The sequence below is a fragment of the Falco cherrug genome, chromosome 11 (genome assembly GCF_023634085.1).
Source record: "Falco cherrug isolate bFalChe1 chromosome 11, bFalChe1.pri, whole genome shotgun sequence".
Classification (NCBI taxonomy): Eukaryota; Metazoa; Chordata; class Aves; order Falconiformes; family Falconidae; genus Falco; species Falco cherrug.
The window spans coordinates 19,740,172-20,028,529 of NC_073707.1; the positions used below are offsets into that span (position 1 = coordinate 19,740,172).

General features: G+C 44.1%; 4 protein-coding genes and 1 long non-coding RNA gene across 17 annotated transcripts; 2 read left to right on the plus strand and 3 right to left on the minus strand.

Moving 5' to 3' along the window:
• Positions 1-23,954: 23,954 nt before the first annotated feature.
• On the minus strand, positions 23,955-72,932 carry LOC114017113 (uncharacterized). Of its 4 annotated transcripts, XR_008734529.1 has the most exons (6): positions 69,827-72,932; positions 67,695-69,604; positions 55,073-55,127; positions 46,376-46,481; positions 44,214-44,285; positions 36,110-37,788 (listed from the first exon to the last, which is right to left on the minus strand). It is a non-coding gene; the product is annotated as an uncharacterized LOC114017113 (long non-coding RNA). The 4 variants fall into 4 exon arrangements; XR_008734530.1 differs by lacking the exon at positions 36,110-37,788 and adding an exon at positions 23,955-24,356 and having other exon boundaries at positions 67,695-72,932; XR_008734527.1 differs by having other exon boundaries at positions 67,695-72,932.
• Positions 72,933-74,802: 1,870 nt separating this feature from the next.
• On the minus strand, positions 74,803-128,422 carry OPA1 (OPA1 mitochondrial dynamin like GTPase). Of its 4 annotated transcripts, XM_055724059.1 has the most exons (31): positions 128,231-128,422; positions 123,997-124,315; positions 123,607-123,703; positions 122,305-122,412; positions 121,024-121,077; positions 120,152-120,219; positions 114,834-114,944; positions 110,581-110,634; positions 109,452-109,556; positions 108,346-108,432; positions 107,323-107,436; positions 106,917-106,997; positions 106,444-106,518; positions 106,064-106,135; positions 105,819-105,918; positions 105,183-105,313; positions 104,580-104,652; positions 104,420-104,492; positions 103,552-103,667; positions 102,890-102,954; positions 102,189-102,265; positions 99,541-99,706; positions 98,865-99,017; positions 98,141-98,249; positions 97,419-97,498; positions 96,152-96,292; positions 94,783-94,899; positions 93,370-93,463; positions 91,942-92,052; positions 77,303-77,380; positions 74,803-76,784 (listed from the first exon to the last, which is right to left on the minus strand). In XM_055724059.1, exons 1-30 carry the CDS (start codon positions 128,257-128,259, stop codon positions 77,316-77,318), a joined length of 3,045 nt encoding a protein of 1,014 aa, XP_055580034.1. In that variant the 5' UTR covers positions 128,260-128,422; the 3' UTR covers positions 74,803-76,784; positions 77,303-77,315. The 4 variants fall into 4 exon arrangements, with proteins under 4 accessions (XP_055580034.1, XP_055580035.1, XP_055580036.1 ...); XM_055724060.1 differs by lacking the exon at positions 121,024-121,077; XM_055724061.1 differs by lacking the exon at positions 114,834-114,944.
• A 131-nt stretch (positions 128,423-128,553) lies between these two features.
• Positions 128,554-179,861, plus strand: LOC102050989 (probable cation-transporting ATPase 13A4). 5 transcript variants are annotated; one of them, XM_027811807.2, is made up of 32 exons: positions 128,554-128,847; positions 129,937-130,031; positions 131,787-131,894; positions 139,951-140,124; positions 142,628-142,765; positions 144,983-145,053; positions 145,145-145,225; positions 146,093-146,162; positions 146,983-147,117; positions 147,539-147,611; positions 148,258-148,389; positions 149,791-149,961; positions 150,381-150,538; positions 153,840-154,028; positions 154,345-154,406; positions 155,077-155,227; positions 156,623-156,709; positions 157,406-157,559; positions 158,156-158,267; positions 160,108-160,232; positions 160,961-161,124; positions 162,182-162,304; positions 162,948-163,027; positions 164,334-164,376; positions 165,296-165,405; positions 165,680-165,776; positions 166,511-166,583; positions 167,860-168,034; positions 168,559-168,722; positions 170,197-170,285; positions 172,433-172,513; positions 173,023-179,861. In XM_027811807.2, the coding sequence occupies exons 3-32, from the start codon at positions 131,808-131,810 to the stop codon at positions 173,242-173,244; spliced, it is 3,591 nt and encodes a 1,196-aa protein (XP_027667608.1). In that variant the 5' UTR covers positions 128,554-128,847; positions 129,937-130,031; positions 131,787-131,807; the 3' UTR covers positions 173,245-179,861. The 5 variants fall into 5 exon arrangements, with proteins under 5 accessions (XP_027667608.1, XP_027667607.1, XP_027667606.1 ...); XM_027811806.2 differs by having other exon boundaries at positions 131,787-132,055; positions 168,508-168,722; positions 173,023-179,860; XM_027811805.2 differs by having other exon boundaries at positions 168,508-168,722; positions 173,023-179,860.
• An 873-nt stretch (positions 179,862-180,734) lies between these two features.
• On the plus strand, positions 180,735-216,679 carry LOC102046330 (probable cation-transporting ATPase 13A5). Of its 2 annotated transcripts, XM_005443702.3 has the most exons (30): positions 180,735-180,964; positions 186,290-186,463; positions 187,592-187,738; positions 187,962-188,032; positions 188,109-188,189; positions 188,672-188,741; positions 190,927-191,061; positions 193,362-193,434; positions 194,240-194,371; positions 194,976-195,146; positions 195,381-195,538; positions 195,837-196,025; positions 196,227-196,288; positions 199,183-199,333; positions 200,620-200,697; positions 201,766-201,922; positions 203,331-203,448; positions 204,037-204,161; positions 204,324-204,487; positions 205,034-205,156; positions 205,964-206,043; positions 207,029-207,071; positions 207,913-208,022; positions 208,720-208,816; positions 209,850-209,922; positions 210,540-210,714; positions 211,711-211,901; positions 213,427-213,515; positions 214,313-214,393; positions 215,110-216,679. In XM_005443702.3, exons 1-30 carry the CDS (start codon positions 180,902-180,904, stop codon positions 215,308-215,310), a joined length of 3,582 nt encoding a protein of 1,193 aa, XP_005443759.2. In that variant the 5' UTR covers positions 180,735-180,901; the 3' UTR covers positions 215,311-216,679. The 2 variants fall into 2 exon arrangements, with proteins under 2 accessions (XP_005443759.2, XP_027667610.2); XM_027811809.2 differs by lacking the exon at positions 200,620-200,697 and having other exon boundaries at positions 180,736-180,964.
• On the minus strand, positions 216,326-219,425 carry PLAAT1 (phospholipase A and acyltransferase 1). Of its 2 annotated transcripts, XM_055724064.1 has the most exons (4): positions 219,320-219,425; positions 218,687-218,874; positions 218,219-218,487; positions 216,326-217,843 (listed from the first exon to the last, which is right to left on the minus strand). In XM_055724064.1, exons 2-4 carry the CDS (start codon positions 218,805-218,807, stop codon positions 217,742-217,744), a joined length of 492 nt encoding a protein of 163 aa, XP_055580039.1. In that variant the 5' UTR covers positions 218,808-218,874; positions 219,320-219,425; the 3' UTR covers positions 216,326-217,741. The 2 variants fall into 2 exon arrangements, with proteins under 2 accessions (XP_055580039.1, XP_055580038.1); XM_055724063.1 differs by lacking the exon at positions 219,320-219,425 and having other exon boundaries at positions 218,687-219,196.
• Positions 219,426-288,358: the final 68,933 nt, after the last annotated feature.

Below are 288,358 nucleotides of genomic sequence, written 5' to 3' on the forward strand. Positions count from 1 at the left end.
CTGTGGTTTAGGATGCCACAGCCCAGCCTGGGCACCCCTTAGCCATCGACAGTCGAAGACTGTGGCACTACAGAGCCCCTCAGGCTCGTGGCAGGGACCAGGCAGAGTTTAAATGGAGCATGGGAATAGCTGTGCAGGCATGTGTAACCTTCAAAGAGTGAATAAGAGAGTGAGGAGTCATCACGCAGCTGGGGTGTAAGAACGTCCCAAGTCTCCTCGTTTCTAATCATCTAAACCAATTTCCTGTGGTTCAGAGATCTATAAAAGAAGCTGTGTTTGAGCAAACCCATTTCACCACTGAAAACTTCCCCATAAGAAAAACTTCCACTGGAAATAAAGGCAGTTTCGGTCTTTTTTTGCATTTTGAAGACAAAAATTAGGACTCTGGCTCAGAAAGATTTTGCTGAAACTGTAACTTTGCCTGCAGGTAGAGACTGCACGTGGGAAAGAGGAATTTCAAAGAGAAACAACTGGAAGGCTGAAAAGAGCCACCCATGATTGATTTTGGAATCAGTCGTGTACTGTTCCCACTCCCAGCAGCCATCCCTCCCCATGCCTGTGGAGCCGGGCTCAAGAGTTTAACTTCAACAAGCCCCGTTTGGAGGAAATCTAGACATTGTCCATTAGGTAAATATTCACAGATGTGCAATAATAAACACCATTAAATAGCTTTAATGGGTGCATTTAATCAAAATATACATCACGTACACTCTAGGCATACCTCTAGTGAGCAGGGAAAACAGGTGAATTCTCATGTTTGTGTTATTTCATGATACAGGGTCCAAAATAATGTTCTGCCCAGCTACTTCTCTCTTCTAACACAAATTGTCAGGGCATACATATACAGATGTATAAAATCTGGCCAGATGCGACATTTTTCTCTTACAGTTAAGCACATTTATTTTGATAATGTCTGGCAATATAACACCTGTAACATTAATAAACACAGTCATCCCTTTCAGATACATTTTATACCTACTGTACCTTTTTATTTTGAGATAATAAATCACACACGTAAACCTTATTAATCATTTAAACAGCCCCTTAAAACACCGCTGAAAAGATTTTCCAACTCAAACACCTTTTAAGACGCAATGACATCATGTCTGTCGGGACATTGTTATGCAGTGAAGATTGTGAGACATTTTCCCCCCATAAAGTTGCTGTAATAAAGTTTGTCACTGCAGTCATTAAATTTGTGTTTTCTCCTCTTACCTTCTTCCTTACTCTGGAGCTACCCATTGTCAGGGAGAAAGAGAAAACGTGCCATGGTGAAAAATTTGGGGGTTTAATCATGAAGTCTGCCTCAAAGAAAAGTACCCATTGATTTCAACAAGTGTCATCTACCTGTCTGTCTTATCTCGTGGGGTACCTGGCTTCCCCTGGGCAGGCAGAACAAGCATGGAGAGAAAGAGGAAGAAGAGATTCCAGATTCTACCTGGAAATGGAGAAAAGCTAAGCAAATGCTGTTGTTTCATGGAACTGAACAACCCAGGAGGAACCTGTTCTCACTGGAAGTCTTCACTTGTGCATCTCCTGACCTACAGGAAGATACTGGCCCAGCTGACAGGTTCAGTGAAGGCTTTGCCTGCTGAACAAGTGCAAAGCCATATTTGACTAAGTTAAGAGAAAAGGCAGAAGCTGCAGCTGATGAGTTTTTATCAGTCAGAGGCTGCAGATGCTTCGGTGGTAGCAGCTTCTGAGTGACCTGAAAGCCATGCTAAATACAGTGTTTGGAACTTCTTTCTCCTATTCCAGGAGCTGAGCTCTGTGCTGCTTTGAGCAGCCCCAGATGGCTGCCACACGCCCTATCCCAGCAGCACATCCCAGCTCTCATGGCAGCCGTGGTGACCGCCCTTTGGTGGTCTGTGAAACCAAAACCTAATGAAACCAAAACCTCAGACGTGTCATCGGTTGACTCAGACCTGCTGCGTGCTTCCTCCCTCACCCTCTCCCAGAGGAAGCACACGTACAAATGAGTCTGTTGGGTTTGGCTGCTTCCAGAAATGCCTCTCCTGGCAGATGGTCCCTGCTGAGAAGAGCAACGCTGCAGAGCGCATTGTTTCCTGCAAGTGGGGACACAAGTCTGGTGGCACAATGAGGAGAGTTCCTTGCAGAGTACTTTCAGCCTGAATGTCTCAAAGCTCAAGGCTAAAAGAGGCTTCTGTGTGCACACATTAAAATTCAGCTGAATTCAAACCTGTCAGTCCATAGAAGGCTCTGCGTGGTGCAGGGATGCAGGTGCCGCTGGCTGGTCCCAGCAGGGACCGGAGTAGAGCTGAACCTGCCTGGCCCCCCAGCTTCCCAACTACTCTTCTAAACCGGCACATGCAAAAAAAGCCTAAAAGCTCTGGTGTAGCCCAGCTGCAGGCCTTGTAACTGGTTTCCCTCTCAAAAGATACCCCGGCCAACTTTAAGCCAATTACCAGGGAGACAAACACACCTGCCTGCTGCTAATTAAAAACCATCTCAGAAGCCCTGCGCCCCCATCACAGAGCCCAGGACCTGGCGGGGGGCTACATCCCTGCTCCCGTGCCAGCCTCTGCCTCTGGGGACGGTGGCACCTCCTGCCTAGTCACCTGCATTCCTGGCTGTCTTCTTTCTCACCCAAAACTAGGCAGAGTGCATACCCACCACTAACTGAGCAATTAAGCTGTTAAGTAACTCAGTTAATAAATTCAGATTTTGCCCTAATACATTTCTAATGACCTTGTCTAATAAATTCAAAGCAATCTGGGAAGAATGCTTCTTGCCATATTTTAAAGGCAAAAGTGATTTATGTTTGCTGAGAGGGCAAAGACAACCGCATGTGATTTATTACTATCAGTCACTGTATCTTTCATCTCTTTAATTATTTTCTCTACAGGCAGCTTCAAAAGTGCTCTTGAAGGCTGAATGGTGGGCGTTTTTCAAGTTCAGATACTCACTGCTTAGGTCTGAACTGTTGTTTTTGCCTTCCTATCTGTGGCTTCGAATATTAATCATGGAAGCTGCAATTTAGTTTGCTTAAGTTGGACTTAATACAACAAATGGTTTTGCATGCTCGGTACCCTACCAGAGCCAAATGCCTGAAACCTCTAAGATTTTTGTCCGTTGGTGGTATTTTCCAGTGGGAAAGCCAACAACAGCTACCAGCCTCAATAGGGTTGACTGGGTTTATAACAAGATTTAACTTCTGTTGTCAGACTAGAGCAGGAGGTTTGCAAGCAAGTTTTGTTGGTCAAAAAGACCAACTTTTCCATCCTTCCCAGAGAGGGGAGCTTGCTTGGCATTCACCACACAGCCAAAGGGGAAGATGAACTAGGTGTTGTAAAGTCTGAAGCCAGGACAGGAGAAGCACAATTACTTGAGGAAATTAATCTGGTTTCCAGAGGGAGAAAGGCGGGAATCACTGCTTGAAAGCCCCCCTTCTGCCCAGGTATGTGGGGGGATTTCCAGTGTGGAGTTTGGCTCTCACGACCCAGAAACACAGGGGAGCCGACTTAGTCTGTCACTCACGTCCTCCAGAAAGCCCAGCCTAAAGCAGCAGGGGGATGCTAGTATTTATATTCTCACTCTCTTACGTACCCCAGGACTTCCTATGATCTGAAAAAACAAGATTTAATCTTTGTCCAGCTTCCAGTCCCTAGCCAGGGCTCAAACTGTGGGAATTTTTTCCACCGAGACTGTCTTCCAGCTATTTCCAGGTAGTCCTCAAAACAGGCCTGGCTGGGATTCAGACAGGAAAAACCATTTCTGCAAGATTTCCTGTCTGGCTTTACAAGCCCAAGAGGTCTGGAGAATACTGAGGAATCATCCAAAACCTCGATAAGTGCCTGCCTGACTCATGGACAGGCTGGATGTCAGGGATGTGGGACAACACACAGCTTGGTCCTTGCAGAGGAATCAAAGCTGCCTGTCCTGAGGTGGCCTTGGCTCCCATCGGAGGCACTGAGGAAGGAGCAGCTCCAGCCCTCCAGGGCTGTGTGGCCTGGAAAAGGGTTTGCTTTCCAGAGCTGCCCGTGGACAGTGTCGCAAGGGCAGGCTCACACAGGCATGCCATACGTGACATGGTCCCAGTCTCTGGCATCTTGCTTGGTTCAAATGTTCTGCCCTAAACAGAACTCTGTAAAAACTGAGGAGCTTCCAAGGGGTTTCTTCTTCCTCAAATCCCTCCAGTCCCCACTCCACTCAAGCATACATCTTCTCAAATAGCATGTCCCGTTTTGAGCCTCTACAGTCAGAGGAAACTCTTAGCAGCATTTTTTGGGGTCAGTTTTTCATGACTGAGACCTAGTCATGCAAACAAAGATTTATTTTTTTCTGACCAAAACAACATTAAGGAGAAAATTCTTTCCCATGACTAAAGCCAGGCGGGAATTTTTCAAAAGAACGTCAAAGCAGCAAGTTTCAGGGAAAGGGGCAGTTTGGTGCAATTTTACATGTAATGTTTCTTTTCGTTTTTGAAGTGGGAAAATGCAAACTTTTGGTATTTAATGATTGTCATGCAAATAAATACGACAGTCTTTAGCAAGAGTCCTTGCCAATTCTCACTGCTAGCTAGAATCAATGCTAGCACCAGTTGGGATTGTATTTGACAGCATTGTCTGGCTTATGTGCTAGTTTTCATCATGAATGAGGCCAGGTGCCTAATAATCATGATTATTCAAAGCCAGTCGAAGTTCAGCTGTCCTGTACCAAATACCTCAAAGCTCTGGGGGTATTTAAACACCATCGCCCAGCCAAGGGCCAACATGCACTAACACCAGGACCTCGGTTTTATTTTTGATTTGAAAGGCAGTAAGGAATAACCAGGGCCACAGCAGAAGAGGTCTTCAGAGAACTGTGTTAAGGACTATGTTCAACAGCCTGGCTTCTGTCCTTGCAGGTCCCATTCCCCCTACATGAATGCAGACCAAGGGGCCCTTTCTTCTGAGCTGCAACAAAGGGCGAGGACCCCACACCAGGCAATGAGGGGAGACACCTCGCCTCAGCATCAGAGACCACTGCTCTGTCCATTCCCATTATTTCAGGGGATACTAAAAGCAATAATGTGACGCTTAAAGAAGTTACCACCGACAAAGCTTTGAACAATTTGGCAGTCAGGCTTAGGAAGAGCACAGAATATTGCTCTTACCATTTTCTGCAGTGATGTTATGGCCAGAAAGGCTGGCGGAGGGAGCACAAGCTCCCGCACTGCGGGAAACTGTAACCCTTCCGAAAGCCATCCCAAAGCTCAGCTATCCATCTGACTGCCCAAATAAAACGCAGCAACAATGGAAACAGAATTCATTAAACTAAAATGGACATGATTTTATCCTTGTTGGCCTAGCCTTGGTTCCTTGTACATTGAAACCTTCCATTTGTGGGCCTGGACATTAACAGATGAGCTATTAACTAGCCATGGCTAATTATAGATAGCTGCATCACCTTCTTAAAAGGGAGGCATTGTCAAGGCCAGCTAGGGCCAAAGTTGAGGTCTTGTGAAGTTAATCGTATTGTAAAAATCACTCAATAGAAAATATATTTACACCCCCCCTTCAACTTCCACCAAAAATCAATTTTATGGGAATTTGAACACTTTTCTAAAATGTTTGCAAAACAACCATCAAAGCAGGGCAGAGCTAAAACAGGTTAGTCTTTCTTCGTTGTCTGAGCTGGCACTGAACAGCGTGTATCAGTGAGAAGGAAATCATTAAGCCTTTAAACTTTCTTTCATTTAGATGATATACAATATTGTTAATGAACACAGTTATGGGCATTTGCCTTCCCCAGCTGTATGATTTTTTACTTAGTACTGCACTTTTAATCTTCCCACAGACTTAAAGAATTGTTATCCTTGAAAGGAAGCGAGACCTCCCTCGCTGACAAAGATTTAGTTTGCTAATGCGTTTTGGTGAGGCAGGAACACAGCATGGAGGAATTAAAGGAATAATAAAATAAACATTTCTACCCACAGAAAGAGGAACCCACCCTCACAAAGCACCCCTGGCTGGTTCACGGGTGGGTGTCCTGCCTCAGGGCCACACCAGAGCCTGAGGTCCTCCTAAAAATGCTCTGCAGTGAGGGCAGAGCAGGGTTCAAGCGGCTTCAGTGAAGGGAGGGGGGTAAGCTGGGGAGGTGGGACCCCGAGCCAGCACTGATTTAGCTGTGAGAGCCTGGACCTCTCCAGAAAAACTGCAAATGAAGATGTGTGTGACATTAGGTAAGGTTTTCTAATTAGACATAGAAAACAAATCTGCTCCACCCCAGGCAGCTGCAGCTCCAGCCAGCATGTTACTTATTAGCTCAAATTATTATTATTATAAAAAACACTTGACTTTCTTGTTCAAAAAGTAAAAAGGGATTAGCAGGGTCTCTCAGACAGCTCTCCTCAGACTAACCTCCAACATCTCAGACAAAGGCTCAACCAGAACAGAGGCTTTCTCAGCGCAAGGACAAAACAGACCCCAAATGGCTGCAATAGAAAGTCAAAGGCAATACTTGACACAGCACTCAACTCTGTTTGCTGACTTTTCCTAACGCATACAACAAAATTCAGCCCAAATATGTCACTGCTGCCAATTACCCAGGGCAACAGCCGGACCCTGGAGCTGGTGACTCAATGGAGACACAAGGGAAAGCTGCTTTCCCAAACCTGAAGGAGGTGGAAAACCACAAAGGCAAGAAGCACACCAGGAAGGATTAGGAGCTGCAGAACAAAACATGCTGGGAGGGCTCCAAGCCAGTGGGTCCCCTCTGCCCACCGCGCCTCCCGGCTTGGGCTTTACCCAGGCCAGCACAAACCTGTCCCTGAGGAGGCTGCACCCCAGCTTGCTCCCATCAGGAGACTGGGGAATAGAGGGAACGACTCATCCACCAAACAAGGATGCCAGGAAAACCCTGCAGGAAACCAGAGCTTTGGTGGCAAGGGGCTGGGGCTGGCTGGAACATGAAAACCTGCTTTCCCCAGGGCAGCAGAGCTCTGGGCTATATGGGAGAGGGCAACCTGGGCTGGTGTTGGCAATTTGATTAAAAATTATTTGATTGGCAAATCCAAGTTGCCTAGGACTTGATAGATAATGAGCCACAGCTTTGGTGTGAAGAGCTCTCTTTAACCTTAAAATATTTTCCTGTTAAGCAAATTGCACCACACGCATCCCCATCTCTGCCAGCTCTGCTCACAGACAGCAGCTCTTCCTAGTTTTTCAGGCTGAAATGCTGGAACAAGTGGAACTCAGCAATATGTATGGAAATGCTCCATTTGTCTGAACAGCAGTTGGTGTTTTTAATCACCCAGGCCCACCACATGTGGCTGGGTGCTTTGCAAATGCAGTCCTGGGGGTAGCAACACCTCTCTGGATACAGCCCTCGTCTGGAAAGTGGCTGAGCCTTTGCCACGGTGGTTTCACCACCCGTTCTTCAGTCCTTATGGGGAAAAGCTGTGCCTCCCAAAGGGCGCGCAGAGGACCGCGGTGGTTTGCGTCAAAAGGATTTTGAGAAGCGTGATGTCCTGCCACTCCCCTTCTGGGCTTTGCAGCAGTGTGCGGTGTGTAATGGTCCAGAGAAAATCAATTGGACACTGCACTTGAGAGATAAGGGTTGTGATTTTATTCCAAATAACCTGGTGACCCCAATCAATCTCTGTCCCCAAACTTCTGAAAGTTTGATACTCTAGTCTGCAATTAAGCCTCCACAACCAAGAATTCCAGCAGATGTTCCAGTCAAAACACCTTTATTAACTATTTATTTTTGACGCGTATCAGGAGATACCAGCCAATGCATTTAAAGGCAGACAAGGGGTTTTGCCTGACTGGTGTATGGTCCAATTAAGATTTAGAGTTATTTTTCACCTACTTTTTAAGTTTTCAATTTTTTTAAGCTGATAAAACTAAAATAAATTGTGAAATCCCCCAAACTTTCCTCGTGATAGCAACTCTGTGAGAACTTAAGCCAGTCACAGCATAAAGAAGAGAGCTGGAAATGTGAAGGGGTACGAGACCACCCCGTCCCCCTTTCCCTGCAGGGAGTGGGGTCAGGACAATGCTGGGTGCAGCTGGGTGCTGACTGGGTGCAGGGGCACAGGGCACACAGCTCCTGTTCCTCATCTCAAGATCTCTCCGGTCCCATTTCAATCAATCAAGGAGTCATACCTGGTGGGAACGGCTGCTGCTTAGGGCAAAGCAAGCGCTGGAGACAAAGACAAGTCTGGAGAACAAGTATTGAACACAAAGGTTAATTCCTCAGATAAATACATTTCTGCTGAGCAAAACTTAAGCCTGTTTCCTATTCTGGGATGCCTCTGGGCCAGGTGTTCCCACCGGTACGTGCTGTTGCTGCTGAAGGTAGTACATGCCCTCCTGTGTGCTTTAGGACACAGTTAGCAAGGGACAAGAGAGAAATAAATCCTGTGTTCTTCGGGCAGTGTGAGGGCACCCAAGGAAGATGCTCTCCAGGGGATGCACAGAAAACCTGTCTCCCACAGCTGCTGCCTTCAGATACAGCTGGGGCACTCCCTGGCGCAGCAAACTCCCATGCACATAGGGTGATCCCGCCCCACGGGCTGGGGCTTTGGCTCTGCACCATGCACGAGAGACCTCGAAAGCCTTTCCTTGCTTGCTGGGCAGTATAGCCCAGAGTCCCCCCACGCCTCCTGCACAGGCAGGGTCTGACCCTGAAGCCCCCCCGGGAAGTTTTGCCTGGTGGGTGTTAACGTTAGTGAGTGATGCCCATTTATGCGCTGAGCACAGCCGGCTCTGCCCAAGCCCAACACCCCTGGGCTGGCCCTGTCCAGGGCAGGGGGAGAAAGGGGCCTTTGGTGGGAAGGTGTTTTTCAGCACCCCGAGAACTGTGTCCAATTGCATTGTCGGAAGCAGCAGGTAGCAGTGAAAGGCAGGGTCATTCCCCTGACCAGCCCCAGCCCCTATTGTGCCGCCTTTCAGTGCGAGCAAAAGGTCAGCCCGCAGCCCCGGCTCCCAGCCTTCACTTTTTTGTTACGATTGTCACAAGGTAAATTAATCAGATTTACGGCATTAAGCCTTGCTGTATCTTGAGCCTTTCAGTCCTTTCTGCCCCCAAAACTTCCCTCATATGAACAGGCTCTTTGTTAATCCTTGCCCATACAATCTTCATTTGGTGACGGGGGAGCGGTAGAGGGACAAAGGCTGGAGGAGAGAGCTGCTGCCCGGCAGGTACCCTGCAACAACGACCAGAACGCTGGTGGTTGCATCGCTCAAATATTTCTCCTGACTAATCCGCTGGGAAGGATCCTGGTTCCAGAGCTGTGGTGCCACTCGCACATCACTTGGGAAGAGTAGCTGCCCCTCCAACAAATGAAAGGCGAGAGGCATTCCACAGCGGGGGCAAAGCGGCACCACCGGGAGCACAAAGCACAATTTATGTCCCTCTAATGTACCTACAGCATATGGGACCACTTACACAGTTGTTTGCCTTGGTCAATGGGTCTGCTGAGCCATTGGGGAGCTGGGTCTTATTTCACTTTCTGATGGGGATTTGGAAATGACCGGCCCCACCGCCAGCACGGGTCTCCCCAGCCGTGCTCCCAGCATGAGCTGGAGGCAGGGCTGGGAGGAGGTGACAGGTATCTTTATTCTGCCACCCAGGAGAGCTCCAACATCCCACTGGCAGGAATTTGTCTGCCAATTTCCCCCATTGAAAGGAGCGAGGGGGCTGATATGATCGCTTGATTAAGGGGCAGGCAAGGTGGAGGCAGGGGCACTTCAACAGGCCATGCTGTTGAAGGAATTCCCCTTCTTTTGGGAGACTGCGATCCACTTCTCCCCACTATTTCTCATTCCTAGGATCTCCTCTCACTCCTACAACTGCCAGCTTTCTCAGCAAGTTTCATTTCTGCAGAGCATACAGCTTAAAGAAATTTATACTTGATCTATCCATATGCAAAAGCAATCTTTAAAGAAATACCAGTGAAACTAAGAGAGAGTAATAAATGCAATTGCAGTGAAACTAGCAGCCAGAGTGGGACAGGGTGGGAAACAGTATCAGCGACCTTATCTTCTGCAGGTGCATTTGATTTTGATTTGATTATCCTCAGGGCAACTCATAACCGTGAAACATTAATGCCTTTGTTTTGAGCAATGGCATGCAGATAAGAGGAGGATTATACACCACATTTGGACGCTGTGTTTGTATTGACTTTTCTGCTTTAAGTTTTTGAACTTTTACACACAAAAAAAAAGAAAAGCAAGATGACGGTATGTAATGTGTACATTCAAATGACCTCTCCACCATCAGAAACATTTAGTGTGTATTTAAATTTAAATAAAGGAACCAGAATGACATCTTAAATTCTCATCATCCATCACTCTCTGCAAAAAGACCTCTTCCCAGAGGCAGCTGGCAGGCTGAGTGCCTTCTCTCCAAAAATAAGCAGCGTGGGTGAGTTTGCAAATAATCTTTTTTGGGCTGGTGCTGATACATAACCCAATGATGCCTGTAACACTTGGAGCATAAATGGTGTCCCATTGAGTGAAAAATGAGACCTCACGGCCAGCTGAGGATCCCCCGTGACTCAGAGGCGATCTGTGAATAAAGCCAGCAGCATCATTTTCCTTCCCGGCATGGGGGCTGCCCCATGCACACCTCCCGGCCACGCTCCTCCTCCCGCAGCCCCAGCACAGTGACTCATTAGAACTGGGAAGACTTCAAATATCTGGGTCAGATCTTCCCAAAAGTCAGAGAGGGAGGATGAGCTTGGCATGAGACCATACATCTGCTGAGTGTCTTGGGTGGTGGCAGCAATTCATCCCCAGATAAGGGGCAGTTAAGAGAAATTAATGGATTTTTAATGGAAAATATGGTCCAGCTTTGAAGAGAAGACTGATTTTTTTTTTGTTGCTCCCCGTGGTCCACTGGGAAAGCTGCCCAAACTTCCACCTCCCTTTGCCCATCCAGCACACAAGCTCTACCTGCCTCACAGGGATGAGGTGTTTGCCACAGGTTTTTTGCATTTTCAGATGAAAAAGCCTTAATCAGTATAACATATTTCCTAAAAGAAGAAGAAAATAGATGTGATTCATGCTTTCAGGCACACATCTACTTAAATGCTTTGCCAGCGTACATCAGCTACAATCATCATGATGATTTCCTCAAGATTAAAAAAGAGGGAAGAACAGGCACTCCCAACTGTGTCTGAATTAAAGAAATGGTGTCATTTTTTTGGCTTTGTCATTATTTTCATTTCCCTCTTCTCCCTCTCCCCTAGAAATTATTAAATCATTAAAATGATTAAAAAAATACCATAGCAGATGTCTGGCCTGTTTGATCTTGAGCCTGAATATGGAAGAAAAAGAAGTCAAGACTCTGATTATGGAAAAAAAAAGTAGAAGAGAGAAAAAATTGTAACAGGAAAGTCATGAAGAAGAAGATTTGGCTTTGATCTCCACACCACACCGGCTTTGCTGCACTGGGGGGCTCTGCTGAGCAAAGCTGGGTTGTTTTGCAACTGCTTCATGAGATCACAGGGGCAATGCTTTACGCCATCTGCTCAAAGGCAAACAAGTCACTCCAAGTGAGATTTCCATCCTCTGGGTATGAGAAAGCAAGCAAAATATGGATTTGATGTGTATAGAATTAAGGTAGACCTCAAATCACAGATGCTATTTGGACTTCTAATGCAACTGGCCTCCCGCAGCTCCTTCACTCGTTCTGAAGCTGATTAATAAGCTGCCAGTCTTGGCTGGCTCATTTGTTTTAATTCTGATTTGTATACCCTCCTCTTTGCTCTGCCACAGGGAATCCAGAGGTTAGGAAATAGCCATTACAAGTCAGAGTGATGGCAGCAAAAAGCATTAGCAGGCATGCAAAGCTAACCTGCTCACACCGCTCTTGGTAATTTTCAACAGTAAGAAGTATGCTGGGAATGACAAGGGGTCATTTACTCTTGTACTTGCTACTAACACGATTTCTAGGTATGCTGGAAAGAGATTGAGATTTTGGCTGTTTACATTTTCACCAGATCTCCATTGCCTTTGTGGACTTGCCATTTGCATCAGTCTCCAAAGGCTGTTGGAATTGCTTTCTAGCTCGAAGGAAAATGATACAATCCTGAAGATGCCCGGGGAGCAGGACATATTACTCAAATCACTCCAGAATTTGGTAGTTCTGATAAAAATATGAAGTGGTACCATGGTGTGTTTGGGATTGCAAATTCCTCCCATATCTGCAACCTCAAAGCACCACCAACACGCTCCAGCCCTTTCCTTAGTGAGACAGGGTGACCCTGGCCAGAGAGAAACAGGACAGGAACTATTCCCTAGACCTGTTTTTGTTTGTCTGAGAAGCAGTTACAATCAGAGGAGACTGCAGTGAAAATCACCCAATCTTACTTATCACACCTACTCCTTCCTAGGCTATGGGTTTTATTTGCTGCTTGCAGATGTCTCCCAAGGGGGTCAGGCCCACAGCTCCCTCTCTGAGAGTCCAGCCCAGCTGTTTCAGAAAGAGAAAGAAGCCCCACAAAACACAGAGGTGGGGAAATCTGCCCCACACAGATCCCACCTGGATTACCAGCAGTGAACGACTCAAGCTGTGAGGCATGTAGCTTCATGTGTTTCAAGGCATCTTTTAGGATTAAGCAGTTTAAAGTCTACATGGCTGAAAACAACCATGGAATCATAGAATGGGTTGGAACTGACCTTAAAGATCATCTAGTTCCAAACACCCTGCCATGGGCAGGGACACCTTCCATTAGACCAGGTTGCTCAAAGGCCTCATCCAACCTGGCCTTGAACACTGTCAGGGATGGGGCACTTCTTTCTGTCAATGCAGCTTTGGTGGACAGAGGAGGATGCTGTGATGTCTTGGGTACCAACACTCAACATAACTTGTTTCTCACAGCAAACCCTCTGTGGGTGGTGACTGTAGAAAGAGCTACAGGTGTCTGCATCCATGCAGGACTCCTAAAGAGAAATTCTTCTTTTCAAACATTTGTGTTGAGCTGGTTTCCAGGAGATGACGCTACAGGAGAGTAATTCTCCGGCAGGATCCATGTTACCCAAACTGTTCCACCCTTCAGGTGTTGGATGCAAACAGCTCTGCACTAGCTGCCCCACCAGCCATGGCTGCCTCTCTGCATGCTGGAAAACTTGCCCTTAGGAGTTTGAATGGGAGCAGCCTGAAAATCTGCTGCTTGGAGTATACCTGGCATCTCATTTTCTAACTGCAAAAGTGTTTTACTTTAGCCCTGCTGATGAAAATTAATTGAAGACACATGTTCACAAGACCCAGAGGACATCTGTGTAAGCATTCAGTAAGAAGATCAAGACTAACTCACACCAAGAAGTCACGTGCTTAACCAGCATCACCTGTACTGCTGACTACAGACATGTAAGAGGTGGCCTCAGGGTGCCAGGATACCCAGCTTTCATCTTACCCATGTGGGCAACAGCCCTGACTGTCCCTAGGTATATTTTCAGCTGTCACCTTGTTGACATGCAGCCAGCAGGTGGAGAGGGAGCCTGCATCTACTGGGACAGGCACAATTCAAAAGCAAGCAGCTAATACAAAAGATGAGCAAAGCACACACTGATTACAGATACCCAGAGCTGTCTGGGCTGGGACATGGTTCCAGGCTCGATGTGGGCTGTGGTGAGACTCTCAGAGGGATGACACAGGGCAGCCAGCTTCTTTTCCTCTGACTGTGTCCCAGCCACGTGCCCCGGAGAAGGTGGCAGCAGCCGGGAGGGTCCTACAGCCTTGTGTCAGCCAGGGGAGTCCAGATACCCTCTGCGAGGTGGCAGCTATGTGAGGGACACCCCCAGAAGGTCAAAGCTGGGACAGATGGGAAACAGTGATTTTTTTAGCTTCAAAAGCTTTCCTTTGGGTGCATCTAGCATGAAGGTTGAGGGGTGGTGTGTGTGTGTTCCCCTGCCCAAAACAAGGCAGCAGAACAAAATTAAAGTAAGGAAATCTCAATCACACCTGGTCAAACAGAACATTTAACTCAATCCAAAATAAAAGATTTTGTTTCTTTTTCATGTGTTTCTCTTATGGTGTTTTTTTTTTTTTAAATACTAAGTTCATTCATTCATTCAAAAATAGTAAATTCAACATTTCACAGCGGAACAGCAGCTCAATACATGGAACTGTCTCAATTTAAAGTACATTTCTTATATTATTTTTTTACTTTGATTTTCCATCTTTTTTCCTACCAAATTAACCAATGAATGTGATCCCAGTTCACAAACAACTTCAGCTGCTGCGAGCTTTGGCCAGGCTGCCTTTTCACTGAATCAACAACAAGCTCACAATGTCAGCCAGCACTACTGCTGCCACAGAGAAAAGGGATTTTCTTATATTTCATGAGCATTTCTGACACCATCTGGGAAGTTTGCCCACTGCTATGTCCAAGGTGAGACCAAGTTTTTCACACCTGAAGGTCCCACATTGGGCTTTTGGGTAGAGTTTTGGGCAGCTGAAGAGAACAGCCTACAGCCAGGGCTGTGAGGGTGGATGTGCCAGCACCAATGTGCTGTTGCAGTCTCAGTCCTGCCCGTGGGTGCTTCTCATGAGGGGACAGAGTGGGTAGAAAACATGGAGTTTGCTTCATCAAGGCTCACCAGAGCTCATCTGAAGGCATCCTTGAGTGGTCCAAGGGACCTGTCTACTTCAAGCTGGTTTACACGTGGAAGTTAAAGCAAGTTAACTCCAAGTGTCAATTTAAAGCATGGTTGCTCAAAGAACAAAAACACAAGGTGTCATTACCCCTAGCTAAGAATTTACCCCACCGTTGAGTGTCCTCCTCAGGACCTCTCCCAGGCACTGTGATCTTTCTGTGGTTGTCACCAGCCGAGAGCCATTGCACAGAGAGCATCTTCTACTGATGGTGAATTGAAAGCACACTGGTGCCATCAGCACAAGTGAGGCTAAAAATGAGGAAGGCTGAGTAGGAGTGCCGGGCAGATCCCCCAGCCCTCCTTGCCTCTTGGGCGGTGGGAGCAGCAATCCCTCCACTTGCTGCTGTGGGGAACATGTGTTGCACAGACCTGGCTGAAAAATGTGCTGAGAACTCATCCAAAAACTCAGTGCAGAATGGACTGCTTTAAAACTGAGATTTTAAGGGAATAGTTTCATTGCTTGAAAAGCTTCTAGCCCCAAAACAAGAACTATTGTTCTGTAAAAGAAAGCAGTAAAAGCATTTCTAGGCAAAAATCCCAAATGTAGGCTTTATCTATGTTTCCATAGAAAATGCTTCTCACTCTCTTGTCTGTTTTGATGTTGAAAATACCTGGTCCTGCTCATTGACAAAACTGCACCTCACGGACCTCATCTCACTTTCAAGGAAAACAGCATCTGATACTCAGCCAGGGAGTATTTTAGCAGCTCTGCCTCCTGTGGATTTTGCCGCTGGCTTTAAGGGGAGCAAGACCCAGCTCAGAGCCCCCAGCACAAGCATTTGGAACCGGTTTGCTCTACATCCCGCTCCTCACTTGTTAGGAATTAAGGAAGAAGGGCGTTTAAGGCTGTGGGCTGGTGGGATGAGCTGGGGCTGTCTCTGGGGCACAGGCAGGGGCGGCTGGAGGCAGCCTGGCTCTGCAGCACAGCAAGGGGACAGCAGCACTGTCCCTGCCAGCTCTGTGTCCCGCAGCACCACACTATCCTCTTCCCCCAGGGGTTTATTCTCCAGCTTGGTCTCCAGAAGCCTCCTCAGTGTGCAGGAGGCACCTCTGCCCTGAGGCCGTGGGCAGCACAGCCCTTACTTTGGAAAGGTGAGCCCTTACTCTGCCGGCTGGTTTCGTGCAGGAGTTTCTGCTTGAAGGTTTAATGCACTTACATCAACCATCAACAGCTTTCTCCTGGTTCTCATAGATGCAAGTGATGTCAATGCAGTCCAGCCCAAGGCACAGGAGTGTGCTCTAGGGCCAGAGCAGCTGCAAGTGGTCTCCCAGCACACAGATAAAGCCTGAACCACTTTGGACCTCATACTGGGACCAAAGCCATGAACAGCTTTGGGAAGACCTGAATATTGATGCTTGCAGCTGGGCCAAAAGTATCCTGGCAACAGTGTTCTCCTGGCCATGTCCCAAGCAGCACCTTCCCTGGGCAGGGTCAAGGGGCACAGGGCACCAGGCACCATTTCTGCTGAGCTTTGATGGGCTGCACCGGGGGTGCATTGCAAGCTGCCTGGGAAGCGGTGCTTGGGGATGTCAGGGTGACTTCTCCCCTCTACAGCGCTTGCCTCCCTTTGGGAATGGACAGCAAAAACCAGGTCCATCTGTCCACGTACTCCTGCTCCTTCCTCACCTGCTAGCAACCACCCTGCTGTTCAAGGTGGCATCTGAGCCTGCTTCAGAGCAGAAGCAGAGGCACATGAAAGCTGAGTTATGGAGAGACTCCTGACAGGCTGGCAGCAGTCTCAGTGACTCACTAACTTGTGATTTCCTCCGTGGTGGTTTTCCAGCACAGCTGCTCGCGGCCGCAGCACATGGCGAGCGCTGGCGGAGCGAGCGCCGTGTCATTTCTCAGAAGGCCAGGCTATGTGGGCAACCTGCGCATCGCTCGTGCAGATCCCCGCAACAAACTCCAGTAATTGCCTCAGAGGATAACAGGCCATAAATCTGGGCAGCTGCACATGTGAGGCATGCATGGTCTGGCTCCTGGAATCAAAGCTCATGTGTTTTTGCTGTTTGCTGTGGTTGAATGTGTTTCTCATTCTGGATTCCCCTTTTCAGAGGAAACTCCCTCCATCCCCCTCACTTCTCTCATCCTCTTTACGAGGGGACCTCAGGCACTCTGAAACATGGGGAGAGGTTTACACCATTCCTGCGAGACATCTAGCAACTGCTTCGGGCCACTTGACACACGAGGAAGCTGCATATAGAGCAATGGTGTAATTTTCTACACAGAGGCTGCAGGAGATGCTGGAGTAAATTGTAATTCTCTCGCTTCCCAGCCCCATCTTTTTTCCTCTAGGTCTGAAATCATAGCATTTTTGTTGTCCTCAAATTTGATTACAAAATGCCCAGACTGCCTGAAAACCTGAAACTTAGCTCTAGGGTCACAGAGCTATTTTGCGCAAATGCAAGGCTAAGATTCGAGTGAAAGAAGAAAGAAATCTTTTTCTTTGCAACTCCATGAAATAAAAAAAATAAAAAAAAAAAAAGAAAAGAAATTTAAAGAGGCTTTGTCAAACAAAACCTGTGTGGCCAGTCCAGGAACCCCGCACAAAGGTGCATTGTGCTCTGCTTAAGAAACAGCAAGTCCGGTCTGTCAAGATTTTGTCCTGTGCAGCCAGCAAGCTCAAGAAAGCTGGACTTAGGTAGCCAAATAACCTGATGACTTCATGTCTGAGAGCTGAGTAAAAAGCATCTTCCTGCCTCCTTTCCCTTCCCACTTCTTTATGGAAGGGACTCGGCGGGACAGATCAGACTGCAAACACAGCTGGTAGGAGCGAGAGGGAAAACAGAGTCAGGGGAGCATGGCCAAGAGCAAACCCGGCTAGTGGGACCGATCTGCAGTGAAACCACCGGCGGGGGGGACCTGCTCCCTGCAGGGATGCCCAACTATGAACGCGGGGAGCAGAAACAATCAGGAAAAAAAATGCACATGGTTGTTGAGATCAGCAGCTGGGAGTGCACTGGGATGGCTCTCTGCCCCATGGTGCAGCAGCCCAATGCTGCAGCACACTGCAGTGCCCCAGGAGCCGTCCCTGGGGCTGGCACTCGGAGGTGCCCAGCACACTGCTCCTGGGAGGGTGGGCAGGCCAGGGTAGGCAGGGTGCAGGCAGGTGGGAGCTCAGCACGACTGCCTGGGCTGCTGCTCACAGCTGCCAGCAGCAGCACCTTCAGGGAATACTGCCTGTGCATTCTGGAGTATGCCATGCTTTTTTCTGGAGGACTGCTGGGGTTTCCTGACTTGACATGCTATTGCATCTCCCCCTCTCCTCAGCAGCAATGCATGCTATTCCAGCTCATGTATTTCATTTGCTGCCTGAGAGTAGAGGGCACTGTTCACTGAGGACCAAGAAAACATTGAGCAGATCTCCAGGTACCTTAGTGGGGTCTTGCACTTAACTGCATTAATAAGGAGCCCTAGGAATGGACTCTGCCCCTTGGAAGCAAATCAGGGGCTGATCCCATCTGACAGTGAAACCAAACCAAAGCACACAAAAGCAGTAGCTCAGATCCTGACACAGCATGTGTGCACATGACCTGTGTGGCGTCCACACAGTGTCTTATTAGCATCCTGGGAACCTGCAGCATACAAAGGGCTGCCAGCATCAAGATTTCTCAGTCCAGCCCACTGCAAAGACCCTCAAGCAAAACAAGCGATCTCCCAGAGCCGCATGTTGCATGTGGTCTGGTCTCTCTCCCTGCTGCTCTGGTTTCCCGTAACGTACCTGAGACTTCAAGCTATGCTTTAAATAAAACAGCTGTTTTGGTTACTTACAAGGAGGCAGGGAACCCAGCCATGCTTTTCCAGCCATTTAACCACATGAAAAGCTCTATAAGCAACTTTGCCCAGCATTCCCACTCTCCGTACAGGCCAATCCCAAGGATGGCTTGGCCAGAAAAAGGAGATTTGCAGAGCTGAATGTCGTAAATCCAGGGTTTCACTAACATTTGCCAAAAGATTTTCTCTTTTCCAGGAGGATGCTTGAATCATCCTTGATGCAGGGTTAGGCAAGAAAAAAGACCAGGTCTTTATAGTCAACAGTATTTCTTTTCTGTTGCTCTCTGATGAAACTGTTAGCTGGATTTCCAAATCCCTCAGAGGAAGCTTCCTTCTTCAGTATATTTGTCTAAATCCTTTCTATCCCTTTTCATTCTTTCTGATACTCTTTCCCTTTTGTTTTCAGTTTTTCTTTTGCATTTTACTGCTGTCACGCACAGCAGCACTACTGTTTCATTTATAGCTATAATTACCTCTCTGGTGTCCATATGAGACTGTTGATCTAGTTTAATTTGTAGCCTGTGAAAAGTCCCCCTACAACACAGCAGGATGAAACCTACAGGTTGTACAGGAATGGTTTTATCTATCTAAATAGCCGAACTGAAAACAAAGCCTTTTCTACCAGGTTTTAGAAAAAAAGCTACAGTTGTAACAGGGAATTCCATCTCCATGGAAGAATTTATAGGTTGTTTTAGAAATATTATAGAAAAGTAAGCACTCCCACCACAAACATTTCTCTTACAAATGAGCAGATGCTGCACTATGGAAGTGAAAACCGAGAGCGATTTGTTTGGTCTGGGACATTCAACAGGACTAAGGTTTGGGGCTGCAGCAAAAACGGCTGAGAAGACCCCGTGTTGTAGCTCAAGTAGGTTGGCTACACAAGACAGACCTGTGGTACCAAAGTAAATTCCAGAAGTTTTGGGAGAAAGAACTGGAGGCATGTGCAGGCCAGAGATTTGCTTTCTGGGCTTGATGGAGCAAGGGCACAAGCCACCCCCCCCACCCCCCCATTCAGCTGAGAAGCGGCAGGGCTCAAGGAGACAGGATTGATCACTGGAGTTTTATCCAGTGGCCCTGGAGGAGCCTGGGATGCTATTGCAGATGAAATGCTGTGCTGGTTTCAGCTCCTTGGGAGACCTGCCGAAATGAGAGGCCTCTGCAAGCTTCAGCCTGCAGAGCTTGATGATGCCTTCTGGAAGATGCGGGCCTGCTTCCATCAGAAAAACAGACAGGCAAACTAAAGAAATTTCATCCAGGATGAAGCTTTCTCAGAAAGACCTGAAATGATGCTGTGCAGCAAATTATTATCTGCCTAACGAAGACTTTTGCTCACCTGGTGAAAATACTGCAGGTGGGCTTTCAAACATCCAGTTTAAGAGCTAGCAGGCACTGAGAGGCAGGTGAACACATGGAAGAAGTTTCCCTTCAGCTGGAAAAAACATGACCTTTCGCAGCTCTGACTCAGCCTTGATTACAAGAATGTGCAGATGGTGCTGGGGATTGTCACTCCTCCTCCAGCTCGCTCATCCTTGTGTGTGGAGAATGGCTGGCAAACTTTTGCTGTGGCATGGGCCCATACCCTGGTTGTTTCCACAGCCATTTGTGTTGCAAGGACCTGGATGGGCCCAAGTAGTCTCAGGGACTTCTTTTTGCACTGCACAGGAGGTGGGAAGGGTAGCTTTTGTTCGGGCAGCTGTGCTGGCCAGGGATATGGGTCACACTGTGAGAACAGCGGGCTGCTGTGCCCTCCCAAGTACCAGTCACCTCTCCCACATCAGCCTCCTTGTCACCTGTGCAAGAAAAGCCAATCCACGTGTAAAGAACATCCTTTTCTGCTTTAACAAGACTATTACAGAATAGTTTATTTACTTCATTATGCACCACTTGCCTTCTCCCTTGCTTTTGGGCTGCATTAGTAATTTTTGTCCCTCTAGACTAAAAAGATTTGTTTTTCTGGTAGATGCAGAAAACCTGCATTTTGTTCCCACTCTATTTTCTGGGCTTCCCATTTGCCATTAAGACTGTTTATCACTTCTAATGGCTGTTCCTTTCTCTCTGCACAACACGACAGATGAGGAGTACTGCCATATCCTGAGCAATTCCGCAGACCAGCAGAGACCCTCCTCTCAGAGCTGTTCCCAGGCCAGGGCTCATCAATAGCTGCCACACTGTGACTGCCACTCGGCGTGAGCTCGTTTACCCGCTCTTGTGTGTTCAGTCCCTTTCCTATAGCACAGCAGTGCCCTTGGTATCTCTACTAATACAACCAGGGCTAAAAACCTTCCTTTTTTGCCCCAGACCGGTATTACACAAATTTAATTTCACGTTTGGAGGCAAAACTCATCTACCTCTCCTTGTATTTAAGCTGAGCTGTGAGAAAAGCCTGTAGAAGGTGAATGGGAAAGTGTGACAGCAGTCAGGGTTGCATCCCTTTCACAAAACCTGGCTCCAGTGTGGTCTCAAGCAGGGCTCAGCCCCCTGCAGTGAGTTGCTCTGCCAGGGCTGGCTTAAAGGATAGACCAAGCAGGCGTCTATCCACCCCCAGGAAAAGCTTGGGCTGCTAAAAAGCAAGCTTGCTGAAGTAAAATATTTATTCTCAATTTCCTGTTAAATTTGGCAGGAACAATGAATTTTTTCTTGTAGTATTTTATTAGGAGATAGGGATTTAATGGGAAAACCCAGCAAAACATAATCTGCCTCCCCTAGCAAACAGGCTAAGTTGAGGGCCAAATTCCCCTCTCCCGGCTTTAACAAGGACATAGCCTTCAGCTTTACCCTTGGGCATCGCAGAGAAACCTCTGATCTGGTGGCTGGAGGCAGGACTTCACAGCCAGCAGGACGTTAGCAACAAGCCCCTCAAAAATACCTTGAGGAATGGCATTTAGGGAAATTAACTGCCTCTGGCAAGAGCAGCCGCGGTGCTAAGGTCATCACGTAAGCCGGCTTGCCTGGCACTGCTCTCGCCTTCGCCAAGCAAGCCAGACTCGCAGCCAAGCTTTCAGACAGCAGTGTAAATGCAGTCCCGAAACGGCCTCTGGCTTGCAGCAGGCAAAGAGGGTAAAATAGAGTGACTTATTCTCTAGTTAGAAAACAGCTAGAGCAAAATACCTTTGTGCTGCTTTGACAGAACTGGTAAGTTCTTTCTTTTCCCTATTTTCCTTTAAAGCACCAGAAACAAGTTAAAATAGGAATATGCATCAGTGACCTGAATGCAACAATAGACACTGCAGACCTCTCCATTTAGGCTTGGTTGTAAACCTACTGCTTTGTATGAAATATTATGGAGTGATTCATCACAGGGCAATTCGGCTTTAATCCAACTGCAGTTTTATCCACTCAATGATTAAACCTGTCCTGGTTGCTAAAGACCTCCTAATAACAGGACCACCAGTGTTTTGTTTTAAGTTTAGAATATTTAAGCCCCATATCAAGCTATTAACATGAATTGAAGGCTGGTTTATAACATAAGGAAGCAATATAAAGCTATCAGCATTCATTTTGCGTTGGGCAGCATAAAAACTGTCATATTTGCCATGCCACCACCTTGCAGGATAGGTCAGATGAGCACAGAAACTGCATGTACCCACTAGAACACAATTCATCTCAGGAAAGCTTCTGATCATTCCCTGCCTCATCTTTTCATCCAAGCACATCCCCTTCCCAAACCCTTCTCTAGGAGTACAACATTATTTGCAGTACAAGGGGGCAGTAAGCTAGAGGCTTTGTATCTCCAGTGACACCCATGAGTCAGCCCTAGGCCAGATGCCACCTACACAGGTTTATCTCCATTTTCTATTTGGAGCCTCTCATTAGAGTCAACCACTTCTCTGTTGCCCTAAATCCAATCTCAGAGACTCTTTTTCTCACCTACCTTTCTTTCTATCCCTAAAACAGAAACTGCTGAACTGCCAAAGGCAGTACCCATCACTAGAAGCACCTCAGAGCACCCCACCTCCCTTCTACAGCAGCAAACCAGGCACCTTCTCCCCGCACCCCTGTTAGCTTTTATAGCCAGGACAGCTGTGTGACTCACCCATCTCAGGTGAGATCAACCACCCTTAAGGTGACACACCAATGGACCTTATTTTCCAATTTTGCAGTCCCTCCTCTTGGTTTAAATGCACCTTTCGCATTAGGTACAGCCAGATCTGTATGCCCTGTCCTTTCCCAACACCAAGTGAAATCTAAGAGCACTGCAAGTCTGTAAAGAGTCACCATGTAGGAGCCTGCACCATGCAAATGCTTCTTCTGCCCTAATGGCAAGCCTGTTATTGCCTTCCTTGAAAGATCCCACCTTTCAGTTCAGCGTGCGGAGGGTGAATGCAGTGAACACAGAGACCTTTTCGCAAGTGGCCCTGTGAATACTGTGGATCTTGGAGAAAATTTGGGAATTGCTGGCAGTTGTACAAGCATGGAGGAGGGAGCAAAGGGACTTGCAAGGGAATAAGCATCCATCCTTCTGGCAGCTCAGTGTCTGCCAAATATAAGCTTCCCTCCATTACCAGGAAAGCAGCTGGCTTGTGTGCCAGGGAGGAAGCCCTGCTACCTGTGAGCTTTCCCGTTGCTGCTGGGGAAAGCAGCCAGGGCTTTGCACACAGCAGGGCAGACCATCACTGTGCTTTCTCTTGAATTTCCAGCTGGCATGACCTGAGCCAACATAACCCCTTTCCCCAGAGCAGCATGTCTCTGCAGGCTGACTTGCAATGCCACTCCTTGCTGGCAGCACTCCTGCCCCTGGGGTCCGGCTCCAGCCAGGAGGGGGGCTGTCCGTGCCCTGGGGTGCCAATGCCCGTGGAGTCAGCTCTCACAGGATTTTTTTCACCTTGAATTAGTTTGCCCAAAACCAATCGTGAATAAAATGGAAAGTCTCATGCTGTGCAAAAAGTTCCTTCCCATAAAGCAAACATCTACAGATGGAAAGTTTTCATCCAGTCTGATGCCAGAGCTGGGAAAGCAGGGCTGCACAGCCACACCAGGAGCAAAAACCCTGCAAACTGCTGTGCCCCGATGCGGGGGAGAGAAGGAGACAGTTATATGGGAAACAAACAAGTGTGGCGCACAATCACCCTGCAAAAGTCCCATTTACAGTTGTCACCCAGCACACCCCAGGATGCAGTCCAAAGTGCAGGTCTTGGGCTATGTAACCTGCACAGGCTGATAACGTGCCACCATTTGAAAGGACCCCCACCTTTTCAACTCCATCGATTTTGTATATTTAATGGCTTCAAAGACACTTGTGCTAATGGGCTAAATCTTACCTATCGAACAAGATAACCATCACTGCGCACCAAAGCCTGCAGCAAAGTCAATATTGACAGAGCTGCCCTGGCTGCATCCTGCCGGCTGGGACTCCCAGGTGTGCAGCGAGGTTCTCCCCCAGGAACCACTCAGGTGGGGACCAGCAGAGATTAAAAAACAGGAGCCGCAGAGTGTGTTAGACAGGAACTGTGACAGCAGCATGGGGTTTCGCAGTTCCTGAGACACAAGCAGCTCTGTTGGCTACCAACATATAGGAAAAGTTGTGCATGTAAATCACTTTCAGGCCAATGTATGCATTATTGGTTTTAATAATCAGATGCAAATGGAAAGAGCCACCCAGTAATTATCCCCACGTTACATAAAACCACACACACACCATAGGACATGACAACTCTGCTGATGGAAACAGTCTGTAGCTTCACTTTCTCTTTTTGCCTCATGCTATTTTTCACTTGTTCCTCTATCCCAAACACGTGTTCAGATATCTTCCAAGGGCTCAGAGGCTGTCTTTGCAAAACTGCCAGGCAGAAAGGCCAGTCCCTGGGCGTGCAGACAGTCCCGCTGGAGCTGGGAACATCACACCTGGTTGTGGTTCACCTCTCACTAGTCACTCACAGCATGCTGCTCACAGTCCGGGATTAAGGCTTCGTGGTCCTGCAGCGTGCTGGATGTCAGGGTCAGACACGAGACAACCAGAGGCAGGAGGCCTGGGAAAGGAAGGGCAATGTCGGGTGGTTTAAGTGAGCGATCACACACTGCAAATAGCAAACTTCGAAAAAAGCAGCTGCTACAAATAGTTTGCAAGCAGCTTCTGCACTAAAACAGCACTTGAGCAGTCCCAAATGATAAATGTTGAAAGGAAAAGTCGGTTCAAAGAGAAACACTGATCCTCCTGCAGGAAAAGAAAACCAAACAACTTGGGGGGAAAAAAGAGATAAAAATCAGAAACAATTAAAGAGCAATGGTTATTGAATATACTACCCCTGTGATTAGGGCTCCTGAATCTGTTTATCAGGAGTGGGATGGGTGCAATGAATATTGCATAGCCCAGAAGCACCCGAATTGTTGATGAATCCTGAAGGGCTCTGTCAAAACAGAGCCTGTCTACAAATGGAAATCCTAGTGTCCCTAGCATTATCAGCTGCTCCACACAGGAAACCTTGAGTGTGAATTTCATGGTAAACATCTGCCTTCAGCATTTAATTCTCCCCTTCAGAGTAAAGACAGGAGAAGTGAGTTTGTTCAGCCAGAGCCTTTTCCGAGTCCACCATGGAGAACAGGATTTGTGATGAGATCTGTTTTCAGGCTGGACTCAATGGTTAACCAGTCAGATTAATAAATGCCAGAAGGAGGAAATAACAGGCAAGCTAAATAGAGGAGAAAAATGTCTCCCCACCTGGCCAGATAGCAAAGTTTACAAGAATTCTGTGCCTTGTGGATAATTCTCCCCAGCTCTTATTTAAAGTTGTTTTAGAAGAGGTGATTGCAGCATCTTTCCAGTACAAAGGTGGTGGGGTTTTCCATGTCAGCATGTTCCTGGAGGATCCCAACCATTTCCTTCTCTCTCCCCACTTCCTGGTGGAAATGAAAGATGGGATACATGCCAGCTGGCAGGAGTTCTTACATCAGCAGTATTATCTGATGAAGGATGGTTGGTTATAACACAACATTTCTTTTGTTTCATGGGAAAGTATTATATTTTTATCCATTTATTGTTTAATTTCTCTGTATTTTTTTAATTACTTCACAACTTCTCATGGGAAATGCCTGTTATTTTTCCAGCTGCTGCAGAACAGAAGTACCCAAGCACTTGTCTGAGTTTGTAAGGAGCTGGAGAGCTGCGCACTGCAGAAAGGAGGGGTGATTCTAGGTACGTGCAAGAAAACTAGTGGAGCATCTGGTGGATGGAAGTTTGGGAGAAGCTTTTCATTCCTGTGATCCACACTAACCTGTCTCCTGTCCTTATGTGAGGATGGATTTGAGTATTTAGATAAGAAAACCTCTCTCTTTCATGCTTGGGAACAGAGTTCAAAGTAGTTACACAGAGGTGCAGGGACACTCATGCTGCTGTCTAACTCTCTAGCTCAGGTATCACCAGGGTCAGATGATGGTCCTCCTGGGCCATCTGTCCTGGTGATTACCTTGCATTTTGGGAGCACTGTGCTGTGCTCTGTGCCACAGTGACAAGCTCACTAGCAACAGTTCCCAGTTTCAAGCTATCCAGTGTATTCACACACACTGCCATCACAGCACTGCCCGCAACACAGAGCACAAAGATTTAGTGACACTGTTAATCGGGTTAAAGTCATGCAGGTAAATAGTGACTTAGTCCTTACACATATAATACTGTCTTCCAATTCTGTTGCAGTAGTCTCCGTATAAAAAGCTGGAAAAGCAAGAGACTTAACATGAAACTGAGCCTGTTCCTGCAAAAATTCCTGGAGAGTTTAGACTAGTGGAAATGTGAAAATATGCTCCATAAAATGGAAAAAAAATCTGCTGCTTTGTAGAGATTTTTCTCCCTACACTGTCTACTTTTGAGTATTTCAGCCTTCTCTCCCAGGCCAGAGTAACAGATGGCTTCTAAGACACGTTGCTGACTCTACCCACCAAGATACTGAAACTGATGAACCAAAGGGAAGCCAGTGGGAAGTAATTCTGGGACTCTGTGGGCTATTTCTGCTATACAAAAGCCTATTGCTCCAGCTCTGTCTGTAACACAAATGCAGCATGCCCCATCCCTGCATCCAGCAGCCGCCACGTGCTCTGCCCACACAGGGGATGATGGTGTGTGCCCGACGGGCTTGGCGGGGACAGACTCCTGGCTGGGACAGGCTCAATAAGGCTCTTGTCTTATTCCGGCTTGTGCTCAATTGCATCCTGGAGCTCTGGAGCACTCTGTTCATCCTGACACAAACCTGGGAATGAAAAAAATGGTAAGGCACAGGGAATTTTTCTGTATGATCAGAAAGGATGTGGGGAATGTACCGCACTCTTCCAGCTCAGAGACAGCTGCTAGAAAGGAAAGGATAGAAACTGTTTAATAACTATTGTTTACTAAGGCCCCCAAATATCTAACAATAAACTCAACAGTAAAGTCAAAAAGGCAAAACTCAAGGTGTTTTACCTGCACTGCCAGCTGCTGCAGCACACAGAGAGACAAAGCTGGGTGTTTAATGGGGAGACGATGCTGACCTTTAATGCTGCTGAAAAGAATGGTTGTTCTGTAAATAAGAAAGGTGCTGCTGAATAATATATTCTGTGATCTTTTTTCTTCAGGTATGTGAACAGCTTTTGATTTATTTTCGTATACCTATTTGAAATATTTCTGTAGACTGACTGAGCCTTGGTTTGGAAACAGTTTTGCAAGTTCAGTGCAAACACTTGATATTCAAAAATTAGAGCAGCCTTGTTATGCTGGATTGGACACCTAAGTCAGGTGTCATGATTTCTTTGGCTAAATGAATGCAAATTTTGGAAACACTTCAAATGGTCCTTTTTATAGGTTTCAAACTGGCTTTAGGTAAAAATTTGCTAATGACTTAAAACTGACCATGCCAGTAAGCTCATTTGCTAAAAATGCAACAGAAAATGAGTACAAAAGGATAGCAAGCACTGCAGTCAGCTGAAATGCAGGCCTGAGCAGACTTTGATGCTATGGAGATCTCTGGCTGCACAAAAATTCAGATTGTCCTTTCAGCAGCATCCTTTCCTTAGCCTGTCATTGCTACAATGTGCTGAAATCTGCAGCATGTCTTTAAGTCACACAGCTCTGAGCGTCGTGCAGCTCTATCATCACATACTGTTACCACATTGGATGTATAAAGCAACAGTGAAAATGCATGGAGCCTGCAACAGAAAGGTATTCCTGCCTCAGAATGTGCTCCTGAACTTATTTTTTCTTTCAAACAAATTAATCCAAAGTATTAGTCACTCTTGCCAAAGTCTTGATCTGCCCTGCTACTGGTGACACACACATGCCTGTGAAGCATGAACTCCAGTCTTGCAGTAGTGCCTGGATGTCACCTTGCAGGCTGCAGCTCTTCCATGTCACCCAGAAATTTTGCTGACTGTAGCTTTAGGCACCTTGCCTGCCTTTCGTTTCAGTGCACAGCACCCACCTCACTAGCACTCCACACCGCTATACCCCCCACCCCTCAGTCCTATGGCTGCACAGGACCTGCACCAGAACTGAACCGTGAGTCAGGAGTTGCACAGATGCTCATACAGTGAATGCACATTTTACACGTTCAGCCTAAAAATATAGCTGTGCTGAAGTCCTTTTGAGGCTCTTTTCCGTGAGCACTGTTTGCTCTCCATTGCCTGGCTGCAAGGGAAGGTGGGGAAGCCCATGAAAACATGAGATGACAGGATCTACTACAGCACTGCAGCTCTTTCCATAAGCACCAAAAAACCCACGGACAATCTATAGAAGGTTTCCAAGGACAGAAAATAAAGGAGCAAAACCTCAATAGCAATGAAGAGTTGTAAGATCTCTGAAGGAAAAAAGCCTGTCCTCCTCAGAGCCTCCGTCCAAAACCACCCCTGCCCTCCGCACCCCCTCAGTCCCTCGCAGCTGAGCACAACGCTGCAAGCCAGAACAGTCCTGCATAAGAAAGGGGCTGTAGCCTGGCCTCGGGCTGTCACCCCTCATCTAGAAAGGTGATGTTCAGGGCCCAGATGGCCCCATTCATACAGCCCCTGGCTGGCCCTCAGTGACACAGGGAGCCAGACGCATCAGGGAGAGGAGCTGTAGGTGCAGCAAAGGCCACATTTGCAGTAAAATCTTCTAAGCACACATTTTATCTCTTAGTCGCGACAACAAGCTCTTTTCCTTAGACGTGTACTTTTTTTTTTCCCCCCTCCAGTCTATCTGTAAAAACATGAAGTCTTTTTTGTGACACAGTGGAAACGAAAGCACACAGAGCCTGATATTTAAAGCTTAAGATATATTGGCTTAATCCTGTCAGAACTTTAATGTAGATTATATAGGGACAGGCAATGACCAGAGGGAGGGAGAGAGGTGTAAATAATCCAGAGGAGTGTGGACTTGTTGGCAGGGTGGATTTATGCCCTGTCTTAATAAAGTGCCCTTTCATCTCTGGAACCTGGGCTCAGAAGCCAGTCTAGACAGGAATTAATGGGGCTCCTTCTCCACTTACAGTTCTCAAGGTTTCCCCAACACCCAGTGTTCTCAAATACAGCGGGGAAGTGCAGATTTACAGGATACACCATGGGCTCAATCAGCCATGGATACTACTTTTCGCAGTGAGCTTTTAAACACAAGCTCAGACCATTCACCCGAGAGGGTCTGCTGCTCAATTCACTTGAGACAAATTCAATTCACTTAGTACAGCCTCTTCATGTGATTGCCACCCTAAGGTGAAGCCAAGCAGTTGGAAGCCTGTTGCAAAGAGATAGATGTGGACTAGGGCATGGCAAGACAAGAAATACCAGTGTGAATTGCTGTGGACCAGGACTTGGTTCTGCCTGGACACCATGCCCAGGAACATGAGTTACTCAAGGCAAAACAGCACTAGGGCCTGCAGATGCCGAATTGCATGAAATCTCCTGTGGTGAAGGAAAATCACTGACTTCTTTTCTGCTTGCAGTGAACCTTCCCTTCTGTTTGCTTATCCCTCTTAGGGGTCCAAAAGCGTAGGTGGGGATGGAGTATTCAAAAGCATTTCTTAGTGAAGGGTCAGGGATTTTACTGGAGCATGCAGTCAAGAGAAGCAAGGAAAGCTATGAGCAAAAATGTACACATCCAGCCTGATTTACAGTATTTAAGCAAAATTCTCTGGACAAAAGTTTGTTAGGGTTTATAATTTTTTGGACCCTTTGCTGTTCCTGGGAAAAGGACACATCTTAAACTCTCATTTCCAGCTATGCAGAAGGACCCCCAGATGCAGAGACATTCAGCTCCTAATTTTACGTCTGTTTCATTTTCAGCAACAGGAGACAGGGAGCAGCAGGATACACTGCCGGCTATTAGGCAACCCTTTTATTATGTAAAATTTGCATCTTGTCTAAGTACAAGGACTCCAACAAGTAAAGACAGAGCCAGTTAAATAAAAGGAATTGGAGAACAAAGTGGTCTCTAAAGGCACAGCAAGAGGTAAGAGCCCACTGTATTCAGTGATGGACAGTGTGACAGGTTCTCTTCCCAGGGTATTTCTTCTACAGCCATTTGGGCAGTACAGATGGAGGTGGCCAAAGAACTTCTTTCTGGGAACTCAATAGCCGTCTGCTAGGCAGAAAGGCTAGCCCACAACTATGCAATTTGTAAACTCTTAAATTTAAGACATGCAAAAGTCACAGGCAATATATAAACAGTCCTCTGCATGATATTTTATTCTGTCTATAAAGGCTAGCACTCAGACTGAAAAAACACTGACTTCTCTCATAGGTGCCCTGGGCTGCCCAGCATCATGCCCAGGGCAGTAGGAGCCCTCTCCTTCCTTCTCCTCTTCCTTGCAGGGTCAGTGCGTATAAAAGTTCAGGGCACTGTTCCGTCAGGCTCCCGTGCCTAGGGAAGGAAGGATGGCAGAAGCTTTTGTGCTTGAGGAATGATGGCTGTGGGAGCATGAGTAATAGGCACAGCTCTATCAGTTATATAGCAATTGCTCTCTTTGCCCCAACCCAGGAATCTCTTGGGACTGCCACACAAAGCAGAGGCTGCTACCAGAGAACACGATTAAATGAGCTCCGGCCAAAATGCAAGCTAGCTCCTGGCTTGGTGAAAAGCAATGCTTCCTCCCCGTGCAAGACCCAGCAGTGGGATCTTAGGCGAGGAAGCGCCCAAGCTCAGCCAGCTTGCTGCGGGAGCACGCACCTTTTGGCATCTGCTGAGCTGTGCTGTCTATCTCAGGTGGGACTCAGCTACAGCAGGAAACGTTCCAGAGGTTAGAAGCAAAGAAGGGTGTGGAAGAAGATCAAGGGCTTCTTTGTCATGCAGGGTTTTGCACATTTGTAGAATTCATTAGTAGAGTCTGATAATAAAGAGCTGTAATAAAGTGCATTAGACCACCGCTGTGCCTCCCGAGCTGTGCAAAGCTAGCCTGCGGCAGGGCGCAGTTAGGTTCACTTGGCTCGTATCTCAGTCTGCAGCCAGAGCGCAGCGTCTGCCTGGTAGCAGGGGAGGTCCAGAACAGACGAAGCCTTTCTGCCCTGAGCAGAGCTGATTTCAACCCGTACAAGCCCGCTCTCCCAGCTGTGTTCTCCGAAGCCACTCGCCTGGGTCAGCCGTGACTAAGCTGTGGCACGGAGGAGCGCAGGCAGTAACGCGTGTGCGGGGCGAACCTTCCCTCTCACTGCTCCAGTCCCAAGCTTTTGCCACCTCCATGGAGGCTGGCTGTGCTTCTTTCTGCCAGGTCCCACTCCACAGACAATGTATAAGCTGGCACAGGTTCTTTTGAGATTGTATCGTGGATGCCCTGGTGTGTTCTGGGCTCTGTGCTGGCCAGCTTTTGGTTCCCAGCTTCAGTCTCGCCCAGGGGTGGGTGCTGTGGTGTGGGAAGAGCGGAGCCAGGGGAGCAGTGCGGGTCTGCAGAACAGAGGGAAAATCCCCCATTGCACACCCGCTCCTGAGAGCTTCTCCCCTCTGCGCTCACATCGCAATTTAAAACTTCCCAGTCCCTGTACGGTAAGGAAGACACAGAGAAGTGGATGGGAGGTGGATGGCATTTCACATAGTGGGACAACTGGGAAAGTCCCAGGGCCTGACGTGGCCCAGCACCCTGTGGGTGGCACAGCTGGCCACGCTGCGTGCACCTGATGAGGGTCTTGCTGTTACCCCCACAACACTCCACTGCTCTGCAGCTCTTTCCATCCACCCAGGGAGACTCCATGCTGTCCTGGGGATGTGTTAGTGAAGGACCAGCCTGCAAGGTCTCTATTTACAACCCTTTTGGCACCTGCAGCTTTTCTCACCTGCAAGACCTAGGGCACTTTTTCACACCATTGTCCCTGCAGTTTTTGAGCCCAGGTAGCTGCCATTAGCACATGCACACAAGGCAGCCTGTCCCCTGTCACTGCAGATGGGAAGCTGTCACCTGGTGCTCCAGCACCACCGACATGCTGTCCATGTCCATCCAGCTCTGCCACCTGCTCGGCGCAGGGCTGGGGGGCCGTGCTGGGGGGTGAGCCCTGTGCTGAGTGGGGACAGGAGGGCTTTCTAAGGGGCTTTCTAAGGAGCAATTTGGGCCTATGACCCCCCAGAGAGCATGGGCAATTTACACAACTGAGCAAGACGCCGCCCATTGTGGGGCAAAAGGGACTGGCTTGAGCTCTCCCCGCCACCTGCACTGACCCCTCCAGTGCCTTGCAGATGCTAATCGGCTGTGGGGGAGGCTGCCTCCAGACCCAGGAATGCCCTGCAGTGAATCTTCCTGGCTCCCTTAGCTCTGACAAGCATCCATCAAGCAAGACTCAGGGCTGTGTGTCCCCAGTGCCTGCAGGCATTTTGACCCCAGCTCCTGTGTCAGACACAGTGCTGCTGGGCTCTTGCAGTACTTGTAGGGAGAAGAACAAGGGGAAGACACGGAGTGAGGAAATGTGAAGACATCTAGAGTGTGATAAACCTGGGGCTGGGTGGGATGGACCCTGCACCATAAGGAGACAAACACGGCCTGTGTCCTGGGAGCAAACCCGGTCCAGCAGAGATAGATAGCTGTTTTCCTCTGGGTTGGCCAGGAGAAGCGAGAGGTGCTGCAGAAGACGTGATGCTTTATAAACCCTGCACACTCAGAGCCCTCCAGCCCATCAGGCCAAGGTAAAGGGACCCATGAACAGGGAGTCCCATGCCCACTTTCTTTACAATCCCTTAACAGCCCTGACACTTCAGTCCTACCGCTAACTGCCCACTTACCTTTGAGGACAGTCACCACTGACTCCCACTTTCGATCAAATGAAGGTGTCAGAGCCTGCCAGTGAGGGGGGTGTGGGTGCTCCCTGGGGGTGTCCTTCAGGCTTCACAAGGTGCTGTTCCAGTGCTGGCAGGCTGCCTTGGGTACAGAATAATGACAGGGCAGGATCCCAGCTCAGGGGAAGGGGATCTAGGTTATCTGGGGAGGGAGAGACATGGTAAATATCAGTGTTTGAAAAAGGAGCGTGGAACCATGGATCCACAGCACACGGGAAGCAGTGGAGTCTCCCCAGAGAGACCTGCCTTCAGCCAGCTGCAATTGAACCTTTGGTCCCAAAGGAGCAACCATTTCAGGAGCTCGAACGAATGTAAGTTAAAAATTACTGTTAATCACTGACCCCTGTAATGCTGAAAGTGCTGCCCAATCAAGGAGGTGCACGCATGAAACAAAAGCCTACAATTCAATTCCAGCAGTGATTAAATTGGCGGAGGTTGTGTCCTGTAACGCAGCATTACGGAAGACAAAGCAAACAAGATTAACCCACATCGACAAGGCATTTATCCAGGCTAAGAAGAGACCCACACCACAGCACCTCTGTCCCACAAGTTTACACCAGTCCACAAGAGTCTAATCTCTCATGGCCTGTCAAGCTATTAGGCAAATCTCTGGCTCTCATTTGCCTAATCCAATAGCCCCTAGCTTCATAAGAAAGACCTCCTAGGGGGCCTTAACAACCACGTTTGTTAGGCCTTATATAAGTAAACAAAGCTCTGAAAGCCAAACAGCTTCCTCTTGCATCTGGGATCTCAACACCCTCTTAACCTGGAGATAAAGCCAACCACACTCAGGAAAGGAGGATATGTTTCTAACAGGTTGAGTTCTGCCTCCACAATAAGCAGCATCTGGAGGATTTTGCCATCAGTACAGCTCTACACTTCACAGTCTTTGCAGAGGTGCCAGGTGCCTGATTTTATCCCAGAACCGTCGTATCATCAGGGATTTATTGCACAGCCAACAGGGTCACAGCGCTCATTCACCTTTCTGCCAGCTTCAGCGGAGGAATAAGCAGTGTTAAAGCATCCTTTCAAGACCAAGATGCTTTGTATGCAGCACAAGCATTGTGAAGAGACCAAACGTTTTTACTGGACTGTACATCCAAATCTACAAATGCTTTCTTGGAAACCCTCTAAATATTTTTCTGAATTCAACCACTGGCAGTGATAGCTCTGACATTAAACAGAGTGCAGGTGTTCTCCAGTCCTTGGATTTTAGGACACCACCACCTCTGCTCTAGGGATATATGTCTCCCTGGTGCTTTGGCCAAGGATCCAAACTGTCTCAAGGCTCTCTGAATCTCCCAGGGTTGAGAGCTACTCTTATCTCTGACACATCATTAACAATGCCCTTGACAATGTGGTTTGCTCCAGACAAGCAAATCTTTAGGGAGGGTTCAGGCAGATGAATAGTCACTCAAGGCTTGGCTGCCTACCAGTCTTAGCCAGGCCTCCAGGGCTTTGGAAACTAAGCTGAAAATATCACAAAAAAAAGTTTCCTAAGGGGCCTTCCCATACAGCTCAAGCGAGGCTGGGGTCAGGAAGCCATCATCACATTTTCTCCCACTTCCTCTACAAAGAGCATTTGCAGAGGCAGAGCAGATAGAGCACACTCTAAGGAGAAACACATGGCCAACAACACAGAGAGGTCCACTGAACAGGGACATAAGGACAAACACCTCGATGGACCGTGGACTGATACAGACAGGCACTGGAGTGACAGAGACCCCCCCCCCCGACTCTCCCGACTTCCCTACTGCCTTACCCTGACCCTAGGCAATTTGGACATGAGCAGATTGTGGAGGTAGCAGAAGAGTTCTCTGGAGAAGCCACAGGCAACACCTCAAGATGCAGGATGAGCCTTTGCTATGCTGTCAGTGCTACCCCTCTCCATGCAACTGTCTTGACACTGTACAGTCATAGAGGGGGCGCATGTATTTCCAGAGCTGAGTGTGGGCTGGCAAATCCGTAGGGATGGGGAGTACCGGCAGTCAAAGTCTGATTGCCCCAGGCATGATGGAGGTTGGCTGGCTGGGTCCTTACCTCTGTAGCATCATCTTTCTAGGCACTCACACAAGTCTGCAACACATGGAGAGTAAAAAAGCACTTCACTCTTCCACCCCACACACGACAATTTCAAGGGAGCGGGCAGGACTGAAAAATCAGCATTTTAACTTTAAAATGTAAAAAGTCTTCAAGAGTTCTTTTGGCCACCTGAATCCCCAACGTCTGCCCTTGCCCAAGCTCCAGGCATGTAGATACGAAACATTACGTGTTTTCCAGCAGTCCGGAGCAGGGTTCCCTCAGAGACTGGTGGTGGGCAGGGACCTGATCCAGAACTGTAAATCCTTCACATCCACCAGTTGAACAGCTGTTCAGGTTAGGTTTCATTTATATGCAAAGCAGTTCAGCCATCAGCAAGGATCCCTAATGATGCAAATCAGTCGAGTGTCATCTTAGCGATGAAAGTCAAGGGAGCCGTTACTTGCTTGAATCCAGCACATTTCAGCAAAAGTGCCATTTAGTAAAAGAAAGGGGTTCTTTGCTGTGGTGTATGGCCCACCACCCTCAGTCACTTTCCAGCTGAGATCACAGCTAAATCGCTTATCTTTACATTTTCATACAAATCTGATTATCCTTGAACAGCTAATTGTTTCGTAAGTGTCACTTGGAAGCTATCCATTTCCAGCACAAGTAAAGAAATTGCACTATAAAACTGTCTACCTTCACCATGACTCACTTTAGCACGTAGGATGAATATTTGGCACTCTTCACTTCTTCAGATTAACTCGCATATTTATTTTGGAAGAAAGAAATGGACGGCTGTAATTCCTTCCCATCAGAATTCCTCATATTTACTTAGCTTATTGAAACTTTTTTAATAGACCTTACAGCATGTAAGTATGTTATATACTGACTGCTGATGAAGGAGACATTCACCTCTCCTTTCATGTAAAGAAAAAGCAGAAAAATATCTAGGAGAGTGTTTGATACTTTGTTAAGAGAGTCAATAAACCCTACAGATTATGTCACCTGCCATGAAGAAAGGTTTCATCCCTTTGGCTGAGGCCATGGAAACATCAAGAGAGGACTTGCATTCAGTGTTTCCTGGATGGAGCGTGTGTTTCTCTTCCAAAGTGAAATTCTAACATGCTGCAATTAAATTTCTTAAAGATCTGTTCTGAGCTAGGCTAGGAAAACCCCTGAGAAAGAAAAGAAGGTTTTGGTCTTCAGAACGTCAATTTTCCAAGGACCGGAGTCATTAATAAAACTCTTGTAAACTATAATCAAACGATCATTTCCATATAACCGCAAAATGTTTTTCCCTATATAAAACAGATATTTCCTCAGCTGTTCACTCAGTCTGATGAGAAAGGAGTTATACACCTTTGCAAAAGGATATAATTTGGCCTGTGGAAAGAATTTCTATGTATCCTCCCATGTGACCACATACATTAGCTAAATGTTTTTTAAAAAAACCAGCAGAGTTTAGTTTAGCATCAGTTAATTATTTTTTAACGTTTATTAACACCTCTGGAATACAATCTAAACCAAAAAAGCAATGCTTTTCTAGGCGGGCCTGATCTAACTGTCATATTCAGGAGCTGAAACCAAGAGGTCTGATTTCAGTTTTGCTTTCTGCCACCTAAAATCCTGTAGGGAGGAGGGAATGCAGGAAGAAGAAACAAGGAAAGTTGTGGGTATGCCTGAAGCGCCATTGGAGATCCAGGAAAAGGAGCATCCCTTTTTCCTTCATGCTATGTTTACTTGGTCAAATCACTTATCCCAGTCTGCAAAATAGGTTATTAATTATTGAATGGCCAGTGCTTATATTGCTCTGCAATTTCTTCAAGTGGTATATCATTACCAGAAAGGTTTGTATCAAAATCTAATGTTTTTGTAAATGTAGGTGAAACAAATCTATCCAGTGACCTAAGCGAGGACTTGAAAGCCATAGGAAATCAGAGGTACTTCATGCAGGCTGGAACCTTCTGCGCTAGAAGACTCTGCCTGTGCAAGGAGCTACATGCCCTCCATCCCTGTCAGCTGAAATGAGGGCTGTGGGTGCTCCTCCCTCCCTAGATCAAAGCCTAAATTTGTCAATTAGGGAAACAAATTTAGGTACTAGACATCTCTTTGTGAGTTTCAGTTCAGCAATCACTTTATTACAAGTAATTTAAGTATTGAATGTAGTGCAATTTCAGTAATTTAGCAAAGTACGATGACGGATTAAAGTGCCTGGTGATAGACGTTTATTTCACCTTCTGAAGCACAATTATTATGCACTTTACTCAATAATGGTGTCTTGTTCCAACTAAAATACATGTTGTGCAACTCTTTAAGCCGTAGAATCATAGCAATTAGAGAGGGAAATAGCTGATTAGGTCACTGATTCCAGCCAGTTGCCAGCTCATGATTGCTCCCTGCCCTGTATTGGCTAGTTGCACCCAAACTCCTCGTGTTTAAGTGTTTCAGTGATGATGATAATGATTTTAAAAAAAAAAAAAAAAAAGTGGCTTCAATCACAAGTGAAAGATTCAGGCTTTTACTGCAGAAAATCCTGTATATTCACAGTGGGAAGGGTCTGAGGGGTTTTCACCTCTTAGAATCACAGAGGCTGGAAAAGACTTTTGAGATCAAGTCCAACTGTTAATCCAGAACTGCCAAGTCCATTCTTATGGCAGATGGCTGAATTACTTTCAACCAGAATGTTCTCCAACAACCTTTTTCCATGGAAGCAATTTTGCTGAAAAAAAATCCCAGTTTCCCTTCTAAATGGAAAGTGCAAGTCCTGCTTTTCAGTCTGAAATTCCTCTTGCTACATTTTGACTCATGACAGCTCAATATTTGGCATTTTCTAAAACAGAAATGAAAAGAAAATCAAGTCTGACTGAAGTTTCAACTCAAGAAAAGCTACAATTTCTGACCTGTACTGGCAGAGGGTTGATTGGGATGTGGTTTAAACTGCTTTTTTCAGGGAGCTCAGCCACCCAAGTCATCTCACCACTCTGGAGACCAGGGCCCTCTCTGCTATCAGAGGCTAGGTGCTTCTCACCACATCCCAGAGCAGGGGAACAGAGCAGTCATACAGAGCCTAGCATTTTATTATGTGTATAGATATACCTGCCTGCATTTCCCATGGAAACTGCACTTGTGGTGCTGGCTTTGTGCCTTCTCCATGTTTACCCATGGGTAGTATCCTTGAGAGCAGGTGCAACCTATGGAAACAGCACATTTTAAACAAATAAAAGACAATGTCCTGCGAAAGCAAGCTTTCAGCATGAACTCATGCTAACAGCAGGCCAGAAAAATTTGTGCTGTGGAGTCACACTCATGCAAACATTGAAAAGACAGACCAGCAGGGAGCTGGATGTGCAGTCAACACCACAATGGTGTGGCCATCCCTTCCAAGTGTTGCCCAGCTGTGGACAGGCCAGTGAGGCATTGCCAAGGCCTGGCAGTTCTAGCAGCGTGCTCAGGGTTTGCCTTACCACCAGCACTGGCAGAGGACATGACATTCAGACACAGAATATGACAAGCTCTCACTCATGGATAAGCTCAATTAATGAGTTAAAAAAGAAAGAAAAGCATGATTCTTCTGGACAACTCAGCCAAGCAAGCAAAGCCACAGCATCTATCACGCACCCATAAGCCCAGTCCTCACTTCATTCTCCAGCTCAGGAAGCAGCTTATTACATGCTATTGCAGTCAACAGACTGCTCCTGGTGTAAAACACTCCTCCGTGCAAGCTGGTATTAAGCTTAGCCCTACGATGTGCTTTTCACCTGTATCTCACCAGCTCCCTGACCCTTTCTGCCTGGTTATCCTCCATTAAGGATATCTTATAACTGAGCTGCACACAGAAACAAGAGTACAAAGATGCACTGGTATAACTGACCCAAAATTATGCACCAAACTACTCCCGTTGAATTTCAGAGGTTCCGAGGCTTTAGCCACAGTGTGAATGCCTGTGAATCTGGAGACAGGGAGGGGAAAAATAAAATCCCCTGGTGCAACTGTCGGGTGTCATTCAGCTCCAGCCATGAAATCACAACATTTACTTTGTAGGGCCATGCCTGTGTCTTGTCAGACGCACAGCCTCTCACAGCACAGGAACAGGCTCTGTTCCCAGCTCTACCACAGACTTCCCGCATCTGTCTGGAAAAAAATCACTGAGAAGCACATCTGAAAAAATGTTACACGCTCAGCTCCAGACATTTGATCTAACACCTGGCCTAGCTCTCAGCGGCACTGGACACTGCAAACACTGTTGGCTTCAACTGGGGCACTTCTAAAATCCAGACCTGATGGGCAATGAGGATGGAGGGAACATCTGCTTCTTCACTGCGCTACACAGACTTCACACCAAGGTACCTTTTCAACAGAGCTGTGTACAAGTCAAACCAGTTAAACTAGTGAACACTTGCTCTTTGTTCTGCACACATGCCAGAACATTAAAAACTCTCGCAGTTTGGCACCAAAAAGACAGAGACCCAAAGCTAGCGACTGCTTTTGGAAACAGGAGCCATAAACTCTTTTACTTCTGTTTTCCCACGTGTAAACAGGGGATGCCAATTCCTGCCCGCTACTTAGGACTCCCAGGCATTTGCAAAGCACTGAGGGCATCCTGTAGACAACATAAAAGCAGCTTGCAGTACTTCTTTCTCCATCTGTTTTTAAAAATCAGTAAGGTGCTGGCTGGACACTAGTAACATTTGCTATATCAAGCACAAAATAAGACATAGTTGCACAGGCTATAAAAGAAATTACTGTTGAGCATGCTGAATGCAGTGGCTGCTTTTTGACATTTCATCCTGTGCATTATATTCTATCCTAGACAAGGAGTATGTGTATGGAAATAGCTGAACACCAGAGATAGCTTTAAAGGAAGAGAAACATAAAGTTTCAAGAGTGTTTCTCTGCCTTGCTAGACTTTTTTTGCACATAGCTCTCCCTGTAGAAGTTTGAGGAGGAATTTGCCTGTGATAGTATTTGCATTTGACAAGTGCCTTCCTGGAGCAGCATGTCTCTGTTGCACGCACTGCTATACACGGCAGACCTGAGCACGCTGCTCTGCAGCAGTGGTCTGCAAGAAACGAGCATGGGACCTCACGCTCCAGCTATCAGTCGTCTGGATGTGTTGTCTCAGCTAAGTAGGCAGAAACATGCTAGTTATTCACTGCTGATCAGCTCTGATGCTGTGATTTTGCTGGTGCCCAAGGAGCCATATCGTCCATTACAAGAGACCTGGGAACGGGCTTGATGAGCGGTGTCTGCTGCTGTTGGGAGAAGGGCAATCTTGGAGCTCCTGCCCTGGAGCTTGCGGGCAGGAAGGATGCAGATGAGTCAGGCAGCACATGTCACTGTCACACTCCACCAAGTCTGCTGGGACATGCCACAGCCAGGGATCTCTCCTCACTGGGGCTTTTTCAAATAGTCAAATAGAAGTGAAATGTCAAATAAAATAGAGTAGGAAAAGAAAAGTGGTATCTTGTTTTCCTCTGGTTTCTTTCATTCCCAGGAGTGTCTGATGCGTCAAAAGAGTGGCGATGTTTCTGAAGGCAAACCTTTTTAATAAACGATGCAGCTACTTACTTTGCAGAAAGCCAAGATTTGTCACGAAGCTGTTTTCAAAGTAACACAGCATATAGCAAAGACAATCATAGGCAGTTTACTGCATGACACTCCACTCCATTCGTCTCAGAGGAAGAAAGACCTTGTTTGACCCTCTCAGGATTTGAACCTGTAATGCCACTGAACCAAGAGCTTTGAAACCTGAAGCTCAGCAGTTTTCTCCCTGAAGATAAGACTAGGTTTTCCTGTTCTCCATGAATCACCAGAACCCTGCAGACTGCTGTGGAACATGAATTCCCCACTGCACAGGGAACACCAGCATCTGTACATCCTGTCAGCAAAGGTGACCAATGCGACTGTGCCATCCATGACACCATCCACTCCTGCCGGTGCTCCCAGGTTGGATGCTGAAGATGGGTGAATGAGATCTTGTGCATAGGATGTGTACTGACTTCTTAGTGTTGCATACCTGCATGCTGCTCCGTTGCTCACATCCACTTCAGCTTCCCCTGAGGCATCTGACCAGCAAACAGAAGTTTTTTCCTTGCCTACAAAAACCAGTTTGGCCCATGCTACCTCTGCTACCTGTGATAGGGTATGCTGTTGATTCACCAGGAGCAATGTGTGTGCATCCAGAAGCAAGTGGAGGGGTCACCAGTGCCATCCCAGATTTACACGATTTCAAGCAGAAGATGACAAACCTGGAGCTGACCTGGGAGCCCTGCTTTTTCTAAATCCTCTTTACATATCCCAGGACCCTGGCACTTCTCCTCCAGCTGAAAATGCAAATACAGAGACAAATGCAAACTTTACAGTCTGGATCAGCACGTTGTCTCCTCTGGGGACCATGACCCCCATCAGTCTGACTGACTGATGTAATAGCCCAGCATTGCACCAGCAAAGACCTAAGAGACAAGCCCCAGGGCTGCACTATCGTTATGAGAAAAACACACTGAATTGCTCAATAGATCCTACGATGATCTGAAGGTGGAAGGACCTCCTCGCTTTTGTTTGCTGCTCTGCTGAATATCACACCCATGAACAGCAAACCCATGCTGATGTGAAAGGGCTGCAGCCGCTTGGGGCATGGGGCCATCCTTGGAGGCAGCAACCCTGAGCCGGCTGCGTGCCGCCATCCCCGTGCCGTCAGGCAGGGCTGGCTCTGGAAACCCAGCTACTCCCTCAGAATCGTGGCAGCGAGCTGAACCCAGAAAAGCACTCCGGGGTTTCCAAGGGGAGAAGCGTGCAGTTGTTGACAGCATTTTCCCCAAGTGTTACCCAAATCCGCAACAAGTTGTAACAGGCTTGTCATAAATCTGCCCTGTCAAACCCTCCCTGGAAGAGTCTCTCGTGACACCCAGGAGGGCAGACCTCCTGCCCTGGAGAGGAGGGAAGGAGGCGGCCGAGGTGGATAACCAGACACTTGTGTCTCTCCCCGCTGCTGTGTGCTCCAAGCAGCCTGCCACCGGCACGTCTTCGCAGGCCGGACACCCTGGGAGGATGGCTGCCCGCCAGGCAGGCTGTGGGAGCTGGGCGCTCTGCCTGAGACAAGGCCACTGGGAAGGAGAGGCTGCCTCCTGCCCTGGGTGATGACCCCCTCCCTGCTTTTTCCCAGCTCCTCTGGCCACCCGTGCTGTGGTTCGCAGGCCCCCTCTGTAGGTCCAGAGACAGAAAACCCTTCTTCCATCCCCAGGGAGAAGCACTGCCCTTATGCACAATTAGGTGAGCAACTGTCTTCATCCTGCCTGCAGGTTGTTTTAAAGATCACATGTTCACACCAAACAACCTTGGAAGGGGGACGGCGCGGGTTGTATCAGGCTTTACTCTGCAAGAGGAGGAGGTTGCGATTAGAGCACAGGATGGGGAATTAGGACAGCCAGGGTGGCATCTCTGCAGACAGACTGGGCAGCCCAGCAGGCAGGGTAGCAACCCACATCTGCGTGAGCCTGATCCTGCTTAGCTCAAAGCCTCTCTGGTGAGGTCTCCCATGCTGCACTGATGCTGTCACACTGGCACAGCGTGTCTGTGGGGGATCTGCAAAGCAGCTCTGAGACAGACTTATTTTCCCTCACCAACTGCCCCACTTTTACAGCTGAGCTGAAGTAATAAAACATTTCCTGATATGCTGGTGTCAGGAAGTAACATTCCTCTTCCCATTTTGGTGGTCAAAAGCACTGGAAATACCAAAGAAACACAGGTAGCTCCCAGGAGATTTTCAGCTGCAGAAGTGACAAAGTCCTGGGGTGAGGAGGGGGATTCAGGCCAAGCGGGGCTCCCAGATCAGCTTCGTGCACTCCAGAGAAGAGCATCTAAACCAGACCTGAACCACAACGTGGAAGCAATTTGCAAAATGCAGAGGCCAACCAGCTCTGCTTCGGCACAGAGACAGCAGAGTACCTGAGCACACAACCTGCCAGGGAGGTGCCAGCAGCATCACCCTCCTCTCCCCCTCTGCCAGCATCATCTCCCACACAAGCAGGTGAGCGCAAGCAGGGTGAACGCCTGTACCTCCAACCCCACGAACCTGGGGTCAGAGCAGGCTGCTGAGAGATACCTGTGCCTGCCCTGCTCCAGGTCCCCCACACTGCTGCCCGCAGGGGAGCCAAACCAGGGAACGCTGGTTACTGACGGGGCTTTAGCAGCAGGAAGAATTAGAAGAGAAGCTTTCGTGGCCTTGGATCTTAATGAGATTCATTGCCAAAAAAGCCCAGGGTCTCACTGCAGTTTCCAAGCAGAAAGAGATCACCTGAGGACTTTGAAAGAGAAAGAAGAGGTACTTCATTAGCACTTCAAGAGCAGAGCTCAGCAGGAAGGGAGAGAGGAGAGTTGAGCCCAGGTCACACATATATCAGGGCAGCGTTTTGCTCCATCTGTGGTACGGACGTTCGAGTATGCTGGAGTCCAGGTTAAAGGAATATGCACTTGTGCATGTTCTTCTATAAGCGAGATGCCACTTAAAGGTCACACTGAAACTGGCCTCTCTGTGATTCCCTAGGAGTAAAACAGGATTTGCGGCTATAGTAATTAAAGAAAAAAACACCAGAATTACTGTTTAGGCTGCACATAGCCTGGGATCTGGTTTCAGGGGCTTTGCAGGGACATTCCATGCCACTTCCAAGGACTTGTTAAAAAATACTTCATACCAGCAGAGTTCTGTGGTATTTTTTTTCCTGCTAGTCCTGCAGGCTACCACGGGGAAATTCACTAGCAGGATTTCTGTAGGACTCTGACTCACACAGGAACTTTTATTACTGCTTTTAAATATTTGACTGCTGGCAGAAAAGTTATTAAATGTTTTACCAGACGTGGCCAGAAACTCTTTATAAAAACATCTTGGCCTGGCATAAAGCATATGTCTCTACTTATCTCTGCAGCATGTGCTCAAAGCTTTCACATGTCCCCTGGCAGTGGAAGAAACTTGGGACCTTCATGCTTGTAGGCTGTGGATAAACAGAGCATCCAGTGTCCTGTGCTCGTGTGAGTAAATCTTTGGGTATGCAAACAGTCCTGCTGCAATAAGCAAGGTATATCAAATTTGCAGGAGTGAAGAGGCCGAGGCCCCAGTACAGACTTTGGGTTATGGTACACATGCACAGCTCTATGGCCTGATCCTGCCAGGATCTGTCTACTCAGCCACTCAATCCTTACTCAAGGGATTAAGCTGTGCGAGGAGCTCTTACTCTTGCAAGTAGTCCTATTAATGTCACTAGGTTGGGTGACGTTTTCAGTACTGCGTGACAATGTGTCACTTTGCTCAAAGCCCTTTCCCCTCCATCATTGTTTTTTCTCCCTTCATCTTTCTCACATAAATTAAGATGAAACAAAGAAAAAGCATCCCACAAACCAGAACAGAGATGAACTCCATCCCAGCGCTGCATGGAAGAAAGCATGAATAAAATCACTGCCTATTTCTGCTTTCACAACAGCAGTAAATCAGGATGTTCTGCTAAAGGGGCTGTTCATCAGAAGTACTTGTGCCTGTATTTTGTTGCTCTACTCCCTGATTATTTTGCTGTGTGATATAATGATCAAAAGCAGTGGATTATCACTAAAAGCGCCTGCTGCTTACCTGCTTAGATAGCTGTGTCAGGAAAGGAACAAATACAGCTTCAACTTGTCTTCATCCTGGAGCTGAACGCACCTGCAGTGGTGATAAACACAAGTGGGTAAGTGGAAAGAGACAGGATCTGCATGGCAGAGGCCGAGCAGACTGGAAGCAGCCCCATTCCTACTGCATGGCGCAGGGATATGCCCAGAGTGCCGCCTCCTGCTTTATGGGGGTTACCTCTGCAAGGACCAGTGCTGGTACTGCTAACCACCTAACGTCACCAGCTCAGATCTGCTGGAGATTTCATGCTCAAGCAGCCCGGCTTGCGCTGGGCTCCTTCCTACCCTGACACCAGTGCTGGAGCAGAGCAGCTTGGAGCTAGCTCAGGGCGGTCCCTGCGGGCTTCGCTGTAGCCAAATCTCGTGCATTACAGAGCTGTCAGCGAAGCTGAGCTTGGGTGTAATGCAGGGGAGATTCAGGCCCAGCCTCTGATCTGCACCATTTCATTGCAGATTAACCTCAAATTCCCACATTTCAGTGCCTTCTGCTTGGGTGCAGACGGCAGGATTGGGGCCTGCTGGGCTGGAGGTGCAGAATGACCCTTTGAGAATTCCAAAAGGCTCACAGGTGGCCCTCCTGGTGCAAGCCCTCCCTGCCCCCAGCCACGCGTGTGCACCGCACCGGCGCACACCTTCACCAGCTGCATCCGAACCGTCGCTCTTGCACTTGCGTGTCATCACGGACACCCACGCGGGCCCAGTGGGAGCGAGCCACGAGCCCCACCGCATCCATCTACCGAAACCCGAGGAGGAGGATGGCTTTGGGTTGCAGGCTGCTTCCTCCCACAGGTCTGCAAGCGCTCTGAGCAGCCCTGCACGTCCCAGGGAGCCAGGCAGGGCAGAGCCCGCTGTTAGCAAGGGCCGCTGGTGCCCTCTGTTGTCACAAAAAAATACAGGAGCCGCTGAGAGCACGAGTGGGACGTGCCACCCGGGATGGGGTGCAGGGCACCCACCTCTGGGCTGCAGGTGCTGGGGCAGGGCTGAGCCTGGCAGCTCCCGGGGAACGAGGCAGGCTGACAGTAAGAGCTGGATGGGTTTAGCTTTGGGTTTGAGTGCCACTGGCACCCACAGAGGGCAACTTCTCCTGCAGCTCCTTCGTGTCCTCAGGGATCTGCTGCATCGGCCAGGGGATCTCAGAGCACCCCAGGACGTTGTTTCTGCCTTCCTAAACAGTTACAGGGCTGCGTCAGAAACAGTCCATGGACGTCACAGCCAGGTTTCTCAACTAAATAGTACACAACAGAATCCGTATTTCCTTTAAGAAAGGAGTGTGGGTTATCAGTGGGTGAGGGCTGATGCCTCAGCACATGCGGTGGCACTGAGTAATCTCTGCTGAGAACAGGGCTCAGCCCCTGCTGCTCAGCTCAGTGAAAAACTGCCAATTCACACACCGCTTTTCACAACGCAAAATACCAGCACGTTCCAGCACCAGCTGCTCTGAGCATTCCCATGGGCTGGGCCCAGGATCATACATACCAAGTGCTTGCAGGGCTGGTATGCAGGGAACCTCACCCGCAGCCCTGGTGCTGCTCTGTCCCCTCCCGCCTTCACCCTGCAAGCCAGGCCACCAGCCACAGGGACACGCAGCGCTCTCCTGGGCTGGCTGTGGGATTTCAGAGTGCCTTCCTGGAAACCCACATCTCTGAGATGCACTTCATCAGCAGTGAAGCTGGTCCCACCGTCTGCTGTGTGAGGCTGGGGAGAGGGCTGGCAGGCAAATCGGGTCTGAGTTAGGGTTACAGGGCCAAGTCTAGTCCAGCTACTCAGAGAGTGCCTCTTTTTGTCAAAGATACTGAAATCTCCAACACAGGGGGCTACATGAGGAACAATGTCCCTAAATAAATCTCATCCTAAATATATGGCTTGTGATTTTCTTATGGTCCTGGCCCAGAGACCCCCAGTTTGGGCTCTGGAGCCTGTGGCCTCAAAAGACTCATCTGACAATCCAGCATACAGCACCAATTCCCCTCATCCTCTTGAGGGGCAGCATGCCTCACGCCAGCCTCCAGGCAACAGCAAAGCCCTGGGCATCACTCAAGCACAAGGTTCTGGGGTCCGTGAAGGTGGCTTGCAGCCTCCCACCCCATTCCCCAGCACAGCAGGGAGTCTGCATTCCCTACTCACCTACTAACAGGGGCCCAGCCCAGCTGAAGACATCTGTGTGTCTTGGAGAGTCCTAGGCTCAGAGGCTTTTCAAGGCTTGCCGATGATATGATGATACAGCCAACACCTTAAAAATTAATATATGAAAACAGGGTCTTAATGGGAGTAGACAGATTTGACTCTATACAGAGCAGAACAGACATCAGTAAGAAGTGACTGGTTTTCACCTCCGCAGCAGCTGTAATTTGTGCGCACACACAAGGCAGCACTAGTTAATTAATATTTTAATACTAATATATTTAGTACCTATGACAGAAAACATCCTTATGGTCTCTAAATGTTTGTGTAATTAAGTCTTAACGTTAACTGTTATTGGAGATGAAAGAAAAAAATGCTACCCGGTCAACTTGGCATAAGTTTTACTTTTTGCGAATTATCTCTGGTAAGATGCAATTTATCTGTATTTGTTATTAAAAATAGCTGCAACAATTGCAGCCTCTGATTGCTTGTTAACTTCCTGCTAATAACGGCAGCTCAGGAGTTTCAGGTGTTGTGATTATGTGCTGTATTTGTGCAGTTTGGGAATGGTATTAACAACATACAGGAAATCTCTCCTAAAAATCGCATTGCTTCCTTCAAATCCCACAAACACTCCTGCCTCCAAAGACCTCATCCCAAATATCTGTGGGAATTACAGGCTAAGGAGCCACAGACACAGCTGGGGCAGCTCACCAAGCCCTAAGAATGAATATCAATCAAATACTGGGTGGTGCTGAGCGTTAAGCACAGATGACCCTCCCCAGAAGTCACAGTCTTATCTGAGAGGGCAACAGGACTCAGTTTTTCACCAAAGGCAAGTTTTTCACACAGGCTGTCTTAAATTCTGCATCATTGCTCGAACATTCAGTCATACAGCAGAAATGCAAGATAATATAGTGATCTGGACTGTTCTCTGGGTTCTCCTGAGAATAACCGAGAGCAGACCTTATCCTTGTCATGCCAGCTGCTAGGCTGGACCCCAGCCCTCCAAGCAGACAGAGCCCCTCTGCATGGGCGGCACTGCTTACGGCAGAGGCAAGCGCTATCAGCCTGTACAGCCTGCCTTAGGAACTCCTAGATCAGCACAGTCTATTTTATTTAACAATCCCATTTCCTTTTCCTGAATTTCTGGAAAGAGCCTGGCATGGCTCCAGGTTTTTCTCTCTAAAGCGCAGCCTGCTTATGGAAATAAAAACATTTAGAAAGGGATTGGCCGCGCTAATTGGCTGAACACCTCCAGCAGTGCCTAGACACTCAAGGAGTAGAAAGAGGTGTGGAGCTTCACACCTTCTCCTGTAACCACAAAGACAGTCTGTTTCCAGCGCAAAGTATCTTTGCTTGTGTGTCGTCTCCCCTAGCTGCCTCTATCGGTCCGTACCAATTCCCTGCACAGCGGCGGGCAGGGGCTGCCCAAGCTCCCAGGCCCCAGCAAGCTGCACGCACGCAGGGGGATAACAAGGTTTAGGAAGGATTGATTTCATGACAAACCCCGTGCAGGAGCACAGCACACGCAGTGCTCTGCCTGCTGTAGACCACACAGATACGCGGAGCTCCTTGCAGTGGCCCCAGTATCATTTAGACCAAGTAAAAGCTAACATAATAAATAACAAATCGCTTAATTGCATTGTGGAATTTGGGGGCCTGATCTCATAACAAAATCTTTGTGGACTCCCTCATGCATCTGTGCAAACCAGGTAGGAGCAGGCAAACTGCTACAAGGATGCTGTTATGGTGTTACAATAACATCTTCAGGATGTTTGTGGCTCCATCTGGATCCACATCCATTCAAAGTGCACTCCAAAGAGCTCATCCATTACAATAATTTACAGAGGGGAGATGAGAGAAGATAGAAAAACCCTAGCTAAAACTATGCAAAGAAGGATCCACAGTTGCTCCTGCACGGTCAAGGTTGCTCTCTGTGGTTCGTTTGAACTTTCAGGGTCTGAGGGAGATGCGACTGCTCAGCCTGGAAAAGAGAAGGCTTGGGGGGATCTTATCAATGTGTATAAATATCTGCTGTAAGGGTATAAAGAAGCTGGAGCCAGGCTCTTCTGAGTGATGCCCAGTGAAAGGACAACAGGCAATTGCATAAATTGAAACACAGGTTCCACTTAAATCCACAAAAAAAAAAAGAAAATACATTTTTACTGTGAAGGTGGCCAGACACTGTAATAGGTTGCCCAGAGAGGTTGTGGAGTCTCCATCCCTGGAAATATTCAAAACCCAACTGGACACAGCACTGGGCAACCTGCCCTAGCTGACTGCTTTGAGCAGAGGGTTGGAATAGACAATCTCCAGAAGTACCTCTGACCTCGACTGTCCCTTATTTCTATAAGGAGAGATTAAAATTGGAATTAATGGAACATAAAAATATCTCAAAAAATTGGAAGAAGCTGTTGAATGAGGCATGCCACAGGTACTTCAATGGATGCTTAAGTGAAATGTTCTTGGCTTACAGATGTTACAAGATAACTGTGCTGTGCTTTTTCTGTGCCCCGGGAGCCAAAAAGGGACCAAAGGGAAGCCGGCAGTCATCAAGCAGAGTGCTTTCACCTCTCAGGCTGCTTTCTTTCTGAATGGGAGAGTCAAGCCAAGTCATTGCTAAACATACATTTTTAGGATGATCATCCTGAAAACTGCATTTTTCAAAATAAAATTTCATTTAACCAGGAATATTTATCCTGTGCTTCTTTCAAATTAACATGCTACACACAGCCTTTGGCCAGTGCTGTTCATTCTGTTTGACCCTGTACTTCTCCTGGAAAGCAGGTTTGTGGGCTTTAAGATTCACAGGTTAAACACACAGTACAACTAGATATCTCCCCATTGCAGGCAGAGAAAAGCACAGAATTCTTGGCATTTTAATCACCTCATGAGGATCAATCGATGATTTTATGCTTTTTTGCAGAGAAGGACAGGACAGGGAAAAAAATCACATATATCGATTCCCAGCCATCAATGAAATGAATAATAGGGTGAAATGTCCTATGTAAGTTCTTTGCAGGTCTTGTGAAAGCTGCCTGCCAAGGAAATGTAGCTGTGCATGTAGGTTGTGATTATGCTAAAGAGGCACTAAATTAGTACATTACATGCCCCATTTAGCACTACTGTGCAAAATCTGAGAGTGCTAATACATTTTGTTTCTAGGGTCAAGAATCATTAAAGAATGGATTCATGGTCATTCATTAGCCAGGAAATTAAAGTTTGACAGCTGCTTTTCAGTTCTGATTTCTCTTAAATGGCAGTATTATATTAGAAGGCTTTTTTTTTTTTCCTTCAAACATTCCAGGCTGTAGAATGGTGAGTGTCATCCCTAAAGCACGGTATCCCCAAGTCATCCAGCCAGCTTTACTTTGTTAGAGTGCTGTGTGGCTTTGGGGATTATTTACAGGGGCTGAAAATGTTGCTGTGTGCTATTGAGAGTGGTTTCTTGCTTAGCTATATGGTTGTAAATGATCCAGGTTTGGAGCTGTAACTCTGCTTTCTGCTAGATTTACATTACAAAGGAATCATACATTGTGCAAGCAGAAACAAGGCCCCGCGGTCCTCTGTGGGCCACCAGCCCCCAGAGAGAAAATGGAAATTATGCATGTGTATTTACAGAGAATGAGCCCTTTCATTAAAACAAAAGGAGCAAGTAAACCAACAGTCCTCTCAACTCTCAGCAGGGCTCAGGGCAGGAGAAACCCTGCTTGCCCACGAAGGTAGGCTCATAACACGGGGCTCAGGGGAAGAAGTCCTTAGTAACCCTGACAAAATTCCTTGGATTAGGGTCTCCCTTCTGCAAAAGCCTCTGCACGTGAGAAGCCTCCCTGAACTCAATGGTACAACTCACAGGAATACATGCCACATTGCAGACACAAGTGTTTGCCAAACCACCGTCCAGCTGACAAAACGTATAGTCCAAGGCAGAGATTAGCTGACACTTGAGATGGCTTTGTGCCCCACTCTGTATCAGCAGCCACTGCAAATATATAAGCAGAGATACTCCCCTTTTCTGCTTTCCAGTTTGCTCCAACTAAATTTATAATAACAACAGTAAAGGTCTTGCTTGCCCCACACAACAGCCATCCTAACGAGAGCCATGTTTTACACCTCCATAGCATTGTTCTTCCTGACATGCCTGAACACATTTTCTACACAGCAGCCAACATCTGGGCATCCTAACTGTCCTACAGAGCTAACCCTGATGTCCTGTGTGAATACAAGTAGCTACATGCTCATCTCTCTGAAAAACTGGTATCTCTCTGCAAAAAAGCAGCACTGAAATGGCAGTTTTGCATGGGAGAAAAGCTGAAGGAAGGAGAAAGAAGAAAAAAAAGATACTCTTGGGGAAAGAAAAAAAAAAAAAAAGAAAAGAGAAAACGCAGCAGCCTGGAGCCTTCTATTGATCAGAGTCCATAGGCTGCCTTTGATTAATAATCTCTGCATCAATACCACAACTAATGTCATACCCAAATATGTTGCATTAAAAATGCTAACATCCAGTTGGATTGATCTAGTTATTTGTACTTACAAGAGACACTCAGTCCCAGTCAGAAGAACAGTGATATGACTGACTGTATTGCTAAACAGGAAAATGTAGGAGAAAAAAAAGTTATTTCAAATTCCACTCACCACAAAACACTGTCCTTCCCAGGCAGACTAGCAAATAACCCCCCAAACTTACGAAGTGCATCTGAAAAACTAGGACACTTACAGAGCAGAAACACACCAAATCCAATAATTTATTCATTAGAAATTATTTCCTCTCTTATAAATTGGTAGAATCGAAAGGCCATATTTTATAGTGATAAAGCATTGCTCAGTTCTAAAGAGTCTGTGCTCTTTGATAAATTTCTGCTGAATGCATTTCTCTTTTGCTGAAATGTTGCTGTCCCCAGAGAGCAGAGCAGCAGACATGGAGCATCACCAGCCAGACTTTGGGTTTAAGTGCTTTACCCAGTCCTGTCTTAGAGGTGTTCTGTATCAGAACAATCTGCCTCTACCCTCGAGGATTATTCAGCTGCCCTATTACAACTTGCTGTTAATGTGCCTCCAGCCCCAAGGGTGACAAGATGCAGGAACTGGGCCTCAAGCATGGTCTGGTTGGAAGGACCTCAGTGGGGATCCAGCCTCTGCATGATGTGATCCCAGAGTCTTCATGGTGTGCAGCGTTTCTTGGACCCCATGAACATATTTCCACAAAATGCAGCTGATGGTCTGTCATAACCAAGTGACTCCAGGAGCTGCAGCCCTCCTGAGAACACACGAGTACACAGGAAACACAGAAATACCCAGATCCTCAAACAAATCCACAGAGAGCTGCTGACACGCAGCTTTGATGCTGGCAGCCTAGGCGCTCCATTTTCTCTGCTCAACTCCCAGTTGTACTTGCTGGTACAATCACAAATGAGCAGAGTCAGGGACCCAGACAGCCCTGCTACACTGGGACCAGTCCGCACGGCCCCAGTCAGGTAAGGACATTTTGTGCCCTTTCCTGTTGCTGCTTTCTGCCACTAGCCCCATCACAGCCATCTCACTCCAACAGCATCTCCGGGCCATGTTTCACAACGCTGACAATTATTCTTCTGCCAGGCTGTGAAAAACCAACTCTAGCTAATGTGTTCTGGAGATACCCCCTCCCTGCCACCCTAGAAAAGATGCTGCAGGAGGCAGATGTGCAAGCCCAAGGCAGCGGAGAGGAAGGTGCTTGAAAACGCTTGATGAGTCTCCTGGGCCGAGTGTTATCTCCCGTTTCCTTTGAGAGCCCACAAGAGACGGCCTTCCCAAAGCAACCTCTGAGGTGGCCCGCTCAGCTTTTGTCTCCCTCAGCAAAAAAATTTCTGCCCCAGCGGCTCTGAACAAGGCTTCCATTAACTCCGTCCCCGTGAGGGCAGCACGTGGGACAAAAAGCCCAACACTGCATCCCGGCCCTCAGACAAGCCTGGAAACAAATGTTGCAGGAATTTGTCAGAATAAAATCACCCGCTCGGTGTCACCGCATAAATTTACCTACCTCAGCGCCTATTCAGGGCCCTTCCAAAAGGGCAATATTAACAGAGAGAGATCGGACACTGTCTCTATAGCAACACCACCCCGGAAAAATTACGGTTGCCCCAGCAAAGGGAATCCCTGTTTTAGGAGCCCCACCAAGGTAGGGGTTAGTCTTGATTTTAAAAACAATTCCCCTTTGACTTACTTTTCTTCATTGCAATAAAAACATTTAAGCAACAAGAAAGCAGCAACCTGAGCAGAAGGAGGGCAATTGGACGATGCCCAGTGTGGAAGGGATACAGCAGAGCTATGGTGTGCAGCACTGCAACACGCACGGCTGTCAACAAAGTAAATCACCAGTCCACTGCTGCAGGGACCTTGCAGGCAGGGAGAGCTTTACTGATGCTATTAGTCCCAAAGCAAATTCCAATGCACAAGTTATCTGGATGCTGCACCTGAAAACTAGAACGAAAAGCATAGGTAAGAGTTCCAGTTTCCATTGAATCAATAATCATCTCTTCCCCCTCCAAAAAAGTTCCTGAAATTAAATTAAGTGCCTTTAAATTGTGAGGAAAACAAAGGCAAGAAGAGCCAAGAAAGCTGTTTGAGAGCATGAACTACAGGAGGAAATCGGGACTTGCTGAAATGAAATACTGCAGGAGATATTAAAGCCAATCTAGCCAAAGATCCTTTAGCTCTTAAATCAAGGGGGCAGATCTGCTGTATGTGCGGTAGAAATGAATGAGACTTTAAGTATGCCCCAAACTAGATAAGCACAATGCCCCAGTCTGTGCATACAGAGATGGGAGCCTGAGAGCAGCGACTGGGTGACTAATGGGAACAAGCATGAGAAATAGTGTCATTTGGGGAAATCAGCCCACACAGCCTCCATTCAGGGCTTACGCGTTGCATAGCCAGCAGCAACTCCATTTGCCTGCTTTTCATGCTAGTGGCATGATCCAACCTTGAGCCTCCGGTAATGCTTTCAGTGTTGGCAAGCATTTGAAACACTTGGAAGTTTGGGTCTCAGGTGATGAATTTCTAAATTTAGTATGCAAGAAGCAGTTCTGGAAGGCAGGTGATCCAGCAGCCTCACAGACACTTTCACTTCATGATTCTTGACAATTTATGACATTGATCTGCATTAAAACCAAAGGAGAAAGCTTGAAATAGCCCCATAATTATGCTGCAGAAAAGCCTTAGATGACCTTCCATTAACACCTACTCTGCACTAAATGCTGAGTATCAATTCACACCAAGATGAAAACTGGTCTTGTAGCTGTGTTTAATATGACAGAGGGCTCAGCACCCCACTGCTACCCTGGCTGCAGATTTGTCCACCTGCTCACGGGTATCCTAGTGAAGGTATCCTGAATGATGGGAAAGGCTCAACAAGCTCTGCTAGAAGGGTGTTTGAGTAGACGTCTGGAGGAAAGACCCTGAAGTGTGTGTCTGAGCTGTGGCTTCACACAAGCACTTTCTCCCACTGAAGTAAAGACTTCCAGATCTGAAACTATCATAAACTACTTGGGGCTAATCTGTCTGTCCAAGCTCCAGCTGGAAAGTAAACTCATCCAGCTGAAATACTGCTGGAAAGGTTAATGCTTAGGAGAGGTGTTTAAGTCCTGGGAAGGCAGGAGCTAAGTCAGTTCAGATGAGACGTCTACTTCTAAGATACATTTGTACAGTTAAATTATGCTTGCAAATAATACGTACTGTGGGATGGCTTCAACAAGTAGGAAAGATAAATTGTAATACATTTGCACCTGATGGTTTCACAAAGGACAGCATGCAGGGGTGCCTTCTCTGTGGCTCTTTACTCTTACAGATACACCAGATTCCTCCCTCTGCTTGCTTCCCCACCCTTCCTAGGGCTCTGGGCTCCTCCAGCTCCATAGCACTGGGCCCAGCACCAGCTCCTTGCCTGGCCTTCTGGAATCTCACCCCAGAAGAGAGTGGAACAGGGAGAAAAACACTCCAGTAGAAAACCCCACTGCATGGCTTGTAAGACCTCCTATCCACAGCCAATGTATAATCACAGTTCATAACAGCAAACAGCCCCCTCCAGATACCTGCCAAAAGCTTTCAGAGACCAGTATGGTCCTAAGACATGCTCCCTTCTTGGTCTCCGTTTCTAACCTGCCAGATTTACTGGATAACCTTCTCTGCAAAGTGATTGTCTCAGTCCCAGTGGTGAGAAATATTTAGAGGCTGATGCTACATTTGATAAACAGCACAACCCTTGGCAAGCAGCTAGCCAGACCCTTCCCCTCAGCGGTGACCACAGCTTCTCCTTATTAAGCTCTTTATGTCATTAAGTGGTCCCCCTGGGAACAGCAGAAAGCACAACTGGGAACATTAATGATGATCTACAGCATTACAAAAAAAAGCTCAATGAATCAATGCCTCGTGCCTTATTCCCATAGCTGTGACCTGTCCCCATTAGTAACAGGAGAGAGTGTGAACTGGGAGAGACCTCCCCTTCTCCTCTTTCTCCCTTGGGGGGTCTGTACTGCTCAGCACTGATAGCTGCTTGCAGGCAACCAAGGTGACTCTGGCTGACTTGTTGCCCTCACACATCCCTTGTGTCAGTCCTCAATGATATGGTGCAGACACCAGAAGCTGGGACCAACACTGGCTCTGTCACACATCTCTTCTGTCAGCTGGTGGCAGCTACATTTCACTACAAAAGCAAACACCCACCTTCTCTCATGACAAAAATGAGCCATCAGTGGGCACCAGGGCTCAGGAGTGCAACCTGTGGGAAATATGAGGCAGAAAGGGAGGATTAGGAGTTTTTAGGCTGCTTTAATAAAACCCAAAAAGCATGCATAAGACACCAGCTTACGCAAATGGAAAGCAGCTCTTACCTCCCGAAATGAAGATCTGAGGCACATGTTCAAAGTGTACCACAGGAACCCAGGTGCATGGCCAGGGGATTAGGAAAGGGCTTTACACCTGCCCACATTCACTCACAGCTGGGTTCATACCCCGATCAAACAGCTTATAGCAGCAGGAGGGACTGGGTGAAGGAAGGGGTCAGGGGGATGAAGCTTTGTGATTGTTGCAAGGTGATTAAGACAGACCCACATCACACACAGCCACGAGCTGTCATGCTCTGCAACTGCCACCAGCATCTCTTGTCCATGTCCCCTGTCCTGCTGCAGAGCCCTGGGGAATGACTGCTTGAGAGGTTCCCGCAGTAATACTCTGCGGGCAAGGACTGTCTGCAGGAACAGACCTGTGCTTGTCTGCCCTGGGCTACACAATAGGGACATAGGGGTTTCTACCTGCAGGAATAAAGATTGGTGAAAAACTTGGAAACTTGATCGCATGTTGCCCATACTTCACGTACATGCTCGGCAAATAAACCAGCAACCCTCAATTATGTTAAATTCTATACTTAAGGTCACTCAGCCACAGGGTAGGGAGGTATGTGCACGTACCTATCCATGGCACAAAAGCAGCTCCAAGGCTGTCTGCAGGGAGTGGTGCTACACAGGCCTTGGGTTTCCCTCATTCTTCTGAGTACCTAGTACTGTATTTTTTTTCCCCTTAGAGTAACGGCAAGGACTATATGAAATGAAATACTTTCGCATTTCTTCGCAAGGGATTTTTTTTGCAGGGCTAGGAGTCCCCTCTCCAGCAATGGTAATATGAGAGCTCAGTGTTCACGTAGGATGGCACTGAGGGGGCACAGCAGTAATAGGGCTTATACAGACGGTAGATAAGGGGACTGCGGACCTTTACAGCTTTCTAGCAGGCTTGGCAGGAATCTCTATGGCACACAGGGTACAGGTCCCAGGACACTGATAATGATGCTCACGCTGGTACCAGTCAATCTCTTCCACCTTTCCCCGAGATCCTGCTTTCTTGCAAAAAGGATTAACTAATAACAGTTGCCTGTAGGAAGGGAGAAACAAAAATTAATGGATTTGTCTGAGCTCCCTATGAATGTATGTCAGGCAGTCACAGCCATCCTTTCCTAGGCCTGCTATGCTTTTGATAGAGAGGAAAAAAAAAAAAAAAAGGGTGAGGGGTGGGGGGGTGTTGGGCTATGTGGCTGCCTTGTGCACCTGCCTACCTCCCCACAGCAAGGTAACCATATACCTGTGAAAAAAATTACCACTTTCCCACCTTGCTTTTCCTCAGGCACAAACCACAGCTCCTGCTCTCCCCAAACACCGTTCCACTTCACCAGCCCATCAGTGCCCACTGGTCCTCCAGGCTTCTCCACCTGGCCACCATGAGTGACCACCACCACGGAGTCAGCCTAGACATGGCCAGGATGTGCTCCAGCCACTTGACCCGGTGTTACCAACATGGTGGCTAGGTCTGTTCCTCAGAAGAGAGCTTTCGCCAGGTGTATGGCGAGCTGCTCAGCCAGTATCAGCGAGCTGCAGCTAGGGACTGTCTGGTGTCACACAGACATTTATCCAAGTGTCTCTGATGGGCTTGTCCTGGCCTTGCCACCAGGCAGTTTAACCTCAGGGATTTAAAACCTCAGACAGTGTCAGCCTGACAGTACTGCCCCCTCAGATGGAAAATCCCAGAACAAGACAGTGCAAAGCAACCCTGTCCAGCAGCTCCCAGTCCAGGAGAGCTACAAATCTTCCTAGAAGGGTAGGACATAGCAGGGACTTAATCTATTTTGGCCTTTCTGCTGAAAAGCACAACAAAAGAGGCTGTGTTAGCAACAGCTCACGCCAAAAATCTGCCTTTAACACCACTACGGTGCCCAGTGCTGTTAGCAGCGGTCCCCTTGCCCCTTCATAAACCCCTCAAGAACAAAATGCATTGCGGGGTCCAGGAGCCCTGCTCCAGCTCATGCTGCCTCATTACCTCCTCAGCCTTGTTAGCCTTTGTCTCCAATGTAGATGGTAAACTCTCAGGGGCAGTGACCATGACTTAGTTCACCGAGTGCCAGACAACTGCTGGAGCTCAGTTAATGATGAGACAACTCCCATAGGCCTATTGTCTTAAGTGGAGTTTTGGCTAAGTGAAGACTTCAGGGATTTGCCCAATAATCAGTCAGTAATTCAGGATGCACTTAAAGACACATTCAATGTGCCTTTGCAGCAACATCCTTGGGAAGTAAGCATTTGTAGTACAGAGCACAACTGCGAGGAAGTCTAATATTAATTAGGAAGCAAACTCAAGGGCCCTGAATAGGCCCTTATAACAAAAGATCTTTTATTGAATAACTGTAGAGGAGTGCAATGCCAAAGTTTTCAAGCCAAAGTAACAATAAACGAACTGCAATGAATGCCTTTAAGACCAGTCTGTAAATTCAGCCTTGGCTTAAACAAAACAAGGAGCTTCTAAAAACAACTTTTAATAACTGTAAGAGGAAAAAAGAATGAATATAAACTTAAATAAAATACACAGGTTGATTCAACCTGTTTCAGCTGATAAACGGCGTGGTACTTGTTCTGTGCCAAAGTGACACTTGACCTCTATATATCTTCTTAATGAAGTCAGCAGAGAAAGACACCCAGTGAGCTTTTGTAACACTGCAAGCGAGTTGCAAGCTGGGCTTCACTAATGGGAGCTGTCACTTGGTTTTTTCCAGGTCACAAACTAAGAAGAGCAATTAAATCAAATTGGAGGCTGTACAGATTGGAGCAAGCCTCAATAGACCAGGTACCTAAATCATTAAAGACATAGTTCTTTTCCATGATAAATTGTTGAGGAGAGTGAAACATGCTGCTGGTCATTAATCTAGGCTAATCAGCTTGAAAGCTGGGTTGTTTTATTTAGTAATTAACTGGTTATTTGAAAAAAATGATACATGGCCTATAGAGCTGCCATCCAGCAGATAATAATGCAGAGCAGTGGGGAATCTCTTGAGGGCAATTCATGTCTTTTCAATTATAGCCATTGGCAAACTGAAAAATGGCTCTAGGTTTGTATTGACACATAGTAAAGTAACACACTCCAATGAACATAGCAGGAATCTTGTTGCATGCTGGTAATTGCTCTAGCCTGCCCCTCACACAAACTGCACTACAGCAAACCAAACATTTTGGAGGTGTCCCTCTTCCCCTCCCTTGGATTTAGAGTTGGTGTTTGTCAGACCCTTCTGCTAGAATTGGGGGAAAAGACCTGCTGTGTGTCGGTGGGCAGGTCTGCAACAATGGGGGACCAGCATACTCTTTCACAGGTAGAGGCTGCATTTCCCTACATCAATGCGCACTAACCAGTCTGGACTTCTCCAGAAGTGCTCCACAGGATCCCCACCTGGCTGAGACCAAATGCAGTCTAAGCAAAGAACCTTAAGCCTATTTCCTGGGGAACCTGCTGAGCAGGGACACCAGTTCATGTCCCCTGTGTTTATTGATGGACAAAATACTCAGGACTGGCTGTCTATCTTTGTGCTGCAGCAAAATCAGAGTGAGAAAGTCTCTTTGCAAGAATATACCGTAGGAATGGTGTAGTAATCCTCTAACTGAGAGCAACCAGCCAGTCCCACCTACCACATCAGTGAAAGGTCACTGTCTTCCAGACCCAGCCACAGCTATGACAGGGTTTTTCACACTCAGCCCTTCCAGTCATTTTCAACAGGGGCATCTAACTCCTTTGCTCTAGACATGGATGTATAAACAAACAGCTCTCCTTTGGTGACTGAGATATATCTTTTAGCCTCACCAAGAATTGCTTCCAGGTGTCCAGAAAAAGCCACTCAAATGCAGGGATCGTGTAAGTGAACCACATGTTTCCAGAATGGATTTTTGTCCTTTGGTTAAAATTCTACTGGAAAAAAGCCTCTGGACATAGAAAAAAATAAAACCACTCCATTAAATTATATTGAATACACAGACAACAGCTCTGGCTCAAAAAGCTCCTGAACCACGAGTTGCTGGCAGACCACACCGGAGTACCATGCACACTTGCTCTGTTTTTCACTCTACCCTAGGCATGTACTGCTGGCAAATGTAGGAGACAGGATACTGGGCTACCCGGACCAGTGGTCTGATGCAGCATGACTGCTCTTTTGTTAGGTATGTTCTCTCTGTTAAGATTCAGAGGAAAAGAAATGTGTGGCTGACACAACAGCACTAGGAATCCAGGCTGGAGGGACAGGCAGCACCATTAGCAGGTAGGTAAGCATTGTGCAGATGGACAGGCTTGTAGCTCAGTCACTATATAACCAACTGTACTTCAAACAATATTTCCTCCTTTGAGAGCCTTTGATGGAGATTTTGGAGGCAGGAGGAGAAAAGAAAGAGGCTGTTCAATGGGGCAAGAAGTAGCATCCACCATGCAGAAGCAGCATCCACCATGCACACAAAGCTTGCAAATACAGGCCGTGCAGGGTTATTAAACCTGGTTGTGGGGGTCAGGATCGCCCCAGAGCCAGCAGCATCCCACAGAGCAAGCAAAGCAAGCTCCAGTCAGCTTAAAAAAGCACCCGTTAATGAAAAACTTTGCCAGGAAAGCAGATCACATCAAGGCCACACAGAAGCCTCAGATCCTTTAAGCTGCACTTTGAAGACCAGTGGTGACAGACTGACAGATAAAGGCAAGGTCACAGGCCATCAAGACCCCCTCCAACACACCGTGCAGCTGAGTTGGAAAAAAGAAGAAAAATCATTGTTGCTATTTGACTAAACATTATAAACTAAAAATAGCTGAATATCTCTGATTAGGAGAATTCCAAGGGCTTACAATCCTTGCCACTTGGGGTCCAATTTTTCTCTCTTTTATTATGGGCATTAGGTTCTGGACAATACCAGGGCTACAGAGGGCATATGTTAAGTTAGTCTAAGCCTGCACCACGCGAACCTTTGCACCCTGTAGGCTACTTTGTCGAATATTTCTGTCTCCAAATGAGCTGTAAAGGTTGCAGTTTTTCTGGCAGCAGCCAGCACAGATCCCATTAACACATTTCACAAGTATAATTTTCAACAGTATTAATAATTGTCCTCATAAAAGTCCATAAGAGGAACTTAATGGACTAGACTGTTTTTATTTCCATGAAATTCCTGCTCTTTTAAAAGCTCTCCATGCCTGGATTTAATATTTTCTACTTTCAGACCTCGACCAACTGTTTCCAGGCATAAACTTTCTTACTTCAAGTGTGCTAATGCCAAATGAAAAGCAAAGTGATCTGAAGTTCAGCCAGACCCTGCAAGTTAGGTTGAAAAAGTCAAAGATGAAAGGGGTGCACCTGCCAGTCACCCTGAGATGACCAGGGTGGGACTCTGGGGAATCGTTAGCTCTAATCAAGGAATTTTTGATTGCACCAAAGACCTCATCAGCCTTTGAGAATGCTCACTGCAAGGTCTATCCCACAAAGGATGGCGACCAGTGGACACAGCCACAACAGATGTAAAATCACGACCCAGTTCCAGACCAGGATCTTGGGCCTGGGGTCAGGTACTGGAGGGGCAGCAGCCAGGACTGTTGAGCTGTGTTTGCACGTTTGGCTCATTCAGCCACTCTTAGTTTCCATCAGCAAAGTACGGTACCATATCTGTGGGCACAGAATACTCTGATCAGTGAAAAGCAACATCACAACGTATTCTGGCTGAGGCTGGGAGAGCGAGCCTAGAAAGGAGGGAACAGAATTACTAACCTCTAAGTTCAACACTCAGTCATAATTAACACTCTGGGGAAACACATCCTGCTCAAGACAGCTCCTAATTCAGCAGATAAAAGGCAGAACGAGATTTCAGTGTGGGAAGCTACAGCACAAACTTAGTCAAAGTAGGGTGGTAACGTTTATCAATGACCATAATAAGCTTAGCAAACCTATCTGGTGCCAAGACCCATTGCAGAGGGCTGTTAAATCAGCCCTCAATATTTCTTTATTGTGCGTCTCTTTTAGCCCAGCCAGAAGCTACAGGTTTGGTGCAGATGATCACAGTGACACGTTCTGGTCTTAGCACCTAGAAATACCAAGTGGCAGGAATTGAAACACTTGTGCAAAACTGCTCACAAGCAGGTAATGGATTTTTATTTGTTCCCTGACATCTCTAAATTCCCCAAGACATTCTGTTTATAAGAAAATAAGGAAGAAATTGAAGATGTAAAAATACTTTTGTTTACAAAGTATTTATCTTGCACCGGAAAATGGCCTCGTAAAAACAAACAAACAAGAAAAAAGTACAAAAACTGGGACTGGCTCAAATACTTCATACCAAGGATCACTGAATTCCTTTGATTTCCAGTCAGTGGAAACAAACAGCAGAAAAAAACTTCAGTTCAGTCAGAGGGCACACACCCAAGCAATATCAAGCAACCTTGAAAATCCAAGATTAATATTGACAGGAAAACCCAAGATGATCATCGGTGTGCATTATACCTCAGAATCTCTCTCCTGTTAACCAAGCAAACTCCTCACACCTCAGGCGTACCTTAGACCTAACCAGGTCTATTTTCAGCTTCTAATAAATGAAACCAATGTGTGTTACCTTGAAAATGTTTGCTTGAAGAGCTATACAGCCAGCTGGCCAACCCCTTCCTCTTTATCACCACCTAAACCCCTGTTTTGCATGTGGGTATTTGACTGGGACAATCTTTTCTGAGTCAATTCTGCCCTTGCTGTTCATCAGTAACTGCAAGCAAACTTCACAGCACTGTTACAGTGCTGACCAAGCAAAATATAACTAACAGAAATGACATTCTGGAGGACTCGAAAACCTGAATACTGGCAAAATTACTGGGGGGGGGAAAAGAAAAAAGTTCCACAAACACTTGGGAATTTATGCCATGGTTTTCCCAAAAGGATTTTGACTTAAGACTTTGCATACCCCTTCAGTCCTGCCATCTAACACAATATGATTCCACGGAGATCCTTTTGTCTCTTGACTCTAAACTAAGCCTTACATACGGGAAAGCTATTTCTAGGAGGACTCAGAGAAAAGAGATTTCAGACACAGCATACTTCAACAGTGAGACACTTCCAGAGAAAAAGGCCATACCAAAGCACTGGGTTTAGAATTCTAATAAGCAAAAAAGCCACCCTTGTATTTCTCATCAGCCACGTGGGTTTGCACAATTAAAACACAATAGTTTCTCCCAGGGCTTTGTTGAGGTCCAGAATAGCTCTATGTAAGTGTGCAGCATGGCATACCATGGCTATTCTCTTCTCCCTGCAGGTCTGTCTCCTTAAAGCAGCTCCTCTGCTCCATGCAAACCTGCTTCTCCCTGGCTGTTGGAAAGGAGTCGTGGTTTTACTTGTGCTGTGCTTGAGCAGTGTTTCTGGTAATCTCTAGGACCAGGTGTTGGTAAACTCCAGAAAATACTTGGTTCAGGTCACAGTGAAGCCTTTGTTCAGTGAGTATTTCCTTAAAGCAGAAGGCAATTTTCACATTAACATTTATTGTAAAATTAATCAGGCCCAAGGAACCTGACAATTTCTGGAAAAACCTCCTGCCATACATTTTGGAGGTCCATGAATGAACTTTTTTGATAGAGGAAAGGTCTTGTTCAGGGATTTCTAGCTGCTACTTATCCTAAAATCAACCGTGCAGGTAACCACCAGTGCAGCCAACGGTTCCAAGCTGAATGCTTACAATACAGTCTGAATATGGCTCAACACACATTTCCACTTTCTGAGGTGGCGTTGAGAGAGGCTACTTAAGGACTGCTTGGTTCTTCTCCATTACAAATTCTTAATTATCAGTGGCTGAGAAAACATTACCAACATGTATCTCAGATGATTTCATTGCTGCTGTTGAATGTAGAGTGAAAATGCTGAGAATCTCTACAGCTTCCTAGAACTCAACTTTAGGTTTATTAGGAGAAAAGGCTAGTTCTCAAATATTTTCTTAACAAAGAACCTGGCCTTTTTGGGGTTAATATACAGTTTTGGATCATTTGGAAGAATATATTTGAAGCAAACAGCTTCTGAAGGACCAGAGATAATGAACTGACACCAGTCAATACAGGTAGTCCCAGACTGTCATATACATATACATGGTGCCCGAGGAGGCCACACACCAAACCTTTTACGTAAAAAGACCAGTATTTTAAATGGCAGTATAACATGTTCTTGACTTTGTTTTATAACAGCATCCAGCCATCTGTCTGCACAGGAACGGTAGTTTGTTACCATGCAAGAAGTCCTACTCTAAAGCCTCAACAGGGTGGAGAGCTGCTCCCAGCTGTGTTTGGCTTGATGAGCTCCTGCTAGCAGGGAAGCTGGAAGATGCTGCCTCACAGACAGTCCAACTAGCTCACTAGGAGGCCGCCATTCCCTTGCCCACAGGAACTCACTACTGTCTCCTACTGAAGCACCAGGCTGTCTTTTTCCCTGCTGCTTCCTTCACCTGAGCAGCCCGCAAGCTCTGGCTGAGCCTTTCTGGGAACTGCTTCTTTCAGAAGGGGAGCAGCATCTGCAAGTTAATTGCAAGCCTCCTTCCTTGTGTAGGGTGCACATAGGGACACAGGTCATCTAAAAGCAAAAGTCACATAAGCTGAGCTTGTTGTACAAAAAGGGGATAGTAGCATCTTCGAACATGTGAAAAAGCCAGGCACCTGAACAGGGTAGTGGCTGGGAAATAAACGTCTGCTGTACACAGCTTTGGCTGGCTCAGCCAGCACGGCCACCCCCGCTACACACATTTGCAGATGGATGCAAAAATACTGCAGCTTTACAGGATGGACAGGCTCTTCTCTCTCATAGGGCTGATGGCTGCTAACTTTCTTTGTCCATTTCACAGCTTCTGCTGAAAAGAAAAAAAAAACAAAACTCCAAAAGAAAAAAACCCAACCCCTGCTTTTGCAAAAGCAAGAAACAGGTCTCACTTCTCCCTCCTGGCTGGGATTTCAGTCAGGGCCAGCACAGTGAGGGCCTTGTTCTCTCCTAGAAGTTCAAGACAGTTTTGTTTAGTGGAAATAGAGGCTTCAGCAGCTGCTTTTTTTGTAAAAGGAAACTTATAGACAATAGGTGAATCATCCCCAAAAGCAGTCACTTAACATCACCCACAAAAGCTTCCAGGCTCATGATCAACAAGCCCCTCTGAACTAATATAGGAAGAATTACAGTGGAATTTTCCTGAAGCATGAAGCTTTACCTCTCTCCTTTTTGCTGGGAACGTAATTACAATCGCGTCTCCCCTCCCTACAGCTCTGAATTATCCAAGACAAGTCTGCAACACGGTAAAATGTGAACAGTAGATCGTAGGACTTATCCCATCTCAGCACCTGGTGGTGAAATCCATGCTGGCCTCTTCCTTTTTCTTTGACCTTAGATGACTTTTTAGCATGTGACCGCATTAACCTCAAAAGCAAAGCTGTGTTTTTCTGAGACACAAAGGGAAAGGAAGCACCATTAGTTCAACCCACAAAGGCAATAAACAGCACATGCTATACCAATTTGTGTGTCCACTGAGGATATAAAAAGCTGTGGATTAATTTTTGAATACAGCTGTGGAGGGGACCCACCCTGCAAGCTGGTGGACACTAGTCTAGAGAAGCAGGGTCCAACTGTCTGCAAAGGCTGTCTCTTGTAGATTCACCTAACAGTGTTTGGGTTAATGTTTCATATGTAATTTGCAACTGCAGATGTGCAGGTAGGCACTTTTCAAACAGATTCATTGTGATTGAGGTTCTCTACCATTTTAGCTTGCAAACTGGCCTAAATAAAGGTTTCGTGCAGTTCGTGTGCAAAAAAACCTGTAGGTGAATGTGGAGATGTGAAGCAAAGGAAAGGCAGATCTGCTTTAATTTTCACCCTTGACCAAAATATGAAATAAACAACAAAGCCTGTAGTGAACAAAGACCAAAGGTAGCATGGAAAAAATTTAAAAATCTTTGTTAATGACACCATTCTTCTGGGGCACGTCCTCACTGAATTACACACAGCTGAATTACTCCAGACATCCAGGGTGATGACTCACATTAGTAAATGAGTGAGCCAGAGATACTAGTTAAGCAGAAGGGAGAGGCCAGGAATTGAAACTGTGGAGGCTGGGACTCAAATGATCCTGGACCTTCACAGAAGTCATGGGGAGGTTTAATTTTGGAGAGGACAAGGAAGAGGCAAAGAGCAGTGCGCTGCCTAGGTAACAGGATGCATGTGATGGAATTTTTTGTCAGCTGCATTTTGGCTCGTAACTATTTTGTCTGTTCTAACATGCTGTCATGGAAAAGAAAGAACTAACAGCAGGCTTGCAACATAGCATTTCCTTTCCAGAGGGACTAGTATTAACTGTATTAATCCACAGTGATTATTTTTTTTTTTTTTCCTACCAAGTATTAGTCTTCACTTTCAAACTCTTGAAGCCTAGTCTGGACTTCTCAACACGGACCTGCAGAATAATAAAGGAAGGTGGTACAGATAGCTTTCAAAAAGGGAAAAGAGCTCCTTCAACAGCAGCCATGCCATCGCCCTCCAGTGTTTTCAGGAAGAGAGTGGCTTGTTTCAATATCAGTTTGAAGTAACCATGGCAGAGACAGGATGTTTGGTTTCAGAGAGCAGGCAGTAAGTTTATATTGTCAGAGCAAACACTTGGGACTCCAGATCACAACATCCCTTGTTGTTTACAGAGTGTGTTACGCCAGACTCGGACGCAAAGATGCACTTCATGGTAACAAAAGAGGACAATACCATTATCCTGCAATTGTCAACAGTGTTACAGTGTTGAAGACTTTAGTTCAATATTTGCCAAGCAGTAAAATGAGCAATGCCTGTCAGTTTGTTGACCTAGATGCACCAGTTACTAGAAAAACTATATTGAGCAGACAGCAGTTCAGTTTCAATTGTTGGGGACCAAATTCCAGCCAGGGAATGAAGTGCTATCAAGTTACATTCAGATTAACATGAAAATTGTTGAAATGTTGTTCAGATGCTGTCACCAGGATACAACAAGCAAGCATCCTTATGTTGAGACGCTTTCAAAGTAAGTGTAACAACACTTTTGTCAGAGCCAGGCACTACAGCTCTTGCAGACAAATTCCAAGGGGGATTTAAAATGCTGTAAACATCCATCCTGGAAAGGCTGAAAACCTTAAAAAAGCTACCTTCACCTTAATGCAGAATGATTGCTGTGGCTTCACTGATAGATGTTCTGCAAGCTTTTGGTCACAGTGGTACACTTGTGCCAAACCACTTTTCTCCAGTCATCTGTGTCTCAGCCAGCTGAAGCCTTTCTGGCTGTACTGTCCCTACTGGGAAGGCTGTGGGACCTGGGAAAGTGCCTGCCCTTGCTTTACACCAGGACAAGTATAGGGAGAATTAGTACTCCAGTTGCACCCAGCCCTGGTTAAGTGGCACAGACCCTAGACTGACATCAGCCTAAATGTCCTTCCCTTGCATTCAGTGTGACACCCCCCACTGCCAAATCACTTTATTACTCTCTTCGGTTGCAATCCACATACGGGAGAATGACAAGCTGGTAGAACGGGCTTGTGCTAGATCATGGGACAGAGCAAACAGTACTGACACGTTTCTGTAGAGAAAAAGCATGCAACAACACTGAGTTAAAGCAAAAATCAGGCACTTTCTCTCTTCATTGCAGGCACTGTTTCAGGCCTCAAAGGGTTGACAATGCTCGGGCTTCAGCTAAAGAGCTGACAATCATCCCTACGCCACCAGCTGAACATGCAACTTCATGCCTGCAGGTAAAGTCTGTCAGAATCCGGACAGGATCAGCATTCATGAGAATCCCTCTTTCACCCACACCACAGTGAAAGAGTGTAACAGTTTTGCAAAAGCTTGATTAGTGAAACCCGCTATAGAACACGCTTTTGTGCTTCACTTGGGAAAAGCCAGCAAAATACTTTTCCGCATCTTGCTCAAGGAATCTCTGCCTTTCACAGAGCATCCCCTGCCACTCTCCTCTACCGGCATCCTGCATCAATCACATACTGTGACTGCTTCTAACTGCACGGACTCTACATACTGGGTGTTTACTAACTAGCAAGCACACCAAAACAGGCACGACAAATACCTAGTATAGTAAAGGCAGAGGCCCACCAGTTGGCTTCAACCCATGCTCTCCTAAGACAATGCACATATGTCACAGAGATTCCTCTCCAGCTTATCCAAGCTCTCAGAAAGGCTTTTCTTTATGTTTTAAAAGAGGCCTCGGATGCTAAGATACCATTCTGCTTTCTTAAGTAATGTCACAAGACTTCTGGTTTGGCCACACAGTTGCTCTTTAGAAATGAAAAGGAGAGTCCGTGCTTCTGTTTGGGACAAGTGGCAAAACCACTGCAATCTTTTTTATAAAGAATGGAGAGGAAAAAAAGAGCAGAAATAAAAAAGATCAGGAACTGAGTTAAGTCACTCTGGGAACCCAGCCTTTATGTACTGTTTACCAAAAGGATGAGCTGGGGAAGGGGGTGAGGGGCAAATGTGTGTATTAGGTCTCACCTGCTGATTCTCAGGAGTCATGAATATTCTTATAATCCCCGTCTCTTGGCCCAACAAGCTACAAGCCTTTTCATCACAAAGCTTGATTTCAGTGAGGATCCAGGAGTTGCTCTAAGCTTCAGCAAGTGCTATAATATTCCCTTGTTTCCACAAGAAAACAGCCTCCTGCAACAAATCACTCCGATGTTTCTTCTCTGTTGTTCATTTACTAATAGAATTTGTCTTTCAGACTACATTAGAAACTTAAATACATTCTGTTCTGGGCTATGCTGAGACCAGTCAGCAATTTCTGAGGTAGTCAGCATGGGTGTTTTTGTTGCATACATAATATATATGTTGAGATACTGGTATGTTTATTAAATGTGCTACACACTTCTAGCTAAAACCAAGACACCAGAAACAAAACTGAAAAGGGATGTGAACAGCAGCATGAGTTATACCATCTATTTTTCAAGCCAGACGGCACTATTGTCAGCATTTAATCTGACCTTCAGTACATCACAGGCCAGAGAAAGTCACCTGGCGTGGGCGTCAATTTACATGCCAACAGGGCAGAGGAGGACAGGGAAGGAGGCTGTGCTGGCAGGAAACCCAAACAGGGCGTGTAAAAACATTTAACAAAGCAGTGTACAGAGATAAACCTCCATCAGATAACCTACAGCTAGCTGTACTTCCATAAGCCTTGTTGAATTCTAATTTTCAGGCACCAGGCAATGGAAAATTATTTTTTTTTAGTGGAAAGGGAAGTGTTCTCTCCTCCGGTTGAAGGGATGACAGGAGGGAAAAAGGCCTTTTCAAATGGGAAGCTCTTATTTTCCTTATGGCAATACTATCCAGTGGCAACCGATCTTGGGCTGTGAAACAACCATTTAATAGCTTAAAAAAGCTTCCTTGCAAAACTATCTAATTGATGAGAGCTGCCAGAGAAACGTCAAGATAAAAATTAATATTTTGTCCACTGGTTAGAGTAGAAGTACTATGTGATAAAAACAAAGGGGATGGCATTGCATTCCTGGTTATTGGTGGAGGATTTTTTAAATTTTTAGTTTTTTGTATATATTTTTATAAAGGGCCTTATGCAGTTCACATTCATGCTTGTCTTCCTTGTGAGAAAGCAGACAATGCCTCACACAAAGATATACATCATCAGTACTGGAATCCTGCAGAAGTATAAAGTGTTTTAGCAAAAAATCTGGGGGGTGGGGCAGGGAAGCTATTCTATTTGGATGAAATACTTAGTCTATAATTAGTCCTAAACTACAAAATAATTTGCACATGCAAACAGCTTTCAGGTTAGGTGGGTTTGAGATTACAACTGTCAGACGAACTCACCTTCCACCTGAGATATACATACCACAGAGGGATCACAAAGCATGAGCAGAGTTTGTTTTGGGGATGCCCCGAATCTCTGCAGGATATGGAAGTTTGCTTTTCAAGCTTAATACTACTTATTTCATAACTTGACATTATCATATAATTCTAGAAGCACATACAGAAAATGTAATATGCATAGGCATCAATACGATAGACAGTATCTCCTATGTCTGTATATTCAAGCTACAGTCCACAAACATAAAATAATTACCATATCTACATTTTTAAGGCAACACCCTTACCTGGGGTATGACTATCCTTTTTCATCCCCTTTATGCCTGTCTTTCATACCAACTCTGAAGCCTGATGTTGTTGCAGGTTTGTCCCAATGCCTGCTTTGGCTTGTGGAAGCCTTCTGTAAAGCACAGATACAACGCGAAGCGATGAGTCCAAATGATAAACAGGCCTCTCGCTAGGTTTCTGCTGGGCTAAGTAGATGGAGATTGTTGTGCATCTCCTGCTCCTCCAGATGTATGCTGCTGTGGCAGTTCACGGTACCCAGAACATTTCTCTTCAGCAGAAGGCCTCCATGAATACTGAGAGTGAAATAACGTAGATGGGTTCCTGTTGTGGTTTACTTGTGATTTTACACTTCAGATACTACAAACATAGTGCTACGTACAATTAAGACTTGGAGGGAGTATTGTCTTTGTGTTATGCTTGACACATTAGGAATCCATGACTCAGAAGGTAAGAATAACCCTCCAAAAATCATGGCCTCAGCAGTGCAGAGGGCAAACTTAGAGTGGTATTCTCACCTCATATTTTGCTATTGGCCACATTACTCCAGTCTTCTTTCTACAAAAGTGTCTTCAAGGATGTACAGCTCTGGCAGCTTTGGTATGAAAGGTCTCACTGCTGCCAAGATTCAATCCAGGTATGTGGGAAACCATTGCTTTCCTTACCATGAAACACACGATCCAAGATCCAATCCCTAAACAAACCAACATAACTCTCTTCAGACCTAAGAAGTGCTCTGCCAATTTCAGAAGTACTGAAATACTCCTTTGCAATCCAGTAGTGTATGCTGTACTCAGCTTTTGCCACAGCCTCAACTCCTTCCCAACTAAAACACGTAACACTGGGCTGTTCAAAGGTCATTCTTTGTTTGCTTCTTGTCTGCTCCTAAGACAGATGTTTCAAGGCATGAGAGAGGATATAAACACATGCACACTTCGGGGGGGGGGGGGGGGGGGGGGGAGGAGGGGCGGAAGGTGTCCAGGTGTTTAAGCAACACCAAATGTGGAAGAATTCCAATTCACTGCTTTCTCCTTTAGTCTAGCAATTCCAAGGGACCAAGCGTGTCATGACTTGTACCCAGAACACTTTCCGCTCGGGTGAGTTCAGACAAGGTCTGCATTAACTCCCCAACCTGCAAGAAAATTATTTGAAACAAAAGGTTCAGATATGTCCCTTTCCCTCCAACAAGCCTGGAAACAAATGGTACAGGAACGAGGTCAGAAAGGAATCATCCGCCTACCATACCACTGAATTCATTTACCTACCTCACAGCCCATTCAAGCAAAGGGGTGGGATGGGGAACAAGGGATGATATAAAGCAGAATGAAGCTCTGGGGTCGCTCGCTACATTACAAGATTTGACAGGCCTTTGCCAGCCTTCAGCTTCATTGTGTCTTTCACATAATAGAGAAACACAAACTGAGCAGCCTGTGATCTGGGGGTTGCACTATTAGATGGAGCAAACCCTTTGCAAATGCTAATAGTATTGTAGCATCCTGTCAGGCAGCAACACAAAAAAGGATGTTGATTTTCACATGAACCAGAACAGACTCATTGTAAGAAAGGTTGCAATGAATGTTCCATCTCTAAACATCAAAAGCCATAAGCAATTGGCTTGTGCAGATGAGGCAAAACACTGCTTCAAATGTTCTGAAATATAGGGGGCATACTGTAACCTTAACGCTTATTTGATGAGGCTAGCAGAGACCAGTTGCTTGAAATGGAAGTAAAACTGATCTTTGGTTATGATTTCTGTAGTGACATAACATCTAGATCTAAAGGGGCTTTTGTTGTGCAATCTACAGTATTCCCGCAGTCTGAAAGAGATGCTCCTTTATGAAACATGGATGTGCAGATGCAGTCAAGGGTAAAGTTTATAATTTCCAAATTGTAAGTGTGATAGTAATAGACTACAAACAGAATGTGCTTGTCCTTTGCAGTTCTAAGGATGTGGCAGCTATCAGTCTTGTCTAGTGATGCCCAGCTCTTTCCTGAAAAATTGTCTCTACAGTGTTAAAAGGGGTACAACGCTTAAGCTATTTCTGTTTAAGAACTTATCCTAAAATACCCTTTTAATTCAAACTTCACATCTTCCCCTGTATTAGGAATGGTATAATCCAATGTGCTAATAATAGCACCACTGATTAACCTTCAAAAAGTTTGTTGTTGTCCTTTGGGTAAAAAACTTGAACAAAGCTTATCTTGTTGGTTGTCACTACCAAGGATAGCTCAGAAATGCACTGTTCTGGAAGCCCTCTTAGAACCTACAGATTTCCAAGAGCAGCAAATAAACAGCTTTCTATCAGTGTTCAACAACACACAACCATTTATAGCTATGCACAGTAAACAGCTTTTCAGCAGAAATGGCTAGAAATGCTTCTGAAATTGGCTCTAGAACATCACCTAGAGTCAATTACAGAATCGGTCCCACAGCCAACGGCAGGTTCATTTCCAGATCAATCTCCAGAGCCATGCCTAGAACCCCAGTGAGAGTCAATTCAAGAAACACTACAATATAGAATCAATTTAAGAGAAGTTTCTAGAACATGAGGTTAGCTCTGGAGTTGTTTCACAAGCCATTCCAGAAGCAATTCCAGAACTATTTCCTGAATCACTTCTACAGTCCAAACTAAAGTCACGCCTGTGATTCCTTAACATTCCTTACAGAACAACAGCTTGGATAATTTACCTTCTCATGCGCTACAGTACAGAGGTGGGTGCCAGATGCAAGCGGTACTTGTGCACATAGAAATCTGCATGGGTTTTCCATTACAGCACCACAGCATAAACAATCATTACAATCTCTGTATCCTTTCAGCTTCTTCTTTTTGTTTCTGTACAGTACTTTACACTGAAAAATTCTTAATGACAGCCCTGTTCTGTAAGAGGTCTGTGATCACAGCCATATAGAACGTATACTGACAAACTACAGCTTTAAGAGTTATCTGACTACATAGGACCTACCTTGCAAGAGCTTTACAATGCATTTATCTTACTGAATAAAAACTAGCAAGTGATTGGTCATGTTCTGTAAAGATTTCTGCAAGGGAAGATGGATTACTGAACTAATTACAAAATAGAACAGGATCCAAGAGACCTAAACTGACACACAGAATAAAATAAAATAAAATAAACAAGTACCTTGGAGATGTTAAGTCACTGCAAGGGCACCCTATCAAGTAAAGTGATAGAATCCTTCAAGATTTAAGATTACTTGAAATCTTCACGTCAAGATGAAAGTAGGGTCGTTCCCCCCGAGCTTTAAGCCAATTATTAAGCTCTCTATAAAAATAAATGTATTTCCATTATGCAGGTGATCAGAGTGTTCATAGTATGTCTCCTAGCCTAGAAATCAAGCATCAAGAACCACGTCTGTACACAAGACAGCAGTAACTGGAAGTGCAGTAGTTCAGGCTAGCATGATAGTTTGTAATCACAACTGTAGTCAAACCTCTACTTTCTCTCCAAGCTTTGGAAACGGGCAGGTTTCTACCTCTCCGTCAGTGGAGAACTCTAGTCAGATGCTTCCTGTGGAAGTGAAAGGAAAATATGGACAGCTAGTTTATTAGCTGTTGCTTTTTCAGACAGCCATATATGTTAAGTTCTTGCAAGATGCCCCAATACCTGAGCGTACATTTCATCCATGTGAGGAAGCACGACTGGAACATTTCCTAAAGCACCTTAAGACCTAGAAGCACAAATAGTCAAAGAAAACTCATGCTGCAATTCTAGAAAAACAGCGGTATCATCACAGATGGAATTCACATGGCAACACCTTCACTGACATAAAAACATCCCACAGACATTGCCAGGGACAAGTCCCATCAGGAACAAAGAGTTCTGACTGACTCAAGGGGCCCTTGGTCAGACTTGGAGATCCCATATTTCAACATTTTTCAGCTGAAGTGATGAAATCTCTTGCATCTTTCTTAATACAATCGTTCAGAGTTATTAAGTTACATTCAAGACAAAATTAAATTCTCAAAACTCTAGCTTTGGATATACATCATAATTCAGTTTAGGTTCAAATATACCCAGTCAAAAATGAAATTAAAAAAAATCATTGACTGTGAAATAGAGAATATACCAGTACATTTGTAATAACTAAGAACTTGACTTGATATCCTCTAACTTAACTATACTTCCTTTTGAAAATTTTTTTTTTAAACATATTTCCAAGTTTTTCATCTTTCTCACGGTCTGATAACCACTCAGAAGGAATAATTCTTGACATTTGAAAAAGCACTATTTGTACCTTTTTCATGAAGCAACAGAAAACCCCCTGGCCATTAATATTTAAACCTTGGCTCATAAACTTCTCATTTAATGAAAACCAGAAATATCTTACTGTACCTACATGACAGTAAAAAACATGCTTGGAAAATAAAATATCTGTTTAAGGAGTAATTATATTCACATTTGCTAATCTCCTCCCTAATCTCAAAAAGCCACAGAAATTACAGATTAGTCTTTGCTCCTTACAATAAATTGCTTTATGCAGAATTTGAAGGTAGTATATGTAATACAGAAAAATATCCTGAACTTGTGCAAAGGAGTTTGGAATAACATACTTTGCGGTATCACATGATTTTTAGAGACAGTTTGAATAATTCTGTTTACTTCCTAAACATTGTTGTAACAGTCAGCATATCTTTCTTATGCTGCTCATCATAACTACAGCCAACTATCTAGTAAAATACTCCTTACAAGGAGCAATTTTGAAGTGGCCATCTAACAGCACTTAAGTCCATTTTTACTTTTAAATGATGCTGACTTACTAGTGAGATAGGCACAACTTGCCATAACTCTCTCTTTCCTCTAACCTTAACACAAAATCCTCTAAAACCCATCAAATTCCTTGTTGCTTGTTGTCAACACCATTTTTACTTAGTTTAATCATGAAATCAAGTTAATGTAGAGTTATAATCCTTCACTGATCCCAACATACCCATGTCTGCAATTTAAGCTTTGTGAAGCAAATATGCAGCACCTTCAACTCCACGGTTTTACCAAATGTATTTTTTCAATAGATTTTGTAAAATTTTTCTTCATCTAAAAGAAAAAGAAAAAAGAAAGAAAAAAGAGATACATTGCTGAATTCATGTGTTAGTAAACTGACTGCTCTATAATTCTTAAGCCCATTGTCCCAGTAAGCATGTTTACTTTAAAAGCACCTGAAACTAACACTTCATAACCAGTCTTCATTCGTATTTTGAATATCAGTTCATTATCTAAACTTCCAGAGAGGTGAGTTTTCAACATAATGATTTTTCATACGACATCTTTGTCTAAACATATTACATAAATGGTAAGGTAATAATTAATTTATATAGAGACAACACATAGAGATACAAGATAGTACAGTTACCACTAACTTGGTGCTGACACAGCACTTCTGAATCAGGCATTACATTAATGACCATTAACAGTATACTTCTGCACAGTTCAACAAATGAGAAAGCCAAATTGACTTCTGAATTAGGCACAATAGCACTGTGTTCAAACCCCACATTTTATTATTCCTTCAGTTACATTTTTATTCAATAAATACCTAGTTTTCATGGAATACATCATGCTAGAGTCTTAGATGAGCAGCACAGAGAAGTTGGAACTAAAACTACAGGAACATCACGCTAAGAGATGAACGCTGGGCCACTGGATGCAACATTTTGCAACATTTACATTACACAAGTTTCAAACAGTGATCTCTAGGTAAAATGCAAAAGTTCTTTTTTTGTTGTGTTTTGGGGTTCTTTTGTTTGGATTTTTTTTTTTTTTTTTTACAAAAAGTGATTTAACACAAGTACAGACTTATTTCACTTGCTATACAATCTAAGGACTCAGCCTTCAGAATTGCACAAACTTACATTTCTGAAGTTATCTTCAGAGAACGATGGTAACACAAGCAATTTTTTTCATTTTTCCATTCACAACCACTCATTTTCAGGAAGTAACTTTAAACAGAAAATCCCAAAACATTCAGCTATATCACCTTGAAATATTTAACCTCTCAACACCATTTTATGAATTGCTCTATGTTAACTTTTTGTCCACTTGACTAAACATTTTATGTCTGAACATTTGGGGAACTCTTACCAAATTTTATACTGTTTCCTCTGAGAGCAAACAAAAACAGTATCTGCTGGAAAATGTTCAGATTCCTCTGTCTTAATTGCCACACATCAAAATCAATAGCCTTTTCAAAAGGGAAAAATAAACCTAGGTCAATTTTTCAGTGTACATAATCAGACAACTGCAAAACAAACTGCTTCAGGCCTAAAGTCTTCTTCCACAGAAGTATTCAGCCGTGTATCCAGATCATTTGTGGCAAAGTGTGGATAGAAAAATACAGTGGTGATTAATCACCAGGCACCTATGATACAGAGCCTATATCATGCTTACATTTGTCAGAAGTGACATTTCTATGGCAGAAGTGAAAGGCAGTAAAAGAAATACTACGTACTATTTTTACTATACTGAATGACAGAAATCAAGTGGGTGTGGAAGGACCTTGTGCATATCATTCTTATAAAAATGATTTTGGTCTTACAGTAGGTATTAGAAAAATGTAATTAATTACAATTTTCCTTTTTTAGTTAAGGAGGTTGGACAAGTTGGAATTTTACAGAGTATCTTTCTACATTTCACACGTACTTGATCAGGTTACTTTGTACCTATGGTAAAGGGAGAAGTTAATAAGAAAATCAGAGTCTGTGCAATCCCAGAAATGAAATGTAATCGGCTATGATTCAAAAGTAAAAACACATTAGGAAAGAATGGGGAAAAGGAGCAGCTGCTGACATTATTTCCTGAGCCAAACCTTTTAAGGTGCCAGTGAACAGCAGTCTGTACTTCCAAGTGAAAGCACTACAAGAATTGCTCGGATGATGTCTCTCAGGAGTTTAGGAGTTGAACAAAACCCACAGCTTACTCTCAAGATCTCAATACCATGCTTTTAAATCTGCACCAGAGTGGTCAGAGAATGCTTCAACACAGAGCATAACAAATAGAAATGGCATTTCTTAGAAGGGTGTTTTAATGTACATACAAATACTAAAACTTTATGTCAAATGCCCAGGATCATTTGCAGGCAAGAAAATGACAACAGATAAAATCATTTTATGAATCTGATCCAGCTCTACCATACAAGACAGATGCCAAAAATAAAAGCCTTTTTTCCTTTCAGGAAAAAAAAAAAAAAAACGACCTTAAATGTACAACTTCAGCAAGCTCCCAAGCTATCTCATGGACACACAAGTCAGACTCTTCTGTCATGTGCATGAAGCTTCAAAAATTAAATGAGCAGGTGGATTTTAACTGAACTTCTCAATCCCATGAGACATTATTTTCTTTCTCCTCCAACATTTCAGGATGCTCCCCAAAAGGCAGGAAAGAGAATGGGACACAAAAGCCATTTTTATTCAGTCTTTTTTGTGCAAGGTATCCTGGAAAAGGCTGTATTCCTGTGTAAAGTTGCTGTTGAAACAGAAAGGGGATTATTTTAAAATGTGTGCAAATATATGACACACGCTTTTGAGAATTAATACAGAAGAAAAATTTGGAAATTAGCCGCATGCAAATATTTTTGTTAACAATACACAGTGCCTGTAAGGGAAAAAAAAAGAATCAGAACGCTTTTATAGACAAGCATTCCCTTCATTTTGATTCCAGCTAGTTATGCCTTCTTTCTCGTAACACAGATAAAAATAATTAACTGAGAGTAATCAAATAGCTTACGGTGTTTCACAATATCTGAATAGCCAGCCAGTAATTGTATTTCTACTGAGTTTTGTATTTGCTTGTAGTGTAAAAGCTGAAAGTACAGTTCTGCAGACCAGAAGCAAGAAGCAGCAGCAGCAGCCAGGCAACAACAAAATAAGAAGGAATTTTCACAAAGTCTATATGATAATATGTGCATTTACAAGAGATGGATAATAATTTTACACTGAACAATGACAAAATTGTAGCACTTTTTATGATCTAAATGTGATTACCTGCTTGAACAATCTACTTTTCTTGATGGAGGGCTTCTATGAAGGCTTCAAGTTTTTCCTGGATTTCTCGAACTTTTTCTGGAGGAATTAAGAAGATCATTGTTCAAATACCTATTACTTAATTGAGGATATGCTCAGAAAGGAAAAAAAACAACCAACCACCAAACCCAAAACCAATCACCTCAAAACCTGCAAACATAAAACCTGATGATGTTGTATTACCCTATGCATTTATTTTCTTTATTTCTAAGATTCAGAACATTTTTCTACGTCAGAAGAAATGAAGCCCTGTCCTATTTGAAGAATTTCTACAAACATATTTTAGGATCATCATGCTAATTAATAATTCAAATATTTACCAAAGCAATCAAATTATAGAAACACTGTGTTTTAAAACCCTGAAATTTACATTCGATCATGCACAGTAGAACTACTGTACAGCCATTACATGTAAAGGAGTTGTTGTCTTTTAAATAATGCCCACTAATCCTTCTCTCTTTTAACCAATTATCCTTATTCTCCACAGTAAGTGTCACAAACACTACTAATCATTCTAAAAAGAGCTGAAAGCTAGTGCCCTTTCAGCAAGGAATGGAACATCAGTATTCAAGACACCTATTCAAAAGGGCATGCACAATGTTAAGAATGTTTAAAATTTGCAAATTATTTCCTTGCATTTCAGTAGTAACCAGATGGATATGGGCAGAATTTTATTTTATATAAATACTACAGCTGGGAGTTTATTTCTCTTACAAAAACACGTCTTGAACACAACTACAAATAGTTACCAAGAACGAAAAGGCAACATTGATTGGGAAAAATTCAGGGGTTTAGGCATTTTTCCACTCTTTCCTCAATTCCATACAACACTTGTCATCATATAACCTATTTGATTTATGAAATTGCTTATGAAGCAAGATTTAGAACATAGCTGGAATCCAAAGCCTGTGAGATTTCCTGCTTCTCTCTCACCACATCCTCATTTGAAGCTCCTTCTGCGTGTGATTATAGCCATGAAAAAACACACACTTCAGAAATATGAAGGAACAGGGGGGGAGCAGTGGGACAGACAAAAATAAGTTAGATATGTATAAACACAGATAATTTTTTTTAAGCTAAAAATACTACTGGATTAAAGCCATGTGTTCCCTTGTATGAGATAGAAGGTTTGAGCTTTTTTGTTGTTGTTTTAAATCTTTTATTAATGTTTTCTTTGCTTTAGTAATACCATGTTATACACTTCTTTGCTGAACTGAAACAACAGCAAAACAGAAAGAAAAATAAAACCATCAGCCTTAAACGGGATACATAAGCAGAAGAGGAAAAAAGAAAACAACCCTCTGAAGAGTGCTCTAAGAATGTAGCTAAGAACAAAAAGTTTCATCCAGTAACCAAATGACAATCCCAGAGAGTTATGAATTCCATTTTAAGTAATTATAATGGCAGTAATAATAATAATAATAAAAAAAATCAACAAAATGTTGTACTCCTGTTCTAAGGGAAGCAGAGATATAGTTAGCATTTTAAATAAAATATGGAAAATAGCTTGTATGAGGATGAAGAAATCTCAAACTTCTATCTTTATCAGGCAGCTCTCGGGTGATGAAGGACAAGCCACTTATACTTTCAACACTTCAGTGTCCCCTTCCCCAGTAGTGCTCATCTGCTCACACAGATGTACAGGGAGGCTGAATCACACTCCTGGTCCTAAAGAAAACACCAACGAACTTTCTTGAATTATTTTGATTTTTTTTTTTTTAAAGTACTTCTATATTACATGAAGATTACAGTCAGTGTGAGGGGAAGAAGCTGTATCCTGGAAGTTAAGAAACAGCAGTAACTGATTTTTACCAGGGAAAGAAAGTATTAAAACCAAAATATGCTTGATGCAGCTCAGCAGAATCTTTGAAAGCTGCCAATGAAAAAAAGTGGTCCCATGATCACTTCTCCTTACTAAGCACATTCAAAGTGTTTTCATTACTATCTTTTTAACTAAAAAAAAAAATAAATATATATGTATTGTTTGCATGTCAGTGTATAAACCTTGTGCAATGAAAACATTAATTCTATGGCATTTATTTAGGCAACTACTTAGCTCAGCTTCCAATACTGATGTCTCCATGTACATTTACAAAATTAGCCTTTGAAATAATGTCCTATTATCTTGGACAGAGTTGATATATTTTTGGAAATTATTAATCCTGGACCTCCCTCTCCAAAGTGAACAACAGTTGCCAGTGAAAACTGGAGATTAAATCTCACAACCCAGAAGGTCTCTTCATGTCATGCTTTCAATAGCTTTATTTTTTGTGATTTTTTTTAAAATTGCTATATGCTTTCCCCAAGTATGTTCTTTATATTGATCAAGCCATTAGACTTAGTGAAAGCAGGCAGATTTAGCAGTATTAAATGCAAATATTTTCCCTTCTCAACCTCTTGCTAATGAAATATTCCAGTCCTGAAAATTAATAGCATCAGCAAAAATCTGTAATTATTTCACCCTTAAAAAAAAAAAGGCTTGTGCCAACAAAATCTATTTTAATTTTCTGATTAGGTCATATTAAAATAACAGGATAGCAAATATGTATTCCACCAGAATATACTGAATCAGCTGTGTTTGCTCAGAGAACAGACATACTAAAATTGACTCCATATTATGAGCACTTTATTAGTTTTTATACTTGGACTGAATTGAAATGACTGCTTAACTGTAATAATTATGAGGTCTTGAGGTAATTTAATACTTTGAAAAAATACGCTGGCTATTCTTAAAAAAGAACAGTTACAATGACTGCCAAATAGCTGCAATTATTCATGCTATAGCCTGTATTCTTAGCAGTTGTAAAGCCTTTTGCTGCAGCAGACCCCAGTCATCCTATAACATTTTCCCACAAGTCCATTCTGTAGCACAGAGAAGCAGTCTGCAAAATTGGTTTACTTTTCAAATAGGCTAATGGCAGAGTTAGGCATTTACACAACACTAACCTTAACAAACTAGTAAATATAAATGCTCAGGCAGAACTCCTTTAATGAGTGCAAGTGCAGGGTCTGCAACTCTGGGATAACTGCCTGTAGTTTCATCAGCACCATCTGACACTGCATTTGGAACAACAATTAATGGTTACAATTCAAGAGTCAGATGTTACCCATCTTGATTTAGGGAAGTTTTCTCCCCAGTGCAATGCATAAGCTGTGTACCCACATTTGCAGGGTTTTCATGGACACCTAGATCAAAATATTAGTGACGTACACTTGTAAATTATAGTATGTTTTGTTTTAAGGAATGTTTACCAATGTGCCAAGCCCAGAACATCATTTGTATTTCAGGGAAGAATACTTACTATGTAAGTGAATTAAGGAATAGACGAAGGTGATCAGTTGCTCCTTCTAGGTTTTGTGATACTGCGTTTCTCCATGTACAAGTAAACCACAGATTAAAAGCGTTCAGCAGCCTAGCAAATTATTTTTTTAACAGGTCGAACTACCCAGCACTGTTATACAATGCTCAGATATCACAGAAGGCTGTTAAAGTACTACACTCTTATTATATGGTACTACAGAAGTTTAAATATATACTATCACTTACACTGCATTCTAGAAAGGTAATGTGCTCTTTGGTACTTTTAATGCAGACCTGAAGTTACAAGCACATAATTCTTCCAGCACCTGTTAAACAGTGATCAAAACCCAAATGAAATCAATGAAGAATAACTGTAACTAAACCCTTGCTTCCATCTTTAGAACAGTAACATTCACAGGCCTAGGGGCAATGAATGGCTATTCTACTTCCCATTTACCCTGTGTTTACCTAAAAGATAAGCTGCTTCATACATCAACTCATTATGCCTCTTGATCTGAGTCATGAATATTCCCATAATCCTCCCTCCATATCCCATGAAATTTCACGAGGAAATTCTTTATTCAGACATCTTGAGTTCCTCATTCACGCTCAGTCTCTCCTTATTTCCATATGAAATGATATAGCTACCCGCTCATTTTCTTGTCATTAATCCTGTGATCCTAAATCTAAAAGGCTCAAAACCAGACTAATTGATCTGTAATGAGGATTTGGGTACGCTGTGAACACAGAAAGATGCAGCCATATATAAAGTTCAATTTTCCTAATATTATAAGCTGGCCAGAAGGGAAACCCCTGAAATATTCAGTCTTACATGGATGGCTTGCTTACTGATTGCTGCCTCAGCTGAGCTTATCTCAAATAAACTAAAAATAATATTAAACACAAATTAGAAAAGCAAACTATGTTACTAATGTATTTCAACCACCTTCTAAGTGGCAAGAAAAAGTTTTCTAGGTATTTTCCAACTGCATTAATTGGTCTAATGAAAGATGTGTCCTCTGCCCACAAAACCTGTCTTGCTTATGCTTCTGAAGAGAAATGAATTTTGTGGCATTCAAATCATACATGCTTACCTGTAAAAAACTAATGGTTTTAGCACAGAATTTTAAAGATGTTCATGTCTGCCTGTGTCAGAACAGGGAGAAAACTCCATTTCAGGCAAAACAAAAGGTTTTCCCTTCCCCTGTTTACAAGTTTGCTCATAAGATATCAAACTCCAGTTGCAGTATCAAGAAAACTTGTAAAATCTTTCTGGACACAGATCCATCTTTATTTTGTACTTTGATGGAAAATACAGCATGAAAAAAACCACGATAAAAACATATTAATACCTCATTATAAATTCTCCTGTTCTACATTAAAGTAATTTCTGTCTCCAATTAATGTTTACATGGCTTTGATATTTGAAAGTTCATGGTTGTCCCTCCTTCTGCTCTGGATTGCGTTTAGACTTTAGTCCTTTTAAAAAAAAATAAAAAAATCTTCCCTCCTTTCTTAATCCCTTCCTTGCCTATAAACATTCTCACTGCTTGCTGTGCTACTTCTATGTTATGGTTAATTAACCACAGAGGCAGAAATGTTGAATTTACTGCTATGAATGCATCATCTTTCCTCCAGTAAAAAGGAAAGCCCAGTCTGTAGTCAGATTTCATCGGAATGCACAGAAGCACACCATTAAAAACTGGAAATGTTGATCCACAGTTTCCTATTGAACATCAAATTTTAGCTTAGGGTTACCTAAGACACAAACCTCATATTTGTACACAACCCCCTATGAACAGACTGGTGGAGAAAGGGTGGGGGAGTGGGGTGGGGTGGGAAATCATCTCTTTGGAGTTCAGCCTTTTGTACCACATTCCTGGATTTTCCAAGGGCCATGCAAAGGCTTTACTTCTTGTTGAAATAGTATGAGGTGTACTGCTCATAGCCACTCCAAATACTGCCCCAGAAAGCAGACTTTCCACCCACAGTTGGGGTGGACTTGCATCAGCATGCTTTTTCATCTCACAACCACAGCTTAACAGCTACTATAACTTACTGATTGTTGCAAGGTCATGTCCTGCTGAATTGTAGAAAATCCTTTGATACTACCCATCACATTTTTTGCCAGTTTCCTCTTGTTCACATACCATATTTTCCTCTAGGATGAGGCCAAAAGGCAAGCTAAAGTTGGTTTTTTGGTGGGTTTTTTTTTGGTTGGCTTTTTTTTGGTGGGGGGGTGGGGGCTGGGGAAGGCAAAACCACCCAGGCTGCCCTTAAAGAGACAGAACATCATTTATCAGCTGCAAAGACAGATTTATAAGTAGAGGGCCCCCTCTGTTCCTTTAAGGCTGCAAAACAGATGGGAAGTGAATGGACAGTCAAAGGGTCAAGAAAACACATGGGAGGTGCTGCTTGTCTGCTCTGTGTATGTTCCCAGCATAAGAAAGAGGTCAAGATTGTAACTGCATGGCTGGGTGCTGGAAAGGCCTTTTCTTTAAGCTGTTACAAAGACAAACGCTGTTCCTCATCCTGCTGTCAAACTGCTATAAATATTGGTTTGTCAAGAGATTTTCAGCAGTTAAAAGTTTTTTTAAAAGGCTGAGCCAGAGGATGAATCATGTGAATGATTCTTAAACAATTAGCTCATTAGTGTAATAAAAGCACTGCAGAACCCTGAACAGTTTAAATGGAATTTATAATAGTTCATGTAGTAAATCCATGAATCATTAAAAATATTCAGCCTTTAAAATGCAATCTCGCAGACAATAGCTAGCATACTCTTCAGTTACTAGCAGTTAGACTGAATGAAGATGCTAACTGATGCATGTTGTAGCAGCTTTCCTTTATTGTCACAAAATGTTTCTTAGATGTATTGCAATCTGTAATGAGATTTGAATTTGCAGCCAGTTTGAGTTCTTTCTATAAATTCTGACTTCAAAGTATGCTCACTGGAACAGGATAATTTTGGTACAAAAATGTAAACACATTTACAAATCAGGCTTCCCCTCTCAGACGTATGAACATAGACATTCACCATTATATTCACCAGAGCCACTGACCACTTTTCTACTTGCCTTAAATCCCTTTGGCATCTTGAGAGAAAAGGTATTTTAATCTGAGCAACAGTTAGAATGGCTGTACTCCAGGTATCAGTTCCAGAACAGTGAGGAGGACAGGGACATGCGCTAACTACCCAAGTGCACCAGGTGAGATGCCTTCATTACTAAATAGACAAAGATAGTATTTCAGTGTCCTCTCAGAAATATTTATTTTAAACTCTAGAATGAGACAAGGTGCTAAACATATTATTTTAGTATCTCTATTAAAATCTCCAAGGGTCAGTCAACATATCAATTTCATGGATACGAGTTCATTAACAACTGCCTGCTGGTGACCTGGCTGAAAATCACCTTTTGCATGGCAGTAATAGGAGAAAACACAAAGAAGCCCGTTTCCTACAAAGACAAATATATAGTATACACTTTTTTTCTCTGTTGCGGGTGAATCCACCTCTAAAACATGAAACTATTTTTCACCAGACTGCATATTTAGCCTGCTGCAGAAACATAAAATCTTAGTCTTAAGTAATTTTAGAGAGGGCCAGGGGGATGGGGAAGTCACAGTTGCCATCACTGAAGTAATTTTTGTTGCAAGTATTAATATCATATTAATTATTAATCCCTACATATCATACTAGGCAAAGGTATCAGCTGCCTGTATGAAACAGTATCACCTTTGTTTCAGACTAAAGATAACCAGGTAGCAGTACAAGAGAGCTTGTCTGAAAACACTTCAGCTATTTTTACAAGGTATTGAGCATTGGAATGTTATTTTTGCATTACTAGTAACGATTTTTAGCATCGGAAACAGGAATTGTGCGTTGTGCTGCTGAAACTGTAGTTTACTAATCACTCAATGTCTTTATCTACAGCTGTCTCAGATTCTGCAGCTTAATGAAATGGCTTCGGCACCACATTTCCCTCCTCAGAACAGAAGCTGGCAACTCATTTCCCCCCTCCCGGAACAGAAGCTGCCTGTGTTTCTTGGAGCAGTCCCCAGGGCTCCTCAGGCTGGCAAGCACAAAGTCTTTCTGTTTCTGACAGAGCATATCAGAACAGAGGTATGGGGCTGAAGCACAACTGACAACTATACAGACCACTGACTTTATACAGGATGTTTCTATGGGCTATTACACATCAGTCCCGCTTGTCTACAGAAAAGAAATTAAGCATTACCAAATCCTGATGCGAGGTCACACACACGTATATACTACTTTACTGTCATTAAGGTTAGCTTAACGTACAAATTCTTATTAATCTATATGAAGCTGCAAGTTTATGAGAGACACTATATGCAACAGCAAGGTATGACTTGGGCACCTTTCAGTCCCCTGTCTATACCTTAGATTTTTAATTAAAACTGTTCTAATAACTCAATCATTCAACAGAATTTAGGTGTGCTGCTTACTAGACTTCTAGAAGGAGCTCGGTAGCAGAATGACAAGGCAAGCTCCTAAACCAGACTCACATCTTGTATCAGACACAGAAAGATTTAATTTCAAAATCAAAACTGTTAAGCTAAAATGAAAAGCTCATTATTTTGGGTGGAAATAGTGAAAAATATAGAGGCAAACCAGAAATATTACCCAATGTTTCATCCAGTGATGTCAAAAAAATGAACATTAACTTTTTCTTATGCAGAAAGTACCTGTACACCTATAAAGGTAAATTACTTATGTAAAGGCTACTGTAACCATTAGTCTATAAAACTGTAAAGAGATTTTAACATAAGAAATAACTGATATATGTTGGTTCTCCACCCAATATAAAGCACACTCAGTAGTTAGCATATTATTTTATTATCTAGCTATCACAACTATGTATGTGAAAGTCTCTCTTAAAAGAGATTGGAAAAAGAGATGGTGATGAGATAAATTTAAAAATTATAATAAGCTTCATTTTTTATAAACAGAAACTTAAGTCATCATGCCCTGAAGAAAAACAGGTTGTTCTATTTTTTTCTTAGTTTGTTATCATTCCTAGCTGAAAATATTTCCTTCCCTCATTTTTTTTTAATGTAGACTTCCAAATTGGAAGCAAAGTGGAATCCACTACAACATTAACAATGTGCAACATACACGACACTGACTTCTCCAGCTACTGGAAATGTGAATACTACTTTTACTCCACAGTTCCATACTAGTTCAAAACAAATACATTGGTCAGTTTAAAAGTTTGCATTTATATAAACAGTAATCTCTCTGTGATAGGTACTTATTTAAGTTCTGATTAACAGGTACTCTCATAAGCAACCAGTACTAAAATGAAAATAATATCCAATTTGATGTTTTGATCCTTGCATCATTTAAGGAAATTTTAGGAAATAAATAAATTTGGCAGACAACACCAGAATGACCCTCAAGTACAAGAGACATAGGTCTAAGGTAAGATTAACAGGCATTAAATATGTCATTACTTATATAGCAGTTTATCATTACTTTTTAATGTCAACCTTAATCGACAGGCTTCTCTTAGCCAGTGACAAATGTGCCGAACTTTGCAAGGATCCGTTTTAGAACCTGGACATCAGTGCCTAACTCTTCATCAATAACCTTAAGAAATCACAGCAGACAGACTTTGGTCATCTGGGATTCTTAAGTTAAGTAAACCATCACTCCATCACAGGAGGTTTACAAGTGATGTATGTTTTCCCTTGAGGATTACTTCCCTCTCTGAGAAGATGCAGCTTTTTAAAGCACTTTCTGCCATGACACAAAGCAGGAACTACCTTATCTGCACTTTGACACAGACAGTCCTAATGAATTAAAACCAGAAGAATGTGTAGTTTTGTGCAGCTGCCCCAAAACTCAGAGCGGACAGGGGTGGGGGAAGAACTTAAGCATTCAACCGGTATCTTTCATGTCAAAGCACACTTGCTTGGGTTAATTTCATAAATCATCTACATGGAGTGAAAAACATTGTAATAATGCAAAACCAATTAATTCGCATGCTAACAGAGTACCAGAAAGTTAGCATATCTACTACAAACAACGGGATGTATTGTTGCTGACTTGCCCATGTTCACAGGTAGGGGAAATCGAAGACATGACCACAAAGACTGATTCCAAGCATGTTGCCTCCTGACTTCCTGCACCATAGAGCACCAGAACCCTCTACAGAGCTCAAAGGGAGCACAGGAGTCATGCTGCCACCAGCACACTGGTGACATCAGCACAGGCCTGAACTTGTTAAGACACAGATGGCACACACTTTGTCATTTATGCCCAAATCTCAAGCAGTCAGTCAGCCTCTGATAAGATGCAGGCCATATTAACACCCTGGGGGAAGCTGTTGGTAGGGGATTGTGAAGGTAACAGCTACCCTGCACACGCTGGCCAGAAGGGCTGGAGATCTGTTTGTTGATTGCCAGAGGGAAACGGCAACTCTGCTTTTGTCTGGTTAGAAGGCCACAGCATCTCCTGGTGTAACTTTCTGCCAGCTCAGGAGCAGACTATAAACAAGGCTCCTCACTGCTACAACCAGCTGAAAGGAGCAAAGCAAGGCTGCTGCCACTTCTTTATGTTGTCTCACTTACATAGCTTCTAAAAAGTCAGTATTTAGGCATCATGGAAGAAATAAGAGCATAAAATAACTGTAATTTTTCAGATTCTTATAAAATCACTCCTCCATTTGGATTTCCTAGCATGCTTTCCTCTTTCCCATGTCTGTCTGTGAGCAGCAGGGGTCACATGTGGGCTCTACTTCTGCATACCTTCAAATTTCTACATAATTTTCTTATCTTGTAAACACCGAAAACCATGTTGGTTCTGAACAAGCACTTTAAGGATCAGTTTAAGGACTACTAACAACTGCCTTTTGAGTTCTTTCATGTCTGCATCTAGTTTCTACATGAAAATTACCCAAGATCTGCTTATTTGAGAGAAGATCTTTCCTCCTACAGCTGAGCTTTGCCCCTATGAAATGCTGTGACCTTCTAAAGAACTTGAACCTCATGACAGAAGAGAAAATGGAAACAAAGGCTTTAGAAAGCCAAGTCAAAGTATGATTTTAAGGAGCACATATAATCAACAATGTCATGCAGTACAGTGATCAAATCGAAATATTGTTGACAATTACCTCAAGGGACTGCAATTAGGTTACAGTAATGACCAAATATAGGATTAGTTTCACACAACATTTTAATTCTGCAGTCAACAGCAATGAAAAAAAAGTAACCAGAGGAATTCATTATCTGCAAAGTAGTGCTCACAGACTTTATCCCTAACTTTACATAAATGCCTAGCAAAAAAGGAGACTTGCTTGGATTTAAATCAGTTTGTTATACATAACAGACAGGACAGAGCCCACTCAGCTTAGCCAAATACACCACAGGAATTCCATTCTGAGTCAGCAACTTGCATATGGAAGTACCAATCTTAGCTAACATTAGCTGTAATTGCATTAATATGGCAAGTTTATTACATGCATATATGATATTAAAACATTCATGCTTGAAGTTTGCAAAAGGTTTACATTCAACACTAATGGACTCAACACAAAAGTTAAGAATTTAATACAGTGACTTCAAATCAATGACTTCAGATATAAAACTTGAAAGAATTTTACCGTAACACTGGTTTATTTAGTTTTTAAGTGTTTTAGTCTTTACAAGAAAATAATTAAGTTTTGCAAACTGTTATGTTTCATACCTTGCAAATGTATGATAAATTTTAAACAAATGGCCCTAAGCTATCTTTTCTTCCTGTGGGGACTCACTCCCTGAAAGTTTCAAAAAGCTTTTGTGCACAATGAAGCCTCAGCTAGCCCATGACACCTGTACAGGTGTCAGCATTACTGATAAACGAACTTGGAGGCTGACCCCTTCACATTCATACCTAGTAATTTCAGGATCAAGTTTCCATAGGCATTCTGCAAATCCCTTCCCACCTCCTTCCAACAACTCTCCCTGTGTAAATGCACATGGTTTTACTTATAATTTGGTGAAGTTCTGTGTTTTTTCCTTTTTTAACTTGTGAGGAAACAGGATACTGGATGAATAGTAACTGACCTAGGAAAGATGCTTTGTATGTACTATCCTTGTATGTGTTTATCCTGTGCACATAAAAGATGCCTTTGCAACATTCATAGTTCAGCTGTTTAAAAGGAATCGAGAAGAAATAAGTGAAGATAAAGCATGTTTATTTCTTTAGGGTCTGTGAAATTGCATCTCTAGTGAAGTCAATGGCAAAGCTCCTGCTGACTGCCTGAAGCTGGGATTCACCTGAAGAATTCAGTGTACATGTGCACCACCTAGCCTGTTTTAAATGCTACTGCAACACGAATATATGCAGTTTAGGTTTAGGATAAGACACTGGAAGATCCTATTTCCTTTCCAAAAAGATTAAAGCAGTCTGTTTATAACAGGTTTTTAGTAAAAAAAGCTTACTAAATTAATACCTTCCATGCAGCTGCTAATGTGAAATGTGTAACTGAGAAAAAAATGACCATCCCTTGCAATCTTAATAAATTATATGTCATAAAAACAAAAAACAGAGTAGAAAAGAAAAGGGACAAGGCTAGGCAAGTACATCTTCCTCCAAGAGGAAAAACCCTAACCTCCAAGAAATCAATGCCCACTGCCTAAGTCATGCACAAAAAAGCAACAAAAAAGCAACAAAAAAGCAACAAAAAAGCAACAAAAAAGCAACAAAAAAGCAACAAAAAAGCAACAAAAAAGCAACAAAAAAGCAACAAAAAAGCAACAAAAAAGCAACAAAAAAGCAACAAAAAAGCAACAAAAAAGCAACAAAAAAGCAACAAAAAAGCAACAAAAAAGCAACAAAAAAGCAACAAAAAAGCAACAAAAAAGCAACAAAAAAGCAACAAAAAAGCAACAAAAAAGCAACAAAAAAGCAACAAAAAAGCAACAAAAAAGCAACAAAAAAGCAACAAAAAAGCAACAAAAAAGCAACAAAAAAGCAACAAAAAAGCAACAAAAAAGCAACAAAAAAGCAACAAAAAAGCAACAAAAAAGCAACAAAAAAGCAACAAAAAAGCAACAAAAAAGCAACAAAAAAGCAACAAAAAAGCAACAAAAAAAGGATGCTCGGCACCAGCTCTGCTGCATGCACAACCTCCCCACTCCTTCTACAAAGGCCATTCATTGCCATCTTGTGTTGTAAAGTTGTACAGCAAATCAATTACTGTACAAAGTTCACACTATCGAGGAAGTTTGTTTTGGACCTTTATATAAAAAAAGGGCAAGTCCAGCAGAGTCGAATTCTGGAAACGATTAGGTAGTTCTAGAAAGCGCTTTCTTCTACTGGCAGCTCAACATTAAAAAAACCCCTGCCACGCTAAAAATTAGTCTACAGAAAGTTAAGAGTTATCCACATGCTGTCAATGTTGCACAGAACTATAGAGTATCTCTGCTGAAATTACTATTCTATCATTTGCGTTAAAAATACAACGGCACAAAAGATCTTATTCATCTTGAAATCACATTCTTTCACCTATGTTTAAATTTTTTCCCCAACACCAAAACATGGTGATTTTTATTTATCTTTAAATATTCCAAGTTTCACTCTATAGCAGTATTTGCTCAGGAAAAACATTAATATCCAGCATCAAAGCAAGAAAGCAAGAAACACTGCTCACCTACTAGTGAGAGAACTTCCCGTGTCCCACTATTCAGGCTACCACTAGTTTTACCTCAACACACGTACACAGAGAAAGAAAGGAAAAAGCCATGTTTTGTAAAACACATTCCACCCACTCTACAAGAATGATTACATGAAGGTTCATACAGGGTTTCAAAAGCAACACAGGTTCATAATTTTCTCCAAAAAATCCTATGATAAAATTCATAGTCACACAAGCTCTTTCAGAGACCAGTCAAAAAACCCAGATAATTTGCCCTAGATCCACTAAAACTCCTACTCACAATTCAAAAATATCATAGCAACACTTTCTAAAGGACAACAAGTACCATAACTGATTGGGATTTTAACAATACTTCCAATAATTAGATAACACTTCCAATGTAACCAATCTGGCACTATAAAAAATAAATCCCTAGATTTCGAGTTTATTGTAAATAAAAAAAAATGTTTTATATGACATTTTGGATATAAAAAATGAAATACATAATTCATACTCGGGAAATTAACAGCAATTGAAGGCTTCTCTGTCCTACTGAACCCTGGATATCAAAACATTGCTAAGAAAAGCAGAAACACTGACCACAATATTAATTTATTCTGAATATATAAAGTCATATTTTAAGAAAAAAACAGTTTCTACATCAAGCACAAGAAAAAAGGTCACCTGTGATGTACATATATAAATATCTGCATGTTGACATGAACTTTAATCACAAACTTTCATCTTTCCCCTTTTGTACAACATTTCCCCATCCCCTCCTACCATTCCAGGTGTACAGCTGAGGTTTAAGTGGAAGTCTCACAGAACAATAGCAGAATGTTGCCAACCGCCCCCCCCCCCGATATATGTGCAAGAGCAAGCCCCACCAGCTAAAAGTCAGTCTAAACCTTACTGGGTGTGCAGGTAGGCAACTAGAGTATTACCTCAGCCTGGATTGCACCCTTAAAAATTTTCACTGTTTAAAATCTTACTATATTAACCACAAAACCCCTTAACAGGTTCTGAGCGACTCAGAGCATTAAACTACTGTAATCCTTCTGGAAGGTTAGATCTGCTAAATTTTCTTCCTTGTTAAATCTCTTAATATAATGGTCATTTCAGCTTAATAAGCAGAACATATCAGATCTTCATGTCTGACAGGTTCTGTTTCTGTATGCATGGTCAGCAAGTCACAGGCATTTCCAGCTAATCTGTACCAAAAGGCAGTATTAACAGTGGAAAGGCTGTGTAATTCACCCAATTATTAAAAAAAAAGATGGATCAAAACCTCTTTACACACTCAAGACTGAGTCACCCAGAGACAGGTCTCTGAGGTGTGGATTAACCGTGTTGTACCAGAAAAACAAGAACTTCCCTTTACACTGTTTTAACTTCATTTGTCAATATACTGATGCAATGTATTTGTATCAGTGAATTTGGATCTACTGTAAATTATGTTGTTTTGTCACAGTATACTACCCTTGTCCACCTTTGAACCAGTAAGATGTGAGCATATTTATGAAAAATTCCATTTGTGATATTAATTAAATGCTAGCACTTTAAAAACCCATATCACATTAAATGTTCTCAAGGACAGTGGTCAGAATTTGCTTCATTCCAAGCTAGTTCCATAACAATACAGAGCAGGTACTTACTGAGGTCCTCTGCAAGCTGGACCCTCTTGCCAGTTAGGAGCTTCACCTTTTTTTCATTGTCCTCAGCAAAATCTTCAAGTACTTCCTTTACATTCTTCTCCAAGCGCCTTACTGTAAAAAAAGAGACCCAAAACAACAAGTCAACAACAACAACAACAACAAAAAAAAAAAAAAAAGCAAGCAAGTGGTAACACTTTTGCACCTGTAATGACCTTAAGGACAAAATTTTAGTAAAGTTTGTGGCAGACAGTTTATGTTACCAGACTAACTAATCTGTTTGGAGAAAGGCAAATAAACATGCAAGCCCCTTGTTTGGGCCATTAAGACAAGAAATTCTTTGATAAAGATGGTTAAATTTCAAAGCTATTTTCCCTCTCAAATTATTGAACAACTTTTTTTAGGAGGAGATAAAATATTTGTAGACTTCTTTGCTGTCTATTAAATTCAGCAGTTTCTTCTTTGCGACTAAGGGTCCAATAAATCTTTTATTGTAAGCATCCTTGCTGCCTCCTTCTTAACAGTTAAAACTATTAACATCACCCTCAGCAAAGCCAAGTCAATCAAAGGTGGAAAATGGAAAAAAGTTAATGATGACAGTAGAGTGTGGTATTGAAGGACTGATGACACACAGAAGGGTGTTGCTGTATATACAAGGCTAAGAGGAATCAAAAGCTCTTTAAAGCAGTATTATGTCCATCCCAACCCTCACATCTTTGCCCTTCATACTTAGAGGGATTACCTCCTAATGAAATTTCCCAATTTTCAGCCCAGCAGTTGTCAATGAGGTAGGTGGTTTGAAGAGGCAGGACCTAGCTTTCTACATTTAGGGGCAATTTCTTCTCCAAGGAGGGTAACTTGCATCACATGACAAGGTTCAAAACTATTACTTGCACCTTCTACAAGAAGCAGGTTGAAAACTATTTTAGAGATCAAAGTTTGTCATTAGTAGCTGTACCATGGTACTAGCCGATTACTAAATAATCCTTTATAAGGAAGCTGCTTTTGTATAGGCTTTTCTAGGCATTACATTGCACATTTTGCATGGTTTAAAAAAAAATCCATTAGAATTGATTTTTAATATCAAACTTTTTAAAATTAAAACCTACAGCCAGACTGAACTGAGAAAAAAAGAATACAGTCACTATTTATTGAAATTCTTTCTGCTTGGAAAAAGGTACTGACAATTGGCATCATGCAAGATGAAAATATTTTAAACTGCAGACTGTTAATTAACTGACATTTTATTTACACTTTATTTAATGTAAATAGAATGTAAAATTCTATTTGCTCTGCATCTTTTAATTACCTAACCAGGACACAAAATTCAAGCAGCCATGCTAAGCATGAAAGGAATACACAGCAGAGGAATATTAGAAAACTCCAAAATAAATTTTTGTTTCTAACACCTCAACTCACTCTGAGCCTTACCTTCAGTGTTAGTAAGCTGCTGCCTCAGTGTATTTGCTGTAATTGCCAGCATTCGCTGTATTCGCCAGAAGAGGACAATATCATTACATTCAAGCTGAAACAAGGCAAGTTGTAGTGTCAGACCTCTGATATCCGATGAGCATCCTACATCCACAAGAATCTCGACACTTTTAGTGGCAACTGTAAACTCATGTATACATATCCTGACCTTGCACAAAAGTCCCACAGAATAGGTGCAGTAAGTAACAAGGAAGCACACCAAAACTACTTCTCAAGAATCATGTCAGCCTTATTTAATACACTGCATCACCCTTACATCTCCTCTTTTCAACAGAAAGAGCAGTATGAAGAGGTCTCGCGGAAAAACAATTTGCACACAGCATACACAGGCTGGTAGGTATAACTTAATGCTCACTGACACCATACTTGTTCATAGCAAACACATAGAAAGACCACAACTGAACTCTGTGTTGTGACAAATGCTTCTGAAGACATTATTGGGCCAAGGGTTCTATTTGTTACCAACAGAAGAGACAGTTTCTACACCTGCAAGGAAAGCAGGAGGGAGCACTGACTTCACATTAGGACACCTTAAAAAGACAGTAACAGAAATCACAGCTTAAGTGTCACAGAGAGAGAGCTCTCACCTTTATGATCTCATTCTCTCTTACCTCTTATAGGCAAAGGTATTTCCACAGTAGTAAAGATTTCTAGCTTCACTGGGTTCATTGTTTCTCATTAAAAAGAAAACTCCACAGAAAGTGAGGAGCTGTACCTTTCCAGTAATTTCTTTTTGATTTAAAATATAACAGTAAGAAAACTGTATATTCTTTTCTTTGTGCAATTCCATGCATACTGTCATTTGTTGCACAAGCTTGGGTTTACAAAACTGGAAAGTCATCAAATGGTTTGGATTGGAAGGGACGTTAAAGACTATTTAAAAGATCTGTTTGTAAGCTCCGTATTTTTTTGTTTTCTTCTGTTGGTCACATGTGATTCCAAGCATTAACTCTAATCACATATTACACTTATCCTATAAAAACTCCTTACTTAATGTTTTCTGGGGTTTTCATATCAGTGAGGTAAATAAATATCAATGAGAAACCGGGAGAAACTAATACCAACAAGGTATCAACAGTTGTACAATACTGCTTTTCACAGTGTATTTTCAATACACATTGGTAAGTAACATTTAGATCATGGCTGATACCTTGTGGTCACTTTATCTAATTACCACCAGATGACATTTTATCAATTACAACCCTTATGTAAAACATATCGAAGATCACCAGGTATCTCAAGGTAAAGGACATAAAAGATTAGGCTAGTTTAAAGCATTTGTAGAATTTTCTTCTTCAACTGAGATGGAAATATTAGGGCAAAACACCAGGACACATCTGTTCTTCAATTTACCTCCGAGTCTACAAAATGCCTCTGATAATAATAGAAGCCTCTTCGACACAGATTGCAGTGGTTCAAAGCAGTCTTCAGGAAATATCTTCTATAAATTTGGTGCCATGTGTCTTTAATCTAGGAAAACAGTACTTAAATTTGACTAAATACATACAATCACTATTGGGCATAATTTAATGATCACATTTAATTTTAAAGTAACTCCAAATTCCACTATCACTGTCACGTAACATACATTTAAATATTTTTCAGCAATTTGTCTATAACTGGGATATGATTAATGTGTTAGTTACATTTGGCAAACATTACAAATGACTGTCAATTTAAAAATATTCCATGCTTGTAATGTAACGGGACGCTTTAAAATATTGCCTGCAACCAGAAATATTTAAATTATATACTACAGAACAGGACAAACTGTTCTGCCCTTGGCATGATGCAATCTTCATGTTAACACTACGAAAATATTTTTGAGTGGTACCCATTATTTTATCAATTAAAACAGATTAAAGCCTAGAGAAACATTAAATGAGTCATGTAAAAAACATTTGTAACTTTTCTTGATTAGGCTTATTAATATTCCAATTTTTCAAAATTAAGTCAGTCTCCTCATGTAGAGGGTGTGGACCACTACTCTGATCTTTACAAAAAAGGTAAGGTAAGTGCTGTATAGGAAATGGCAGCAGGTATTTAAATAACACTGCTACCTTGAGTAAGTACATGCATTCATGTTGAAAAGGTAGCCAAAGGTACTACAGAAAATAAATCACTATTAAAGGAAATCCACATCTATTAATTTTTGATTTCTCATTTATTTAAAATCTTACATTTAGCTAGATAAAAGGTCTAATTATGATTAAAAGCCTTACACTGAAGTGAGATAAATAATTTTCCAGAACATTTTAAACATACAACACAGTCCCTTAGGACCTTTTTTCAATTATTTTTACAAAATTTCTCTCTCGTCAACATACCTATGAACTTCAAACTGCGCATACAATCACACCAAAATACACTTAGGAATTCACAATATGATTTTATTGTATCTTGCTCACAGAGACCTCAAGTCCACTATATAACCATCTGAACCAGAGTTTTAAACTAGCCTTGTCATAACCCAGGCGAGAAAATCTGCTCAGCAGATTCTGATTTCAGGCTAAACTGACAAGATTCCAAAGTGTTGTACTGCATTTGTCTGACAGCCAACAGAAGTGTGTGAATTGCGTGCAAGAGTCATTTAGTAATTCATTTGGAAACATCTGGACTACAAATTTAGTATTTTGATGGAGTCTTTTGTATACCATCTAGAAAGCACATTCAAACGTTCACAGGGGGCTTCCATATGTTTTGTTACAATTCAGCATCTTACCAGACATGGGTCCACTGTTATTCCTCTTGCTTCAAGATTCTTTCTAACAGTCGTCACTTCATCATTTGCTAGATAAGCTGCATGTTCTTCGTTGCATTTGATTAATTTCTCAAGTTCATTTTTTGTTTCATTACGAATATTCTAGGATAAGAGTGATGACTTAGAATTAATTATCACAGACTCAGAGATCATCAGCACCTCCTCAATAGTCTACCTGTTTAAATAGAAAATACCTTTGACACAACTATTAAAGTGATTCAAAAGGGTATTTGTGCAAATATCTAAAATACAGTATTTTTAAATGGATAATTCACTGCCAGTTTTTCACATTAAGCACAGAAATGCAGAAGAGGAAGAGAAGGGTGGAAGAAAAAAAATAATGAAATCGTAGCTGTTAAGACTCCCTTTCCCCCCATGAACATCTGCTAGGAGAGTTCGCATTCACATATCACCTGTAACACTGATAAGAATTGTAATTTTTGCGTAATAGCTAGCAAGAACACTCCATGGATTCATAACTTTTAAGTTGCTGTTCATTGAATTCAAGTAAGATAGGTTTAAGTCACTGCCTTTCTCCCATACTGGCTGTATACAGTTGACTGTAAAACTCCTTCCTCTGAAACAATTACTTTCTACTGTATTCTTTTAAACTCTACTTACTTCTTTAAAGTATGATTCAGTTTGAGAAATATCTAGAAAAAGTAACATAAAAAGCCCATCTTCTCTGGGCACTGAACGGAAGGTGCTATTTAAATTCAAAAGAAAGTTCCAAAAGCTTTGAGCAAACAAAAAGAGAGGTTATGATGAAAACAGTAAATCAGGAGATACAACTGTGGCTAGAATGCTACTGATAATGGTATCATGTACTAACGAAATCCAAATGGACCATGACAGGAGACTGCACGTGACTTCTGCTTAAGAGGCAGGCTTATGAAGTATAGAAGAGAATAGCCCAGTTTCCACCCTGTTTTTATCAATTTCTTTCTGCTGGAAGAACTTTAATACTCAGGCCAATGGCATAATAGTAAAGACATAATTCAGCTGAAGAATGGAGAACAGTTTACAAACCACTGTATCTGCAATATGAAAAACATATATGGAATTCTCTGTGGCGTAATAACTGAAACAATGAAGATTAAAAGTAAAGAGTTTAGTATTGCTAAATAGTGTGAAGAGGGTTGGTATTTTTGAAAATTTACTCAGTAATAACCGAAGTTTTCTAAAGGTAGTGAACTACAAATTATTTATATTTTTCCTCCCCTTTTACCTGTTCTTTGGTGCGGCCTATCCAGTATAACCATCTTTTTTTCCAGTCTGGACCCACCATATCTTCAATAACAGATTCAGCTAAAAAAAGAAACATGATATTAAGTATCACTCAAAACATAACCAGCCAAACTTATAGTTCTAAAATTAGGTAAAGGATCAGGAATGGAAGAAAGGACATTTTACATCTAAGGACTCAGTATAGCCTATCTTATGTTAAGTCAGATGTCTTTTACTTACAGCAACAGTTCATGTCTTTCACTAAAATTTAAAAATGACAGCCAATCAGTAGATACTTCAAGGAAGTATATAAAAAAAGAGAATGTAACACCCCCCCACTGAAATAGCCCTCCAGGTTCCAAGTCATGTGTTTAAAAAAAAAATAAAAATCTTACTTTGTTGCAACTTGCATCAAAATTAATTATGCTTAATAACAATAAATGGACTAACTACATTCCCTGAATTTATCCTATTCTTCTACGTGTGTTTGTACCAATTTTTGACTACAGATCTCTATTACTTTTCAGCTGCCTCACTGCAAGAGCACTAGCTTTTGAAGCTGTATTTTGTTAAACATTTCTATCAGTATCGATACCATTTGAAATTGTCACCACTATCTCAGTTGTGCTGATACAAAAACCTGCACTGCAGTGAAGTGAACTAAATCTGGAAAGTGGCCCAGATTAAATAGCACACAAGAGTGGAATACATCACACAACTCACTGTCTTTGAGACGACTTTGGAGCGTCTCTTCCATAAAATGAATAGCTGCATCCCACTGCTGTTTATCAGATATTGACCGATCTTCTAAGGCATTGTGCTGGATCACTCGCTGAAATACAGAACATCATTTTAGCACACAATAAATCATTTATTCAGTATTTAGTGAAAAAAGATTTCTGGCATTCTCTTCATTTTTTGATGTATATAAAACCAGCAAGTATTGAGCGCATGGGATTTATTCAAGAAGCACCTTTTCAAATCACTATGAAAAATACTTTCTTGCGCCTTTGACTCTCTTCTATAGCCTAGCATAAATAATGTAAAAAATACAGCAAACAATATGAAATTCCTCCAGATTACAGAATCAAAGGTGGTAATGAAATGCCATTATTTTATATGGTTATACTTAACAGAACAGATAAGCTGATATTAAACAATTCTCGCAAGGCTGTCCTTGGGCAGCCAGTGGACTGTGGAGGACTTTTTCTTGAATCTACCTTACCAATTTTATGAGATGTTATTTAGGGCAATAATTAACAAAACATAATAATAAAATGAATTGAGAAACACTGAATTAAAACATTATATAGAAAAGGAGAGATGGACACATCTCCTTATTTTATGTTTACATTAACAGAATGCAAAAATACTGAATATGCAACTTTAGTAAAAAGATTTCAACAGCACTTAGTCAACAATCCAAAAAAAACCCACTACATTATACCAGGCTATCCTCCGCTCTCTCATTCCATTTATGTCGTTTAATACTTTCTTCTTTGACAGCTTGTTTCAGTTTATCAAAGATATCGTCATGCTCCTTTCCCTTTTGTTCTGTCATGAAACGGGAAAATTCTTCTTGCAAAGTCTCCCATGCCACCTAGAAAGTTAGCAAATAATGCTTACTGAAATGAACCAATATACCATGCACCAGCTGGTAGAGGCACAGTTATGACAATTCTTGCAAGTATGAAAATTTGCATACTTTCTGAAAACAACGTACAAGCCTAAGAGTAAGACATTGACTTTTCCTTTCCTGCCTCATCCATTACTAATAAAGCCAACACTAAACTTTGCTATGTTGTAGCAAGTGGAATTCTGTTAAACTTGCATAGAGCTATTAAATATAAACATACCTAGCTGAGGGGTTTGTTTAACCTTTTAAAAGAAGGGTGGTTTTGGTCTTTAATAGGAAAAATTCACCAGAAGAGCAAAATCAATGTTCCTGCTATATATGCTTATCAACATCAAGATCTTGCCAGCCTTTTCTGACACGTAATTGGGTTAGAAGAACGGCAGTCAGCCCTTCAGATCATCACCTTGCTTCTCTGGAGCTATGCTTTCATTTCCACAGGCTTTGCACAGATGTTTTATTTTATTTTATTAAATAATTGAATTCTCACCTCTACTGCTTTATTAGGCAGTTGCTTGTCAGTCCACTGCTTCAGTTTGATGTCCACAGTGGTGTTAAATGTCCCTGAGTTCATAGTCTGTGCTGCTGGAAGGTATATATTTTCAATCACATGAGTAGATACCCTCTCCCATAAAGTTTTCTGAAGAATCTCCTCCCTAAAATGGAAGTTGTAACACTTATGATAGCTTCCAACACAGAATCATCTAACAGGTATGCATTCAATTTGTTAGAAACAGAGAAAGTAAGACTACAGAACACAGGAAATACTCCTTAACGTCAGGACACAACTTCAACCAAAATCTGCTTGGAACTAAGGACACAAGTACACCTTTTCAAGTTGGCCCCTACATCTCTTCGGGTTGCCACTGCACTGCTCAACAGTTCCTTGCAGCCTTTAATTAAACCAATATAACCATGCACAGCTGTATGTGCATATGCACAGCAGGTGGGGAAATGGCAGGAGGGCAGACTGTAAAGCATTGAAATGATTTCACTGAAGTCCACACTCCCAAAAAAGCAAGTGGGTTTTGTTTCTGTAGTATTCTGATTTGTTTGTTGGAACATGCTGTAGTTTTTCCATCTGGGTTGTTCAGTGAATTTTTCCCAGATTTGATAAATAATGAAGCAAGTTGAGAAGTCCAACCTTTTACCAAAATGTATATTAACATTAATTTACAAACATGCCCCGCATCACTATAAAACTTAGCACCACTTCCCTATTTGTGATGCATTTCAAGAAGTAACAATGGACACAACCTAAATTTAACCTTTTAAAATGACAATAAACTTACTCAGGAAACTTTGCAGCTGCAGTGAGACAACTCAGCTGAGCCAGTGTAACATGCAGCCAGTACCCACAGAGGCAGTCATGCTGCTTCTGCTCCTGCCAGAGTCTCCAGTACAGGTTTGTGGGTTTCTTGCACGTTAATTTTTTGCCAGCTCAGCATGCTAAATGAGCTTACCAACAGGTCATATGAATGCCAGATTTGGTAGAATGGTGAGAGCTAAAGAGCCGAAGAATAAAACCTGCCTTTTTCCGGTGGTACAAGACTATCAGATTCACATAAGCCCTTTTCTTCCAAATGGGCTGAAGTTCAGGACACAAGCCTCACCCTGATAATGCCTCCCCAGTCTAACTGGGCCATCTGTGGACAAAGACTGAATAACTTCTCATAAATGTCACTCCTCCCTCCAACAATGGCATAATTGAAATTTCTCTTTTGTGTTTAAAGCATCCTCTTTGATATTTAAAGATTCTGAAGCTGTCCTTTTGACATACTAGTATAAATGGGGATCAAAGCCGCTAGTTTTTCCACTAGTTCAAACAGATCTTTGGTATATCTAGGGTAATAAAAGTATTTATATAAAATATAAAAGGAACTTAAGCATTTAAATGTTAAAAGAATTCACTATAAATTAAAATTAATATTGACAGCAGTAAAAAATATTTTTAACAAAGCTTTTTAAGGAAAATAGGATGCTTTCAATAGTGCTCAAACAAAGATCAATTATTGATCATTCTTGGTGACCCTTAAAAGAACTGGGGATGTGGCAAATTTATTTCACTTACAGGGTGTGCTGGAAACAGTCTGTTATTGATTTTACCACCTACAAATGCATTGTAGAAGGGCAGTCCTCCAGTTAAGAACAAATGCAATCTCATTCCTTCTTTACTGATATGTCAATAAAAATACACTTTTGCTTTGCTTCATCCAATCAAACTTAATTATAAGGAACGGAAATTTTAACAGGATAAAACATGTGGAATCATCAAATGCACTGCTGTTTTTAGGCTGCATATAATGGTTAACAGAAGAAGGTTTTTTCATGACTTAGTTTCCAGTTTTACTTTATAGCTCATTTAGTGTTATAAAATAGAATCACCACTACATTTTAACTTTCAAAAGAAACACAAAGAAACATTCATGTTATGCTCCCAGCCAATCCACAACAGAAAAGCAAGCAGACTAGACAAGGACCAGGGTACTTCAGGATCTATTACACAACAAACAGAAGCAAATACCAAAATGGTAAATCTGCAAGACATTTTGACTAGAACTTAACTTCGGGCTAATACACTGCCTACAACTCTTTACACTGAACACACCCACGTGCCCAGAATTATTCTAATGTCTTAAGAGCCAGACATTTTATCTTGATTTTCAATCGATGACCAAACAACAGTTCAATTCAGGTCACTGAAGACCAAGGCATTAAAGATTTTTTTTGTGGTTCTCTAGTTATGGTACAGGCTGTCAAAGTAATCCTTTACACTAGCTGTTCTCCTCTCAGCCTGCAACTTCGTGACTTTACTATGCAGTGATACTACACCATTAAAATACTTAGGCTAAGCTCTTTCTCTCTCATCTATGTCTGCCTTACAAACAGAACAAAACACAAACTGATACCATAAAATTTTTATTGAGGGATTATACAAGTATTTGCTAATTCAGAATTATAAACAAACAGATTACTTCTACAGGGACAAAGGACATAATATATTGTCCTAAGAAAAACAGTTCCTTATTTATATTTGAGAATTTTGTTTACTAAAATTCTTCATATTTTAAAGGGAAGCTTCTGTGAGAGTTAAGAAAAAAAAAAAAAAACAACAAAAGAGAAATATAATTACCATACCAGTGCTTTGGTGTGACCTGAGTCAAACTTATGACTTCATCAAGAATCTCATTCTTTGCTTTTTCGAACAGTTCATTCTATGTAAAAGGAAAAATTTGAAATAATAAAATTTTAAATATAGTTTGATCATGTTTCCATACAAAAAAGAAAATAAACAAAACCCAAAACCTTTTTCTTATGGCCTTTAAGCCTCAAATGATAACATTGTCTGGAACACGACCACAAGGCATGTGCTTGTCAGAAACTACCCTGGTTTACCATACATCTTCCCACCCACCCCTTGCATGCCTCTGGCCAGGAATGGCATTTGAAAATTCAGGATCTCTACAAAAGAATGAGGGAATGGGATCAAAATTGTTTTGTTACTCTGTCTGAAAGATCAGGGAATGTAACTTCTCTTTGCCAGTTCAGTCATGATCACACAGAAACACTGACCTATTCATGTGGGCAAGTTACATCAGTTAGCTGTATATTAGAAGAGTGAAGGGCTTGTTAAGCATTGAAGTATCATAATTTTTAAGCACACTATTTCATAAAACAGAGTTCAGTATTTCCTTCCCCTAGAATAATTTACATGGTCCTCGCACTTTAAAATGTCAGTACTTTAAGAACTCTTTAAGAATGAGATTAAATGGCACAAATTTTAATCCATAATCTTCAATGCTTTGTAGCACACAAATTAAAGCAGTAGTGCAATTTACCCTGTCAAGCTCCCGCAACCGGGGGTAATTGTTCTTCCATTCAGTCTCAAGATTGAAACGTGTGGCTGCAAGCAACAGAAACAAGGCCTTAGTATTTCTGAATTTCCTATATGTACTTCATGATCATCTTGGAAGTTTAGAAGCTCCTAAAATTGCCCCAAATCTTGCTTATGACAAACTCTTCAAAAAATTCAGGTGCCTCTGCAAATGAGCAGAGTTTTTTTGCTGTCTAGCTCAGATACTCTGTCTGCTAAATGCAGGATTCATGCATCGAAAAAACATACTGGAAAGAGAACCTTTCAGCTTCCAGCTCTGTACAAGTCAGTCCTGGCCTGGCTGATCAGATGGTATCTTCATATAGGAAGCCATTTTAAACATCTGAATCAAGTGGAAGAACTGTGTTTTGCCCACAAAACACAGAATTTTTCTTCTTACTTGTTTACTCCTTTGGCTTTTAGAGCAAGCGAGCACTTCCTATCGCGAATTACTTTTTATGTGTTTTTTGTCAAGAATTAAGTGGGCAATTACCAATTCATGAGAAATGATGCTCATATAAACCATAACTGCCCAAGCATGCTGGCAAAACAGTATTATACATATGTGGAAGAACTAACTGTTTAACAGTAAGTTAACTTTCACTTGGTTTTTGAGAAGATGTTTACCTTTAAAAGCATCTGCTTGCTGCTCCACAGATTCTCTCACCATTTTCCAAAAGCAATCTGACACAGCAAGACTTAAGTTCTTTGTTGTTACCTGGTGTGCCTTCAGCATACATGTCCTGTAAAGAAAGACAGCTAGAGGAAATTCCTCTATTCATTCCCATGCTTTCTGGCCCCCATTATCTCCTCACAAGAATAAAGCTTTGCTTTTTATAGCAGAGAATAAAACGTCAATGTGCACCTAACCCAAATTCCAGTCAATTCCCCCCAGAATATTCAATGCAGATAATCACGAAAGGGGAAAAAAACCTCAAACCCAATCACCCCCCCAAAATATTTTTTTATTCTAGAGGTTGCAGTGCAGGTACTGCAGTCCCAAAGACCATGCATCTTACTTTCCTGAGAAATACAAGCCTATGAAATCAAAACTTTGCTCAATGCACTTGTAGAATGCACAAGCTAACCCTCTGAATACATTATCGTCACACCAAGATGACCAATGTTTACAGGCGTTACAACTCACATTTGGGCTGGATTCACTCCTCCAGTTGTACCAAGTGCCTAGACATAGCCTGGGAACTCGGTTCTTCTCAAGCCAATGAAGAGACACAGAAACCTCTGAAGAGAGGCTCAGAGCTGTAGTGGAACCAACTGCTGCCTGAAGATGCCTGTGTCTCTCCAATGACTTCCAGCACACATTAGGAAACCAGGCTAACTTAACTTGGTCACCTCAAGAATATAATATAAGGAGATTAAATCTCAAATACTGTTTCCACACTGCAAACCTTTTTTTAAAGTTCAACAAGAAAAACTGATGCCAACATTTACCAACACAGGCTCATTTTAGTAAAAGGAATAAATAGCAACATACTTTAGCAGCTTTGAATTTTGAAAAAATTCCTCTTCATATTCTTTAATAGATTCAATGCTTTCACTGCTGTTTCCTGGAGAAAGAAAGGAATGCTGCAACAGTTCCATTCAGTTCCCTCTGCTATCAAGGAGAAAATAAGCAGAGCCATAGCTCTCTTTACCTTTTCCAGTAACAACTGCAAAATAACCCAAAGCCTTCATTGGGAAGAGTTTGCCTTCAATTATTTGCTGGATCTATGAAAACGAAGGATTAAAAATAATGCAGTTAACTTTGCACAGAGACATTCTTTCCTTCAGTGCAGTTTTAAAGCCACATCTGGTTATACCTATGCACAGACTACTGTAAAAAGCAGTTTGTCATAGGATTATGCATTCTACTGATATTTAAAAGAAAAAAGATATAAAGTCATAAGCCAAATAAGGCATAACATAGCAAAACACAAAACAGTATGAAAAAGCCTCTTGCAGAATATCCTAAAGCCTTCTCAGGAAATGGAACTTGGTCAGGTCACCTGCATGAAAGAAACCAGTATCACAGCAAGTTGTAGCCGGGCTGTGACTGAAGTCATGTAGCTCATCACTGAAAGCAAAGCCTGAGATTAAAATAACAATTACATGAAAAAAAATCATACTGAATACAGAAATAAGCACTAAGAAACCCCATCTAGAACAGGCAGGAGGTCCAATATTTCTGACAGCTTCTCAAGTATTTTTCTATGTGTGACTTCAGACATCATTATATGAGAAAAATAGTTTCAACCTACCCTGCTTGGGCTAGCCACGTTTTTCTCAGCAAGATCCACTTTAGTCAACACAAAAATTGTCCTTTTTCCTTGGGGATCCATTTGGCTGACTAAGTCTGTGACAATACTGCGCTCTGCATCCACTGATCCATCTAAACCAAACAAAACCAAAGTTATATTTTAGGGACTATGTAATCTACATGCAGTACTGAAGATACAATATGCATCAAATAAGTTTCATGTTACAACTTAAACAGTACAGCTAAACTTATATTCAGTTTTTGTGTACACACAGTCCCAGTATCACAAAAAAAAAATTGATTTGCTGTAGTTGTCTAAGTTCTGAACAAGTATGAGCTTACTCAGAATATTAAGCTCTATTATTGCCTGTGCCTCCAAAAACACTTTTGAAGAAATCCTTGAATTTTATTATCACCATTTTTTTAGTGATAAAAAAATTCTATCAAAAAGTTGCTTTTTTCCACAGATACCAAAGGTATCTTAACTTATAAATAGGCATTCCACAGCATGTGCTTTTGTACACTATACAAATTACCACAAATGGAAGAAAAAGTACAATCAGGAGAGTCCCTAGAGTAATGCAAGGATCACAAGTAAAAAAAAAAATCCAATTGTAACCATCTAGACTTTTCTTACCTTGAATACAAAGGATGATGGCATTAGGATTCTGCATGTAGGCCTTGCTGATGCTAAAGATAGTTTCCTTTGTATCTGGAGCCATACCTGATGTCACAGTCTTTTAATATGTATACGGAGATATATATTTAAAGGAAAAAAAGAAAACATGTAAAAAACAAAAAACCAACAGCTAATGTTCTCACCCATAATACTACTTTACTACATGTCTTGAAAGATCTTTTATTTTTTTATTGCATACTTACACTAATTACTCCAGGTAAATCAACCAACACCATTCTCTGCAAACCAGGACCTTTCACACTTAAGGAGATTGTCTGTGAAGTAAAATTGAAATTAAAGTATTATACATACAAAGTAGGTGTGTGTAACTACAAGCACCCATATATAAAATTATATAAACACATATTGACACACACATATGCTTTAAACAAGCAACGGCCTGTACTTTTAAATAGGAAGTTCAATTTTACATGCACATAATTGTGACATAACACTGATTTTAACAGTCCAAATACACTTTGTAGAGTGCAAAATGTTAGATTCACCAGTCTCCTATTTAAAAACTACTTACAACAGATAAACATGTACAGATATTTGCCACTAAATATTTGACAGGTCTTACCTCAGTGCTAACAGTGCACCCTTCCTTCACACTGTTTCTCATTCTGATTTCTATCTCATTTCTCAAAGCTGCAAGCTGTTTTCAGAAAAGCAAAATATCAGTCTCCTTATAATCATGACAGAAGAAAAATCACCAACGTAAGCAAAACAGTTTACTTACGGATTAAGATCTCTGCTTATAAATACTATCTCAAATGGATGTTGAACAACCAGTCTGGTAAATGGGGTGCTAAATGACAGATTACCTGCAGACCCCTTCAAATTCCAATAAATGTCTTGGTACAAGAGCTCCTCCTACATTTTATCCACTTCAGCGCCAGCCACAAACCACATTAAAAGATATTTTAATAACTAGTATAATGCCTTGCTGCACTAAACATATTTCACTCTAATTAAACACAGGCTAACAGCTCACAAAGACACAACATTTTTCAGAGAATTAATAAAGGTCACATTATCTGCCAGTCTACTTACATCCTCTTCCTTGGTCAGATCAAACTCCCGAGAGCTGTCTTTGAATAAAGCTACATGGTGGGGACCTTCACTGAGGGTTACCTAAATGGTAAAAGCCTTATATAGGTAAGTATGGTAAATCTAAAACAAGAGAAACACGAGAAGTACATAGCATATGTACACTTTCCACTACAGACATACAACTATATGTAATGCTTACTTTAGCACAGGACTACTTACAGTAAGAACTGCTACTACTCTGATATTATATATGAGTCATATATAGGCCTGCAGAAGTTTTGTCATTGACTGCAACAACTTGCTTAGAGGCCATTTTATAAACAAATGTTCACGTATACCTCAATAAATGGCATAAACCGAGGGAGGACAATACGGCAAATGCAGATTCAGAGATTATGTTTCTTACCTTAACAGGGGAACGTGTCATCATCTCCCCAGACCCTCGAGGGAATATGCGAGCTTGGGCGATCATTTCTAGCACACTGGTTTTTCCCGCACTTTGATCTCCAACCACCACGACCTTAAGTGAAAGTTTAAACAGCCACTGGCTTTCAGCAGGACATTTTGGAAGCTTAAACAAAAACTGACTAAGAAGATGTTAATCTGTAGCAGCACTGGTTATTATTACGTTTGACAATAAGTGCATTGGCTTAAATATGGAATCCTTGAATAAATAATAACTTCTAGTTATGCAAAAAAATTGACTTGTGCTTAAGACAGCACAGTCCACAAAGCACCCTATGTGCCTCACCTGCCAGGCCACCTAATGAAGGGGGAGGAAGGGCTTGCTGTTCTCGTGGCAGGCAGTTCTCTCCTTATACAAAATCCTTTCAGCAGGCGAAACACTGACGACTGCTCATGTGGTAGATGCTGCTTCTGCCTGGAGAAGGCTGACTTCTGATGTAGTTGCCATCATTTACCCCATCTTACTGGCTTCCTACAGAAGCCAGTAGCACTACAGGTGGTTGTGCAAGCAGGACGCATTGCTGGCTCTCCCCTACGCCAGCAGTCAGGCCAGCGAAACCCCTTCTCTCCCTCCAACAGCAGCACTACTGCGGGGAGTTAGCCAGGGCACTGCACCTTCTCAGCTCCACTGCCACACATGAGGAAACAACAGTCATGCTACAATGCTGAGAAGGCTGGGGTGCCCTGACTGAAAACATTTAAAATGAAAAGCTAAGCACAGCGGCAGTATCTGTATCTAGTCAGGGTTTTATATATGAGCCAAGACAGGCTTAAGATGGTTACATTGGTTATTCTCAAAATACTCTTGCATTTAAAATGTAGAACGTATCTTAAGCAAAATCCCTGGAGTTGCAAGCAAATAGCCTAGCGCTACCTCTGGATTATTCTGGAATACAACTAAATGTTCTCTTCAATTGCAAGACTGATGTTTCAGTAAAAAACCTTGAATATTTTATTTACTTACTCGAGGCAGGTGATCTTGAGTGTTATAACTGGCATCGTAATCAGACAGGATGTCGAGTACTTCAGAATACATATCAATCAAGGATTTCTACCAAAAAAAAAGAAAGTAGAGAGAAAAGCCAGCTAATTAACAGAATGATGACTGGGTTTCAGACTATTTCATCTGTATAAATGTTTATTCTCTCCTGATGGTTTGAAAACTAAACTGTCTATACTGCAGCACAGATGTCTGTTTTATGAAGTACAACACCAAATCACCCCTTGCCTCCTGTGTATGAAAACACTACAGCTGCAGATGCATCTTGCTGAAGGAGCAAAACGAGAGCTTTTACATACAGCAAGAGAACAACAGCGCTCAGACTTCAGTTTCCAAGTTAAGAAGCTGAATTAAATGTCTTCCGTTAAACATCTAGACTTACACTTCCAGCTTGATGAACAGTAAGCATTAACAATGGTATAGAACTATCAACCTCATTCTATACAAGTAAGAATTTATTTTCCAGTTCCCAGAGGAGAGAGGGTGATCCATATTGGTCAGCAAGTGATGCAGAAAGGCAGAAAACATCAGTTTACAAAACACTCAGGATGCTGGCAGACAAAAGCAAAAGCATGCTTAATTCAATCTCCCTGGATTTATACAGAGCCACCGTTAAAACATGTTTCCCGACCCCATGTAACTATATTCCTACCAAACTCAGCAAGGCCCATGACAGTTCCCGACCCCATGTAACTATATTCCTACCAAACTCAGCAAGGCCCATGACAGAGCACAAAGGTATCAGACTGTGCGTAAGAAGAATTGGAAGCATATTTACTAGCAAAAACAGTGAAGCTACATCAAAAAAAACAACCCACATTTCCCACTTACTTAGGCAAGCTATTTAGTTAGACTTGGTAACCCTTTTGTGCTCTTCAACTGAAGCCATTTCCAAAAGTCAAATAGTTAAAAAAAAGAATGTATAAAAGCCTTAACATAGCAAAAAATTAGCAGATACCTTATGACAAATGTTAAAAATTCATATATGAATTAACAAAAATTATTTAGAAGAGCATTATGGAAACCATAGTATAATTATATTTTTATGCTGATTTGTAACACATAAGTACCTTTAACTTCCTCTGATGGATCCCCTTGTCATCTCTTTGCAGTACCAATTTTCTTAATTCTTTGTTCTCTTTCTCTAATCGCTCAAGCATTCTTTGGTATTTGAGCTACAAAACAGTGGTACAAATATACCTTTGTAATGACAGCAATAGTACCTGTACACAACCTACCCATAGCTGTAATTATTTTTTGATTTTTTTTAAAGGTCATCACTCTGAACACACCATCCACTTCAGCTTCTTAAAGGGATGAAATGTTCTCTTAAAACCAAAGAGAGGGCAGAGAAAAAGCTTTTAATCTGCCCATAGTAATTTTCATACCAAATAGTCCAATCATAGAAACAGTTTTAATTGAAAGAACTGCTTACTGCTTCACAAAACAGATTTTTATTAACACTGCATGGCTTATATACAAGTCCAGCATTGTAACTGCAATTATTTTTCTTGATGAAGAAAACAAAAAAGACACTTTGGTTCTCCTAAATGCCACTGTACTATATCTGAATGTCTCACCCTACATATCCCATATGATGTCTATTTTTTGTCTTGGACCTCTGATGTTTGGTTAGCAAATGCACTTAAGAGCTTCTTTACTAGAAATTATGTTTCCTAGACTAAGGGATTACAAACGTAACTCCTTAATGAGTACATTGATCTCCTTTCTGCAACAAATGAGTCATTTAAACATACAAGATTATCACAGAAATATCTAGCAGCATTGATATTGTAAAAGGGAACTGTAGAATGTTAGGAGAAAGGTTAGCATGCGTTAACAAGTTAAATACTGGAACGTCACCATTGTATTTACATAATACTCTTGGGCTAACTTTACATTTCAGGGATATATCGCATTGATGGCAAAGAAAGTATTTTGGGAAAGCACAAATACACATTTGCCCTATGCTTACACTCCCTTCTTGGATTCTGTCAGTCACTGTCAGATAAAGAACAGACTAGACTGACCTTTGGTCTATGCCAACACAGTCAACTCTGCATTGATAAACTCAAAGATTGAAAAAAGCACTGCACTTTTACCAAATGTCTTGTATTTCAGGTGTGCTTTCTGTCTAGTAAATCAGAGTCTGCTGCACATAATTCTCTACTTAAGACATCAATAACTCATAAAAGTTACCTGAGTGCGTAAAAGTTCTTCTTGAAGTTGATCAATCTTCTCTTTGTCAGAAACCTACAGAGAAAAATAGTCATGGCTACCAAGGTATTCTTTAGTTTCTCCACTACAAGTAACCAAATTACAAACGGAAAGGTTCATTCCACATAAGAAAACTGATTTTACATGCACTTTAAAGCAGGTAAAATCTTCAATTAAGCATCTGAGATTTAATGCTAATGGAAAGTTCCACCTGCAACAGGAGGTTCACATTAAAAAAACAGCCTGAATTCCAGTACATGCAAATGCAAAAATTAACCCTTCAAGACTTAATATTAGGGAAGTGAGCTTAGGGAAAAGCAAACTCAGTTTTCTGGCCACTGCCCTAAATGTAATTTTAGTGGTCAAACTTTCAGGATCTTGTATGTTCATTTCCTGAATTAGCATGATCTTAATGAGATATAATCACTAAAACACCAGATTGCTACAGCAACTACTTTCAGGTGAGTATTCGCTATTTCTGAATCTCCGAGGGGATTCTTATTTTTTTCCCCCAGAATTATAATCCTAAGCATGCATGAATTCACAACTTCATAAATTGTAGTGAGTCAGAACAGTCTTGAAGGGTTATTTTAAAATTATTTAAATTACATAAAAACTGGAAGAATTAGGATATAATACAAAACATTCTGATGTTCAAGGCGTAAATGTAATAAGATCAGGCAATTAGAACCATTCTTAACCAAATATTCTTAAAAGCGGTTCATCAAGATGTAATAAACAGTTCAAAGCAATCCGCTTTTAATAACACAAAAACAAAAGCATAAATGGTGCAATACAGATTCATATGATGTAAATATTAACAAACAACATAACACCTAATGGTTGATTAAACTGAGAAAAAATATAATCTAAACAATTACTGAAAGAATGGTATAGGTAAAAGCTTCAATAACAAAGCTCATGTAACATACAACTCAAGTTAGCTTCATATCAGAAAGCATGTTCTCTAACATGCAGAGGACAGTTGTCATTTAGAAACAAATCGATTTAGTTACTATAATTTCACATCATTGTTAACAGATTAAACAAGGAAAAAAGTCTGCAGTTATTCATAGTGATTGATATTATTTAGCTATTAAACCTGTAATGTACAGGATTGTGCCTGTACTTTATAGAACGCAATCCAAGCTGACATTTCTATTTATATCAAATTATTTTCTTATTCATAAACGGCAAAAGAGGAAGTGCCGTAAACTGAATTCCTTTTATTTCTGTTAATTAGTTCAGTAATAGCAAAAGTGCATCAGAAACAGGACTAGTTCAGCACACAGACAACTTGACACATGCAGCCACAGGGTAGTATATGTAAATAAACATTTACATATACATACACTTTAAACACCTCAAGAGATATAAGGGGAAAATAAAAATAGAAGGGCAAAGAGAATGGTGTTGGGAGAGTCAGAAGCAGCAAGAAAAAAGAAAAGAAAAGGAAAACAGTTTCCATGTGCTGCAGATTTTCAAAGCGGTTAACATTTTCCTGCGCTCTGCTCTTAAGCAAGCTGTTTCTGAAAGTACTTCTGGGGCCTTGATGCATCTTTGGAGTACATACTTATAGACAGATTATCTCTAACCACATGAGCACTGTCTTTTATGTACAGTATATTTATGTTAAACACAGTAAACAAAAATATTGAACACAACTACATGTTGCAAATTCTGAAATGAATTATCTAGTACTAGACGATTGATTCTAACAAGGACAATTGGGCAAGTTCTGTCAAGAATAGCGGACAGCTCTAGAATGATGTATATACATCAGCATTTAGTTCAGGTGTGCTTTGAATGTTAGTACATACAGTATTTTGAACATGTAATTCATAATATTGCTAAAATTTTTTAAGCTGCCAATAAAAGCTAAAACTGTCATAAAACTGTCACATTCTGTACGTTCTCTAATCGGATTATAAATAATTCTAAACTGACCATCTACAAAAGAACTACAATGATTTCTACTAATAGAAATGAAAATATCAAGGCCCAGACAAAATACATATAAAAAGCAGCCATGCACAGCGCAGCTATACAAGAATAACCTATTATACTGCTAAATATTTATCAAAAGGCTGACAAAAAAAAATATCAACAGGCAACAATCACATTTTTGTTTTAATACACCCTCCTGATTGTGAAATGGTTCTTAGAACAATTTACAACAGAAGTAGATTTAATATAGAGTAATTAAATTAAAACCGAAGATGTGCAAGTAAATCAGGCAACAGAACTTCCAAGAATGGAAACAACAATGTTCTCTAGCAGACAAGCAAGCAAATCAACTCAGTTAAATAAACAAGGTTAAGTTTATGCCCTGTCAAAAGGGCATGCAATGACTTATTTCAACGACAGTAACAATTTCTTTTTCCAAAGGAGAATCTGGGTCAATGATTGGAATCTTTAAGTTATATTCTCATATCAAGGTATTAAAGAAAATAGTTTACCATCTCTTTCAATTCATTTCAAGCAAAAAGATTAGTGTGACACACAAGATATTCCTTGTCATTAGGCATGTATGCCAAACAGCACCTTGAATGCTAAATTAAAACTTTTCATGTGCAAGGGCAGTTGGACTTTCAACACTCAGAAAAAAAACCAAAAAACCAGTATCTGCCTTGAAGGGCAGGAAAACATTTACAAAGATCACCCTTACAGCTATTTCACAGCTTGGAAACTGTAGAATTAGCTGCAAGAAAAGTACCAACATGGTAGAATTTCAATCAGAAACAAATGTAACATCAAGATTTTTTTCTCTCTGATTGCGTTTATTATGTTGATACATTTTTATATATCAATTTTTTTATTGCCTTTCCAGCAATTTTTATATCTTCATCCTACGAACTTCAAGCTACTATTCTACACCCCAGCTCTCTCAATTAACTGTATACAATGTGACAAAGGCTGCAGGAGTTACCGTTATTAAAAAAAAACATAACTGAACAACTAGAGAATATTTAGATCACTGAAGACCTCTTTACTCTGCTAGTAAAATATACACTTGAAAGGGAATGAACATGAGGGCATTTGTAGGTTGAGATAAAATAATCTCAAATAATTGCATTTCCATTCTATTTTGTTTAGTTTCATAACTGAGAACAGAATACATTAGTGTTATTTTAAATCCAGACAGAAATTAACTAAATAAATTTGAAAAATTAAATATGAGGAAAAATAGCTTTTCACCATCCTTTTTCTTCTTAATTAAAGGAAGATTAACAGTTTGGAGTGGCCAGGGGTTGTAACTTTAAAATGTAAAAAATAATATGGCAAGAAAGTAAAATATTTGAGTTTAAAATGCTACTATAATTTCAGAGAACAGTGATTTCCTCTGTTGACAGACTAAAAAGCATGACAATTGCATCTATGCAATAGTAAGTTTTGCGTTCTTCTTTCTGTGGGAATTATCTCTAGATGTACAAAAGATTAAGTTCTGTATCCAGTGCTCAATTCCAAAGCTCTTGAAAAATACCAGTAATCAGAAAGATTTTTTGGAGGACAGAAGCAGCCAACAAAGCAATATCATTAAGAATTATGCATTGTAACAGATTAGACAACTAAAATATCTCAATTTAGGAAGCATTTCTGATTCATGTCAGCCGTATAATCATGAATAAAAAGATCAGAGCTTAAATTAAGTAAGTAAAGTGATGTGCAGATGTTCAACAACACAGCCTATCAGTATAAACAGTGCTTTAAGAGGGAAAACAGATGAAGGAATACCTTTGATTAATATACAATAAAGACTTATTAATAGCAGTATTTAACTGTCTATGCAAAATTGTTTCTAAGGAACTGCTGTCATTTTCAGGTTGGTAACAGTATAAAGCAGGAAAAAAATATCTTCCCAGAGATATATTGCCTGTAAATAGCTATATTCTTACAAGACAGATCTACTGTAAGCAAGCAACAGTAGAGAAAACAGACTTGACATTTATTCACATACTTTCCTTAAGTGCATTTTTAATGTATGAACTTTAAATAACAGTTTTTATAGAGGCAGAGAACATAAAATTTCAAAATGACACAAAGTGCCTGTTCTAACACCATGCTTTAAATGCAACTTATTTAACCTGAAACAAGACCATACATCTGTAGTGAAGTTGGCTGTAATAATTATTTGGGACCATGATTTAATTAGTTAGACTTCTCTAGCTCAAATGCAGAAGGCTGAAGTATTTGATTAGTATGAATACAGCACATATTGTCCCTTAAGCCATCACCTTTCGCTTCTGCTGGGAAGAGCCCATGTTATATTGGTCAGCGGCTCTGCGTGCTTCCTCTTCATGCTGCTGGATTTGTTGTTGTAACAGAATGAGTTCACCAAGCAGGCCCTGCCATGAGTTTATAATAAAAAGGAGAGGAAAAATTTGGGGTGTAAGGAGAACAAAGTTAAACCAAAGGGCACGACAAAGAGATGAAAAACAGGTATGAATGGGTCAGTTCAAATTACAAGTGAAATTTCATCAGCAAGATCTCTTGCTAGCTAGCTGGGAGTGGATATAGCCAGCAAAACTATGCATTTTGCAAATCCAGGTAGAACAAAATTAACATTTACCTACATTTTACAACTATATTCAACTTTAACTAAGCATCTAAATCATAAAAACTAAACTATCCTGGCTTTAAAATTTTCTCACAGGTTTCAGGATGTTATTTCAATTATTCATATCAGAAGTTCTTAAAGTATCAGCCATTTTTCACAACTTAACCTTGCACATATTTAAAGAGAGTGTTTTGGATATTCTACACAAAGTTGTGTACAACAGCCAATAGGCTCAACTTCTGTTAGCAATGTGTAAGTTGTCATTTTGTTCTTATTCCCAGCAACAGTTTCTAGAAAGATGTTTTTGACTGCTACTTCAGTTTCTCAAGCTAGAAACTATTTTTCTTCTAGAGCATAAAGAAAAAGTCCCTTCTTTTTGTAACACACTGCAATTTAAATTCATGCTGTCATAATCCTTCCTGATCATTTAAAAATCCCTGCAACTCAATACTTACTCCTTTACTTATTCAGCATTTCCACAAAGCTTCATTCTCTTCTCCCTCCACACTAAATACTCTTGTAATGGTAGGCTGTCTTTCAAAATTGGTTTAGAGATACTATGCCAGCATCTACTGGAACTTTATGGACAATTTATTTCAGAGAACGTAGACAAAAATACTAGTGAACTATTTAAATAAGCTTTTTTAAAAAATATAGCATCTTCTTGTAAGAAAACATTCAATGAAACAAAAAGTTTCAAAAATGCACTTCAGGAATCAGAACAAACCCTGAAATAGAACTTTGGCATAAGAATACAAGACATCTACCACAAAATTATACATTTGTTGCATGAAATACACACACAGGCATGTACACATAAGGTAAACGACACAGGAGAGAATGAATAAAAGACGATCAAATGACCAAATATAAACATTTGTTAAATAGCCTTTTATGTAACATTTCAAGAATAGAAAAATCTTCAGTTTGTATTTTACTGACCACTAAGATTTATTAAAATGTCTATATTGCCTGACTAGGTAATGTATTAGAGCTGCGCTAAGCACTCAGGCAAAACAAAAGATTTCATTTCTATACAGCAGCAAGGAGAGAGCACCTCACAGCTACACTTAACTATTAGAGGAACAGTAATAAAATTTTGCTACTTTACAAACAAGGCAATTCCCAATACATGACAGTCTCTTTAAACATTATGCTATTGGTCAAGAAAATACAAGAAGAAAAAGCCACTGAACAAAACCTGCCATGCAGGTCTTTTAGCATTTGAATAGGAACTGTAACAATTTTTTGAGGTCACCGAATTAACTATTTAATGTGCATTTACTTCCTAAGACATTTGTTTCAGGCTGCCCAGGACGTGGTAGAACCACCACCCCTGGAAGTGTTTAAAAAATGCATAGATGCAGTGCTTAGGGACATGGTTTATTGATGGACCTGGCAGTCCTGAGTTAATGGTTGGACTTTACAATCTTAAAGGTCTTTTCCAACCCAAATGATTCTATGATTCTATGTGACTCTTACTTCACAGTAAAGTATGGATAGCCCTTTTCAACTACACTTACCCCATTTAATAAAACACCCCAGTAAAAAACACAGTGATTTAAAAGGCTTCTCAATAACTTTCTTCTTTGTATGTATCAGTCAATAATCTTACTTCCTTTATTTTCTATTTCTTAATGTATAGGTTTGAATTAAAAAAAAAAAAGATATCAAGAAGCTTAAATAGCACAGAAATACACACACAATGTCCAGGCTAGTATGAACCAGGACACAAACAAAAAATGTTTACATCTCTCTGTCACTGGACACTACCACTACCACTCCCCCCCCCAATAAATCCATCATTTCAGTGTAAAACTGTATTTATTATAAATAACTCTATCTAGAAAAAATAAAATCAACATTGATCAATTAATGGGATTGAAAAAACCAAGTTATTTACAATCATTATTTTCATTATCAAAGAAAAACGTAAAGGGGAATAACAGTAGTTGTAGTTGACAAACACAGCGGCACAAACTCTGCAAAGTCATCATGAGAATCTGGGTGCACAATAAATAAAGGCAAAACAAGTGCTGACATTGTTACTGCATATGCTTTAAAAAAAATCTCAACATTATTCTATGTTAAAAGTTAATATGCTGTACTTCAGCTGAGTATGACTCTCCAATTTAAAAGTTTCTCACGACTGAAGTATACGTGTCCCATTTTCATGAGCAACCAAAGCCCTGTCGCTTTGCATGTCTTGATTCTTTCCACTGTTTCCCCGTGACTTCAGCGTGACTGTTCATGAGAAAAGCTGAGCCACAATAAATCCTTGCAGAAAAAACCTCCAACTAAATGCTAGGGGATGTAATGGGGTGAAAATGCTGAGGAAGGTAAAGAGATCCATTTCTAAGAATTTGAATAATGTCATAATTTTACTCAGAGCACCTATAACATGGAAGTGGGAATTAAGTTGGGAATATAATGGTGCTATGAATAGAAAAGAGAAAATTATGGAAACTACTGCGTAACTTACAAGAAAGAATGAAACAAATGAGAATGTTAAAAAAAAGAACCAAAAAAAAAAATAAATGAGTCAAGCAATATTCCTTACTAAAGCCTCTTTTTCACTCACCAGCAGTAGCTGTTGCAAAGCTGTAGAATTACTGCACCGCTTCTCATACCACTGAAGGTGACTGTGCTGGCTGAGGCAGTCTATGCACTGCCAAATCCTCAACAGTGCATCAACATTCTTCAAGGTATGAGATTTTACTGAAGCACCAAAGGCAGAGAAAGGACTGTGTGGTTGGTTTTAATTTTTTATCTGGCTTCTAAGCCCCAAATCAATACTTGAGTCACATTTTTCACACCCACTTCATCATAGCTACAACCACTATAAATTTTCTTTAATAACTGGGCTAAGCTTTGGAATCTGTTTGCTTTAATAGGAAGCTGAAACTCTTTAGGATTTTTTTTTGGAGACAGACAATACTGCAAGATAATTTTCTAAAATAGTAACACTGCCATTTCAAGTGCAAGTCTGAACTACTCCCACACATACAATACAGTAAAATATTTTACTATGCTATAGCTTTTATAACTATCTTCTCTCCTCTTTCTCCAAGAACAAAATTTCTTACTTAATCCAAGCAGAAACAGATTTAAACTCTATTTAAATTATCTGAACACTCCAGTAATTTTAATTTAATTCTTCTTTCAAAAAATTGTGCCTTTTGCAATAAATTAGATTATGAGATAGACACATTAGCTGGCAAGAAGCAGTACAACCTGAATCAGTGTTTGGGACAACATTCTCTCTCTCAAAGTTATCTTGCAAACTAACTGGTTTCTCACTCATTCCATGGCAAGTTTTGAGAGAACCATCTGAGGACCATGCCCAACAGCTGTTCTACAGAACATTCCTCCAAATGAGGAATTCCTAGATTCCTTTACCAGTTACACATCTTTTCACAATAAAATAAAGAAAAATAGCTCATCAGACACATTTAATACCATGCTACAGCGCTTTAGGCATCCATACAATCACATTTCTTAAATTAGTATTGGTTGGCAGTGGAAAGCACTGAATGAAAAAAGGCCACCTAGCCCATTGTCTTGAAAATAATAATTTTGCTTGCCAATAAACTAAGTGATTATGCTTTTTTAGGTATTCATATGTGCCATGTCTGAAATATCATGACCAAAATTGATCCTATTGATTAGCAAAACCAACAATTTCTAAGCATAACATATCAGATATTATTGGAACAAAAATTAGTACACCAGACTAAATTTTCTAAATCATACTGATTTAACACAGGCTGATACTTTCAGTACCACAAACTTTGTTGGCAACATTAAAATGCAGTTGTCACTGCATCCTAAAAAAAGCAGATTAATCCTAAGTATTAGTTATAATACTGGTATTCAGTAAAAATCTCAGTTAAAGACAATAAACTAAGATGGCCACTTCTTCACAGATCAATAGTATTTTTTATGTCTTAAACAGTGAAACCTGTGCTAAGCAATCACTCAAAACAAAATAGAACAATATATATAGACAGTTTACTGACAAGGGGAAACAAAACCTCAACTTAATTGTCATGTAGAAATCCATCACTGCTTTAAAGGCAAAAAACCAGTTACAAAAGCTTTGTACAGGTTTCACTAGATATTGCCATGCAGAATTAATGTGGAAAAAATGTATACATGCCTGCATATACAGAAATGTCTTTTATATAAAAAGCAGCAGTTATAGTTGAGACACTTTCAGTTGCAAAAAGAAATATATAATAATTTACAAATTCTTCAATACACAGTTTTCCTTCCATTTTTTAAATTAATTTAAAAAAATATACACAGGGAAAATGAAGAGCTTTTAAAGAATGAGCAACGTTACAATTTAGTTAAAATTTAATAGAAATAAGATCTACTGTTCATGAAAGCAAAAAACCCAAAAACTTCACCTTCTTCACTTCACTGAAAAAATGCTAAAATTCAGTTATGAAAATACAGTAACATTTTTTTTTCCAGAAGATAACAAAACTGAGATGTATGCTTTATCCAAAGAAAGTAAAAAGACAGACTGCTTTAAGAAATAGAAATTCTTTATTAAGGCACAAATCTTTAAGTAAGAATCACAACTGTGAACACGTCAACAGAAATGAGCTTGCAAGCAGAAATGCTTGAAAATAACTATAAAAGCCTAAACCAGCTTCAGTAATAAGCTATAAGATTAAGTGCCACTGAGAACACGCCCTGAAAAATTGTAAATGCACACAAACTACCTAAAATTACAATATCACAACCCAATTTTCTTAAAAATACAATTCCTAAAGATTTATGACTGCCTTATGTTTTCCTTACACCAAAATATTTACTATCATTGTACTGTTTATATACTAAAAGCAACGATGCATACTCAAGTAATTTTCAATGATAAATACTATTCATCTGCTTCAAATAAACAGCTGCAACTAGCTATTGAAGCACTTCTAAAAAAAATTACCTGTTATCAAGGCATTTTTAGGTTTGCAAGAGAGTAATTACCTTCTTGTACTGTTTGTCATTATCATATCCCTGGTCAGTAGCTCTGAATGCCGTTTCTCCTGGAGAACCTAGGATAAAATGACAGAAACCCATCATAAGATGCAAAAGGCACTTGAAAATTCTCAAACTACACCTACAATAAAATTAAAGTTTCAACCCCTATGAATTATTAATTCCATAATCTTTGAAGTTCCTATTAAAAGATCTACCTTCAGAAACTGAAAAAGAAATTAAGTTTAAAACCCATCTGAAAATTTTATATCTAGTTTGTGACTCAGATTAGTAATATCACAAGGGTGTAGGCAGCTTCAGTTAGAGCAGGGGTCCTCAAACGTTTTAAACAGGGGGCCGGCGCGTGGAATAAGTGGCAGGCAGTCATCTGCGGCTGCTTGGTTCCCCCCCCAGCCCCTGGCGGGGGGTGGTGGGGGTGTGTCTGCAAATACAGGGGGCCATATCCAGCCCGCAGGCTGTAGTTTGAGGACCCCTGAGTTAGACTATTAAAATTCTGAAAACATCATAAAACTAATTATTTCTGATAAACATGAAAGGATAATGCAAATTGCACTGGTATTATTGTAACTAGAAAACAAAATAAATTCTTTCCTATTGTAATGACATAGGTTTTCAAAACAAACTTCTGGAAGATGCCTGAAATAAAAAGCTAAGGACTGTGGCAAAGAAGTAACAACTATTCATTCTCACAGGGGAGGATCTAATTATTTTCAAAGTAATTGGAAATTATTTGTAAATCAGTATTAAATTGCCGTAAACAGTTGTGTTTACATCGATATTCACTCCTCTTAGTACAGTAGTGTTTTAACAGTTTGCTTTAAAGAAGCAGGTTAAGGGCAGTAAAAAGGGCTTTTACACACCTAACAACAGAAGTAGATCAGAAGCTCCTATGACTTCACTAACCAAATTGTAACCTGTGAAAAATCAGCAGAAGAGGGGAAATAAAAATTATAAATACAAACCAAAATGCAAAACAAAGATGAGGGATCTTTGTCTCATTTGGAGGACCACACAATTATAAATGGCAACTATGGCCATGTGAGTATGATAACACATAATAGGTGACATCTTGCAATACCAGTCAAAAACACCACCATTTTTAAACAGCCAAAATACATAGGAGATTGTAATCTACTTGTCACTCTGTTGAACTTGATCCCTACTTAGGTGCTCGCTGAGTTTGTAAGATTAATAAACTAGTTCCGCCACTGACAGTATTTTAAGACAATGAAAATATGCTCCTTATGCACACTGGTACAGATATATTTTCAAACACACTTAGAGCACTGACTCTACTACTTCACAGATAGGATCTTTCATGAATACAGATTTACATGGTTTGATAATTATTAAGGTATTACTAATAGGAATAATCTTGTACTTCATGACAAGAATGACTGGGTAAGTTTTGAGCTGTGCTCATTAACAAGCCAGATATGGTGATCAAATCAATCATTTTTAGTTTTAAAAAGCCCACTGATCAGAAATGTCTTATTTAAGTCTCCCAAAGACTGAAAACCATTAAGCCTACTACTACCTGAACACACTGAATCAACAAACCATCCCCATGTCCTTTGCAAAGGATTTTGAACGTTTACCTACTCCTTTGAAATGCAGCCCTTACCACCTAAGCTATATCTTCAAGCAAGTCCTTCTGGAGCTGTATCCAGATGGAAAATACCATTCAGCCCAAAAGAATACCTCTGTTACAAATCTCTTCTTTCACATGCTTGCAACATTAAGGACCATCATTTTTAATAATCTAACTCTTTCTTCCTTTAATGGCTGTGGTACTGTTATTGTCCAGTGCCACTCTCACCTTCTCCAAATTCCAGCTGGACACATCGAGCTTCTATGACTCACTGAAGCAATCTAGCTTCCGAACTGTTTAGTGTTGTACAAGAAATCTAGTTTTCTATTCAATTTCTCATTTTGGTTCTCTGTACTTGCTACTAGAGCTCTTGCTTTTAAAAATACATTACACTTACCTGTGTCCAAAACACTTTTGGATGAGATATTAACTGAAAAGCCATGCATTTTCAGGATCCGCTTCCTTTTAGTGTCTAAGGACATATCTGTGACCTCATCTTGTAATAGTTTAAGTTTTCAAAATTAAAACTAAGCTGAAAAATTGTTCTCACCAGGAGAAAAAAATCCTTTCAGTGATGTGAAGCTCTCTCCAATCTTGTCAAAGTCAGGCAGAAGTTTGGCAAGGTCATCTGCGTCAGGAAGGGCTTTGATAAGTTTCTCTAGGAAAACAGTACAATAGCTAATGAGTAGGGTGTTTTCCCTACTATATTTGTGAACAAAAATGGCTTAGGTTGTAAAACCTAGCAACTGTTTCAGGACATGGCTTTTTCCTTTAATAAAAAATTAAAAACTTTCTTTCCACATGCACCTCCCCCCATTAGTGTTGGGAAAGATTATCAAATCTGAAAAACCAATTGTTTTTTTAGACTTTGAACTTACTGATAAGTTGGCTGCCTCAGGTACTTCAAAACTGTCTAAAACACACTGCTGCATTTCACACTTCATACATTATTCTTTACATACTTTGTAGAGGATATTTTAAAATTACACAACACTAACTATGCTCACCTCTTGTCCATTTTAAGAAAAGTTTATTTTTCAATTTCATATATAAGCCAATTTCATAACCCTTTAAAAAACCCCAAATTTATTAAGCTTTAATGCACTACAAAAATGTACTGTCCTCTAGCAGTAACAAAGGAAAACATTTGCCTCATTCAATCTCTGCATCTATCTATGCAATGTTCATACATGTAGTTAAGATCTCAAAGTTTGTTCCCTCCCCCCCAAAAAAACCCCCATGAGACCACCACTTTACTATCCTGCATGTATAAGAAGTAACTCAAGGATTGTTTTTTAGATTTATCCCTTTCATCTGAAAATACGCAAAAAGCCCTACCATAACCAGAAGATTCAGGGAAACAGTCTATATTTAGTATTTTCTTTTCTTCTGTATCTTCAAGATAATTTTGTAGATAGGTAGGTTCACTATTCTGCATTTTCAATTGGTCTTTTACTCATATGTATCTTTTACTTACCTACTTACATTTTTTACTTGTGTCATTCACACAGAAAGCATGAACTTTGCACTAAAACATTTGTAAGTCCCCCGATCATGCTGCAGCTCTCCTCTCAATAATAGGATTATATGGCCATATGAAACGACTACAAACATTCTCAAATGAAAGGATGAACTATGGAATACCAACGCTAAACAATGCTTAATTTCTTCTTACAAACACACTGATACAAACACATTGGAGTAAGACACACTCCAAATGCTAACAATGCAAGTTCAGCCAAATTACGGTTAAAGGAATTACTGGAGAGAGGCACCGAGGACCTACACCCTTATGTTTAGGTTTTACATATGCTAGCCTTTAGATAGAGTAACATTTTAGCTTTTGTGGTACCGAAGTCAATATGTTCATCAAGCTCCCAAATGAAGTCAGGAACAATCCACTTATATTCATCGAGATCTGGCATCATGTCCTTCCACTGATCATATGTCTAACACAAAAAAGGAAAAAAAAAAAAAAGAGTAGAAAAACAAATGTATGTAGAGAAGCTTACAAGCAATACCTACACATAAAACATACTAATCCACCATCTTTTAGATATGAATACTACTACTTGGATCTTTCAGAATCTATACTAGCGCTTTAAAAAAATTTGTTTCCATATTCATTCATCTTTACCGTCATTAGTTAACCAAACAATGATATCTTGCATTTTTGTGGGTATACCAAGAACTACATTTCTGAAGTATATATAATAACAAAATAGCTTCCACAGATAAATACCTTCTTAGCTGTATAACCACCACCTACAGCAGATCCTAATATAAGATAGCGAAGTTTGAGAAGCCTTGACGCTAGTCTAGCTAGCCAAAAGTTCCTGTGGAATGGGTATCCATATTTTACATTTAAAAGTTTTGTTTTGCGTAGGGGAAGACGATTAAGAGAAGAGAACAGCTGAATAGATATCCTTAATGGAGGTCTTTGTAGTTTTGAACTCGGATAGTAGGGATGACGTATGCTTCGGGAAACAAGATGCAAGTTTTGAAGTGGTGATTTTCTTTTTATTCCATAGCTGCTATTTGCTAGACTCCGGCAGATGACACTAGAAGTAAGAAATAAAACCTCTTTAAGTAACCGATTACCTCAACATACCATTAACTCAATAACCTCTCTATAAGCAATTCACATTACAGCTTTTTATTTCCCTGGTAGCATACCAATGATAACTGCAAATTGTGCATTCAGAATGATGCTCTAATTTATTTGTAACCAGCTAAAATGTAATCATCATTAATCGGTATAGCATTTCTAGTGATTACAGAAACAAAAACTTAAATACCATTTATGAAGTCTGTTATGAATTAAATTTAACTTCCACACTGGATTAAGGCAAGTAACATGTCTGTGGTAAAACACAGTTTGGGCAAACAGGAGCTAAGAGTCCATAGAAGATACGATCAACTTGAAACATAAAAGAAAAAGAAAACTTGACAGTTTGGCCCATCTTGTTACTCAAAATTAACTGTTAAAGAACATAAGTTTGTAGAGGATTTTCAAACTTCAAAAAACACAATACACAGACAAACTCCTTTGCAAAACACATTTGTCCTCTTCTGGCAAAGCAGATTCTCCTTTGGAAATACTACATTTTTCAGTTCCTTTCACTCTAATATTCTGCAATTCTAGGATTACAGCATTCTTGTTTTGTCTTAGGTCATGCATAGACAAGACTTCTGGAGATGGCTGCACCATGTTTGTTGAAGACTTCAATAAAGTAATTCAGATTTATGCAAGAGGGAAAATTTCAGTCTGATAGATTTGATTCTGAATACAGAGCTCAGACATGAAAAGTACATGTTAAAACACAGGAACCTTATGAATCCTGCCTACGTTAAAACACACACACATGTTGGAATAAAGCTCCTTGTATAATTGTAATTATACTATCTGTATGCTTCAACATCTTCAGGTAGCTTTGGTAGTTCGGGGAAAGAACTGCTCTGGAAAAAGCAATTTCTTCTGTAACTTTTTAGTCTTACCATCATATCAGAATGGTTAATATTAAATCGTTTACTGGATGCAAAATATGAGTGAAATTACAGTTCTTGAAATTAACGCTTGTCCCTTGATGCTTTTTTCAGAGTTTTCAACATTATCGAGTGCATTTACTTACAAGGGCACAAATAAAAAAGTGCTTCACTTTGAAAGTGAGATTGAGAAGGCAAATCATTCCACATGTAATCCTAAATAATTTTAAATTAACAGATCTTAAAAGAGAATAAGTGCATCATACAAAGTGGAAAATATTACAGCATTTTCTAATAAACATGCTCTACAGAGTTCTTTGCCTTGGGATTTTCCATGTATTAGAGATGACATTGTCCATGACAGACATATTCTTAATGTCCAAGGAAGTGGAAGACTTACAAAAGCACTTTTGAGCTTTTGGAAGTTAAAAATCAGGATTATGCAAATTGAGACATTTTCCTCTCTTAAAAGACCAATTCTCTTGATGAACTACATTTAAAAGTTTCCTTCAGTGTAATGAAAAGCTTAAAAAAAGGGAATCCCATTGATGGTTATGAATGTTCATAAAAGTCACTATGATTTTGAAGGGTATTCTCTTGCTGCTACACTAAGCTATCTAGAAGTCTGTGCCTTTGCAATAACGAACTTAGTATCTAGAAAGAGGATAACAAGCAGGAGCAGAATAATCCCTAAAGAGTTACAAGTTTCTCCTCTTTGACATGGAATTGCAAGAGGTTCAGAAATTAACCACAGATGGAACCAATGCAAAAGTGGCTACATAACTACAGAATTTATTATCTTGCTTTTGAAGACAGTTTTTTAAATCAGGGTGTGGCAAGCCTGTACACAGCAAGCTGATGACCAAGCTGTTATTTCTTTTGTTTTGCAGTCACTAACATTGCACAGATATTCAATATTTTTCAGCAGAGACCATAGTAATATACTATGGCAGCCACTTTTCATTATTAGTCTTCACCTAGGTTAAAGGCATTTTGTAGTATTATGTAATTTTCTTCTCTGTGATTGTTCTTTTAAAATACACTGTGTTTTACAGCATTCTGTATGTTTAAGCTGAAGAAAAACAGAGTTTCACCACAAATTGTTATGGCAAGAATCACAGAATGGTTGGGGTCGGAAGAGACCTCTGGAGATCATCTAGTCCAACCCCCTGCTAGAGCAGGTTCACCTAGAGCAGGCTGCACAGAATTGCATCCAGGCAGGTTTTGAATATCTCCAGAGAAGGAGATTCCACAACTTCTCTGGGCAGCCTGTTCCAGTGCTCTGTCACCCTCAAAGCAAAGAAGTTTTTTCTCATATTCAGATGGAACTTGCTGTGTAGCAGTTTGTGCCCATTGCCCCGTGTTCTGTCACTGGACACTACTAAAAAGAGCCTGGCCCCATCCTCTTGACACTTGCCCTTAAGATATTTGTATGCACTGATAAGATCCCCTCTCAGTCTTCTCTTCTCCAGGCTGCACATGCCCAGCTCTCTCAGCCTTTCCTCACATGGGAGATGCTCCAGTCCCCTCATCACCTCTGTAGCCCTTCACTGGACTCTCTCCAGCAGTTCCCTGTCTCTCTTGACCTGGGGACCCCAGAACTGGACGCAACACTTCAGATGCGGCCTCACCAGAGTAGAGGGGGAGGATCGCCTCCCTTGATCTGCTGGCCACAGTCCTCCTAATGCACCCCAGGATCCCATTGGCCTTCTTGGCCACAAGGGCACACTGCTGGCTCGTGGGCAACTTGCTGTCCACTTGATCAACAATTGCCTTTTGAGTGCTATCACGTATTTCAAACCCTACCTGCTTTAATTGCACATATAAAATCTTAAAATTCATTAAAAACTCCACTACTCCATCATTATAACAAAACTTCCATCTTCTCTCACTACTAAAAACGGATATTGACAAAAAAAATCATCACCTTAAGGTCTTCCATGTATAGTGCAGTTAGACTGAAAAGGGTGTCAAAACAATGCTATGAAATGAAGTATTTAATGAGTTCCATATTTAAAGCTTCTGGAAAGCTGTTTTTAACAACAATAACAAAAATTAGCCTTCTAGACATGAGTAGCTCTGCTGTTAGAATCTGCTTGATTACAGGCCTGCAACCTGACTATACTTGCATCGCAGTGTGATTATAGATACCTCATAAAACAAGGAAAAGTGGCCTGTTACTACTGATAGCCAAGCATTCCACCTGAAGTCATACATAACATTTTACACATACTGCTCCAGTTTAACAGTTCAAAAAATCCCCATCTCTGCTGTGAACAATTTTCTGGAAAGACAGTTTATATATACACTTACGTATACATACATATATATTCACTGTGAGTGTGAAGCAGTCTTTCAAATGTAACCCAACAAAAAGCACTGTGGTATTTTCTTTTTCGCTCAGCACTAGGTAACGTTTATTTTTGTACTGCTGCTCCCAAATCTGCCTCGGAACATGATGAGATTACCGGTCGTTCAGTTTCGCCACTCCTGTCCGGAGCTGTGTAGAACAGTCAAACCCCGGAGGGACGTAGGGCACCTTGGGGAGGGCCATCGTCTGGACACGAAGCTGGCCCGAGCTCCCTAGGGCAGGAATGCGGGAGCCCCAGCTCCCTTCACATCGCAGCCCCAGGCCCCTGGGGAGCTGAAGAACGAGGAATTTCCCCGCCTGGGAGCAGCAGCCGCACCCCGGCAAGCCTCACGCTCCCCCCTACGCCATTCACATCCCCCCACCCCCAACCTGGCACTCCGACGCGCCGGGCGGCCCCGGCCTCCCCCGCGGGCAGCCCCGCTCCCACTGGTGCCCAGGGCCTGCTTAGCCGGGACGGGCGCTGCAACCAACACCGCGCCTGGGCCACAGGCCCCGAGGTCGCAAGAGGGTGGCGACTCCGGCGGCCGCTCACTCCGCACAGCCGCCGCGCCCCAGGGGGCAGGCCCGCCGGCGGCCCGCAGCGCCCGCCCTGACCCCTGCCACGGCCCGCCCCGCTCACCAAGGCGCCGCCGCCCGTGTCCGCCACATTCTAACGGCCGGGAGGGGCCCGCAGGAGCCGCACGCACCGCGGCCGCCGGCCAGGGCTCCGCCGCCGCGCCTGGCACCCCGGGCTGCCGCGGGCAAGGGCAGGTGGGGCCGCCGCGGCCGCGGGGCTGACAGCGCTGCCGCCGCTTCCGGCCACCGCGGTCCGTGGCGGCCAGCCCGGCTGGAAACCGCGCCTCTCCGCGCAAGGGTTCCGGGCACGGCGGCGGCAGGGGGAGGGTTTTGAGGGAGCACCGCTGGGGGCTTGCCCGGCCAGGAGGCGCGCAGAGGCGGGGAGGGGTTGCGGCTCCTCCGCAGCCGGGCCTTGTGTGTCCCCTCACACCCCAGCGAGGGCAGGGCCAGGCCTCGGCGCCTCACCCCGGTGCCCCCGCGCTGGCCAGGGGCACCCCCGGGCGGCCTGGCCCGGGTCAGGGCTGCGGAGGGTGGTGAGGCCCCACCCCGGGTGGAGGCCTGGGTTTGCGCTGGGGTCTTCCGCCCAACTTAAATAAGCTTGCCAGAGGAGTTCCCAGCTGTTGTTGCCCTCAAGTGCGTGAAATGGGTGGCAGGGCTGTCTTGAAAGCTGGAAAACACAAGGTGCGTCCAAATGGGCTTCTCTGAGCTGTTGGGAGGTTCTTTGCCGGCAGGACCACATGGAAGTGGGAGACAGAGGAGGACCTGGCAGAGTTCAGCAGATGTGACTATCTCCCCTCAGACAGGATCACCTCTAGTTGTGTCATTTCTGAGGTGCATGCCTCACCAGTCCATAAAGACAACAGGTCTTGGAGTGTTCACCTGGCAATGCCAGTGCTTGCTAACATTAATAGAAAGTTTTCACTTGTGCCTGGTTTGAATTTTTCTTGCAGCAAGTTAACTCCATCCACAGTGGACATGGAGAATATTGTTTTCTCTATTTACGTGTTTGGAAACTTGCTATGGCTCTTCTCGGTCTCCTTGTCTTTAGATTAAACAACCCTAAGTCCCTCTTCCATGTTTTCTGACTCTTTTGTCATTCTTCTCTGTGCTGTCCTGTGGACTGTCACCAGTTGGTTCACAACATCCTTTCTGTGAGCTGCCCAGGACTGGGAATCATGGGCTGAGCTAACCAGAAAGAGAGAATTGGGGTGGTTTATAGGTCAGGCTTCTGTTTATATAGTGGCATTTTTCAGAGCAAGTTGCTCAAGGATGAGAGAATACATACACGTATTTTCAGGACTGAGATAAAAGTTGTAGGGATGAGGTGAGGCACATTTTTTTCTCTGCTTGCTTCTAGATTATTTATTTATAAATTAAAGAACTATCTTTATTATAAATCTTACTTTTGCTTTTGTATTTTAACCTGACTGTTTATTTTTATGATTTATATCTGGGGGTTTAGGCAAATTTCAATTTTAAACCAAGAATGATAGTACCCCATAGGACAAGATAAAAGTAACTGCATTTATAACCTAATATGTAATTCTTACTTTGGACAGTAGAGGGCATCACATACCTAACGGTTTCAATTTAGGGTGCTACAGAGGTATTTTCTCCAGGAGAAAGTGAACCTGCTCAAGAAAATGAAAAAGTTTCACCATCTTCATTGGTTCTGGATTAGGAGATTTTGCTGGAATATTGTGACAGGTTGAAAAATTATGGAAATGCTGAACGTTTTACACCTTTAATCTGCTTTTTCTTTGTTTTCAGTTGTGAAGATACAAATCTCCCTAATGAGGATGTTCTGTAGGAGCAGAAATTGTCAACAGGAGCTGGACTAAGACTATGAATAGTCACTAGATTGGGTGAGCCTTGATTCTTCCCTGGATACCCAGGTTTGGTGGGATACTTTGCATGCAGCTCATCTCTCTTCTCTTGCGAAAGGGCAGCCAAGGACCCCTAGTGCACCTTAGTCTTCTACAGACACTAGAAAGAGCAAGGCTGACATTTGGGGAAGCAGCAAAAGCTGACCAGGCAGAAAAAATGTGTGTGGCACTCCTGTTTTCCACCCTTGGCACCTCCCAAAGTAATGAATAATTTCCCCAAATCATCAGTCTGCCTTGGAAATGGTACCTTTGCAGTTGTTTCACGTCTTTTATAGCTTTTAGATGGCAATGCTCGGTTTCCCCATATAATCAGGGTTATCAGAAATGGACCTTATTACATTATTCCTTTTTAATTATTAATTGAAAATTGTGATTCTTGTGTAATAACTGGAATTCTTGTTTCTGGGTCTCAGAGCAAAATGAAAAGTTGAGAGGCTCAAAGCTAGTCTCAGAGTTGCAGCAGGGGGAAGGAGTAACACTGAAGCTGCAGTATGGAGAGCACCTTATCCTTGATGTTTTTGCAGCCAATCACCCTTAACTTTGTATAGTTATATCCTTTTCTGTCCAGCCTCTGGTCTCAGTTCCTTTTGAAAATGTGCTAGGTGTGAAGACCAAACAGCTTCAACGCAAACTGTTTGGCACCAGGATTTTACACACATAGCTGTCCATGTGCTGTGCGTACATGCACATCTGGTTAGCAGATCTTTGACTGGCTCACATTATTAGCAATGGACAACTTTTATTAATTGACCTAACTCCCTCATTTTCTCTTCTCTGTTCCCTCTGTTTCCACCATTTCAATTTCTCTGAGCCTGATCACTGCAGGGTAGACAATGGTCTTTCCTGGTGCTTGAGATGTCTGGGACTTGCGCAAGTCCATGCCACAGGGAAGTAAAAGGCTAATAAGTACAAACTAACTTGGCACCTATTGATTTGTTTCAGTCACCCTAGAAATAATATTTCAGTTTCTTTGACATATTTATTTGAAGAACAGGTGTGCCTTTCCTGACCTAATTCCTAAAATATTTGGTGTGTAACTTAAAAGTAGTGAAGGACAAGGAAATAATAATGAGCATGAGAGTGAATCACAAGACTAATACACAAATGCAGCCCAACAATAGAAAAAAAAAGGAGGTTATAAAACCCTCAGTGCTCTTTTTCTGCCAGCTTCCTTTTGAAACCTGATTTGGAGGTCAGAGACATTTGTATCCAGCTCACTAACATCAGCAACGAATTCCAGTTTCCCCTCAGGAGTAAACAAATAACCTCAATGATATTCTCCAAAGCTATATAGTAAGGTCAGAAGACATTCTGTGATGAGATTCTTAATAATGAATTACAGATCCTACAAGGCTGCATCCTGACACATATTATGTCTGCATAAATTCACCTGCACAAACTGAGGCCCTTGTTTAACATGCCAGAGTTTGAATTTTTCTCCAAAGCATATGTGGGGATCACAGCTGGGCACTTAGTTCAGGCTGGTTACTAAGAGGGTTAACAACAGCAATGCCTATTTTCCTTCTCATTTGGACACACTCCTGGTTTCCAGTGATTCGGTAATCTCTCAAAGAAAAATATTCCCCTCTTGCCCTCCCCTGAAAGTTGCATGACAACAGTGCTTGATCGCACCTATCAGTTATGACCCAGAGTCATATTGTGGCAAACACTTGTGAGATCTAACTTTTTCTTTCTTGCCGTGTCTTTGAGTGAATTTTGCATGTTCCCTTGCAGTCGCAAAAATCCGACAACAGAATGAAGGGAGGAGGGATGACTGTTACCTGCTACCCCACAGAGAGGGAGGAGCTCCATTCTTCAAACATCAGCAGAGTTATAAGGAAGGTGTGTACTTAGAGCACTCCCTCAGTGTGGAAGTTCAAGCACACAATGCTGAAGACCTGTCCTGAGGGTGCTCTAGGAAGTCTCCAGAGGGTCATTTCATGGGGGAAAATCCTGCCAAGAACCATTATGCACAGCTTAACCAGGGAGAAGAAAATGAGATGGTGAGTCCTATCTCTTTCCTGGTCTTTCTCAACTTGGAGCACCAGATGGCACGTGTTGTGCAGTGGTATACTACAGTCTGTAATTTAGTTATAGGTGATGGGGGTGTTCCCATAGCAGAAACATACAGTTAGAAAGGGATATATTTTTTTTAGCAGAAAGAAAATAAGGTTGTATGTGTCCACTAGATCTAATTCATTTTCTACTCCAACAAGGGATGGCTTGACAAATTATTGTTGTGGCATTATAAATTTAGGTGGAGGTGGTCTTTTATGAACTTGAGGGATGGGCTGGAGCAGTGTTCATAACCATTTGATGGCTGAATCTTTAGGGTAAGCTCCAGTTAGATGAGGATTGGGAACCTTGGCTTTCTCTGGAACCTAAAAGCATGTGTTATGTTTGCATAAATTATTAGCAAGTGCAGTCTGTTGAATTGCTCACACTACTCCAACCTAAGTGCCTGTGTAAAGCTGGATTTCTAAGTACAGAACTACTGTATTTCTTTCCAGAATTTTCCAGTGAGGAGTATGTTCACATGCATTCTGTAACATGTGGAAATAAGTCCTATGTTTACACTAGGTACCTGATTTACTGCCTGGCACTTCTCTTTAATACTAAGCACAGTGCACAATTGTAATAAATTCAGTGCTGCTTAGCTGCTTTGGCATTGCTGCATGTTACAGGTCAGCTGTTAGTCACATATGCATTCTGTCCATCTAACGGATTCTGCTGGAGACGTCAGACCCATGGTGCAGCTGTACAGCAACAGTTCTCATGCATGGCTGATAAATGCAGTGCTTCTCAAATTTCCCATGCTGCAGAGGCACTGTAGCTCTGCTGTGAGTGCCTGTAGGGTTTTTGGGTGTACAACAGCCCCAGCAAAGCTAGTGGAACACTCACTCACAGGCTGACATGACCGTTCACTTCCAGAAATCCTGGAGAAATCTTCAAAATTACTGAGAATTCTGTTTTAGTGAAAAAGAGACCATGTCATGGAAAAACACAGACATTTGGTATCCCTAGATACAAATGTAGATTTTCAGTCTGCTCTCTGCTCTCTCCTCTGAAGGGGAGATGTCATATTTTGCGTAACGCAAACCTGGGTAATCTGGGATGTGCTGGAGAATGCGGTACACAGTCACCCAGCAGCATGAACTGAGAGCTGCAGGAAGTGCAAGGCACTGGCTCTGAGGGTGGGGACTAATTAGCGCAGTGCAATGCAGAACCCAACTGGCTCTGCTGCCGAGTTACTAAACCTGCTCGCAACACCCGCTTCTGGCTCTAGCCCTGGTGCTGATGTGCCACTGCTCCCCAGCTCCAAACGGCTGCTGGTTTTGTCTGTGCTCCACCCTGCCCCTGTCCTTCTAGGACCATAAACACCCCGTCATTCTCTTGCCACTGCTGGCACTGTCACTAGCAATGCCAGAATTAAGCCTGAGCTAATTAGTTTAACTAGCCTGTCTGGTGCTGTGTGGAGCCACACTACTGTACCCTGCGTGTCCAATTCCAGCTGTGCACTGCTGTGACACTCAAACTGTGCTTGCTTGGAGCCAGCTATCCCAGTAATGTTCTTGTTTCTCACCAGTATCATACTGAGCACATGCTGTAAGTCTGGTGCTTGGGGATCTGCACTGTGAATCTGAGGTTTTCCATGCTCGGCTGGTGTGTGCGCACAGTGTTGGGTCAATCTGCACTGTGAATCCAGGGTGTCTGGCAGTTGCCATGCTCTCCGTGCCTGCAGTGAGCACGAGCAGGGCTCATTCACCTGGGATTCCCAAATTAAAATCATAGAAAAAAGATTGATAAAGCAGTTGAGTAGTAGGTGCAACTAAAACAATAGCCAAATTGTGCTAGATTTGGCAGGTATGTATGTGTCCTTGTTACATATGTGTAAGAGAGAGAAAAAAGTTCTGAGTATAAGGGGTGAAAATACCTGTGAGGGTGTCTGAGGTACTGTAAGAGGATGAGGAAAAACCCACTATGTGTATAGAGAGAACAGCTAGTGTGGGAATTTGTGTGAAAGAGAACAAGAAAGTAATATGTAGGTGAGAGAAACTGTGAAGAAAGAGACAAAGAAGGCTGTGTTTAAGCAGAAGAGAGAAGGAGGGTACATGGAGTATAAGAGAATTATGTACAGACATTATTTCTTTGTTAACATGATGTATTTTAAATTATTGGCATCTGCAGCAAGTGGCACTAGCACATAACGTCTCAGTGACCCTGCAACATTTTTTTAAAATTCTAAGTCATGAAAAATATTCTTCAACATTATTTTTAACAGTGAGTTTAATCCATCTGAACCAAATTATTAACAAGCAGTTCTTGACTCCTCAAACACAATCATGTCCCTTGGTGTATATCTCTTGGTGTAATAGCATAACAGCTGACAGTGCTGCAGGTGCCAATTCTTCCAGAGTAAATAGTTCAAGTAATTTTGAAAGCATGCAAATAGTTCAGTTGGGCTCTGGACATACAATGCTTTCCTGTGTTGAACTAGCTGTCCATTTTGCTAAGGAAAGTTGAGGAGCTGTAATGAGAAGAAATACAAAGTTTTCTTCAGTATTTCCATTTCTTGGTACACCTGAGATGCTAGATAGTCCTATATTTAAGAATAATCACTCTGACTTAGGAAATCTACCCTATAAATCCTTGTGTACATCTTTGGGATTACTTTATGTAGCTGGAGCACATTTCCTTGAATGAGAGTTCACTCACCTGATACCCAGCTAAAACTTAGCAATGTATATTCAGAGCATGGGATAATCTCTCTTTCTCTCTTCATAACCATTTGTGGTACTGCAAAGGTCTCAGTAGTGTGAGAGCACTCTGGACACAGCAGCTTGCCTCAGAGAGGTCTAATAGGTATGCTAATAGGAAGGGATTTATTTTAGGAATTAGCTTGCCTTCTGCCCTGCTCCCCTTCCTTCAGAAAGATCTGATTGAAGATGTTTTTGAGAAGAAGTTATTGTTGATGAGATGGGAAGAGGGAGATAAAACACAGCTTTATGTCCCCCACCAATTTGATGCTCCTCTCTGTACAGCTCAGAACTAATCATTCCCTTTGCACAAAGTCTAAGGTGCAAAATGTAAGTCTTGCTGTGCAAAAGGTTGTGATAGACTTCAAGAGGCTGCTGCTTCAGGAAGGATTTGCCAGAAGCCTGTCTCAACTATGTGTTCCCCACTTGCTTATGTCTGAAGGAATGGGACAACTGTAGTTAGTCAGCTGGTCAGCCCAGGTTTGCCACTGCATATGGCAACTGTCTGCTTCATTTAGGATGCCAAAATTCTGAAGGGAATATGATCCAGGAATTTTATATACTTTTAATTTGAAAAATGTAACTCTGAAAATTAAGATAGATTCTGAAAGGCACAACCTCGTTCTTAATGGAACAGTAATGAATGTTACTACTGGCTTCAGAGGGAACAGAAAGAAACCTCTGATAAAGCAGGTTCTGGTTGGTAAGAATGAAATTCAGTTATTAAATTCCTTGTGAATCTTAACCAGTCTTTCAAGTCTAATCCTATTTTCTGTTGTTATAGCAACAGGTGGTTCGTAATAGGATACCCGGTGATTGGGTTGCCAGAAATATGACAGTTCACAGCCACTGTTTAGGCTCCTTGCTGGTAGCTACAGGCCTTTTTTTCACCGAAGAAAAGGGAGCCTGAACTTGTTTGGCTTTTGCATTTAAATTCTGCTCTGCGGATGACCTGGCAGTTACAGGCGATTTTCCTTTTAAACATAAGTAACAAGGACTTGCTGGACACTAGAGTGGTAAGCCCTTGAGTACCGGCTTTGTATTATTGTAAAAGCAGCTAAGAACCTTTCTTGGAACAAGTATGCTTTCTGCCAGCTGAGCAAATCTGGCAGCTTTTTCTGTCCAATAATCCATGGACCCTCCCTAGACCCTTTACTCACAAGTTAAACCATTTTGGTTTAGTCACTGTTCTGACTGTTGGGAGTCTCAAGAGAAAGGGGATGTTAATAGATGAAGAAACAAAGGTTTACGGTACACTACAATTTATTAAAAATTATTCTACAAAGATTAGGTGAGCCCTGCATATCAGACTCTTTTGTAGAGAGTCCTACCTCCTGTGAGGTAATGAGAAGCCCTTTGGAGTCTTCCAGGTAGCTAATCTTAGCTTTGTTTTCCACCATCAAGTCTGGTGCCCTCAAGAACCCAGGTTATTTGGCTGTGTAACATTGCATATGCCAAATGCACACACTGAGCCCTAAAAACCTGCTCACACAGTGGAAAAGTTGTCAAGGTGCGAATCTGTATTCATCAGACCCATCTTCAAAAGAAGCATGTCTTCATCAGCAGAGTGTCTTTGTGCAATGAAATACAACCCAGCAAAAGTTATTCTCTTTTCCTTAACAACGTAAACCCAACCTGACAGACATGTTCTTACTGGTGACATCAACACCAGGATTTCTGCCAGCCCTGGAAGTATTGTTTGCCATAGTGGACATGCATTTGCTTGGAGATCTTTGTAGTATAGGCCTAGTGAATCCTGAGTAAGCTTGAAAAATTTCCAAACCCTAATTACTATAAGGCATTCACGTGGCTAAAAAAACCTGAGAAACCTGCATCATCTGTGTGCCTCTTCCCCCCTTCTTCATGCACATTATGGATACCTCTGTTGTGGGTCTAATATTCACCTTTTTTTGGAGAAGATAATAGTTTTGAGAATTCTTCTGAAGAATTCCACTGTTGACCTTTTTGACCAGTGAGAAGTGTTCGTACTAATACTGCTTCTGTTTCAACAAAGAGTTATTTATATACTAAATGCTTTTTATGAATGCAGCATTCATTGCTATAGTCCTTCCAGCTGAAGGCACAGGGTCAGGAAAAACACCCTAACCTAATGGAACATTTTATTCTGAAGCATTGAAATTCTGGCCCAGGGAACTTTGGCACAAGTCAGATTTGGAGCTTAGTCTTTTTCCCTGCCTAGCTTTACTTCTGAATGATGTGGCCCAGGGAACCTGCTCCAGACATTTCCAAACCATGAGAAATGCTTTGCTTTGGCTTTAGATTCTTGCATGGACATCCAGATACAAAACAGCAGTTAACATCTGATGTTTGTTCCTTGTAGTTTTACTCCTTGTTCCAAGCAGTTTACTCCTTGTAGAGCTCCTGAACACCTATATTCAGAAATGTCAGATTCATCAAGACACAAACCAATGATCCTGAACCAACACCTGTGTTCATAGGGTAGAATGTGCACTGGGTCAGAACAGCTCAAGGGTATCTCTCTCTCTCTCTCTCTATCTCTATCTCTATCTCTCTCTATCTCTCTATCTCTCTATCTCTATCTCTCTCTATCTCTCTATCTATCTATCTCAGAAAAGTCCCTTGTGAGAAGAAGCAAGGTCCAGCAGAAGCATAGTGGATGTCTTTAGAACATGGCCATTTTTCCCCCAGCTGAGCTGTTTTGCTTGTCTTCCTCTCTAGTGGTTTTCAACATGTGGAATATTGATGCATGCTTGGTTTTGGGAAGTGTCTTGAGATCTAAGGAATCAAACCATTTTTTGAAAGGAAACTATTCTGAAAAAAAAGGCCTGGAAATATATGCAGGCATAGGGGGACTCATACATATTTTGATATATAGGTTCATCGTTTCCTAGGCAGAGAAGAACAGGGTCTGCCCTAGCTCTATGGTTATGTTGTCATATCAGGCTTGGGGAATTATTCATCATTTCAGTGGAGAACACTGCCAACAGATGATAACAAATGACTGTCAATCATGTGCTGAGTGCCCACCTTCTCCTTTCTTAATTGCATTAACTACAGCCTTACTGACTTCTCAGACTTTGGGTGTAAGGCACAAAAGCTGGAAATTAAAGGAATGATTCACTGGCAGAAGCAAGATGCACATGGCAGCAATCTCATTCTTCCCCACCCTGATATTCATGCCCATCCCAATTTGAAAATACTATTCCAGTTATTCCAGGTCCAGCTATTTACTGGAGGAAGTCTGAAGGCATGTTCTTTTAACAGTTCTTCCCTTAGGCATCTCTGTCTCCTTGGGAGTTCCATTGCCTTGCTGACAAGCTGTAAAGTCTGGATCCAAGCATCTGGATCTTGCTAGTAAGCCATTGCTATGTACTATTTTGTAAGCTGGTGCTGACACTAATTTTGGAACATTTTTGTTAAGGATGCAACTAGACAGAAGTGAACGGAGAGCGCTTTACCTATTTATAGGAGCATGTGAATATTAATAGCATGACTGCCACACCAACAACCTTCTAGCAATCTTGCCTATCTGCTGTCCTCCATGAACTTCCTTCTATCTGCTGCAGAGTTGCCTTATTCTCCTGGGCTGCTCAGAGATTATAGAAACCTTTGAAACCTTTGAAACCTTTGAAATGCTGAGCGTGTGCATCTCAAGGTGGTATAACCAGGTCCTGTGCAATGCAGGCCACTTACTTCTCAGTCCAGTTTACCATAATTTTTCCCCACAGTTGCCAATTTCTTCTCTTTAGAAACACCATGGAGATTACCTAGGAAGATAGAGTCTGTCTTTTGGAGAATGACATAAAGCAGGTAGGCCGAGGCAGCACGTGGAACCACTGGGTAGGGCCTGCGTTTCGCATAACAAGCAAAGACACCAGCACAGAACCAGGAATTATGCATTACTCATCCTTCCAATTACATCGCCTTTTCTTCTCACCTTATGAATGAGTCTTGCAATATCTGTGGCTACAGATATCTGATCTTCAGAAGCAGATTGCACAATTGCTGCAGATATACTAGGAAGAAGGAGATTGAGGAATCTTAACCCCTATGTTAGCAAATTCTTCTGGTCACGCTATGTAATTGCAGTCATGCAATCTCCCATCTTAGATCAGGGCTGGGTCTCCTCTATAAAATCACTGTATACATTTCATTTCACCTTTACCAAGTCCCTGCTAGCCCTACTGAGAGGGAATTTTGCCATGGTACCAAGACCTGGCAGCTCTTAAACGGTAATGCTGACAATCATCCCTTTGAAGTTTTGGGCAAGTCACCTTGCCTCACCATAACAATTTCCCCAGCTTTAAAATGGAATAATAATACCTACTCATACAGCTAGCATGAGTAGCTTCCTTTGGCCCTCTGAACATGTAAAGCATTCTGCAAGTGTTCATTAGTTGTTCTTACTAACAGTTGTTATTATTATTTTGGGATATTAGGACAATGGCACATTGGCAGGGTCCAAAATCTCCACACTGGAGCTATCACGGAAGATGGTAACAGCCCTATAAAGGCTGTGTCTGTTCTGAGTTGTGCCAACAGCTCCAGGTGGTGCAGTCACGCAGTGTCATCTGGCACTATGTACAGACACTAACGGAGTCTCTAAAGTGTAGGTGCATTAATGCAGACTCACTACCATGGCAGGACAGCAGTAGCGGTTCTGGTTCTGAAGCAGGCACAGTCTCAGCTGCTGGAGTGGGTCTGCACCACTCTCCATCCCCTAGTGCAGACATACTCAAGTTCTTCAGCTGTCTCACCCGGGGACCTTAAAAAAACTGACCAGGCAAATCTGTGTTCCTGACTTGGGGCCTAAAGGTTAGGGCCTTTATATTTTGATACCATTCTAACTCATGGCGCACACCTAATAGTGTCTCATACTGAGTATCAGAACTACATACAACTATTTTAGAGGTTTGGTCAGACTATAGCAATCTAGTTTTGTGACAGTGGATGAAAAGTTCTGTGGAACATGCAAGATGTTTTTCTAGTCATGTTTAGGACATGTAAAGAAGCCAAATACAAGTTCTATGACTTGTTTTTTTCAGTGTACCATATCAAAAAGTGCCTATGGGAGACCAGTGGATGGTGGGAAAGTGTGGTATTTCAGGTGATTCTTTAAGAGAAATAATAATGATTTTTAACTTGTCTTTGCTGTACAGGAGATATTTGGCTACAAAACTCAAAGCAGCCGAAGGGCCTTGTGCATTGCTGGGTACATCTTGTCCTGTGGGGCACTGCTGCTGCTGTTTTACTGGAAGCCAGAGTGGGATGTGTGGGCAAACTGCATCCGCTGCAGCCTGGAAGAAGCAGACATTGTTCTGCTTAGAACAACAGTAGGTGCCTACTTTAATCTTTAAAGTAGTCCCTAGTATGTAGTTAGTAGGAAGACTAATTAATTGGAAGGAATCCAGTTAGATGAAATCTCTTATATTGCTGATTTCCTGCAATAATATCTTATATTTACCGTCATTGATCTAGAGAACTCTTAAGTATTCTACAGATTGTGTGTAAGACGATGACTGGAACGGAGGGTAACAGCTGATCAGACAAGCTGAAAGAAATTGGGGTGAAAACACCTGTAGTGTCTGTGGTTTCAAGACTGTTATTTGCTCTCAGTCCTTCATCCTCCACCATCCTGTGCATCCTATGTGGCAGATCTCAGCTCCAGATTCTAAAGCATCTGTTTGATTGTCAGTGTCCAGCAGATCCTTGGATGTTCCTGGTAAAGCTGCCCCTCTCCACCAAAGTTTAGCCAGTGGGCCAAACCAAAGATTTGTCTGGCTCTGTCCCCAGCAGCATCCAACAGTGCATGATGAGGGTACAGTATAAAGAAGAGGGCAAGCAGTCTAAGCTTTTTTTTGGCTGTATGTTTCCATTTTCCATCAGCCCTTCCCCATGTCCAGTAAGCCCACAATCCTGCAGTTAATGCTTTCAGAGCTGCTACATTTTGCTAGTAGTTTCCTAATGCAGTTTTCTGTTCAGAACTGTACTGAAGCACTGCAACATACACAAACCCTGATTTGATTTCATGGAAGCTACTGCAACGCTAAAAGAAGCAAACTGAGACTTGACTGAATCTCAGCTGAGCCTGAATACTTCAGGAACTGGTAGGGTTGGTTTACCTGCAGAAGTGTAATTTGTTCTGCTTCAAAGATTCCTGAACAGTGGCATTTGCAAAATGTGCAATTGCAAAATGGATCACTTGCTACCACTGTATTTGAGCTGCCTTCTTAAATGACCAGAGCAGCATGCAGTTAAAATCTTGGGTTTTGAAAATCACAGATCTGCCTGTTGAATATTTTATACTGAAACAATCTGCATCCTAATAGGCTGGGGGGATTTTTTTTTTTTACAAGCAGCATATTAGGTTTAGTCTCCCTTTTTAATCTTCAGTTCTGTTTGCATTTTTAATTTACTATTCTTGTGTGTCATTTTAAATGGATTTGCCATGCCAAGCACTTTTCAAATAAATGAGTTTTTAAATCATCCTTTATGTAATTAAGCAAGAATTGAATCATATTGTACATTCTTGTTATCAGGAAGCTCCCTCAAAGTATGCTCTGGGCATTTGACAATTTCAGATTTCCATTGTGGTTATTTGTATTAAAATGACAGTTTTGGGTTTTTTCCCTATATTCGATTATGTCAGTCTCAAATGTAATGACTACTGCTAATGAGGATACAAGTAATCCCATCAGCTTGATCCTTGGAATTCTTTTCCTTCACATAAAACCTTAATTCATAAGTAATCATCATCTCTGCGATTGCAATATAAGAGCCTATTAACTCACTTTTGTTACTGAATTTTGACTCACTTCAGTTCAAATAATAGGCACCTGTGTCATTCACTGTTGCAATCTGCATCCCAATGTCTACTAATTCTGAAATTTAAATTCTAGAGAAATAACACAAAATAAATGTTACTCTACTCAAAATAACAGTTTAAGAAGAAAAGTGCACAAATAAATAAGATATATAAACATTATTAAAGTTCTTTTTTGAACGCCTAAATTATTCAAAAGGACTCATATTTAGTACAGAACTTTTTTTTCTGTTGTCATTTTCAAATGAAGTTTAATAACTATGCTTTCAGAACCTGGCTGCCTGAGGTAATCAGCTTTTTCTGTCTGCCAATCTGCGCACACACTGAATATAATATATATATAACTGACATAAGTCAGTCTCATGGTTGGCTTTAATGTATGTGATTCCGTGTGTGTGGGACTTAACATGAGGGTTCTTATTACAGTAGTTGCTCTAATCTCTAAGACTGTGCTACCAGTGCTAGTTATCAGACAGTTCCAACATTGAACTTACTTTACAAAAAATAGCAAGATCATGCTCAGTTTGTGGCAAAAGCTTGTCTACGGTACCGTAAGGGAGGCTTAGTGCTAACACACTTGATCCAATGAAGTGTTAATACAGGAACGACTGTGAAAAGGTGTTGGCACTAAACATCATTTTTTGCAGTACAGTGCTATGTTCCTTTAGATCTTCCCTTTTCAGCATGGTCACTGCATCTCAGATTGTCCTGTACTGTTTACCTGTCCTAGATCATGACCTGGGAGTTCACATTCCATCCTTATCAGCCAAGCACCAGACCTGCAGTCAGTGAATTATTTGCAGTACTCCAATTTGGAAAGGACCATGATTCCACCCCCATTCTGGTTATTTATAGATCAGTCACAGGTGCTGGGCAGCCCCTGTTGGTTAGTTCTTTAAAAAAGCTGGAGCAGTGCTCTAGAAAGGCCTACTGTAATCATTTACTTCAAGGTGATGGTGAGTTTGGTCTGATTTTGAGGGATATTGTGACACTTCTCTTTTATATTCATTTAGGATGAATTTCGGGTTTATTCTCGTAAGACTGTGACATGGATCTCTGTGTCTGCACTTATCAGAAGTAGATCAGATTATCCAGCCACTGCTGAGGAAGACTCAATCTTCAGCAAAGCCATAATGAAGCCAAGTTTGCAAGTAAGTAAAGTATTCCCTGCAGCACCTGGGAGATGATAGCAAATCTCAGCCACACTTCATGGAGTGAAAGTGAGCTGTGAAACATACCCAGCTAAGAAACTTGCAGCTTGATGAACACATTAAGCTGTGGAAAAACAAGCTAGAGATTTTGGAGAACTGTACTCACCTCTGCAAAACCCCTCTTTTACTCTGAGTGGGTTATGAAAAAAGAATCCTCACTACTCCTGAGAGGAGACCTACATTTTGAGTAGGAGAGCTTCAAGACACTGGGGTTAGCAGTGAAGAATTGGAGTTCCAACTAAAAAACTTATTCCTTGAAAAGGAATCAACGAATTTAGGGGTGAATCTGTGTGTGACAGGAAACTGTGAGGAACTGAACATAACAGCTTCCATAATAACGTGAAAACAGGGGTGAATGCAGCTGAAGGGGAATAGAACAGAAAAGTGCCTAGGCAGAGCTGCACAAGTATTTCCAGATATGTTTCATCAAGGAGGGTCTGAAACACATTTTGCTTTCTTGCCTTTGTATTCACCAATTTGTACTTTGCTGAAGTCAGGTCTTGCAACATTGACTGTTCCTGCAGAGATGTATCCTTGTCTCTGCCAGTTCCATAGCTTTAAGATCCCAGTGAGGCACTGGGAAGAAGGCAGACGATTAACTGATCCAAGCAGATCACAGGGCCCCTCATGAGTTGAGTAAATATAATTATCCATAATTATCCTCATATGTCTTGATTAGCATTACGCGTTAAATTGGTGTGAACAATAGGAATGCAAGGGTGCGTTTGCTAATATCTGGCTCTTGGTTATAGATACTAGATCACTGCACTGGGGAACCCATAAAAGAGCTATTTCCCTTCCACAAAATAGATTTCTAACTTGTTAGCATTTATTTTTATATCTACAGAAATTTTAGTAAGATATTTTCATTATAAACCTAACTTTAGCTGAGCAAAGCTGTTGCTGTTACTGCTGTTTTGTGTGGGCATATATTAATGTACATAAGAAAGTTTAGTGCCGGCTAGTTTAATCAACTGGCACAGTATGAAAGTGAAGACTGGTTTGTAACATTCTTCAGAAGATTGAATTAGTAACATAAAAGAGCCCAATGCAGCCTCAAATAATAGGCCCTTTGAACACCACTTTCATATCAATCAAAACATCTAGATAGAAAATAACAGATTTCAAAGCACCAAAGAGCAAACAGTTTAATCCTTCACTAGCAATTCAAAAGCCTCTACTTATAAATCAATTATAAAACCTTTTTGCCATTTAAGCTACCTAAGTACACAGAGTAGTGCCCAAGAGCTGTCCAAGGATCTGTTTCAGCAGTGAGTTGAGCCCCTCGTTTCCCACTACAGTTTTTAGCACTGTAAATATTGCAGCTCCTCCTATTGCATGAAATCCTAACTGCAGACCTCTTGTTAGGTTAATGGCTGTGGTTATAGCTTCATTTTGAGTCAGCGTATGAGTTCAGTATAGATTACATTGGCCTATAATAATGCTTATTGCATTGGGTAGGGAGAATCCCCTAGAGCTGATTTCTTTATTACTTATGTGTATAGGTGTATAGCTTTGCCTTCCTCCAGCTGATATGAAGTGCCATTATCTCTAATAGGCATTGTTATTGTTGTGCAGGACCGGACAGACTCCTTTTGCAAGTTATACATGGCAGTGTGTGTTCCTAATGGATAACTGCTCTGCGAGGGCTTAGCATTAGCGGTGACTCAGGAAGTATCCTGGGATGGCCTTTCTTGTCTGTTGGCTATCTGTTCAGCTGAAGGACTTGCCATTGTGCCTAAAAACTGCCCAGAGCTCTCTACTTTCCTCAAAGCCAGACAGAAGACAAGGGAGTTATCGACTGCAGATGAGCTATGGCAACTGCCTGTGCACCCGACACTGCATTAGTGATCTCTTCCCTTCATTCTGTGAGAGTGAAGACTGTATTCTTCGCTTCACAAAACAGGGAGAGAAGAATGCTGCTTTGTGCTTACTTGACCTAAAGTTCTGTAAAGCTTGCTGGAATCTGGACTGAGGTGGGGATCCCACTCTATAACATAACTAGGGAGTTAGTATATGCAATCCTGTCTTCTCTCCCTCCCTGCTCCCATATCATTTGCTCTGTGTGTGCTTGACCCCAGTGAGGATGCCTAGCTGAGATCTGTGAGCAAGCCTGGGAGTATTTTTGTTTGCCGTGTTGCATATTTTGTCTTGCAGGTGAAAAGTATCCAAGTACAAAAAATCCGCTATGTTTGGAATATCTGTGCAAAACACTTCCAGAAAGTTGGGTGAGTTCAATGCCGTGGTTCAAAAGTCTCTGAAGAAGTCAAGCTTCTTTGTGAATAATGTCCTAAGGAAAACACTCCCTTTATATTTTAGAGCCCTAGAAGACCACCACACTTGCTCAGCTATACATGCCAAATTTGGTTCTGGTCTCACCTGCAATGAACAGTATGTCAGGTACGCATTGTAAAACAGAAGTACTCAACTTAGAGATTTCAAGGAGATGTAAATTCACTGCTGTTGGTGCACCTTCCTTTGAGTTTCTTGTATATCCATTAATACGTGCATAATTTTAGATGAAATGGCCATGCATGAAAAATCAAATGGAAAGGGCTAGAGGATATTGTCCTTGTCAAAGTTTTAGAAATGGCTCAGTATTCATCACTGTTATTTTTCTCAATCAGGAAATAACTATGTCCTGTAGCTAACTCTAAGCAGTTCTTGTTTGGAATAAGAGAAAGTCTACGAGAGGCAGTGCAGCTAAGTTGTGTGTGTGCACTTCTTCAATAGGGCTCCGTTAATTGTATTGAACTTCTACAATTAGTTCTGGTAATTGAATTCATTCTTACAAACTACTGTATCATTAGACAATTTACAGAATAGGTATTCCTGAAACTGCTAAATAAAGAAATTATCTTCTGTTGATTGAATGCTGCAAAACCAGCTCCTGACCTTAACTCTTGTTTAATCTTACATTCAAATCACCCTTAACTTTATCCAAAATTATTTGGGTTTAGATAATTTAGTTTTAGGTGCAGAATTCCTTTGTTTATGGTGTTTCAAAGGAATTTTTGCATGATGGCGACATTTGCCCAAAAGGCTGTGTTATATCTCTTGTCCCTTTAAGTAGATTTCACTGGTACAGTCATCTTTTCTGATGTAAGCACTGTAGGGGCATTTAATTTTATATCTTTTTCTTGGAGAAAGATACAGCCTTTACACTGGGATTGATACAAGCTCTCAGGACTATTGAAAGCTGCGCTTCTTGAATGCGCTACATTGTCTCTATTTTATCTGTAAGTGATGTATCTTTATCCCATACAGGAGAGTTGTATGTGGGCCAAACACTATTGATGTTCCAGTGATCCCTGTTTGGAAACTACTCGTCAAAGAGGTTAAGCATTTCTGTTGCTTTTTTGTAGGCTACCTGAGGAGGTAGAGTGTGCATATAGAATATAATGAATTCTATATCTGAATTAGGTTCCCAGTATGTACTCATCAAGCACACTCCTTTTTAAAATCCTATGTAAAGCTGTTCCATGAAATCACCATAAATTCATTTATTCTCCATTGTTCCTTATCCTCCTTCCCCATGCCTGTAAGGCTTCTTGGTATTTGTATGTATCTGTATCCTGGGAGCACGTTCTGTTGGCCTTACAAAGGTCAGTGCATCTTTACAAGCTGCATTGGAAATCAAACCTTCTGGGCAAAGGCTGCCTCTTAATCAGCAGAGATTAAGTGAACAGCGGTAGCTGGCATATGCCTGCAGCTGTGGAGAGATCCAATGAGCTCATCACTGGCCACAGCACCATGTAAAGCGCTAGTGTCTTTTTTAGACAGGAACTGGCTATATGTGGCCTAAACAGAGTGTTCGTGACGTGCCTATGGTATGTGAGCTCCATCCTCACAGCACAACCTGCTCTTCTCTCACTTTTGTTACATTTTTTGTTAAGAAGCAAACAAAACAAGGCTTGGGCTGAGCCATTCACATTCCAAATAACATCCCATTGGTCCAGATTATTTGGCCGTTCTGTCAGATGGAGTTGGTCCAATCTGACTACACTGAAGCCAGTGCTAATGAAATTAGAAAGGGGATCAGAAACACAACACTTAATAGCTTTTATTCCAACCCATTTCTAACAGGATGGACTGGCTGGGTATACCAAGCCATCTAAATGTGGCCAGGTCTTGAGTATTGCTCTCTCTCCAAACAGGTCTTAAATCCATTTTACGTGTTCCAGCTGTTCAGTGTGTGTCTGTGGTTTGCTGAAGATTACATGGAGTATGCCACTGCCATCATAATCATGTCTCTCCTCTCAATTTTTTTGACTGTATATGATCTTAGACGGGTGAGACACCTTACCTTTTTCCACAAGGAGGGTTTATTTCTAATATCTGGGAAAGGCTAGGATGTTACAACATGCACACATACAGTTCTATGAGAGTTACTCAGAGGTTTAGTCTCGTGACATTGTGTAGTAGCAGGTGCAATGGCCTGACCTCCTAGTCATCATAATCTCTGTGTGGTTCTTTACCCAGACCCTCCCTTCCCCATTCCAGTGCTGCACTCTGTAACCTTTTGTTACACGTTCTCCATAGTTAGCGTGGGGAATTTCTTTCTCTGTATGATTGTACAGTTCTGTCAGGGCCAGACCCCAGTTTATAAGGGCTCTCATAACCACAAATAACAAAAGGGAATAATTGTTAGTGGATGAATTACATCATGTAAGTAAGATGTAACACTTTTGTGTGTTCTCCTTTAATTTATAGCAATCGGTTAAACTGCACAGACTGGTTGAGTCTCATAACAACATCATGGTCACTGTCTGCAGAAATAAGGAAGGTGACTCCTGTACACTTCTTTCTTCAATGTGTTTCATTTCTATAGCAATTTATATCAAATCCAAGTATGTATAGTATTAAATCCCTTCTAAAACAGTTTCCTGTTCTGCCTGTCAGCTCAATTAACTAGCTTCTGCATATTGGGTTAATTTGACCTAGAAGTATGTTATGTCACATCAGTCGTATTCATAACTGAGCGCAGCCTTAGCAAAAAATGATCAGGAAAACCATGTCCATTTTCTTAAAGTGGTGCTGACAAAGCCAGCCACGTAGCCAGTAAATGGCTGTGAGTCCACCTAATTGCTCCATGCAAAGTCTGTTCACTGCCATGGTATTTAGAACACGATCCAAAAAGATGGTGTCAAACTAAGAAATGTAGGTCCAAGCTTCTTCAGTTAAGTCTGCGCATTGGAACAATAACCATTGGTTGGGCTCCTGGGGAGATAAAAAGGAATTCTGCAGTTTTAACTGATGCCTAGGCTTTTCTAAGTATTGGAGTTTTTATTCTTAGGTCCTAATTGTGGTCCTTTGTTTATTAGACATTATAAAGAAGTAACAATCTGTTCAGAAGGTAGTTCCTTCTATTTTTTCCTCTTACCGCAGAGAAATATGTGAAGCACAAAGTTTGTATTACATGTCACCTACAGGTTTCCAAGAGCTGGAATCACATCATCTTGTCCCTGGAGATATGCTGGTTTTGAAAGAGGGCAAAACCCTTTTGCCTTGTGATGCCATCCTGATCAGTGGGCAGTGCGTTGTAAATGAAAGCATGCTGACAGGTACAGCTCATCCCTTCCAAGTTTACCATCAAAAAATCATCACAACCCTATGGCTTCAGCCACTGACACAGTGTTATCATGATCATCCTTACTATGAGATAGTCCATAGTTAGCCTAGAAGGGGATTCTTTTGGATGTTCACTGCAATAAAGACTGGATTGCAGTTAGCCCCAGCTTATCTAAATAGACAAGATGCACTTTCAGAAGGGCAGTCCATCCTTTTCTTCCTTTCTGGAGTGCAGAATTTAGGAAGGGATCATCTGATCAGAAAGAGTGAACAGTAGGGTGAACAGGAGAGGGGAAGAAGCAGTAGGTATGGAGCAAAGCTATTCCCACACAGGGCCCACAGTCTGCTCAGGCTGTAGGGGTTTCTCTCAATCACTGTGAATGTCTCATCACAGATCACTGCAACATCTCCAGCTTGCTGGAGTGTCTGTCTAGCCCTCCAGACACTTATACCCTTGTTCATGTGATAGCAGTGGATGACATACCACGTGGGAGAGTTCACTGAAAAGTAGGATTTTTGTGCAGGGGATGTTTATAATTCTGTTTCATGTCTTCAAATTGGTCTTGGTCTGAATTGAACTAAACCCCACAGTTCTGAAATTTCAGGTAAATAATAAATTCCAGAACGTTCTTTCATTTAGAAAGCTTCAGCTGTCGGAAAATATTTCTTCTGCTTCACCTTAGTATCTGCTCTGACATAAATAGGATATTTGTCAGGTGTCAAGCTCTGAGCTGAAGACTTTCCTTTTTCCTAGGAAGGGGAAATAGGGAATGCCATGTTTAATCTGCCTAAGGGAATAGTGTAGTGACCTGCATATGAGGCTCAAACTAGGTAAAAAACTTGTGGCCATCAAGTGGAGTCATGCAACACCAGTTCAGGTCTCTTTTCAAGTTCGTATATCTGCAAAAGGGTTTGGAGTCCTTAGACTACTTTCAGTTCTCTAAGCCAGGGGTCCTCAAACTACGGCCCGTGGGCCGGATACGGCCCCTCAGGGTCCTCAATCCGGCCCCTCGTATTTACACAACCCCCCCGCGCCACCCCCTGCCAGGGGTTGGGGGGGGGGGGGGGGGGGGGGAACCAAGCAGCCGCAGATGACTGCCTGCCACTTCATCTGCGTGCCGGCCCCCTGTTTAAAAAGTCTGAGGACCCCTGCTCTAAGCTGTTGTGCTGATGCAAAGGAGAGCTTTTCTCTGGCACAGTCTGTTTGCTTGCTAGGTTTCAAACTGTTATTCACTCTGAAGATGTCACAATATAAAAGTAACATACTCTAAACTGGTTTCTCTAGTAAATACCTTTAACTTACCATCTAGATGTCTAGGCACTGTACTTTAAAAGTCAGCAAGCTGATTTTAAGGCGTACTGCAGTTTTCCTTATCTGAGCTAATTTTCTTTAGGGGAAAGTACTCCAGTAACAAAGACCCACTTACCCCAAGCTGATAACATCAAGCCCTGGAGAATGCATTGTGCAGAGGATTACAAAAAACATGTCCTCTTCTGTGGAACAGAGGTCATACAGACCAAGGCAGATGACAGAGGAGTAGTGAAAGCTGTGGTGCTACGGACTGGTCAGTCAACACCTCAGTTTGCTTTTCCTTTCATGCTTTTTTCTTACTGGAACAGTCACATTAAGTTAAAGATGTTACTCCAAATTCACAACAGTCAAATGGAGGATTGATATCCTGGGTTGGGCTAACCTATTATGAATTGTTTCCAATTGCTTGGCATAACTTTTACAAAAACCACTAGCATGTGCTTGCAAACAAGCATTTTCCTTTCCTTCTGAGACATTGAAAAAATCCTCCTCCTTAAGACAGAAATAACTTTTTTCTATATCCTGCAGAGTAGGTCTCATACACTGAAATGAAAGATCTGGGCCTTCTTTCTTAAGTTACAGAAATTATGAGTAATTTTAAAGCCCTCGATTCTTTGTAGAGAACTTTTGGAAATGTTTTTCCCTTGGAATGATTTTATTTTGTCTTTCCAGGTTTTAATACAGCCAAAGGAGATCTTGTGAGGTCCATTCTCTACCCTAAACCCATGAACTTCAAGCTGTACAGAGATGCTCTCCGGTTCCTGATGTGCCTCATAGCATTTGCAGCAATTGGAATGATCTACACAGTGTGTGTATTTGCACTTAACGGGGTGAGTTGCTAAATGCAGGAGAAATGGTCACACCGAATTTCCAGAGACTTGAACCTTGAGTGATTTCATATACATTTACATATAAAAGTATGGTCCTTGTAACTCTTCTTTCTGCCTTACTATTTGAGGCCATTTTACAGTATAACTGAGTTTGTGACAGTATACAAGCTCTCGTACATTCAGTTCCAAGGTGCCAAAACCCACTGTTTCCCAATAGTGATTTCTTCTGAGGTTTTAGCAAATCCTATGCAAGCACTGCATGTCTCATCAGCAGCCTTCTGTATGCCAACTGCCTCTGTGTGTTGCCTGCCCTGTGCTTGCTAATACATGTAATTACCAATGCATGTAGTTAGCATAATGCTTTCTAGAGCTCTGAAAATGAGAGATCCAAGAGCTTAGCACTCTGCAAGTAGCTTTTACAGAGTTTTTATGGCACTTTCTGTACATTCCTAGAAAAATCACAAGTGTGTCATGGGTTAAACAGGACACAGACTGATGTGTCATTGTGAAAATGCAGCTTTCCAAAAACTTCAGTTTAGATCAAAGACCCATCCTGTCCACTGTCACTGAGAGTAACTGGTATCAAATACTTCCAGAAGCTGGTTAGGAAGTAGAGCAAATAGAACAATTCTTCCCTGGTATAGTCTTCTAATTTCTTGAAGAGAAAGGTTTAACAATTCAGTAAGCTGTCTTTTGTATCTACATCATCTAGCTGTAATAGCCACTGAAAATCTCCCAGGGTGTGGTTCAACGTATTTCCGAATTAGTTTATGCCTTGGACTTGACAGCATCTGTGGCAATGATTCCCACAGTTTCATTATATACTGCACAAAAATATTCTTAAAGCTGCTGTCTGAATCACTGTAGATTTTTGTTTTAGAGGAGCAGCAAATAGCTGCTTTCTGTTTGGCATTTCCTCTACTATTTATGATTTAGAGATCATTGGGCCACCTGTTCTGCCACCTTTCTTCTGTGTTAGAGCCCTGAACAGTACAGGTGTAAACAGAGATCCCTGAAATATACTGATGTTACAAAGAACTCCCCATTTTCTTCTGTCCTTTTTTTTTTTTTTTTTTTTCTTCATATAGTCATTTGGAGGGGGCAGGGAAAGGGCATGGGTGGAAGGGAGATAACCCGCCCTTAATTATCACTCAGCTTAATATCCTTGAAAGCTTTTGGGAAGTAACTTTTTCAAAGCTAACTATCTTGAATCAGTTGAGTCACCCACATCTCCACTGATTCCCCCCCTCCCCCCCCCCCGAGTTCTCCAGGAAATTTATGGGGTATTAATTCCCTCTGTGAAGACTGTGTTAGCTCTTCCTTAATGTGCCATATACATCAAGGATCAATTAATTATGTATTAAAATCTTCAGCAAGTTTCTGTATCAGGAAGCAGCAAGGGCCAACAGTTCCTTCAGACAGGCAAGCCAGGAGCCGAGGGTGACCAGAGCACAAGCGGTACTGTCACTGACCAGGGCATAGCCACACAGTATCTGAACATGGTGGGGAGGGCTGGGTGCTGGTAACAGCCCATCAATAGTACCAGGCAAGGCAAAGCGATAAATAATCCAGGCAGATCAGTCAGAAGCAGATAAGGGGAAGATACATCTAAACATATCAATACAGGAGGCAGCGCTAGAGGCAGGTACACCTACAGCATGGCTCAGACAGGGATTGAAGGCCCAGGCCTGAGCTTAAATGGAGCACCTGAACCCATGAGCAGAGGGTGAGGGTGGAGATAAGGCTGGTGAGTGTAATTAAGGCCTATTAGTGCACATAAGGCCCTGCCATATTGGTCTGTAAATCTGTGGAGGATTTCCCTGAAACCCTTTTAAAAAACAGTTCACTCATTCTTATGCATCAAGATCAATATAAGAGAAGTTGTACACTGTAGACAGTAGTTCTGCATTTTTTAAAGCCTAATTGCTTTAGAACTTCTTCCAAAACTTTCAAGAAGTCATTTCATGCCTTGATAATTATCTGCCAATGTAAAGTCCAAGTCTTGAGTTGTAAGATTGATTCTGCATTTCAGCTTTTGATCATTTTCTCCTTTGAAATAATCTATAATCAGTTGGCTCTCAGAAGATTAATTCCCCTCAGGATATCAAAAAAAGTGTGTTTAAGAACATACCCTGGTGTCTGCTTTGCAGTTTTTCCTTTTTTTTTGTTGGGTTTTTTTTGGTTTTGTTTTTGTTTAACTTCTCCCTTGTAATATATAGCATTACATACATTAATCACAGCATCTGAATGTGATGTGATGTTATCACAGCAGCTGAAACTGCCTTGTCAGACTGGTGTAAGATTCAGTCACATCATGTACCACATGCTTTTTCTTCTGGGAGTGTGTTTATCTAAAGGTGGTAAGTGTTTCATTCTAACATAAAATAGATACAAAATATTATCAAACTGTGCCTTCTGTGGTCTGAAACAGTATCAATGAAGGGAGAATGAGAACCTGATGGAAATTCAATCCATCAAATGCAACATGATTTATGGTCAAAGTCCCAAGCTCAGAGGCAGTAATAATAGAACTTTTATGATGGTTTGCAGGTCCATCTGAACTGCAAATTGGCTTTAGTTTGCAGTGTCTCAGTTCTGGGACCCCAATTTGAAATGCATTCAATCCTTTAGCGGTGATAGCAACTGCCAAGAATAACAGTGCTGACATGCAGCATACTGGCAGTCAGTTTTACACCGACCTCTAAGCTCCCAAATTAGAGATTGCTTTTAGAAATGTAACTTTTACTTCCATGTCTCTTCCTGCAGGTAAAAGCAATTTCCTTTCATAAGTCCTAGAACATAAGGTCAGAAGAAATCATTAGTTCATGCATTCTGCCCTCTTTTTCAGCCCCATCCCATATGTCTCACCTGCCACCCTAATGTGGAGTCCAGAGCTATGCCTGTAGGCAGTTGGATGAATGCCCATATGAATGGCAGATTCTTGTGTGCTGTATCATGGGAAGCTGGGCTTGACTGAGGGTGCAATAACCTAGCTGGCATGTTTGAACTCATACGCTTTGGATGAGACTGTGAACTCTATCTGGCAGGTTTGTTGGCATGGAGAATGAAGGCAGGCCTAGTGGCTGCTCTTTAGCAGCGGTGTAGCCTTAAAGCCTTTGGTTAAATCAAAGCAATTAATTTCTTAGGGAGATTTAATATGTGGTGGACCATGGGCAGAAAACAGCACAGCCTGAAGCACCCGCAGTGCAAAGGAGGAGGGATGAAGAGGGCTACATACAGACAATCCAAGCAGCACTCCTTGCTACCCTCTTGCTGATAACTGCTTTTGGTTTTATGCCAGGAGGAGGCAGGAGAAGTGGTAAAGAAGGCCTTGGATGTTATCACTATTGCTGTCCCACCAGCTCTGCCAGCTGCCTTGACAACAGGGATCATTTATACCCAGCAGAGGCTGAAGAAAAAGGGCATCTTCTGCATCAGCCCACAGAGGATCAACATGTGTGGACAGCTGAACCTCATCTGCTTTGACAAAGTAACTGCTATGTGGTGGTTACTCTCTTAGTAGTAATGGGAGCCATGCTAGGTGTGGGAGAGTATGGGTTTTGATCAAGCTTTTCCATTGTATTTTAGAAACACACTGATCCATCTTGGATACTCTAAGTGTGTGTTGTATGAACAGACACTGTTGCAAATTGTTGTTTTTCTTGGAATCTAGGAACCGGCTGGCAGCACTTTTGCTCTGCACTGTGCTGGCATTTTCTGGACAGTAACTTCTTAAAATAAGTCTCTTTTCATTCCTCTTGGAGCTCTCATGTGGGAAGTTAATTTAAATGTACATTTTAACTTAGACTGGCACCTTAACAGAAGATGGCCTGGATCTTTGGGGCTTGCTGCCCTCTGAAAGAAACTGGTAAGGCTCCTTGACACATCAATGGCATTTAAATTTGGTGGGATAGTAAGACTGAGAGACAGTTAATGCCAAAGAGCAGTTTGAAGTTTCCTGTGCTGTAGCCTCTGGAAAATTATTTGTTTGCCTCATCCCAGGGGTTCTGCTCCACATGGAAAGGTGCAGCCACTGTTGTCAGCATTTGGCACGGCATGCCCAGGCAGGGTAGTCTGCGGTAGACATGCTAAGTTAGATCTCAAAGCTGCAGCGGTGCCCCAACCCTTTGTGGCAGGATGCCATTGTTACCCACGAGATTGCCACTCAGTTCCTTCAGTGCCCGTGTTTTTTCCCCATTTACATTTCCAGAAATGTGCATGCACAAAGATGCTCAGACTTATATCAGTCTCACAGGTCAAGTCCTTCATCAAGGAAGGTATTTTATAATAATCTGTTCCTCTGTCCACCCCAATGGACTCAACTACGCAGAATACACCTTTTCTGAGCATGTGTGTCCCAGCCTTTAACAGGTGCATGAGAAATAGCTTATGGGGGAGGACACGTCCCCAGAAACATGCTTATCATCTGACCACAGAATAGGACTTTAACAGCCCCCTGACTTAGGACTTTTTTTTCTGTTAGTCATATGTTGTTCGGTGTTGTCTGATGTAAATTTTTATGATCTTTTTCATGTTAGCTTCCAGGACATTCACAGCTTCCCTGCAGACCACAGCCTGCCTTGGGGCCCGGTGTTCAGAGCAATGGCAGTTTGTCATTCACTAATTGTTTGGGAGGGCAAGATCCAAGGAGACCCACTGGATGTGAAAATGTTTGAGGCCACTAACTGGGTAAAGCTGTGCTTTGTTGTTACGCAAACAGTGGTGGGGAGTTTTAGTTTTGTCAAAAAGGAGAAATGTCCCAAGTCTTCCTGTGCAAATAGCCACTTCCTGCACAGAAGTAAACCAGCTAAAACTCAGCAGAGATACCATATGCTCAGGATTTTGGAGAAATGTTCCTTGTTTCTGCCTAGAGCTTTGACCTATGGGTACTTTGAGTACTTAGCTCATTTGACTGGAAGTGGTGGATATCATTCAAACCCTGCTGGGGTCTCAATTCTGACTGTGGCTGATGCCAGATAACAGGAAGTCCCAGATGTTACTTACATGCAGATTAAGACTGCTTTTACAGAGCATGAAAAAGACTTGTGCCAGCTTTGAACTAGATACAAGACTGAAATTCGTTAGAGCTCTGTCAATGTGGAGATATTTCTACCGTCTTCAGGCTTGAAATCGCATGCCCCTATGAAAGCACTCGGCTTTCAGTCTCTGTCCTGTTACCTACCAACAGCCGTCAGTGTGCCGTTTACTGTCTGATGAGTTGGATGGTGGACATGAACATTTATGAAAACTAAAAAGCTACAAATCTGAGATGGGTAAGAGGAAGACAGCCCATAATTACCTGGTGTAAAATATAGCCACAAGACATTACTGATGCAAAATAAGAGATTCAAGGCAGGATTAGCTAGTTGCATGGGTAACAACATCTGTACTTAACACCTGTTTTGTATCTGCAAAATATGTAAAACAGCAAAATTTCAGGGAATAAACTATCCAGTAATGACAGGAGTTAGAGGGTATTTTTCCCTAGGGGTATCACATTGCCATCTCAGCCTTAGGCAGACACCTATCAAAGTTATAAATTAAACAGGAATAATCTTGTTAAATAATTACTATGAAACAGGAATAATTATGTGCCCTGTGACACCATAAATTATTTTTCTTCCTCACAGTCATGTTGTAATTATTAAAAAATCCAACTGATTTGAGGAATACTTCAAGAGCAGAGGATGGTGCTTTCCACATTAGTACAAACTCTTATTTATTATTTCCCCATTGGGTCTACATTATATTTAAAGATTTTTGCATATTTAAGTGTGTTGTAATGGATAAAATGGATAAATGGATAAAATTTCGTGTCAGTGAGAGGACATAATCTATTTGCTGTACACGAGTACAATAGTATCTTAGTGAAGCTGGTGAAGCTCTGATTTTGGTTGCCAGGCAAGACAGTGGGATTTCCATTACTGGACCTTTTTAGTATGAAATGACTGAAATGACAGACCCATCTCAGGAATGAATAAGACACCTTGTTTTGATGGAAGGAAAAGCTCTAAATGATTCCCAAGGTTCCTTTCAGCTCTGCTGGTGCTGTGATCTGAAAGATTTTTGTCTTTCAATACACAGGTGATAGATGATTCCAGTGGACGCCAGAATGAAGGTCAAGGATCCACACGTGCCACAGTTGTTAGACCTGGGCCTAAAGCCAGCTGCGTAAGCTATTTGCAAGATTCACCTTCCTGGTCAAGTTAAACTGTCAGTGCAAGATTTATCTTTCAGTAGAGAAATGCTTGGTTGTCCTAGTCCAAGACAGCTCTTCCTCACTTAGTCTTTCTTGTACTGCCTGCAGAGAGACTGCCTTGCTCTCTTTGATTAAAAAGAGATGTCTAGGGGCGCTTGCTGCTCACACCAGGAGCAGGGGGATGCTGGATGACGATTGTCCAGCCCAGGAAATTGTCTGTCCTGGTGGCTCAAGACTCAATCCAAACTCAGCTGAGTGGTGAAGATCTCTAAAAGCACTTGGGACGGCAGTGGAGTCTGGTAGCTGATGTCTGACCATTACTGGTGATATACACCAAGGGCCGTGATTACAGACATCCATTTTCCGTTTGCAAGGCCAGTGTAAGACCTAGCAGAATCTTGTTAAAGAACAGGACTAGTGAGTTCCTTTAAGTAAATTGTCTAATAGTCTGCTAAAACTATCAGTGAACTTTTCCTGCCGCTTGAGCTAAACATTTCTGTACAAATTGTATCTCCTCATTGTAGACCAGTTCTTTCTGTGCTATTGTGACAAATCAGCCCATTATACATGGTTAGGTTCTTACCATAGGCCAAAGGACAGACTTAAAATCCTTTGGCCTGAGTTTAAAATTCTTGCTGCAGTATCTAATCCACTTGCTTTCCTCCTAGGCCCCAGTGGAAGGAGTTACCATTTTACGTCAGTTTCCATTTTCTTCAGCCTTGCAAAGAATGTCTGTCATTGCTCAGGAAATTGGTGGGGAAAAACAGGTCTTCACAAAAGGGGCTCCAGAAATGGTAGCCATGTTATGCAGAGCAGAAACAGGTAACTAACATTTATAAATGTTTCCTAGAAACACATATGTATAAGTGACTTTTGATGGTGCAATGAAGTGGAAGGTCCAGATGAGATTTCTGGGTCTGACTTTATACTTCAGCCTGAAAAGTTAGAGTCTCTCTGTTGTGCTCCAAGTCTAAGGCTAACCTGTCGTACAGCCCTTCTCAGCAAAGGAGGACTGCTAAGAGATAAAAGCAAGTACCAACTCTTGTACATGGTGTGTAGTCTCTGCCAGAATAGATATTTGGAAAAGTTGTCTACTGGTCCAGTATACACCAGAAAAAGTTATCTTTTTTCTCCAAGCCTTGGGAGGGCAGCTAGAAGAGCACAGCTCCTTCATGACGAACTGGAACAGGTAAGTTTTTGCAGAATAGTTTAGGACCCCAAGTGAAAAGTGGTAGAGGGGAAGCAATGATTTTCTTATTGAGCAAAGTTCCATTCAGCAGCCTTTTTTGATGTCCTTGGCCTATTGGTAGACTCTAGGTGTACCTTCCCACTGGGACAAGAACCTTTCCTGCTCCAAGGCTTCCTTTTAGAAAGCAGTCAAATGCCCTGATGAACTCTTTTTTTCCTCTTTTGCACAGTCCCATCAAACTTTGAAAGCAAGCTTCTGCTCTACACAGCGCAGGGCTTTAGGGTCATCGGACTGGCATGTAAATCTCTACAGGCAGGGAAGCAATCTACTGATCTAACAAGGTAAGCCATAGACTGCTTCTTGCCAGCCACGTTCAGCCATGGGCTAGTAGTGCCTCACATAGTACCATTACCACAACACCCCTGCCAAAAACAGGGCTGTAGTACAGAGTTTTGTTAGATTCAGGCCAGAGGGAATCTGATTTAAATCTGGACATAGGTCTGGCTGAGAATAGGTAGAGGGCACTTCAGCCATGCTTATAGCACATGCCCAAAATCATTACATATTTCTTAACTTTGGATCAACATAGGAAGAGTAATTCTAGTGCACTCTGCCTTCCCTCAGTCCATCATTCTACCAATCTCCTTGCAGATTTATGCATGATTTCAGCTGAAGTCTCTTTTTTTTTTTGGTTGTTATCCTGGTTCCTTGATTAAGCAACAGCAGCAGGTAACATTCCATTACCCCACCTGTTCTCTAGTCCAGTCAAAGTCAGCAGACTTATCTTCTGCTGCTGTCTTGGTCTAATCCTTTACCTTTCTAGCTTTAGCTCTCTAGTTTCTAGGGAAACCAGCAAACTCTTCTGCTGTGCTCATGGTATTAGATTTCCTCAAGCCTCACACAAGAACACCTACACAGGAATCCATATGCTTTTATCCAAATCCCTCTAGCTTTTGCCTGTGATATTGCAGAAACATAACTTCTGAAACATTTGGGGTTACTTGGCATCTGCTGTCCTCTCTGTTTCCTAGCTGCAGGTCCTAATCCAGATGGGGCTCACTTGTCTTTTCACAGGGCTTTTTGCTTTGCTGAAAGGGCCAATGATGCTGAAGCAAAGTGCAAGTGGTTTGTTTAATTCTTGTGACAGGTATCATAACAAACCTATCCGACCCAATGATCAAGTGTGTGTGCTGTGGCCCAGATTTTGCAGCTGTGTGTGCAGTTACAGCATGCATGATGTATATACTGGCAGGGGAAAACAAGAAAACTAGAGGTCAAACACAAGAGCTGCTGGGAAAGCAGTAACTATCCAGGCACCACCTGACTCAGCTACTCTACCATGCAAGTGTTTGGCATCACCTCCTCTTTACTATAGTGGCTAAAATAAGTGTTTGAAAGCTTTTCTTTTTTTCAGGCTCTTCAGGGTTAGCCTGTCTCCCTGACAGACCTCTAGTTTATGACTCAGGGATGCGATTGTTTACCAAATTCTGTTCTCCACTGCATGTGTTCAACTATAAAAGAAGCAATAGCACAGGTATAAAGAAAAAAGTAGGAGAGAACAGAGCTGGAATCCCCACATGCTGTTTGCTCAGGTCCTACTGTCAAAAATAGCAGATACATTTACTAAGGTGCGTTTCTTTGTTGTACTGTCCTCAAATGAGAAGGACTAGCGTGCATGAACTTTGCAAATCAGACCACCACAGTTTGGGAATCGTGCAGGAAATTCAGGGTGCTTTTACATGCTGGCTAAGGATGGTGCATGAATGAAAAACAGTCCAACTTACCCATCGGGCTTCATGTTGGTGTGTGGAGCAGGTAGGTTGAAATTGGCTCCTTTTTTGATCTGGTAATTAAGCAAACATGAGTTGGAAGCTGGCTATGTGCTGAACACATTCTTCAGAACAAAGGAAGAAGAGAACAGAAGGATGAAAAATCAAGTGAAAATATTGCATACACAGCCAGCACCACTTGCTGCCAGTGGGATGCAGGTCCTGCTGGTGGTGGAAATAGCACCACAAAAGACAGGCAGCCTAGGACTGCTGAAAACTAACAAATTATTCTAATGCTTTTGACTTAGGTGGGAAGGTTAACAGTTATAACTGGCTATCAGAAAATTCAGTGCAAAAATAGGCCAAAGGCAAAAAGAAGAATGAAATCTGTCTGTCTGTTCTTCACTGTTAGGGAGGAGGCAGAATCTGATCTGACATTCCTGGGTCTGCTGATAATGGAGAATCGCTTAAAAAAGGAGACAAAGCCTGTCCTGGAAGAGCTCAGCGCTGCCCGCATCAGGAGTGTTATGGTCACAGGTATGTAAAAAGGGTGGATTATTTATGTGGCCACTGGCCCAGACAGGGTGTTCAATGGGTGAACAGTCTGCTGCTTTGTCCCCACCACTGGTAGGAAGGCACAGACATCTGTATCTTTCATACAGTTATAGTCCAAGAAACACTTGTGTTGTAGTAATGACATGAGCTGAACCATGCAGGCTTATATCCCTTGACAGCTTCACCAAGCTAGGTCAGATACCTAACTTAATCTGCCCCACTTTCACCATAGATCAGAGCCTTCCTGTTCCTCTGATGCTTTCCAGTGAGTCCATTTGTTCTTCCTGGTAAGGTTGTCAGATGATGTACACAAAGACATATCATGCAAGATCGCGTCTTTAAAGGGCCTCATGAAATCCTATTGTCATACATAAGCAGAGATAGAACATGGATGCCAGGACAAATCACTGAACCTTATGACGTCTGGTAATTCATGTTTTTTGTCTAAAGCACATAATCTGGGAGCACATTCCCCATCTGGATTTCTTCAAGCTGAAGGTGAAAATATTTCGTTTCTAAATTAAAATACATTTAATTATCAAGGCAGACCTCATCTGCAGAGTTTTGATCCTTATAAAAAACTTTTCTAGGCACAGACACCAAAATCTTAGATTGTTGTGGATCTATGTGAAAACTTAGAACTAGTGTTTCCTCCATAAACAATTCCTCATTGCAGAAATTGTTAATAACACTCCCATTGATTTTTCTAGGTGACAACATTCAGACTGCTGTAACTGTTGCGAGAAATGCCGGGATGATTTCTCCAATGAGTAGAATGATTCTTGTGGAAGCAAACAAAATACCTGGATCTTTTTCAGCATCTATAACCTGGAAACCACTAGAAGAAAACAAACCTGAAGATTACAGAAGTCTGGTGAGCATATAAGAAGCAGGTGTTGTGCAGCAGGGAAACAAACTAAGCTGGAACCTTTTAAATAGTTCAGTGGGATTATACTAATATAACAGAGATCAGTCATTCGCCATTGTCTGCATGTCAGAATGTTATGTGCTAGAAAAGTGTTTAAAAAGAAGGGCCCTTTATAAATATGTTCTCCACTAGAGCTTTCTTCCTAGCATATTACTTTGTGAACATGTTCTTGTTAACTGCCTAGCTAGGTTTGAGAACAGCTTTGCAGAAACACAGGAAAGATTTGTCCCTAGCCCTCATGCTTAGCTGATGCCAATTTAAAGCATGTTTCCTTTCCCTGCTGGGTAAATTTGATAGTATAGATGTGGACTTTAAAATCTGTGTAACTGCACTGAATGAACGAGCTATGTTCAAGCAGGTAAAAAGTTAGCACTGCCCCATACCTGCAGAATTATAATGCGGATTAACTGTTGAGAAATTGCATATACACAGTGAAACATAGGCTATCTATCCTAAGAAATTGTGTTTCATCATCTCCACAAAGAAACGGAGATAGAGACTATTTACTGTCTCTCTGAAGTGTGTGTCTGAAGGTGCTGACCTTTCTCTGAGAAGTATTGAGTCAGGTGGATGACAGGGAATCTCTGCAAGGGCTGTTGAGGGACTCCTTTCTACCAAAGATCAGCCTGAGCAGCATCTTCACCGTATTTCATTGCAAAAGGCATGCATAGCTGTGGAGCCCATATGCTCTCTCTAGCCACTGTCACTCACAGTGCAGCCCACCAGTTTGGCACTATAGCATAAATTTGATCAAATATGATAATGCTGAGGTCCAGCTTTTCAGACTTATAAAGCACCCAGTTCACACTAAAATTAATGGCATTATACGCCTAAATCCCTTCACAAATCCAGGCAAAGGCATGGGCCTTGAACTCAGGTCTCCCAGAGTCTTTACAAGTGCCCTCCGCGTGGTATGACCACTTCTTTGTAGTAGTGCTTGTGGAAATGCACATAGTAGCTTTTGGGGGCCTGGGAGCAGCACTCATTCTGTCTTGTTTTATAGGAGGATGACAGTCAGACCAAACGAAGAATCAAGCTGGCATTGGGATCAGGCCAGTATCATTTTGCCATGAGTGGAAAAACTTATCAAACTGTAGCACAGCATTTCAGGCACTTACTTCCAAAGGTAAGACCTGGATTATTTAACAGAAGTAGGCTTGCCATTTGGTATATTAGGATTGTCCTGATATAAGTACCCAAAGAGATCTGTACCCAGAAATCTTTTGGGAACAATTCTAACCCTGAAATACTTATGGACTGGATGAATCTCTGATAGTAATGTATGGGGACGGATCTGAAAATCCTTGGATTTTATGTGCGTGAGGGGAGCAGACCTGCCTCATGGTGTGAAGACATGACCTTAAACATTTGTGCCCACATGCCTAGCCCTTGCACAGCACTGATTCTGTCATTTTTTGGAGAACAGGAGAAAACATGGTATTATACAGCATGCAATTTAGCATGACTTGTCTGTTTCATGGGAAAGGTAGTTTCATGAGTTCTAGTCTAGTAAATCCCTGCCAGGTAATCTGTGTTCATCAGGTAACTCAAATGACACACCAGGCCTCTTGTCCTTATTGTGATTACTTTTTCAAAATATTAATGAAGATACCTTTTATCTTTGACCATCAGCCTTTCCTGCTTTGGAGTCTAGCATCGGTTGTTTGGAAATGTGAATTTTCGGTGATTTCTATTCTAGATTATCACTGAAATCACTGTGACTCTTACCTCAGGTGCTTGAAAAATCACTTCCATTTTTCTCATTACAGCTTCTGCTCAATGGAACAGTTTTTGCTAGAATGTCTCCTGGTCAGAAATCCAGCCTTGTAGAAGAGTTTCAGAAGCTGGAGTAAGTTTATAATGAGTACTAAGAGTTAGGAAGTGTTTCATGAATTTCCAGGATTGAAAAGAGTCTAATAAGAGCTAGCTTTTGTCTAACAGCATTTTCTGAAGTACACAAAAATGAAATTTCCACAGACATATAGCTTGGCAATGAAATTCCAAAAGCCTGTTGAATTCCATGTTAGTTTGGCAACCTGTCAAAGACTTAACACTTCCACGATTCTGGGTTTCTTTTGTTCACATAACCTTCCATTCTTATTTCTCTTTCTGGGCCTGAAGGAGGGACACTTGTCAACCTAATATTTTTAGGAATATTTCCCAGCACTGCAGCTTCTGTGATGCTAGCAGTCTTTTTACTGCACTATTGCTGACTCAGTGTGATGGATTAGAAAACATGCCAGGGCAATCTAGCTTGGTATGCCCTGTGCTGTTCACAGTCACAGAGGTATATACATATTCCCGAGTCCCAGGTGTCTTGTTGCTTGTTATTCAGCTGTTTCCCAAGTCTTTTGAATACCCCCACCCTCACCTCGACTAGTTAGCCCTTGGCCTTGCCCTAGAGCAGGGTAAGCTTTAGGCTGTTTCAGATTATCAGCCTGGTGTGAGCAGCTGTGAGCACCCCAACCAGTCTGGTCTCCCTGGACCACCATCAGTGGCCTCCCAATGAGAACCTCCCCTGCACTGAAATCCAGGCCTCCACAGTAACAGACACAAGTGAGTTAGCTCCTGAAGCACTAGGATGATTTTACTTGGATGCTGCAGAAATAAGGATTTACTTTTATGGCTCATCATTTCACAAGGTTATTTCAACCTCAGCGTGCGGAGCCGTCTCCTGATATCCTGTTTAAGCCCATGTTCTCCTTCTCTTTCTACTCCAGCTGCCTCAGTCACTCTCTGTCTGCCCCAGGAGATTCTGGCAGGACTGGACCCCAAAGCAGAGTCCCCATTCATGTCTATTCCCAGGGAACATGAAGTACCAGTCCCTGCAATCCTTCCTTTCTTAGCAGGGCTGTCACCATTAGCCCTTTCCTCTGTTGTGACTGACCTTAAACCCCACGAGGGTGGGAGGCTGAGTCCATTGTAGGTAACAAAACTTCATGCTACTGTATTCTTCAGTCCATCACAACAGAAACTACTGTAGGCACATCTGAGGTACAAGCCCAAGGCCCGTGAACAGTTCATAGTCCTGTATTTCAGTCTTTCAGCTTTCCAGAAGGGCTTTTAACAAAAAGCCATGGAGGAGGCTCTGATTCTCTCCTGTTTATAGGTCTTACTTCTCCCAGAACTGAACTGTAGGTCACTTTATTTTTCAGTTACTTTGTGGGCATGTGTGGAGATGGAGCCAATGACTGTGGGGTAAGTGAAAATTCTTTACAATGTATTGATTTTAAAAACTAAAAATGAATGCAATGCCAGTAGAATATCCCAAACTGAGCACATGCTGGAGATGAGAGTGCTCTGCTTAGTCACAGAATAGTTCTACTGGCACCAGTACTGATTCAGGCCTGATCCCACAGTGTGGTCCTTAACATGCCAGAGCTGTCCTAGGCAGAGATTGTTGCAGACTGTGGTCTCAAGGATTGACTAATTTCCTTTGTAAAAACCACTGGAGTATTCTCCAAATCCTCCATTGGGGTTTCTGTCAACATCTTCAGTGTCTGGGGGTGGAGAAGACTAGAGTGAGGAGGAGCGTCTGTGGGCAACAGCTGTAGCCGTACAAGGCTTTTGTAAATGCACATTTTAGAAGTGCAAGAAAGCTGTTGTGTTTTTTTTTTTTTTCTTCTAAAAGGAAGGGTCCAGGTTCAGGAGAGACCTATAACTCCCTCTGGGCAGGTTTGGTTTACTTCATGACTTAACACATCCTTGTGACAGTAAGAGCAATGCCATCTAGGCACTGAAGCACTTGCCTTAACACAAAGTCCCAAGGATTATCCTGGGGGAAGTAAGCAGAGAACCTAGACTGCCTACATAAGGCATAACGGCAAATAAGTGCTGACACAGGAGGCAGAGCCAAATCTGTCTCCTGCAGCTGATAGTGGATGGCTTTGGGATCTGTGGAAAATGGGTTTTCCCATGTTGTCATCCCCATTCTTCTGGACCCAATGCCTCAACCACATCCCACTAGAGGAGGCTTTTTGGGTGGAGCACACCCAGGCGATGAAGAGGGACTGCTGTTCACAGAACGTATCCTGTAATAAGGGGTCAATTCTGGGCTGACATGTCAGTGGCTGTGTCTTCCTGGTTTGTGAATGCTGAAGAATATTATGATTTTCAGGCTTTGAAAGTGGCACATGCAGGGATATCGCTGTCGGAACAGGAGGCATCTGTGGCTTCACCTTTCACATCCCGAACCCCCAGCATAGCATGTGTGCCAGAGCTTATCAAGTAAGCGTGGTTTCTTGTTTCCTGTTTCATAAAGGAGACAGTTCCTACTCCTTCCAAATATTAGTGTTGGGCATTCCCGCCATACCAGAATATATATATCTAGAGAAAAATAAGTGTCTTTGACCTTGAAATTGCCATTTGTCTAGTTCCCATCTGAAATTCCTTCAAGACAGATTAATTCCCTCAAAGCTACAGGAGTGCATCTACAGCTGAGAAGAGGACTGGCAACATTCCCATCACCTAACTGTTGTCCTATATTCATGTCTTCACACAGGGAAGGCCGTGCTGCCCTTGTCACTTCCTTCTGCATGTTCAAGTACATGGCTCTGTACAGCACCATTCAGTACCTTGGTGTTCTCCTACTGTACTGGGTACGTCTTGGGAACATGTTGGCTAGAACTGGATGAGCTACTACTGCCTTGTAGGAGAAACATGCCATAAAAGCCACAATAAAACTAGGGTACAGAGCTTTACCTTTCTCTGAGCTGCAAATGTCTGTGGCATGGTCATATGATCCTCCTGTACCCTCAGCTGAAAACTGGAGAGATTCTTCCCATTAACTTCAGTGAGCAGACTTAAGATGCGAGCTGGGCAAAACCAAGGCTGAGGTATTGAACAGTATTTTGAATGAGGGCATATGTCTGAAAAGGGAGAATCTGGTGTAAGTGTATGCTGTTGCAATTTATTCAGCATTTAAAGCATGAATTAACTTGACAGTAAGCAAAATCCCCTGGAGTGCCTTAAACCACTTTTGCATGGCTTCTACCCAAACAGGGAGGAGGGCTTTCCATTCGGAAGTCACCCAGCATTGAGAAAGCGTGTCTCTTCAAACAGCTTTCTTTTATATTGCATTGAGTGAACTGGAAGCATTGTTAGTCTGAACGATGTACAAAATGAGAGTATTCACTGCAGGCCCAGTGATGATGAATGTATTGGCAGGGTGGTGGATTGTGTGGTCCCCTTATCTGCTGAGCAGTGTTTCAGAACAAATAGCAGAGCATTAGCTCCATGAAAATAATACAGCTTTCTGGAGATGATACAAACAAGCCCACGGCAAATGTCTGATTTATGGTTTTTTTTTTTTTCTTTGTGTTCCTCTTTTCAGCAACTAAACTCCTTTGGGAATTACCAATTTCTGTTCCAAGATCTCGCTATTACCACTGTAATTGGTGTGACAAGTAAGCCCTTTAGTCATCCTATATATTAATGAAAGAATTATCTCAAATATTTTTCAGCTCTTTGGAAATGCATAATTCTATGTATGGAAAGAAAGAAAAGAAGAGACTACATAAAGTACAGGATGTTTAGTAGAGGAGGCATTTTGTTTGAGAAAAGCTCTGAAATAAGATGGGTAATTCTCAGTGGTGCATTTGCTGAGCATGTATGTTGTTGATAACTGGGATGTTATCTCTAGCAGGAGTTAAACCAGACTTAATTTAGTGGAAAGTCAGGCTTTTCCCTGTTGACTGAGGAAGGCAGATTAAGAAGATACTTAAGAATCCATGCCCAAATGAAAAAGTTTAGGCATCAACTTTTTGGAGTCTGACTCACATTTGAAACGGTAGGCAGGAGGCACAAGAGGCAATGGAGGAGAAAAAAGGGACAGATGTTGGACACTACAGAGCAGGAAGCTGTAAGCAAAGAATGAGAAAGGAAAGCAGTGCTGGAGGGAAAAGAGAAAGCTGGGATTGTTTAGGTAGAGTAAATGCAGGGAGAGGTTTAGAAGCAAGAATAGCAAGGGCAAGAGCATGAAAAGCATATAGCAAAAATACATAGTTGTCTTCCATCCCTGCTGGAACACAGACAACTGGAAAAGGCCTTGATTAAGTCAAGTCTAAAAGGGTCAGCCGCAATATTGGGTGTCAAAAGCTGCCTTGCTGTAAATAGCCCATTTGGAGACTGCATCAAGGCTTTCTGTGTAGCTCTTTTACTGAAAGTCTGGATAACTTTGTTAAGCCTAAGAACAGAGGAAAACCTGTTGGTCCAGCTACTGCAGTTCTCCTGCAGCTCAAACAGCTGGGCACTAGGTGCTTAGTTCAGGAGGATGCACAGAACATAGGCAGCAGAAAATCCCAAGCTGCGGTTGACAAGTGACAAAGAACAGGAGAGCTTGAGCACGTCCTTATATCCTTGGGCCTGACAGTAGCCAAATAAAATAAAAATCCAACATTTTATTTTCAAAAAATGTTTCATAATAGTTAGATGCTGTAAAATCCAACATTTTATTTTCAAAAAATGTCTCATAATAGTTAGATGCTGTTAATTAACCTCTTCTATGGCCAATAAGATTTGGTGGGAAAACAACTCTGTATTTTGTACTTGATATAGTATTTGTATGTATTATAAAGAACATTATAGCCTGTAAAAGTGCTGGCCATTGATAACAGTCAGAGATATACAGCAGCACTGCTTGTATTTTGGACACACTAGTAAACATGTCTGTGCATGTTTCAGTGAGTTTCACAGGTGCCTGTCCAAAGCTGGTTCCTTACAGACCTCCTAGCCAACTCATCTCACCCCCGCTGCTGCTTTCTGTTGTACTTAACATCCTCTTCAGCCTCAGCATGCAAATTTTTGGGTTTGTGGTGGTACAGGAGCAGCCTTGGTATTCCAAGACCAATATACACAGGTAGGTCCCCTCCTTGGGACTCTGGGTGACACAGGGCAGACTTGTGGGGACAGGTCTACCGAATACTACTGATCAGCTTAACTACAGGCCTGATCAGCAGCTGCAGGTAGACCCTGATGCTTCCCCACAAGGTGCGGACACGTTAACCGGTGTTGTCTGTGGGTCCCTAAGCTCTCCAGCAAGTCTGCTGCACAGCACAGTGCGTGTGGTGAGAATGCTTCTGTTGAGCACAAAGAGAAGTATTTTCTTGCAGGGAAGACCAGGGTATCCAAGTGGGTTTGAGCTCAGGCTCTGCTGAGTTCAGCAAGCCCAACCCAGCAGGTAGGGTTGAGGACATTGCCAATAACCTACATCCTTGTGATAGCAGGAGCAAATCATGGCTGTGAGGGAGGATTCCTGATAGTGGTAGTGGAAGCTAGGGGAAATAACCAAGACAGTGATGATTTGCTGACCAGTGTGACACACTTTTTCAGCGCCTGCCTCTCAGCAAACAACCACATGGAGAATTCTTCCTCCATTTCCAGCTTGGGCCTCCATGGGATGAGAGATGAAGCTCATGGGCAAACAGACAATGGCTACAAGAGCTATGAAAACACCACAGTGTGGCTGCTAAGTACCATCAACTGCCTCATCGTAGCACTAGTGTTTTCCAAAGGAAAGCCTTTCAGGCAACCCATCTACACAAACTGTAAGTATGGGGAAAGAGGGAGGGATCTGTGAGTAAGTCAACTCAGGAGGTCAATTCACTGGGGAAAAATTAAAACTTGACCAAAGTAATGCCAGCCAAAAAAAAAATAGGAGCTCAATATTAGATTTCTAAATGACTGAAGGCCACCTTTTCATAAGTTTTAGTGCCAATGGAATCCTGTGACAAGCAGCTCTCTGAGCTGGGCCCAAATGTTGTGCTTCTGTATTGCTAAAAACTTGGCCCTGGTGTTTGGATTTCTGAAACAGAGAAATGGAGTTTGATAAAAACTTTTAAGGAGTAGCAGGAAGGTGGTGTTGGCTTGTTACTTAAGGCAGCCTGAGTGAGACATTTCAAGAAATGCCAGAATTAGGTGGTCTCACTTTGCTTTAGTCTTTAGAATAACTCTGGAAGAGCCCTGTGCCTGTCTCCTCAGAGCATGCTGGTTGAGCAATAATTGAGAGAACTCATGTTCAGGGCATTCTTTTGGGACCATCTCAGAAGGAAAAATATGATAAAATCTGCACATTCGCAGAGGCTCTGTTTCCTATTCTAGAACCAGAGATGTTTAGCATTTGCTAAATCTATGACCAGTTTACTTCTTCAAAGAGGAAACATCAGGGGCAATAACTTGAAGAGACTGTAGCGAAGTCTAGTAGGTTTGTTCTGCCTCTGAAAGACTGTCATGTGAAGGGAAGATGAGCACGTGACTGTGGCAGTTCTGGAAGTTACAGTGAGGCACAGGAGAGCTGTTTTTCTTTGTGGAACAAATCCTGCAGCTGTCTCTCAGACAAAGCTCTGTTCAGTTCTTTAATTGCTGAAGAGTTAATGCTGCAGGTTTCAAAGCTTTGCTGTTTTGATATAGTAATAGTGAGGAGGGGATATTCGTCCCAGATAGCAGAAGAGTGGGTCATCCATCCCCCAGAACAAGGCAAAACCAGAGTGAGTGTCTGCGGAGTGAAGTTCAGTGCCTGACAGCATTGGAACATTTGCCTATGGATGGGGAGGGCAATAAATCTCCACTGCTTAGACTCTTTAGATCCTGATTGAAAGAGAGTCTTGACATCACTGAAATTGAGGGCATTGTTCCTAATTGTGTCAACAAGAGCAAGACTACATCCTGGACATTTTTCTGAATGACAGGAGACACAGAGCTCAGAGAAAGACGCACTGGAAGGCTCTAAGGCTTCTCAGATATGAGAGGTCAGATCGAAATGTTCAAAATACTCATTTGACATTTTAAATGTGCAACTACAAGGTTTGTCCCAGCCTTACGTATATCTGCTTGACTGACTAAAGTGGGGGTTCTACTCTGTTCATTTTTCTTTTGCTGAAAGTTCCTTCCTATCCCATGAATTCTTTTTTTTTTTTTTTTACTGTTTGACACGGAGCATGATTACAATCTTTTGTAGTAAAGCCAAGCAGCTGAGATTGCTCATAAACCTGTGGTTCTATTTGCTTGTTCTTGTCCCTTCAGATGTGTTCTTACTAGTGCTCATAGGGCAGCTGAGCATTTGCCTCATCTTGGTGTTTGCTGATATTGATGATCTCTACTCTAAGATGGATGTGAGTATTGTTCCAAGATGGGTTTTCTTCCTACTACAGTCCCATTATAAGTGCGCTGGGATTGTTTTTAACAAAAGGCACAGACTTTTGAGGGGATAGATGGCACCTCTAAAGACAAATAAAATTTGAAGAGATGGATTTTAGATGATGGGATCAAAGAACCTTCTGGAGGTATGGTAGCTCCAAACCAAGATCTGTGTATTCTGACAGCTGGACAGCTACACATGTATATTTGATTGTTTCAGCATATTGTCCGTGCAACAGAATATAGCGCCACTAAGCTTACTGTGCTTGGTATGTTGGTGGCTTGATAGTTGCAAAGCCTGGAGGAGAAAAGGAGTAGACCCTGCAAGTTTAAACTAAAGCACCATGCACTTGTGTTTCTCAGGCTGTTTTACTCTGCACACAAATCCTCCTGCAAAGATCTGCCAGTCGGCACTCACAGCAGCTCTCTGTTCTCAGCCCCTAATATTTTCAGTCCCCTTGTTTAAATTTCAGACAGCTTGCAGTTTCCTAAAGCAGCATTTGGGTTTAGAACAGTTGTAGAGGAAGACTAGTGGGGCTGCCTTGGCAATAGAGGATCTATCTTGATCCTTGATTAATAAATACCAATAGAGCTTGGCTGATTTTTTTCTGGCAGAATGCAAGCTGGGAGTTGCCTTGTGCAAATCCATCCTAGGGGAAATGCAATGGCCGTGTAAGATCTCCATCAGACATAGGACCGGGTTACTAGTGGACCTGACAATTAGTGTGTTGAGGCTGGGAAATGTTAACCTCCTTCACTGTGACACCCTCACAGCCTTGTAGTAGGTGTCACAGGAACAAAAACCCCAAAGCAACAGATTCTTGTTTTTTCAGTACATCTTTAATCAGAATGATGAAGTGTGGCTGCTTTAAACCAAGTACTAAACATGCTACTGCTTCCAGTCCTGTATGTTGGTGTGACAGTTAGTATGTGGATTTAGAAACGGAAATAATGAAACACAGAAAGAAACGTAGACAAGGGGAATGGACCTGGATGTCAGATGACAAGCAGCCTGGCTAAAGCTGCCTCAAGGTGTAACTTCCCAGAGCAGCAGCTCAGTGGGCGGACCCAGCAAAAGAATCTGCCACGAGATGGCACTTTAAAGCAAGTCTTAGTCCTGTCGTGGGCTGTGGTGACACAGGACATTGCCAGCACTGCAGCTATGAGGGGCTAAAATGCTTTTGGGAAGAACTGCACAACTCCCAGGCTCTCTGGTCGGAGTACACTGGATTTGCTGAGATGAGAAAAGGAGGGAGTGGCAATAAGAAACTGCAGTAGCCTAGCCCTGGAGAAACTGCTGATCCAAATTCTGGATCTGAGCTGTATCTCCAAAATAAGTTGGGCTATAGCCAGAAAGCCAGTGCTGCTAACTGTGGGAAGCTGGAGCTGGGTTTGGAGCTGAAATATTCAGACTTCAAATTATTGCCCATACTAGAAAGAAAGGAAATATTTAGATTTCCTGCTGGAGTGCTGGAGTATGGTTTTCTTTCCTGCATTGTAAGTTGTAAAGTGCCTTTATCAATTACTCAGGTAGCAGTGTTGGCTCATCAGCAGTGAACAGCCAGTGCAGGATTCTGGCTTTTGATGACATGAAGCTGGTGAAAGGACTAGAGAACAAGTCCTGTGAGGAGCAACTGAGGGAACTGGGGTTGTTTAGTCTGGGGAAAAGGAGGCCGAGGAGAGACCTTATTGCTCTCTACAACTACCTGAAAGGGGGTTGTAGCGAGGTGAGTGTCAGTCTCTTTTCCCAGCTAACAAGTGATAGGACAAGAGGAAATGGCTTCATGTTGTACCAGGGGAGGTTTAGATTGGATATCAGGAAAATTTTCTTCACTGATAGGGTTATCAAGCACTGGAACAGGCTGCCCAAGAAAGTGGTTGAGTGACCATCCCTGGAGATACTTAAAAGACATGTAGACTTATGTCAATAACATAATAATAACTATAGTGCTCAGGGACATGGTTTGGTGGTGGAGTTGGCAGTGTTAGGTTTATGGTTGGACTTGATTACCTTAAGGTTTTTTTCCAACTTAAATAATTCTATGATTCTATGACACAAACTCCCACGGGTATCTGGTGTGTACACATGCTGTTGAACAGCTTCTCCTGCTTTTTTCCCCAGCTTGTTTGCACCCCTACCACGTGGCGGATCTCCATGGTGGTAATGCTTGCAGTCACACTTGCTGTGTCCTTCCTTGTTGAGGTGAGCGTGCTTCATTGAATGTCTGTCGGCACTAACTGGAAAGGTGAAATCATTGGGTCTCACTCTTTCTTCCTCCTCCTCAGCCCCGCCTGGGAATATCTAGTAAAACACAAGCCATTGCTGCTGCCTTGCCCTTACTGTCTTTCCTCAGAGGCCCACATATGAATGATCAGATATAAGGGAATGCAAGGCCCAACCACCTTTTCTTTCCTCTGGTGAGAGGGATGTATCAGACCCTGCCCCAGGCTAGTGAAATAGGGGAAGTCTTGGGGTTTCTACTCAGATCCTGAAAACTGTCAGGAGGAGCTTGTCCCAATTTTCTAGTGGATGACTGCTGGTGGAGCTGCTGTGAGAAGTGGTCAGTAAAAGGTTATTGAAGGGATGTGGAAGAGCAGATCAGGGTGGGTAATCTGGGTCTCCACTACTTGCCCTGTGTGTGTCCTGTGGATGAAAAGGGAAAAGTGCGGTCCAGGTTATCCAGAATCTTCCTTTTGGTCTTGTGTTTACAGGAAGCGGTCATCGAGAACAGAGCTTTATGGCTGCTTCTGAAAAAGACCTTCCGGTACCACTCAAAGAGCCATTACAAGAGGCTACAGCGAGTGTTAGAACAGGACTCAGCCTGGCCACCTCTGAATGAAACCTTCTTCTCAGATTCTGTGGCACTATCAGTAGAGGGAAATATGGGAGGCCATAGCAATCCAACATTTGACAGCAATGAGGATGTATTCTGAAGGAAATTGCAGAGGACACATGTTCAGGACAGCTGCAGTTGGTTGTAGAAGGACTATCTCAGAGACGTAAGAAAAGAGCAAGGACCAACCCATCACTGCTCCCCATTCTAAGACTAACCGTCTCTGGCTTATTTTTGATTTAACTGGAAGCAGAAAAGCTGGCTGCAGTAACATAAAGCCACAACAGTGTTTCTCCTGTCCTCTTGCTCATGTATTAATGGCTGCCAGCTGTAAATGGAAAAATTTGCTGAATATTGACAAAGTATTCATGGTTGAAACACCCCATTGCTGCATCCCTCTCTTGAACTGCATATGGTTCCTCCAGAAGAAAAGTAGCTAACTGAGGTATCAGCGCTCTTCTGGGGAGATGCCCTTTGAGAAAACAAGTAGACCTTACTCCTGATAGAGGCTGCTGAACATAGGCGGGTCCTGGGATTCCTATAGTTCCCAGGGTTTCAGATAATGCTACCCGGTGTCTGGTGGTGGGGTTTTTCCCCCTTCTGGCAATACTTGGCTTTCTGGACCTGGAAGGAGCTGCAAATAGCCAAAGCCTTTTAGAAGCATCCACTCCCACCACCATTGTGGTCTTCCCACGATGGGAACAGTGTAGAGCTCTATTGCTAGCTCACTGCTACCAGGCAACGTGTTTGCCCTCTTCTCAGTTTAAAATGTGGTACCTGCATTTTCTGGGTGAAAAAATCTTCAGAACTACAGAGCAGAATGATTTCATTGTTTAACTGTTCTTTTTGTTGAGAAAGGTATTTGTTCAGGATATACAATTTTTAAAAGTAGAATGAAACACATGATAATTGCAAATTACAATCTCATCCTGTGGGTCTACAAGGACACCCCTGTGGTGTGAACTTGCTCTACTAGAGCAGATGCTGCACAGCTGGGCTGTGGCCTGGCATCAGCTCCTAGCTTACCAGTGCCAAAAGAAGCAGGCATTGAAGAGGTTACTACCCCCAAGGAGCTAAGGCCTGAATTAAAAGACAGGAAGCCAGCTAGGTCTCAGAATATTTTTATTAAATTCCATGGCATGCTGTTAAGTTGAACCATCTGAGGTTTAACTCTTTTTTCCAACCGTAATTGCATAGACTACACACCATGTGTCAACTCATCAGCTCATATCCCTCACCTGTTACCCTTTGATGGTGACTCACTGCTGTGTTGCTTCTGCTGTATGTAAATCCAACAGCGCTGCACATTTCTGCAAGTTTTACCTGCTCAAAAAAATCCGCTGCCAGCACATATTCTCGTAGCCCTGTGATGCGAGGCAGACTTCCTGCTCGCTGTATTTTGCAATCTCAGTCTCCAGCTACATAAACCAACAACATACCAGTCAGCGAGGCTTCAGACCAAGAGTGACACTCTGAACTGACTGCACAGTTTGTTTTTCACAGCTGAAGCTTGCCCGTGCTTTTCCTGGGTGAGGCTGAGAAGCCCTTTGAGAGCACTACAGTGCTGGGAAAAGTATGTTCCCACTATTTGACACTAAAGCACTCTTGCACTGCTGAAGAAACCCAGAGAATCAGGCAAGTTGGGAGTCACAGTAAAGATTCCTTTGGTCTTTTAGAGTAAAAAGTAGCTCTGGAAAACCAAGAGCAAATCAGAAGAAATCACAGATTGTTTTGAATCAACATGTCTGTACCAGCACAGTGTTTGAAAAGAATTTAGCTTGGTCTAAAAAATAACCATTTTTTTCTAAAAAGAAAAAAAAAAACCCAAAGCAAAAATACTCAGCTTCCATAAAACATTCGGCTCACAGCAATTTTTTCCACATTTTAGACAGGTTAAACATAAACAAATGGAGTAAATACTTTCCTACCTGCTGTAGTTTACCTAATGGTAAATATCTGCCACAAAGCCACACAACTTGACACAAACCAGAAGTGGTTCACATTTATTCATAGAAGTGTCTCCAAAGTTAGCATCAGTTCCTAGTTTGCAGCAAAATCCATTGGAAAGTAAAGTCTAGGTGCTTCTTGCAGCTTAAGGAGACATCAAAGAACAGGCTGGTGGAGTTACTCCATTCATCCTCTGAGATACAGTAACTTTTTCCTTGGAGACAAAATTCACTGTCCTCTTTAAGAATTCCTGCACACAAATATGTTGCTGCATGTGATAAACTGGCAATTGCAGCAGCACTGCAGACTAGGCGGGTAGTTAATGTCACAGTTGACAGTACAGAAGTACCAACTCGTGGCAAACCTGCGGCACCTGTAGGGTCAACAAGATAAAGACCTGTTTGCCTGCTGCTGAAATACAGCCTTACCTCCAAGAAATAGAATCCACATGCTACATGATATTTAACCTTTGCCACTATTTAAGATGTCAGTCTTGTGTTCCATCTTCCTATGCAAGGCCAGTATCTCCAGCCATACTGGGACTCATTTTATTATCTTCCCTCAGTGGCATCAGCCACAGTTCAATCGGCAGACCTGTGCAGTGTGTCCCAGCTGTACTGAACTGCTTATATAGCATAACTTCGTGGCCATCAGGAGATGAGTGATGTTAGACACATCCTTGCTGCAGAAACCAGCTCATACGCACACATTAAAGTCCCTGTGTTCTGCTCCCTCACCTCAGGTGGAACATCAGAGGTCCCAGTCCACATCCTGGTGCTGGGTTGGTCCCCTCAAACTTGGACTGGGAATGTAATTAGAGTCAGGATGAGGAATAAGCAAAAGTAAAAGCTTCAAGTGTGTTTAGGACTCGTGCCTGTGTTTTGCATTTTGAGGGTTCTCTCTGGTTTGAAAGGATCTTTTACTTCTGGAAATCAGGATGGCAACAAGCAGCTTCCTCCCTGCAGTCTGTCCAGCAGGCACCTGCCGCGCTCCCTTTACCCATCCTCACTTGCTGTGCATGCGAGAGGGGCAGGTACAATGTAGGTGCTCCGTTCTGCCTGAGCCATTGAACTTGCTGCTTGGCATTCCCAGCTTGTAACAGAGAAACAGAAATAAAATTGAACTGCTTAATGAAAAGAGTTGTTTTGTAGAGGTGTTGTAGGGGTGTTTTGCAAATTCTGAGGCTGCATAAGGGCAGAGACAGATTGACAGCCCTGGCTGTGGCTTCCACAGTCCCTGTCTGCAGTCCAAGCTGTTCAAACAGCTGAAGAATCCCCTAGGGGACTGAGGGTCCAGGCTTACTTTCTCCTTTTGTGACTAGCGGTGGACACCGGTTGGAAAGACACCCAGTGATCTTTGCCAGCAGATGCTGTCCATCCTGGTTAGCTTTCTACAGCTAAATCAAAGGGGCAGACTCCCTGGAGCACAGCCAATTCACTGAGCCAGGCAGCCACTCTGAACAGCAAATTTCAAAATTTGATTTTCCTTGTGAAATACACTTGTCCCTGTTAATGAAAAAAGAAAATCACTTTTATTTCTGTCCCATTTATTTATTACTTGTTTATCTTGATACACGCATCACAGTTTTTGTCTGTTCATCAGCACTCTGGAGCTCAGCCTGCTTGGCAGCACGCACAACAAAAGAGGAACAAATGCAGACCCTCACCAATAACAGCCGTAGGTGTACAACGATGCTAACAAGCCAGAACCTTTTACAAGATACATCATTTGTGAGCTTTTTCCGCTCACATAGCACCTTTTGTCTAAGGAGCTTGATGCACAACACACTTCTTCAGGAGAATTACAGAGGAGGCTGCAGAGACAGAGTACCTGCCAAGGGTCAACTGGGAAAGGAAAGCACAAACAGCTGGTACCTGGACCACCCAGTTCAAGGAAAGAGAACAGAGAATTCAGTTATCACGTATTGCGGGTGTCTGGTGCCAGCAGCTGAATTTAAAGGACTCGTTACTCCATCTTATGGCCTCTTAAAGACTTCCTGTTGGAAAAGTAGTCCTGGAGCATTTTGCACTAATATTCCCCACCAGAAAGTGCTTAACCCCTCCACGGCTTTTGTGTAGTTTGTGGGCAGATGGTACGCAGCCCCGAGCCAGGAGGGTCATGCTGCGCTGCCTGATGGTTCAGCACACCATGGGTTAATTGCCAAATGCGTACAAGGGAAGGCAACGCTCAACAGCTCAACACACTGTCAGCCAAGCCAGGCTGTGTAAATTTTCTTCCTGGTTGGCTGTCAACAGTGGGGACATGATTCTTATTCTAAGAAAGTCATTAAATGTCCCGTGTGTCTGAAATACAAAGCATAGCTGTCCCTGCTCTGTAGTGCCTTGTTTTCACACTGTCCCTTGTGACCGGTGACCACTGGAAGTGCTTGTCACTGACATAGCTTTGATTACTTTGTATAGGTCTCTATAGATAAAAGGGAGTCAAGAAACATCCATTCCTGTGTCCTGTTTAAATCTAATTAATAAATCTCTTTGGTACTTTCTAGATGATTAGCAGACAGGGTGGAATGCAAACGTCCCACTTCACTGTGTAATTGTCCTGGCCTTTCACCTAGCCACATGATAGATCGCTCCAGGCAAAAAGAGCATCCTATTGCAAGATCAGTGAGGCTGGAGAGGAAGAGGACATCAGGAGAGCATAACAATCTCTTTCTCCTGAACATACATGTTACTTGAGAGGTGCTGAAAGAAGGTTTTTTGGACCTGGGAAGAGGTTCAGATAAGAAGAGGCACGTTTCATTTATGTCTTACTCCCCTCTCACACCCACCCAAGCCCAGGCAAATCTTGAGTCTATAGCTCCAAGCCTTGAAAACCTGTAATGCTCCCTCAGCCATTCTTCAACAAACAGGGTTTTACTACTGCATGCAATCACCACGCACATGCCAGCCAGTGTCCAGCAGCTGCTCCGAGCAGGACTGCTTATTGCAGTAAAGCAGCAGGGCTCTTTACTGCAGGAACTGCACCCCTCGGCACCACCAGCTGCCTTCTGTACCTTGCACGAACCTCCAGCCTGCCACTCCGCTGCTGCTTGTGATCACTTTTACACAGGGCTCACTGCCCACTCACTGCTGACTTACACAGGAGCCTCAGGCTGCCTCTCACAACGCTCTGTCATCGGTCCTGCTAAACCTTTACAGCCTTTCAGAGCACAAGTTGTTCAGAAGCATCCCATCCTTTCGGTATAGACTGGAGAGCAGGAATGTAGACCTGCCGGCCTATGCCTTGAGCCCAAGGCCCCAACAGGACAGGCAGCCGTCGACCCAGCCAGTCTTTCTGCCCCAGTGACTGGGTTGATGTGAGGTCAGGCAAGCGTGCAATTCAGGGAACAACATGAGGACATGTAGAACTTAGGGTTCAACCTTTCAGCCCATCATAAAAGAATTCTATCTCTCAGTATCTTCGTATCTCATGGGGAGCTGTCAAAAGCCTAAATGTGCCACATTAGCTGCTTCTCTCTTGTTCCTTGGAGCATCTCCCTGTCAGGGAGGAAATGAGATCGGTTTGATAGGATCTTCCTGTGACAGATGCATGTTAGTTGCTTCTTATCACTTTATTATCCCCTAGGTACTTACAAACTGACCGCTTAAAAATTTTCTTTCACATCTCTCTGTGTATTCAGGTCGGGTTGACTGGCCTGTGATCCCCCTCTTTTTTGCCTTTTCAGGTGCCAGCTCTACAGCCTGGTGGGCTGGGGCTGGAGGTGTCCTGCCCAGCGTGGGGAGCATTTTGCAAGCGCAGCTGCGGGCGTGGTGGTGGGCACCCGGCTGACCCATGCAGGGGAACTGCTGGGACTCGGTCCAGAGACCGCAGGTCATATTCCTGTAAATGAAATGCACCTTACCCTGGATGGTCAAAACAGGGAGAACTAGTAACACTGCCCAGCTAATGATACCTCTCTTGAGTTTCCTTCCCGTAGAGAGTTACAGGAGGTGTTGGCTGCTAGTAAGCAATCATCTAATTACTTTATCTCTTTGTGTATAAGCCTTTTGCCACAAGAATGTCTGCAAAGGACACGGCTGGACTTCCTGTAAGGGTGACATACAAGACCCCTAGAAATGGGCCCTGCTTCTGAAAACTGGGGAGTGGAATGACTGCAAGCGTGTCATGTCCGGGTAGCTGCATGAGAGTGACTGATGCACAGAGCAGCCTGGTGGGTGAGCCCCCCCATGCCCTCTCAGGGGAAAGGGAGAGGCAGAGGGCGACTGTTTACTTATGTTGAAATCTGGTTTAATGCAGGCTTTAGGCAGTTCAAAATGGCAATGCTTTAAAAGAAATAATATTTATTTTTCACCACCACCCTGATTTTTCATGATTCTTCAGTGTTTGGTCCTTGTTTGCTGTTTTATGGACACAACTGCACCTGGCAGAACCCCTTAAAGATGGATCTGGTTGGACTATGCAGAGCCAGCCTCTGGTATGACAATTGCTGTTTCATCATCCCAGACAGCCTGGCCTCTCCTTGCTCTGTTTCAAAGAGAAGAAACATGGATAAGTGCTTTTATTTCCTTCAGAGTCTGCCTAGTGAAAGGTGCTTCTCTCAGTTCTTGGGGCTGTTTCCAGGATGGAGCTGCAGACTGAGGGAGATTTAGGGGTCTCTTAAGACCTGCTGCACTGCAGTCCCTGGGCATCATTCTCCCTCCCACCTGGGGGAAGGGGAATTTGGAAGAATTCCTGTTTTGTCATCAGTAGGGAAATATGCTGCATGCAAAGGCTGTGTCTCTTTATCGAGTTTAAATCCCCATGTCTCATCAGTAATAAAGAATTGCTTCCCTGTGGCTGAGTCAAAAAAGGTGAGAGCAAGCTCAGAGCCATCGCCTCCATTCACACAAACATGTACTTTATTCCAGGACAATAACACAGAATATTTTTCCTGCCTGGATAAGTGGTTGATTTCAGACTTCGACAGAAGGAGAATGGGGGGAAGACAGAGCGATTTCAGGTTAATGCATAAAAAGTAGCTGGGACACGAGAGACTGGAAGATGCACAGTGGGGCTCCCCAGCCTGCCTGTCCCCGCTGTCCCTGCCAGGGTGACAGGTTGGAGCCCCTACCTCTCCCTGCCTCACAGGGATTCACGCTGCACACTGTTCAGGGGTCCTGTGTTGCCCAGCTGGGCTTCTCCAGAGGAGTCATCCAGCCCTGTTGTTCTTACCTTCTAACTCAGGAAGAATTTGAACGGAAGTGTGTATTTGAGGGGATGCTCTGTGCTAGTGGGGAAGCTCAGGCTAGATCCATACCTGAAAAACACTGCTCCAGCGTGTACCTCCACTGCACTGAAACCAAGCCCAGGCCCAAACACTGCGATCTCCCTACAGCAGATGCTTCTTTCTGACATGCTGGAGGTGGTTCCCAGTGCTGGGGTGCTGCTCTGGGGTCAGTTCTGTGCGGGGCTGTGGCACTCTCCCACCCTCCTCCTTGCTCTGTGCCTCGATCTCCCTCTGAGCCCTGCGCAGAGCCATCCCCCCGGCACAGGGCTGCAGGTGCCCTTCTTCCCTCACTGCTGGAGCTCTGCCCCATCCCACCCCACCCCAGCGAACACAGCACAGCCAGGAGACAGAGAAACGCATCTTACATAAGCTGGGAATTTAAGGGCTTTACGCATGAGGGTGGATATTCCTCCCTCCCCTGGGAGCCTAATAAAAAGCCTGTGTGCTGTGAGACTTTCAAAGGCAGCAGACAGGACCACGGTGAAAGTGACTTTAACACCGGCCTGAACTTAAGTCAGTAACTGCGTTCAACATTGCTTGAGCCCACAGACAGGGCATCCAGGACTGAAACCAACGTGGTCAGATGGAGGAGAAGCTTTGGAAGGATCACTGTGTGCTCCTCAACAAGGATGAGGAAAATGAGCTGGTAAGGAGTGGGGCACCATGCTGGGTTTTGGTTTCTTTGCGCACCTCTTTACTCACATGTCCATTCTATATATGCCTCTGCTTCTTCTTCACCTTGAACTCCCCATTTGGGCACCGTCTCTTCAGCGTAGCCTTGGTGAAGGCAAACCCCTGGATCAGTCCTTGCTGACTTTAAGATTGATTTTTGCAAAGTAATGGCTAAGTGAGGAACATACTGCTTCAGTCCAGAGGCATGAAATATGGAAGAGACCTCTTTGCCCACCAGAAGTCATCTGTCTAAGGAGCAATGTCCCTTTCCCCACTGTCTGTTCCATTGTCTTTTCCATCCTGATTGTGAGGATCTCTACTAATGGGTACACTTTCCCTTACTTACTTACACTTCCCATCATGCATCAGAAAACAAGTCATAGGGAATGTGCTTACAAATTAGTTTTATCCTGGACAATTGTCTGAAGCAGTGATTAAATCACTTCTCCTGAAATGTAAGGGTCTTTGTTGTTTACCAGATCTGGGAAGACTGGACAGATGACCAAAGTCTACTGCAACTCTCATGGCAGGAATCCCTTCTCTCTGTCTTTGACAACAGCTTTTATGGAGTTGCTCTGTCCTTACAAGGGTTTTTACTAATGTTAATTGAATCTACTTTCTGTCTTTGATTATGATTGATTATTGATTATGTGCAGCAGCCTGGAAGTGCTGCAGTGAGTACTTTGCAAATACAATGAGTTGGAAACTCTTCCTCTCCCTGCTGACATGGAGTGATTACACAGAGTCTGGTGAGACTGGGAGTAAGACTTTCCCCTCCAGCTTTCTGTGCAAGGGAAAACCGCAATCCAGATGTTTCCAGTGCACAGAGTGGGCACAGAAGTAGATGCCTCTGCACAGGTGTATAAAATACAGCCCTGTCATTTCTATATTTGCTAGAGATATGTATGTGCTGCGTGCACTGGAAGCACAGCAGCATGTTCCCCCAGGACAGGAGTCTCCATCCTCTGCAAGCATAGGCTGATAGCAGCTATTTCCCAGCATCTCCAGTGTCACTGTTTGCCCAGCCTTGGGGCCTGAGTAAGTGCCTCCATCATGGGAATGCAGGTGCTCAGGGCATGCACAGGTGGGAGACATCCTGCCCTGCAAAGCACACCTGCAGCTCTGTGTCATGATTGCTTGCAGGGCTACTAACAGCGGTGGGGCTTCAGTTTTGCTGGTTGCATTCAGTAAATTCCTGCTGGGATTTGACCGCTGCTCGTGTGAGCTTGTTTTAGACTAGAGAGCTCAGGCCAGTTGTAGCAGCCTGGATCCAGCACAAAATGAGGTATCTGCTGTGGGAGACAGGTAAGGAGTCAGCTAGGGATCATCTGTGTCATGCTGATCGCTACAGATGGTGTTCTCCAGGGTGTCACTAGCTGGTGTGTGGATGCGGCCCTCGGTGCCTCTACTTGCATAAGAAGCAATGGGGCTGCCAACTGCCTGATGAGGATGGAGGGCCTGGATGCATGGATTGCGGCTGTTGCCACAAGCAGCCTCTTAGCTGGGAGCCTGTGCACCCCGGGTAAGCTGCACCCACTTCTAGGAGACACCTATCTCGCCCATCCAGCCTGTGGCTGCAACCCAGCCGGCAGAGAACGGCCCTGGCTCTGCCCTGGGTGCTGCTGGCACGACCTGCCTTGTGCAAGGCTGGCTGCGTCGGACTGAGCGCTGGCTCTTACAACGCATCTCCCTGTGGCTCCTTGTTTGCTGAAGTGGCCTTGCCTCCAGGTACTGTACTACTTGGAAAACTCTCTTACAGCTTACAGGCTCAGTGTAGCACATTAGCTGTGGATGTGGGTTCCCTTGTTACCAAAAAATCAGAGGCAAAACTCTCTAACGCTCATTTTTGAGTTTTCGAAAGCAAGCCCTCTTTATTTTCAGTACCAGCTGCACAGGGGATGAGTTCTGCCCAACATGCAATGCATGCTGACTTTGTTCTCTGTTTGTCTTTATATGGCTGATCTATACATATTTATGACATTTCTCAGAAATCATTAGCATATTTATTACCATTCCAAGAACTACTTATCCTACATACTTGCCACGCATGTGTGGTCTAATGAGTTGGGGGTCATCTGGTGGTCGTTTGGGACATCTTTATCCTTTCTTCATCCTCTTTTCTTGTTATCTTCCTTTCCTTCTTGTTATTTTTGTGACCTGCTCTTCTCCTGGCCCTATTTCAACACTCTTGGCTCGTGCCCTGGTTTCGGACTGGTTCTTATCTACTAGTAAGTTAAGCTGCAGGAGCCTACAGTTAACACAATGCAGCGTTGTACAGCTCGGCTAAAGTCAAGGATACATATGTTTCAATATTTTATAATTAAGCACACTGATGAAATTCCTCTGGTATCAGCATTTTACAATTAAATGCACTGGTAAAGTTCTTCGAGTATCCCCCTTAGCTCTGTCCTGCAGTGCTTTCTCAGTACTGTGTGAGTGCCCAGTGTGTATCCTCTGGGAACAGGCTGCCCACCAGCACCGGCTGCCTGCGCACCTTGCTGTGCAGGGTGAGCTGTTGATCAGCCACGTGCTGCAGCTGCGTGGGGCCTGACCCTACCAGCCAAGGCCACCTCTCTGCCCCGTGGGACATGAGCTCCTGCCTGGCTCCATGCTGGCACAATGGTGAGGACCTGGCATGACCTGGTTGTGCTGGGGTCCCGCAGCCTCTGGGAAGGGGCACCTCGCCAGCACACCCATGCCAAGAGCTTACAGCAACACTCCACTTATTTAACCCATGCCTTTGACATGTATAGCCTATGTCTATTGATTATATTCCATCACGTCTAATGCATTTTTGGGTTCCTCAGTGGCTGTGTTTAGCACACAGCTGTGCACTAGAGCAGCCCTTGCTGGCAACAGCCCGTGTTTGGTGCATGCTAGAAATCTCCAAATGCTCTCACTGGGCAACTCCTGGTCTTGCACTTATCCAGCCCTAAATGCTACAGCTGTTCCCAGCGTTCCCTCAGCTTCTGGCTGCAGATTTGGCCCTCTTCAGTCCCTGAGGGCTCATGGATGAGTTGTGGTCCCATGCACCTCCTGCCATTCCAGCCACCCCCATAACAAGTTCCTTATTTTCCAGGCCTGTATTTGGAGAGTATTTATAAAAATCCTGCTATGAAAAGGCAAGAAAACTAAAATCTCCTTGACTGTCCTTAGTTGTGGACACTATTGTTTGTCCTCCCACTCTGAAAATACAATTGGCAGCTGTAGATGTAAACTTCTGTAGCCCCTGAAGAAATGATATTTTGTATACAGCAGGGCTGCCCATCTAAAAGCTATAGAGCTGTTCTGAAATTGATTTCACAAACCTGGTTTAAGGACTGCGTGATTATCTTTATTTCAGTTGAGCTGCATTGATTTCAGCTTAGTTTGTTGATTATGATCAGGGTTCAGATAAATGTAGTTAATTGTTCTCTTAAACCTCAGTAGGTGCTTACTCTGCTGCCTTTATATCACTTGAAAACAGTATTTGAAGTTGAACCAGTACAATTGTTTGTACAAGCCCCCTGCAAAGCTTCTGCTTTGTTGCAAATGGATTCCTGTAAAGCAGTGGTCATCCTTCTGCCATTTCTCATGCATATTTCAGATGTGGGACTTCCTCATTTTTATAATTTAAAATGCCATTTCCTCCTCCTCCTCTCAGCTACATAACCCATGTCAATAGGTTACACTATCCCACCATATTGTGTGCTTTAGTTGGCAAGCTACTGTGGAAAAATAGCTTGGTGGAAAAGGCCCTGGGGGTGGTGGCTGACAGCCAGCTGGACGTGGGCCAGCAGCGTGCCCAGGTTGCCCAGGGCATGGGCCAGGCACAGGCAGGGCAGCACCACAGTTGCTCCTTTGCAATGCTGCTGCTTCCTCTGACTGCTCCCGAGCACGGGTACTTTCCTGCCCTCATCACCAGTCCTAGGGTGAAGTCACAGGGATTGTCTGGAGCTGGGCTTTGTGGAGTGGGGGAGAAAGCCAAGAGGTGGCTGGGAAGTGCCCTCCCTGTACAGGGAAACAAATGGATCACTGCAGCAGGAATGAAGACACCTGGTGGAAAGCAATTATTTGCTTTTTTGTTGGTTTTGTGGTTTTGGTTTGTTTTTTTTTTTTTTTTTTTTTCTCAGCAGTGGATGCAACAACAACAAAAAATTAATTTTTTTCCCTAATTTTTCATTTCAGCCTTAAACCAAAATTCTTTTCCCAGAGAAACCTGCCATAGCATGGGTGGCACAAAGAGAGCCCCTTGGTGGGGTTTGCCAAGTTCCCACTTGGTGCCTGTGGGGAAGCAAAGGGACAATCAATGGCTGGTGATGGGAGGTGCGTCACTGCAGGGCCAGGCTGTTGTCCTGTCCATCCATGGCTGCTGTCTCAGTGCTGTGGGAGCTGTGGCCGTGCTGGATGTGGATGACATGTCCAAAGGGATGTTGGCATCCCTGGGTGCTGTGAGTCAGCAGCTGTGAGTCACATGCCCTGCAGGGTGCTGAGAGGGCTGGGAAAGCCCCCACGGTGTAAAAGGAAGGATCTAGTTACACTGCAGGCATTAAATTTATTGTTAGCCCTGTGGGCAGGTTTGGAGAAAACCAAAGGGTACAAAAATCTAAAATTATTCTCAAGAAAAAAACCCTAAAGCTGTGGACCAAACAATCTCCTTCACATACAGTGGAGCATAACTGAACAGATGGGTTATCAAAACGAAAGGGCAAGAAAGGAAGATGACAGATGATCTGGGGAATAAGTTGGAGGAAGAGAGTGTACAGAGCAAAAAGAGCCCTTCCATATTTGCTTTCAAGATAAGATGTACGTGGTGGAAGCCAACACACCAGTAGGTATGGTAGCTGGTACCTGGGAGGAGCTGCCTGGGGCTTCACAGTTTTCTTTCCCTGAGGCACATTCTGGGTCTCTGCTGCAAGGTAGGTCGCAGCAGTCAGCACTAAGGTCACATGGAGATGCCCACCTGGGTGGCAGGCAGGGCGGTATGGTGCTGGCACTGCAGGCAGGCTGGTACCATAAGGGGCAGCTACAGTCTTGGTGGCAAAACCTCCACGCTGGAGTTAATTCTTTGTTAATCCTGGGAGAGCTGATAGGAGAACAGTCTTCTGCTGGCAGTAGCCCAGCATCCTCCTCCTTTCAGCAGCTCTGCTGTATTCTTAACTACGTCATATGAACCAGAAAACTCTCATTTCCAAAAATGATTTTTAGCAGTCATAGTGGCTTCAGTCACCACCCTTCCTTTTCAGTAAGCTTGGGCTTCCAGATAAACAATCTCCAAAGTCAAACTTGTTAACAAAGAACGCTTTCTCTTGCTGTACAGGAGATATTTGGTTACAAAACTCAAAGCTGCCGAAAGGCCTTGTGCATTGCTGGATACATCTTCTCCTGTGGGGCACTGCTGCTGCTGTTTTACTGGAAGCCAGAGTGGGATGTGTGGGCAAACTGCATCCGCTGCAGCCTGGAAGAAGCAGACGTGGTTCTGCTCAGGACAACAGTAGGTGAACCCTCCTAGCCTGGTGTCTGCAGGGTGTAGCAGGTTAATAATACTTTCCACTTTTGTAAGTGGAGCAGGAGGGATGAGCTAAGCTTCAGAAGACCAATCGTTTTTATTTTCACGGAGTCTGAAATACTGCGTAAAACAGCACGTTTACACTAACAAGAGCGCGGCTGCTCTGCCTGGAGGCTGGGCACCTAGCAGGCTTCAGGCATCGCTGCTGCCCGCCCATGGGCTCCGGCAGCTGCCCTCTGCCAGCAGCATGTTCCGTAAAAGAGCTCTGCCTCTTCCCTTCCTTTTTGTGCACGGGGTGCAGCCAACTGGCTTCAGTGGAGGGATCATCTTCAGGAGCTGTAGCTGTTCGTAGCCTTTCTGTTTTAAAGTTATTGGAGAATGCTGCGGAGATGGACTGGAGAGAGCTAGATTTCAGGCATTGGTTATATTCTAAGACTCAATAAATGTAAATTAAAACCCAACCCAATTCTAGCAGAGCAAATGCTTAAGGCACTTAATGCTCAACGTTGCAATGATATTCCTAAAATAAATGCACTCAAACCACTAAATGAGTAATCTATTGCTCATTGTAACTAGTTACATTAGACTAAACTGATTAAAGGACAATTCAGTCTGAGTGCACTTGTAGCAGTACAGCTGAGCTGCTTTTGGCTATGGATGTATGACAAGTAACACAGCATCATAGGAGTTTTGTAGAGCAAAGCACCTAGTGCTGAGGACTCAATGTCCACACCAGAGGTATTTCAGAAGGCTTTTACTTTCAAGCCTTCTTTACTTCCAAGTAGCTCTTCCAAGTAGTCTGATTGCATAGGCTAAATATGCATCTGGTAGAAACATACCTTGTGGTTTAGTTTCATCTTCACAGATACTGCTCTGCAGCATGAATCAAAGCTAATGGAGATAATTGTGAGAGAATGCCTTCAAAGTGCTGTACTGATTAGTACTAAAACACTGATACCAGCATCCCTGTTACTGCAGACTTACATTTGCTATGATTGAAAAGATGCTACAGTACCGTAGTTCTCTGGGAATCTCATATGTACTTCCCAGAATCGGGAAACTATCACAGGCAACATTTTCGATTTGTTACTGAACTGTGCTCTATTTCTCTAGGATGAGTTTCAGAGATACACCTGGAAGAAAGTGACCTGGATTGATTTGTCCACATTGGTACTACCTGTTGGTAGTAATTCAGGTGGTCCTTTTGTAGCTGATAAAGATTCGGTCTTAAACAGAGCTGTAATGAAGCCACAGTTAAAGGTAAGTCATCTATAAAATGGAGAAGAAAGATGGCTGGGACATGGTGGATGAAAATATGAGTCAAGGCACCTGGAGGCTCCCAAGGGTGCTCTGTCAGCATCTTCCTGCAAAACCTGTTTACATGAGCTCAAGCTTTCCCCTAAAACATAGGGAAGCATTTCTCTGGCAGTGAGGTGGTTTTCCCTTGAATGTCAAAAGCCATTTTTGCTATTTGGTCTTGCAGATGAGGTGTATCCAGGTGCAGAAAATCCGTTATATTTGGGACTTTTCTGTAAAAGAGTTCAAGAAAGTTGGGTGAGTGCCAGCAGCCTGTTATAAACCCCTTTGCAGTAGAGGACTCCCTTGCCTGAACTTTTTCCTCTCATTCTAGATCATTAGAAGACAGCAACACGTGTCACAGCATACACCACAAGTTTGGTGCTGGCCTGACAAGGGAAGAACAGGCGATCAGGTACGGTCTGCATAGGAGTAGACATGAGTTAATTATGACAGTGTGACCTATTTAATCTCACTTTCAAATTCATGTGAGCTTCTTGCTAGTCATCTCGGTAGTAAGTCAGTGCAGACTGCACGGGTGACATTGGGAAAGGTGCAGAATGGTTATCCCTCACACTTTGTAGAGCTTTCTCTGTTCTGAGTGGTGCCAGGGCGAGTGTGGGGAAAACAGCACCAGTTCCATTAAGGGCACAGCAAGGCATAACAGGCTTCCTTTGCCATCTCCTTAAAAGCAAACACTAAAATTCTGCTTCTGTGTAAAGTCCTCTCAGGTCCAATAGCTTCCTGACAGATTTATTTGTTCTGCTCAGCCATATGGTGCCTCAGGACTTAAACGTTTAGACAAGTGTTAATTTTTTGGGGTACGGTTTTCCACATGAAGCTTTACCCTACATGACTAAGCTATAACATGGGGAACTCTTCTCTACCTTCCTACAGGCGGCTGGTGTGTGGACCTAATGCCATCAAAGTTGAAATTCGTCCTATTTGGAAGTTACTTTTTAAAGAGGTCAGTAAGTCAGACTTGCACTCGGTGGGATGGGTGTGGAGTTTTTTGAAGGCTTCATCTGGACACTCTGGGATCGGGCAATTGATGCTTCATAGGCATAAGCCATGGAGGAAAGTTAGCGAACCTCCTATTTGGCTATTAGAAGGTTGCAGAGAAAAATAGGAAGCTAAGAGGTTGCTTGGTGCTACGTACTTATAACAGCTAAATGTTACCCTTGTGATAACTGTGTCCCTTCTTGGACTGGAGAGCAGTGGCATGGCAGACTGATGTCCTCTGTCTCTGCTGTAGGCCCATACTCCTGACTGAACATCTCCCGTGAGCTGGCACATCTTGCCTCGTGACTGGGCAGTGACATGCTTTCCCCAGCTGCTAGGACTGACCACAGCCACATCAGCAGCTATGGCCTTTCATGTGGGCTCTTGATAATGATCCTCAGTGAAATTTTATTGGTATGAGTAAGGCACAATTATTCCTCTTTAACAGCCTTGGTTTAGTAGTCCAAAGGTAGTAAAAAGCATTAGAGAAATGCTGCTGCTGGGCTTGCTTGTGGCCTCAACAGCAGTGTAAATTGCAAGTGTGCTTTAGAATGGAGGAAAATGTTTGCAGAATTCCTATTTTTTAATTGCTTTATTTGCCCAGTAACTTCCTTTTCTCCTATGACATAAACACAAGACAGGTTTCTTTCCTGCTTGAATAAGGGCACACTGCAAGACTGTTCTTCCTCTATACGGGACAAAACCAACACATTTTGTGGATAACAGACATGTTTATGGGTGGTTACTTGCTGGGTTTGCATATAGAAATGCTGGACATGTATTTTTGCCAACCTGTAAGCAGAGACTTTGCATACAGGATCCTGTCATGTCATCTGTGTTCACTTTAGTGGACTACGGATGCTACATGAATGTCCTTAAAATGGAAAACAGCTATGAATGCTGGGACTCCAAGCTAGTATGTGTCTGAACTTTAAGTGGAGTTTGTCTGAAACCCTGCAAAGTACATGAAAAGCTCCAGGGCACCTGAAATTGGTTGGATTTGATGTTACCAACCTTGCAGTGCCCTCTGGAGATGGTTTTGAAGAGAACTCCAGTGTAGCACTGTAGAAGTTTATTTAATTTGAACTTTGCACTTCCATCCAAGGCTGAAGCTTCATGTTTGAAATATTAATGGTGGTGCCTGGAGGCAGACTGGTCCTCATAAGCTTGTGATATTTTGGTCCAGATACAGCTTCTGTGTCCGAAGGCTAGCACCCTGATTTAGTGTCTGTCTCTTTGTCCTAGTGAATGTCAAATAAAGTATTAAATTTTCATTGAGGGACCAAATTTGTCAGATGAATAATTCATTTCAGTTCCAATCTTTATGCAGAGAGCTTTTTTGGTGGCTATTTTAGTTATACTACTTCTACAGAAAAGTCTGTCGCCCCTTCAGACAAGCCAAGTGATGGGCAAGTCTCTGAAAACCTTCATCTAATTGTTTTGTTCTTAGATAGACAGTACCCAAAATTACATTCTCAGACTTCAGTGGGGCTGTTGGCCTGTTTTAGCATAATGCATTAGGGTGAGTGATGACTGGCGTTGTATGGCTGATGCAAGGTAGAGTAGCTAGAAGTATGAAAGTACGAGGAAATCAAGCCTTCATTCTAGCTGTAATTTAAGACTGTTTACTGATGGACCCACAGACCATTAGTTGTTCTTTACCATTTTTCTTCTTCCAAATAAATATCAGATTCACAGTGACTTTCTTGAATCACAAAGTATTAAAGACTTTTTCAGTAATTCAGTCTTTCCACCCCACACACATTTTGTGTTTCCTGTGTAGCAATGACTTGGAATCAGAAATGTTAAGGTCACCTTTGTTATATGGCTACTGTGGGAAACCAACCAACTTAAAGTCCCTTAAGTCTGACTTTAAGTTGCCTGCGTAGCTGCTGCTGCATAGTAACTGGTTAGCAACAGCTTTTAATTACAAACCCCACTATGTGTAAGCTGGTAAGTTCAGAGCTGGAGTAGACTAATTCTCTAAAATAACCGTGAAAGAATGTTGTCTTGGGATGCCAAATCAACCCTTTAAATTGGTGTTTAAGAGTCCTGGGCACTGTAATGAAATGTTCTCACCTTTTCCCACACTCAGTCTCTCCTGACGTGTTACGTCCATCCCCTGACATGCATTACATTTGCATTTGCAGATTTTAAACCCCTTCTACGTGTTCCAAGCCTTCACCCTTACGCTGTGGCTGAGCCAAGGCTACATTGAATATTCAGTGGCCATCATAATCCTGTCGATCATTTCTGTTGGCTTAACTGTGTACAACCTCACGCAGGTGAGTCTGCAGCACAGCCTGCCTGCTCCCCATCCTGCGCTCTGCTAGCAATTTTATTTATCACAGACACAAGTAGCTATTTATATGCTCTTTCTGGATATTTTTACTGCTATGTATTCTGCTGTATTACTACATATTTATTGCTATAGAAGAGTTAGAAGGGTCATACCTGAGGGTATTGAACTTCCCAAGAATTAAAGAAGATTGAAGTCTGACACCGGGGGTTTGTAAGACTTTATGAAGATGGCCTTTGTCTGCGAGTCCGGCTCCTACTGAAATTTCAGGAGGACTCACTCCTCTTAAGGTTTGCTAAGTAACAGATCTTAAGAGCAAAAAGAAACACAACTTTTTATTTCTCAAATCTGATCAACACTTCTGTCATGGATACAGCTGCTTGGAAGAAGTTTCTAATAGTCTCAGCTCATTCACTTTTTGACCTGAAGCACTCACCTGTGATAAACCTGAAACCATTAGTCTCTACTGCAGAGGCAAATAGATTGAGCTGAGCCTTGCACACAACAGTTGCCTGCCATTGGGTATCCTCATGCAGCCAGGTGAGGTTCCTGGTGCTTCCTTCTGGAATTGCAGAACACCTTTCCTGGGAATCTGGAAAACATTTTCTTGATTTCTGAACCCACTTTAAATACACAGGGAAGGCAAAAATCATATGGAGAAAGAATATCATAGGGAAAAAGGAGAAACTGTGTGAGTGAATGAAAGTATAGATGTGGAAAAGCAACGGGAACAGGAGGCTGGCGGGCAACGTTTTAGTCTCTTGGGTCTGGATATTGGGTATCACGTTCCTCTGTATTGTTAAGATTCAAAAGCAAAAATTAATTGGGGATTCCTGAGCCCTGGTAAACGTTTTGTTAATCTTCAGGAAAAGTGTAAAAGTTAGAGGACAGCACTGAGAATTACGGTTCCTGCAGACAGTGTGACGTAATTAGAGGTAGTTGCAGGGGTGAAGGGATGGCAGCTCCGGGTCCTTCATGCTCATGTGTTGCTTCAGAGCCAGGCACAGCTCACATTGCCTCAAAATTCACTGCTAAAGTCATTGTTCCAGCACTGAATTTTGAGGAAGGAAGGAAGATTCAGCCCTTTGAAAAGTTCGTTGAGAAGGTGGCATAGCAAACTTCTCTGTGAAGTGCTGCCCAGGAGGAGGCAATACTTTGCCCTTCCAGGAGCTGGCTTTTACTTGAATCGGCTCTGCTTTTCCCTAGGCTGGTGGAGGCGCACAGCATGTTCCCTGCGTAGGTCCAAGGCCTTTGGACTCGTGGGACTTTGGGCAGTATGTGCGCATTGGTGAGCTGTGCTGATGAGGCGCACCCGCTGCCCTGCCAAGGGCATGCTTTTATCAGTCTCGCAGTGTTCCCAGCGAGGGCTTTGTGAATAGCTGAGGCTTTTGCCAGCACAGGTGTGTTGGCTGCGCATCGCATTTTTGTATCTCTGAGTAATATCTGTAGGATGAGTAGTGCTCCCATGTTGAACAAGCACTCGCATCTCTTTGAGCACACCTTTGTGCTTGAAGTGTTGGTGTCCAGCGTGGTATTGCAGAGCATGAAGAAGAGAGATGGTCCATTCAGCTTTCTTTGGCAAGGCTGGTTTTATTGTGTGGCTGACAATTTTGGCAGGACGAATTACAATGCTTGGGGCTTCTGGATATTCTTCAAACCATCCTGACATCTTCACATGAACAATGATAATGAAGAAATTGGTGTTTGGGGATTTGCAATTGCAACTTCTAAATCAAGATAAGGCATTCTCTCTAATGGCCTTGCAATGACAGTTGACTTCATCGTTATCTCAGGATATGTAATTGTCTGAGTTAGGTTGCAAAAACTGGCAAAGTGCAGACACCCAACTAAATCAGAATTCCTGTTTTTCTTCTTGCAATGGCAGTTTTGCAATGACAGCCTTTACAGCTTGGTTGCCCTGTTGATAACCTCCCAAGGATAAAACTGTTGAGTACAAAGAAACCCTCTGCTAAGGGACTGCAGATAGCAGTGCTGCAGCTAAGACTGCTCTCTCCGACATGAAGCAGGAATAGCCTCTTGAAGGTTGAGGGAGATAAGCAGCATGAATAAGAAGCAAAATAAAAATTAGGTCCATGTTCCCATGGCAGCTTGTTCTAGGTTAACTCAATGATCTCACATCCTGACTTCTAACAAGAAATGCGAAACCTCCCCTGCATAACTCAGCAGAGTTCAGTTTCTGTGATCTTAGCATGATCACTGAATAGTAACCTACTGCTTCACTTGAGTATTGGTGTTTCAACATCGCAATTACTTTCCCACCAACAGCAGTCTACCAAGCTGCATGAGCTCGTTGAGGAGCATAACAAAGTCCAGGTTACAGTCTGCACCAACAGCGAAGGTGAGTCATCTGCGTCTCATTCTCTTCACCAGCCTGTATAATTAACTAACATGTTGAAATGTATCTGGAGTTGCACAGCTCCTGTTGGTTTCTACTGCTGAAATGTGAAAGGCAAGCTGCAGGGAGAATGGGGCAGAGGGAGGTGAGGCAGGCAGGGCAGTGAGAAGTATGGGTACAGCCTATGTGATGAGGTAATGATGCATCTGTAAAGTTATCATCTGTATCTGCAGCATCTGTAATGATACAGGTGAACCTAGTAATTTGTGTTAAGAGTTGAGAACAGCTCGGAAAATTTAATTTCACAAACAAGCTACTAGATAACAACTCTGGCCTTCTGAGACCTGCTTCCCTGCTCTGCAATAGGCTACTTTCACAATCTTGTCAAGTACCTTGTGAGTGATTTTCAAGGAGTCTAGATATATGGCTCCCCCTGAGGTATGTGCTTTCTTTCCTGAGTCTCAATTCCTTACCCATAAAATAGGGGTTGTAGCTATTTTTGCCTCCCAAAGTTGTTGAGATGGACAATTGCTAGGGTGGTGGGGGATGTAAAGGCCTTGGTTAGGTTTTCTTGGTCAGGGTGTTTTAGGGACACTAAGTAAATGAAACTGAAGACACACACTTGGAGAGAGACGTTTAGACAAGGGCTGACCTTTGCATTGTTGCTTTTCAGCCAGTATTAACTTCTAAGAAGCACTGCCCTTAAATCATGCAGTGTAGTTTAGTGACATTGTGTGTACCTTGAGATTTTTTTTTCATTGCCCAGAACTTGTGCACAAGTAAAGTTTGGTTTTGTATTGTTCTACAGGTTGGAAAGAGCTGGAATCTTGTTGCTTAGTCCCTGGAGACATGTTTCTTTTAGATGGAAAAAAGCTTGCTCTCCCATGTGATGCGGTCCTGATTGATGGAAGCTGCATTGTGAATGAAGGGATGCTCACAGGTGTAGCACTGGAGTTTAAAATGCTAAAGCCCTGTGCAGGTTCTCTGTCAGGGGGATGTCTCTGTTCTGACAGCCAATTTTTTACTATTACAATAGTTTGCAGCAAGAGGTGGAAAAACTGTGGCTTGAATAATTCACAGTTGTCTTGGGGTTTTGAACACTGCCATTGTGTAATATGCATTTCTTACCCACATTAAAACCCAGTAGGATTAATATACTGTCAGGAGTAGGAGGTGAAAACACTCAAATACACTGCATATATATTTTCTGAGTTTTTGGATTCTGACTTTGCAGCAGTTCTGTTCAAGTAGGCAATGTATGAGCACAGGGGTCAGTGTTATACCTAAACATCGAGGCATGAACTCAGCTCAGGGTCAAAATTTGATGCAAGCTTCTTGATACAAGGTGCTCAGAGAAACCACTTGATGTACTCTGAAACTAAAAATATAATGACTGTCACCATAAATCCATGTGTGTAAGTATATCAGCAAACTAATTACTCAGGCAAGCTTGAGCACCTACAGGGTGCTGCCACTTTCTAGTATGCAGAATCTGATTGACTTTTAAATCCCCTTAAAGTGAAGCTGCACACTGTTGTTCGTAGGTGAAAGCATTCCAGTTACTAAAACCGCTTTGCCCTTCACGGAGAGTCCAATGCCCTGGAAAACCCACAGCATGGAAGACTATCGGAGACACATCCTCTTCTGCGGGACAGAAGTGATACAGACGAAGCCGACGGGCGGAGGACCAGTGAGAGCCGTTGTGCTGCAGACTGGTATTTCTCTTGCTGTTCACTAACCAGTGGAGGGACAGTGGCAGCCCCAGAGGCTGGTACCAGAGCTGGTTTCTCTTGGTGGTTCAAGTCCAGGGCAGGTCTGCTGTCCCTGCGCAGTGCTTGTTGCCAACTGATGGCCAAGGCGTGTGCGATGCTGCCTGTTCCCAAGCAGCACTGACGCAGTACGCCGCTGCAATGCCATACAGGCAACGTATGGTGCGTGTCTTTGCACAGGGTTCAACACAGCTAAAGGTGAGCTGGTGAGATCCATCCTCTACCCCAAGCCAGTAAACTTCAGACTCTACAGAGATGCCTTCAAGTTCATCATAGGCCTCTCTGTCATTGGCATGTTTGGATTCATCTACACCGTGTGTGTGTTCGTGTCCCACAACGTGAGTACAAAGGCTGCCCGCCACGCTGCAGGTGCCAGCTCTGAGCCTTGGTCACGTGAGATGCTTGGAATATTGTTCACTTCTGTATTTCAGTTTTCAGGTGCCCAGAAATTGGTAGGGGTGTGTGTGGGGTGGGGAAGAGATGGAGAGAAGCAAGCAGAATCAATCTGCCATCCCCATGGGCAGAGCTTGGGGTGCATTGCTCCTGGGCAGGAGGGTCCAACCCCCCAGGAGCGGTGGTAGTGGGGCAGGAAAGCTTTTCCCACCTCATCGCTCCTGTTGCTCTTTCTGTTTGCAGAAGCCAGTGGCAGAGGTGGTGGCTATGGCCCTCCTCCTCCTTACTGTGGCTGTGCCTCCCGCCATCCCTGCTGCCTTGACAGCAGGCACTGTTTATGCCCAAAGGAGGCTGAAGAAAAAGAAGATTTTCTGCATCAGCCCACAGAGGATTAATATCTGCGGGCAGATCAATCTTGTTTGCTTTGACAAAGTAAGGCGCTTCCTGGGCCACTGGAAGATGCTGAGGGCTGCTAGGAACATGGGATATATATGGTTTTTTTTCTTCATCCCACCTACCCTGATCTAAGCCCAGGGAAAAAATCCTCTGTGGGAGCCGAGGAAGGACCTCTGGGGATGCGCGGGAAGAAGGGGTGGGCAACAGCAGGGTAACTAGATATTTATTTAAATTTAGACAGGCACGCTGACAGAAGATGGACTGGACCTGTGGGGCATCATCCCTGCCGAGGGGAGCCGGTAAGGAGGGATTTCATTCAGCAAGATCCTCCCATGTGGATGTACTGCCCAAAGGTCTAGTCAGGAGGGAGGCAGTGGCATGGGATAAGGAGCGGCAGCAAACAGCATGCAGCAAGAGATGTCGGGTGGGTTTGGGGAGGCAGGATGTAATGGGTGTCCCTGCTGGGCTCCTTCCCTCCAAGGAGCGCATTTGGGCACTGCTGTGGCAAGCATAGCTGTAAAGGTTGCTGCTAATTAAAGGCAAAGAGAAGTCAGCAACAGCATGAGTGCTTTTAATTACCCTGAGGGGATTTAGAGAATATGCACAGAGCTTTTCAATTATGTCATTCTCAGCACAGTTCAATAAATATTCTTAATCTAGTCAATAAACCTTTCATCATTTAAATGTTAGGGTAATGCTGCTTCTGTTGAAATTAAGTGTTGCTGACTTTAGTGCCTGTCAAATCTCACCTACCTTCTGTAAATGATGTGAAAGAAATCTGTGAGACCACAGATCAGACGTGTAAAGCTCAGGTGTCCTTAGGGACTCCCTCAAACCCATGGCAGCCTCCACCTCAATTCCTAGCCAAAACCCATTGAAATCCTCAAGAAATAACCACTACATAAACATTAAACTTGACCTTATACTATTTAATTCTTATTACTGTAATACAGTAACAGACTTCAGCTCTGCAGTGTGCTTATGCCAAACTCAAAATACTAATCTTTTGCAGTGGCCAGGACAAATCACACACACCATATCAACTCTCGGGTTTCATTAGTAGTTGTTAATATATCAGATACTTCAACACCACAGAGATAATCGTGCCATAATGAATGAAAGGATGAATTCATTGCGAGAGGAGAAAAATCACATTCCCAATACTTTCTCAAAGGACAAAGAGAAAATTACTATCTGATGCAAATTAATGAGAAGAAATTAATAAGTGTCAACCAATAAAATACCCTTCCAGTGGGACCAAACCACAGGCACACAGTACAATCTTTCCTTGGCCCTTCTCCGGTGCATCAGGGAGGCCACACCGAGTAGGTGCATGTTGGACAGGCTTGGAGCCCACCAGCAGGCAGACTGTTGTGGCAGTGCCAGAGTGGTTTACACCAAGGTAGCTTTTCAGGTAGTGTCTGCTCACATAAGCAGCAGAAAAAAGCTGGATCCATATATGAGAATAAATTCATGTAATAAAAAAAAAGTAAATCCTCTGTAAGGTATCAAAACGTAAAGCTCTCTTTGCAGGCACAGCCAGCCTGCACCCAGCTGGGAACCAGTGCTGGTGGCTTGCCAAAACACAAGGAGGAGCTCTTGCTGTCTGCATTGATCTCATTAGCCTATTTGCATAATTACTTTCTTAAATGTTCACGTTTTAAAACATATTATAAGACTAGCTGTCAGCTAAGCTGAATACTGCCAGGCAATGACAGTAAGGGAATTTCACTGAACTTAACAAAATATCCTATTGTAAGTTTAACAAGATAAAAATGTTTGTTGGTTTTATGTGATGTTTAGCAGTTTCACAGTGTCTCTCAAGTATTAATTAATAAGCCAATTATGACCAGGCTGAGAAGAAGGTATAATGTGCTGGAAAGAGAACAGTTTTGGATGGCCCAGAGGGACAATAGGTCCCGGATTCATTGTTCTGTTTAATAGAGCTGGGAGCTGTCACACTGCTCTCTTCCAGATTCATTTCACTGTGCCTTTGCTAGTAACAGGGGATGCTGGTGGTGATCAAAGGTAAATAAAATCTATTTAAATTTCTCCTTAACATGCCAGCCCAAATGGTAACAGGCAGTGTTGTGGCTTGTCAGCCAGCCAGTTTCTTTAGAGGGGAATGTGTGTGTGAGAAGAGAGGACTCTGAGAAATAACTTCCATGATGAAATTACAGAGCCTTTGGCCAGCCCAGACTTGTGCATTGAGTCTGTACTGCAGTGCCGAGGTGGGACTAAGCTTCAAGACTGCCTGCAGAAAAATTGGGGCATAAATCTTTGGCAGTGTGCCTTGGTGTAACTCAAGTCAACCAGCTTACCCATTTTTAAAACCAAAGTGTGAGGGACAAGTATCTGGTGTCTGTGGCTATGCAGATGTAAAATCTACAGCTGGAAGTGAAGGTCAGGCTCCTCGTGGCTCTCCTGCATTGCTCCCGCAGGTGCTGAGGGTGGGCTGACGGTGCTTGTCTACCCTGGCATGTGCACAGCACCAGCCCAAGCAGATGCACCCCCTTTCCATGCTGCAGCTTCACAAATCTTTTACAGCACGTTGCCAAACATCTTTGAGATCCCTGCTGCAAGTTTTCTCCTCTCCAATAGCATCTCCTCTGCTTTGCCTAGCACTGTAGAGGAATGAGGCTGGGTTAATTAATATTGATAACACACAGCTGTGGGTTGGCTGATGTAGATAAGGTGCAGCTGTGGCTGTTCTGTTAAGTGGTTGGGCAGCCAATAAAGAGAGAGCAGCCGAGGAAGAAGCAAAGAGAAGAGAGAACATATGCCCTGGATGAGGTGAGAGGAGGAGAAGGCTGAGGAGGGGCTGGCATGAAGAGTACGCTGGTATGAGACAGTAAAAGACCTTGTTGCAGCTTGATAGTTTGGGGAGTGCTGTGACATAACTCCAAACAGCAAAAGCCAAGCAGGACTCCTGTGCCAGCCCCTCTGGGTGTTTTACCATTTCAGTTACTTCATATCAAGCTGAACTCAGGCCAATTGATTAGCGGGTACTTTTTAGCCTTTTGAATGCATCTGACCTGTTAACCAGAAGGATGGGTAGGACAGTGTGTTGCTTGCAGGTGTTGGGCTCAGCTCTACTGGGTGCAGCAGAGCAGCACCTGCATGCACTAGCTGAGGACTTGTGCCTCTGCATCCCTCTCATAAGTGGTCCCACTAACCTTCTGCTTTTAATCAGGTTTCAGAAAATCCATAAGTTCCCATCCAACACTCCTCTGCCCTGGGGACCTGTGTGTGGAGCCATGGTGAGCTGTCATTCACTGGTTGTTTTGGATAAGAAGATTCAGGGAGATCCGCTGGACCTGAAAATGTTTGAGGGCACACACTGGGTAATGTGACTTGCATCCTCCACACACATCCAAAACCCCAATCTGACCCATGGGGGTTTACTCACAAGCCAAGCTCAAATACATGCCTGTAGGTGAAATTCTTTTCCAGTCTTGGGCATATCAGCTGGAATTTGCTGTTATTTCTACAAACCTCCTGACAGATTTGCAGCACTGTGGCTGCTTTTTGATAGCCCAGCAATCATTTTCCTTGGGGCTGCCTGCATTTGCTCTCTTAATTTGATTTGGAAACACTGGAGTGTAGGGAAGCAGAGGGGGAGCCTGGTTGCTGCTTGCTGGAAGCAAATGATCAAACCATGCTGTTGGCCACGTGGTGCAGAGACCACAAGTCAGCTGAGGAAATGTACAGGCAGGGTTTTATGCCCTGATGCTAAAGGTTCTTATCTCCGATTAGCAAAGGGATATCCCCATGGAGAAACCAAGGCTGGAGCCTCCAGCTGAGTGAACAGCAAGTCTCAGGGAGACCTGGGGAAGGGGTGAAAGATCGAGCCCTGCGGCTCAACCTCAGGGGTGGAGAGTTGCTTGGGTGAGAGGAGGCAGGAGAAGGAAAGGGGCTGCTCTTCTCCCTGCCACATCCTAGCCTGGAGGGGTTCTGGGTCTCCGCAGTTAACTGCCTTGTCATCTTTTCTCCTGCAACCTTTTGCTCAAGAGAGATTAATCAATAAATAAACCAGATGGCAGCTCTTACAGTAGCACTGTGGGAAGGCATCAGGCTGGTGCTCACGCCTGTGGAAGAGCAGGCAACAGCAGAGCCACATGGCAGCAGAAGGGGGACTATGAGGGTGAATGAGCCTTGGCAGCATGTAAAGTAACAGAGCTGGAGGGTTAAAAACATCTTACACTGAAAATTACCACCCTGTTTCTGCACCGAGTATCAGTAAGAATCTTTTCAAAGCAGAATACTAGAAGATAAAACCAGATAGATGAGGATAATTATTTCTCTTTCCTTTCATCATTGATATGACATTAAAATTTTGTAGAACTTGAGTTTAGAGAAATCACAAAATTTGACCCAGGTTTTTACTCTCATCAAGTCAAAAGATGCAGGGCCACGTAGGCTTCTGCTAAGGACAAGGCTGCAGGGAGGCTGTCACTGATGATGGATAGGAAGACCTATTATATCATAACAAAATATTTCTGCAACTGGATGTCAAAAGTAAGGGGGAAACGTGCTCCCATGTGCTGCTGCCCCTGCTTAAACATATAGGTGTGAAGCCAAAAAAAAAAAAAAAAAAAAAGTATCAGAAATAACACTTTTCCTTGTACAGGAGGTAGAAGACTCCAGCACAGCTCAGGATGGGGCTCTCGGCATCTGCATCGTTAAACCAGGGCCAAAGGCCAGCAGAGTAAGTCCGGTTCTTTCTGAGAATGAATATCATGTGTTTTCAACCTGCAGCCAGTGCAAACTCCTAGGACGCAGACACTAGTCATTTACCTGGGCTAGTGGCTTCAAAATGCCTTTCAACCACTCCTGGTATTGTGCTGCGTCTCCCCCCAAAACAGACCCCCTGGAAGTGTAGGACCAGAAAAGCAAATTCTGATTGGAGATGCTGCTCCTGAAGTGACATCTAAAGAACTTCACTGATCTAAAAGACTAATTTCCAACTCTGTTTGCACTAATAAAAAGTACAGAGTTCTGAGTCCTCACTCTGAAAAGCTGCTGGTACAATAAAACTGCACAATCAGTTTAAGTGCAAACTAAAGCAGAGAAACCATGTAAATGGGATAAACATCTGGAGCGTGAGTCCGCCTGCAGGAGGAAGCAATGTGAGTAAAGACAAGGCATTATACTGAGAAGAATGGATGTGGGTCCGTGAGTCCTGCTGGCAGCGGTTGTGCAACCCCAGTAGCAAGGTGTTTGCTTCACTTTTCCTCTTAAAAGGCCCCTTGGGAAGCACTGTGTTTTGACAGTTGAAAATGGTTATGTTTCCAGTCTAAATGTTGACCCAGCCAGCTTCTTCTCAGTGGAAGGAGTGTGATTTCTGCTAGCAATACCAGGAAGACAGTTCTGTGGCAACAAGGATATCAGTCTTGTTTCTAGGATTGCTCTGTTCCCATGGTAATGTCACTGTAACTCATGAAATTCCAGTTCCCAGGACTGTGAATCCAGGAATATTGCATTAGTATGTGGTTATTAAGAGAAAGGCTGGGACAAAGCCCAGAAACAAGTTAAATATAAAGGAAACCACTGAGGTTCCTGGGAAGAATGCTAGGAAAACAACGGAGTTGCTGAGACCAAGGTTCATAAACTTGTAATCAGTGATCTGGTCCCATAGCCCTAAGGCAGTGAAAGAGTCTCCCAGTAATAATAAATCACCTTAGCAAGAAAGACTCAAATGAGCTAAAGTTCAGAATGGATTTGCTTTGTGTAATCAGTGACTCGGATAACATCTCACTTTCCCAACCTCTTCCAGGCTCCCGTGGAAGGAATAGCAATCCTACATCAATTCCCTTTTTCTTCTGGGCTGCAAAGGATGTCTGTTGTTTCACGGAAGATTGGAGAGGAACAGTATGACCTGTACATGAAAGGAGCACCAGAAACAGTGTCCAGCTTTTGCAGACAAGATACCGGTATAGAATGGGAAAGGGCAACTTTACAGTGTTTATTTGGAATTAAGGCAAACCAGAGCTTATGTTGGGGCTGAAATCCTAAAAAAGTTTCCCCTGGCCACACTGCAGCTGCATGTGTGACTCTTCCCACAAACAAGCCTTGGGCTTGCTAAATGTCATTAGTTAATATTACAAACAAGTTTTTATTGTTTGTAACTTAAAGATGCACACAGCCCAACAGCTAGTGAGATGCACAGCCTGAGGTTCACCTGCTATACATCCCTTAGCTGACTTGCATCAGCTGAAGATATAGTGCAGAAATAACATCGATACATCAAAATACCCAGAGCAGATGTAGGATCATGGTAATTGCATGTGTCACAGCAAGTGTGTTGTACTGTACAAGTTCTTAAATTTCCTCCTAATTTATTGCCCTGGTAAATTCAGCATGGAGTTACTGACCCAGCTTGCAAAGGCTTTAAATCTCAGCAATGGAAAACTTGCTGAGATTGGACATGCAGATTACTGTTATTAAGGATAATTGGTATTAACACTCAAGCCAAGACTTCTGTCCTCTCGCTGCAAGTAAACATAGGCTTTTCTTTTTTGTATGTTAGGTTTGTATTCAAATTTGTCTGCAAACTTGAAACTCAGGTCACATTCACTGACTACCTCATTTCAAAAGGATGCCAAGCCAACACAGTACCAGTGGTCTGTGGCTCTGTGGTTTGTTATTTCAGAGGGCACTGACCTGAAAACATGTGAAAACAGTTTTGAGGGAAAACGGAAATATTTAGTTTAGAACCACCTAAGATCTAATGACACAAACCTCCAAACAAGGCAACATCAACAAGAAAAATGTCTTCAAAATTATGTTGCACTTTCTCAGGTTTCTAAATAGCTCCTCTTATCCCATCTTGATTGTTTCTGTATTGATTACAGCTTAATGAATAATTAGGTGCTGCGCTGTAAAGTTGTGATTGCAGTACACAGTAAGTATGAAATACTGCAAAGTTAAAAGGAACTATTTGCTTTTAAAGTCATGGGAATGATGAGAGAATTGAAAATTTCAGATTTGGGAGAATTCTCACATTAAAGCATAAATATAAAAACAATTTCTGCAGTCACTCAGCATGTATGCAGTAAAGCTTAGGACAAAATTATGAAGTCAGTCATTTGTCCTGTGCCTAGTTATTAATCTTATCTACCTGCATCTTAACATGCATTTTGAAAGTATAAAACAGATGCATAGATAATTTATTGGAGCAGTCAGGTATGCAGCCTTGGTACATAACAGCTGAATTTTATGAGAGGCCATGGTACTGTAACTAAGACTGTAAGGTAGTTTAAAGGACAGGCATTTAACCCTAGAAAAGCAATCAGCAAGGATGGAGTATTCTAACCATAAAACTTTTTTTCCTGTAAACAGTCCCAGCTAATTTCTTAAAGGAGCTTAACACGTACACAAGCCAAGGCTTCAGAGTCATTGCCCTGGCCCATAAAGTGCTAAACCTGGGAAAGGATGCGGATGTGAGGAGCCTAGAGAGGTAGCGTGTGCTGATGAGTTGCTGGTATTGCTGTGGGGTTGCTTTCCTACCTGCCCCAAACCTTTCCCTCCCCTCCGGCCAAAGGAAGCCTGTTGGGAAGCTGGACCACATAACGCCTTCCTCTCAGCTGATGCTGGTTACGCTGTTACTTGCTTGCTTTACTACTGCTCTTGCAAGGCTCACTGAGCTGGGTTTTTGAATCTGCTCTCAAAGGGTAATGAAAGCTGGTTATTGTGCTTCTATATGGCAACAGGTTGGGACTGCAATAGAAATTCTATATGCTGTAATCTGTGGGTTTCAGCCAGCCAGTTCTTGCAAATCCCTGTCCCTCTCTGCACGTGCATCTCTGCTGTATTGCTCCTTCCTAGAGACAGTAACGCAGTGGGTCAGCAGCTTGGCTGAAGCTGAAGAAATGCTGATGCTTGTTGAGCGCTGTTTGCCTCGAACTTGTAGCAGTTGTGTTTCCCTGTGGAGCAAACGCGTTTCCCACTGAGCATGGCTTTCCTGCTGAACAAAAACTGCAGGGAGAGTCTCACTCTCTGTGCCATCCATGGGAAACAGCGTGTGTGTTTCTGTCCTTCCTCCAAGAGAGGAGGCAGAGTCTGGGCTGGTGTTCCTGGGCCTCCTGGTGATGGAGAACCGCCTGAAGCAGGAGACGAAGTCTGTGCTACAAGAGCTGGCTGCCGCCCACATCAGAAGCGTTATGGTCACAGGTAAATCCCCAGGTTCCTTCTGCAGCTGTGCTAGCTGCCACCAGGCACGCAGGAGAAAGATTTACTTCTCCAGCATCCTCCACTGCATGTCCATGGTCTCCACCTGGGTTTCCACTATGCTGTGGCAGATGTGAGGAGCCTGCCTCACTGCTATCCTTGCAGGGGACAACTTGCAGACAGCTGTCACGGTGGCCAGGAATGCGGGTATGGTTCACACGGGCAGCAAAGTAATCCTTGTGGAAGCGAACGAACCAGAGGGCTCTGCTCCAGCTTCAATTGCCTGGCGACTGGCAGAAGGGTGCAAAGCAAACACAGCAGCTCCCCATGTAAGCACAGCCAGGGGTGGTTGCTGTCGAGTGCCGGGGGAATTAACAAAACTTTTAATATCTAATAACTTGCTCCTTGCTGGGGATTTGGAAGCAGCTCTGAAGAACAGAGGAAAGCTGGGGGCTAGTGTGTATCTACCCCATAGTATATGGAGGTGTGGTGTGGGCCGTGCACGTGTTAGGGAGAAATAATTAATCCAGTGGTTCTTTGCTCAGAACAACATGAACGACTGGCAAAGCCTTGCAGATGTAGTGGCCACTTCAATCATGCTTGAAGCGTTCCAAATTAATGCAATTATACACACTTGCCTGTGTGACTATTTGCTGTGCCAGACTTCAGTGTCTAAACTAGCAGCCTGTGGCTAACAGGGATTAGTTACGTGTGGAAACACAGCTAGAAAATCAAGTACTGCCAGGTGTAAAGATTTACAAAGGGCTGCTGCAGAAGGCTGTGTCCCTGGCTGCTGGGTGTGGGAGGCTTATGAGGCAGAAGTGAGATGGCATGTTATGACCTCAGTCTGAGAATAAATGCTGTCTTTTTTCTAGAACATATGTGCTGATACAGAGGAAAGGATCACCTTGGAAGGAGAAACCTGCAACTACCATTTTGCAATGAATGGAAAGTCCTATCAGGTTATTACAAAGCACTTCTACAGCTTGCTGCCAAAAGTAAGTTCTGAGGAAACAAAGCTCTTACTTGCCCTCCCTGTTTTATTAAGTGGCAGTAGTGTTCCAGCTGGAGAAAGGTGTTTTTCTGTCGGTAGCAGTAACGTTGTCACTTCAGATTTTGACAACTCTGGGCACCCTCCCACTGTGCCTGAGGTTTAACCCAAACAGCTTGCTTTCAGCATCTTCTAAGGCCTCAAACGACAGGGGTGGCTGCAGCGCTGCGAGCAGCTGTGCAGTGGAGTTATTCCATGGTCACCTTCTCAATTTCAGTTTAATTAAAAACATCAACCCCATTCCCATGTGCCACTACTATAGCTAGCAATGGCTTGGCAGGAGCATCAGGAACGCAAAATACCCACATCTAGTAGCAGAAATCTTCAACTCCTGTCACCCAGTCCATAAATTAGCTGCTGCTGCGACAGATTTTCAGATTTTATACTCTCTGGCCAGATTTTCTGGAAGGAGAAACCTCGGGCTGAGCAGTGTTATTGCTGCTGTCATCAGCCATCTGTTCTGCACTTGGGAAACACAATGCCTGGCTGCTCCGAAGGGCACTGTGGAGTGCGTGGTGGTCGCTGGCTTCCCAGAACCTCCTACGGAACAGGGCAAGGCAGAAGACAGGGCAGATAAAACTGATGTTAGAGGAAACCCTAATCCTAAGGGTAGTAAAACCATGGTAGGGTTTGGGAGACAGGATTAGAGCATTTTACAAATGTCAGGCACCCATCAGGGAGACCTGATCCTACCTCGCTCGAGCAAGGGAGGCAAAAATGCCTGCCCAAGGCAGCCTGTTGCTCTTCCCTGCAGATATTGGTGAATGCGACTGTCTTTGCTAGGATGTCTCCTGGGCAGAAGTCCAGCCTCATTGAAGAGTTTCAGAAACTTGAGTAAGGTTCTTTTTTTTCCTTTTTGAACCAAACCAATAACATGTTTTCTTGAAGTGTGACTGTCCCAGGTAGTGCTGCCCCAGGCCCATTTTGCCAGACCTCCCTTCCTCCCCACACGACCCTTGCTTGCATCCTTTGTGGCCACCTTCTTCCCAGTTGCCCTATAGGGATCCCTGTGCATCAGGAGAGCCTGCACCCCTCGCTCAGACGTAGCCACTGCTTCTTTCCAGTGCAATGTAGAAGGCAGAAAGAAAGGAGGCTGAGAGAAAACTACAGAGGCAGAGCCCTGCGTATACAAATAACCCCCAACCCCAGCAACTCCTGCACAGCTGCTGGGGCTGTCCGGGCTGCAGCTTTAGCAAAGCTGAAAACAACCTGCCGTAGTGAGGAGTTTGACCCAAAGGATGCTCCTCCAGGTCCCATTAGGAAATATTTCCTTCCCCAAACAGGACTCATGCTAGCTATGGATATTACTTGCTGAGCATAAACAAGATGTGGCACCTTTCTGAAAAGGAAACAATTATTGGTGATGAGGTGCTTCCTCTGGGGATGAAGTTTCCTGCCCTCTCAGAGCGACCTCACATGCGGTGGCTTGGGAGCTGCTGCATTATTTCAGCAATTCCTGTGTCTTTGCATCTACAAAGACAGACGAGGAGAAAATGCCAGTAAAAGCCAAGCTGCAGCTGCGGGAGCTGCCGCAAACGTGCATGCCCTGCTCCCTTCCTGTGGCCCCGGGTACCAAGGGGAAAATGCTGTCTGGAATCAAATGGCAGCTTTTCCTTTCCTTAATCCTAATTTTTCTCTGGGTACTCTGCCCCAGTCTCTCCCCATATGCAACTTGTCCTCTGGAAACAGACGCTGCTTTCTCCAGGGCCAGCATGAGTCCCTGCCCTGATTTACCCACTGGGGCTAAGCCAGCGGGTGCTCAACCATGGGATCAGCTATGTGCAAGGCTTATGTGTTTTCCTTCTTTTTCATCCACCAGTTACTACGTGGGTATGTGTGGTGATGGCACCAATGACTGCGGGGTACGTAGGAGCTCATCTCCCATTCTTGTTAAATTTCCTCTCTTTCAGCCTAAGGAGTGCTGTGATGAGAGGCTGCCCGACATCACTTGTCACCAGCATTTCCCAAGTTAGCCCGTGGGTGTGCTCCGTCAGTGCATCACTGTAAAATACTATCTACACTCATTTTTTTAAATACTAACACACACGATAACAGAGGATTACTGTTTGGGGTTTTTTCTCCCAGAAACAGGAGCAAGAGACTTTTTCTTACACATTTCTTATACAATTGTATATTTGAGGGTCTTAGCCATAAAAACAAGTATTATATTACCTATTATCAAAATCTATTATATATTATAATCTATCTGGTAAATTATATACAATAATAATATAGGATGTTATCATAATATAATTTGATAATAATGCATTAGCTTGCTTTGTAAAAGTTGTCCATTGCCAACACCTGAGCACTAAACCAGAGGTGTCAAGGCTGGGGATTTCATAAGAGAACAATAAAAGAAATATGAACTGGGGATTGAAAGCAATAGAAAGAGGATAAAATGGTAATTTACATAGTTTAGCAGACTGTTTAACAGAAGAGATATGCACAAACTCCAGTGTGGCAAACAGCATACACGGTGGTTCAAAGGATTGTAAGTAGGTATAATGGGATTAAACGAACTAAAGAAATATTTAAGCTCCAGGGAAGGGAAGATATCTGGAAAATGAGATCAGCTGGGCCACAGAATAGAGGAAGATCGATTACAAAGGATACTCGAAGCAAAACTTGTAAAGCACCAGTAAACATGTTGTGCAGGGTGGGAGGGATTTCTCTCCATCTTCTGACTCCCGTGGATTTCAGGCTTTGAAAGCGGCACATGCAGGGATATCGCTGTCAGAGCAGGAGGCATCTGTGTCCTCGCCTTTCACCTCCCGAACCCCCAGCGTGCGGTGTGTGCCAGAGCTGATCAGGTGAGTTTGCTGGGTGCTGCTGCCTGGCCTGGGCTCAGCGTGCAGGGTGACGAGTGGGCATGCACTGCTCTCAAAGGTGCTGAGAAACCAGACTTAGGTCCTCAGTAACTATATAAAACGGAGCAGGGGTTTTGAATTGGTTTTGATACTCAAGTTCAAGTGCTGGGAGGTTTTTTTTGTGGTTTTGGGAGAGTATTGCTTATGGTGGCTGATATTTTTGGAACAGGCAAAGCAGCAGCGTCACGTGAAAGGGCAAGTATAACAGTGACCACAGAATGGATTTGCTTGCCATTACTTTAATACATATATATATCTCCATGTGCTGCACATAGTCACGGAGCAGCCAGTAATTATGCCATTTAACCAAATGTATGCAAAGACACCTGTTTGTGTAGAAATGTGCTTGATTCCCAGAAATATTGAGCAAATTAGTAATGAAAAAGCAACAGCAACTTAATCCAGGTATTAAAATTGCAGCTGCAGAGTAAAACCAAAGAAAAAACCCACTGCAGATCAAGGGTGGTTAAGTGGCTCTGCAGTATCTTAAGGCCAAAATACTTGTCTATGGAATTAGAATGGTTTTCTATTCTTAGAGATCCTAAACACAGATCCTAAAAGCAGAAACCATCTGTAGCGCTAAAACCACAATACTGTGGTTATAAGTGGGGGGTTTAGCTCTGTTTTGTGTTTCGAGCAGGGAAGGTCGAGCTGCTTTGGTTTCTTCCTTCGCTGTGGTTAAATACCTGACCCTTTACGGCCTGATTCAGTTTGTTGGTACCGCTCTGCTCTTTTGGGTAAGTGCTTCATGCCCATCTCTTATTGATGCGCTATGCTCACTGTAAGCTTTTATCTTTAGTGGTGTTGCTCGGCAGGGAAGAAAAGGCATACAGGGCTTCAAGGAATAACAAAGATGTGAAAAGCTGGGCAACTACCAGCGGTGGGTAGATTGGTTGTAGGGACCCCAGAATCGGGGGGAAAGCTCAGTGATTGAGCTTCACCCCTTTCAAAAGAAGAAAGGGAGTTAGAAGGGAGAGGGTCCTGCCTAGCTGGGGATGGAGGCCCAGAGGCAGAACAGGACTTGCTGTAAAATGGGGGCTTTGGAAGAGCAGCTGCCTCTCTCTGCTGGAAATGCAGCTTGAAAAATAAATGTCTCAGGCAGTTGAAGCAGGGTAGTTAAGGAAGAATTATTGTTGTGTGTCACCAGTATGTGATGAATCCTTTAAAATTTTAATACAAAGAAGGGAAACAGTGAAGGAAATTAATGTATGGATTTACTCTGGGCCACGTCTCTTGCCTCAGTTCATGGGCACCTTCTGCGCACAGTCCCACAGAAGGTGAAGAGCAAAAAACACAGCGAGCTGCTGTGAACCTGCAAGGTGCAGCCGAGGTTTGGTGAGACAGGGACTGCTGGTGGGTCACTGCGTGAGAACACCTTCCCCAGCCACTAGATTGGCCGCAGCAACTACCCAAAGACATTTCAAACCAGGCACAAAGTGAAACTCTGGCTGTCACTGCTGTTATTGTGGGCTGGGAGCGCGTGACCTGTTCGAAGTGGTGCAGGGGGCACTGGTATCTGCTGGAAGAAGGGTAGAAAAACATGCAAATGCCACGTTCAAATGTTGGATCACCCACAAGTGCTATGAATCAGTGAGGGCTTCAGTGGGACCCAGCTGGCAAGCTGGCCTTGCTAGTCCTCAGGGGGTTGCATCAGGGCTGTGAGGCAGCTGCTTCTGGCATGCCATGGCTCTGAAATAGCATTGCACGGTACAGTTTATTGTCAAAGCTGTCATCCATTCTCAGGTAGTGCTGCCTTTGTTTTTGTTCCAGAAACTGCAAATCTTTGGGAATCACCAGTATCTGATACAAGATGTGTTCATTACCCTTCTGGTTTGCCTAACAAGTAAGCAGCTCAGGGAAGCCAGCTATGTCTGTTTGAGAGTCTGAGTGTAAACAGTTGACTGAATTTCCCGATAAAAATTAAAAGGAGAAGCCAAGCTCTGCTGTCAGTAACACCGCAACCATTGATGATAGACCAATTCCTAGGGCCCAGAGCGTGGGCTTCAGCTCATAGTCCTTTGCAAACACAGTGGCAGAACTCTGTAAGTAACCAACAGGGTTTGGGTGTGAGACTTGACTGGAAGAGAAGCAGTTGCTCTGGTGACTGCTAGTGGGGCTCAGACAGTGTAATTTCAGCTCCTGGCTCTCCTGTGTATTCCTGGTGTGAGACCAAGTGTGGCTTTTGGACTCCCATGGAGATCCCCATGGGTGGGATGCTATTCCCCATCTTCTCTGTGTGGTTTCCAGAGCCGGGGATTCAGAGAAGGTTCGGGTAGAAAATAGCAGAGATCAAAGCCATTTCTTGCCTGCTTATCAGGGCCAGGCTTTGCAGCTTTCACCTGTGATGAGTGGATGGGGGGGGGGTGGTGTCTGTGTGTGGCTCTGCTTGCCCAGAAGACATGGATGGATGCTGGCAGGCTGGGCTGCCACGGACTGCAAATGCCTCTGGTTTCTCTGCAGTGAGCTTGACTGAAGCCTATCCAAAACTGGCACCTTATCGCCCTCCTAGCCAGCTCATCTCCCCTCCGTTGCTGCTCTCCATCATCCTCAATGTGTGCTTTACCATAATCATGCAAACCTGTGGCTTCCTTCTGGTGAAGCAGCAGCCCTGGTACACGGCGCTGGCCAGCCAGAGGTAAGTCCTTCCTTCTGTCTCTGATCTCCAGATGCAGGGACATTGCTGCTGTGCGGGGACACTGCAGCCTCACCGCAGCCTGGGCATGGTGCAGGACCCAAATGGGACAGTTCCTCCCCTGCTCCCCCAACTCTTTGTATACTTAGTAGAGTGTTGCTAAGACAAAATTAAGTTGCTGCAGATGCCACACTGAAATCTGAAGGGCCAGTCCAAGGGCTAACCCACGTGTGTTTTTCAAATGCTGCCTCTGAAACACACTGGGCACCCATCCCTGGCATGGTCAGGTGGTGCTGGGGCAGCGGTGTGGGGAGCCTGTGAGGACAGGTGGGTGGCCTCTCTCCACTCCTCTCTGCTGCCTTCTCCCTGGGTCTGGCTGCACAGCTTGTCCGCGAAATAAACAGCCCTGGGGCCAGGCTTTTCTGAAATCCAACTTGGCTTAAAAAATGGTTGCGAGGCCAGAAGCCCTCTTGCTTCTGTGTTTTTGAAGGGTAAAAAGTCTCTCCATATTCCAGAGCCAAATTATATTATGTATTATATAAATATATATATTATAACACATATTAATGACCAGCATATCATCAAGCAAAAATGAACCAGTAGGGCAGGAGACCCAGCAAGGTGTTTCAGTGGGGATGCTCCCAGATGCTGGGGCTCAGCCAGGACCATTCCCCTGCCACTGCATGGATGCATCACAGGGTGTGTGTGCCGGAGCGGTGTGCAGGCAGCTGGGGCATGCAGCCTCATAGCTGTGTCTCAAACACTGCTATCGCTGCCCACCTGAGAGCCGAGATTTTGGTGCAGACCAGAAAATTAAGCTGAATTTTTTGGTTTTGTTTTGTTGGGTGGTTGTGGTTATTTTTTTAATGTACGGTTTTCACTCCTGTGTGCGATGCCTGGTTGCTACAGTAGGCTGGGTTGGAAAGAAGAGGGAATTGCTGCTTGCGGCTGACTGTTGCTGGAGAGAGCAGGAACAACGTGCTGGGTGTTACCTTACAGACATTGCTCTCCAGGGAACCAGACCGTGTCCTCCAGCAGCCCAGGGGGAAATGGTACCAGCAGTGGTGCCCAGAGCACTGTCCTCAGTTACGAAAATACTACACTGTGGCCACTGTGTTCTATCAACTGCATCATTGTGGCCTTCATCTTTTCCAAGGGAAAGCCCTTCCGGAAGCCCATCTACACCAACTGTGAGTAGACCTGGTGTAGCATGTCCTCTTGCAGGCTCCTGTTGCTGCTTCAAAATAACCCCGGCAGAAGAGCCTGCAAGGGAAAGGATGCTGTGGGTTTTTCTGTACCCACAGCAGTTCCTGGCATGTAAAATAATTGTTGGTCTATGTGAACTCCTACTTCTCCATTTCAAAAAAGCACAGTAAGTACTGCTTATGCTTGAGATAAGAGGCAGCAGAGCTGAGAAAGGGGACTGCATCTTGGTTTTGGAAAATAGGTGCTTTCCAGAAAGTGATGGGCTGGATTTAGTGCAGAACTGCATATTATTGTGAACACAGAGAGCATATGAGGATCAGATGTATTTGTTTCGAAATACACACATCAAAACCAATTCCTCTGAGATTCACGGTCTTACCTTGCCTGCCTTCCATTCCCAGACGTGAGAGAGAAAAGCCTGTGATAGTACCACTGCCAAAATCCTCTCACAATAACCTTCCTTTTTCTGTTTGAGTTTTGCAGAGATGATTTAGCCCTTCTGGCTACCAGTTGACTGATAGCTCCTTTGCAATTGCAGCTTTTTGCTCATGGATGAAAGGGCAGGACTTCACTTGATCTTAGCAGAGTTGATTTTATTAGGGATTTTGATAATAGGCAGGTCCCAAACTCATTTCACAGAGCATTGATCACCTGCAGAAGACAGGTGAGGCCAAAAAGATGCTGCCCTGCAAGCAGCCAGCCTGAGGCGCGACAGAAGACTCTGTCAGCTGAGAAATGTGCCACATGCTTCTCCGACTTTTACCCCTCTTTGAGGACAGTCCCTAGAAGGAAGCAAAGGGCAGTGCCCTTGCTCAACCCTGTCCCCTCTCCTCCCTGGCAGTGAGAAGGTTGCCAGGAGGCCATTGGGAGCTATTGACCCAACTTTCCAGATAAGTTAAAAATGCTCAGCTCCTGGTAATTGCCAGGAGTTTGGCACCTCCGGATGTCTGAGCCATTTTCCATTGCTCTGTGTCCTGCTCCTTTGGAAGAGGATGCAAAGGCAGACCCTTCCTGTGAAAGGCACAGGTATAGCCCACCTTTGCACCCTGTCAGCCACAGAAGCGCCTGGCCCTCCCTGGGAGGGCAGCCCACAAGAACAAGCAGCTGCCTCTGCTGCCTGCAGCCCAGGCATAGAGATGAGCACATGGAGGAGCAAGCGCAGGGGAAGAGATGCTGGTGTAGCTCACAGCAGTGCCCTTTCGAGGCACTTTTCTGTGGTTGTGTAAGAATCAGAACATGCCAAATCAGTTGTGCAAGAAAAAATAGTGTAGGTGGTGAGCTTTGCAGCAGGCTGCTGGGGAGTAGCTCCTCTAGTTTGAATTCCATAGCTCTTCTCTTGGCGGGGGGGGGGGGGGGGGGGGGGGGGGGGGGTGGGGCGGGGGGAAGCAAGGCATTTTACACGAGGGCAGTTTTACATCATTAGCATTTGGGTGTGCCATCAGCATATTTGCAGACTTTGGTCACCAACCTCCTTCCTTCCCAGGGCCACAAATGTTCTTCTTTCTCTAGATGTATTTTCAGTCCTTCTGACCCTCCAGCTTGCAACCTGCCTCTTCCTCTTCTTGGCCGACATGGATGCTGTGTACAGTGCCATGCAGGTAAGTACAAACGAAACGTGGGTTTCCTTTTCATGCCGCGTATTTTTCTGGCTCTTTAGCTAAGCACGCAGAAGCTACAGCTATGGTCATCTTGGAAATTAATTTACTGCTCTGATTGAGCAGCCCTTTCAAACTTCTCTAACATCCTTCTGACAAAGGCTTGATTAATGAGGTAACCCCCCCTCCTCTGGCTGCAACCAGGAGAAGAAAAAGTGCTTATAGCTTGCTGAGCTTTTCTTCCTAACAGAAAAGCACAATAGGAAGGACTGTGGTTTTGCCTCTTGGAGGAGGCTCATTGGCCAGAGATGTGATCAGCGGGGATCGTTGCTGCCCACTCCTCCTAAAGCACCATGAGCTCATGCCGGGCTGCCGTGGTCCTCCCTGGTGCTCAGCCAGGGCACAGGGCAGGCAGCTGCCTCCAGCTGTGCTGCTCAACATCAGGAATGGCCGAGCCCTGTGGCTTATGCCTGGCCATCCTGCGCGGGGCAGATTTGGGTGGAGGCCTGGCATTAGGGTGAGCATGCACAGAGGGAGAGGAGCCGCACGTTGTGCATTAGCTGCCGCTCCCCATAAGTATTTGGGCACCAGATCCTACCCCAGGCACTTGATCTGAGTAAGGCAGCTCTGTGCTATGGGGAATATGGCATCAAACCTTCAGTGACAAGGAATTACTGTCACTTCCTACTGTCTCCTCGTGCTTGCCACTGGGAAAATGTTAGCTTCTCAAATCGTTAGGAACAGATGCAAATCTTGGCAAGACATTTAAACCTAATTGCTGTTCATGTCTTTTCCGACAGTTTCTTTGTACTCCTGTGGTCTGGAGAGTTTACATCTTACTGATGCTCTTGGTCACTTTTTGTGTATCTTTTTTTGCAGAGGTGAGTGCATTTGTTCTCTGGGGTGCACAGGAGCAGCATCTGGTCAGGTCTTTCTACCCCTATTTGCAGCCACACTCTCCCACCTGCAGAAGCATAAGCCCTCAGGCTTTTCCCCCCCCCCCCCTTATGACTTGATGTGTGCCAATCAAATCCTTTTTACGCAGCCCATGAGATAATTTAGACCACAGCTCTTAAGCGTTTAGGGAGGGAGCGAGCTGAAGCGCAGCTGCCCAGGAGGAGCCCGCAGGGGAGTAGACCACAGCACGGGTCAGGCACTTGGCCGTGATTTTGAAACCGCCATTTCCCTCTTGTCCTACAGTCGATCGGGCCAGAGACTGTGCTAGCTTGTGCTGTTGGATATTGCAGTAATGACTAAGCTCTAAAGTGTTTTGTGGGTCAAGGCTGGCTGTAGCCAGCACTGGGTATTGTCCCCTGCAAGGAGCAGCAGTGCCTGCTTGTCCCACAGCCCCAGGAGGAGAATCTTGCCTTGATTATCCCCTTCAGCTAAACAGAGACCAGTGTTGCTTGATATAAGTGAGCAGAGCCTTCCTGTGGATGAGGAAGGTGGCATTTGCAACCGTGATACCGAAGCGGTGCACACACAGCCGCCCAGCGCCATGGGGCTCAGGGGGGTTGTACATATAGCATTTTGTCCCCAAGCAGCCCTCCCTTCCAGTGAAGGGCAACAGCACTGACCTTGTACTGTCACTCTGCAGGACGTTATTTTGCAGAACAAGCACCTCTGGCTGCTGCTGAAAGCCTGGTTTGGGTACCAGTCAAATAGCCAGTACCGAAAATGGCAGAGGATGCTGCAGAAGGATCCCAGCTGGCCTCCTGTAAACACAAAAGACTTTGCAGCAAAAAGCATGGAAGCAGCTTACATTAACCCCACCTATGAAAACAGTGACAAGGACTAGGTGAGACCCTGCAGCCAAGCCCGGGGCTGCGCAGTGCTACCAGCTTCCCTGGCTTGCACTGAACATCCCAGATTTTCATCCTTTGATGTGCACCAGATTCAGGTGTTTGAAATCCCTGCACAAACCCATCCATTCAGGGGCAGGCTGGGCCTGTGCTGGCTGTGCCCTGGAGCACAGGCAAGGATTAATTTCTCAGCTGCTGGTAAAATTACAGCCTTGACTCTATTCCATGGCAACAGCAGGTCTCAGGTCTTGCCAACATCTACAAAGCCTCAAAAATACTGAATACAGCAAAGTGATGGCTTCTGCTGCTCCACGTCATGCTCACTCCGTGTTTCAGTCACTGCTCCGTCAAACCATGTCACCGCATCCATCAGGCTTGATGCGAAGGCAATCCGTAATAAGTGACCTAATCCTGACCACACAGAGCAGCAAGCACACAGTTGCAATACCCTGTGCTCAGTGAAACGCTGTAGCTTCCAAGAGCTGCAGGGAAGTTCCCCAGATGAAGTAATTCCAGTTTTCTTGCACCCAGAGTGAATTATAGATGTGAGAGGGTGCATAGGCTATGCTCACCCAGGTCTCCCTTGCCAGTTCTTGCAGGCATAATGCTCTGAGTACAGGAAAGGTTAAAGCTCACAGGTTGCTGTAAGACCAGGCTGGGAAGGCTGGTGAGGATGTGCCCCACTTAAACTTGCAAAGGCAGAGGACAGCACAGCTGCTGCACACATATCCCCCCGTGCCCTCCCCCCCAACCCAGTTCATGCTCTGCTACTGCAGGTCCTGGCTCAGGTTTGGTGTCACACAGCAGAAAAGCAGAGCTAAGCCTTGGCTTTTTGCTTTAACTAGATCACGCCAAGAAGCGGCGGGTTGAACGTGTTCCAGCACACGGCTGCTGGACAGGTGCAAGAGGCTGAGGCCCTCTGTGCTTCCTCTTTAGTCTTCAAGTTGTTCAACCACCTAATTAGTTTAGCCACAAAACCACTTTTGATTACATTTGAAGGAAGCAAAAAAGGACTGTCAGGCTCAATTTTATTATATGTTTTCCCATATTAAAAAAAGAACTTTATTTAAATTTAAAAAGAGGGCACTACAAAAAATGACCAGAAGTCTTGGCTTCGTTCTTTCAAACACTGAATCAACTGATGTTTAAAAAAAGCTTCTGATCCCATTATGTACATAATTAGCAAGCCTCTTACTGACAGCTATTGTGCTCTCATCTCTTCTTACAGTCCAGGCATTTGCCTGTGCCAAAAATCAACGCAGGATTTAGTTTCTTACATGCGGTCTGCAAATAACATGGTTCCAAACATGTAAGATAGATACTCCTGGCAAAGAGTAATAAACCACATTTCTTCAAAACAGTTTTCTTTTAAGAAAAGCCTCATGTCAGCTTTGTGACAAGGAAATAGCGAGGCTCTGTGGATTTGGAGATGGGGCACACAGGCATGGCATAGCTCATTCTCCAGGAATGTTGCCCACTGCAGGGATCCTGGCTTTGTCTTCCTGCTGGCTGGAGGAAGATTAGTCTTGTGCTGGGGCTACAAACTGCTTAAATTCAACTTCTGGTCACTGAAAAGCCAACGGCCCCAGCTCCAGGCAGCAAAGGCTCCTGGCTGCCCTTTCAATCCATGGTGGTCTTTCTTTAAACCTCAGTGCTTTGGTAGCCCAAGGAGTAGAATGCACTTACAGGCACAAAGAGGGAAATTTCAGTGGCGCGGTGGCCTCAGTGCAGAACAAACAGCTGCCAGGGAAAAAGCTGGCTGGGCTTTTTCTGGGGGTCTGCAGCTCCCAAAGGGAGTCAGAGGAGTCAGGGAAAGGGATGCCTTCCAGGCAAGAGAAAACTGAGCTAACACCATCATGCCAAAGCCACAGCAGTTATTTAGGACACTGAGGGATACAGCCTGTAAGACCTGCTCTTCCTTCGTGCCTCCTGCCCTTGCAGAAGCAGCTCAGTTTAGGTACCACCTGTGCAGGCTCCAAGACACAGTGCATGCCCTGCCTGCCCTTTCGCAGGCCTGGGAACCTGGGCTTATCCACTGCCACAGGCCATCAGCTGGAGCACACACAATAAAGTCTCAGCAAAGCTTTTTCATATATATAAATATATGTAAAATGTTTTTTAATCAAAAGTAGAAGAAAAGATAGGTTATTTAGAGGAAGTAATTTACAGGATGCAGCCAACAAAAGCAGGATCTGTACAGGAAGCCCTCAGCAGAGCACTGGGTGTGTGAGGATGAAGAATTTGCTTGCAAGCACTCCCAAACTACCACAAAAATCAGAGGCAATGAAATAAAAGCAGATATGGCAAACAGGCCAGTGCTGCTCTCGGCAAGCGCAGCACAGTTTTTCCTAAGTTTCAGTGAAGCTGCAGCCACAAACTCCCCGTCGGTGGCTCCCAGCTCTGCTCCAAGCTCCTCCCACTGGCCCGTCAGTAGTGTTTCTCTCTGGATCTGCTCCAGGCCAAGCCCAGCACGGAGACGGCACCGAGAACAGCTGTTACAACCCCAACAGTACCAACCGCTCGTCTGACCTGTAAAGGGGAAGTAAGACACGATGAGGTGGTGGTTTTTTTTACTGCCAGGTATGCTAATGAAGAGCAGGCAAGGATAATCAAGGCAATTAAATGAATGAGACAGCTGCCCATAAGTAGGAGGGGTGACAGCCAGGCATTTAGCCTTAGGCTATGGCATTCAGCGCGAGGGTGCTACCAGGGTGCAGGCAGACCATAGCGAGCCTCCTGGTCCTATGTCTCCAGTGAGGCCAGAGATGGTGACGGTTTGGAAGCCACCCCTGGTGGTGCTTTGCTGTCCCCGTGCTGTTTGCGGGCTGTGCCCTGGTTCACAGCCTCTCATGGAGCAGCAAGGAGGTCCCCGTGAGGCATGGGGGTTTACCCCATGTCACTTACCTGGTCGGAGACCCCCTCACCGTAGCGGAGCTGCGTCACGAAGTGCTCGCAGTTGCTGCTAAGCACATCGTAGGACACATCCTGGTTGATGTAGCGCTCTGCACGCCTGATGATCGTCTTCACCGGGAGTGGGGTGTGGGTGCTGTCGTACTTGTTGTTGATGCGGTAGCTGTCGTTTCCCACCACGTCCTTGAGAAGTTGCATCCTCACCCGGGCCTTTCTGCTGAGCACGGACCTGGCACTGGCGAGCGTGGCTGAAGGCCCTTCCTCTGGGGGGGGGGGGGGCAGGGCCGGGGTGAGCCGGGCAGGGCAGGCTGGCTCCCCTAAGACCTCAGCGGGGTTTCTGGCTGGCTCCTGCAGAGGCCATCTACACACACTGGGGTCCACCACCAGCCCACGGGGGGAGCCAGAGCCTCCCAGGTCCCCCCAAAGCCCCGTCCGCGCCCCGCCGGGCTGCGCCAGCCTTACCTATGGGCGTCACGCTGATGACATACCCGTCCCCCAGGTAGAGCACCCAGTGCTGGTACGCGGGCCGGAATATCTCGATCAGGTCCCCGGGCTGGGGGTCGCAGCGGCCGGCGGTTGCCATCCCGGCAGCGCGCGGTCAGGACGCGTGTCCCCCTGGCTGGGCCGGCTCGGGGCAAGGCACAGGAGGCCTGGGGCGCGCAGGGGGTGGCAGAGGGGACACCGTCAGGGCCAGGCACGGGAGCGTCGCGGAGCGGCACCAGCTGCAGCTGCGGGGCCGGGGGTGCCGCCGCGGGCAAGAAGCGAAAGCGCTGGGCTGCGGGCGAGGCCGACCGGGGCCGGCAGCCAGCGGTACCGCCCGGCCCCCGCCGCGGCCGGCTGCCCCCGCCATATCGCCCCGCCGGTCCCCGCCCGCCGCGCTCCCCCGGGGCTCTGCTAGCGCCGGGCCAGCTCCGGCGGCGGGTCGCAGCTCCCCGCGGTGGGGGTGCCGGGGTACCCAGCGCCGCCCCCGGGCCCTGGGGCGCCGCCGGGAGCTCAGCAAACCCCTGCAGCAGCCGGCACCCCGGAGGGGGCCGCACCCCGCTGGCAGAGCCCTCGCCCACCCGCGCATCCCCCCTCCCGCAGCGCCCCGCTCACCGCAGCCCTGCGCGGCCGTCGGGACGGTGCCTGCTGCTGGGAGGGGGGAAGGGGAGGGGGGGGGGCAGCGCAGGCGCGGCCGGGGCCGGGGCCGGGCCAGGCCCGTTGAACGCGGCGGGCGGCGCCGGGCTGGCGCTGCCCGTGGCCGCTGCAGGGCAAAGGCATTGCTGGGGGCGCTGCTGGGGCTGCGGCCCGGGGTTTCCTTCGGGGCTCCAGAGGACCCCGGTGGTCGTGCCGGCGTGTGGGGCCGATCTGGAACTCGGGGAGAGTTACAAAGCAGGCGTGTGCATCGCGGCGCCGGGGCAAGGGGGATCGCTCCTCCCGACCTTACCGAGCTAACCTGACCTAACACGGAGGAGCTAAGTCAGCAGATACTTATTACACATTCGATTCCCAAGAAAAGGCGGGGTTGTTACAGTTAGTTCCAGGAGCTCACTATCATAAATCTGCTCCCTTTGGCGCAGGCGCGTTGACACCGGGTGGTGCGGGCCGGGGTCTCGGGGAGGAAGGCTCGCAGTCTGCCTCGGGACGTGCTCTTCCCTTTGGCACAGGGATGCTGAGCAGCCCCCGCTGAGCCGCACTGTGCTGGCTCTTCCCGGGCAGAGGCAACGCAGCTCTTGCTTACAACCGGGCTATTCGTCCTGTATCTGCGCCTCTTTGTGAGTCGGTCAGTTACCTACAGGTGCTGAGCACAGGTTGCAAGTGCTGTGTACTTAAGGAATGATTTTCAGCTTTAACTGTTTCAGTGCCCAGCGAGAGCCCTCCGAGCCGGGGGTGAGCGCAGCCCAGCGGCTCCGGCCGCCTCCCGGGCTGTTGCCGGCGGGGCGGGCTAGCAAACAGCCGGGCGGGCTAGCAGCCAAGCTGACCCGAGCAGCGTGTTTAAAGCCAGCGTGTCAAAGCCTGGTGAGCAAAGCCTGGTGAGCAAGGCGGTTAATGTAAAGGAGCAGCAGCAGCAGATTTGTCACCTTTCTGGCTTCAGTGGACATGAACCAGTCAAGGCAGCGCTGCACTGCGTGGCGCCTGCTCGCTGCAGCACCCCCCCCGCTTCAAACCTGAAGTCTTCACACAAGCTTTGCAATGGAAAACCAAGGTAATTCTTGTGGTATTGAGGGGGAAAAAAATTGTATCCGTGGAAACCCAGAAATCTGCTTTACTTGAGCACAGCTGGGCCCTGTTGCTCGGCCCGCCCCCCCCCCCCCGCAGATCCACCCTGTCAGCGGGTGGGGGAGCGCAGCTGGAAGCTGCTGCTGAACAGACAGGAAAGATGCTGTTATAATCGGGGTGAAATTCCAGCATAAGGTTGACAGTTCAGTTGTGCACGGGTAGGTCTCTCTGGCTGATTCATTTTCATTATGTAATGAGGCTGAAAGCCCCTTTCCATGTGCATCCTCTCCAAAATAGCTCTGCTGTGCACATGCGGGCAGCTGGCATGTTGTTCAATGGGCCAGAACAAAATCCCTTTTATCTACCTAGCTGTTAATGGAGGTTACAAATACTTTTCTGGCTAACAGCACATGTGAGTTTATGGATACAAGGGAAAGTGGAAAGGGTAAGTGAATAATGACCAGCCTTAATGGCAGAAACAACAGGAAGCCCACACTGTTCCTCACAGTAATCAGGAAGGAACATGCAAAGAACTGGAAAAGCATCAGAGAAACTCAGTGGTGTGTTCCTCACGTCTCAAAGCTTCACTCACAGTGCTGGAAATTTGTTCAGAGCTTGGACAAGGCCCAGGCAGTGCCCTGGTGCCCTGGGCCTTGTGAGTGATCTGTCATGGGGTGTCTTCCACACTGCAGGTGGGTATCTGCTCCACCGTGAACCTCCATGGGCTGCGGGGGCACTGCCTGCCTCACCATGATCTTCACCGTGGGCTGCAGGGGAATCTCTGCTCTGGTGCCTGGAGCACCTTCTTCCCTCCCTCCGCACTGACCTGGGTGTCTGCAGTGTTGCTGCTCTCACATATTCTCACTCCTTTCTTCCACTGCAGTTTTTCTTGTGTAGATTTCCCCCCACCTCTTCTTAAATATGTTATCACAGAGGCGCTACCGCCATCGCCAACTGGCCTTGGCTAGCGTCGGGTCCTTCTCTGATCCAGCTGGCATTGGCTCTGTTGGACATGGGGGAAGCTTCTGGCATCTCTTCACAGAAGCCAACAAGCCAGCCCTATAGCCCCCCCCCCCCACATACCAAAACCTTGCCATGCAAACCCACTACAGTTTTTCAAACAGCCTCTGAAGACAAGTCTTTTATCTGAGTCAGGACATATTTCAATTTGGGTCTAAAGCAAATTCAAGAGATTTTAAATGAACAATTTCAAACATTTCAGTAAATGCAATTATATATTTATTATTATTTCTTCTCAGTATTAGAAATATAAAAGCAGAAAGTAATACAAATTAATTGGAAAAATATTGCTAACTATAGGTATGCATTTGAGGATTCATTTTGATCAAATGCAGTGTTCACAATGCAGCCATAATCTTGCTCATGTGCTCTGTCGTCCAATACATCCCTGGGCCATTTTGAAGAAGAATCCCTTGATGTCACAGCTATAGTCATCTTTCTCTTCCTTCTGTATAATGGGGAAAAAAAACACCACAAAACAACCACCATTTTTAATTGCTATTCTTATCTATGGTGAGTGGTAAAACAATGGTGTGAGCGTGAATGAAGTCAGATTTTGGAGAAGCCCAGCCTTTGTGATAGTGATGCATATGCCCCATGTAAAGGAAATGGCACATGTTCATTTCTGCAGAAAAAGCTAATTTTTCCCTCACATTGCTCAAATGAGGTTCTGAATGCTGTGCTTCCTTTCTGGTCCTGCAGGTATGTGGCTGATGGGAGTTTTGAGGTTTACAAGTACTAAAAGGGGTGTATGTGTCTTGACTCTGCTGAACATGGGAAAGCTGGTAAAAGCCTTACCTGTACAGGTACACTGTAGAGGAGATAAGAATGACAAGAACAGCTACGCCTGCCACAACTCCAATGACGATGGCAATTGTATGGTCCTCAGGATTCTCTGTGGGAGGGTCTTCAACTGGAGAAGAAGTAAGAGCCCTGTCAGTGAAAGCTAACCATACTGTGAACAGATTTATTTTTTTTTTCTCAACCCTTGCCTGTCTGCTTGATTTACACTGTTTTCTCTGATGAATGTGGCCTTTGTCAAACCCAGGTCCTGCATGCTCTACAGAGCCCTGCTGTCATGCCTTCTAGCACCTCTCCGCTACGGGATCTGACCCCTTGGACCACAGACTCTCACCAACTGGGTTACTAGTTTACAGCATGGAAATGAAGAGCAAGCTCAGTCTTCTCTGTAATGACATCCAGTTTTGAAAGTGGTGTAAGGCAGACAGTGAAATCCAAAATAGTTCTATTACCTATCTTTTCAGTCTCGCAGCTTGGTCCTGTGTACAGTTCTGAACATTCACAGTAGAAGCGGGAAGAGGTGCTGTTGGTAGTTTCAGAGCAAACTCCATCATTCTTACAAGGATTTGGCATACATGGTCCACCTAGCATGAAGGAGGAGAAACATTTTGGACTCTCAGGTAATCTGACTGAGAGAACTGTTCTTGCTTAGGTTACACTGACTCCTAATGCAGGACAGCCCCTGTGTTTTAAGGCGCATTACTTGTACTTGACAACAGGAATAAGCAAAAGAAATGCTGTTTCTACAGTAAAACATTAGAGCAGGATCTCTAGTATGTTTTTCTTCTGTACACTGTGGCAACTATCTGCAACCAGGTGATGTCCTATAAGCAGTAAGTCAGGACGACTTAGCATCAAAAACAGTATGATAGTGGTTGACTCACTCCTGTAGCATCCACGACTGTAGTTTGAAATTCCACAGATTTCATCAGATCCACACACTATGTTAGAGCAGGAGACAGTGGAACTTTCTGTGCACTGGCATCTCTGAGAGCAGTCATCAGTGGTGAATATTTCTCCAATCTAGAGGACAGCAGTTAAATGTTAAAAAATGTCAAACAAAATCAGCCAGAAAAACCATGGATGGAGCACTGGGGTCCCATGCTGTTCTCTCTGGTGCCTTCCTGATGAATGACAACAGGGCAGATATTCCCCCCTGCCCTCACTAGTTTGTACAAAAAAGAAAGCAAGCAGTTTACTAATCCAGCTCTTTGAAACTGAAGGATGGCCCAAGAAAAAAGGCAAAAGAAGAGTTTGGGGTATGAGATCCTGGCCCCAGGTGGGGTACCTATGCAACCAACAATGTCTAACTGCTGCTGGAGGTAAGAGTGGCAGATGCATGACATCATGCTTCCAAGGCAGTGTGGAAATACTGTGTGTGGTATTCCTGGCAAGCGCCACCTGTTCATGTGTCTCTCTCCTCCCATGAAACAGTTTTTACTGGCTTAGGCCTTTTCTGTACCAAATCTCTAGTGTTAAAACAGAAATCTATGTGATTATCAGGCTGTTCTATCTTGCAGCAACAAAGGAGGATTCATCCAGAATCCAGCCTTGCTTGATGCTCACCTATCCTGCTTATACCACTCTTCGCTGAGAGCAGAGGGACCACAGTGACTGGCAGAATTTCTCTAATTGGTGTGTTGTAAACTTTAGAGCCTATGAGGTTATTATTTAGCATAATAAAGGTGAAGAATTAACATGGAGGTCAGAGTGTAATCATATACTTTCTCCAAGTGCCTGCCTTGAATATTCTGGCAGAGTTTCAGATGCAGGCCATGTGATCCATTCTCTCTTCCCTTCCTCCAGAGACTAGAATTTTGTTAAACAATTGCTCTTTGTTTCTAATGCAAAATTACATGCTGAGGAGAATGAGGAGATTGTCAAAATGATTAGCAAGATAAAATATTGTTTGGTGCTGCGGGAGCTGTCTGACCCACAGAGAGACTGTACCTCATAATATTTGTCAAGGTATGTACAGCCGCATTGTTTGTAAGGCACGCAGTCAAAACCACTAAGGACGTAGCCAGGGAGACATTCACAGCCTTCGACACAAGGTGATTCGCACTCAGAGGGGCTGGTCAAGTCGCTGCAGGACGCAGGGCATGCAGATATGCATGAACTGTAGTTGCTGTTGGCAGGGCATGATATTCCTTTAAAAATAAGGAGAGTCCAGTTATAGCAGGCTGCTGTGCAGTACTTGCTTACACAATGCCCTTTGAGATCCAGAGGACATTACCATTTTGTAGGAGGCAGTAAGATGAACACACATACACACAGATGTGCCTACATATATAATAGTACTGAAGTTGTAAATGAAACGCTCCAAGTCAGGAAGTGCATCATCAAAGCTATTTGTATGCTGTGCTCACTGATCTCAGAGAACTTCTCACACATTCAGGGCAGCCATCCCTGCAAGTACCAGAGCTGTTTCCCAACTCTGGGAACTGTGTTTCACCGGGAATACAGTCACCTAACCATGGGTAATGCAGGGGAAGTGTGGTTTGATGAATCTCCCAACTTGAAATCAAAATATTAGGGGAAAAAAAAGGGGTGAGATTATTATAAGTTTTATTTCAGCATCTTTTAGTCTGAAGGATTTGAAGTTTTCAGCTGAATCTTTTTTATCTTGAAATTTCACAGGCAAAAAAGAGAATGAGTGTATTTTGTAGATTTAAAAAGAGATTGAAATGAAATGTTTTTCCTTCTGAATTTGTGGCTTGTGATGGTCTCCAAAATTTTAACTTTTTTTCCTAGTTGGGACATTTTTTTCTCTCACAAAACTTCTGATGACAGGGGAGCTGGCATTTCTGCTTTCCTAAGTAGCTTTCTAAGCTGGGTCTAAATGTAGAAGTCAGCATAGGAGAGAGAAGAGAGGCCAGAAGAGCAAGTGTGCATGCTAAACTGTGAACAGTGATTAAAGCATGAATCAACAATCATTCCCTAAGAAGCTTTGATATGTGGTGCGTCTAGGAAAAGCCGCAAATTTCAGATTTTGAGAGTCTTTTAGACAGGAACCATACTTTCTAGTTCTTCCTGTGCTTACCACAAACTGTCTGTTGCCTCCAGCCTTCCATATTGACTCCTTGCTGCTGACAAGCCAGCACGTATTCCTCCAGACTGCGACATAAAATAGCATCCTCATCTCCTCCCACACATATATCAAACAGGCAGCTCCTATGTACAACATGAGAAAGCGTTCATTCCCAATACCTTTGTTATTGTTTATTTTCAGCTGCTTTTCTGCCTGACTCTTAAGTTAGTTCCATTTTCCTGTATCTGGCTGACAGGAAAACAGAGGAATAAAAAACCCCCTCCAAGCATATGACTGGGAAGATCAGGTCATTTGTTGTGCAGCTGCTGCTAACACGTGAGGTATTCATATATGAACAAGGAATAAACAGGTACCCGACTGCTTGTCACAGGAAGTTATTCTTTGCTGTCTGCTTCTGTTTGGGCTAGCGTGGCTGCATCTTGCTCATAGAGCACTTTTTAGCGCTGCTAAGTCTTATAGCTGGCCTACACACTTCTTTCAATACCTGGGTGCCTTTCCCATGTCCATACGCCTTGAACATTGACACAGAATTCTGTTTTTTACCCAGTGTTTGTTTGCTAGTGCTACTTCTCAGCTTTGCTTATCATCTGAATATCCGTGGCCCGATTTTCAGAGGCACTGAGATCTGAGATGAATGGGATCTGCAAGTATGCAGCACCTCAGAAAAATCAGGAAACCCTTAAGAAAGTAGAACAGGCTGCCCAACCAAATTCTACAGTGAGTAGAAAAGTAGAAATGCAGCTTACGTAAAGATCAGGATATATACATTGAAGCCAGTGGTCCGGTTTATTTGGCTTAAGATACCTTCACATTCTTCTCACAGCTAAGAGACACTTTGAAGCTGGGCATTATCAATTTTTAGATGTTAGGTACAACTATATGACTAAAGAAAACTGACAGCTACTTGACAATTTTGTGACTGATGACTGATGAATATGAGGATGAATCAACAGGTTTCATTACAGCTCAAAATTAGGTGTGTAGGAATTTATATGTGGGAGGTGAGAGCAGCCTTGAAACACAGGAAAGGGTATCCTTGAAGATACTGGGTTAAGTTACTCTTCACTAATCTGTTCTTTTGCGCTGCTCCATGGAAGATGCAAGAGTGTCACTGACAGCTTCAGCCTTTGTGGCTATAGCATGAAGGCTAGATTTTATGAAGCTAAAATTATTAAAAGAAAACTAATAGAGCCAGGTACTAAATTCTCACTGAAAGTGAACAAGAACTGTAAGCACACTGGAAATCCCAGCCTACAGGTATAATGCTTAACATTGCTGTTTTATCTGTGTAGGAAAAGAAGAAAGCTACTTTCTACAGCTAAGAGAAAAGTGGAACTCTAAACAAATAGAAAGACAGATCATCACAATTTGTGGATAACTGGCTAGCTGAAGAGGGTCACATAGACATAGTCCAGCTGGCTGGACAAAAATGCACATCGCTCTCAGCTTATCTGAAGTAAAGCAAAAATACACTGTCTTTGGCTGTTCTTGTTACACAATAACAGGAAGATCGCGGTGGGAAAAGAATGTTGCAGGTGGGAACAGGTAACTACAGAAGAGAAACTAGGGGCGGGCTTGATATTTAGGCAACTAACCAATAATGAGCTTAAATTTTGTAATATGTATGAGCTAATTGTAAGAAGGCATAAAAGGTGACTGTAAGAGACAATAAACGAAGTCTGCTGATCACTCATATTGAGTGACTGTGTCTTCCCTCCGTCGCGACAACAATTATGTAAAACTAAATAAGGGGATTTAAATACATCAATAACAGAATCACTGGGCCCAGTTCACCAAAGACACTTACTATCCTTAGTTCCTATTAATACCCTGGTAACTGAAGATGCAAAGTTCTTGTCAGAAACAAGCACAAAAATGACTTTGCAAGTGGGAAGAACGACTGTCTGCAGTAGACACTTACGTGAAATAGAAATCAGGTGAGACTGTGGAATGACACTTCACGAAAGGACCATTCAAGTCAATCAGGATTTGACATCTTGAAGTGCTGTTTTCTTGCCCCAGCTGACTTTCGCTGCAGCCTTGGAAGAGCCCTGGATCTGGTTCCTCCTCAGATTCAGCTTTTGAGTTGACATCTCGTCTGTAAAAGAAGTCATGATGAAACCATCAGTTCTCTGTATATCCAGCATCCATGATACTCCTCTCTAAGTAACACCACAAGAGTACTTCTGTCTTGTGGTGTAACCTTATTTCTCTCTCATGATTTATCCTGAATGGGAAGGAGATAGATGAAGCAAATCAAAGATGTAGTAGAACACTTCCTACTGTCTCAGAGATTTATGGATATTTAAATAAAAAGATATATCTGTAATTATATCTTTGGAAATTCTACATGATGCAGGCTTAATCCAATGCCTTCTTCATCCAATCTATTTAATAAAATCTGAATGTTAGTCAGAATGATGCAGCTGAAATAGGCCACTATTTATTGGACATGTGCTCACTTTTGCTGAATAACTGGCTGCATGCCTGAAGTGCCAAAATTCTCTTGTAGGCATAGCCTCCGGAGCCCCTTTATGCTCAACACTACCTACATACTGCTTTCTCCTATTCTGGCAGACAAGTTTTTGCAGTCAAATGATATCCTGACAGCTAATACAATTCCATTTACTTGCTGAAAACGTTCTGTGTTAGTGGCTAAGCAACCTCCAAAGGTCTTTCAAAGCAAATTGGGAAGGAATGAAAGAAGGAAACTTCTTTCCCTACCTGGTTCAATGTTCTGTATGGACTAATTAGCACAGAATATGCCTGACCACAAATATCATGCTCATTTATAATCGAAAGAAACCCTTATTTTCTGTACTGGCAGAAAACACTAGATAGCCATGAAAGTAAGGAAATCAGATATTTCAAACCTCACCTAGGAGGAACTGTGAACTCACCTTGATGGATTCAAAGCTACCTTCATGTTCCAGAGGGAGGGATGACACTGAACTGGGATTTGCCCTCCCTTTGGCCCATCCAGCACAACATGATGTATTTATCTTTGCTAGGAACCATGAGTCTGGCCAAGATCTTATTCATCCCTGTGCCCTAGCAGTTGTAATGACTGTGACTCCAAAGAGGGATACTGAACTGGAGTAATGCAGTGATAGTTCAGGCCTCTTTTGGCTAGATGGAAGGGCGCTGATAATTCACCCTAGTGATGAGCAGGAAAGGTCCCTACACACAGACCAAGGGAAGAAGAAAGACTAGAAATAAGACAGTGTAGTTATTCCTGTATATTAACTGTGGCTTAATTCACTCCCAGTAGCTGTGCTTGCCATAGATATTAAGTAGAAAGTTAAGTACCTGAGACGAGAGGTTCTTCTTTTTAGAGGAACTTTCCAGCTCTCACCAAATACATTCACATTCTTCACCCAAACACCATCTGGATTTGTGAAGTCATTTCTATGTCTCCCATCAAAGTCACCACACAAGCCTTCCACTCTGTTTCTGTAGGTGTTGGCCAGCTTTATATCTAGGGAAATTCAGAAGACAAAAAAACACCATTACACAGAAATCTTTGCTTCTGAGTGTATGGAAGAGGTGGAAAGCAGTGACAAGAACCACATTTAATGATTCAGGTTGGAGTTAGTAACGTGACACGGGCCTCACACATAGGATTTGAACACAGCCCTGAACATACATACATGTTCATACCCACATTACCGGGACTGTTTCTGTGCTCTGCAATATGGGTGATGAAAAAAATTGTTTCTTGCAGCCAATAAGGTATTATGTAATATGGCATCACCACCTGAGGGCTCGTACTGCTTACTGCTTTGCAACAAACTGAATGTACTGCACACTTTTTGCCCTTCACTTACAATTCACTTGCTCGTTGAGAAACGGAATTCCTATAAAACAGACCTTTTTTTTTTTTTTTCCCCAGTTGGAATTTTAGGGCTTGGAATGACAGCCGTGTGTATAAATGGCCTGGCACTTTCACCATACACTCAGAAATAACATGGCTATATTCTGTTGTAAATCAGGAGTAGCTCTTTTGCTCTCAACTGCTTTGAACAGAGGAGGTAATGTGTGTTCAATTTACATAATGAGTTGCGTATATGTGATATGAGTCCTGCTGAGAAACACTAAAGAATGGGATTATCTGGAATAGCCTTGACAGGAAACATGTAAAAGGATGCACTCTGACTCTACATCTCATTTCTTCTAAGTTCAGGTGGACCCAGATAAAGAAATGAGTTTTATGTGTTTTCTGGTTCTTGGAAAACCCTTTTTGTTTTAGTTTTCTGGAAGTTTGTATCACAAAGGGCCATAGGCTCAAATGGTGAAAGTTTCTAATTTTGCCTTGGGTTTAGACCTCCTTTGGAATAAGAACATTTTTTGAGACAGTGTATAAATATTCCTGCACGTTGTCTTAGTATCACTTACCTGCATTTTGATTGCCATCAAAGCTCAAGTATAAGCCAAAGTCTGTCTCCAGATAAATTCTTGTTGTCCTCTGGTATATACGAATACCTTCATGAGGACGAGCAGGGGGTCTCACCCTCACACCATCCAACTAACAGGGAAAGAATAAGTTAAAATACATAATATATAGGCCAAATTCAGGTCTGGCTTCATTAGTCATCAATGCTACAAATGAACACTCCTCTGGTTTTATGATAAATGTATCAGATAATGTAACCAGGTAAAAACCTCAGTATTTGTTTTTCTAAAGTTAACAAAATCATACATTGAGGAAAGTGATCTGGGCACAATGTTTTGATTCCATCCTAACATATTCTATTGTTGAGCTAAAAATTTATACATGAGCTATGTATACTCTTACGCACCAATAAAGGGGAAGGAAATGCAGTTTTCCTAGCATAATTCACACTTTTTCCTACCACTGATAAAAATTTGTATGTCTTTACTTAAGTCTTGGGATATTTGGTGTTTTATTCCTAAATCTCTATTTATTCATTTATTTGTTTGAAGTAGAATTATATCCTTCACAGCTATAGAGAAAAAAGACTCAACACAGCTGAAAAATCACATTTGTGGTTGCCCCATAGTACTGCTATAATAATACAGTTTGCTTTAATATCTAAATTCTTCAAAACAGACATTTAATACTCAAAGGTGTTATACTGCAAGGGAGGAGCTTTCTCTGTGCTCTGCAGTCAGCAAAAAACTTACCACAAGCTGCTTGTTCTGCCTGAATTGTACTGTGTGATTATAAACATTGACGACAATCTCTTTCAGGTAAGTAATGTGTCGATTTCGACGAAGGGGATAGTTCACGCCTTCAATGCTGAACTGTGTCAGAGTATCAGGTAGGTCACGGGTGGTCTGAGCCAGAATATACGTGTATTTCCCTTGGAAGTGGTGCACCAGGCCATCAAAGGTGATGTAATGTGGGTCGCCCATGATTCGACATCTCCCAAAACCTAAAGAAGAACAGCTTCATTACTTTCCTGCCTGAATGTGCATGCACGTGGAAAAAAGAGGATCATTGCCAAAGGATTCACAGATATACCTGAGTTTTGGGTTTGGTAGATGCAATGCAAATAATATTATTTTTATAAAAAAATATTTAAACTAATCAGGCTGAACTGTCAAATTTCTAGATATGTGTAAATTTTCAAACTCTTGTTCCACTTCCCTCTGCAAATTCTCTGTCTTGTACTGGAACTTTTTATTCTGAGAACCGAGGCCTTTTTGTGTTCGATAATGTGTCGTCAACAGCACTGTCAGAGCTGTCTTCTTTTACCGTGGAAAATAAGTGCCACGGAAAAAAGAACGGACACCCAGATCCTTCCTCGTTCTCCAGCCCTCTTGGAACACCAAGCGAAGATCTGCCTGCACATACCTGTTGGATTGCACTTGTGTTTTCCATTTTTGATCACGCAGGTTTCTTTAGAATCGCAGCTGAAGCTTTTACATTTGATGACACCGTTGTTCTGACACTGGCATCTTTTGGTGCAGTGTGGAGTTATCCAGGTCTCCCCAGCCTGGACACAAGTTGTGTTAATAACATGTTATCAAGGTACTCAGCTTTGCAATGCAATAAAAGTTCAATAGCAAAGGGTATAGGGGCTGGCTAGGTGCAGCCTGTCCAGTTGGGGATTCCACGGCTGCTCAGCGCAGGTGTAGTCTCACCAAGAGCCTGGGAGGGGGGGATCCTAGTCCATTTATCCTATTGTCTTTGACATAATAATTTGAACACAAAACAGCACTAGGACAGGCTGCCTGAACAACTCTGATCAACGGACTAGTTTTAAATATGCCTCAATTGTGGCCTCAGGTGTGAAGTACCAAGCTCCTGCATATCCTAACACCTAAGCCTGCAGCTTTTACTGATCAGATGAAAGGTGTTTAAGAGGTAGACACTGAAGATTTCTCTCTCTCATTCAGATGGACAGAAGACCAACTTTCTACAAGTTTTGCAGCCAGAGATTTGCTCCACAAACTACTTACACTGTAGTAATTGTTGTCGTCATCCCTGCAGCCACAATTGCTCAGAGGTACACACTTGCCATTACTAAGCACGTAATTATCATCACACTCACAGCCCTCTGTGCATTCTTCTGTCTTCTCACAAAGGGAAGAGGCAAAAATGTCATTGCATGTCGATGGGCAGGTGGAGACACAGTCTGTGTAATGGTTGTGGGTTGGACATGGCAATGCTGTGTTGTCAAAAAGCATAGAAGCAGCGTTATTAAATACATTTAGAAAGGGCACTGCAAACACATGTGCCTGCCTGAAAGCTACAACTTGGCCTATAAAACAGTAGTATAGAATTGCCTTTTAATAGCTGGTTTGGATCATTAACAAGTTTTGATTTTTTATATTTTATTTTAAAAAGCAAAAAAAAAAATCCCAACCCAGAGTATGCTCTCTGGAGCTGCTGGTTCTGCTCTATTACAGGTATGCCTGAACTGGTGGTACCTGATGCAAATTCCTTAGGATGTTCAACCCTCCAGTGATGTAAAACAGTTGTGCATCTAGTTTAACCACAGACATAAACACATGCAAGAGCAACAGATAAGCGTTGTCAGACTGAAGATTCATCTAGCTCTATACCCTGTTTCTTCCAATGACTAGAGATGCATAAGAGGACAGCTGAAGAAACAAGGTAGCAGGACAAAGGGTTCGTTTGTCCAGTATTTTCCTCTGCTCATGGCAAGGAGGCAACTAGGAATTTCTGATGGACTTAGTAATCATTAGTTCCCAATGATTTATATTAATAATAATTAATTCTCAATGTAATAGTAAATCATGAAAAAACAACAAAAAGAAACCCACTGTGTAATCTTTACTCATTTTTACATAATTTGTAGCTTTGTTGACCAGGTGGAATGAGGCACATACATTGGAAATTAATCTGAGAACATGGCCCTTTATAAGCAGCTGGCCAAATTGCCAGTTTTCATTCAAAACACAGCCAGTGGCATTGAGCCCTGTGTCTGAACACAGCATCCCGCTTCAGTTTAGTCTTCTGGTTATACTGTTTCTCCATTTTAAGGCTTCTTGCAATATCTCATGTCACTCATTTGGCTACTAAAGCCATTGTAACTTCACATTACTACCCATAACTTGCCTAATCCTGAGATATCACTGAGTTTAGCTCAACCTGAATGCAGTTCAGTGCAACAATGGAGTCATAAAATCATAATACTAAAATTACATTTTGTGACAATTTGGGTTTAATTTTCTTTGACATAACTTGTTTACCTAATACTGCTAATTTTTTTTTCATGCTATCAGTCATTCAAGTTTCATTTTTTCATTTGCTTGTGCACTTACGACAGAATGTGCTGTTCCTCCATTTAATGGTGATTCCGTGATTCCTGCAGGTGTCCACATAGACTTGAACTATGTCACAGAGAGCAGACTTCATGCCATCATACTGGCACATGTCATAGATGCAGATCTGTATGAAGTCTTCAGGCTTGACTAGGTTATGACATGCTTTGAATTTGTCAGATTTTAGGACATTGCACTGGCTTTCAATGACTGGTTTATTCTCAGCAGTGCAAGGAGGACCATAATCTTCTCTTAAGTCTGACAAACACCTGCATGAAAGCACAGACACAGCTATATTTAAGTTTCAAAGGCATATATAAGACAGAGACTGAAAAAACTGAAAGGCTTGTTTCTACTGAAAGGTATTAAACAAACAACTCTAGAGACTACAGTCTTCTATGAGTGAAAGACTAGGCATTAGTCCTGCCTGGAAATCACCCTGCTGTGTCTGACCCTCGTTACTTTCACTGAACTTGACCCTGTCTAGAGGATTGACTTCTCTGCTTGACCTCAGACCTCTCATCACTGCAGACTTGTGTGGTGATCTGGACTCTTGGCTGACCCTGGCTTCCAGCCTTGCGCCTGCCCTCCTTGCCTTGCTCAGGTAGTGCGGGATGGGCGCTGGCTGGTGAAGCCACTGTTCTCTTGGCTGTGTTACCACACTTGGCTCCTCGTCCCTTAGGGAGCAGCTGGCTGTTATTGTTCCCCAACACCATTGTCCTGCTCCAGGTGTTTTCAGTGTAAAACAAACAAGCTATGTCCGCACTGTGGATGCCCCAAGGCCTAATTCACCAAGTATATATATAGATCAATAGGATGGCTGTGGTTTCCCTCTGGCCTGTGTAATGGTTTCCTGTGGCGTTGGCTTTTTTTGAGCTTCAGATTCAACAAAAGTCTCATATATACTACTTATATGTTACAAAGTAGCAAACAGTCAAAACAATTGAAAGAAGACTGTGTCCTGAGGGAAAATGGAAGGTATGAGAAGTTGCATTTACCCTTCCTCACTGTCTTCCTCCACTTTCCAGCTGTTTCCAAACTGTGTAATACTGACAAGTGTACCATTGAGCAAGGAAAGATCATCTTCAGGGTTATCATTGAAGTTACCACACATGCCATGTACCTGCAAATAAGCAAGAACCACATTCTAAGCGCAATCTGTTCTACATCAGTTTCCCCAATAACTTCTTATTCATTGCCTGTGAAGTCATGTGACCAAATGTGCTGGTTTTGGCTGGGAAAAGTTAATTTTCTTCATAGTAGTGAGTATGGGGTAATGTTGTAGATTTGTGCTGGAAGCAGTGTTGATAATATGGGGATGTTTTCATTACTGCTGAGCAGCGCTTATACAGAGTGAGGGCCTTTTTAGCTTCTCACACCACCCTGCCAGCAAATGGGCTGGGGGTGCTCAAGAACTTGGGAGGGGACACAACTGGGACAGCAGACCACGACTGAACAAAGGGATATTCCATATCATATGTCATCATGCTCAGCATATGAAGTTTGGGGAAGGAGGAGGAAGGGGGGATATTCAGAGTCATGGTGTTTGTCTTCCCAAGTAACCATTACACATGATGGAACCCTGCTTTCCCGGACATGGCTGAACACCTACTCGCCGATGGAAAGTGGTGAAAGAATTCCTTCTTTTGCACAGCTTGCACACACAGCTCTTGCTTTACTTATTAAACTCTCTTTATTTCAACCCATGAGTTTTCTCAGTTCTACCCTTCCAAATTTCTCTCTAATTCTACTGGTGTGGGGGGGGTGGGGGGGGTGGGTGGTCAGCAAGTGGCTGTGTGTGGGGCTTAGTTGCTGGCTGGGGTTAAACCATGACACCAGATCAACACCAACAACCAATCTCATTCTAGCCATTTCAGACACACACACTAGTGTCTGATGGCACCCACAGAGAAATAAAACAGAAACTTCACTAAGCCTGTGGTACCCTAAGGCTTCAAGGCATTTAATTCTGTAAGTTGGATGTATTCCCCTAGCCAGGTCATTTTCTTTAACTACCCCCTCAGAATACAAGGAAATTGTTGTGAAGAGAAAAAAAATAGAAAGGAGAAAAATGATGTGTTATAATACAGCTACAAAGAAAGATGCAAAACACGGGAATAAAAGAAATTAAAAGTAAATGCACAAAGCAGCAGTTTTGAAACAGTGCCAGATTCTTACATACTAAATCTTACCTTTGAGAAATAAGACTGCGGGAGGGTGATTTCCAGATGGTGATTGCCATCATATTTCACTATCACGCCAAAGTCAGTTTCCACTACTATAAATCTGCCAATGTTTCCAATGGACACGCCTCGCAACCGGTTCTCCACTGGAGTGTAGACTCTCTCATTGTTCAGCTGGGTAGACAAGTCATTTGTCAGTATGGACATTCTCCCATGAAAGCTTTTCTGCTCACAATCTATATTCTGTGCAGTGCTGAGGATTTCTCTATGAGAGTTTTAGCTCTTTTACACTTCCAGCATTGCATATTCCAACTATGGGTTGCAGGAATCAGCCTTTTAGCTGAGGAGAGCTGGGAAGGACTTATAGCCTGTGCCTTTAACAGGGAGCTGGAAAGATCCCTGGTAGTGAGTAAGCTCTAACGTACCCATAGGGTGGATTCCCTGCCTCCAGTGCTGCCATGGAACCCTGTGCTGGCCTAGACTAATACAGTATGACTTGCTTTTCCTCTGTTCTTGTTAGCTAGCTATAGGTGACTGGGTTGAAAACAGCTATTAAAGTGGGGAACCCCATTCTTTAGTTCAGGCAACAGTTCTCCAGCCTGGAGGCTCAGGGTTCCATCTCCAAGATATTCCCAACAGAACAGTAAACCCAAACCAGAAGCCTTGGGAGCTAGTGAGATTTCCCTATGATATCCAGTTAATGGAGATGCCTACAAGTATTAAGCATACAGGTACATATTCCTTAGGAAACATGAAGATCCTTTCTCCTATAGCTGCTGTAAGTGAGCTAATTTTAAGATATTTCTTGTCAGAATAAAAAGCACGACCACCTACCAGGATTCCTTGGCTTTTCTGGAGGGTGATTCGTACACCATATACATCTATGTAGACTTCCTTCAGGTATGTGGCTCCTCTTAGTCCTCTGTCTTCATTCTTGCCAAGGATGGTTATAGGAATGACACTGTTTGTGTTGACAACCTTAACCAAGCTGTAGGTGCAGGTACCCACAAAAGTGTACATCATTCCATCAAAAGTGAAATAATGGGGATCTCCTGCCACTTGACACGTCGCTTGGCCTGAAGGTGAAAAAATGATCTAAGAACCTTGGACTGGATTTCACCATGGACTCAGCTGACCAATGATGTTTGCATTAATGCAGCAACCTAATCCTGATCATAATTACGTAAGAAAACCTTAACAGAGGTATCTCAGATTCATGCCAATGACATTTATTTGGAAATAAGAAAATTTCAGAAAGTGTCTCCTAAATATAATTTGCAAATTGTGCACAGACTAGTAACTTGGCAGCAAATGAAGCTCTTTATACTTTTCTATATGTTGTTGTAGCTGTGATTTTCAGTAGTTGAGAGTAATACAGAGCTTTTCTACTTAGGTATATAAAAATACATAATTATATGTATAAATATACATATTTTTATATATAAAATATAATATATATGTATAAATATACATGTATTGAGAGTAATACAGAGCTTTTCTACTTAGGTATATAAAAATACATAATTATATGTATAAATATAGGTGTAAATACAAAACTAAATAAATTTGCTTCTATATACATTGATACTTAATGCACTTGCCGTTACCCAAACTCTCAGAAATGCAGTTCTCAATTATTCCCAAATTTAGAGCTTGCAGCATGGATGATGCGGGACTTGAATTAGTATTATCAGGACAAAAAGAACCCAAGTGACCTTGTGAGGTTTTGGACAGCATCAGTTTTTGCTGATATCCACTACAACAGAAGAGGATCCGTGCTTGCAAGACAGATCGTCGTGTCTTTTCATATCTTAGCACAGGCTAAGTTGGGACTTCCTTGCCATCACATATGAAAACAGATTTATAATAAAGCTAGGAGAAGAAGGATCTAATTATGGAGTTGACATTGAGAACCATTTTCAAGCAGCACTTACCATTAGAATGACAGCCCAGCACACCATCCTGAATACTGCATTCCTCTCGGACTCCACACTGCCAGGATGTGCACACAATGGTGTTATTAGCCTTGCAGGTGCAGCGTTCATTGCAGGGATAACTGGTGAACCAGCTTTCATCCAGCTGAGCAGAAAAAAAGAGTATAAAAGTACATACTGTAAGATAAATTGGAAGGTAATACCATAAGGGACAATCAAACAATTACTATTTGAACATGCATAATATATGATCATTTAGGTAATTGTAGCCATACAGCTTATGGATCAAGAAGGTTGGCAAAGTGAGTCTATTTTGTTATTATTAATTGTATAAATAATTGTGTTACTGTTATTAACATTTTGTTCTCTCATGGTACACCATATAAACCTTTGTAGACTTCTTTCAGGTATGTTTTTTTCTTTTTCTTTAAATGTCTGAGGTAACTTGCCTGGTGATAGTGCTTTTTTTCATCAACACAACCACAGCTGCTTTCTGGCACACATTTGTCTCCACTCAAAACATAGCCTTCCTTACAGAAGCAACCTTCTACTGGTAAGGAACTACAGGAATCAACTGCTGATATGTTCAAACAGGTAGAGGGACACCTAGTACCACAGCTCTTGTAGATGCTGCCTCCAGGACAGGGCATTGCTAGAGAGAAAAAGAAAAAATAAGATCACTCAAAATGGCAAAATCAAGATTAAAGTTTTCTTGATGCTTTCGCTGTGCTCCTGAGAATATACAAAGTTGCTGTTAGAAAGTCTGACACTGGGGAGTGCTGCATACAAAGGATTTTCTTGCTGTGTGAGATGGGTGGCTTTTGGTTGGGGTGGGTAAGACAGGTGGACCACCCTGCACTTCATCTCACAAAGGAAGTCAAACACTGCAGGCTCCCTTTGAGAGTAGGTCTGATGTGGTTATACATGACTAATCGTGCTTGCTTCAGTAAACTTTATTCTGCAGGTTTAAAGACAAAGTCACTCCATTAAGAAAATAGAAGAATTTCTTCACGTGCCAGCTGATACGGCCCCATTACTCTAGTTACTATTTGAACACTTGCCATATACTTAAAAATAGAACTAAAAATCACACTCTCTTTTACAGAGACTCCTTGAGAAAAATATATTATACTGTCACACCCCTCTTCCTCATGGTAGAACTGGGCTTCTATCACTCAAAGCATGATCTCCATGGAAAACATTACATTTTACAGAAATCCTGAAACATTTGTCCATTCTGCCATCTAAAAAACCCTAAAAACTGTTTCTGGCTAGATTGTGTGACACATCGCTACATATGACTTGCATTTACTTCTGTCCCTACAGCAGGATCTCTTAGTTCTGCCAGTCAATTACAGCCAACATCTCCGGTCATGTACCAGAGTGCCCGCCCCTTGTCAGGTTCTTAACTGAGGTTTTGTTTGAATTACTGATGGAGGGAGGACTTGAGAGTCAATCCTCTTAATGTGATTGAGTCTTCTCTGTAACTATAATCAAGCCATAGATATTTAGGTCCTGGACTATGGCCTCAGACTATGAAGTCTGGATGTCCATAGCTTTAATCTGATTTTGAGGGTTAGAAGTTTGTTTCTTGCTCTGTTGTCTTTTTATATATGAGTTCTCTGTTCTCTGCTCTCCCAGGGCTGACTTACTACATGCTTTAAAGCCATTCAAAAGTCACAGTAATTCTTTTTCCAAACTGAGCAGCTGCTAGAATCTCTCAATGTTTTTTTATGGTTTAGTTTCAATGAAGACCTAATTGTTGATCACAGAAAAAAGAAGAAAAAAGAAAAAAAAAAAAGCTGCCAATCTGCTGAAGGTAATACAGTGGTAATAGGTACAATTGAAATTAGTGTAAAAGATGAAAAAACATAGAGAATTATGGATTATTTCAGTGTGGTTGACCTTTAGAGGATTTCTTTTTATCATTACAAGTGTGTACTTTGTGGATATAAAGGTCCTTTAGAAGATGTCTGGCAAGCAGAAAACTGCCCAGTACTGCATAAAAGCACCAATGGAAGCCCTGGAAAACTTTATCTAAGCAATACGAGTTCATTATACAAAATTTCCCATGAAGTAATTCTGAAGAGAATTAATCAGGAGGTAAGTGAGAATACTTGATTTCTTTGCTTTACAGAGAAATACTTGCAAACTTGCTAGAAACAGCTGCTTCTCAAGGTCTCTTATTGATAGTTTTTTAACCAAAAGCCATCTATAAGCATTTGTGTATGGAGGATTACCAGCTCTGCTTACACTGAGGATGGTAGATTTTCAGTGGGGCAAAGCAACAGTTATTTCCCCAGTGCAGAAGCTTATGTAAGATACAGTTGAATGTATTCAAACTTTTCCAAGAAACTAATAGTTTATTATTAAAACTTTAAGGATTAGACCTGCATGTATCCAAATGTTCTGGAAAATTAGTGTTCTGTACAAATACTGTAATGGTACCGAAACTGAATCAGGCTCAAGACATGAGACAGACTATACTCAAAACATTACCAAAAATGAAATAACATGCATCAAAAAGGTAGAGGAGAATGTGCATACTTTTGAAGTTTAAATCCAGAACAGATATTTATAAGTCATAACACTCACGGCAAAGAGTAGCATTCCTCCATTCTATGCATATCCCAGCATTGGTACATGACTCAGCATAGGCCTGCAGTCCATAGCATAAGGATGTTGCCTGTCCACCAGTGAAACACATGTCATAAACACAGCTTTCAAAGAAATTCTCTGGAGACACTTTGGTGTGACAATCCTTGAAGATTCCTGTGTGAACCAAGAAAGATATATAGAAGGGTGGAAAAAAAGTTGGGAATAATAATATCACCACCACTATCTATTTTCTGTCATGGCAAATGTGCTGTGAATGCTCCAGGCTAACCTTGTTCTGTAAGTTAAACCAACACTTGAAATGGAGCACGCACAATGAGACTTGGCCCCCTGGATCAGGCTTTCTTCTTTTTGCATGGCTGATACAACATAGGTTACGTAAATGAAGAACTGCTGGCTAGGCAAGCCACTAATTCTAGACAGCTGCAGGGGCTGTCCAGTGCCGAAAATGTGTATAGAATTTCAGATAAAGTATCTGTAATGCATGCAGTGACAGTGCCCTCTGAACTATTTCTTTTAGCAAACAGAGCACAAGTCACTATAAAACAAAGAGCAGCTGTGGCTCCCACACACATCCTCAGACAACCTTCATGGACGCATTGGCACTGTCTGAACGGTTGACTTATCTTGGGCGAACACCTATGAGTTTTATGTTGGCCATTTACGCTGGAGGCTTTGTACGCTTCCAGTGGGAGCTCAGAACAACAGACTATAGAGAGGAGACAACACAAGCTATAAAGTGTTCCATCACACGGCTCACATACTACCTGTTGGGTCTGTGATCATGCCACATGCTGTGTTCTTCTTTGCTTCACTCTCCAGCACAGGATCACATTGCTCTTCTGTCCCACTGGTGCACCTGGGGAAAGCAAGTAAAATCAAATGTGTGTTCAATTGTTTTACTGTCAGATTTGCAGTGGAAGATTGACACATGACAACTCTGCACGACAGGGTGTATTTTATTACAGTCACGAGACTTTATCCAGCTTCTCTGAAAAGCTGATGTCAGCTCTATCACTGAATGGATTCCCTTTTTGATGCCTTCTGGGCTATTCAAAGGCTTATTCTTAACTGAAAAAAGAGCTATGTGAACTAATGGCTTATGGTTTCCAATCAGAGAACTAGACTGAAGTCCCATCTGTCCTCACACTCAGCAGACAGTTCCTGCTTTGGAAAACAAGACTTAAAGGACGCAAGCCCTCTTCTCATTCCCCGTTTCATGTAAAGGGGCAGCCCCCTACTTCTAATGGGCAGTTGGAAGATGTAAAATGGTACTGGATGACAAAGCCAGTGAGCGGATGGATGTTTGATTAGGAAATGCCATGTGATTAAATGAATATACATACATGGTGTTATTCTCAGGCACAAGCCAGCTTTGTCCAAGGTCAGTGGAACCACTTGCAATGTCACCGTTGGGCTTTATGTTGTCATCATTTGGATTGCCATTATAATTACCTGTGAGGTTAAAAAAAGATTTAGGGGACATGTGAAGTTCACACCTGTAGAGCAAACCTAGGTTTCAGGTTGTAAAATAGACTATAATGAACAAGGGACAGTGTATATGCAACATCAATGTGTGCTGGGAAAAATAAGAAGAGCCCAATCGTTTTAGACCTTGACCGCTGACAAGAGCTGCTGTTCAGAGACTTGTGGACTAGAAACAAGAAGTCTGTAAGTTCTCACATAAGTAGATCACTTTGCATACAAGAAAGAACTGCTTAGTCCAACTCATTTCCTTGGATCCTACCTGTAGAATTCTGGTCTAAAAAATCATATGGTGGTGTTTGCACCATTATATTCTAAAGTAGATTTCCTGAATTGGAGGTGTGAAAATCCCATGGAGAGGTAACTGAACTAGGAAATTTCAGATGATCCAAGTGACAGAATAATCAGAAACTCAAAAGACAAGCTACTCTTGTAACAGCCACATTTCCATGCTGAAGTGTATTTCATATAATCACTTGGATTTCAAAATGTTGTTCTAACTAAGCCTGCTCAGGTTCAGGCATTAGCAATATTGCTGATGGAAAATTACTGGTCACTACTAATTCCAGCAAGCTCCTACTCTCATTAACTACATAAGTCACCTGTGGCTGGCTGATTTTGCTATCCTGTCGCAACAGAATTTCTTACAACACAGTAGAACGTGTCCTTTGTGTCTGGCATTTCTCACAGGACTCTAAAAGGCCTCTATGTTTTGTATCATATATAGCACTGAATATTTGTGGTATTTGAATTTTGGAAATATAGTATGAATTTTGTTTCTTATTCATCAAGTCTGTCAACTCAGGATCATCCATATTGGATCCTTGACATTGCTTTGTTTTAATGTAGACACTGTCTACCTTAGCCGGAATAAAAAGTAGGTAAAAATAAGCTTTAGCAGTCCAATTCTTGTTTTCTTTCTTTTTCTTCTGTTTTTTTTTCTTTTTTTTTTTTTTTTCCTTTGATCATAGAAACATGATCATTCAGGTTGTATAAATACCTCCTAAAACAGCACAGGAAAACAGCAGCAGGAAAACTTGAGGATGCTGACAGTTAGCTATTCTGAAGATTTCTCTCTGCTGTGGAAACAGCCTCAAGATTTTATGATTCACAACATGAAGTAGTATAGCATTCCTCACATCCAACAAAAGAAAAATACATCAGAATGTAAATAACAGAAAAATGTATTTGTAGAATTTTTGAGCAAATGCATGCAAATCATTATTCTTCCTAAATTTAAACTGCAGAACTGAAGTGAGAGTTTTGATTTGGCTAAAAATGTTATTTGTAGTTATACTTCATAACATTCCAAATGGATAGCATGTTACCAAGAATTTTATAAGTAGCACTTTTTAGAAACTAAAAAATTCTAGAAAGTTTTCTTCACTGCTGTAAATTCTAGTCCATTTGTCAAGGACTTGTGTGTAAAGTAAGTATGACATGCTAAGAAAAAGAGTAGAAATAATCACCAGCCTCCGCAACTCACTGAAAAAGTGACTAAGCCTGTGACTTACCACAGAGGCCACAGAGCAGACCACTGTAATCAGAGGGCACAGACACTTCTGCATAGTGATTTCCATCATATCTCACCCACAGTCCAAAGTCAGTTTCCAAAAGAACATATCCACCACTGCTTTGAATACTGATCTTCTTTTCAATAAATACAGGCAGGTTCATTCTGCTGCCATTCACCTGTACAGAAGGTTGTAAAAGTTAGTGTAGGGCTGGTGGGACTCCTACAACTACCAGCAGCTAGAACAGATTAGTGAAAGATAGGATCTTGTGCACAAGGGAACTGGAAATAATTAAATAACACTTCAGCTGAGCAAATTTGTTGGACATCCCACTAAGAGATATATTTAACTAATAAAATGAGAAAGTTTGCTATAAACTATACAGAGAAAATATTTCATTAAGTGCATGACAGTTTAAAGTATTATATATGTATTTTAAACAAGTATTTTCTTACATTCACTTTCTTGTTTTTCAGCAAAGAGATCTGGTTGCCATAGACTTCTACTTGCACTGACTTCACATAAGAGACTTTGGTGTTGGCTCCTCTGTGCTCATTTGTTGTGGACACATCAAAGTATGGAAGCCTCTCAGAGACATTGCATATTTTGGAGAGGGTGTAAGTGCAATTTCCCATGAAATGATGAACTCGGTGGTCAAAAGTATTGTAATGTGGATCCCCAGAGGCACTGCAGGAAGCACGCCCTGGAAAAAAGAAAGACATTCCCTCTGAATCCTATCAGACTTCTGCAGTTGCTTTGTTCCCACTTTGTTTTACTTTGTAATAGCTCAGATGTAACAGTGATGGTATCAGTCAAAGACATTCCAAAGCCCAACCACTCTTTCTGGTTTTGTATCCATAAAAAAATCTGCACTCTTGTGTATCAGAAATCTATGCTAGAAGTCAAGGAAGAAATATAAGCAAAAATCTTTGATATTAATTATATAAAGTGAGTTTTTAGTGTCCATATCTGAAGGGCTATTTCTCACTAAATAGGAAGAATTTACTCAAAAACATTACAGGGTTGGTTAGCTAGAATAGAGGGCTGTGCTACCAGCTGTCTGGGATTCTGTACTCACGTTGGTTGTGTACAGAGTACAGAATGCAGTCCTATTGAACACTGCATACACAAGATGTCCTTTACACACTTAAAAAAATTAATAAAATCAAAGTTACTTAGTACTCCATACTCCTTAGTATGGAGGTACACAGTGTGCATGCATTTGTGTGTGTGAGCTGGGTAAGGATTTTAGTGCTAAGAAGAAATTTCCATTTTCAACAAAAACATCTTCCAATCAAATCTTAGCAGAGTTGAGCTTGCAGGTGATTTATGGTGCTTATCATCAACAACAAAAAATAATTAAAAAATTCATTACCTCTTCTCTGTTTTTCAATGGTGTGTTACAAAAAAAGCTACACTTATGGTTGTGTCTACCTGTCAACCTTAATTGCTTATGCACAAATTATTCAAACTGCAGGAACTGCATACACAGCAATTATAAAACAAAACACAGACCACATTCAATCTGACTAGGTGAGCTAACAACTGTACTGTACTTAGAAGGCTGAATTATAGAAGACTTAGTTCTTAACACTGGAGGAAGGAGTCAGTTAAATCTTATACAAAATGACATATTAGTGTTTTTCCTAAGTTTGAAAATAACAATGACCATCATGACTCAGTCTTTTGCGGGACCATATCATTGGATTATATCTAAAACAAACCTCAAAATTTGGAAGCTAAATTCAGTTCAAGAATGCTACAAATCATAATATCTGTATAACAGATGAAAACATGCCATAAAAAAGGGTGATTTAAATATTTATGGACACAAACATAAAGACTCTGTGAGATATCAGGCATCTGGTGGACTGTTACTATAATCCCCAACACTTTGGCAAGAGAGACACAGGGCAGGACATGGACACTACACAGAAGTCCCAACATTGAAGGACTGTCCCATCAGTGTGATTGAGTGAGCAAGGAAAAACTCTGACCTTTCAACATAAAAAATCTTTCATGTGGTTGTGAGACCCGGATGAAGAAATCTTACAGTTAAAACAGGCAGTGACAGATGGGGATGGGAAATTACAGTACCTGAGCTCGGTGTGGGTCTCGGTGGTGACGACGTGCGTGGAGGCTGCGTTGTAGTGCCTGGCAAGGTGACCGTGGGTTTTGGTGTCGATGGACCTAGCACAAGAGAGAGCTAGAGGAGATCTGTGCCAGCGTGGGAGTTCTGTTCCAGGCAGCTGGCCCACCCTTCCCAAAGACCCCAACACCGTGACCAGAGAGGCCTAGGGCAGGCATCACACAGTTTCTGCTCAGCAATAACAAAAGCACTCAAGAGATCTCCCACCAACATTGCCAGAAGACTGAACAATGCACACAGCCCCTTCACTACAGAAGCCCCTTCATAACACTCCATGCCATGATCACGGGCCTTTGAGGGAGCAACACAAACAGGTTCTACAAGCAGCGGAAGATGGAGATGAAGCAGGAGAGTACCTGAGCTCGGCGTGGGTCTCGGTGGTGACATTGTGCGTGGAGGCTGCGTTGTAGTGCCTGGCAAGGTGACCGTGGGTTTTGGTGTCGATGGACCTAGCACAAGAGAGAGCTAGAGGAGATCTGCATAACCATGGGAGACTCATCACAGGCAGCTGGCCCACGCTTCCCAAAGACCCCAACACCGTGACCAGAGAGGCCTAGGGCAGGCATCACACAGTTCCTGCTCAGCAATAACAACAGCACTCAAGAGATCCCCACCAACATTGCCAGAAGACTGAACAAGGAACACAGCCCCTTCACTACAGAAGCCCCTTCATAACACTCCATCCCATGATCATGGGCCTTTGAGGGAGCAAAATAAACAGTTTCTACAAGCAGTGGAAGATGGAGATGAAGCAGGAGAGTACCTGAGCTCGGCGTGGGTCTCTGTGGTGACGACGTGCGTGGAGGCTGTGTTGTAGTGCCTGGCAAGGTGACCGTGGGTTTTGGTGTCGATGGACCTAGCACAAGAGAGAGCTAGAGGAGATCTGTGCCAGCGTGGGAGTTCTGTTCCAGGCAGCTGGCCCACCCTTCCCAAAGATGCCAGTGCTGTGACCAGAGGGGCCAAGGGCAGGCATCACACAGCTCCTGCTCAACAAACAGCACCTGCACTCAAGGGCTCTGCCACCAGCATTGCTGGAAGATTGAACGAGGCACACAGCCCCTTCACTACAGAAGCCCCTATACTACACTCCACGCCATGAACCTGGGCCTTAGAGGGAGCAACATGAACAGGTTCTACAGGCAGTGGAATCTGGAGATGGAGCAGGAGAGTACCTGAGCTCGGCGTGGGTCTCGGTGGTGACGACGTGCGTGGAGGCTGTGTTGTAGTGCCTGGCAAGGTGACCGTGGGTTTTGGTGTCGATGGACCTAGCACAAGAGAGAGCTAGAGGAGATCTGTGCCAGCGTGGGAGTTCTGTTCCAGGCAGCTGGCCCACCCTTCCCAAAGACCCCGACACCGTGACCAGAGAGGCCCAGGGCAGGCATCGCACAGTTTCTGCTCATAAAAAACACCAGCACTCAAGCGCTCTCCCACCAGCATTGCTGGAAGATGGAATGATGTAACCAGCCCCTTCACTACAGAAGCCCCTTCATAACACTCCATCCCATGATCATGGGCCTTAGAGGGAGCAAAAGAAACAGTTTCTACAAGCAGCGGAAGATGGAGATGGAGCAGGAGAGTACCTGAGCTCGGTGTGGGTCTCGGTGGTGACGACGTGCGTGGAGGCTGCGTTGTAGTGCCTGGCAAGGTGACCGTGGGTTTTGGTGTCGATGGACCTAGCACAAGAGAGAGCTAGAGGAGATCTGTGCCAGCGTGGGAGTTCTGTTCCAGGCAGCTGGCCCACCCTTCCCAAAGACCCCGACACCGTGACCAGAGAGGCCCAGGGCAGGCATCGCACAGTTTCTGCTCATAAAAAACACCAGCACTCAAGCGCTCTCCCACCAGCATTGCTGGAAGATGGAATGATGTAACCAGCCCCTTCACTACAGAAGCCCCTTCATAACACTCCATGCCATAGTCATGGGCCTTTGAGGGAGCAACACAAACAGGTTCTACAAGCAGCGGAAGATGGAGATGAAGCAGGAGAGTACCTGAGCTCGGCGTGGGTCTCGGTGGTGACGACGTGTGTGGAGGCTGTGTTGTAGTGCCTGGCAAGGTGACCGTGGGTTTTGGTGTCGATGGACCTAGCACAAGAGAGAGCTAGAGGAGATCTGTGCCAGCGTGGGAGTTCTGTTCCAGGCAGCTGGCCCACCCTTCCCAAAGACCCCAGTGCCATGAGCAGAGAGGCCCAGGGCAGGGATTGGCAGGGTGTCATCCCAGAAAGAGCCCTGCCCCTCAAGGGCTCTCCCACCAGCATAGTTGGTTTGACAAAAGCAGATTAGGCGCTTCAGTAACTATGCTCAACGTCTTGGCCGTGCCCCTTGTCATACATGAACTAAACAGTGACTGCAAGCAGCGGCAGCACCCCAGCCTCCCAGAGGAAAGCCTGCTTGGGCACAGGCTGCACCGCTGGCTTACAGGGCGCTGCAAAGGCAGCCTGTGCTCCTGCCTCTAGCGCAGCCTGCCACCTAAGTCAGTGGCATCTCTCAAGCTTCCCTTCCGCAAGCCAAGCCTTGTACCTGCACAGGTTCCCTTCTCAATGGACAGATCATCCAATGCTACGTCGCTCCGGGCATCTTCACCCCATTCTCCCTCCAGGACAATCTAAGGGAAGGGACGGTTCCCAGCGTTAGGTCCAGCTGTGTGTGTCAAGTGCCTCTGGAAGGCACCGTTCACCTCCGATGGCACTGAGAGCCTGTGCCCTTACCTGTAAGTTTCCAGTGCTGTGCACCGTGATCTCTCCCAAGTTCCATTGGTCCCCGTGGTTCCCAGCAGCGCTCCAGAGCAGTGCAAGGTCTTCGCCCTTAGTCACGTACACCCGCAGGGCCATTTGCTCAGCCGCTCCATACATGTGATACCAGAAGCGGAAGCAGTGCGGCCCTTCCGAACTGCACACCGGACTGAGCAGATGAGCCGAAAAGCCGGGGAGGGCATTGCTCCCTTGCAGGTAGATGTAGTAGCCGTCTGAAAGACAGCGTGAGCCACACTGTCACACGCCTGTCAGATCTGGACAAAGCAGCCACGGACAACCCCAGCACACTCCTGGGAGCACCCCTGCTGCAGTTCAAGGCAGGCAAAAAGGAAGGCCCTGGCTCTGGGGGAGACTGCCGCCAACGGCTCTGCATCAAGGCCAGGAAAGCTGTGGGCTGTAGCTGCTGTTAGAAGAGGTTTGTTGCCACCTTCCTAGGGACAGCCCGCTGCCTGAACGACTGCTGCGGCCTAAGTGCTGCTCCTACCTCCCGTCGTGTGGTCAGAGGAGGGGCCGGTGTCTTGTGTGGGAGTTGGACCCTTGTTCCTTATCCAGTCAATGCTGTTGTAATCTGCCTGGACCCACTCGCAGAAGTCGTTGTCAAATGTGCAGGCGAAACGGCAGTCGCTTGGGGCAGCTGGAGATGGTGCAGAAGGGAAAGCAGAGATGGCAGAGTGAGGGTGGGGTCGAACTTTCCCCAGTGTTGCACGGGGCACGCCTACGTCCCCGGCATGCTCAGGCCCAGCTGAGGATGGGCAGCCAAGCGGGAGGGCACGAGCTGAGTGCCTAGCACAGCCAGCAGAAACATGGATGGGAGACAAGAGTACCTGTGCTTGTGCCAGGTGCTCGTGATGTTGTTGTATGCGGAGGCCGCGTTGAGGTGTCTGGCAAGGGGGCCGAGGTTGTAGGAGCTGCTGGACGTGCAGTGAAACAGAGGTGGAGAAGATGTGTTTTATAATGGGGATTTGTTCCCGGATGGGGATCTTGCACCCTTCCCAAACACCCCACACCATGGCAGCAAGGGCCTCTTCACCTAAGGGCTGGCCCACCAGAGCGGTTAGGTGACACACGGGAAACCTCCGCCACAGCTGCCCCACTCCTTGAATGTGGGCCACAAAGGAGGCCAAGAGAACACTTACCACAGACAGTGCCATGACTCCAGTCTCCCAGAGCAACACCTGCCTCAGCACAGGCTGCGGCATAGGCTCCCAGGTCATTGCAGAGCTGCTCCGTGCTGCCACCCGTGGCACACTGGTCATAGACACAGCTCTCAAAGTAGGTCTTGGGCGACAGGACTGCATGGCATGGCTGGAACTGGCCACCGAGTTGCGTGAGGATGGCACACTGCTTGATAGCCGCCACCTCCTCCTCGGGGGAGCAGGATGCAGGCGGGCTGATGGCTGGGTCACACCTACAAAGCAGGCGGACAGGCTTGAGCTCACAACAGCCTGTGGACCCCAGCCACACCATGCCCTGACCTCCTTCCCAGCCAAGACCTCAGCCTCTGGAGTCCACATTCCTCCCTAAGTCAGGGCACCCACGGCTGTCGCTTGCAAGGCTGGGCCCACACGTGGCCCACAGCCACCATTCCCTGCCGTGGCATCAGGCAGGCAGAAACAAGGCGCTGAGGCAGCTGTGACCCCAAGAGCACCGTGCCGAGACCCTGGCCCACTCTCTCTGCGGTCAGGAGCAGTGAGGTGCCGCACGTGGAGCGGGGTGGCAGGGCACTGCATGGGGCTCACGGAGGACCCTAGAGCAGAGCGCCTATGGGGAGAGAGCGCCGTGCACCCTGACCGCACGGAGGGGCCTGGGCACTGCCACAAGCAAGCCAGCCTTGAGGGGAAAAGGCAACGGCCGTCCCTGTCCGTCTGGGACCCCGCTGCAGGCAGGACATCCCACTGGTGGGTGGGGCAGAGGCGAGAGACAAGGACAAGGCATCTGCTGCTGTGGAGCCTCTACATGCTCTGGCAGGCAGTCCCAAACCCGCAGGCCTCCTCTCCCTTGACACAGGCCTGACATTACTGACCCTCCCTCCTCGTGCCCCTCACAGCTGCCCCCTCTCGCGCTGTCTTTTGTCTGTCATCTACGTGACGGAACAAGGACTCACAGCCACTCGTCATCGGGCACCATCCAGCTGGCTCCAAAGTCATTGAAGTCGGGCACGACAACCCCATCGGGTCGCATGAAGTCGTCCTGCTGGCTCCCAGTGTATGTCCCGCACAGCCCACACAGCCGGCCCTTGTGCTTCTCGGACACCTTCACTAGGAGCTCGTGGTCCCCATTGAACTGCAGCTGCAGGCCCAGCTTGGTAGAAACGCGCACGTAGGAGCCACTCAGGGCAATGGTGACACCGGGGGCAGGAGAAGCAGGCAGGGAGGCCAGAGCACCATTGATCTGAATAAGGCGGAGCGGGGAGAGAGAGAGAGAGAGAGAGAAAAGCATAAAGAGGTGGCCTCTGCTGAGAGGTCACTCTGCTGTGGTGGTGCCAGGGCCCAGTGAGCTCAGAAGCACCAATGGCATGAGAAACCCTGGCCAGGACTACGAGAACAGCAGCCACTCTACACAGGGCACACTGAAAGCTCAGGAAGACAAGCCAAAAATCCGTTGCTGCACGAGCAGCCATTCGTGCCCCGCTCAGAGCCTCGCTGGGCTCTTCTCTGAGCGCACCAGCAGGCTCAGGGAACGTCAGGCTCTTCCTGGGGACAGAGTGGTACTTCATGGTGCCTAGGGCACCTGTTGTTCACAGGTGTAAAAATGAGGAGCTTACATAGACTGCCTTGTTCTTGCGCAGTGCAATGTGGAGGCCTTCCATGGACAGTGCCACAGAGTCCAGAGCTGTCCAGCTCCGGCTGCCACGATGCCTGTTGCGCGTGGTGACAGTGAAGCCAACAGAGGAGCTGTCACAGCCCGCCACCACCGTGTAGTTGCAGGAGCCCTGGAAGTGGTGAAGCTTCCCGTCGAAGGTGCTGTAATGCGGGTCGCCGTAGATGTGGCAGACAGCAGTGCCGGCTGGGTAACAGCCCCTCTGGCCCTTCTGGATCTTGCAGACCTCGTCCTCACCACAGGACAGTGCAGAGCAAACCATCTGGCCGTTGGCTTCACACCGGCACTGGCGAGTGCAGTTCTCGTTCACAGAGTGCTCGCCTTCCTGCGGGCAGAGGAACACCGATCGTCAGGATATCGGTCAGGGAAGTAGAGGCAAGGGAGCGCCCTGGGAGGGGCGTCAAGCCAGGGCAGGGTTTTCACTCACGCTGTAGTAGTTGCCCTCAAAAAGGCAGCCACAGTGGGCCTCGGGCACGCAGGTGCCTCCGCTGAGGAGGAAGCCAGAGGTACACGCACAGCCCTCCATGCAGGGCTTGGAGCAATTCTGCGGGGCTTGTCGGTCAACACAGGTGGCAGGGCAGCCGGTCATGCAAGGGTCGTAGTAGCTGTTAGCGGGGCACAGCAGGGCTGCAGCGGGAAGGGGACAATTAGGACCGGCAAGCCTTCAAGGAAGGGTGACCCTCTGGGAAGAGGAAGGCCCAAGACAGGGAGCAGCACATTTCCCTTCTGGCAACTGCAGGACAGGTACTCACGGCAGAAGGTGGCATTCCTCCAGGGCAGAAGAGTCACACCGACTGCCTGGCACGCGTCAGCGTAGGCCTCCAGAGTAGCACACAGGACCTCCTGGCCACCCTTCAGGGCACAAAGGTCATAGAAGCAGGTGTCAAAGTAGCCCTGGGGGTTGATCACGGCGTGGCACTTGTCAAAGGAGCCAGGCCTGGCAGTCAGCATGCCACAGAACTGGTCCGATCGGTAGAGCTTCTCCTCTTCCGCGCTGCAGGGTGGGGAGGGGATGGGGACGCCGCAGGACACGTCATCATCTGGGACCTGCCAGCTCTGCCCCAGCACATTGGAGTCTGTGGCTTGCTGCCCGTCGGGCATCATGTAATCGTCCTCTCTCCGGTTGTTGAAGTTCCCGCACATGCCACAGGTCAGGTTGAAGTAGGTGGTGGGCACCTTCACCTCCACCGAGTGGTCAGTGTCGTAGGACACTCTGAGGTTGAAGTCTGTCTCCAGGACAACGTAGCGACCGCTCCTGCTCACCGTGATGGCCCCTCTTGCTGCGCTCACCGGCAAGGTCTGGCGCACATTGTTCACCTAGGGCAGACACACCGCGGTGGGCCCTCGACTTGTCCCTGGCCTCCCTGGGGCCGCAGCTGCCAGGCCAGGCATGGCAAACCGCTGCCCGCAATGGCCTCACACCCAGATGCCCCTGGGGCTTGCAGGGCCGTATCTGTGGTCTGCACTCTGCGGGGCCTCTGTACAACACGGGCCACCTTCCGCCTTTGCCGCTTCCTCCTCCAGCCCCCGCGCAAAGGTAAAACAAAGCAACCCGGAGGTTCTGGGGGAACCCACCCGGGCCTGGGACAACGGAGGTGTCTGGTACCTGCCAAGCCCTGCCAAGAAAAGCCAGCCCTGCCCTGCAGCCGCGCCACGCTCATGCCAGCCCCGCTGCCTACCAGCACTTGGCTCTTCTCCTTCTTGACGATGGCAATGCGCTCTCCGTACACCTCAACCAGCACTTCGCGCACATAGGACACTCTGGTGTTCCCACGATGCTCGTTCTTGGCCTCAACGTTGAAGTAGGGCAGGGAGGTGGTGTTGGAGCACACTTTGGCCAGGGTGTAGGTGCAGTTGCCCATGAAGTTGTGCGTCACCTTGTCAAAGGTGTTGTAGTGAGGGTCACCGTGGACGTGGCAGATGCCGTAGGATTGTTCGAGGCACACAGGTTTCCCATCCTGCACCCCACAGTACTGGCCCACAGGGCATGAGGCGCTGGAACACTGGACTTTGCTTCCCCGCGCGGGACACGTGCACTTTGAGGAGCAGGTGTTGTCCGTCCAGAACTCAGAGCCCACAGGGTAGTGCTGCCCATTGTGCCAGCACCCACACTGCTGGCTGGGCACACATCGGTCATTGTAGAGCAGGTACCCGCTGTCGCACACGCAGCCCTCCACGCACGGCAGGCTGCAGGTAGCAGGAGCCATTGGGTCAACACAGGTGGCAGGGCAGGCTGCAGCACAGGGCTCATAGTGACTGTTGGGCGGACAGGTGACGGCTGCCGAGACAGAAGACGTGGCCATTACCTGGAGAACCTAACACTTCTTTGTGCTGTATTTTCCCCTCTGGAAAACTAAGAAGAGCCTCTATTTTCCCTGTGGTCTGGTTGGATCCATGGGTATCCTAAGTCATACCCAATCAAATGAAACAGAAAATGGTACCTCTGATACTGACACCTACTGTAAATCCCCACGGCACGGAATAAACAGGTTTGTTATTCCCCACCCCACTCTTTCCTTCCTGTTCCGTGTTTTCCTGAGAGTAATAATCTGTGGTACTGCACGTGCACTTACGGCAGAAGGTTGCGTTCCTCCACACAGGTATCTTGACACCAAGGGACTGGCAGGCATCTGCATAGGACTGCAAGCTCTTGCATAGGGCCTCACGGTCCAGCCCCAGCTCACACAGGTCATAAAGGCATGTTTCAAAGTAGCCACTGGGGTTCAGCACAGCGTGGCACATCTGGAACGGGCCGCTGGTGTCAATGAGGAGCCCGCAGAAGTGGCTGCTGGCAATAACTTGCTTGTCCGTCTCATTGCAGGCTGGGGTGGGGAGCGGTCCGGCTGAGCAGCTGTGCAAAGGCAGGAAGAAGGGCCCCTCTGTCACCTGTGGCCTTCTCTCGGGGCCTCCCCCTCCCCTTGCCCGATACATCCCCAGACCTGCTGGGGGGCCACACACACCTGCTGTCATTGGACACCTGCCAGCTGTTGCCCAGGCTGGTGGAGTCTGGCTCCAGCACCCCCTCCGGATTCAGGAAGTCATCTGCTGCCATCCCGTTGTAGTTCCCACACATGCCACAAACCTTCTGCTCAAAGCTGCGGGGAAGCGTCACCTCCACCCGATGGTTCCCATCAAACTTCACTCTCAAGCCAAAGTCTGTCGTGACCACAGTGTAAAACCCACTGAACGAGACCTGCACACCCGCAGATGGGGTGCAGGGCAGGACCTCTGCCACTCCATTGACCTGGAAGGACAGAAACCAGGACAGGGTTGGAGCAACCCACCTGGCACAGCTCTCTCACACAGCCCCACCGCGTCTCCCGCTTGTGCTTACCATCAGCACTCCACCCTTCCCCAGCCTTATCCGCTGGCCAGCCACATCGATGTCCACGTGTCGGACATAGGACACGCGAGTGTTGGCTCCTCTGTGCTCGTTGGCTGCTTCCACGTTGAAGTAGGGCAGCGAGCTGTTGCTCTCGCACAGCTTGGAGAGGGTGTAGGTACAGGTGCCCATGAAGTGGTGTAGCTGCTTGTCAAACGTGTGGTAGTGAGGGTCTCCTTCCACCACACAGGTCCCTGACAGTGGAAAGACCAGAGGAAACGTTTAGCCAAGCACCTCCTGCCGCCCCTGCTCTCCAGCCTACCCTGCACAGAGGACTGTGGCCCCATGACTGGTCTGCTGCTTTAACCAAGAGACAGAGTTGGTGGAGATCTAGTTCAGGACACGATGACTTCTTCTGGGCATCCCGTTAAATCCTGCTCAAACACCTAAATGCCAGCAGCACTGTTGCCACCCCCAAAATCTCAGAAAGGGAATACCACTCGATGTGTGTCCCAATATGGCAGCAGAGTGACACAAAGCAAGCAACAGTCCTCCAGTGCAAATGCACCACGTAGCCACTATGGGTTTTCACGATGACTCAGAATGCTAGCAATAATCGCAGTACCTGAGGTTGTCTCAGGTGGTGTTGGTGTTGGTGGTGTGTGTGGTAGCTGCGTTGTGGTGTCTGGCAAAGGGGCTGATGGTGTCGAAGGAAGTGGACCTATGGAGAGACAGAGGGAGAAGTGGTCATCGTCAGCATGGGAGTTCTGTTCCAGGCAGCTGGCCCACCCTTCCCAAAGATGCCAGTGCTGTGACCAGAGGGGCCAATGGCAGGCATCACACAGCTCCTGCTCAACAAACAGCACCTGCACTCAAGGGCTCTGCCACCAGCATTGCTGGAAGATTGAACGAGGCACACAGCCCCTTCACTACAGAAGCCCCTATACTACACTCCACGCCATGAACCTGGGCCTTAGAGGGAGCAACATGAACAGGTTCTACAGGCAGTGGAATCTGGAGATGGAGCAGGAGAGTACCTGAGCTCGGCGTGGGTCTCGGTGGTGACGACGTGCGTGGAGGCTGCGTTGTAGTGCCTGGCAAGGTGACCGTGGGTTTTGGTGTCGATGGACCTAGCACAAGAGAGAGCTAGAGGAGATCTGTGCCAGCGTGGGAGTTCTGTTCCAGGCAGCTGGCCCACCCTTCCCAAAGACCCCAGTGCCATGAGCAGAGAGGCCCAGGGCAGGGATTGGCAGGGTGTCATCCCAGAAAGAGCCCTGCCCCTCAAGGGCTCTCCCACCAGCATAGTTGGTTTGACAAAAGCAGATTAGGCGCTTCAGTAACTATGCTCAACGTCTTGGCCGTGCCCCTTGTCATACATGAACTAAACAGTGACTGCAAGCAGCGGCAGCACCCCAGCCTCCCAGAGGAAAGCCTGCTTGGGCACAGGCTGCACCGCTGGCTTACAGGGCGCTGCAAAGGCAGCCTGTGCTCCTGCCTCTAGCGCAGCCTGCCACCTAAGTCAGTGGCATCTCTCAAGCTTCCCTTCCGCAAGCCAAGCCTTGTACCTGCACAGGTTCCCTTCTCAATGGACAGATCATCCAATGCTACGTCGCTCCGGGCATCTTCACCCCATTCTCCCTCCAGGACAATCTAAGGGAAGGGACGGTTCCCAGCGTTAGGTCCAGCTGTGTGTGTCAAGTGCCTCTGGAAGGCACCGTTCACCTCCGATGGCACTGAGAGCCTGTGCCCTTACCTGTAAGTTTCCAGTGCTGTGCACCGTGATCTCTCCCAAGTTCCATTGGTCCCCGTGGTTCCCAGCAGCGCTCCAGAGCAGTGCAAGGTCTTCGCCCTTAGTCACGTACACCCGCAGGGCCATTTGCTCAGCCGCTCCATACATGTGATACCAGAAGCGGAAGCAGTGCGGCCCTTCCGAACTGCACACCGGACTGAGCAGATGAGCCGAAAAGCCGGGGAGGGCATTGCTCCCTTGCAGGTAGATGTAGTAGCCGTCTGAAAGACAGCGTGAGCCACACTGTCACACGCCTGTCAGATCTGGACAAAGCAGCCACGGACAACCCCAGCACACTCCTGGGAGCACCCCTGCTGCAGTTCAAGGCAGGCAAAAAGGAAGGCCCTGGCTCTGGGGGAGACTGCCGCCAACGGCTCTGCATCAAGGCCAGGAAAGCTGTGGGCTGTAGCTGCTGTTAGAAGAGGTTTGTTGCCACCTTCCTAGGGACAGCCCGCTGCCTGAACGACTGCTGCGGCCTAAGTGCTGCTCCTACCTCCCGTCGTGTGGTCAGAGGAGGGGCCGGTGTCTTGTGTGGGAGTTGGACCCTTGTTCCTTATCCAGTCAATGCTGTTGTAATCTGCCTGGACCCACTCGCAGAAGTCGTTGTCAAATGTGCAGGCGAAACGGCAGTCGCTTGGGGCAGCTGGAGATGGTGCAGAAGGGAAAGCAGAGATGGCAGAGTGAGGGTGGGGTCGAACTTTCCCCAGTGTTGCACGGGGCACGCCTACGTCCCCGGCATGCTCAGGCCCAGCTGAGGATGGGCAGCCAAGCGGGAGGGCACGAGCTGAGTGCCTAGCACAGCCAGCAGAAACATGGATGGGAGACAAGAGTACCTGTGCTTGTGCCAGGTGCTCGTGATGTTGTTGTATGCGGAGGCCGCGTTGAGGTGTCTGGCAAGGGGGCCGAGGTTGTAGGAGCTGCTGGACGTGCAGTGAAACAGAGGTGGAGAAGATGTGTTTTATAATGGGGATTTGTTCCCGGATGGGGATCTTGCACCCTTCCCAAACACCCCACACCATGGCAGCAAGGGCCTCTTCACCTAAGGGCTGGCCCACCAGAGCGGTTAGGTGACACACGGGAAACCTCCGCCACAGCTGCCCCACTCCTTGAATGTGGGCCACAAAGGAGGCCAAGAGAACACTTACCACAGACAGTGCCATGACTCCAGTCTCCCAGAGCAACACCTGCCTCAGCACAGGCTGCGGCATAGGCTCCCAGGTCATTGCAGAGCTGCTCCGTGCTGCCACCCGTGGCACACTGGTCATAGACACAGCTCTCAAAGTAGGTCTTGGGCGACAGGACTGCATGGCATGGCTGGAACTGGCCACCGAGTTGCGTGAGGATGGCACACTGCTTGATAGCCGCCACCTCCTCCTCGGGGGAGCAGGATGCAGGCGGGCTGATGGCTGGGTCACACCTACAAAGCAGGCGGACAGGCTTGAGCTCACAACAGCCTGTGGACCCCAGCCACACCATGCCCTGACCTCCTTCCCAGCCAAGACCTCAGCCTCTGGAGTCCACATTCCTCCCTAAGTCAGGGCACCCACGGCTGTCGCTTGCAAGGCTGGGCCCACACGTGGCCCACAGCCACCATTCCCTGCCGTGGCATCAGGCAGGCAGAAACAAGGCGCTGAGGCAGCTGTGACCCCAAGAGCACCGTGCCGAGACCCTGGCCCACTCTCTCTGCGGTCAGGAGCAGTGAGGTGCCGCACGTGGAGCGGGGGTGGCAGGGCACTGCATGGGGCTCACGGAGGACCCTAGAGCAGAGCGCCTATGGGGAGAGAGCGCCGTGCACCCTGACCGCACGGAGGGGCCTGGGCACTGCCACAAGCAAGCCAGCCTTGAGGGGAAAAGGCAACGGCCGTCCCTGTCCATCTGGGACCCCGCTGCAGGCAGGACATCCCACTGGTGGGTGGGGCAGAGGCGAGAGACAAGGACAAGGCATCTGCTGCTGTGGAGCCTCTACATGCTCTGGCAGGCAGTCCCAAACCCGCAGGCCTCCTCTCCCTTGACACAGGCCTGACATTACTGACCCTCCCTCCTCGTGCCCCTCACAGCTGCCCCCTCTCGCGCTGTCTTTTGTCTGTCATCTACGTGACGGAACAAGGACTCACAGCCACTCGTCATCGGGCACCATCCAGCTGGCTCCAAAGTCATTGAAGTCGGGCACGACAACCCCATCGGGTCGCATGAAGTCGTCCTGCTGGCTCCCAGTGTATGTCCCGCACAGCCCACACAGCCGGCCCTTGTGCTTCTCGGACACCTTCACTAGGAGCTCGTGGTCCCCATTGAACTGCAGCTGCAGGCCCAGCTTGGTAGAAACGCGCACGTAGGAGCCACTCAGGGCAATGGTGACACCGGGGGCAGGAGAAGCAGGCAGGGAGGCCAGAGCACCATTGATCTGAATAAGGCGGAGCGGGGAGAGAGAGAGAGAGAGAGAGAAAAGCATAAAGAGGTGGCCTCTGCTGAGAGGTCACTCTGCTGTGGTGGTGCCAGGGCCCAGTGAGCTCAGAAGCACCAATGGCATGAGAAACCCTGGCCAGGACTACGAGAACAGCAGCCACTCTACACAGGGCACACTGAAAGCTCAGGAAGACAAGCCAAAAATCCGTTGCTGCACGAGCAGCCATTCGTGCCCCGCTCAGAGCCTCGCTGGGCTCTTCTCTGAGCGCACCAGCAGGCTCAGGGAACGTCAGGCTCTTCCTGGGGACAGAGTGGTACTTCATGGTGCCTAGGGCACCTGTTGTTCACAGGTGTAAAAATGAGGAGCTTACATAGACTGCCTTGTTCTTGCGCAGTGCAATGTGGAGGCCTTCCATGGACAGTGCCACAGAGTCCAGAGCTGTCCAGCTCCGGCTGCCACGATGCCTGTTGCGCGTGGTGACAGTGAAGCCAACAGAGGAGCTGTCACAGCCCGCCACCACCGTGTAGTTGCAGGAGCCCTGGAAGTGGTGAAGCTTCCCGTCGAAGGTGCTGTAATGCGGGTCGCCGTAGATGTGGCAGACAGCAGTGCCGGCTGGGTAACAGCCCCTCTGGCCCTTCTGGATCTTGCAGACCTCGTCCTCACCACAGGACAGTGCAGAGCAAACCATCTGGCCGTTGGCTTCACACCGGCACTGGCGAGTGCAGTTCTCGTTCACAGAGTGCTCGCCTTCCTGCGGGCAGAGGAACACCGATCGTCAGGATATCGGTCAGGGAAGTAGAGGCAAGGGAGCGCCCTGGGAGGGGCGTCAAGCCAGGGCAGGGTTTTCACTCACGCTGTAGTAGTTGCCCTCAAAAAGGCAGCCACAGTGGGCCTCGGGCACGCAGGTGCCTCCGCTGAGGAGGAAGCCAGAGGTACACGCACAGCCCTCCATGCAGGGCTTGGAGCAATTCTGCGGGGCTTGTCGGTCAACACAGGTGGCAGGGCAGCCGGTCATGCAAGGGTCGTAGTAGCTGTTAGCGGGGCACAGCAGGGCTGCAGCGGGAAGGGGACAATTAGGACCGGCAAGCCTTCAAGGAAGGGTGACCCTCTGGGAAGAGGAAGGCCCAAGACAGGGAGCAGCACATTTCCCTTCTGGCAACTGCAGGACAGGTACTCACGGCAGAAGGTGGCATTCCTCCAGGGCAGAAGAGTCACACCGACTGCCTGGCACGCGTCAGCGTAGGCCTCCAGAGTAGCACACAGGACCTCCTGGCCACCCTTCAGGGCACAAAGGTCATAGAAGCAGGTGTCAAAGTAGCCCTGGGGGTTGATCACGGCGTGGCACTTGTCAAAGGAGCCAGGCCTGGCAGTCAGCATGCCACAGAACTGGTCCGATCGGTAGAGCTTCTCCTCTTCCGCGCTGCAGGGTGGGGAGGGGATGGGGACGCCGCAGGACACGTCATCATCTGGGACCTGCCAGCTCTGCCCCAGCACATTGGAGTCTGTGGCTTGCTGCCCGTCGGGCATCATGTAATCGTCCTCTCTCCGGTTGTTGAAGTTCCCGCACATGCCACAGGTCAGGTTGAAGTAGGTGGTGGGCACCTTCACCTCCACCGAGTGGTCAGTGTCGTAGGACACTCTGAGGTTGAAGTCTGTCTCCAGGACAACGTAGCGACCGCTCCTGCTCACCGTGATGGCCCCTCTTGCTGCGCTCACCGGCAAGGTCTGGCGCACATTGTTCACCTAGGGCAGACACACCGCGGTGGGCCCTCGACTTGTCCCTGGCCTCCCTGGGGCCGCAGCTGCCAGGCCAGGCATGGCAAACCGCTGCCCGCAATGGCCTCACACCCAGATGCCCCTGGGGCTTGCAGGGCCGTATCTGTGGTCTGCACTCTGCGGGGCCTCTGTACAACACGGGCCACCTTCCGCCTTTGCCGCTTCCTCCTCCAGCCCCCGCGCAAAGGTAAAACAAAGCAACCCGGAGGTTCTGGGGGAACCCACCCGGGCCTGGGACAACGGAGGTGTCTGGTACCTGCCAAGCCCTGCCAAGAAAAGCCAGCCCTGCCCTGCAGCCGCGCCACGCTCATGCCAGCCCCGCCGCCTACCAGCACTTGGCTCTTCTCCTTCTTGACGATGGCAATGCGCTCTCCGTACACCTCAACCAGCACTTTGCGCACATAGGACACTCTGGTGTTCCCACGATGCTCGTTCTTGGCCTCAACGTTGAAGTAGGGCAGGGAGGTGGTGTTGGAGCACACTTTGGCCAGGGTGTAGGTGCAGTTGCCCATGAAGTTGTGCGTCACCTTGTCAAAGGTGTTGTAGTGAGGGTCACCGTGGATGTGGCAGATGCCGTAGGATTGTTCGAGGCACACAGGTTTCCCATCCTGCACCCCACAGTACTGGCCCACAGGGCATGAGGCGCTGGAACACTGGACTTTGCTTCCCCGCGCGGGACACGTGCACTTTGAGGAGCAGGTGTTGTCCGTCCAGAACTCAGAGCCCACAGGGTAGTGCTGCCCATTGTGCCAGCACCCACACTGCTGGCTGGGCACACATCGGTCATTGTAGAGCAGGTACCCGCTGTCGCACACGCAGCCCTCCACGCACGGCAGGCTGCAGGTAGCAGGAGCCATTGGGTCAACACAGGTGGCAGGGCAGGCTGCAGCACAGGGCTCATAGTGACTGTTGGGCGGACAGGTGACGGCTGCCGAGACAGAAGACGTGGCCATTACCTGGAGAACCTAACACTTCTTTGTGCTGTATTTTCCCCTCTGGAAAACTAAGAAGAGCCTCTATTTTCCCTGTGGTCTGGTTGGATCCATGGGTATCCTAAGTCATACCCAATCAAATGAAACAGAAAATGGTACCTCTGATACTGACACCTACTGTAAATCCCCACGGCACGGAATAAACAGGTTTGTTATTCCCCACCCCACTCTTTCCTTCCTGTTCCGTGTTTTCCTGAGAGTAATAATCTGTGGTACTGCACGTGCACTTACGGCAGAAGGTTGCGTTCCTCCACACAGGTATCTTGACACCAAGGGACTGGCAGGCATCTGCATAGGACTGCAAGCTCTTGCATAGGGCCTCACGGTCCAGCCCCAGCTCACACAGGTCATAAAGGCATGTTTCAAAGTAGCCGCTGGGGTTCAGCACAGCGTGGCACATCTGGAACGGGCCGCTGGTGTCAATGAGGAGCCCGCAGAAGTGGCTGCTGGCAATAACTTGCTTGTCCGTCTCATTGCAGGCTGGGGTGGGGAGCGGTCCGGCTGAGCAGCTGTGCAAAGGCAGGAAGAAGGGCCCCTCTGTCACCTGTGGCCTTCTCTCGGGGCCTCCCCCTCCCCTTGCCCGATACATCCCCAGACCTGCTGGGGGGCCACACACACCTGCTGTCATTGGACACCTGCCAGCTGTTGCCCAGGCTGGTGGAGTCTGGCTCCAGCACCCCCTCCGGATTCAGGAAGTCATCTGCTGCCATCCCGTTGTAGTTCCCACACATGCCACAAACCTTCTGCTCAAAGCTGCGGGGAAGCGTCACCTCCACCCGATGGTTCCCATCAAACTTCACTCTCAAGCCAAAGTCTGTCGTGACCACAGTGTAAAACCCACTGAACGAGACCTGCACACCCGCAGATGGGGTGCAGGGCAGGACCTCTGCCACTCCATTGACCTGGAAGGACAGAAACCAGGACAGGGTTGGAGCAACCCACCTGGCACAGCTCTCTCACACAGCCCCACCACGTCTCCCGCTTGTGCTTACCATCAGCACTCCACCCTTCCCCAGCCTTATCCGCTGGCCAGCCACATCGATGTCCACGTGTCGGACATAGGACACGCGAGTGTTGGCTCCTCTGTGCTCGTTGGCTGCTTCCACGTTGAAGTAGGGCAGCGAGCTGTTGCTCTCGCACAGCTTGGAGAGGGTGTAGGTGCAGGTGCCCATGAAGTGGTGTAGCTGCTTGTCAAACGTGTGGTAGTGAGGGTCTCCTTCCACCACACAGGTCCCTGACAGTGGAAAGACCAGAGGAAACGTTTAGCCAAGCACCTCCTGCCGCCCCTGCTCTCCAGCCTACCCTGCACAGAGGACTGTGGCCCCATGACTGGTCTGCTGCTTTAACCAAGAGACAGAGTTGGTGGAGATCTAGTTCAGGACACGATGACTTCTTCTGGGCATCCCGTTAAATCCTGCTCAAACACCTAAATGCCAGCAGCACTGTTGCCACCCCCAAAATCTCAGAAAGGGAATACCACTCGATGTGTGTCCCAATATGGCAGCAGAGTGACACAAAGCAAGCAACAGTCCTCCAGTGCAAATGCACCACGTAGCCACTATGGGTTTTCACGATGACTCAGAATGCTAGCAATAATCGCAGTACCTGAGGTTGTCTCAGGTGGTGTTGGTGTTGGTGGTGTGTGTGGTAGCTGCGTTGTGGTGTCTGGCAAAGGGGCTGATGGTGTCGAAGGAAGTGGACCTATGGAGAGACAGAGGGAGAAGTGGTCATCGTCAGCATGGGAGTTCTGTTCCAGGCAGCTGGCCCACCCTTCCCAAAGATGCCAGTGCTGTGACCAGAGGGGCCAATGGCAGGCATCACACAGCTCCTGCTCAACAAACAGCACCTGCACTCAAGGGCTCTGCCACCAGCATTGCTGGAAGATTGAACGAGGCACACAGCCCCTTCACTACAGAAGCCCCTATACTACACTCCACGCCATGAACCTGGGCCTTAGAGGGAGCAACATGAACAGGTTCTACAGGCAGTGGAATCTGGAGATGGAGCAGGAGAGTACCTGAGCTCGGCGTGGGTCTCGGTGGTGACGACGTGCGTGGAGGCTGCGTTGTAGTGCCTGGCAAGGTGACCGTGGGTTTTGGTGTCGATGGACCTAGCACAAGAGAGAGCTAGAGGAGATCTGTGCCAGCGTGGGAGTTCTGTTCCAGGCAGCTGGCCCACCCTTCCCAAAGACCCCAGTGCCATGAGCAGAGAGGCCCAGGGCAGGGATTGGCAGGGTGTCATCCCAGAAAGAGCCCTGCCCCTCAAGGGCTCTCCCACCAGCATAGTTGGTTTGACAAAAGCAGATTAGGCGCTTCAGTAACTATGCTCAACGTCTTGGCCGTGCCCCTTGTCATACATGAACTAAACAGTGACTGCAAGCAGCGGCAGCACCCCAGCCTCCCAGAGGAAAGCCTGCTTGGGCACAGGCTGCACCGCTGGCTTACAGGGCGCTGCAAAGGCAGCCTGTGCTCCTGCCTCTAGCGCAGCCTGCCACCTAAGTCAGTGGCATCTCTCAAGCTTCCCTTCCGCAAGCCAAGCCTTGTACCTGCACAGGTTCCCTTCTCAATGGACAGATCATCCAATGCTACGTCGCTCCGGGCATCTTCACCCCATTCTCCCTCCAGGACAATCTAAGGGAAGGGACGGTTCCCAGCGTTAGGTCCAGCTGTGTGTGTCAAGTGCCTCTGGAAGGCACCGTTCACCTCCGATGGCACTGAGAGCCTGTGCCCTTACCTGTAAGTTTCCAGTGCTGTGCACCGTGATCTCTCCCAAGTTCCATTGGTCCCCGTGGTTCCCAGCAGCGCTCCAGAGCAGTGCAAGGTCTTCGCCCTTAGTCACGTACACCCGCAGGGCCATTTGCTCAGCCGCTCCATACATGTGATACCAGAAGCGGAAGCAGTGCGGCCCTTCCGAACTGCACACCGGACTGAGCAGATGAGCCGAAAAGCCGGGGAGGGCATTGCTCCCTTGCAGGTAGATGTAGTAGCCGTCTGAAAGACAGCGTGAGCCACACTGTCACACGCCTGTCAGATCTGGACAAAGCAGCCACGGACAACCCCAGCACACTCCTGGGAGCACCCCTGCTGCAGTTCAAGGCAGGCAAAAAGGAAGGCCCTGGCTCTGGGGGAGACTGCCGCCAACGGCTCTGCATCAAGGCCAGGAAAGCTGTGGGCTGTAGCTGCTGTTAGAAGAGGTTTGTTGCCACCTTCCTAGGGACAGCCCGCTGCCTGAACGACTGCTGCGGCCTAAGTGCTGCTCCTACCTCCCGTCGTGTGGTCAGAGGAGGGGCCGGTGTCTTGTGTGGGAGTTGGACCCTTGTTCCTTATCCAGTCAATGCTGTTGTAATCTGCCTGGACCCACTCGCAGAAGTCGTTGTCAAATGTGCAGGCGAAACGGCAGTCGCTTGGGGCAGCTGGAGATGGTGCAGAAGGGAAAGCAGAGATGGCAGAGTGAGGGTGGGGTCGAACTTTCCCCAGTGTTGCACGGGGCACGCCTACGTCCCCGGCATGCTCAGGCCCAGCTGAGGATGGGCAGCCAAGCGGGAGGGCACGAGCTGAGTGCCTAGCACAGCCAGCAGAAACATGGATGGGAGACAAGAGTACCTGTGCTTGTGCCAGGTGCTCGTGATGTTGTTGTATGCGGAGGCCGCGTTGAGGTGTCTGGCAAGGGGGCCGAGGTTGTAGGAGCTGCTGGACGTGCAGTGAAACAGAGGTGGAGAAGATGTGTTTTATAATGGGGATTTGTTCCCGGATGGGGATCTTGCACCCTTCCCAAACACCCCACACCATGGCAGCAAGGGCCTCTTCACCTAAGGGCTGGCCCACCAGAGCGGTTAGGTGACACACGGGAAACCTCCGCCACAGCTGCCCCACTCCTTGAATGTGGGCCACAAAGGAGGCCAAGAGAACACTTACCACAGACAGTGCCATGACTCCAGTCTCCCAGAGCAACACCTGCCTCAGCACAGGCTGCGGCATAGGCTCCCAGGTCATTGCAGAGCTGCTCCGTGCTGCCACCCGTGGCACACTGGTCATAGACACAGCTCTCAAAGTAGGTCTTGGGCGACAGGACTGCATGGCATGGCTGGAACTGGCCACCGAGTTGCGTGAGGATGGCACACTGCTTGATAGCCGCCACCTCCTCCTCGGGGGAGCAGGATGCAGGCGGGCTGATGGCTGGGTCACACCTACAAAGCAGGCGGACAGGCCTGAGCTCACAACAGCCTGTGGACCCCAGCCACACCATGCCCTGACCTCCTTCCCAGCCAAGACCTCAGCCTCTGGAGTCCACATTCCTCCCTAAGTCAGGGCACCCACGGCTGTCGCTTGCAAGGCTGGGCCCACACGTGGCCCACAGCCACCATTCCCTGCCGTGGCATCAGGCAGGCAGAAACAAGGCGCTGAGGCAGCTGTGACCCCAAGAGCACCGTGCCGAGACCCTGGCCCACTCTCTCTGCGGTCAGGAGCAGTGAGGTGCAGCACGTGGAGCGGGGTGGCAGGGCACTGCATGGGGCTCACGGAGGACCCTAGAGCAGAGCGCCTATGGGGAGAGAGCGCCGTGCACCCTGACCGCACGGAGGGGCCTGGGCACTGCCACAAGCAAGCCAGCCTTGAGGGGAAAAGGCAACGGCCGTCCCTGTCCGTCTGGGACCCCGCTGCAGGCAGGACATCCCACTGGTGGGTGGGGCAGAGGCGAGAGACAAGGACAAGGCATCTGCTGCTGTGGAGCCTCTACATGCTCTGGCAGGCAGTCCCAAACCCGCAGGCCTCCTCTCCCTTGACACAGGCCTGACATTACTGACCCTCCCTCCTCGTGCCCCTCACAGCTGCCCCCTCTCGCGCTGTCTTTTGTCTGTCATCTACGTGACGGAACAAGGACTCACAGCCACTCGTCATCGGGCACCATCCAGCTGGCTCCAAAGTCATTGAAGTCGGGCACGACAACCCCATCGGGTCGCATGAAGTCGTCCTGCTGGCTCCCAGTGTATGTCCCGCACAGCCCACACAGCCGGCCCTTGTGCTTCTCGGACACCTTCACTAGGAGCTCGTGGTCCCCATTGAACTGCAGCTGCAGGCCCAGCTTGGTAGAAACGCGCACGTAGGAGCCACTCAGGGCAATGGTGACACCGGGGGCAGGAGAAGCAGGCAGGGAGGCCAGAGCACCATTGATCTGAATAAGGCGGAGCGGGGAGAGAGAGAGAGAGAGAGAGAAAAGCATAAAGAGGTGGCCTCTGCTGAGAGGTCACTCTGCTGTGGTGGTGCCAGGGCCCAGTGAGCTCAGAAGCACCAATGGCATGAGAAACCCTGGCCAGGACTACGAGAACAGCAGCCACTCTACACAGGGCACACTGAAAGCTCAGGAAGACAAGCCAAAAATCCGTTGCTGCACGAGCAGCCATTCGTGCCCCGCTCAGAGCCTCGCTGGGCTCTTCTCTGAGCGCACCAGCAGGCTCAGGGAACGTCAGGCTCTTCCTGGGGACAGAGTGGTACTTCATGGTGCCTAGGGCACCTGTTGTTCACAGGTGTAAAAATGAGGAGCTTACATAGACTGCCTTGTTCTTGCGCAGTGCAATGTGGAGGCCTTCCATGGACAGTGCCACAGAGTCCAGAGCTGTCCAGCTCCGGCTGCCACGATGCCTGTTGCGCGTGGTGACAGTGAAGCCAACAGAGGAGCTGTCACAGCCCGCCACCACCGTGTAGTTGCAGGAGCCCTGGAAGTGGTGAAGCTTCCCGTCGAAGGTGCTGTAATGCGGGTCGCCGTAGATGTGGCAGACAGCAGTGCCGGCTGGGTAACAGCCCCTCTGGCCCTTCTGGATCTTGCAGACCTCGTCCTCACCACAGGACAGTGCAGAGCAAACCATCTGGCCGTTGGCTTCACACCGGCACTGGCGAGTGCAGTTCTCGTTCACAGAGTGCTCGCCTTCCTGCGGGCAGAGGAACACCGATCGTCAGGATATCGGTCAGGGAAGTAGAGGCAAGGGAGCGCCCTGGGAGGGGCGTCAAGCCAGGGCAGGGTTTTCACTCACGCTGTAGTAGTTGCCCTCAAAAAGGCAGCCACAGTGGGCCTCGGGCACGCAGGTGCCTCCGCTGAGGAGGAAGCCAGAGGTACACGCACAGCCCTCCATGCAGGGCTTGGAGCAATTCTGCGGGGCTTGTCGGTCAACACAGGTGGCAGGGCAGCCGGTCATGCAAGGGTCGTAGTAGCTGTTAGCGGGGCACAGCAGGGCTGCAGCGGGAAGGGGACAATTAGGACCGGCAAGCCTTCAAGGAAGGGTGACCCTCTGGGAAGAGGAAGGCCCAAGACAGGGAGCAGCACATTTCCCTTCTGGCAACTGCAGGACAGGTACTCACGGCAGAAGGTGGCATTCCTCCAGGGCAGAAGAGTCACACCGACTGCCTGGCACGCGTCAGCGTAGGCCTCCAGAGTAGCACACAGGACCTCCTGGCCACCCTTCAGGGCACAAAGGTCATAGAAGCAGGTGTCAAAGTAGCCCTGGGGGTTGATCACGGCGTGGCACTTGTCAAAGGAGCCAGGCCTGGCAGTCAGCATGCCACAGAACTGGTCCGATCGGTAGAGCTTCTCCTCTTCCGCGCTGCAGGGTGGGGAGGGGATGGGGACGCCGCAGGACACGTCATCATCTGGGACCTGCCAGCTCTGCCCCAGCACATTGGAGTCTGTGGCTTGCTGCCCGTCGGGCATCATGTAATCGTCCTCTCTCCGGTTGTTGAAGTTCCCGCACATGCCACAGGTCAGGTTGAAGTAGGTGGTGGGCACCTTCACCTCCACCGAGTGGTCAGTGTCGTAGGACACTCTGAGGTTGAAGTCTGTCTCCAGGACAACGTAGCGACCGCTCCTGCTCACCGTGATGGCCCCTCTTGCTGCGCTCACCGGCAAGGTCTGGCGCACATTGTTCACCTAGGGCAGACACACCGCGGTGGGCCCTCGACTTGTCCCTGGCCTCCCTGGGGCCGCAGCTGCCAGGCCAGGCATGGCAAACCGCTGCCCGCAATGGCCTCACACCCAGATGCCCCTGGGGCTTGCAGGGCCGTATCTGTGGTCTGCACTCTGCGGGGCCTCTGTACAACACGGGCCACCTTCCGCCTTTGCCGCTTCCTCCTCCAGCCCCCGCGCAAAGGTAAAACAAAGCAACCCGGAGGTTCTGGGGGAACCCACCCGGGCCTGGGACAACGGAGGTGTCTGGTACCTGCCAAGCCCTGCCAAGAAAAGCCAGCCCTGCCCTGCAGCCGCGCCACGCTCATGCCAGCCCCGCCGCCTACCAGCACTTGGCTCTTCTCCTTCTTGACGATGGCAATGCGCTCTCCGTACACCTCAACCAGCACTTTGCGCACATAGGACACTCTGGTGTTCCCACGATGCTCGTTCTTGGCCTCAACGTTGAAGTAGGGCAGGGAGGTGGTGTTGGAGCACACTTTGGCCAGGGTGTAGGTGCAGTTGCCCATGAAGTTGTGCGTCACCTTGTCAAAGGTGTTGTAGTGAGGGTCACCGTGGATGTGGCAGATGCCGTAGGATTGTTCGAGGCACACAGGTTTCCCATCCTGCACCCCACAGTACTGGCCCACAGGGCATGAGGCGCTGGAACACTGGACTTTGCTTCCCCGCGCGGGACACGTGCACTTTGAGGAGCAGGTGTTGTCCGTCCAGAACTCAGAGCCCACAGGGTAGTGCTGCCCATTGTGCCAGCACCCACACTGCTGGCTGGGCACACATCGGTCATTGTAGAGCAGGTACCCGCTGTCGCACACGCAGCCCTCCACGCACGGCAGGCTGCAGGTAGCAGGAGCCATTGGGTCAACACAGGTGGCAGGGCAGGCTGCAGCACAGGGCTCATAGTGACTGTTGGCAGAACAGGCTAGTGCTATGTAATAAAAAAAACCAAAATTATTTATTAACCTGGTTTTACTCTACGTATTGAGTATTGTTTAATATCATATTCTGTCTTTTTTTTTAATATTTTGGGACGTTTGAATTTTGAGCCACTTTTATGCATGTCTTTGCTATTTTACCACCCTTTAATTTCTTTTGAGGTTTTGGCTATTTACATTTTTACTCTTGGTGAGAATTTTTTAGGAGACCTCTTATTTCTGAAGATGACTGCTCTTTTTGCTTGCACTGGGCTGAGGATATCAGTGTCATTTTAATTATTTGTCCTGGACATGTGCCATATTTAGATTATAGGCCTGATATTTAATTCTAAACATTTTGTAGCCTCTTATATTCATATTTTTCACTTCACCAAGATGTTTAATGTTATTTAAATAATTTGGATTTATAAGTGCTTTGTTCATTTTTAGATCTTGTTACATACATGACATGTAGACACCCAAGCTAATTAGAGGTTTTAAACAGTGACATTTTCAGGTGAGAAGATACCAGAACTGAACTTTCTTCTATGTGTGATGCAGTTCAGTTTTTAATGACATGTTTTCTCACTTTATTTTTAGCATGCTTTCCTAAGGAGACAGAGATTACACAATTACATTGTATATTTCTCTGTTCATCCTCCCACTTACTAAATTTACCCAGCTGACTTATTGAAAATAAGTTGGTGAGGTTGGTAGAGGACAAAAACATATTCGGGTCCTTTAAATGAACTAAGTACAAGGGAAAGAGGAAAAATCCTGCAAGCCTCAATAGCAGAAATAACAGCTACAGAGAGGGCTCACTCCTGCTTAGAAACCATAGAATCCATGTGAGAGAAAACCTCAGTAATGTCCCCAGCAGAGAAAATGCTCCAGCTAGAGACTGCAGTCAAATGTGGAACAAACGTCAGAAAAAAATTAGGCTACAGTCATTTCAGTGTTTATAGACAAGTCCCTTTCTTTGGTCTCCCCATCTCCTTCAATGCAGAAGGCACGTAGGACACTGAATCACTGTTTCGTGTTCCTTACATTGCTTCTGGTGGGAGCAGATCTGCTCATGACTTTCAGATAGTATTTAAAACCTGTTCTAAAGATAACTTTATTCTTTCTTTTCCATAATATATGTGTGAATGCTTGAGAAATGTTCTTTATTTTATCTTTACCAACACTCACAGAAGAAATGTCATTCTTCTCATTTAACCTCCAATACAGACTTCTATTACTTCAATACTCAACACATTTTGTCTTGTGACTCCATGGGTTTCTGTCTCTTCCCTATCCTCACTTTTTTCTCCACTTCCACTAGTGTGGCTACTCATCTCCATTGCAAAGGCTTCTTACTTCAGTCCTGGCCTTTAATTCCAGGCTGCCTACCTGTGTTCTTCTCTCCCTTCTGAAACTGTGACTCACTGTGCCTGTACAGGACACTCAGACAGTTTTCTCAACATCCCTAGGGATGAATGGCCCTCCTCTTTTATACATATGGGAGTTTGTGCCACTGACAATGTTTCCAAAACTCTCTTTCTCCCTTTATCCCAGATCTCCTGCTCAGCTCATCAGATGTGTTCCTCCTTCATCCTGCTCTCTTTGCACTGATACAAACTGTGACTTTCAGACATTTTCTCTGTTCATTCTCAGGTTTATTTTCCCCATCAGCTCTAATTTCATTATTCCTGCAAAAGCAACAAGCTCCAACCCCTGGACCAGCTACCTAGTCTATGATCCCTTGTCCTTGGCTCTCTGCCTAGAAAATTTCAGCCTGTCCTTCCTCTTGTCTATAGACTTCTAAGCAAATTTCCATTTCCTTTGTAGCTCCTACTTGCTTTCTCTAGATCCAGGCTCTTACACTTAGTCTGTTCATTAGCCTTCTCCAGTTCCTAGTCAAAGGTCCTTTCACACTGTCCCAGACTGCCTGGATTCCTTATTGTCACCTACAGCTCTGTCTTTCATCTGTTCTGGCTCATGTCCTTTCTATGTTCATACAAGGTATCGATGTTGATGCGTTTTTGCTGAGGTTGCTCCAGAAGAAGACACAGCTTCCCTTCTGTTAACTGGGTTCCTGGCCACCCCTGCAGGGTAGGGGGGCTGGGAGCATAAAAGAAGGCAGCTCAAGCTTTCAGCAGGGAGAGTCTTGCATGTGCAAAATGAGATACTTTTTCTCAGACAATTAAGTTTAGAGATAGCTTCTTCAGAAGGTAAAAAATCCTCTAAGTCTAATGTCCCTGACACAATACCCCTGAACAAAAAAATAGGGACACGAGAGGAATTCAGAGGAAAAGCCTCCAATTCTGTTTCAACATGTATTAGTATTTTCTGCTTTCATCTGAAGCAGCTTAACTTTTTTTCACTAGAATCTTCCCAAAAGAATTAAACTGAAGACTATACGCAACCCTGAAATCTTTAGCCTGATTAGTCAAGATCCAGAATGTTATATGAATTCAAAACAGTCTCTTGTAATGTTTTGTTTTCAGGAAGTTCTAATTATATTCTCCTGACAAATGGTAATTTCCACTAATCTTTGATACATACGGCAGAAGGTTGCATTTCTCCATGGTGTTAGCTGGACTCCTGCAGCTTGGCATACATCTGCATAAGCCTGCAGGTTTCGACAGAGGGCTGCATTATTCAGGTGAAGTTCACAGAGATCATACTGGCAGGCTTCAGAATAACTTTGTGGATCAACTACTGAGTGGCAATTCTGGAATGGACCACTGGGATCTGTGATCAGACCACAGTATTCATTGCTTTGGATCATAAGTTTTTCATCAGTAGTGCAATTTGGAGTATGGCCCTCATCTGGCATGCACCTAGTGTGGAAAAAAAAAGATGTAGAAAAATTTACCAATAAACTTTGGATGCACTGGCACCTAAGATGCTTTTCAAATCACATCTAACAAAACCACAGGATTGTCGCCAGGCTAAGCATGACATATTTTAAAGCTCTCCATTTCAAACATTTAGGACAGAAATTCAGATTTTAATGTGATCTCAACCTTATAATCTTTGAGAGGCCTGGAAGAAACCCAAATATTTATTTTGCCTTTCTTTTAAGTCAAGCTTTCTACATGAAAGATACCTAGGAAGGGCAAACAAAAAGTTAAAGCATTCAAAGTTAAACCTCTACTATAATTAAGTAATACACTGTGAAATAAGAAAACAAAGTATCTCAGAAGAGTTCAAACAAGATCTTCAAGCATCAGCATTAATATACTATAACAATAACTGAAATCTTAGTGGACATGTGCTGTGTTTTATTCAAATTTTCTCTTTTTGAAGCACAGGTAAGTTTGCTGTGAAACTTTACCCAGATAGATGAAGTAAGTACACTGACAAGAATATATTTTATCCCACTTGTCTGACATTTTTGGCCCACATACAACAGTCGCTTAAAATACTTGTAATTGTATAACCAACAGCTAAGGTCTAAGATCCCAGCTGGAGTCCTACCTGGAGTCATTGTAAACCTGCCAACTGTTGCCAAGGCTAGCTGAGTTTGTTTCCATCTCTCCATCTGGATTAAGAAAGTCATCTGCTTTGTGCCCATTATAATTTCCACATATTCCACAGACTTTAGACATGTAGGTACTGAGAAGAGTGATTTCTGCTCTGTGATTTCCATCAAACTTGACATTCAGCCCAAAGTCAGTAGCAACCACAACATACTGCCCACTGAAGGAAATACTGACACCCTGTGCCAAGGTCAGAGGGAGCACCTGGATGACTCCATCAACCTGCAGACACAGAGAAAGGCAATCATTACAATCACTTTAAAAGAAGTATTTTTAATAGTGACCCTCTTAGATCACATCCCTATATTGAGCATAGGATGTATGCAGTGAGCAGTAAGAATGCACATTGTCTTAAGTATTTTTTAACATGAATGTTGTATATGGGCACATAATCTAGGGCCTTGAGGCCATAGTAATGTAGCTGCGTAGCTTCCAAGTGCGGTCAGAGTGAGCTTGGTGAGCCAGACCCAGCTGGCAAAAGTCCAAGGCTTTGCACGGCCGGTCAGCAGTAACTGCTTACAGAGCTGCCTTTTATTTTGGATCAAATAAGATTTCAAAAATGCAGTTAGAATGGACTCTCAAAAAACTTTCAAGGTTGGTCAGATCTTGAATAAGCTTCTTTTTGTTTCTTCTATTTCTCTTTTAACTTTCACATTTGAAATGCCAGGCAATAGAAAGTAAGTGTCCGAGTAAAATTTTCAATTTATTTAAAATATGCTAAAATTAGTATCTACTTTGAACATTTGTTCTTATTACATATGTAATAAAGTTTGGTTTACTTAGAAACATATATATAATGAAACCAGTAAATACAAGGGAGAAGTATAAAAAAGAAGCAGCTGGACAAATGTGGATATATGAGTTCACTATGTTTCTAAGGTCAGATGGGAAGGATCTCAGTGTACATTTAAACCTTTATCTCCTGCCACATAAATCACTGTACTATTTTCTTATAAGAAGGGTGGTAATGAAGTAAGGTCACCTATTCATTTATTGGGGGTTTGAATCAAACATGTCGGTTGCCTTGGCCCTTTATGGAAAGGAGCCATAAAGAAGCCTTAAAATACAATAGATGGTCAAGTGACACAACTAGTGTCACCAGATTGTCACTCTAGGACTCTCTTATCTGGCCCTGCTTTACGGCAAATGCCAGGTGTTTAAGCGAAGTTAGCAGTGACATAGAATAACTAGAAATCAGGGATGAGCATGCAGCTTTACAGGCTACCATACATGATCAGGAAACAACCACCAGCATGGATTTGTTTAATGCAGAGCTTTTTACTCCCTAATGAAAACCAAGCCTGAGCATAGAGGGCAAGCCAGAAAGGTAGGCTAGCCCACCAGCACCATCTGGAGTGTCAGCTCTAATCTCACCCTTTAGCAACACAGAACAAAATTTTAGCCTATGCTTTCAGTCCTGAAATTCCAGCATTTAAGAACTCCACACTACTCCTACTTCTAAATATCTGACTGCACTTTAAATATTACTGTATCTATGCTGGAAATTTGAAGTCAGTGTACAACAATTTCTTTGTTCCCCACTGTGAGTTACTGATGAGAGATAGTGGGCTCCAACCTTACCTTAACAATTCTGTTTTTACCCAGATTGATCCTGTAGCCATACACATCGATGTCCACGTGTCGGACATAGGACACGCGAGTGTTGGCTCCTCTGTGCTCGTTGGCTGCTTCCACGTTGAAGTAGGGCAGCGAGCTGTTGCTCTCGCACAGCTTGGAGAGGGTGTAGGTGCAGGTGCCCATGAAGTGGTGTAGCTGCTTGTCAAACGTGTGGTAGTGAGGATCCCCATGTATACTGCAAATTGCTTCTGGAGACAAGAAAAGGAATATATTTTCATTAATGTATGGATACATCCAGAAAAACCACCTCACTGTACAGTGGCAAAACAGAATCATCCCCATTTTATGGATTACATATGGAAGAACTGAAACAGAAAAGCCAGATTTATAAGGCATAAGGGAATACCACAGAGAGAAACCCACAGAAATTAACTGAAGCAAATAAGTAGCACTGGTACTGGAAAATTTAGGTGCCCTTCTACGGTCCATTGACTAGCATAAGTGATTAGCTAAAATTACCTGTCACTGGAGGTGGTGTAGAATCTGTTGGTGTAGGTCTTGGTGGTACCAGGGTAGGGACAGCTTCTGTTGGTAGAAAAGACAAGGCAACACAACATTCACCATTACATGGTGAACACTACTTCCACACCAACCTACCTACATGAACTTGCACTTACTTTTCACCAGCATAAATCTAGAATTTTTTCACTGAAGCAAGTAGAACTGCCTATATTTAGAAATGAGGACACGGGAGACTTTTGAGCACTTAGGAAAGCTCATCTGATTGTTAGCTTGGTGATAGTGAATGGGCTTGTGCTGTCATGGTTCTCTGGAGTTGGAAAGGTATTTACAATTGGATATGTGACTCCCTCTGGTGTGCATGTTAAAGCATAAAGGTCATACTGTCTGCAAGTATTGGCAGGTCTGGGAGTGAGTAGCCTGCCAGCAGATGCCATACATTAGAAACAAATAACTCTCAGGGCAATGGTGGTTTCTAATCAGGGAATTCTGTTGTTTCTTCAAAATTATATTTATTTCTTAGGAATGTGATAGCTGTAAGAGCTTTCTACTGACAGACACAACAAACAGTCATGTTGTGAAGTCTTCCCTCCTGCCTGCTTCTGCTTGCTAACAAATATTAGCATCTTCTCCACCTATTCTTTATTCATCACAAAGGTATCATCTAAAAGAAGTGGTCCTCTTGGTGTACTTATATGTGTGAACTAGCAACACCAGGGTGAGTATTCTCTTTATGTCATGTTATCACCTGGTGACGTGCAAATGAGCGATGGATACGAATCTCTGGAAGTACAACAGGCTGCCTAAAACCTTCAGAGTGTGCACACATTCACTCCTGTCCCTCTGCAGACCAAAGAACAACTCTCCTCATTTAGGTACTCTCCTATTGCACCCTTGTGAGCCTTCCACTGTGCACTAAGTGTGCGTTAGCAGTTAGTGTACAACGAGATAACCAAACGATGAACTGATTCATGGAGAACAATGCTTTCCAACCTACTTATAGATGCACTGTAGGTATATAATCATCCAAATAAATCCACATGGGGCAGTTGGTCTTCCGTATTACTGACACTGATGAGATTATTTCTAGGGATTAAATTGTAATATAGAATACAAGTCATATGAGAACAAGTCAGAGATTTTTGAACAATGATGCAGTAACTACATACTATGATGTTGTTGCTTTTGTGCTAAACGTGATTCAAGCCTAGCTGGATGTGGGGTTTTTGTAAGCTACATATAAGTATAGTTTAGAAAAAGACAATAGATTTCACATAACTTGAAGTCTAGTGCATACTGATAAATCTCTGCACAAAATGGTCCCATTCACTTAATGAGCTCTAACTTCAAAGCTGAAGATATTTTGTAATAACCTGCCTACGAAACGGGATCAGCTTCTTTGTATGCACTGGTTTCTTGCACACCTGTTTTCTTATATGTCCATTTCTTCACATCCAGCTCCCCACTCCAGTGTAAATGCAGCTTTTGCGTACCTAACCCATAACTGCTCTTTTTGCTTTTTAACATTGGTGAAAAATTACAGGAATACTGATAATGCCTGTATTCCCGCAATGGATACTTCCCAACGAGCTTTAAGTTAACTTTGTTGTAGGGCTGAGGAAAAAAAAAACCAACCAAAAAACCAAACATCACAAAAAAACCACCAAACCAAACCAGAAGAAAACCTCTTCCTAAGATTATTGTCCTTTGAGATTAAGGTGAAGAAGGTCTGCAAATGACAGTGCGAATATCAAACATCATAACCTAAAGGCTGCTTGCTAAAGTTGCCTTGGAAGCTAACTTTTCATGTTATGAAGGGACATAAATATTTAGTTTTTCATGAGTTTGATTAAAATGTCTATTCAATTTGTAGAAAAAAAAGAGGTTGGGAGGACTTTGACTTTTACCAGACGTAATAATTCACTTGACTTTCATTACATTAGTAGCCATACAGTTGAACAGAAGGAGGACCCTTTACTCGTGTCTCTTGGAGTTACATTAGTGCACCATCCAGTGGCTGAATCATGTGCTAATATGCCTGGATAAATGAAGAACTGGCTTTCCCTAGCCCTCAAACAAACAAACAAACAAAAAACCCCAAACAGGCCCCAGGTATTTTTCACAAAATTTTAAAGAAAAATATATGTTCTGAGGATGTTGACCTGAGTGGAAACCTTTGTCCTGGCTAGCATAAATTTGAAATATTTTATTGTCATTATAGTATTTCACAAACAGTGAGGCCCATTAAGACATAACAACACTTCTATATGGTTTTCAGCAAGTTTCCTGTTTAATTAACATTTTATAATTTTAAATATTGCATGCTTGTCAGTAAAGACAGGATGAAACTGTAATTCCCTTCCAGATCCTAGTCATCCACAGCTTGTGCCAGTCTTGGCTGATTTGTTACAGGGTCAGGGATCAAGCACAAATTGCTGATTCATAGTCCGAGTTGGTAGTGCAGCTCAGCTTTATTGACTCAACGTTACTTCTTTTTATGCCAGTGCTGCGTATTTGCTGAGCTTGTATGAACTGAGATTTGCTGTAAAATGCTGATTAGAGCATTTATTCTGGAATCCAAGACCAATGTGCATAGTCTTGGCTGGGTTTAGAGATACACTTCAGACTTGAAGTGAAGGTGAAGTTTGCTGGACCTTGTGAAAATACATTTGCAGAGAAGGGGATAGCTTATTCTGAATGTTTGAGGTGGTGAGGAAAAATTTAGGTAGAAACAAAACTACTACAAGAAACCAGGTAACATTCAAATGAAGTGATCTGTAAAGTTTTTGCCATTTCTCTTTTGTGGTTCAAAGTTATGAGGAGTTTCTCTACTGTATGTGGAATTGAGTAATGGTCAACAGCTTAAACAGAGATGAGGAAGGAGTATACAATATGGTGCAAATACAGACTTACCACAGGATCCATCCCTCACTCTCACATTGTCTAGTGCCGTATCCCCATATTCTGTCAGTCCTCGGACAGCCTCAAAAATTACCTGGGCAGGAGTTAAAGTGAATCACTGCATCAGAGTTGTTCAGGGAAACATGGGATCATTTTGCTTAGCATGTTTCCAAAACATTCTTTCTGGTCTCTCTCTAAAGGTATCAAGTAAGCTGAGGCTATTACAGTGTTCCTAGCTTCCCTCAGAAGCCTAAAATACATATTCTGTAATGAGGCAAAGGCTTCAAGAAACATTGTCCTCTGTTTTGCTGACTGATAAATGATTTATGAGAATTGGTTGCCTGGATTCTACAGAGGATTCCAATGCAGGCAGCATCCTAAAGTTCAAACCTTAACTCACAGCAGACAAACATGCATTTAATTAAGGCAACTAAAGTTCTCGGCTTTGTGATAAAATGAAGGAGAGTAGGAAGGAAATAAAGAGAAAACTAAATATATTTTATCCCCTAAGTAACGGCACTAGCAAAACTCAGGGTTGCTTATTTCTTCTCTTAGTTCATAGGCACAGAGCATAATAAACCAAGCAAATCTTGGTTATATTTTCTAGCTTACATGACAATCTTTTGCAGCATGCAAGGGGAGAACACATGCTGACACTGTAGAAATAAATTTATTCTGAGAATACATTACCTTTATCTTTCTCTGTGTTGGAAAAGCATGAGTGATGGTGCCATAGTTCCACAAGGAACTCTGGTTGCCCTTCTGACTCCACACCACAGACTCCCCTGTGCTGTCTTGGATAAGCACTCTCAGCTCATTCATGTCTTCTGACCCAAACATATAGTACCAGAAGTCTATGCATATTTTTCCAGAAACTATAGTATCTGGGCTCTCAAGCCTGTTACTGTCAAATGGGATCAGATTACTTGCTTCTTGGTAGATGAAATAGCCTTCTGCAGAGTGAAGAAAATTAAAATACGGTTGAATCTTTGTAACTTGTTAGATGTCATATAAAACTGAAGTACAACCCAACTCTGGAAGAAATTAAGGGCATCATTAGCAGTGCAAAGAAGCAAAGTAGAAGGTGTTTAGAATTCACATTGCAATGGTTAGCACCATGTAGTTATCCAAACTAGAACGTGAGGTGGAGAGCAAAGCAAATATATCCCATCTCACATGAACAATTGTTTTGGGGTCACAAATATAGATGTAGGCCTCTTTCAAGAGATGGCATCTCCAGACAGAGTGCCCCACTGATCCATGTTCAGTTTTCTCTTTCCTCAAAGGAAAATAATGCAATCTGCTATACACCTTCTCTTGCAGGACATATTTTTTTCTAAAGATTTTGGTCTCAAGATGAGCAAATCCCTAGTCACAAGGAAAATTCCAACCCATCAGCAATTGTTTCTGTCTCCAAATGGAAAGGCTAGAAAGCGATTCAGACATTTTCATCAAAATATTTAGGTTTCACATTAGGAAACAGAAGGAAACTTTTTGAAAATCAGAAATTCATAGTATTTCTTTTAGGAATTGAAATGCTTTAATCTGAATTGGTTCAATATGAGAAGACATTTTGCTTTACTAGGGCTGAAGATTTTTGCTTCCCATGGACTAAAATCAAAGCTACATTTCCTCAGTGGAGTTCAAGTCAAGTCTTTTCCATCCATCTGACTATGGAAAGAAATCAAAAAGAATTGGATGACCATTTATATATGGTAAAGTATGGCTGCACACAGCATCTAAATACTCAGTCATATATTTTAGTTGGCAAGAAAACTTAAGTCACATTTAGTGTTATATGGTCTGTGTCAATTCAAAAAGCAAAACAGTATTGTTTGTGTGAATCCAGGTTAAAAATATTTCTGCTTTCAACAGGCAATTTTAATTGTTATTATCAAAATACCAAAAATGCAGAAAATTGTTTAGCAAAAATGCCAGCTGATAGTGTTCTAATCTGCTTACTGAGCCTGACAGTAATTGACCTTTCAGCACTGGGATAATTATACAAAGAAGTATGACTGCAGACGGATCCCCCATAAATGGATCTGCTCGTGCAAGGATAGTGGTTCAAATATATATAGATGGAGACATACTAAGCACTTGTTTGATGATATGACCATGTTAGAACCTAGTTTTTCAATCACATGTGGTTTAGGATAAGCTTTTTAAAGATATTCTTTAATTTCAGACGATCTTGTAATGCTTTGAGAGTGTGAACATTATCTAGTGCCAGTACAATGATCATTACATTTATGGCCATTAACTCATATCAGTGTAATTTGGCCATAAGATCTCTCTTGAATAATGACCTTTTGGATGTCACTGCATTCTCTATGAGTGAGATCTTATGCAAGACATAATTAGTTCCCTTCTACTTTCATGCACTGATAAAGATTTCCAATCCATGATGGGGCAACCCAGTTTAACTGTGTTTCACAACGTCATAACTGACAATGTGAAAAGTCAAAGAGAGGTGTCAGCATGAAATGAAACTGACACATTTCAAACGGCTTCATGAATCTGTTTCCTCTTTCAAAGACAGAAGAATAAAGGTAGTCAAGCTGTCTTCAAAAGGAAATCAACACTGCCACAACTGAGCACTTACTTCCATCAGGATAGTCTCCACTGGGACCCGTTCCATCAGTTGGAGTGTCATGCTTGGTTCGTATCCACATTCCCTGGTTGACGTTGCAAGGCTGGACCCAGTCACAGAATGGTCTGGAGTTGTTGTTAAAATCACACCTGGTGAGGTAAGCTGAAATACAATACATTAAAGTAAGGAAGAGAATCTAGCATGTTCAAAATCTGTCTTGGATGTTAACAGCACTAATGACATGCAGTTACCTGTTTCAGGATCCCATGTTCTCAACTCACCAGTTGGTCTTTGCTTGATCCTGCCAAGAAAAAGAACACAGTGAAACCCTTGTGGAACTAGTGACTCAAGAACTGTTTAAAAAAAATGTTGGGACCTCAACATATGTCTTTGGGTGTTTCACTGAGTAACTGCATAGACCCATGGTTTTCCATGTCTGACACTTTCTCTTCCCATATGTACTCACTCCTTCGTGGTAAAGCTCTGAGAGCAAGTCAAAGGTGGGATGTGTTCGCTTAATGTAGTGTGGAAGGATCCTCTGCTCTGTAACCCATTGAAATGAAAGCAGACCACCTCTCCTAGGTACTGGGAGATACGGAAGGGATGGATAGATGTATGCAGCTCAGCTTGGGCATAACCACCATAATAACATAATAACAAAGACATGCTTAACTTGATCAAGGCATTGTCGTCCCCACTATTGCAAAGCAAAGCGTATAAATGCCAGTAAATTACTGTACCATATAACTCTGTTATTTGTTGGAAGGCTATATATTTCCTTTAAACCCTGCAAATCTCTCATGACATAAAGCTGTAATCTCATTCAGCTCTTCTAATTCACCCTGAAAATGCTGCAGAACAAAAGCAGCTATAAATCCATAGTCCTTGTGGCGCTATGAAGTCCTGCAGAGATGAGTTGACACAAGACCAAAATCCCACCACAGATCACAGCCTAAATGGCTCTGCCCTTTGAGTGTTTTGTATAGGGAAGGGATTTCCAGGACTGCAAGGCTACAGCAGTAGTTCTTGACATCTTCCAACTGCAGTCCACAGTTTCAGGAGGTAGGGTTCAGTTCGAACCTCTGGGGTGCCCCCTCCTTAATTATCTTTATTGTACTTGGCACAGTATAGAGAATCTGTCCTTCAGTGAGTGCATCACAGTGAATCTCCCCACTGACCCTCAAAACCTAAGCAATGACATTCAGAGAAACTAGAGAGATTAGGAGCAAATATCACACAATCAATTCATTGGTTAAATACAGCAAGCAACTGGAAAACAGACTGAGCTAAGGAGGAAAGAGAATATGTGATGACAGGTAAAGTAAGAAAATTCTCTTCACTGTTCCTTCCTGGATTTCTTTTTCCATGAGAAGGGGAAAGCTGTGACAAGTTGCCACTTGGTCGCTATTCAGCACTGTCTTTAAACTGTTACACATCAAGCAAGCCCTAAGGCAAAGGTTAGTGTAGGTATATTCAGTCTCAAAAGTGTTTTATAACTACTGCAGTTATTTTGTCAAGATGTCTCCTTTTCAGATGTGCCGTTAGAAATCCATGTGTTATAGGTTTCTATCACAGACAGGAACCAATGCAGAAGCAAGCAACAACAAAATTAAATTATTTCTTCTTTTTAAAGAAGACACAGTTTAATTGTACAACATTCCACATTAAAAAGTAAAGATAGAATATTTATCATTAATAGCTAAGCTTCCTGAATTAAGCTACATTCAGTTCTGTACTACTTACCCTGTGGTATTCAGCACAGAAACAAATAATAAAATTAAGGTATATTCTAAGTGCCAGAGGGTCCCCATGCTAGAAGACAGAGTTAATTCTTCTGTGTGGTACAGTCTGCATAGTAATCCATCAGCTATACTCAGCAAGGAGGAAATGAGGACAACCTACGTGAAACAGAATATATTGACCAGAGGGTGGAGGCGGTTATAAAATCTGTCCAACCATGTATCAGTTGTGTTCCATGGGTTATCTACCTCAAGCACATATGAACTGAAAGCTCATATTATTCTGCGTCACTTGCTTTGACACCCTTAGTTGTCTGCTGGAGAAACTGATTTTGGCAATTTTTGTTGCTGCTGTTGTACATTAAAAAAAAGTCTGCAATTATAAAGGGATATTTTTCTCACATTGATAGTAAGACAACTTTTCTTCATGTTAAAACTCCTGCCTAGCTTTCACTGCTAGTTTAAGTGAGATTTCTCGTATTGACTGACTTTCCCCCTTTCTGAAACTAGCATTAAGTAGAGCAGGTAACAAGCTTTCAATTTACTTGCAACAGTCATATTGTTGTGGGCCAATTCAGGAACTTGCTGAAATATTACTGCTACCATATTGCCCATGCTTAAAAATAAAAGGATCATCTTCTGGGCTGCAATGGAGTCTCTGTTGGTTGCTGGCACAGAAAAAGCAGGCAGATCATTCCCACTGCCACTTGGGCCTTTGCTGTTCTCTTCTTTGCAGCATTCCTTGCACCGGGGTTTGCAAAGAAATGGCTCAAAAGCAGCCTGATTCCCTACTTAACCTGAATTTCATGAGTGGTGAGAATCAAAGGAGTATCAGGTGAGTTATGAGAATCAAAGGAGTAAAGGAGTATCAGGAAGTGTACAGTGTTTCCTTGCATTGCCTGGAAATCCCAGCTCATGACTCTCTCTCTCTTTTTTTTTTTTTCTTTTTGTGTCTAAAAGGAAGATGTCTACAGGAGTGAGGCTTTCTGCAAAAGTGGCCTTTTAGTTACACTTTCACTTTGTGATTATATTCTGATGATTAAGGTCATAAAGGCTTCGTACTTTAAGTTGGAAATTTCTTCAACTCCCTTTCCCCCTGCTCAGAACAAAATATTTTCACTTGCCCTTAACAAATAACTGAGGAGGCTGCTCACAGAAACAAGATAAATAAGGAAGGATCAAGGGAGGCTAAGCAGAAACTAAATTTCAAATTCGGTGTTAACTGATATGTTGACAATGGGTGTTAGGCTACATTCTGCCACAAGCTCACACCCTACACAAGCCCTTCCAAAGTCAGAGGGTGGATGTCCACTTGACTGGTAATCATCACTCCCCAATAAAAATCCTTTCTTCAGAAAATATGTATTTTTGCCAATCAGTAAACAGCGAAGAGGATTCTATGATTCAGGGACAAAAGAGACTCATTCCATGCACAAAACCATTGACCACACTTTTCCCAGTTCAGCTGAGGTGAGCTCAGTGTGAGTGGGAGAATACAAGTGACTTTCAGATAGAAGTTGCATTGAACACACTGCATTTTCAGCAGGGCTGCTGAGATGCTGGTCCAGCAAGTGGCAATCTGGGCAACAGCTGTCCTTAGCATGGTAATGGGTAGCAAGGGGCCTTCCATGTATGCACGTACTTTCCTCAATAATTTGATGCTGCTCTGTATGATTCTGACGAGAGGATGTGAGTCAATCTTGGAAAGTATGCAACCCTCTGGTAAATCTGTCCATCCAGATGATGCACTGTCTTTGACCCCTCCCCAAGCACAGAGCATAAAAATAGCATGATCAGGTACTCTGTGAAAGGTGGAGTACTGATTAGGGCTTTTCAGTGAGGGAAAGATACTAATAACCTCTGTTACATAGGGAGAGGATGACAAGGAATTCACTTGCCATTTGATTCCAGCTGGATGTGACATGATCCTGCATTCCTGGCAGTCAAACTGATCACCTTGCAGGTCTACTGTTTCTCTTAGGGACATAGTTTAGTGGCAGACTTGGCAGTGCTAGGTTCCAACAGTTGGACTTTAGTATCTTAAAGGTCTTCTCAAACCTAAATGATTCTATGATTCTCCATCTGCATGCTTTGTATCTCTGAAAGGCACCTGGGAGACACTACTTTTTTTACAAAAAAAATGGTCTGAACTGCACAGCAGTCTGAGGAAGAAGGACAATAACAGTTCTTCACTTCTAATACAATGAAGCTAAAATTCTTTCCAAGGAAGGACATTTGCAGACAATCTTATGAACAAGTTATGTTTTACATCTGCCTTAAACCAAGGATGCAAGTGATGCACACCTGACAGCTAATCCCTGTGACTGGCTTCCTAGTGCTCTGTACTGCTGCATTTCTTTTTGAGACCAGACATCAGATTTCACTCCATCTGCAACCAGCATTACAAATTCTCCTCACCTACTACCAGTTGACAAGGCACACTGGGGCTACTCGTGGGAACTAATTGCCTTTAGGTGACACAAACAGATTTCCCAAAAATCTGCAGAAGATGCCAAATAGAAAGGCTTGTCTGCCAACAGTGTGAAATGCAACATCTTCAAAAGGACAGAGATAACACTGCATACAACTTTATTTCTGACTGATGGTCAGAAAGGGGCTCTTAAAGAGACTCTTAATTTTTGCAGGATGAAGTTATGTTTCCCAGGAGACAGAATCAGCCTGGTACTACTGCAAAGGGACAGCACAATGAAGACACAACTAAAAAAATTCCCCCAAGCAAGACATATCAAACAGTAAAAGAAGCAAACTCAGCAGTTCATCCATTCTAGTGAGTGCTGTCCAGTGCAGCTTTTGCTGTGCAGTTCTAGCACATGTAATTGTCCTAAAGTATCTAAATCTGGTTACTCATTTTCTTGAATCAAGTATTCTCTGATGAAAATCAATTGCACTTCACCATGTTGCTAATGGTTAGTCTGTGGTGTTGGAGTGAGTACAAAGCTAGAGAGCCTGGCAAGCTAATAAATGAGGAAAATTATACAAAACCTCTTTCTCCCAACTGACAGGTTTGGAGCTAGTTGAGCCTCATAGTGACACTGCAGAAGACTGCTACACTGCTACTTAGTACAAAGCAGAAAGGTCACTGGCTGCTGTGAAATGCTGTTGTCTTGTTGGGATGCACTTGAAGCACATGTATATCCCAGGGTCTATTCTGGCTGAGGCTATATCTGGAAGAAATTTTAATTGGATTAACTAAATGGCTGTTCTTAGATGGCAGAATTCTGTGCAGGTTCTCTTAATTTGGAATACATCAGGTTCAGTAAATTCACACATTAAACATCTTTATCTGATTTTCAGACAATATGAATTTATCTCATTGAGTTTTGCACAGATTTAGCTGCACTGGGGTTTTGTATCAATTGTAGTTAAATTGATACAATTTGCATGAGTAGAAGGATCCCTCTGTTGTTTCTGTTCAGGTAATAAGTTCTCCCTCTGTCCTAACAAATGACTGAGTCGGGTTTTGCAACATGTAATACCTCTGTCACAGTTTCTGGAACTCCCAGTACCCTCTGCACTCCACTCTGCCTTGACTGACATTGTGTATGAGAAGGCATTGTCAGATCTCTCATTCCTTCAGAAACCTGCCTGTGTTAGACTCTTGCTGGAGCTACCCCCAAGTCACTGCTCTGGTAAACCTTCACTAAGGAGTTACGAAACAAACAATTAGCACCCATAAATCTAAAATCAGGTAAATTTAGCTTATACAGAAGTGCAACTAATCCCACTTTTGCTCTGTTGGGTAATAGGCTTTGATAGGCTGAAAAGGAAGTACAGAAAAAACCCACCTCTGTCGCTAGAAAATAAATTGATGTTTCTTTGATAGCTGAAGTGTACTTGTGTTCTGTTGAGCACAAGCTGAGGTTGTTTTTCTAACTGCTGGCTCTCCAAACTGAAGCTTTGATTTGAAATTCAAGCTGTCTTTTTCCTTGTTTGAGAGCTGCAATGATTTTGAAAACAGAATGTAGCATTCTTATTAGAGTGCAGGTGCCAGATTAAAATTTCATTCTTTTATGCTTTGAACAGTGCAGAGCTAACAGAAATAAAAAGATAGCAGCTTTTCAGTGAGTATTCTCAGTTGCCAAAATTCCTGCGTGGAAACAGAAACCTTATACTGTGACCTAAAATAAATGTATTTTCAAGGTAACATTCAGGACTGTTATGTGGTTACAAGTGTGTACCATATGGATAATGTGTTACTAAAATTGCAACTATTAAGGACTTTTGTATCTTTGAGCTTAAATACATCACAATGTATTTCATTTCCAGCATACCAAGGTAAAGAACATAACATTCCTCCTGATTAATGCAATAAAGAATTTTTGCTGGCATTGCAATGGATATTTAAATAAAGAAAAGACTCATAGATAAAAACAACTTTCTCCCCGATTTTGTGATGCCACACTTGCAATCATGAGATTAGTAAATCAGTTCATAAAAGCCCAGAATTCTTTCTAAGTCTGTCTGTCTATAATAGATGAGATATAAAAGACAACTTCAAATATGTATTTTGAGAGCAGATCTCTGGCAGGAAGAAACTGCTGATATTTATCTCTGTAACTGCCTTATTTATAGGGTTGGGGTTTTTATTCAGTAATAATCTAATCAACTGCTTCTGGCTCACTGGTGTTCAGTAGTTTCTTATCTGCACCTTGATGTATTTTACATTTATTCACTTGGATCTACAATACATAACAAACCTGTGGTGTGCAAAGACCATTTTCTAACACTAGTTCCTCTCAGAGGCGGAGTGGTGCTTTTTATTTCTGTCAATGGGTTTGTAAAACCAAGCTACCTACAGAGATAAAGGATTTAGACTACTGCAAAAGTCTGATTCTGCTCTTGCACTATTTTAGTTCCAATATTCTACTGTAAAAGTTGGTGGTGCTCGTCCTAGTTCATTCTAGTGTAAATGAAAGGGACTGTCTCACTGTCAACAGAACTGGTATTACAGATGTAGCTGTGTCTAAAATTAGATATCTTAGGCCTGGCTTAATGAATGGGGAAGTCAGAATTTTCAGCTCACCATTGCATGCTCTTTGGATGATGATGAAAACTACATTGTCCTTCTCATCTTCAACACCCTGACATTAGCAAGGCTTTCACTTACTTGAACCCTATTTTAAAAAGCTGTTTATGCCTGGTTATCTTTTTCTACAGATCCCAAATGAATTGGTGCAGTTCTTTGCCTTCCAATCTGATTCCTCATGCCCTGAGTAATCCTACAAACTGCTTACCTCTTATTGGTCATTTCAGGAAGGGTAACTTCTCCCATCTGTTATCTCCTGGATAAAGCTGTTTCCTCTCAATGTATATTCCTAAGGTATGGTCATTTCTTACAGTAAGAGAGCCCTCTGGATATCCAATGGCTCCTGCAGTTAAGGTATTAAATCTTGTTATTAGAATTGTTTCTCAAAAATTCCTAGTACAATTTTGGTTTTATGTAAATATATAGAGATGTACAAATATATATTACTTAAAAATGAAGAAACTTGTCAACATCTATTCATAAGGCATTTTCTGATCTAAATCCTACACTTCCCATGTCTAGTGGAGCTATGTACTGCCCTCCATTACCTAGATCACAGACACCTCCCTACCCAGTCTACAGGAAAACCCACTGAGAAGTGACAGAGTTGAACTTAAAAAAAGTCTCATCTGGCAGCTCCTGCTACTTTTACAAGCAGAGACAGGAAAGTTAGCATGTTGCTCAGTCTATGCGCAGATCACAAACTAAATCCACTCCGGACCCTAGCAAAGTATAAAGCTTTTGAAATGTATTGCTATTTGTTCTACAAACTCTACATCCGAAAAGAACTAAACTGAAATGGGGTTGTGTCATTGTGTCATCCACAGGGTCAGAGCGAGTGATCAGCATTCTGCTGTTTGCTTTGGAGCGAACTATATTTATAAAAAGAGTACTTGAGTCTTGAGCTATGCAGGAAAAGCAGGTTTGCCTCAGGAAGTAAGCAGGGTTCCTTATCAGCAAAGCATTTAGGACTGTAGATGACATGTGGGTGTGGTTGCATACTTATATATACATAAATATTTGTGTGAACAAAGTTTAGGAAAAACAGTTGACCGCAGGAGAAGATAGGGTTTTTTATGTATGACTGGGATTTCCTTTTCCAGAAATCAAAGACAGTTGGAAAACATTTTGTGTCAGATTGAGTCCATTCAAAGTGTGACATTCTAGAAATCATAATTGTATTTTGATCAAGCTAAAATGCTTCAGTTTGGGTTCTTCTGGTCAAACCCTCAGACTTTACACATTTCAGACCTTGAAGCTTCCCTGTTTGGTTATCTATCACTTTAAGATTCAGTGGCAAAGTCAAACACCTATAAATGAAAGATGAAGATTACAAACTACCATGCTGCTATAAAGTGAAGTGATAATTAGCAGACAGAACACATGCATATAAATTGTTTTTACCAGCTAAATTAAGAAATTATCTTTTGACCTTGTAATACGACACAACCTCTTGAAGGAAGAGTACCCACAGCAGTGGATATGGACCCAAGAGGAAAGCCTCTGGATATATTATTTTGGAGTTTAGTAGGTAGAAAGGAGGTGGCAATTAGCCTCTCACTGCTGAAAGGAAGTGCCTGAGTAAAGGATGTACCCTGTACACCAAACCTAGGAAGCAAATAGTTTTTGGAAAGAGGGCTGTTAAAGCCATTGCCAGCCAAGTCAGTGATTTGTTAGACATCCAGTTCTTGCTGAGCATCACTAATTTGTGTTATACTGATAAGATTAAGGAGATGAGTGGCTATTAACATGATTCAGAAGGATAAAATATATTGCCGTTATACTGAAATCATATATGAACCCAGAAA

Excerpts from the sequence above, each read along its gene's own strand:
- OPA1 (XM_055724059.1), bottom strand. The coding sequence starts at position 128,259 with ATGTGGCGGACACGGGCGGCGGCGCCTTG. Across the intron at positions 114,945-120,151 it reads ATGACAAACAGTACAAGAAG|GGCCTGCTTGGTGAACTCAT; the intron begins GTAATTACTCTC and ends AACTCATGGCAG. Across the intron at positions 99,018-99,540 it reads TGCCTAATAAAGCAGTAGAG|GTGGCATGGGAGACTTTGCA; the intron begins GTGAGAATTCAA and ends CTAACTTTCTAG.
- LOC102050989 (XM_027811805.2), top strand. The coding sequence starts at position 131,808 with ATGAAGGGAGGAGGGATGACTGTTACCTGCTACCCCACAGAGAGGGAG. Across the intron at positions 147,118-147,538 it reads CTGTATATGATCTTAGACGG|CAATCGGTTAAACTGCACAG; the intron begins GTGAGACACCTT and ends TTTAATTTATAG. Across the intron at positions 155,228-156,622 it reads TGTTTGAGGCCACTAACTGG|GTGATAGATGATTCCAGTGG; the intron begins GTAAAGCTGTGC and ends TTCAATACACAG.
- LOC102046330 (XM_005443702.3), top strand. The coding sequence starts at position 180,902 with ATGGAGGAGAAGCTTTGGAAGGATCACTGTGTGCTCCTCAACAAGGAT. Across the intron at positions 187,739-187,961 it reads TAATGAAGCCACAGTTAAAG|ATGAGGTGTATCCAGGTGCA; the intron begins GTAAGTCATCTA and ends TTGGTCTTGCAG. Across the intron at positions 188,190-188,671 it reads AGGGAAGAACAGGCGATCAG|GCGGCTGGTGTGTGGACCTA; the intron begins GTACGGTCTGCA and ends ACCTTCCTACAG.
- PLAAT1 (XM_055724064.1), bottom strand. The coding sequence starts at position 218,807 with ATGGCAACCGCCGGCCGCTGCGACCCCCAGCCCGGGGACCTGATCGAG. Across the intron at positions 218,488-218,686 it reads CATCAGCGTGACGCCCATAG|AGGAAGGGCCTTCAGCCACG; the intron begins GTAAGGCTGGCG and ends CCCCCCCCCCAG. Across the intron at positions 217,844-218,218 it reads GTGAGGGGGTCTCCGACCAG|GTCAGACGAGCGGTTGGTAC; the intron begins GTAAGTGACATG and ends TCCCCTTTACAG.